This window comes from Drosophila montana, unplaced genomic scaffold (genome assembly GCF_035044405.1).
Source record: "Drosophila montana isolate Dmon_TW-CO22-7 unplaced genomic scaffold, ASM3504440v1 contig_3526_1, whole genome shotgun sequence".
In the NCBI taxonomy this organism is placed as follows: Eukaryota; Metazoa; Arthropoda; class Insecta; order Diptera; family Drosophilidae; genus Drosophila; species Drosophila montana.
Window position 1 is genome coordinate 281,805 of NW_026998405.1, and position 271,477 is coordinate 553,281.

The 271,477-nt window shown below is 40.7% G+C and overlaps 18 protein-coding genes, 2 long non-coding RNA genes and 4 other non-coding genes across 39 annotated transcripts; 9 read left to right on the plus strand and 15 right to left on the minus strand.

Annotated features, from left to right (window-relative positions):
- Positions 1-15,312: 15,312 nt before the first annotated feature.
- RNaseX25 (Ribonuclease X25) lies at positions 15,313-17,168 on the plus strand. The gene is made up of 2 exons (XM_064692118.1): positions 15,313-15,600; positions 15,956-17,168. The coding sequence occupies exons 1-2, from the start codon at positions 15,521-15,523 to the stop codon at positions 16,890-16,892; spliced, it is 1,017 nt and encodes a 338-aa protein (XP_064548188.1). The 5' UTR covers positions 15,313-15,520; the 3' UTR covers positions 16,893-17,168.
- A 205-nt stretch (positions 17,169-17,373) lies between these two features.
- LOC135435185 (UBX domain-containing protein 4) lies at positions 17,374-19,839 on the minus strand. The gene is made up of 5 exons (XM_064692116.1): positions 19,654-19,839; positions 19,427-19,561; positions 18,553-19,355; positions 17,870-18,492; positions 17,374-17,801 (listed from the first exon to the last, which is right to left on the minus strand). The coding sequence occupies exons 1-5, from the start codon at positions 19,733-19,735 to the stop codon at positions 17,507-17,509; spliced, it is 1,938 nt and encodes a 645-aa protein (XP_064548186.1). The 5' UTR covers positions 19,736-19,839; the 3' UTR covers positions 17,374-17,506.
- Positions 19,840-19,923: 84 nt separating this feature from the next.
- HP4 (Heterochromatin protein 4) lies at positions 19,924-20,488 on the minus strand. The gene is made up of 2 exons (XM_064692121.1): positions 20,147-20,488; positions 19,924-20,088 (listed from the first exon to the last, which is right to left on the minus strand). Exons 1-2 carry the CDS (start codon positions 20,427-20,429, stop codon positions 20,072-20,074), a joined length of 300 nt encoding a protein of 99 aa, XP_064548191.1. The 5' UTR covers positions 20,430-20,488; the 3' UTR covers positions 19,924-20,071.
- Positions 20,489-20,692: 204 nt separating this feature from the next.
- Positions 20,693-22,141, plus strand: LOC135435188 (UBX domain-containing protein 1). Its single transcript, XM_064692119.1, has 3 exons — positions 20,693-20,889; positions 20,956-21,522; positions 21,577-22,141. The coding sequence occupies exons 1-3, from the start codon at positions 20,840-20,842 to the stop codon at positions 21,923-21,925; spliced, it is 966 nt and encodes a 321-aa protein (XP_064548189.1). The 5' UTR covers positions 20,693-20,839; the 3' UTR covers positions 21,926-22,141.
- On the minus strand, positions 22,091-22,844 carry Pop4 (ribonuclease P/MRP subunit POP4). Its single transcript, XM_064692120.1, has one exon. The coding sequence runs from the start codon at positions 22,751-22,753 to the stop codon at positions 22,133-22,135; it is 621 nt and encodes a 206-aa protein (XP_064548190.1). The 5' UTR covers positions 22,754-22,844; the 3' UTR covers positions 22,091-22,132.
- A 347-nt stretch (positions 22,845-23,191) lies between these two features.
- On the plus strand, positions 23,192-112,975 carry nmo (nemo). 2 transcript variants are annotated; one of them, XR_010437348.1, is made up of 9 exons: positions 23,192-23,836; positions 24,418-25,022; positions 96,691-96,820; positions 104,877-104,932; positions 105,663-106,254; positions 106,346-106,547; positions 106,625-106,718; positions 107,270-107,727; positions 110,166-112,975. XR_010437348.1 is itself a non-coding variant. In XM_064692117.1 (8 exons), exons 2-8 carry the CDS (start codon positions 24,589-24,591, stop codon positions 110,218-110,220), a joined length of 1,563 nt encoding a protein of 520 aa, XP_064548187.1. In that variant the 5' UTR covers positions 23,193-23,836; positions 24,418-24,588; the 3' UTR covers positions 110,221-112,975. The 2 variants fall into 2 exon arrangements, 1 of the variants encoding a protein (XP_064548187.1); XM_064692117.1 differs by lacking the exon at positions 107,270-107,727 and having other exon boundaries at positions 23,193-23,836.
- Positions 78,878-78,950, minus strand: TRNAA-AGC (transfer RNA alanine (anticodon AGC)). The gene has a single exon. It is a non-coding gene; the product is annotated as a tRNA-Ala (tRNA).
- A 4,274-nt stretch (positions 112,976-117,249) lies between the features above and the next one.
- Positions 117,250-122,298, minus strand: bip1. 3 transcript variants are annotated; one of them, XM_064692068.1, is made up of 4 exons: positions 122,019-122,298; positions 121,392-121,582; positions 118,433-118,724; positions 117,250-118,372 (listed from the first exon to the last, which is right to left on the minus strand). In XM_064692068.1, the coding sequence occupies exons 2-4, from the start codon at positions 121,553-121,555 to the stop codon at positions 117,557-117,559; spliced, it is 1,272 nt and encodes a 423-aa protein (XP_064548138.1). In that variant the 5' UTR covers positions 121,556-121,582; positions 122,019-122,298; the 3' UTR covers positions 117,250-117,556. The 3 variants fall into 3 exon arrangements, with proteins under 3 accessions (XP_064548138.1, XP_064548139.1, XP_064548140.1); XM_064692069.1 differs by lacking the exons at positions 121,392-121,582; positions 122,019-122,298 and adding an exon at positions 118,919-119,074; XM_064692070.1 differs by lacking the exons at positions 121,392-121,582; positions 122,019-122,298 and having other exon boundaries at positions 118,433-118,486; positions 118,517-118,523.
- A 1,752-nt stretch (positions 122,299-124,050) lies between these two features.
- TRNAL-CAG (transfer RNA leucine (anticodon CAG)) lies at positions 124,051-124,133 on the minus strand. The gene has a single exon. It is a non-coding gene; the product is annotated as a tRNA-Leu (tRNA).
- A 4,365-nt stretch (positions 124,134-128,498) lies between these two features.
- Positions 128,499-128,581, minus strand: TRNAL-CAG (transfer RNA leucine (anticodon CAG)). Its single transcript has one exon. It is a non-coding gene; the product is annotated as a tRNA-Leu (tRNA).
- Positions 128,582-130,744: 2,163 nt separating this feature from the next.
- On the minus strand, positions 130,745-130,827 carry TRNAL-CAG (transfer RNA leucine (anticodon CAG)). Its single transcript has one exon. It is a non-coding gene; the product is annotated as a tRNA-Leu (tRNA).
- Positions 130,828-130,909: 82 nt separating this feature from the next.
- Positions 130,910-131,970, minus strand: LOC135435150 (uncharacterized). Its single transcript, XM_064692048.1, has one exon. It carries the CDS (start codon positions 131,869-131,871, stop codon positions 131,014-131,016), a length of 858 nt encoding a protein of 285 aa, XP_064548118.1. The 5' UTR covers positions 131,872-131,970; the 3' UTR covers positions 130,910-131,013.
- Positions 131,971-137,683: 5,713 nt separating this feature from the next.
- Sarm (sterile alpha and armadillo motif) lies at positions 137,684-176,120 on the plus strand. Of its 7 annotated transcripts, none has more exons than XM_064692126.1 (10): positions 137,684-138,082; positions 158,384-158,668; positions 164,632-164,933; positions 164,995-165,400; positions 169,955-171,868; positions 171,935-172,114; positions 172,187-172,350; positions 172,505-172,722; positions 173,234-174,227; positions 175,937-176,120. In XM_064692126.1, the coding sequence occupies exons 1-10, from the start codon at positions 137,699-137,701 to the stop codon at positions 176,019-176,021; spliced, it is 4,932 nt and encodes a 1,643-aa protein (XP_064548196.1). In that variant the 5' UTR covers positions 137,684-137,698; the 3' UTR covers positions 176,022-176,120. The 7 variants fall into 7 exon arrangements, with proteins under 7 accessions (XP_064548196.1, XP_064548197.1, XP_064548195.1 ...); XM_064692127.1 differs by lacking the exon at positions 137,684-138,082 and adding an exon at positions 143,052-143,189; XM_064692125.1 differs by lacking the exon at positions 137,684-138,082 and having other exon boundaries at positions 158,512-158,668; positions 175,588-176,017.
- LOC135435199 (uncharacterized) lies at positions 141,574-142,933 on the plus strand. Its single transcript, XR_010437351.1, has 2 exons — positions 141,574-141,777; positions 142,871-142,933. It is a non-coding gene; the product is annotated as an uncharacterized LOC135435199 (long non-coding RNA).
- Positions 153,239-157,151, minus strand: LOC135435153 (dyslexia-associated protein KIAA0319-like protein). The gene is made up of 8 exons (XM_064692049.1): positions 156,381-157,151; positions 155,027-156,322; positions 154,834-154,965; positions 154,661-154,769; positions 154,408-154,598; positions 153,816-154,347; positions 153,589-153,756; positions 153,239-153,532 (listed from the first exon to the last, which is right to left on the minus strand). The coding sequence occupies exons 1-8, from the start codon at positions 157,020-157,022 to the stop codon at positions 153,348-153,350; spliced, it is 3,255 nt and encodes a 1,084-aa protein (XP_064548119.1). The 5' UTR covers positions 157,023-157,151; the 3' UTR covers positions 153,239-153,347.
- Positions 176,121-176,209: 89 nt separating the features above from the next.
- Positions 176,210-177,038, plus strand: fan (farinelli). The gene has a single exon (XM_064692140.1). The coding sequence runs from the start codon at positions 176,313-176,315 to the stop codon at positions 177,000-177,002; it is 690 nt and encodes a 229-aa protein (XP_064548210.1). The 5' UTR covers positions 176,210-176,312; the 3' UTR covers positions 177,003-177,038.
- A 119-nt stretch (positions 177,039-177,157) lies between these two features.
- Positions 177,158-179,688, plus strand: Cnb (Centrobin). Its single transcript, XM_064692133.1, has 4 exons — positions 177,158-178,479; positions 178,537-178,698; positions 178,761-179,098; positions 179,154-179,688. The coding sequence occupies exons 1-4, from the start codon at positions 177,298-177,300 to the stop codon at positions 179,551-179,553; spliced, it is 2,082 nt and encodes a 693-aa protein (XP_064548203.1). The 5' UTR covers positions 177,158-177,297; the 3' UTR covers positions 179,554-179,688.
- Positions 179,689-179,827: 139 nt separating this feature from the next.
- mv (mauve) lies at positions 179,828-194,104 on the minus strand. Of its 3 annotated transcripts, none has more exons than XM_064692123.1 (19): positions 193,948-194,104; positions 192,942-193,199; positions 192,797-192,885; positions 192,590-192,740; positions 192,423-192,533; positions 189,687-192,354; positions 187,554-188,333; positions 187,055-187,497; positions 186,024-186,989; positions 184,367-185,959; positions 184,136-184,306; positions 183,329-184,081; positions 183,122-183,255; positions 182,313-183,066; positions 182,109-182,250; positions 181,689-182,047; positions 180,729-181,630; positions 180,216-180,677; positions 179,828-180,157 (listed from the first exon to the last, which is right to left on the minus strand). In XM_064692123.1, exons 2-19 carry the CDS (start codon positions 193,074-193,076, stop codon positions 180,037-180,039), a joined length of 10,734 nt encoding a protein of 3,577 aa, XP_064548193.1. In that variant the 5' UTR covers positions 193,077-193,199; positions 193,948-194,104; the 3' UTR covers positions 179,828-180,036. The 3 variants fall into 3 exon arrangements, with proteins under 3 accessions (XP_064548193.1, XP_064548192.1, XP_064548194.1); XM_064692122.1 differs by having other exon boundaries at positions 192,942-193,236; XM_064692124.1 differs by having other exon boundaries at positions 192,797-192,873; positions 192,942-193,236; positions 193,948-194,103.
- On the plus strand, positions 185,843-199,589 carry SCOT (Succinyl-CoA:3-ketoacid CoA transferase). 3 transcript variants are annotated; one of them, XM_064692135.1, is made up of 5 exons: positions 185,843-185,976; positions 194,179-194,489; positions 197,691-197,889; positions 198,086-199,062; positions 199,123-199,589. In XM_064692135.1, exons 2-5 carry the CDS (start codon positions 194,433-194,435, stop codon positions 199,435-199,437), a joined length of 1,548 nt encoding a protein of 515 aa, XP_064548205.1. In that variant the 5' UTR covers positions 185,843-185,976; positions 194,179-194,432; the 3' UTR covers positions 199,438-199,589. The 3 variants fall into 3 exon arrangements, with proteins under 3 accessions (XP_064548205.1, XP_064548204.1, XP_064548206.1); XM_064692134.1 differs by lacking the exons at positions 185,843-185,976; positions 197,691-197,889; positions 198,086-199,062; positions 199,123-199,589 and adding exons at positions 195,003-195,201; positions 195,402-196,378; positions 196,439-196,873 and having other exon boundaries at positions 194,302-194,489; XM_064692136.1 differs by lacking the exons at positions 185,843-185,976; positions 194,179-194,489 and adding an exon at positions 197,046-197,182.
- On the minus strand, positions 199,495-202,728 carry LOC135435196 (uncharacterized). 3 transcript variants are annotated; one of them, XM_064692138.1, is made up of 4 exons: positions 202,283-202,728; positions 202,190-202,233; positions 200,008-200,337; positions 199,495-199,935 (listed from the first exon to the last, which is right to left on the minus strand). In XM_064692138.1, the coding sequence occupies exons 2-4, from the start codon at positions 202,205-202,207 to the stop codon at positions 199,615-199,617; spliced, it is 669 nt and encodes a 222-aa protein (XP_064548208.1). In that variant the 5' UTR covers positions 202,208-202,233; positions 202,283-202,728; the 3' UTR covers positions 199,495-199,614. The 3 variants fall into 3 exon arrangements, with proteins under 3 accessions (XP_064548208.1, XP_064548209.1, XP_064548207.1); XM_064692139.1 differs by lacking the exons at positions 202,190-202,233; positions 202,283-202,728 and adding an exon at positions 200,727-200,750; XM_064692137.1 differs by lacking the exons at positions 202,190-202,233; positions 202,283-202,728 and adding an exon at positions 200,559-200,669.
- Positions 202,729-204,025: 1,297 nt separating this feature from the next.
- Positions 204,026-206,648, plus strand: acs (arcus). Its single transcript, XM_064692047.1, has 9 exons — positions 204,026-204,234; positions 204,620-204,724; positions 204,998-205,148; positions 205,208-205,329; positions 205,384-205,610; positions 205,675-205,805; positions 205,868-206,046; positions 206,103-206,278; positions 206,339-206,648. Exons 1-9 carry the CDS (start codon positions 204,230-204,232, stop codon positions 206,590-206,592), a joined length of 1,350 nt encoding a protein of 449 aa, XP_064548117.1. The 5' UTR covers positions 204,026-204,229; the 3' UTR covers positions 206,593-206,648.
- A 35,562-nt stretch (positions 206,649-242,210) lies between these two features.
- LOC135435151 (uncharacterized) lies at positions 242,211-244,708 on the minus strand. Its single transcript, XR_010437344.1, has 3 exons — positions 243,546-244,708; positions 243,429-243,482; positions 242,211-242,322 (listed from the first exon to the last, which is right to left on the minus strand). It is a non-coding gene; the product is annotated as an uncharacterized LOC135435151 (long non-coding RNA).
- Positions 244,709-256,782: 12,074 nt separating this feature from the next.
- On the minus strand, positions 256,783-258,171 carry Grl62a (Gustatory receptor-like 62a). The gene is made up of 2 exons (XM_064692066.1): positions 257,065-258,171; positions 256,783-256,998 (listed from the first exon to the last, which is right to left on the minus strand). Exons 1-2 carry the CDS (start codon positions 258,169-258,171, stop codon positions 256,783-256,785), a joined length of 1,323 nt encoding a protein of 440 aa, XP_064548136.1.
- An 89-nt stretch (positions 258,172-258,260) lies between these two features.
- On the minus strand, positions 258,261-259,593 carry Grl62b (Gustatory receptor-like 62b). The gene is made up of 2 exons (XM_064692067.1): positions 258,482-259,593; positions 258,261-258,432 (listed from the first exon to the last, which is right to left on the minus strand). The coding sequence occupies exons 1-2, from the start codon at positions 259,591-259,593 to the stop codon at positions 258,261-258,263; spliced, it is 1,284 nt and encodes a 427-aa protein (XP_064548137.1).
- Between the last annotated feature and the right edge of the window lie 11,884 nt (positions 259,594-271,477).

A 271,477-nucleotide genomic window follows, 5' to 3' on the forward strand; every position in this document is an offset into this window, starting at 1 on the left:
TTATGAAAAGGAAACTTTTGATATTTTAAAAAAGAAAATAATATTCTGATACAGAGTCGAATCGAAGAGAAAAAAACCAAAAATAGTAGAAAGGGGAGGAATATAATATAATGTATACAGCAACAAAAATAGAACATAATATAATATGATATATATATATATAATATGATATATATATATATATATAATATGATATATATATATATATATATAATATGATATATATATATATATATAATATGATATATATATATATATATATAATATGATATAATAAAATATAAGATGACATAATATAATATAATATCAGCATGAAAACAGAGTAGATCGGAATGGAACATATTAATATAGATAAATGTAAAGAACTAGAACGGAAAAGAACAGAATAGTACAGAATGGAATTTAATGTATATTTATGAAGAACCTTAACTATTATGATAAAGAAAATGAAATCTTTTTAAAATCTTTGAAAGTTAACAACAAAGCATGCTTTTACGCACTTTCTACGTCCAATCAAACAATATTCCACAACTAATATGCCGTGCAGCTCAGCTACAGAACAGATCCTGGCTCTATGGATATATAATCTTACATAATGTTGCTGCAATTTGTATTGAGCACAAAACTTTTATTTGAATTTACCCGAAACGATGCAAACGATGCGAAACATTTGAAAAAGTTTTGCTCTGTGCCCGGCGAACAAGTGTGTCCTGTGTCCCGTGTCCTGTGTCCTGCTCCGACTATTCTGTCCTGGCACTGGCTGGCTGTGCTCTCTGCTCCCTTTACTTAATCTTATCTAATAAATGGCTTCGCTTGTCTCGTAAATCACTTAACAATTTGCAAAATTTCTACGGTACGCAAGTGCAAATCGTGCTAAGGTTTCTTGATTTCGGATTTTTTACATGTGTTCGCATAAGTGGCCCTAAATCGCATTCATATGAGTGCCCCCCCACTTGGCTTCCCCTCTTTGGCCATTTTTCGTCTACTTGAGGGAGGGGGCAGCTTTTTTGTGTGACCTGCCATTTGATTTATTTATTGTTGGTTTATGCGTGATCTTGCCTCAAATTAGCATTTATCATTTTGCTCGCCAGCCCGACAAAAGCGCAACCATTTTGTACAAGTACTTTGCACCAGAACCAAAAAGCCAGCGAACATAAAAAGGGCAGCAAATTGTTTTTAACAAGTCTAGCGTAACTTTTCAAATGTTTTTCCCGTTTTTATCCGTTGATTGATTGCGATTATGCAAATGCCAGGCGGGCAATTGGAATTGCTTAGCTGCTGCTATAAATGGAAATGGTATCGAATATTTTCGGCACCTACTAAATACAGAACCTTGGCGTCACAATTAGCGCACAATAAATTTCATATAATTATGCAAACGACGCAAATACAGATACATATATGTTGTTGGAGTTATATGCGAGATAATCCAAAACAGTAGCCAATTGTCTCTGCTTCTGCCTCCGCGCGCTGCCCCCGCCGCCAACGGGCCGCAATTTGTGTCACTAATTGCGTGCAAATGGCGTTGCCTTTTGCATTTTGGGCCATGCATATAAATAGGCCGAAAACGGACAGTGAAGCCGTGCACCCAATTGTTAAAAGGGGTCTGGGAATGGTTGCATGAAGTATAGAAATTATTAGCTGGAATAATCCGAAAAGAAACTTCCCTTTTTTTTGGTATTTATGAGTGCTTTTAGAGCAAGGCTGCACTTGTTTGAACAGAACAGGTTCAAATCTGGATTTCCTATTTACTCTTAAATTTGAATCCATTGTCCAAAAGCATGTCGAACCGAGACCCGTACTTAAACATAATATTTCAAAAAATGAAAATAGCATTAAATTTCAGCTTTGGTTAGACCTCATCTTCTAAGACTAGCAATTTATTGGAACAATGACCAACTGTATATTTAAAATTTAATTGTTTAATGAAAGTTTCGAACAAATATGACAAATATATGATAAATATATCACAAATGATGACAAATATGTGACAAAAAACTATATGACAAAAAAGAAATGACACAAAAGTATGACAAGTATTTGACAAATAAACGACAAATATATGACAAATATATGACATATAAAAAAAAACTTCACGAACTGAACATAAAAATCTTTCCAATCGTAAACCGAACAAACGACACTCCAGATTCTTAAGAAATAAAATTATATTTATCATAATGAAAGTTCATGAAAATATCGAAAATATATGGCAAAGCCAATGTTTGAAACAAACCCTGGGTTAAAGGATGTAGAAAACCTGTTTCACGAACTGAGCCTAAAATGCAGAAAGTTGTTTCCAATGGAAAATTGTTATTTGGGCTTTCAGTCCAGATTCTAGAAAATCAAAGTACTTTTTACCATAAGTGCCTAAAGAGTTAACAATAGTATTTTATAGTACAAGAATTCACACGACTTTCAATATATTTTGGGTTTCTCAAACCCCTTTCCCAAACCTAAAACGACGCTGCTGCATTTTAGCTGTCCGTAACTTTTTATGGAGCCCTCATAAACTGTCGTTATTTATTAATACTCCCACAGAACTAAACGGTACATGCATACCGCGGCTAAATTGTACTTATTATTATCCAGTCTAATAATATTATTAATACTTTTAGTACAATAATGTCGTTTAATTTGTTTATTTATCTAGCTAAGCGCTGAGCGCTGAGCGCTGAATGCCACGTCTAATTTATGGCTGAGCCCACAATAAACACATTTGTTTAGTTAATGAAGTCGATAAGACTACCGGGCCATCATAAAGATATAGATATATATATATATATGTTTATATATAAGCAACGATCGGGTACGGTAGCCAATCAAAACAATATCCGCCAGAGTCCGAGGCGACACTTGCTGCCAAGATTTATGACCAAATGCCGCATATCAGACAGCTTTAATTGAAAGCAAAGCGTATAATTTTCAATCAACGAAATCCCACCAAAAAAAAAGGGAAAAATATATACGCTATACAGATAAGGCGGACAGATGTGGGCGTGGGTGTGGGCATGGATTATACGGTAGTCAGTTGGTAACCATTGATTGCCATTTATTTGAATGTTTGCCAAGAGCAACGACAATCATGACGATGTTGACGATGATGATGATGATGATGATGAACCTGGGCACGGATATATTTCTATTGATTTTAAAATTATGCGCACAAACAAAAGTATGGAATGTTGTCAGCATTTCAGCTGTTGTTGTTGTTGTTGTTGCTGTCGTTGTTGCTGCTACTGTTTGCTAAAACGCCAGCGAGGGAGCTGCTGCTCGACAGAGAGAGAGAGAGACGTGTCCGTCCCAATATCTGTAGGGTAACCATTTTGACTTTCCATCATGTTGACTCGCTGTTTAGATTTTCAATTAAATTTGTTGACATAGCGCCATGGCGGCGACGGCGGCGTTGTTGTTGTTGGGCTACGTATACGTAATATAAATTGATTATTTCAATTTATTTAAGCGCAACGATAGCATTTAATTAAAAACTCATCTGGGCAAACAGTCAAATGGGAACTTGAACATGCGACAATGCCAACAACTGGCTCGCCTATCGTCTCCAGCTACTATTCTGATTCCGACACGACTCATTACAGCTCAAGTACCAGACTGAGATGCGGTGTTACGGTGTTATGGCCAACCTGATAAGCCCACGGACTGCAACTTTATCTAGACTTTAACATCTGTTTCTAATTGAAAATGCAGCTACTGTCGTTGCCAGCGCAGCGAATGTGACACGAAAATTGACGCCAATCGTTGCCATTAGTGTCAACAGAAGCACAAGTCTGAGCCTGAGCAGCGGCAACCGTGTCCAGCTCAGGTAAATACTGAGTTTCACTTCTGCATGATAAATATGGGCAACTAGAGGTACACACGAGACCCAACCCCTCCCCGTTCCTACCGCACTTCACTTCAAGTTTAAATAGTCAATAGCAAAACAATAAATTTTCTTCAACCATCAAATGCAGTTGAAGTTGTGGCTGCGTAGAGTTGAGCGCGTGTCGTGCTTTCTTTCGTGACACGAAATCAGATTTCCTGCTTCAGAGAGAAAACACATAATTGTCACAATCGTCTCTGAAACCCATCCGTGGACACAAAATCAAGATGCCATAGTGGAAAGTTAGAACAACATACAGGAAGTCTCACAAAAGTTATAATAATGGTAATACTAATACTGACATTAAGTAATATAATATCTATAAAATAAGAGATACATGATCTGTATAGACTATTTTAGATGCTACATGTCAAGTTTGGTGCCTGTAGCTCATAAAACCTAAGAGATTTGATTAAAAACAGAATTTCGATATCAATATTTATCGATTTCTTGGAAATTTATCGATTATCGGAAACAAACTCGTAATGCGCGAATCCTAGGCAGAACTACGTTCCAAATTTCTCTAGCTCTTAAAGGTTCTAAGATCGACGCGTGCAGATAGACGGATGGATAGATGGACGAACATACGCACAGACAGACGGAGGTAGCGGTTTTAATGGCCAGATCGATTTGTCTATTGATGATGATCAAGAATATATAAACTTAATGTGGTCGGAGATGCTTTCCCCTTTTTACCCATTTTCAAAACATTTTTAAGTAAAGTTAGCTTGGAAAATTCCGACCTTTTTCCGATCTTCGTTTTAATATCGTGTATTATCAAAAGAAATCCCACAACTGGCCATCTCTAGTTGAGAGTTTGTTTCAGCTAGAATTCACTGGGAGCTGTCAACTGCTTTGCGCCTTTTGTTGACTTTTTCATATTTCTTAATGATGACATTTTAATTATTAGTAAAGTGCTTTCAAATACTGATAAGATATCACATTGGATATTTATGACTGTGTGTGCGTGTGACTGTGCGCGTGTGTGTGTGTGTGTATAGGAGCGAAGTGTGGGTCTATTGGTGCGAAGTTCAAGTTGCCACCGTGTAGTGCGTGCAGTGGCAGGGGCAGGGGCAGAGGCGGGGGGACAAGCAGCTGCTGTGTGGGCATTGATTGATAATTCTGTTTATAGACTCGACTGCGGATGGTGCGAGCTATTATAGACCCGTAGCTAAACCAACAGAACTATCAGAGCTAAGTCAGGTAATGATTAAAAACGAATACAAAGTGCTGGAGCAATAGTTAAGCAATGCGAGAGCAAATAGCTAAGTGGCTACAATTAAATTCTAATATTGATAATATTTAAAAGTCAATAAAAAATTTTAAAGTAGGCGAATAATAGGTAGGCGAATAATATTCTTGATATTTCTGATCTTAAGTTATAGTTGCCGAAACATCATCAAAATACAAAAAACACTTAAATATTTAAATTTCTATTTTGTGAAGTTCTATTTTGTTATCTTAAAGACTAATCATAAAAGCTTTACCATATTAATATAGTTCAAGTAAGTCGCGAGTTATGTTAGTCCAGTCTTTTAATTTTTATTTATTGTAAAACTATTTTAAAAAGCTTTACTTTATTGATATAATCCAGGTAACTCCTGAGTTACGATTGTTAATTCTTTTCATTTTAAAATTCTGGAAAACTATTCCTAAAAGCTGTAACTTATTGATGAAATCTAAATAACTCCTGAATTCTGATAATCAAGTCTTTTAATTTTGGTTTTCTTCGAAACTATTCTTAAAAGCTTGATATAATCCAAGTAACTTATGAGTTAAGATAGTCTATTCCTTCAATTTTGATTTGCTCCAAAACTTTTCTTAAAAGCTTGATATTGATATAATCCAAGCTACTTATGGGTTATAATAGTCAATTCTTTTAAGTTCTATTCTACGCTTGCAAATTATTCTGAAAACCTTAACATAGTCCAAGTTACTCCTGTGTTATAATAGTCTGTGCTTATAACTTGGCCCAATGGATCCGTGCAAATGACAAACTGTGAAGATTTATTATGCCAGCACTTGTACAAATAAGCGAAAACAAGCAAATCACGATGCGTCAGGGCGCACATAAGGGCACTCCTTAAGGAGAAACAAGAAAAAATACTCGCAACTCGGGGAGAAAAGCTGTGGAGGATTTGCGAACTGTGGAGAAGACCGCAAAAGGCGTACAAAAGGCAAACAGGCAAATGGCACGCATTGTCATATTTCAAGGCACTCGATGTTGACATCTTGAAGATTATGATTTGTTTTACTTGGCGCTTAACGAGCGCATGATACAATGAAAGAGCAGCCCCCAAGCCCAAGCTTAAACCCAAAGCCCAACCCCAAGCCCAAGTCCCCAGCCCCCCCGCACTGATAAGTATGCTAAACATGCACATGTGTATTTGTGTGTGTTTGTCATTTGCCTGACGACAGCGGACAAATTTTTACAGATTTGTCAGAATTTAGGCAAAGATGCTGCCCCAGACTTTGGATTGTATCGCATTGTTGTTCTTGGCACATAAAAACAAATGTTTCACTTATGTGTGTGGATGTGCTTATACTTGTATGTAAATAAATGTTTGCACTTAAAAACTGAAGTTGTTTATGGTGCTGCTCGGAGAGGAGAGGGGGGTGGTTGAAAATTACGGCAAACGGATGCTGACATCATGTAAGCAAATTGCGTAAGTAGCAGCCGCTCTGACATTGATTTGACATGACGAACCCGAACCCGAAGCCCAATCCCAACCCCAACCCGAACTCGCACCCGACACAGGATCTGGCCTAGGCTTCGTTTAATCTTAAGGCAGCCTACCCTATAACTCCCAGGCGTTATGACAAATTTGTTTGTTTTCGTTTTTAATGCTCTTGCACAAATTGAAAAGAGTATATTGGCTTTGTACAATGTTCGACTGACCTGACGGCAGTTCGTCTGTCTGGTTGATGGAATGTTTGTAGAAACAATATTTGGAATATATATATATATATGTACCCGATAATGTGTTAAGAATAAATGTGGGTACGGGTGTGTCCACTGGAGGCTTGTTTTTATTGGAATATAAGCTATTGATAAGCTTCTATAAAGATAAACCTACAATGTTATTATTATAAAATCGGGATTTTTTTTATTTTCCAAACCACTTTGAGAACTAGACTGATAATTCAAGAGCCTCTCTACAGATTGAACTTACAGTACTATTATTATAAAATAGGGATAGTCTATTTTATATATCTATATATTTCGAGAGCTAGTCTGATAATGAATGAGGCTCTTTAAAGATTGAACCAATAATATTATTATTATTAAATCGAGATGTTCTAAATCTTCCAGACCACTCTGAGAGCTGGGTTAATAACTAATAGGTTTATCTACCGATAAAACGATTAACATTATTAATATTATGTAAATGTTACATTCCATTATCCATAAATGAGCACTTCTAACGATTGAACTTACAATGTCATTATAATAATATCGGCTTATTGTCTTCTATCTTCCAGACTTCTTTCAGAGCTGGGCTAATAACTAGTTAGTCTTTTTAAGGAGCAAAAGCAACAATATTCTTGATTGAACTAACAAATTTATCATTATGTAATCGTTTTGGCTTATAATGAGTTTCTCTACGTTTTTAACCAATAATATTATTATTATAAGTGCAATTTTAGTGCTGACAATTAATGAGCTCCTCTTAAGGTTGAAGCAACAATATTATATTTATTATATAATCGGTATATTCTATATGTTTTACCATTGCGGGTCGCCTGTTTAACTGTTAAGCGAGTATCACGCAGTCGGTAACAGCCGACTGCAAACATTCTTATTTTGTTTATTTGTTGGGCTTTGAACGTCTCAATCAACCCTTAAGACGGCAATGCTTAACCCTTTCAGTAAATTGATATGACAAATCCGTAAAAAATGTTTAATGAAGTGAAAAATTGCAAAATAACCAAAAATTAAATGGAACGTCTTGTGTTTGCCATTTGTTGTTGTTGTTGTTGTTGTTGTGGTTTTTGTTTTTGTCATTTAAAATTAACCCAAGGGTCACCAATTGTTATTGTTGTTGCTGTTCTTGCTGTTGTTGTAGGTATCTGCCATGCATGACAATTTTTAGGTTTTCGGCCACGAGCAATAAAATTGTGTAAACAAAAATTGGGCAATTCACAGTTGACTGGCTTTGCGGCTGGCCATTTCTATGGCGCCAGTGGGCGTTGGGTGGTTTGGGGTGGTGTGGCCCAGCCCAATGACAATAGCCTAAGAGAGTCAAAAAAAAAAAACGCAGCCAAGCTACAAGCACACTGCACAATTTGTATTTATTTGTGGATTTTACTAAAATTGGGTGTGTCTTTTATTATTATGCGAAATAGTATAAATATTTGTAGTGTTTCGAAGGCGGAGCTCTGGCTCTGGCTCTGGCTCTGGCTGGGGCAGGACAGAGACAAATGTTGCCAAAGACGCCCAAAAGCGGGCAACACTTTTTTGTTTGTCGGGCTACAGTTGCGAGCGCCATTTTGTCCGTCGTAAAACAAAAATCATATACAAATTTGCGGCTATGCCGCTTCGTTAAACACATACGCAAATGTTGGACTCGGAAAGTGCATATCCAATGATATGCTACATAACTTGAAGTTTGTTTTGCCGGAGGAGTATCTGTTGAAATTTACGCACGACTTGGCGTACAGCTGAAAATTGCGTTGGGGCACACATAGTCGAGTTTCCATTTCCACTAACGACAGCAGTTATGAGGCAGGGAGCAAGATGAGGAGGCAGAAAAGCGCACATTGGGGAATTTGCTGGCCAATAACGAAATTGTGCGCAAATTGACTCCATGACAGTGCTAACAAAGCAGCTCCATTTCCCAGGCTCCACTTCACGGGCACAAATCAGAGAGCTGAGACCCGACCCGGACCAGGACAGAGCAGAACAGACGAGACCAGGCACAGACCCAAAAGTGCAAACCAAGATCATTGCTATGCTCGCAATTGTTTGCCCAGTCAAACAGACAACTTGACTTTTCACACTCTGCCCCAACACACACACACGCACGCAAACACACGCACACACTCGCACACAGCCAAAGGCAAGTGCTGCAGCGTTTTTGGCACTGACAAATTTGCGTGCAGATAAATTGCAATCTGGCCAAGTTATGTATGTGTGTCTTTGTCCACTTTTGAGGCTGTCAACGTCGTTGCAATTGTTGTCTTTTAATCACCAGCCAAGTTGGGCTGCTCACGACTGCACTTCATAATTTTAATTGCCTGATATGAAACTGGGCTGGAGGGGGGACGGGCACTTCCTTTGTTTGGCCAAGGCATTAGACACTTGCACGTGACTGGCCCCAATTTTGAGCTGGGGGAGGCGCCTCTTAAATAAACAATCAATTGCAACTGCAGGCTATTTGCTTGGGTCAATACGGAAAGCTGTTTAAGCACATGCTAAGCGGACCTGTTGAGAGCAACTTTCGGAGGTGTGTGAATCAAACGATATGGCTAATGGTGTTGACCAAAATATAGTCTGGGGCTGCGGGAAGAGCTGGTTGGAGGTAAATGAACAGTAAATATTTGCAGCATAAAAGATACATACAGATACAGAGCAAAGTGCTAGAACTGGGCTTATAAGAAAAGGCATATAAAATGTGTGTTAAGAATCGAAAGTATACGATTTAAAATATTATGTCTCTATATATAAAACTGTTTGGTTAAAATTCATGTAATAATAATTGCCTCAAGTATCCTATATAGAAAATCAAAATTTCCCACCCCCATAACTTGGTCAAATCTCATCCGATTTTCATAAAGTTTGGCTTTTAGTTTATGGTTTGGCCTCTAAATCAATTTGGCATCAAAATCTGAAAACATTATTTTTGGTCAAAATTCATGTAAAAATGATACCATCAAATATCCTATATAGACAAGATTTCATATAAAAATGGTATCCCCTACATATACTATATAGACATAATATAACTCATAACTCGGTCAAATCTCATTCGATTTTCACGAAGGTTGGCTCTTTTTAGTTGATTTGGTCTCTTAATCAATTTGGCATCTTAATCTGGCAACCTTATTCTTGGTCGAAAGTCAAGTAAAAATGGTAATCCCAAATATCCTATATAGACATAGTTCTAAATTTCCCACCCCCATAACTCGGTCAAATATCACCCGATTTTCATAAAGTTTGGATTTTTGTTTATGGTTTGGCCTCCTTACCAATTTGGCATCAAAATATGGCAACAATAATCTTGTTCAAAATTCATGTAAAAATGCCAGCCACAAATATCCTATTAGACATAGGTCAAAATTTCCCACTCCCATTACTCGGCCAAATCTCATCCGATTTACACGAGATTTATCTCTTTGTTTATAGCTTGGCATCTAAATCTGGCAACATTCTTCCTGTTCAAAATTCATGTTAATATGGTACCTTCAAATATAGACATAATTTCTTAAAGATTCATAGAAATTAATTTGAACCCGAAACGTTATACACGAAATCTTTCCATTTCCTCCAAGGTCTTAGGGTGCACCTTTATCAGATTAGGTAACTACAGTGAGGGTTGAACACTAATCAGTCAGTCAGTCAGTCAGTCAGTCAGTCAGTCAGTCAGTCAGTCAGTCAATCAGTCAGTCAGGACAAACAGTTTTATATATAGAGATTTTCATCCATATAGCAAACTCAATCAAATCATAATTTGATCACGTTTATGCCAGACATGGATATGCACGTATTTGTGTATCAAATACTTTTGAGTTTTTTTTGAACCGCAGCGCAAATTTGACTGGTTGGTCGCGTTTATTGATGTGTAATAAACCAATTGCATTTGTTTTGAATATATAAATAGTCATAAAAAAAAAACAAAGGGCAGAGCTAACGCCATTTTGTTGTTGTTGTAGCTTTCCGTTTCCGCTTTGTTGCTGCTTTTGTGTTTATTTTTTGTTTTGTTTTGTTTGGTTTTCAGTGTTTGGATATTTTTTTGGGCGAAACGTGCATGGCATACTAATTTGGTCTAAATGGATACAATGCATATGTATATAGTATATATATAGCAGATATATATATATATACTAATATATATTTATGAGCTGCCTTAGCTACCCCTAACTGCCGCCCCTTTGTGCCATGCGTGTGGGTTATAAAACGTTTGATTCATCAAACCAAAAGTGTTGAAAATGTTATTTTTGCCCGCGCATTTGGATTTTTATGTGTACATATAAGCACAGATTTATATATGTACATATATGTGTATATGGTCAGTCCATATAAAAAGCCACAAATGGCGCCATTTAGTTGTTCAGCAAATGTAGCTATAAACTTGCCAAGACAAACATTTACAAATCATAAAAACTGTGCAGACTGAAGGAGCAGCCAGTAAAGTTTTGGCTATAGCCTGTTAAAATCAATCAGCCATAAAAAGCCAATAATTTGGCTTGTACTTGGCCAAAAGAAGCCAGCAACTTGAAAGTGCTCGCTCTCAGGCTCTCAGGCTAATTAGTCAGCGAAAAGCGCTTTACAGCCACACTTCAATGCAAACACAAAAATGAAAAAGGGGCAGAAACAAAAACCCACATGGTCGAAAGGCAAAAAAGCGGCTTCATTAACAGCAAAAGCAAAAGCAACAGCAAGCCAGAACGGAGTCAACGGCAGGCTGAGAACGTGGCTGGGAACGTGGCTCGTCCAACTGCCAGTTTGTCATTTAACATTTGGCAAACGTATTAAAACACCCCATCATTGCCTTAATTAAGAGCCATAAAAGCACATTTACTTATTGTACCAGAGCTACGGCCGTAGACTGAGTACACACGTCCCAGGTTCTGGCTGCCCAACCGGCACGTCTTTACGCTTTATTTATGCCCAACCAGTCGGAGCCGTGCAGCGCCTGGAAGCCAACCAGACCAACCACCCACCAAGTGCGCCATGGCTGGCGACTCGCCCAACCATTTGTCGTGCTTAATTCATGGCCAAAGTTGGAATTAAGTGAATTTTACGTTCATTAACGTGCGAGGGTTGCGCTCTACCCAACGCTTGGCGCTGTTATATATTAAGTATATTTCCCCGGGTGGTGGGTGGTGGGTGGTACGCTCTGCTGTATTGGCGCTTTTTCGGTTGGTGGAACTGGCGGCTGCTTTGCCAGACAGTGTTGATAATTAGCAGTGCGTCTAATGTTGCCCTAATAACGTAAATTTGTGGCTTAGTAGAGAGCACTCGAACATTAGAGTTAGATTAGTTGGCGTAGATGGGTGGAAATATAAAAGTAAATACGCAGCAAATTTTGAACAAATAAAGGAAATATATGTATGTACATACTATGTAAAGAAAAGACTACTCAGTTTTGAGCATGGCTAAGCCCAACAAGAACTAAAATTCTCTAAGGTTCAGTCTTCTCGTTTTTCCTTCTGGCTCGGTTCGTGAACCTTCAATCGTTTATTTTGAAGAAAGTTATCAAAGTTTGACACCTAAAATATTAAACATTTATCCTAACATATGTAAACCTACCCCAACTTTATTTTTATATAATGAATGCAATCAAACGTGAACTTTTCGCATAGTTGTAGTAAGAACTTTTAATCAGTTTAACCTCAGCAAATACTTTTCTTCTTCTTTTGCTCTCTTTTATTTATATATCAAATGCCATGCAATTTATATTCATTATATGTTATAGTCATTATAAACTTGTATAAGTTAAGCGAAAGTTTAAGTTCCAAAGCTTCACTTTTGATTGTTAAAAGTTTCTTCAATATCTTGCCAACTAATTGGGCACAAAAAGTTTAGCAACAAAAACTTTTTTTAATGCCTGTCCACATGACAATTGGTTGTGTGTGTCGGCCATCGGCCACTCTGCATGCTATCAACCAACTAACTAGCCCAAAATGTTGACCAATTTCGTGAGCCACTCAAACAGCCAGTTGAAGCTCGCATAGCAAGTCGTAGCTAAACCAAGCCCCAAAACGGAAGCTCAACAGAAATGTGCCGCAATGCAACGAATAGCCTGTTAATTAGTCTCACTTAGAAAATAAACTGCAGTAATTAAGAGAAGAAGGCAGAAAGAAACTCAAACGAGGCTCCACCCACAGACAACGCCCCAAAAAACTACTCGCAATGCTACAAAAAAAAAAATACGGTTTTTTTTTCATTTTGTTTTTAAATGCCGCAGCAGCGCGCTGACTGCAGCAGCAGCGGTGGCAGCGGAAGTGGGGTGAGCATTTTAATTTCAACGCTAGAATTCTAATTAACAAACAAATCCGACAAAATACACAGCAGCAACAAAAATGCCCTGGGGAGTGAAAGAGATGGAGCTAAAGTGAGGCCCGAAGTTGGGCCAAAGTCAGCGCCGGCGATGACAGCAAAAAAGTATGCTATATAAAAACGTTGGCGCAGTGGAGCAGCTATGGGCGAGGGCGGGAGAGGTGGGTAAGAAGGCAAACGAAAAGGAAAACCCTGTGAGCCATGATCTCCCAATTTAATATTATAATTGCTACAATTATCATTCTCATGCCATTTACACAGCAATTGCACAAAAACAACAACAGCAACAACGACGACAACGGCGACGATGACGGCGACAGCGACGACGTCGTGAAGAAAACAACAAAAAAAAAGGCAGCACGTCAAGTGACTGGCTACGGGCTGCGCGTATGTACGGTAAATTGAGGCAATTACCGTCTCTGCTTACCCCCGGCTTATATGCTCTATATACGTACATATATAATGCCAGCTATGCTGACTCCACCCACAACAGATTTTGCTCTCACTGGCACGCGCTTTCTCTTTCGCTCTCGCACGCCTTCTCTCGACGCATGCGTTGCGTGTCCAACACAGACGCCGACGCCGACGCCAACGCCGGTTTCGTCGCTGCCAGCGACAGCATCATGGCGGACAGTTGCAGATGATGATGGCGTTCGTTATGCGAAGTTGGCTGCGGCAGCGTCGACTTCTAATGGGCGCATTTTAAAATTAATGGCTTAACTTTTTTTTGTCTGCCTCTCGACGATTTTTTGACTATTTGCGCCAAATAATGATAATTTTGTCAATTTGAATGCAAAAAGTTGAGCAGTTTTTTCATCGAGCTATTTGACTTTAACATAGGTGGAATATTAAGTAAATGTTGCCAATTGGATAACTTTATCTAAACTCAGTAATTCCATTCAATATGCTAGAAAATGCCATACACTTAGACTATGCACACAGAAAAAGTATGCCAGCAAAATGTTGTTTCGCATATAACAACAACAACCAAAACAGTAAACATTAATTGATTGTACATAGACGATAATTTGAGCCGAGCCCAAAATTGATTACAAAATGTTTGCAGTTGTTATTATTAAATTAATTTGTCATCAAACAAAACATAAAAACGTTGCCAGCTAAATCTGCATAAAAGCAACCCCCAGTTGGATCCCACAGTTGTTCTTGTCCAATATCATGTACTTTAGTTGGAATGCAGAAAACATGACAAAATAATCACAAATGTTATGATAAAGCCTGTGACATCGGTATGATAACGCATTTTGAGCCCATGTAAATGAGTTTTATCACAGGGGGGCGAACTAATTGAATTTGATAAAATTGCTGACACTAAGTGTTAAAGTTGCCATAAGTGGTGACAAATACTCTATAAGAGCCCCGGGGCCTGGAATGGGGCTTTTATCTAGGTCCCCCCATAGCCCATTGGTTTCATTGGGTAGCCTTGGTTGGATCATCAGTGGAAAGTACAAAGTACAGTTAAGCAATAATCAATTGCTTAGCAATGGTTGTAGTTATTTCAGTAGCAAAAAATATTGTTGTTGCTCTTGTTGTTCGCCTTGTCATATTGGCTTGTTGTTGTTATTGCTGTACACCGAGTAGTCATTGGGTTTTCAACAGAAGTCGTTTAGTGTTTGGCTACATGTCATGTTTGTATTTCATAGATAAAGTAGCGCAATTGTGCCAGCACAAAATGTGTGTAATTATCGTTGTCACTAATTAAAGCGCATGCGGCGCATGTGTGTGTGCGTGTGTGAATTTTTTTTTAGTCTACAGACTAAAAGTTGCGTCTTATCTTTGAAAAGAAGCTTCTGAGGGATTTTTTATTTAATTATTGGGATATTGTGATTTGTGCAGACAAAATGTCTTATTCCACAAATCCGGTATACGTGCTATCAGGAGGCAAGCTTAGTTGTCCCAATTAGTGCAGCTATTGCGATAAAGTCGTATGACCAAAAGATTGGATATCATTTTTAAAGTGACTTAAAATGTAGTTCATTTATTTTGATTGCTATTGTATTTGTAGAGCTCTTAAGAATGTAAAAAGTTACACCGTTTGATTTTGAAATTTGATTTTGCAGCGCTTTCACCGATAAACTCGACTTATCGATAGCAGTTTTTGCAGCAGCCTTGCGGCAGGTATCTGTTGCATGGTGTTTTACAGCACTCTTTTCATTTACAGTTGCTATTTACAGCTGTTAGCCATTCAACAGCAGCGCAAAAGAAAAATACAAAAACAAAAAGTGCATAAATAAACTTTACAACTTATTTTTTGCTAATATTTAGATTGACTCGATAGAAAGCTACACAAACAAGTGTTTCTGAATACGAAAAAGTGTATGGCTTGCAATACCTGAGAAAATGCGTCATATTTACACCAAATAATTTACTTACGCTACGTTATTTTAAAACAAAAGTCAATTATGCAGAAGCAGCAACAACGTTTGGTTTTTTTGACGGTTTTGTTATGCAGCCTTGCTGCGACAAAGACGAGCCCATTGAGGTAAGTGCCCATGAATTATATTAGGCAACAACAAGCGGCGAGGAAGTTTCTAGCGTACGTTTTATTTATTTGCGTAGGCGGCGCAAAAGAAAAATTAAACAACACAAAAGAAAATAGACACGCGTTGCAGCCCGAGATTAGCGCAAACGTAAGCAAAATACAGTTATATAGCTATACAGTTAGGAATATCAATCGATATTTCGATAAGCCGAGTTCGCTGTGCGCTTGAAAAGGCACCAAGTTCAAGGTTACCCCCATGTCCCCGAACGCCCGCCTCAAAACCCTTGTAGACCACAACCAATTACTCACAGCTGGTTTTGAATGTGTGTGTGTGTGTGTTTGTTTTTTTTTTTAGCTTCGCCCTTGATGAAATATCCGACTCTGGTATTGCCCTGTCCAACCTGACCTGGGGTGACTCAAGCAGCTCCGTGGAGCAGCCACTAAAGCGACCCGCCGCCGCCGCCGATTTCTCTGATGAAGATGAGGACGACGAATATTATCCACTGTATACGAATGAATTGGGCAGAGACGCACACAGCTGGGATGTGCTCATATTCACTCAGCAGTGGCCCGTAACCACCTGCTATCACTGGAGGGAGGAGGATCCGACGCACGAGTGTACGTTGCCGCAGAAGAAAGAGTTCTGGACCATACACGGCATCTGGCCCACAAAACTGGGTCAGATCGGGCCAAACTTTTGTAACAAATCCGCTGAATTCAATCCGGAACAATTGCAAGCGATTATCGATCGCTTAAATACCTACTGGATGGACCTGGAGGGTGACTCATCGCAGGAATATCTCTGGAAGCACGAATGGCTGAAGCATGGTACCTGCGCCGCGGTGCTCGCCGCCCTCGACAATGAGCTGAAGTACTTTGGTCAGGGCCTGAAATGGCGTGAGCGATACGTCATGTCCAACATACTGGATGCGGCGGGCATTCATCCCGACTCCAACAATACGGTTATTGCTCTGAACAATGCGCTGGTGCGCGGCCTGGGCAAGAATCCCTCCATCCATTGTCTCTTCGATGTCAAGCACGATATTAGCTATTTGTCGGAAATACGAATTTGTTTCGACAAAACGCTGGAGCTGATCGATTGCGATGGCGTCAAGCTGGGCGATGTGGTGGCCATCAATTATCCTGGCGGCACAGTGAACACCAATTGCCACATTGGCAATCCTGTGCACTATCCCAGCCTGGTGCCGCCGCTGCTACGCAAAGAGCAATGGAAATTTCCATTGGTCAATGTCTACAAGCTGTTGCAATTTCTCATGTGGTTCACATTGTAAAATCCTCAAATCTCTATTCGTCCCTCTGTTCTAGTATTTAAGTTGATGCATCATTTGTTATAACCCTCACAAGCATTATGAGATTCTATTACACCATTTTCTGTTTGTAACAAGTATAACCCCTGGACTTGAGGCTAAATTGTATTAAAGCAACACACGTGATCGAGCAAATATCACTACTATATATATATATGACAAACTTTAAATGCGTTCTGGCGATTGCACTTAATTGTGATTATACATATATCAGCAAATAAAAAAACATTAATCATTTAAGTAATTATGTTTATTCTTTTATACCATGTATTTATAATCACATTTAAGCATCTACGCATTAACGTAGTTCAATTAACAAATTTTGCATTAGAATGAATTGTTTAAACATATTAGTTTGCCTACCCTTAATATCTTATCACAAATTGTGTCGGCTGATCATTTTCTTGCTTGTTTAAATAAAAAAGACACAAACACACAAAAAGAATTTAAATATTTTGAATATAGTAGATTTGCTTTACTTTTGTATTTAGTTAATAATAATTTAAGGCTGCATATCCTTGAAGCTGTGAATGTAACGGGTATGATTATTGAGAAATTTGTAACTATTAGTAAATTTTTTATTGCTGTTGTGTTGAGTTGCCATTATAGGTGGCCTTATCCTCGTCGTCATCCTTTGCGCTATCTGCCAATCGACGTATATTCGATTCACCATAACGCGCTGGTTTAATGCCACCGGAGCGCTGATGTGTCAGGTCATGTCCAGATGATGCATCTGCATCGCTGTGCGAGACTAGCGTGGGCTTCACCTGATGAGCCGGCGACCCAACTGCATTTTGGGGAGTTGGCTGTTGCAGGCCCGGAGGACCACTTGTCGAGCGCAGCATAAACAAATCCATATTACGTGGAATGGTGCTGTGAAAGAGTAAAGAAACGCGGCATTAGTTTGTGCATAGAGCTTGTTAAACTTGTTTACCACCTACCCATCGCCGTCGGCCGCGGGGCGTGGAGGTTTCGACCAGCCCACATTGGACACCATTTGCATGAAGCGCTGTCGCAGACGCTGGAAACCCATTTTGTTGATGTAATCGAATGCCACGGCCGCTGGTGTGAGTATTGCCCAAATCATGCTGGTCACAATGTTCATCAGATTGCTGCTGCTGCGCACCACGCGATTCGTTGTTTCGCTTTTGAGTACCAACAACACCGCATTGGGCACCAAATTCAACTCGACCAACGTCTTGGTCTCGTCCTCTGTTTTAAATTCACGTCTCGGGTAGCTGGTGGCCAGTGTGAATTCGCGTATATTGCTGCCGGCAAGCAGTTCCTCCAGAACATAGCCGCGCACAGTTGTCAGTGGCTCCATAACGGGGAAGGCTCTGGTGCGCGTAATGCCGCCTGGCAAACGTATTTGCAATCGCGTCTCCTGCACCGATGTGGCAGAAAAGTCCGGCACAACAGCCGATGTCGTTGTGCACGTGTTAACACTCTGAACTTCGGCACTCACGGATCCACGATTTGCCATCTCGGCACGATCGGCAGCAATTTGGGCAAGAATTCGTTCACGTGTCTCCTGCTCTTGCTGGCGCTCGCGACGTATGCGTTCCTTGGGAAGAGAACCGTTTTTAATTATATTTATTTGTTTGCATTCGAAATTGTGACTCACTTGCAATATTTTGAGCTCCTGCTCTCGGCTGATCACCTGCTGGGCTTGCGCCTCGCGTCCCTCGCGACGACGTCGCAGCTCGTTCTCCTTGTCGCGTCGCTTTTGCTCCTCCAGACGTTCTTGCTTGCGCTGCTCCACAAGCATTTGAATCTCCGACATGCTCATATTGGTCTCGTCGATGGACGAACGTGCGCCACTCTGTGTGCTTGGTGGTATTAATGGCATGGCAATGGGCACGATCGAGGCCATCCCATTGGTCATCACTGTTGTGTTGTGTTCTTGAGCTGTGGCTGCGGCTGTGGCAGCTACAGCTGCACGCTTCTCAGCAGCCGCCGCTGCTGTCATCGCCGCGACAGTTGGCTCAGGCGCAGCAGCTGTTTGAGGCGCAGTTGCAGGCTTTGGCGGATCAACTGTTTCAAGCTGGGAGCTTGATTCCACCGGAGCAATGGGCTCGGGTGAAACTGGCTCTTCCGCTGCTGGCTCTGCCACTGTTGCCTCTGATTCCTGCTCGAGTGCTTGCTCTGTGCTCCCGGCCGCTCGTTCAAATGCCTCAACTTCCGGTTCCCTGGCTTCGGTACTGTCTGCACCAGCAATTGTGCGAACTTCTTCCTGTTCTGTTTCGTCTTCGTTTTCAACTGCGATGCTCGTGGTTGCATCCGGATTAGCTTGCTTGCCCGCCAGCAGCAGCACTTTATCGATTTTAGCGACCAGCTCCTCGACGCTGCCAATGATGCCTGTGGCAATATCTAGCGGGGTGCCAGATTTACCAATAAAGAAGATTGATGGCACTGGCACCACTTTGTCTTTAAGGCAAATGATTAATGCATATATGAAACTGTCCGAGTTCACTTTAGCGAGCGTATGCTGTACTTACATAGCGATATAAACATAGCGTAAGCTTCACTGTCGCCCCGTATCTTGACCGCCACAAAGTCGGATGTTTGCAGCTTCGAGGTCACGCGCGCATCTTTCAGAAATCCATCCAGATTAGCCGTCATCTCATCCTGACCTGTGTGGCGCAGTGTAATTCAATTACAATGTCAAATTAACAAACATGACGTGGTTAAAATTGATTTAGCGATTTCTATTTCGTGTTTTTACCTTGAATGTAGAGAACGAAGATGGCATCTTTGGCTTTAGATTCCGCCACAGCCTCTGCAATATTACCCGTGTGCCAATTCATATTTGTTTGCTGCCTAGAATGTTGATTTATTACCGAATAATTTGGCTATTTCACAAATATTTTTTTCCACCTGACATCCATGGGATAGTGATGAAACTTTCTAGAACAAGCTTAATATCGATAATTTTTGGGTAATCGGTTGTGCTTTCAAACAAGCCGAGCAAAAAAAAAACAACAGCAACAACAAATATTAGTTACAAATGTATTTATAGATATTCAAAATTACAGCTACAAAATATGAGTGTGGATAGTCCCGGACATGGTGCCACTGCCTGGTTTGTCTAGTCTTCAGTACAATTGGTGATTGGGGAGCAGCGGAAATGACAGCTGCATCATCTATTCGTCAGCAGAATCTGTAAATATAGCATTGTTAAATGGCTGCAATTTCGATAGGGACAAGAACGCAAATACCATCATCAAAATCCGAACACACTATGGAGCTGGCTGGTGTTACGGATATTTCGCTGCGTTCCACATTTGGCAGTCGTGCTACTCGAACACAGCAACGCTTCGGCTTGGGTTTTAATGGGAATGGGCGTCCTCCGACTGTCTGCTGTCCTTTCATGCGTTCCAAGTTGACGCGACATTTTCGTATTTGAACGCGCTCCTGATAATCGAATTCGCCCTGTGCTATGATGTACGGATGGCGAGGTATTTTAATCACCATCTTTTTGATTTTATTTTGATGCGACATTTTGTAAGAGTAACGCTAACAAAATGGTTATACGACGCTATCGGCTAAGCAAGCTGCAGCGACGCAACTGCAAATTGAAAGCAGCTGGTGTGTTATCGATATCCTTATCGATGGAAATGAAGCTTGAATTGCCGCATTATTATTAATTTTATGCTAAAAGTGTTTATTTAATTAAATCTATTGGCTGTTTATGCAAATTTGTTATTATTAAACGCATCACAGATAATCGATTAAAAAAAAAGTATTCATTTAGAGTGAGCATTCACTTTTTACGTTGTGCAACACTAGCAACGCAGCATTGTTTTTGTGTGTCATTATTGCAGGGAAAATATTAAGTGGAAAAAATTAAACATTTGCACAAACTTACGTGTTTTATTGAGACATTTGCGCTAGAAAATTAGACTGCAGACATGAGTGATGTACAAACACTAATGGACATGGGTTTTCCCAGAGATAGAGTGTAAGTATTTGTTATAATATTTTCTTCACCGGCTATTTTTTATTATGTTTCTATATATATTTATAGAGAATATGCATTAAGTGTGACTAGCCACAAAGGCGTCGAGTTAGCCATGGAGTGGCTATTGGCTCACGGCGATGAAGAGATACCAGCTTCAGCCGCTGATCCGGCTGCAACTGAAGACACTGCGCCGAGCAGCAGCGGCGCCGCCGACGTTTCGGGCGGAGCGGCCGTTGCCAAATCTCTCAAATGCGACGATTGCGGCAAGGTGCTCAAGGATCAAACAGAGGTCGAGTACCATGCGGCTAAGACGGGTCACAGCAACTTTTCCGAATCCACTGAGGAGAAGAAAGCGCTCAGCGAGGACGAAAAGAAGGCACAGCTGGCGCTCATCGAGGAGAAGCTCAAGCAGAAGCGCGTCGAACGTGAGGAGCGCGAAAAGGTCGATGCCTTGGAACGTGAACGCAATCGCATACGCTCCGGCAAGGACATGACAGAGGCACGCCGTCGCATGGAGGAAATCGAAATGAAAAAGATCCTTGATCAGCGCAAACGCGAAAAGGAAGAGGAGAAATCAGCACGCGATCGTGTGCGCGCACAGATTGAGGCCGACAAGGCGGCACGCAAAGCCAGGTGAGCGAACCTTTAAAAGCAACCGCTCCAGTTTAAACCTAATCAATATTCCAGGGCAGAGCAAAGCAGCCCGGGCAAGCCGTCGGATGCCGTGCCCTCGGTCAGTTCCACTACCACGGCCACAACACCGACGGGCGTCAAGTCGCCGCCACGCGATTATACCGAAACCCGCATACAGGTGCGACTGCAGGATGGCTCCACACTCGCTTCCGAGTTCAATGTGAAGGAGCCACTGTCGGCCGTGCGCGTTTTTATACAGGTGAAGACCGGCATTGAGACGCCCTTCGCATTGATGACTACATTTCCGCGCAAGATTTTTGCCGACGATGACTATGAGAAGCCGCTGGAGGTGCTGGGGCTGGTGCCCTCTGCTGTCATAACCATGACCAAGCCGGCTGCGTAAATTCTCTCAAAATCGAAACACAAACAAAAACAACAACAACAAATACAACTAACAAACATTTAAAGCTATAAAAAAATACATATGTAATAAACATGACGCGATATTTCCAGTCGCCCTTCGACTGGGGCGTTAAATGTACGATTTTATATAAAAACAAAGAAGAAATTTTAATTAAAGATTTACATTTTGGCGGCATTTATTGTGCGGCTACATGAAGGGCTCCACATAGCTTTTGATTTTCTTCACGCTGCGCTCCGCTGGCCGCATATTCAGATGCTGACCAAATATGGTAAACTCCAGACTGTCCACATGCATGCCAAAGACGCACTCGCTCTTGGGCACGGTGCGCACACGATGATCCTCGCCCAGCAGCTTCAGCACATTCTTTGTGTCCATCACACAGATGCCATTGAGCCCAACCAGCGTGGGACACTTGGACTGCACCACACGCAGCTTGGCGCCATGCAAATCCATTTTGACCAGCTGCTTGCTGAACTCCTCGTAGCGTTTCTCATGCACCTGCGGCACCTCATCGCCCTCTCGCAGATCTAGATGCTCGCGGATGTAGCCGCGCCAGAGCTTGTGCAGCGGCAGCGCCTGCTCGTAGCGCATTTGCCGTGTGGGCAGCGTATTGAGACCCAGTTGCGCGTATTCCCGGCGTGTCAGCGTGCTCGATTTGTGGGCGCGCCGCTTGCGGCTGTGTTGCTTTTTGTTTTTGGTGCCATGCAGCATGGTAATGTGATCGGGTATGATGTTAACATTGCAGCGATGGTGGGGCACTACGAGATCGGTGAGGTATTCCTTCAGCGTTTCCGTCTCTCTTTCCATCTTGGCCACTTTTTTGTTTACAAAATTCGAGTGGATGATAAGGTACGCTGCTCGCAGTTACCAAGCTAAAATTTGTGGATGCACTGCGTACTACCCGCAAATATCGGCAACATTATCGAAATTTACAGCTGTGCAGTTAACATAACATAGCTATGTTAATCAGCAAATGACAAAAATAAAACGCTGGTCACACCTTCACGTATGCTAATAATGTTGCTAGAATAAGAAAATGTGACTGAGAAATTCATTTAACTTATAAATTCAATATAAGCTGTTAAATTCGCATTAAATTATGGTGAGAACATGCTTTAAGTGTATAATGAGAGTTGCTTACCCTGCATAGTTGAGGCAACATGTTGCTAAAACTCAGCTGTTAATGAAAATACCAAAAATTAAACGACTGGTCACACTACTCACGCAGGCCCGGTCACATCGCTAGAAATTTTGTTGTTGTCAGTCCTATCATGACTTTCGCATAAACGACACGCATAAAATCGGTAAAAAGACGCCGCGTGTGTTTCTTGCAAAAGGCAAAGGAAAAATTAATACATACACACACATGTATTGCAAAAGCAACTTCGCTGCTGCCTATCAAACTTCGGGTAGTGTAATAACAAGATAATGCAATAAAAATTGTGCCCCAACAAACGTGACAAATGCACAAGTAAAAAAATTCAGAAAAAATAATTCAATTGATTGCCGTCGGTCTCGCTGTCGCTCTTCTGTACGTCTGTGTCTAAGTGAATGTGTGTGTGCGTTAATAAATCACAAATAACAACAATTTCGTGAGACTTGCTGCATTTTAGCCGCTGTTGCAGTCGCAGTAAACGTTGCCGTCGCAGTTCGCGTCGTGTTTTAGTTAGCATCGAATTTTCATTTGTAAATTTCAACTCGTCTGTCTCTTACGCCGCCGCGGCCGCCGCCACCGACGCTGCACACACACGCACGCAACACACTCATACATACAAATGCGGAAGAGTCGCCGCACTCATCGAAATCAGCTCCCCACCGTTGCCACCAACAAAAATTCGCTGCCGCCGTCGCAGCTGCTGCCGCCACTCAATAATTGTGCATTTTTTTAAGGTAAGCAATGGGAAATTAGGCTGGAAACAGAACCCAAATTCCATGTGTAATACAAATGCCGCACATTTTCTGCATTTCATTGCACTTTTCTTTTTACTGTGCATTGTTTTCCATGAGCGTTGCCTTGGCGTCGGCGTCAGCGTTGGCGTCGGAGCAGCAGCAAAAAAGTGTCAAGTGCGCGACGCTGACGCTAAGCACGCTGAGAGCGTACATTGTTGTTGCGTCGCTCTCTCTTGTTGCTATTGCAAAACATGTGCACATATTAAGAAATTTTTTACTGTTTTTTTTCTCCAAGTTGATTAAACTGTCTGCGCTCCCATGTACATAAACATTTAAAAACAAACTCCATACTCCACTTTTATTTTTATTATTTTGTGTGTTTTGTTTGCATACTCGCTCTCTCGCTCTTGCGCTCGCTCACTGACTCACGCATACATATACATGCGCGCACACTTACACGGACGCGCCCCGGCCGTAGCTAACGGCAGTTCCTTTTTTTTGTTACTTTGCGTTTCCCTTTTTCTATCGCCTGCCAAAAATGCGGCTAAAATTCTAAATCTTGAATTCATTATTTCTTGCAGTCGCCAGCAACAACAACAATAGCCGGAAAAATAAGTAAAAAATGTGCAAAAATTTAAACGAAATTCTTTAAATTCATTTCTAATGTGTTAAATAAAAAAAAAAATACAACAAATTTGTGTGCACAACAACACGAGCAACAAAATTACAAACACCAAATGGGCAACTATTGAATGGCGGCCATCAGTGGCCCCAAGCGGCATCCATTGAGCAATCAACACCATTTCTCCCATCCAACCACCAAAACCGCCACCACCACCAACAACAACAATAACAGCAACAGCACAACTAACAGCAGCAAGCAGAGGCTTTATAGCTATCAAACGCCAGCTAATCCTCAGCACACAGCACCCAGCTACTCCAGCACGAACACCACCAACAACAGCAGGCGGAGCAGCATCGACAGCTGCCCAAATCCTTTAGCTGCTGCGCCGCGTAGCTCAATGAGCGTTTCGATGTCACTGGTACAGGGTGGTGCTGCCGGTGGTGCGCCACAGGGCGCCAGCGCAATATTAGCCGCAGCGGCTCCATATTATCAGCCGCCAGCGGTGCCACAGGATGTACAGCCGGATCGTCCAATTGGCTACGGTGCATTCGGCGTTGTCTGGTAAGTTTTTCAAGGAATTTATTAATCAACTTTTAAGTCTATTTATTTTAGTTGTTAAAGCAACATGACCCTAAAGTTTTTTTTCATTATCGTTAAAAGAGTCATTTGAAGCGAGGTCCTATCCGAGCTCAGTAATTTAAACAGTTAGAATCCTTAAATCTGGTTTTTAGGTTCTTAGAACTGTAAATGTTGGATTTTAAATAACTCCAAGAGTCGCTTATCGCAGGCTTATCAGATGCTGCTATAGTTAATAGCTAGGATTGAGAAATTTGTTACGAAAATTCTTAAAAATTATGCCAAAATCTAAATAGTTTCAAAATTGGGACTTAAAATATCAATTGAGTTCTATATAATGACATTTAATAGTTTTAAATTTGCTATGTTATTTCTTTTATGCCAACCTAAACTCTGGAATTTTTATTGAATTTTTTAAATATTAAACTTGATAGATTCTCACACCTAGCCGAGGTACAAATATTATTTTGTAATATTTTCTACTTTCTTTCCACTTTTTCCATTATTTCATCCTCGGCGTAAACACGCGCGCTCTTCTTCTTAAAAAGTGCCCAACTTGACTTTATGACAAAAATACTTATATTTAGATCGCTTTACAACACTGGATTTTGGCTTTACTTTAATGTTCACTGTTTACAATTTGTATATTTTATTCTTGTGTTATGCATTTTAATTTAATTTTTGCAAATTTTTATTCGCTCAGTTATTTCTCATTTAATATGGAAACTTAGTTCTTGCCAACATTAAGCTAGACTTTGGTCTTAACATGTAACTGGGGTTCAATGGCTCTTTGCCTGGCGGCGACCTTTCCCTGTGTGCAGTCCTTTATGCATAGGCCTGACGTCCGCCTTTTATTATTTTTTTTTTGTTACCCCCTTTTTTTGTGCGGTCTGTCGTCGCAGCGTCAACATTAACATCAACATCAGCTCGCCGTCGTCCTTCGTCCTTTGTGCCTTATGCATTTTTCCAGAAGGGTGGTTTTTCTATGAAAATGTTGCTGCTACCCCCATACTATCCCATAATCCCCCCTCAGCCCACTTTCCCCCTGTGTTTTATATTTTTGTCTGTTTTGTTCTTTTCTGCTTTGGCTCGCGGCTGTTCCAAGTCGCGCCTGACAAAAGTTTTCCAGCTCCTTTGATTTGCATATTTTACAAAATTTTACATTAATTGTTGCTAAACGAGTTGCGCACGATGTAACGGTTGATTTTTGACTTGTTTTTGACAGCTGAACTGAAATTTGGCAACGCTGCGCATTTACACGTTTACAACACTACAAAATTTCATTCACGCGTAAAACGGCATTTCCGGCTGTGTGCGCCCAGCAGGGTGTGTGCGTGTGTGTGTGTGTGTTTTAATGCGGGGCAGGGGTTCAGTGTTGGGTAAACACCAAAAGAAGCCAGTGAAAAACTGGCACACGCTAAGTGACGCCAAGTAGAAGGTGGCAGAAGAGGAGGAGGCAAGGAGGGAGCTAGAGAAGTGCTCAAAACTAGGCATAAGGAAGTTGTGCAGCGCATAAAGACGACAACGAATTGTGCCACAAGTGGAGGAGAGACCCAACCCAACCCAACCCAACTTCCCACTTCGCGCTCCTCCACTTCACACAAGCCCTAGAAGAATGGGGCAAACGTGAAAAGCTGTTTAGGAGAAAGAGAAGCCGGCAGTCGAACGGCTTGGCTTGGCTTAGGCCTTCTGGCTAACAGCAGAACCCGCAGAATAGAGTCGTTGACGTTGGATTGGCTTTTCAAAAACAATCATCATGGTCTCAGTCGCAGTCTATGTCTATGGCCCGGTCTGGTCTTTGGTCTCTGCCCTGGGTCGTAGTCGTAGTCAGCTGCACTGGCTCACAGAAACTATATTTTAATATATAGCGCACTCGGCACTCGGCACTCCACCGCCGCACACCGTAAATGCAATCAAGCGTTAAATTTAAGTGCCAAATGTCGAACTTGTTAGATGCCGTGTGGCCAGATGCCAGGCTAGTTTTGTTTATGTGCCGTTTGCTTAGGAGCAGGTGAGGTGGTCTCTAGTCTCTATGGCCAAGGCAGGAAGTTGAACAGCGATGCGAACAAGTGTCATAGTTAATGAAGTTTGGCAACAGGCCCAAGCACTTTAAATTGTTTGCGAATGTCGCTTGAAGTTGTTCAAATAATACTCGTTGGACTTTTACACAATTTCACTGTTAATAGAAATATTTGTGCATATATTTATTTCGAGTAAATTATGTGCAGTTTGGCAACAATGCTCGTTAAATGTGGCAACAATGCATTGCAATGCAGTCATCTTTCAAAGATTTTTATAGTTAACACACAATTAGTCTGAAATGTGCCTTGAAGTAGTTAAAACCAAGGTATTTAGAGCCCTTTTGTGAAAATTGGCAACAACGGCTCTAGCTGTAAATGAAGTGTGGCAACAATGCAAGAAATTCTTGCATGACTTTTGTCGTTAAATTAAGTATGGCAACAATGAATGTAATTTAATTGATTTGATGAATAAACCACTGAAGTTTGGCAACAATGCCTGTAGCTATAAGTGAATTTTGGCAACAATGCCGGTAATTCTTGCATTACTGTGTCGTTTAATGCAAATTTGGAAACAATGCACTTGCTTTAATTGATTTACTGAACAATCAACTTAAATTGGGCAACAGCGCCCAACGAGTTAATTACAGCGAACCCAACCTCACTCGCCCAATATCATTCACCATAAAAATGTTATCACTTAAAGAATCCGCTGACTAAACGCCAGATTAATCAGTTTATAATTTATTTCGTAGAAATAGGAAACCATTTATGCACTTAAACACACAACAAGATTAACCAATTAATCCTAGGCAAACTTCTACGAATTTTTCTCACTGCATTGCGGCCAAGACAGACATAAAAAAGAGCTGTATTTAGCGGGGATCGAGGCGGGTGGGGGAAAGCGGCGAAATGGGCAATGAAAAACGCTCGTTTCGGCCACAAAACAAAAATATTGGACACCGAGTTCGTAGAGTCCAGTCTTTTGGCCTGTTGCTGCGCAGGCAGCAGCAGCCGCAGCGGAAGGAGAAGGAGAAAAAGAGTCGAGGCATCGGTACGGTATGAGCCGAAAAGAGCCACAAAAGATGAGCGAACATCTTGGGCTTACTTTAAACTACCTGCAACTGGTTTTAGAAGCAGGCAGACGCAGACGACAAGTCCAAGAACGGACCAAATGGACGGCCGGACAGTTGAGGAGACGCTGGGACGCGGAGACTGTGTAAACCTTTTGCCTGCATAAAAACTCGCTTCCTGCACGACTTGTGGCCTGCTCTGGGCTCTGGCTGGTAACTGTGGCCACGGCCCCGGCCCCGGCCAGGCACAGTCACAGCCTTAGCCTTAGCCTAAGCCACAGCCTCTGGCTTGCAAGGTGTCGTCGTTGTCGTTGTCGTCGTTATCTCTTGCCCAGCTCAAGCTCTAGCCATAGCCATAGCCATAGCCTGGCCTGGTCTGGCCTGGGCAGAGCGCGCGCCTCTTGTGTTCCTGTTATTTTTATACCCTAGCTTAGGGTATTCTAACTCTGTCATAAAATGTGCAAGGTACATAAAGAGGCTAGGCTATTGATACATATTTGATCTGATTCAAAAGCACAATCCGTTTGCCTATCTATCCGAACTCTCTTAGTTTTCAAGCTAACTAGTTAAAATCTGGCTTAGATAATTATTTTTGCCTCAGACAATACTTATCTCAAAGATTGAATCAATATATCATGTGATTCTCTTAGGAACCAAGGATCGTGAATTTTGAATTCGCTTCAAAAACTTTGTTGGTTCTACTAAATATCAAAATCTTTGCATATATGAGTTTTATTTAGTCTCTCACATATATAGATAAAATCTTTTTAACAACGGACTTCTAGATTTATTATATAGTAAACTAACTACTACTTTTGAGATACTCCGATCAAACAATCTTAATTTCTTTATGCTCTCAATATGCATGCTCGGTACTATCAACATCGCACTCTACTATATTATATAGTCTGCCATAGGAACAATCGGTTCAAAGTTGAGTTTTTATATTAAAATAACCTGAGAATACATTAGCTCGCATAGGCTCGCAAGCGTATTTAATCTTCGGCATCTCGTTTGGCCAGTTTCTTGCTGGTTTCTCTAGGCTTTTGGTCTTTGATCAGGCGCAAATCCTGTGCTAATCTCGAGTCCAATGGCCCTGCCCAGCTCCAGCTCCAGCTCAGGCCCGCATCGCTGACGCGCGATTCGTTGCGATTCGCTGGCATTAATCGACGCCGCTTGGACTTGTCCCTCTGTTGCCTGTTAAGTGATTCCTTGCTGCCTCTCAGCCCCTCTCCCTCTCTCTTTCATCCTCGCTCCCTGCCTGCTGCTGCACCACCAAAAATGCAAACAAAACAAAAGCAATGCATAAGCAGTGCACACGGAGCATTGACTACATTGAAAAGTACCGGGACATGTAGTTTTATTTTCCAACCACTATTTTCTTCTCTTTTTTTTTCGTATGCCCTGTACCTATGGAAAATGGATAAAAGTCAGGTATAATGGATCTGTGCAAATGTATGTAACAGGCAGACAAACCCGTTAAAATATGTAAAGGTAAATTCTTGATCAGGGCGATGAGCTCTGATCCGCCTTGTGATATAAGAAAGAGAGAGAGAGCGGGATTTGTAGTATGTGTAGGAATATAATATATAAAATAATATAAAAGTTATAAATTTGTTTACTAAACTGCCTTAACTTTTGGTATATACACACATTTTAATGCCAACTTGAAGCATTGCAAATTTTAGTTTGATCGGACAATAAACAAAAAAGTTATCTAAGAATACAAATTTTCCGCTCTGGGAATCTTGCAATGCTTCCATACAGGGTATCTGCTAGTCTCGTCAAGTGCACGCTTGTTTTTCGTTTGGTTGTTTTCGGTTCTTTCAGCAGCCGGGGAACAGCTGCTCTGGCCATGGCTTTAGAGCTCAGCGCTGATGCTGGGCTCTGCTCCTGGTGGTTGGTTGAACAACCTTCGACAGTTTTTAGATATTTTGTCTGTCTCTCACACACACACACACATACAGGATGGTGCAGACAGGCCCGCTTACAGGATATATGCTATGGCTTGTGAGTCCCGCATATGTTTTGTCGTCTGGCACCACATTTCACTTCTCGCCTCGTCTCGTCTTCGCCTGCATCCCATTTCGTCTCGTCTCATCTAGCGTTTCGCTTGAATTGAAGTAAAAACTTCCCTGCACTGTACGTCCAACCCTTCGGACGGCAGTTTTCAATGAGTTTAGTTTTTCCCAGCCTAATTCTCTATATACATATATTCCCGTTTTCCTGGGGTTTTCTCTGTGTGTTTAACTTTGAAAGTGTTTGAATAATTATCCTGTTTTTCATTGCATTCACCTCGCTCTTCATTCGAATTTTGCTCATTCTCTCGCTTACCGCATTTCTCTTCGTCGTCCCTCATTCAATTTAATGATATTCCATTTTATTATCGTCATTGATTGCTTTGGGCTGAGTGTGCGGCCCGATTGGCTTATGAGTTTTTCATTTTTCCATCATTTTTGAACTTTTCCGCGCAATGGGGTCGAGAGTTGATGCTCGCAGTTGGGTTTTCCGCAAATCCCTGCGTACATTTAAACATGTTCAGCCTATGCAATTTTTGGACAATTATACAGTAATATTTGACTAACTGAAGTTTGGCAACAGCCCAACTCCAGGAAATACTTTTTATTTGTAACAATAAATGATTAATTAAATTTATAGTTTGGGCTTTCATTACTGGAAAAAAAGATTTCAATTTAATATTAAAATGTGAAGTGTTAACTAACTTTGTCTCCTTTTCGTTGCTTATAATTCGCTAGTGGTTCTAGCTATAGACTGAGGACTAGTCCTGGCAAATCTTTAGCTCGACCCAAAATCTGCTGATAATAGAACCGGGAGGTTCTTGAAATAGTTACACAGATAACACACTTACTCTTGTTTTATAGCTTGTTGGTGCGTTGATTGAATTTATATTTAATTTTAACTTTAAAGAAGCGTATCCCGGTTATCCAAGTGAAGTTTGGCAACGGCGCAAAGAACAGTTTTCTTAATATTCATGTACACGATTTGCTGTGAAGGCCATTGAACAAAATTTAGTTTTCCTGGCACGCATTTACCAGAAAATCTCAACTCATCTAATCCTGCTGATTGTCTGTGAAGTTCGGCAACAGCGCAACAATAGCAACAACAAGAACAACAACGACAAATAGAAAATGTACAACGCCTGCTCGGCTATAAATGCAATTTTTACCATGAAAACATCTCAAGTGCCGGGGCTTAGGTAGCGCCCAATGCGAACGACATAACAACGTGCCATTTTCTATGGCTCCTGAACCAGCTTCTCTCTATCTCCTGGCCCAGCCTGGCGATTGTTCCTGTTATGCCAAAAACTTTTGTTGCTTCTACTACGGTCGTGTGTTTTTGGCCCAAACATTTGCCGAACGTTGCCAAAGAATTACGCACGCAATTTTGTCTACAGCTTCATTGTGCCCTCGCAACACACATACACACACGCACCCACACACAGCCTTACACACACACACACACACACACACAGCCTTACACACACACACACACACACACATGTGAGTCACTTGCTCCGGCCAGCTTAGTTCACTTGAATTACGTTCTACAGTTCAAGTGAAGCGCAAATGTATCTTTGAGGTTTATATTTTCTATCTTTTTCTATATCTCCATTCCTCTCTCTCGTTCTCTCTATCGCTCGCTCTGTATATCTCTCTCTCTCCGTCTCTGCCGCCCGCCAGCAGCTGCGGCTTTAGGTATCATGTAACAGGCATAGCAAACATTCTGTAACTAGGTGTCCCTCAGTGTGTGTGTGTGTGTGTGTGTGTGTATCACGAAATAATTATACCCTGTTCACAAATTAAGAAAGGTTGTATTGGTTTAGTGGAACGCCCAACGTGTTGAAGCGTAAGAGACTTACAACTTGGCCCATATACTCGTGTATAGTAAAGTAATTTTATTTGTCCACACTCAACCGAGGTCTTCAAAATCGATATCTCACAGTTTTGTCGATTGCACTGCGAACAGAGTATTGCTTAGTCGGTCTGGGTACGCGTCCCTCTTCCGTTCCGACTCCCAAGTTGCTCGCTCTCTTGAATTCACTGCGTGCGTTCAGAATGAAAAATAATAGTCAACAAAGTGCCACCAACGAAAAAGCTTTAGCCCAGCGAGACCTCAGCTGCCCCTGCCCCCCCCCCCCCCCCCCCTTCCTCCCTTCTCCTGCCCCGTGCCTCTCACTCAGCTCTGCCACAGTTTGTTGTGTGTGCAGCAGCAAACCTAATTCAACTACAGCAAAATGCATTTACACGCGCAGGTAGCTGTCAGTGTATGCGTGTGTGTGTGCGCACAGACGTGTGTGTGTGTGTGTTTGTGTGTGTGTGTGCCAAATAAATCATCGTGTGTGTCGGACAACAGAACGCAACGACGAGCGATGAACAAAACTCTTTGCCACAACGGATCGTAAAGTACATTGGAAAACTGAAATAGACAATTCGTAGAGTTGCAGTCAGCGGAGGGCGGGCGGGCGGCGGGGTAGAGGGGGCGGTGCGCGCTGCAGTTAGACAGCTGGACAGTTGAACTGGCAGCCGGCGGGCAACTACTTGAACCCGAACTTAATGAAGCCACTCGTACTACCAGCCCCGGCACTCGGGCCATAACAAGAAAACTTCATGGCTGCAATGCCGGAGGGCCAGAGGGTTGCGGTGCGGTCGGGGCAGGCGTTAAGCTGCCCCCCCCCCCCCCCCCCCCCCCCCAACCGCTGCTCCCCCCTCGATTGCCCGGCAAGGCGAGAGAAACTAATTAAGTTTTGCGTCAAACTATTTTCCTGACACCACACAACTGGACAAATGCTAGTGAAAATTTATGCATATGTGTGCGTGTGTCTGCGGAAATACATTATTCCCGATATGATTTAAGCTTATGATTCGCTTGTCGCGCGGCTCGAAGAGCATTTGTTGCCACTGTTTAGCGGTTGTAAGACACATTTTAATGAGGCACTGTTAGGCAAAAATGCTGCAGGATCAATTCCAAGGATTTCTGAGGCAGAGTAAGGCAAGAGAAGTAAAGGGAGAAGTGGAGAAGGGAGCAAGGAAGAGTAGAGATTGCTAAAATGAAGGTATAACTAATTGTTTTCGCTGGGCTTATGTGCCTAGAAAGCACCCTGTATTTAGCTTTCTTCTATACACAAATCTATATCCTTCCTTTTCTTCTTTGCCGGAGAGAGGGAAAGGTATCTTTTAGAAAGTGAAATATTGTTAATCTTTCAAATTGGATAACTCCAGCTCTTGTAATATAAGAGAAAATTCCGAGAAATTTGGGCTTAAAATCGATATTCATCGATTTCCGAAAACATGGCGAGTTATAGTTAATTTAAAAGAAACATACAGACACACATGTCTGCAAGGACTCGGCTGCTGATGCTGATCAAGAACGTCAATATGCCTGCTACAGCCTGTTATGCCCATTATCAGTAGATACAGGGTATTAGAAAGCAATGTTGCCCAGCCGCACATGAATTAATATTTATATTTTAGATAATAGTGCTTAAGCATAAAGCACAAACAGCTCTGCTATTTACACACACACGCCACACACAAGACTTGACTTTGCCGCAAAGTTGTGGCAAATTTAGCCAAGTGCCACATGAAAATGTCTGTCAATCGCAATCGATTAACGTCCAGACGTAGGCAACAGACAATTGGTAATTAACACTGCCGCAAGGCAACAAAATCTGCACAAATTGTGGTTACAAATTGAGCTTACAACAGCCAGCGGCTGTCCCCTTGTAACTGCAACAAATCAAAGGTGCACCGCCTGCCAAAGCCGAGAAAGGGTGGCAAATGTTGTCAAAACTAGGCACAACAAAAGATTGGCAGATAGGGCATTAGGGTATCTGTATGCAACATGGGCATATGCAACTTGTGCAACCCCCTCCCCCTGCTCTCGCTTCAAACGGGGGCAGACAGACAAGAGGCAGCAGCAGCAGCAGCAACAGCAGCAGCCCGCAGACATTTACAGTTGCAGCTACAGCTTTGACTGAAGAAGAGGCTGAAGCTTGGCTCATTGCCGTTCATTTTTTTAACCCTCATTTAGCATAAACAGCAGGCAGAAGAGCCCAGTCAGACAATGGCAGCAGCTGCAGCAGCGGCAGCAGCAGCAGCAGCCACAACTTCAACTTCAACTTCAACTCCAGACACAGCTCGCAGAGAGTATCCAGTATTAAACGCTCGCACGATTTTCTCGTTGCGGCTGACTGACTTGTGCCGTCGTGCCAGCGGCTCTTAAAAAACTCAACAAAAATAAAATAAAAACTTAAAAAATAAAATGAAAAAAACTTATGCATTGTGCTAAATATAAGAGAGGCGGAATGGAGCCAAGCAGCTGCTGAAAGCCGCTCCGAATCCTGTCCCCATGACTGCAAACTCAGACGCAGACGTTGACGATGATGAAGCTGCGGCGCTTAATTAGCACGTCTCCAGCATTTTGACTATAAATAGCTAGTTAAAGACTAGCGTAACTTTTGGGGAAAAACTTCAAGGAAAAGGTGTGCCATCATACACTTGCTTTACAGCTGTGCTCAAAGTATCGATTGCTCTATGCAAACTATCGATAAGAAACGCAGCATATTCACAAAAGCCGTTAAAGATAGTATAAAGTTGTGTATATAGCTTGAAAATAGCTGTTCATAAGTTGGGCGGAAAATTCAGGGAATAGTTCTGTTTGGGTACAGCTTCCTTCGATATTACTTGGGAAACTATCGATAAGGAAGGCTTGTAAGTAAAAAGCAGCTAGAGATGACAAAAGCTAATGAATTTTGGCAACGTTTCTCAATTAAAGTCTTACTTACAAGCAGTGAAGTTTGGCAACAGTGTCTGCAACTCTTGTCCGTTAAGCAACACTGCAAAAACTTGAAGCACACTCCAATAAAATATGAAGCAGCTAGAAATAATCAAAGTTTGTGAAGTTTAGCAACGATGCTTCAATGAAAGTTTTACCTAACAAGCCCTGACGTTTGGAATCATTTTCTAAAACTCTTCGACGTTTATTAACACTGCAGCAGCTTAAAGAACATTCCATTCAAATAATAGGCAGCTAGACATAATAAAACTTTGTGAAGGTTTGTAACGCTGCTTTAATTAAAGTCTTCTCTAATACGCACTGAAGTTTGGCAACAGTGTCTGCAACTCTTTGATATTTTGCAACACTGCAGCAGCTTGAAGCACGCTTCCCTTTGTGTAGCCTTTGCCGCAGCATTTGTAATGCTTTACGGACTCACCCATTGCCCGCATCTGGTTGGGCGCGCTCTCCCAACTGATGCTCTTAACATATTTTCTTAACCTCAATAATGCCACAATCAAATTCTGCCGCATTGCCGATTAAAATTCCAGTACCTGGCCGCTCGCCAGTTGCGTTTGTCTGTTGCCAGAGCGCCGGCTTCAACATTGTGCTTGCCGCACTAAACGCTTTTGACATTTCAATTAAAATTCTACAAAGTCTCGTCTATTGCGATGCGGTAATTGCAGTTACCGACTCCATGGCAACCTCATTGTTATACCCTGTAACTAACAAATGGCCTAAAGGCAAACCAAGCAGAATAAGCATTTATATAGTATTTATATTCCTAATGAGTACGATGACTTCTTTAATAGAATTGTGTGGCCAAGAACTGACTTGGCTCCAGCAATAAATATCAGACATCTATAGCACGTTTACAGGGTATATCGCAGTTGGCCTATACGAGTCTGGCGTTTATATGGCTCGTCAAATATTTGCCAAATGTATGTGAAAATGCTTCAGCTGGCGCCACAGTCTGCACATTTTCTGGGCCCATTTAGGCTGGCCTCAGTTCGAGCTGGTTCTGTTTTCCACTTTTTCCGCACTTGTTCTGTCAACGCGAGATAATTAGACAGACGCGTTAATTGTGGCACTTTCAAATGCTGCACAGCTTGTTGCAGTCTTTGAGTCATCGCGACTCGCATGAGCCACGCCTCAAATGTGGCGCATAAAGATGCAGGCATGAGGCATGAGGTGTGCACATATATATGTATATATATAGGATATATATGTATTTATATGTGATTGCTGTTTATCCGTTGACGCTGCTAATGTCTTTTGACAAATGAGCAGCCGCAGCAACTGCAACAGCTACAACTGCCACAACGACTGCCTCTGTTGCACAGCCCTCCCCTCGCCTTTAGCTGTTGCCATCTGCTTTGTCAGTTTTACTTATTTTGGTGTCGTTGTCGGGCTGCTGTTGCATTTTAAGCCGCTGACATTTGTCTAGCCTGAGGCTGGGCATTGGACTGATCTCGATTTGGCCACACCCAGTCGTGGTGGCAACTGCGCTGCGCCACCTGCAACATGCCTCAAGCTGCTGGCCTGGCTGGGCTTTGACATTCCTGCCTCATCTGCATGACATGTTGCACATTCATATTTATATTTATAAATAATTTCGATTTCTTGTCATTTTATTCTTTATAGCATATACCCTGTATTCATTTGCCTTTTTTGCATTTTGAGTCAGAGACAGCCGTAGCAGCAGCAGCAGCTTCTCATTGTCAACTGTCGTTATTGATGTATGATCTTGATTTCCGTACAAAATATACAACGCATGTTCGTTCTTGATAAAAGGCTGTGCTCCTCCTCCCCTGGCGGTCTGCCTTCCCCCCTCTTCCTTTGAACTGAACTCCTACGTTAATGCTTTGTGTTGTTGCCTTGGCGCCTCCGTCAACTGCGTCAGTCGAAGATTTGCAATCTGAATGCGATGACTGTGTTCTGTGAGCGGAGGCGGGGGCAGGGGCGGGGGCGGTGTTGGGTACAAGTTGGGGGCAGGCTGACTGTCGCTTTGTTGCCAATTTTCAATAAGCTTCAGCTGCGTATTGTTGTCAACAATTGTTGTTGTTGCTGTTGCTGTTGCTGTTGCCAAGAATTACTTACAGCAGGGGCACAAAGCTGTTTTTCTTTTTTATTGTAACAAAAGCTTACATAAAATGCCACACATGATGCCAAATGCCACAGAAAAACATCGTCTCGTAATGAAATGTGGCAACAATGCACGTGAGTTAACAAAGTGGGTTGATGAGGGGAGGGGAGGGGAGAAATGCGGAGGCTTAAAAATGTGACGCAATAAGAGTTTCGTCGAATCTATTGATTCATTTCGAATTGTTTTCAAATGCTTTCAAATCGCGTTTTATTGTTGAAAACTTGAATCATTTCTCCACAATTTATGTAGACAAATGCCCTTTAAGTGCGCTATATAGGCTCTATTATTAACCGATTTTTACTATACGAATCAAACCTAGTACAGAGATAATGACAGAGTATGAAATATATATATTTGTCAGATTTTTATAACATTTTGCGCATATGTGCGGGGTAAAAGGAATACAATAAATGTCGATTTTGATTAAAATATATTAAGAAACAAAGAATGTTTCTCATACAAAATTTTCCACCGATTCTTTATTGACAGCTATATATATATATATATATACATACATATATATATATATATATATATATATAAAAACAGAAAAACGGACCTATGTCAACCTTATGACAATAGCTTAAAAACTGTCCGCCTGTATTTACTCTATAAGGTATGAAATATCTGCTGCTATGCGTTACATATGCATTACCTGAACAAATTACCCTCTGTACGGTTAAAAAATGTTATAATTGTATTAAAATAATGTTTTGAATGATGTAATATCCCCAAATAATAATGCTACTTAACTTAATAACGCCCCATTTACTCATGCATAATGCTTTAATTTATTCTTAATCTCTTTTGTTTATCACGCAAACATTGAACATTTGACAAGCACGCACAAAAGTCTATAAACATTTATAAAATTGCAGTATAATTAATCAAAATATATTTCGCCTTGTCAGCGCAATAATGATTCATTAAATGTGTTGCCTGAAATGACAAATCTTTAACCAAAATACACTCGAAACTCTTTCTATGCTAAACAAATGCTTGCGCTATAAATCAACTGCGCAATCAAACGCTGTTTTTTATAAACCAATTAGCCCTGGTCCGATTAACATTCACATTTAACGATAAGAATCCAACAGTTCGAAAGCAAAAGAAAACCCAGACATTGAATGCAGGTGCAAAAAAACCTAATCGCGCACACAAACACAGGTAACAGATCCTCGGCATATAATGAGAACAGGATGAAAGCATTTTGCTTAACAAGTTTCTCTCTCTGTGTGTGTGTGTGTGTGTGTGTGTGTGTGTGTCGGTGTCGTCTGTGCTCAAATTACCGCAACCAGCATGTTCATATCGGGGGTTGTTGTACAGCGATCCTTGACAGAGAGGGAGAGAGATCCTAACAGGATATACGCACAGCTCGGCTCAAGTACCTGTGTGTCCTTTAACAGGACTCTTGAGCACTTGCAGCTGCAGCTGCATCTACAGTCTCTGCCGCTTATTGATTATTCTCACATGTCACAAATCGATTAGGGTCTCTCTCTCTCTCTCTCTCTCTCTCTCTCTCCCTCTCTCTCGCTCTGTCGCCCTCTCTCACTCTCTGGCATTGTGGGAGCTGGAGTTATGCCGGCTTGGTCTTGCTTTTTTGGGCTGTTGGATCTTGAAACGGCAGATGGTCTCCAGATAATAGCCGACGACACAAGTGGGCCGTTGACCCTGAGGGGTTGCAGCCGCCGCAACAACAACAACAGCAGCAACAACAGCAGCAACAACAGCAACAACAACAGCAAAGCAAAAAGGATGAGCATGAATGTTAATATTGACGCAAGGTGGAGCTTGGAGCTTGGAGCTGGGCAACGCTGCCTGCCAGTTCGGGTAGCCAATTTATTAACGAATTTTTCAACGAACCGGGCCCGTTGTTGTTGTTGTTGTTGTTGTTGTGGTTGCTGTTGCTGCTGGCACGCATGCGCAGCGACGACGCAACGTTCATTGCACCCAAAAAAAAAAAGTAAAAAACATAAAAAAAAGAACAAAAAGAAGAATGAAATTTTCGTTGGGGTTTTATTGTTGTTGCTGTTGTTGTTGTGTTTTTACGACAACGACTGAGAACCGGATGGTCTGGCAGCGCAGCCCAGCGCTTGTTGAATGGTGGACATAGGGGAGAGGAGCCGGTGTGCTGTGCAGCTTGGGTCAGGCACAGGCAGCTATAACCACAAGAGGGGGGGGGGGGGGAAGGCGGAGGCGTGGCAGGGTGTCGTCAAACGCTGACCGTTGCGGCTTATGGCCATTGCGAGGCGTTCGTTGTGCAGTTTTTGCGCTGCCTGCCGTGTTGCCTGTTGCAAGTTGCTGTTGCTGTTGCTGTTGTTGTTGTTGTTGCCTTGCGGGAGCTCTCCAACCTATCCCAAGTTGAGTTTTGACACGCATCAGCCCAGGCATCGGGGACTCTGTTGCGGATGCTCGCACTGTGTGTGCCCATGGCACACAGAACCAAGCGGCAAGCGCGCCGTTTAAATATTTTTAATTGAACTTTTGCCTCCAGACATAGCAACAACTAAGCGCCTCAACTTTGTTGCTACATTGTCGAAAGCCGCAAGGGGTTGGTGCGGGTTGACGGGGTTTAGGGTGCGGGCTCTTGCGGTTATTGATTAGATATATATCACAAAACATGCCTGAAGTAGTTACCAACAGAAAATAGAACCCAAACCGAACACACAGATTTAGCTTTTGTTAATGATATATTCAATAGACACAGTTGGCCGCATAATTTGCTTGTTAGATTAGTCCGAATATGGGCCAAGCTAATTAGGCGAATAAAGTTGTGGGTGAGAGGTGGAAAAAAAGGGGAGGGGGGTGGGGGTACAGGTACGTGTAGCTCGAGGGCGTAGTAATGAGGCATCTCTTGAGCCAATGATTAATTACAGCTACTTAATAATGCAATTGAATCAAGCATGGGAACATGATAATTATTTAGAATATTGATACAAAGAAATGTGGAGTAATGTGAGAAATAACTCCATGAAATATCTAGCTATGATATATGTATCTATGAAATATCTCTAGGAAATAACTATCTATGAAATATGTATCAATGTGATTGTAGTAGGGCTATCTTTTTATATATCTATGAAATACCTAGCAATGAAATATAAAATACCTCGGGCTATCTAGTTGAAATATCTATCTATGAAATGTGTCATATTAATGAGATAGATCTCTATGTAATATCTATCGATGAATTATATATATATATCTAATATTTATAAAATCTATCTATCATATAGCTGTGAAATATCTATCTCTGAAATATCTACCTATGAAGTATATAGCTATGTTCTAAATTTATGTGGAGTGGAAATAATATGTTGAGAGCCTTTGTTGTGTATAAGAATGAGGTATAGATTCTAGAGAATTAAATTTGTTATAGGCAGTGCAAAAAGGATTCGTTGCATCCTAGATTGAGCCTTATTAGTAAAAAATTTTCATTTCTGATAACATATTACTTCGATACTACATAGAACATATTTTAAGCACATTTTATCGTATATTTTATATTTAATAATACCTTCAGGGCAACTAGGTTAAGAATTTGATATACATTTGCTAATAAAAGCATAAAAAATATCGATTTCAATTCGGATTTTCCGGCTGAAACTCGTTTAAATTAAGACACGCTCTTTCATATTTCTTTTATATAATAAATAAGACTTTTACGCTTAAATAATCGTAATAATCTCTATGAAATTCAATTCAATAATTTTCTTGTTTCTCTTCCATTTTACAGGTAAGTGTTTTGCCTATTGATTCCCTCGACTCTTGCGTAAGTAGAACAACTAGAAGCATTAAAACTAGCAACACCCACAATACAAACGCAAACTGGCAATTAGACAGCCGAGTTATGTATATGACTAATTAGGGGGTATGATAAAGTCTGGCTAGGGGTTCTTCTTGGGAACGGTTAGCCAGATGATGGAAGGGGGGAGGGGGGAGGTTTAATTAAGCAACGCCTTAAGCCCGCATGCGACAAGCACTTAAAACCTTGTGTTGCCACCAAATGTTTCTAAAATGAGTAGTAAGATGCGTGGAGGCTAGGCGTACCTTGGGGTAAAGAGACAGAGAGAGGGGGGGAAAGTGATGAGGGGGGTGTTGCAATCAATGGACACGACACAGCTTGCCACATAAAACGCAGTCAAGAACAACAAGAAAATGCATTAAATGTTTCCAATAAAAATGCGTCATAAAATAAATGTAGAAAATGTAAAAACTACATAACAAAAATGCACAAAAAATAGATATAAAGAGAGGGAGGGAGAAAGAGGGAGGAAGAGCGAGAGAGTGCGACGTGTGGCACATCTTTTTATGGAGCTGAGCAAAGTGTCGACAAAGTGCTTTGGCTCTCGGCTATTCAAGAAAACTCGGCGCACAACCTCGAGGTACAAAAAGTTCTGGGGTCAAAATGCATCAGCAGCAACACGCATCAAATTGACACGCTCATGTTAAGTGTGTGTATGTGTGTGTGCGTGTGGCCAGAGGGCAACGGGGTTAGGGGTGAAGTGAATGCCAACATATGTATGAAGAGAAAGAGAGAGAGACTCGCTCGCGACGCGACTAATACTGCCATGGAGTAGCTGGGGAAGCAGCCGCTGGAATGCATGTAGAAGTGCAGTAAAAATAGCAAACAATGCGAGTCATCGGGAAATCAATAAAGAAAGTAATTTGAAACGTGGCAGCGACGACGTGGCAACAGGACAGAAAAGCCAGCCACAGCCCGAGCTCTAGTCCCAGTCCCAGCACCAGCTCCAGCTCCATTGGGTAACCAGCTCTCAGTGAGTGTCCAGTTCATGTCCAGGCCAAAAAGGCAATTTATCTAATGGTAATATTGTATGGGCTATAAAACAATATTGGCCAAAGGCGAGGCAAATTCAAGGCGGAGGCGTGGCAGCAGGGGTAACTATTTTTAGGCGAGGCACAGGCACCGACAGGCCCTGTGTGTGTGTGTGTGTGTGTGCGATAACCATTATGTAGGCTTCTTCATTCTGGATTTAGCCGTTGCTTGTATTGGCCGTAATTAAAAAACTGCCAGCAATGTGCATAAAAAGTTACAGAAACCTCACACAAACACACACACACACATACTCACACACAGGCTCAATAGCCTGCAATACTTGTCCCACATAAAGTGCCTATAAACTTCCATAATTGTTGGTAAAAACTTTGCCGGTACTTGTTTTGGTTACACAAATTTACAAAATTCAGCAAAAATATATCGAAAAGTTTTAATTATCGAAAGATCATGAAAGAGTAATATTTTTTATATGTTATAAAATGTATATTCGATTGATGTACTTTAATTTGAGAGTTTGCTGTGATTGTACTTATTAAGTACATTAAAGGTACATTAAAGGTAGATATAGAAGAGTGAAAATGAAAAATAAGCTGATACATAGGATTGATAGATTCTAATGTTTAGGTAGATGGATTGATTAATGCATCGATAAATTCATAGAGTGATGGATTGATACATTCATTAATTGATTTAATGATGCATTGATGGATTGTTTGATGGGTGAATGGATTGATGCATTGAATTAATTCATGAATTGATTGATTGATGGATGATGTTAGGCGGATTGATTAATTGATATATTGATGCATTGATGGGTTGATGCATTGTTATATTAATGAATGGATAGAATAATGAAATTGTGCATTAATTTATTGATGCAGTGATTGATTAATATATTTAATAGATTGATGCATTGATAATTAAATTTATGGTTTGACCGATGAGTCGTTGATTGATGCACTCGTGATGGGCTTTTGGATGGATGAATTCATTGATTGATATGCAGATAGATGGATTGATTAATAGGTACACTGATTGATTCACTGCCTTGTACATATATAAATAGAGAGATAGGTAGAAATATACATCTATTATTATAAAAGGAATATTTCTGTAGATTAATTTAAAAGCAACATCCGTCTACTCATCGTTTAAATCGATTAAAATATGTATGATTGGATATATTGATCGATATAGATTGATAGAAAGATGAATACATCTGCTAATATAAAATTATTATTCTAAAAACGGCATCGTATACCGCTTATTAACTCTCTTGGTAGGGTTAGTTGGTGTGTCTTACGCCATCGTTACACATTTTAAAAACACTGTTTTCCAGATTTTCACACTCATCGTACGCATGATTATCAGATTTACATTAATTTGCTTTCAGCTGCACTGAAAATGTTGACAGACGTGCGTGAAGGGAGGCAACTTTTCCATTGCCCAACTAATGTTTTCCCCCTAAGGGAAAGGACATCGATCTGCTGATCGCACATGATGTTCGTGTCTTTGTCATAGTTTTTCCAGTTTTTCTTTTGATATTTGCTAAATTTAAATGTGGGCCCCATCGCCATTGATTTGTCAGCACCTTCAGACGGCACGAATTCCAATATAGGCGATAGGCAATCGCTTGATATTTTCTCTCAACTTCACATCATTATCATCATGTAACATCATCATGAGCTGTGTTGTTGCTGACTTCGTTGACTTTTCTCATCTGCTGCGGCACTTGGCGCAACTCGAATATTTATCCAGCTGTTAATTGTGCACCCAGCACAGCTTGGAACATATTTTCACTTTTGGGATCACATCTTAACTATTTATACATATATATATCTTGGGCTGCCATATGTGCTCAGATCTCTGCTCTCCTCGCTTAGAGCGAGCAGTTTGTTGACCTTCACAGTGAAAATTGTGCAGTGCGTGCCGGAAAAGTCTCTCGCCCTCTCGCTCTCTCGGTCTCTGTTGTGTAAACAAAAGATTGTCTGCTGTCTTATCTCTTGGTGCCGCATCTCGTTTTCTTTTTGGCGACTCCTTTTTGCCTTTTGGATAAACATCTAGGGAAAATTTCTGTGTAAAATTGATCAATCGATTTTCTTTCGGCTAGAAAACCCAAGAATTTTGTATCATTCGCTTGAAACGCAGCAACAACAGCAAGGAGAGCAAACATAATCGTTTTTTGGTTTTTGTTTTTCCTGCTGTGTTTTACCTGCTGTGCGCTAAATTTTCGAAGTTTTTCTCACGATATTCAGTTTATTTTTTCATATATTTTTTTTGTCTGTTGCGTGGGCGTGGCCACTGCAGTTTAGCCTGGGCTGGAAATCTTCAAAATGTTTTGCTGTCATTTGTGGGCGGTTTTTGGTAGTAGGGGGGGTAGCCTCCCCTCTGGTCCTCCTGCGTGTTGTCTTTGCCAGAATGCCGCAGTAAAAATTTCCACCCAATTCGCCAGCCGCGCGTAGCTCATTTAAGTTTCTTTTTTTCTCTCTCCCTCTCAATTCTCACTTTAGCCTTGTGGTTGTTGCATTTTTGTTTTATTTCTCATTTCGGTCATTCTCTAGAGAACTTTTGACTCGACAAAAAGTTTTTGTTTTTGGCTGCCTGCGCGCATTTCAATCACAAATATATATACTATTTACTGTATATATATGTATATATACCTTCTCGCTGGGTGACTTGCCTGACCTGCCCTGCTTTTGGCCTCGTTACACACAAGTTTTTTCGCGGGGCGTGGCATTTGCAGCTATTGTTTGCCAGCTGCCTTTGCGGCTGGGCACAAAAACTCATCTTGAAAACTCATTAAACAAAGTACACACACTTCAACGCCAAAGCCAAAGTCACTGATGCTGTGTGTGTGTGTGTGTGTGTGTGTGTGTATGTGTGTATATATATATATATATATATAGGTGTGTGGCTGTATGTGTGGGTGTCTGTGTGTGTGTTTGTTTTGTTGTTGCTATACTTATTACTTTTATAATGCCAGCAAGTTTGAGCTCCTCGACTTTGCTTTGTTATGTTTTCACACCTTTTTCACCTGCTCTTGTTGTTTTGTTTATGCTCCAGCAAATATGTTTAAAATAAAATTTGCATAGCTAAAAGTGCTTAACAAACCCACACACACACACACACACGCTCGCACACATACACTTTGACGCACACAGCTGCACTTGCGCGGCTTTAATTGTGAACAAAAAGTGTAGCACGCTTTTTGGCGCCCGCGGGTGGGCGTGCAGCTTGCAACTGCTGCAGCTTCACTGCTGCTTGTTTTCCTAGTTGTTGCACGCATGTTTTGTTGTTGTTGTTGTTGTTGATGTGGTTGCTTGTTAAGCACATTGCCACACAATAACCACCCACCGGGCTCGCCCTTGCCGCCCATTTAATATGATACCTTGTAGGTGCTGCATTGGAAACTTTTGTACATAACTCACATGTTGCAAGCTAACTGCGACGGCGTTTCTTTTGCTTGTGGCACAAGTTGTTTGGCTGCCAGCTGCAGCCCCCTTTATGGCGTTTTCTTGTGCCATTTCAATTACCTTTGGCGAATTCCTAGCAGTGCCTTTTTCTAGTTGCAAAAATTGCTTTAAGCAAATCGGAAAAGTTTCCCTTTATAAGGTTTTCTCTCTCTCTCTCTCTCGCTCTCTCTCTCTCGCACTCTCTGTAATTGCCACGCCCACTGGCAGTGTTTCTATCGCCTGTCGCAAATATAAAAATTATGCACATAAATTCAAGCGCTGCTTTTTCCAGCCATGCTGCAATGTTCAGTTTTTCTTGCCGCTTAGAATTTTCCTCGATTTCCACTTCCAAACATTTGCTTTGTTTTTCAGCTGTTTTGCTAACTCATTGCTTGGCATTTGAAACGCCTTTGTCGGATTTTCCAACAGCCCAGTCATGTTTTGCTTATTTTCCTGTCTCTCTACAAATATATACACATATCACTTTTTATATATGTTTTATTTTCACGTTTTTCTGAAATAAATTACTTGAACTTCATGTAGAATAGACAAATTTTAAACATTCTGTTGGGTGTGGCTACTAGTTTTTTTTTACTTAATTTTTTTATTGGTGTTTCTGCAACTTCATTTTGTAAAATAGAAAATTGCAAATTTGCTGGCCATAAATTTTGAACGGGTTGATCGGCAGTCGTGTTGTTGGGCGGAGGTCAAAAAAAGCATAGAAAAATTTAGACATGTATGCAAATTAGTTAAGAGAGAAAATGTTTGGCAAATTGTGGGCTAATAACTTTTCTCATATGTGGGCAGGTAACAAAAATTTGTGGCTCGCTGCGAGAAAATGCTGCAAATTTAAGTTTTAATTACTTTTTTGTTGCAAGAAAACTTTGTGCGGCTAATCAGAGTGCTAGAATGTTAAATTTTGTATACACAAACAATTGCCAGAATTAATAAGAGCAAAGCTAATCATATTTTGATGAATGTAATTTTTATTCGAGTCAGTTGAATATAGCTGCTATATATATATTATATAATAAGAGCAATTACTAAATTTGTGCGGTAGTAAAATATATAAATAGTCCACTTAAAGGGGGCAAAATAATGACATGTCATTTTGCGTAAAGGAAAATATGCACGCATTCAGCTTAACTGCGAGCGAAATATGAATATAATAAGCTCAAGTGGAATATATATAAATGTGTTTATATATAAAGAAACTGATTAAAGTAAGCTAATTAGTAGAAAAGTGTAGATATAATATACTTAAACTCAGCCAAATGAAAGAATATTCATACAGTCAGCTTAGAACAAAATGTTTTGCATAAAACAGAGGGCTAATTCTGGACAATCTTTCATTAGATTAGAGTTATTGCCAACTTGTCTGCCTGCTAGAAATTTTTTTACATTTATTTTTAGTTGGCTTAGTATATAATTAGTTAACTAACTTCATAAATTTTCAATCTGTTTCTTTACCCTGAACCCATAGAAAACGATGAAGAGGGGTATTATGTTTTTGTGCAGATGTATGTAGCAGGCAGGAAGCATCTCCGAATATATATATTCTTGATCAGCATCATAAGCCGAGTCGATCTAGCCATGTCCGGCTGCCTATCCCTATGACTATCCTTCCGTCCTTATATATATAAACGCGTTGATCTCAGAACCTATGAGAGAAATTTGAAATTTGGTTCTTCTAGTGCCCGCCCAGTACAATTTTGTTTCAGATAATCGATCATTTTCTCCGTTTCGAAGCAATCGATAAATATTGATATCGAAATTCTGTTTTTGAGCAAATATCTTAGATGGTTGGTAGAACAAGATTCAGGGTATCCCCTATTCGGACACTGACGTCTCGAACACTCTTGGTTTTCTTGCAAATTTAACCAGCTGCCTTTCTAATGATTATACAACTTTAGAAAGCGCAGTATACACAGCAAATTATGGGGTGGGGGGGGGGGGGGGGGATGCTGTCACTATACACTTTTACCCACATACACCCCATTGGCAAGTTGATTAAGATCATAATCGTTAAAATTACTTGAGCGCAACTATTTTACGAGCAAATTACTATTTTTATTACTTATGCAGACCGAGTCGCCAAGTTCAGTGCCTTGTGCGAAATTATGTGTATATATATAAGATGATATATATATATATATGTATATGGCAGCTTTTTGGTCAGGTCTTAAACCCACTCGCTGGCTCTTCCCTCTCAAGCACCTCGTCTTCATCAGCTTCCAGCCTTTCCGCTCCCGCTCCCGCTCCGCCCGCTTATTGTGTTGTAACTTTTATGGCCCCACGTTGCAGTCAACGTCTTCTTCGTTGTTGTTGTTGTTGTTGCCCGCTTGCTAAAATTTATGCCGCTCGAGTAGTTGCTAGATTACGCAGCCAAGTCGAGGGCGTATGTAGCTGAAGCTGGCAGAAGGGCGTGGCAGTGTTTCCGGGTGCCTGACTTTAGCCGAGATTCCCGTTGCCCTGGCTGCCAGCTGGTGTCTTTTTTTTTGTTTAATTTTCCCCACGAAAATATGCAAAAGCGCAGGCAAAAGTTTTATTCCAGATGGGGGCGACGATTATTTAACTTATTTCGTATTTTATTTTACTACACTTTTGCTTGTGCTTAATTTTGTGTGGCGGCAGATAAACGAAACGTAAAACAAGTTAAGAATATATTGTTGTTGTGTAATAAAATGTGGAATGAAAATGTAATAAATATATGAGATAAAAATATGAAAGCATTTCCAGTTGGAATTAGTTAATAAAATCAAATTAATCTATTTAAATGAATATTCAAATTTAATGTATTAACTCTCTCAATTGTTAAAGCAGTTAGTTTGCATTTTGTTCCTCTCGTTAAATTTAACTGCATGTTAAGCACAACACACGCGATTTGTGCTCAAATTTGCGCCCAAAGCGTTGCGCCATAAAGCGCTTAAAACTAGGCAACAGAATTTTAGTTTTGTTTCGCTTTGCCAAACAACAATCCGCACACACACACATATACACACATGCGCGCGCTTGGCATATGCGTAACATCAAATTAGCCAACACAAAAATGGGCAGCTGAAAAACGCACGTGGATTAAACTGTGCAGAAGAAGGGATGTGGTTGCTAGGGCGAGGGGTGGGGCAGGCGTGCCATTGGTCTGGGGGTCGCACAAAGGACAAACAGAGTGAGGACTGAGCACGGCCTGGAGACGGGCGATGGGAAATTGGCGGTAACTACGGCGCCAGCGGCGCGTGCACACGCTCAAGGGTGGTCGTGAGCGTGAGGGGGGAAGGAGGAGGCAGTGTTGGGCGAATTGGCGGCGCCGAGACTTAGGTATATGTGCGGTAAGGGGGGAGAGCGCGGTGTTAGGCTAGAGGGAGTAGTCAGGGCATTTTCGAAATTTAACCGCTTATAACACCCCCGTTTCGTAGCCGCACACACGCATACACACACACACAAACACACAGCAGCAGCTGAGTAGATTTTCATGTTGCTGTGTGTGTGTGTCTGTGTGTTAGCAAAAGTTGTGATGCGTATGTGTGTGTGCGTGTGCGCCTGGACGCAGCAAATGCCCGGGCACACGGGGCCCACAGACAAAAGCCAAGACAGCCTCAGCAAAGCAGAGCACTCACCACCCCCCGCACCCAACCACCCCCTCTGGCTGTTGCCTTTCTTCTGCATGCGATTTTCCTTCTTCGATTTTCCCTACTCAGTCTCTGTGGCGATTTGTTATTGTATTATTTTCAGCTATTGTACGTGTTTTGTGGCGCATTTTCGCATTGCTTTTCTGTATCTGTCTCTGTATCTGTCTCTGTATTTGTATTTGTATTCGTATTTATGTATTTGCGTGATGAATTTTCATCTGGCAGCTAAGAAAATTTATTGGATTTTTAGTTGAATTTCCTTTCGCCCGATCAGTGGTGTGCAAACTGTAAATTATTTGATTTACTATCCATTTTAATGGCATTGGACATCTTGAAAATCGAACGATGAGCCAAGAAATTAAATCAAATAAAAGATTATTACTTGCGGTTGCGCAAAATAGCTGCTAAAGCAAATTGGACTTTTAATGAACAAAACCAAAACGTGAGATATTAAAAATTTATTTACCATTAAAAGAGAGCAGAGATTTAAGCATATTCAAGCAATTTATTTTATGGAGTAAAATAAATCAAATCAAACGCCAACAAGTAAAATAATTTGAAGAATATAGAAATTATAGAAATAACAGTAAATATTAAAATGGTCTAAATTCCATAAAAATTATACCATCAAATATCCTATATAGACATAGGTCAAAATTTCCCATCCTCAAAACTCGGTCAATTCTCAACCGATTTTCATAAAGTTTGGCTTTTTGTGCTTGGTTTGGGCTCTAGATCAATTTGGCATCTAAATCTGGAAAGATTATTCTTGGTCTAAATTCATGTAGAAATCGTACCCTCAAATATCCTATATACCCACAGGTCAAAATATCCCACCCCCATAACTCGGTTAAATCTCATCAGATTTTCACGAGGTTTGGCTCTTTTTTTCATAAGGTTTGGCTTTTTGTTCATATTTTGGCGTTTAGATGAATTTGGCATCTAAATCTGGAAACATTATTCTTGTCTTATTATATATCATATGAATAATTTTACTTGTGAAAATGTGATTTATAAAAAAAATAAATTTTAAAAATATATATACCTATATATACTCCAATAGTAAACTTGCATAGCCTTCAAGCTTTAATTATTGTACCAAGCAAAATTAGTTTATAATTAGTTGACTCTATAATTACGACAAGAGTTCAGTTAATTTGTTAACTTTCTACGCGCTGCAATAATTGAAGTGCGCTCAACTTTCCTCATGTCGCCGCTCGTCTTACTCGATGTCAGCTCTTCTCAGAGCTCTCGGCTCTCGTATATCTCTTAACTAACAGCTTGATTTAACTTTAAGCAACCTTGGCAGCTGTTGGTTAGACTAAGCGGCAGCTAAAGCTACGCCCAGCCGCAAATCCTGCCTGGCCATCTTTTTTTAAGACATATCTCAAATGTTTTTGCTTTTTGCCGGGCATCGCACTTTCCAATTTCACTCGGTTAACTGCAGCTGCGGCAGCTCATAAAGCAGCCGCTCTTCAAATAAAAATCAGCAGTTTGTCAGTCAGTTCATTGCGAGTTTGTCAGTCGGTCAGTCAGTCTGTCTGACCAATCTCTCTGTCAGTTAGTCCGCTTGTCCGCGTCCTTCAGCAATTTCTAGTCGTGCCCATGCGTATTTACAAAAGCTCGTCCATGGGCACGCCCCCTGGCTAGCCCCCAGGGACTCGCAATAGCTCCCTTGTTCAGTAACTGCCCCCTTTCGCTCTCTCTCACTTATTCTCTCCCTTACAGTCTGCCCTGGCGTATGTGCATAAATTTCAGCACAACATATTCTGCAGGCATTCAGTGTCATCAACCCCCCTCTGTGCGCCGCCCCTGCTCACAGTTCCACACATATTTGCCTGACATTTTTTCATTGCTTTTTAGCCGCCGCTTGACTTTTTGCCTCTTTTTTTTTTTTTTGCTCTTTGCCAATGCGTTGTAGTCTAAAATTTTTGTTTTTTATTTTTTATTTATTTTGCTTGTTTGTAGTTTAGTTTTTTGTCCCAGTCTGTGCATCTGCTTTTCTCTCGCTCTCCAGATTTTTTTTATTGAATTTTTTTCGGGGCTGCCTTCGTTCGCTCACTCGAGACCATTTTAAGTGTTTGCTGAATTTGCTTTTGACATTTTTGTTTCAACGTTCCTCGCCGTTTAAACAACAAAAAACAAGTCCAAAATTTATATTTCATCTGCCGACGACTGCTGCAGTCACTTGAGATTGAGGTTCTGTGTTAGGGTTTTACTTTTATTTTTATTTATTTTATTATATTTTTTATTTTATTTTATTTTTTTTGTGCAGCGCTCTCATGCGAAATAATGCCACTTGAGTGGGCTCTCTAAGGTCAATAAATACTATATAGAAAGTTTTACTGTACCAGCTATAGGCATTTATATAATAAGAAAAACGAGAAAGTAAGGATATCTTCCGCACGCCGAAGATTTAATACCCTTCCAGACATGTGCCTAACGGTTTTGCAGATATGTGAGAAGAGTAAAGTTCGTAAATGCCGAGTTTGATGAAAATATCTTAGTTAACAGAATATTTTGCCAGAATAACTTAATTTTAATATGGGAGCTATATGATATAGTGGTCCGATGTTGATAAGATAGGAGGATCATAGTAAAACTAGTAAATGCCAAATTTGGTCAAGATATCTTGAAAAAAAAAAAAAAACGAATCCAATCCAATCCGGCAGGTCCCGACATATGCACATATGTACAGTATCCTTAAAACTGAGGGACAAGTTTGCATAGAAAGAGACAGGCATGGCTAATTAACTCGGCTGTTGATGCTGATCTAGAATATATATAAACTTTATGGGGTCGGAAATGTCTCCTTCTATGCATTACATACGTCATGACAAAATTATAATACAAGGGTATGAAAATATAATATAGAATATACTGTTAGAGGAGGAGACGGGGATCGGGGCTCTAATCAGCTTTTTATACATAAGAATTTTGTTCTGCTCACCCTGAGGCTTTTTAACTTTTCACTTTAATCCGTATTCCATTTGGCCTTCTCTGCTAGTTCCAATACTTACAGAATATCCGGGATAAATATGATATATACATATTGTCACAACCCCTTCACATACCTTTGTTTAGTTTAATTCTAACTCACATTCCAGTTACAATATATTATTAACGTGACTCATCTTTCCATTTTGTCTTCTTCTTTTACAGGTAAGTTAACAACTACAATTCGCAATTGTTATTATGGTAGACAGAGCTCAAAGTTCTATGCACTCGAAAAATAAACAATGTGTCACGGATCGTTGGCCAGTTTCAGAGTTGAGCGTCCCCAAAAAGATCGTAAGTTAAAGTTGAACATACCCACAAAACCGCAAAGATAACCGAAGACTCAAGATCTTTGTTGACCCGAACTCTTTACACACATGCGTGTGGGTCTAATTAAAATGATATTGCCAGAGTTTCACAATTGGATATACTTAGAGCTGGGCGGGAAAGTACTTGGGGCGTTTCCATAGCCGCAATAAAAGTTGGGGGAGAAAAAAATTTAATTTGAGCTCCACATTTTGCTGTCGTTGACTTTTACGCGCTGCTGCTTGGCCGCACTGAACCACCACCAACAGCAGCAGCAACAACGACCAACATAACAATAACAACAACAACAAATTAACTACAACAACAATAACTTTTAGCCTAGACTCATTTACTAAGTTTATCTATGCAAAAACCGCTCGCATCATTCGCATCCGCCAAATCCGTTGTGAATTTATATTTGTAATTACAATGGAAAATGTTAAGGCAGTGCCACACCCCATCCCCCTTCCCTTCCTCATACACACACACATGCAGCACGCCAAGCCTTAACGCTCTAATGCCTTTTGGCATTGCACTTTGTCAGCTGTTTTTAGTCAAAACCTATCTTGAGGGCGCGTCTGAAAAACGCACACAAATCGCAGGCAAAACGCGCGCGCGCTTATCGAGCATAAGACACAAAGCAGCAGGAATAAGCAGCTAGGGCCGCATTAGCTGAAGCATAGGTGGGTGAATTTAGGATGAGGCAACAGGTTTTAATTAATTTTGTACACACCTCTCGCTCTCCCCCCTCCCCCTCCCCTCCTTGTCTGTCTTTTGTCATTTATTTCAGTCGTAGCGCTGCATATTAAAATTTTTAATTTGTGGAGTTGTCGAGTGTCGCATGGCACTGAACCCTCATCGTGCATTGGTCACTCCCCTAACAACAATTGCTATTCATTACAATTATAATAATTATTATTATTGATATAAGCAAATTTAATTAATGAACTGGTCAGTTGAAATCGCTTTAGCTAAACGCAGTTCATTGAACCAGCAGCTGGTTGTTGACTTGACGCAGTAGCAAATGCACTTGTGTGTAGGTGTGTGTGTTTGTATAGGTGTGTGTGTGTTTGTGTAGGTGCGTGGGTGTGTGCCTTTGTTGTCAGCACAAGTTGTGCGCCACTTGGCGTATACTTAACATTGCATTTACTTGAGTCTACATGCAAAAAGTTACCAGCTAAAAGTTTAGCAGCTAAGCGAAGCCTGCAAAAAGAAATAACATGCTACACAACAGAAAAATAACAAAACAAGAGTGCTGTGGTAGGGTGTCCCCGACTAGGAAATACCCTGAATTAACGCTATATATGCGAACTGCATTCTTCTCTTCAGTGTTTATAATCAGGTTTTTATCAAAGCTTCGTACAAAAGTTTATATTTACCAAAACCGATGAGAATTAACCCAAAAATGACAATGAATACGAGAGCCTATATACCGAGTAATATATTTGGCTCCGAATATCGATAATTATCGATACTATGGACACAGGCGAGACGCATGCCTCGAGCTTCCCTTTGTCACGTGACTCCATCAACACAATCTTCAATCTTGTCTAAAAACGCAAAAATAGACCAAACAAGAGTCTGTCAATTTAACAATCAGTTCTCGATGAGCCATTTCATAAAGCTTACGTTAAAACCATTTGGGAATTATAAATGAATTTTGTTTTGCTACTATGCAGTTCAGTTGATTCGATCTTTTAGAGGTCTTAACTTGATCTAAATGAAACAGCTTTAAACTTCTTGTTTAATGCCTTGCCAATAGTGCAGCATGCCCGCTCTGCCAGTTTCTATAATGAGCAACATTTAACAACTGCAAAATAAAAGTTGTGCAACATTTTGAAAGCGAAAATGCAACGCAACTTGCTGCAGCTGTTGACAAAGCGTTGAATTGAGCTGAAATCGCCTCGACTTTTTGTAGGCAATAGAAAATTATGTTTATGTTTATGGCAAGCAGTTGAATGGCAGACAGCGGGAACGGAGAGGAGGGGGGGGAAGCGGTATCGGGTTTAGATCGGTTGATGAATCAGAGCAGCACCCATAACAATGGACAACCGAGCACAGAGCTCCTTTTGATAGTGCCAAAAGAGTTTTCAATGCGCTCGTGTCATTAACTTTATCTTTTTGGAGCTCGAGCACTTTGTGGTTTGCTGTAGTCAAAATTGGTTTTGTGGTTTTTAGCGCACACACACTCGCACGCACACTTAACATTTTTGGGTCACAACTGTCGACGGCTGTCGAGCGTGATGGCTCCTATAAATAAGCTTTCAATTGAGCTGTTGCCCCTCGCACAGGCCCCGCCTCTCGGCCCGCTCTTGACAGCTGTCAAATGCGCGCCATTGAGCAAATTATCAAATGGGGGCTACCCAAAAACTTCCCCAACCCCCCCTCTAAACACACTTTTAGCTGGGCTGCAAGCCCTTCAAATCAATCAACGCCTTTTGGTAGCGCTTTAAGCCGCCAATTCGTTTCAGGGCAGCATCGTGCTCCATGACCTCCTCCCCGCTCAGCCCCCACCCGCCCCTCTTTCCTTTTTGGCTTGCCTGATTAATTGAATGCTTTTTAGGTTTTATTTTTGTTGAATGCAAAGAATTTTCGTAATAAAATGCAAAAAGCGAAGGCAGTCGCAATGTTGTTGTTGTCGTTGTTGTTGTCAACGTTTCACGTTGCGCTGCGCGACAGAGAGAGAGAGGCAGAGAGAGCTTCAGCCTATGCGTCGGAGAGAGACAGCAATGAGTTGTCTTGAAGTGGGTTAGTGGCACAGACAGCGGCAGCAGCAGCAGCAGCCGCATTCAACGTGACTGCGACGTCAACGTCGACTGTTGCTGCATTTGTTGCATGTAATTTATTTACATTTGTGTGCAGCAAATTTTTTGTTGTTGTTGTTTTTTAACGTTTTGCTGCAGCTGACAACAAAAATCTAACAGCAAATATTTTTGCTTTGACATTTTATCATTTTTTGCACAGTTTTTTGTTTGTTGTTGGCTTTGCAATTGTTTTGCTCAAGGCCAGTTATGTTTTTCAGCTTTTTTTATTCTATTTTTTATTCTATTTTTTTTTGCGTATTTTTTTATTATAATTAGCCGATATTGTTTGTCGGGTCTTTAATTTCCATTTTCATGGCTTTGCAGATTTTGCCAAATTGATTTTTAGTTCAATTAAGGTGTTATATATACAGCTATCTATACCTGCTTTTGTCAAGGTGCGGCTTTTGCTTGTTTCTTTTGCGCTTGCTAAAAACATTTTCGTTAATTAATGTTGCCAAAAAACAAGCATGGTTTTTGTGCAATTAGTTTCTTTCTTTAGGCATTGAGGATATGCATCAGCTTTAAGTAATTTGCATAAAATTGTAGTTAACACCTCGACTGTGACGACGAGATCAAGGCAAATTTAACCAAGATTGTCAACGGGGTTTGGCTTTCACATTTACAATTATAAATATATGTTTTATATCTATGCATATAAATTTAATAAAAAATGAACAACCATTTTAAATAGAAAAAAATAATTGAAAGCGGTTTATATTATAAAATATGCATTTTGCATTTATATTCAAACAAACAAGTTAACAAAAATATTTGAATAATATATGAAGAGGCTTAATAAAATTTGAGAGAAATAAATATAGAAAAAAATAAAAGTAACAAAGCACGCAGTTCTCTTTATTAAAACAAATTAATTACTAACAATTTTAGAATAATATATGAAGAACGTCAGAAAAAAAAAAATTTCACAAATAATTAGAAAAAATATAATTTGCATTTATATACAAACAAATAATTGAACCCAAGAAATTGAATAATATATGAATAGGCTTAACAAAATAATATGACATACATAATGAGAAAAATAAATTGACAAAAAGAGCACGCAGCCCTCTTTATTCAAACAAAAACATTAGGAAAATATTTCAATAATATGTGAAGGGATTTCATGAACTAATTTAACGCCGGGCATCGAGACAGCTAAATCAAAATGTATAATATAGAGAAGTCTCTAAAACCATAACTTAATTAAACAAAAATAATCAACCAATTAAACTAACAAAAGGAGCTCTACGTCTGGTCTCTCTTTTACTGAATATAATAATTGTATACAAGAATCAAAATATATGCATTTTAAATTAATTTTAACTTAAATAAAATTGCTTGCAACTAAGGCGCATGCAGCCCTTTTAACGTTTACGAATGACGCACAAAGGAGAATGCGCTTAAAATTTGCTCTCACAAGAGAGTAAAAGCGCAAACGTGAGCGAGCAAATAGAATGCGTATGGAGAGCAATTTCTCTGTCTTCTTGTCAACCTCTTTGATTTTTGGCTAATTGACATTGTTTATTATGCTTATGCTGGCTAAATAAAGACTTACGCGTATTTGTATTTAATTGACTTAGTTGCTGAATAATGCAGCATCATTGCCTAACACCCCAAACCGAGACTGATATACGCCCCCCCCCCCCCCCCCCCCGTGCACACTTAGTCGGCCCTCGTCCCCCCGCTGTGGCCTGAAGGCGCAGACAAACAAAAGGCTCTTTGCCACAGTGCAACATTTGGCTGCCTCGTTTGTGGCGTTGCAATAAAAGTAACATAAACAAACAGTAAATAAAAAGTACTAAACAAAATGCAGGGGCGTTTATGTAGGAGGGCGAGGTGGGGTGGGGTGGTGCGGTCAGGGGTAGGCAAATGTGCATCTCTTTGGGCTGCTTGTGCAGCGTCTTCTATAGGTATGTGTACGCGTGTGTTTGTGTGTGTGTGTTTGTGTGTAAACATTCGCCTCGCCGTTGCCATTGCAACGTTGCTGCTGCTTTTGCTTCTGTTTTTCTTTTTAGCTCGCAAGTTTTCCATACTTTTCTTTTTACTTTATAATTTTTCCAACTTTTGACCCAGTTTTTCTGCGCCTGCCGCCAGTTGAGGCTTATGTTGTTGCTGCTGCTGCTTGGGCTTTGCTTTATTTATGCTTAAAGAACCTACAATGTTTATTAAAAAATAAACCAAATACAAATATAAAGAACAAGAAAAACTTCTGCAATAACTTCAATCAAAATGCGACACGTTAAAAAATGTGTGTGAAAAACTTGAATATCGACAGCCAGAAATGAAATACAATAAAATATTATAAGAAATGTCATACGTAAAGTACAGCTCGTAAATAAATACAACAGCAACAACAACAACAGCAATAACAACTTGGACTTGTTTGCTGTGTGTCTCCGTGCGCACGTTTCCATGTCATGTGCATAAATTGCAAACAAAACTTATGGCAGCCCGACCAACCCGACGGCCCCTATACACTCTCTCTCCCCCAAAAACAAGTTGCCAAGCAGTAGTAGAAGAAGAAGCAACAATCACTTGAAGTAGAAATTTTTAAGTGCATTAAAAGTGGATTAGTGCGAATAAAGATTCTTGAGAAATATGTGAAACGTAAATTGGATACACACACATGCAAACAAACACACACACACACACACACACACACACACACGTACACACACACGTGCACTTCTCTTTCTTTTCTAATGCCCCATCCATAGAAATGTGTGTGTATCCAATTTGTGTGTTTGTGTTAAGCTTTAAGTGCAATTAAACTGCAAACTAACCACAATTTTAATTGGCTTAAAAAAAGGTGTTAAATGGTAGCTAAATTACATTTGTTAAAACTGTACATTTAAATGATATTCGGATTGTGATTCTTGTGTAGAAACTCAACTGTTAAATTATATACGGATTTTAGATCGTGTGTAGAAACTGAGCTGTGAGAGAAGTTCAAAATTAATTATCTAGAGGGGCCCATTATTAAAGCATGAGAAGCAATGTAGATTTAGGCAACAAAAAGAGTTCCTTTTCAAAAGTCTTGGTTAGATATATCTGTCTCAATATTTGAATAACAAGCAATATATGAAAATTATATAGGTACCCCATATTGGTGTCCTTTAGAAAAGTCTTGGTTCAATTTACCAGTCGATAAATGTAAATTATAAATAATATGAATATATTATATAGGTCAATTAATCTGTGCTATTTAAAAATTAGATCATTTTAATCATATTTTATTTCTATATAATAATATATAGAGACTCTAATTTTGAAATATTCCTATATTTCTCTCAAAATGACGTTTCTATTCAATCCCTTTGATAAATTCGTCTATATATATGAATATATGAATATATATATATCATATCATATTCTTAAAATACCATTTACATGAGCGAATAATCATATAATTCCTAACAAGCTTCGAATTCTCAACATGTTAAAGTATCACACATAGTAAGGCAGTTCGCTGCTCGTTAAAAATATAAGCTTTAGTTAAAGAACTTTACTTAACAAAAGTAAACAGCGCTGAAATGTGTGAAATTCAATAATAGTTAGTTGACTGTTAAGAGCGTTTTTTATAGCTTAAATCAAGTCAATGCGCATTAGCATCAACACCAACAATGAAATCACATCAAGCATAAAGCATAAAGTTATTAAAGTTTGTTGCCCAAAAAACAAATTCTGTTGACGTCAATGTATTTGTGAATGGCACGTGCTCAGTTGGGAAAAGCAGTTGGGAAAACACTGAAAAACTTATCAAACAAAGAGTTAACCCCCCGTAGTGTACCTCCCGTTCCCACCTCTCTCTCTCTCTCTCTTCATCTCGCTCTCTCCTGTAGACGCACTTGTTTTGTAGTGTTGTCTTAGCTGACAACCTGCAAAGCCGCCAGCTGAAATCTATTTAGAAGGCAGACACGTCAACGATGCACAAAACTTTTAGCCAACATATGCAAAACTACGTCAAAACTATTCAGCCCAAGCCAAAGAGAGTGCTCGATATAGAGCGGGAGTGAGAGGAGGCGAGAAAAGTGAAGAGAATAGACTGGCAGTGACTGGGCCAATAATGTAGAATCGCATAACACTTCAGAACTGTCAAACAAAGGAGAGAGGGCGGAAGCCGGGTAGGGGCTAGGCGGGTTGGGGAACAGCCGCCCATAAGCCACTCAAAAAGTTGGCAGCCAATGCCAATGAGAGTATGACACGGATAGGGATTGGAATGGACATGAGCTGGAGGATGAGTAGCTATGTGGGCCTGATGCAGTGGCAATGGTTGTGGCCAAAAGGAAAATCATTTGATATAATGACACTTGTCGTCGTCAGCGTCAGCTTCAAAAGTGGAAGTGGAGAGGAATAGAGAGTGTGAGAGAGAGAGTGAGCGTGAGAGAGTGGAAAGCTGGCTGATAAAGCGCTTAAAGTCTCACGCATTCGAGCTGTTACCAATTTTCCAGCCACACGCAATTGGCCGGCAGGTAAACTCAGGTGTGCGCGTGTGTGTGTGTGTGTGTAGTCCAGGAGCGCATTTGACTGTGTGCTTTGTGTTTGGGCGCTCATAAGTTTTAATTGCTAATTGAAAGGCAGTCACTTGCCCTAACTCCAAAGTAAACATTTATAGAAGAAAAACAGCTAAAAATAGCTAGATAGCCGTTTATGCGGTGACCTGCGGCTATTTTCGTGTCCGCATCGTTTAAGGACGCCTCCAGTCAGCAATCGGTGCCAAAAACCAGTCTTTGAAAATTATTAATTGCTAATTGATTTTCGTTTCATTCTGTTTAGTTTTTTTTTTCAGTTCTTACTTTAACAAATTGTTTAAAGCACACGAATTTTTTATTGTCTTGACTTTTAACTTTTGACTCTGGTCCAAAGACGCTCTGGTCTCATGCCCTTAAAGGTCAATCTGTTAATCAACTGGCACCGTCTGTTGTCTGCTTGAAATGCCATCATAACTTTTTGAAGGGCCATCATAATTAGCGGCTTATTATAATGTTCAATCCGCCTCCCTCTCTCTATCTCCCCGCGCCCCTGCTGAATTAAACAATGTGGAACTGTGCGGCGATTCTCTGGTAATAGCTACGGGCGCTTTGTACGCAGCTGCGCTTTTTTTTATTCTTGAAGTCTTCAGCTTGAACTTGACAAGCTTTGCTTAATGACAGGCTGGCTACTTAAATGGTCTTTTAAATCTTTAAATGCCTCCAACTTAACTTGCAGATTAACATAATTCAGCGCGTAGCGCCATGTTGCTCCGGGTTTGTTTCTGCTGCTCTATAAATTATATATATATTTCCTGATTGGCATTATTAGCTGGGTCTTTCTTGCTGTTGCCTTGCACGCTAGTTAGTTTAGGTTTTCGTAGCTTTCTTGTTGATCTTTGACATTGTTGAGTATTTTGGGTACGGGCAGTGAATAAATTTGTTGACAGGAGCGGTTCAATAGAATAGAAGAAAAGTCTGCTAATGTTAACATCTTGCATGACTCTTGCATCACAAGAGTAGGCTTTGCTTTTGCTAGCTTTATCGCCTTTTCATTGCTTGTAATTCGCAAGTGGTTATAGCTTCGGACTGATGATAAGGGCTTGCAAATTTAGAGTCGCTAGCAAAGTCTGTAGATTATATTAAAAACGTAATACATATCTGACTATAGATACTGGAGTTAAACAATAATGCAGTTCCCATACATAGTGTAGGGCTTTGAGAAGAAGAAGCAAGCCGCTTTATAGAGAGCAGCTAGAATGTTTGTTCGTTACAGCTCGGCCCTGGTTTCGGCTTCCACTTTTGTATTACTCTAAATTGTTTAGTATTTTGTTTTCCAAAATATATTCGTGCTCGAATATTTTATTTACATAAGAACTGCAGTTGGAGACCCACTTTCGGAATGTCGTGCCCGCAGGGCAGGCCTTTTCGCTGTGCTATCGCTCAGGAGCCGAGCCGCTCATATTTGGCTTTAACACATTTATCAGCAATCAGCGCAGTGCTTAGTCATTTGCCAGAGAGACGGACAAGATTAAGCCCTCGTTCTGTCCGCTGTATTTTTTATTTTTATTATTATTTTATCTTTTAGCTCCATTCTCTGTGCCTTTGTTGTGTTCGTTTTGGGCCAATAACTGAGGCATTTGCTATTGCCTTGCCGCTTGGCTGGCTCTGGGTGGCTCATTGAGTGGCTGCTCTACTGCCCGGCCGGGCAAGGCATTGCACCAGCCGTTGTCAATTACCCTACAAACCTCAACTGCTGCAGCAGTGGCAGCAACAACTGTGGCAGCCACTGCAACAACAATGGAGGCACAGCTGATTGTCTTTCATAATCATCGTTATGCTGTGGCTGCCTCCTGTTGTTGGCGTTGGAGGTGTGTCTAAGGTTGAGACTTTTGCTGACTCAATGTCCCAGCCCCTCCCCCACCACTTCCCTTCTCACTATCTGCCTTTCCTGCTTATTGCAGCTGCAGCAAAGTTCAAGTGTTGCACAGCTTTTTTTTTTGCCGTCTCGCAGTTTGTTGTTGTTTTCTTTTTTTTTTTTACTTCGCACCACGCAATTTATTTTATTTTTTTCACATTCATTTTTTTTTTTGCGGCAACAGCTTTTCTTGCTGCCATTTCGCAGGTGTGCAACGTTTTCGCGTTGTTGTTTTTTCGCCGCTTCCGTTTGGCTGCCCCTGCGTCACCTAAGCGCCGTCTGTGCGCCCTGCACTCGCACTCGCACTCGGACTCGGCCTGCTTGTCATAATTATTTGCACTTCACATCATCTGCATGTGCCTGACGACAATCTAACTTGGCTTTTTCTCACCCTTTTGCCCAGCCGCAGGCATTGGGCCCCCAGCACGCCCAGCTCCCGTCTCCCGGTTGCCAGCCATGTCATAATCAGCAATCAGCTTGGACGTGGTCATTATTGCTGCTTCTGCTGCTGCTCTTGCTGCCTTTTTGTCTTTGTGGTCAGCTCCTGTAAATTGCCACTAAAAGTGTTGAAGTTGCAGCACTTGGTTTGTCATTAAGACCGTCTTTGTTGTGAGGGGGGGGGGGGGGGGGGGCACAGGGGCTGCACTGTGGCTGGCTGCAGCTTTTTATATACTTATAATATTCATATTAAATTATGCACTCTGCGGGTTTTATGTCTGCGGCTTACACGGCACTCAAATTACACGATGTCCATCGCTTTGGGTTCTTCACGACCTCGTTTCTCGGTCAGAATCTGTTGCCGGGCTCCTAAAACATTTTGCTTATATTAATATATATATATATACATTTTTTTCTTGTGCATTTTTTGGTCAGTAAGCTTCTCAGAAAACAGCTGTTTAGTCAGGCAAACCTGTGGATTATATTAACTGCTTCCTGGTCGGAAATTTGAGCTTGACATACTCTGAAAGCTTCCTCCGTCTGGGTTTTTTCAACAAGCACGTTTGCCCCAAGACAGACGTTAAGTATTTGTTTTTCTTATTGATTGGTAACAGACCGTGAAGCCATTCAAAATTCTGTTAAGAAATTACGTAAGAACATTAATTGCTTGTTTCGGGTTTACTTTAGAGATCTATTTAAGAAGTTAAATTCTCAATTTTTTAAGTAGAGCTTCAAATTATCTACGATCTAGTCTTTCAACTCCTTTAGCTTCTAATCTACTTGATCTAGACTCAAATTATATTTAACATATTTCAAGTTTAAAGCAAATACATTCTGTTCAATTTTTAATTCAATTTGCAACTTTGTTTCAATTCAATTCAATATATAATTGTTATCAATTGTTTTCAACTTCAATCCAATTCTTATCTTTTTATTAGATTCTCAGTTATTTAAGTCTTCAATATTTGTTTCAATTAAAGTCAGTTAAAAGTTGATTGATTCAATCTTAATTTCTTTTATATTAATTATCCATGAAAAAAAGAAATTTTACTGTTCAATACTTTAATTATTCAATATGTTTCAATTCAATTCAATACGCAACAAAGTTGCTTCAATTTTCATTTGAGCTTCAATTGTTTTCAACTTCAAACGAATCCTAAGCAAATGTTCCACTTTAAATAGAGATTCACGTTTACAATTTTGTATTTCAAGTTCCCATGACAAAAGGCCATTCCATTGGCATTTACCCCACAATTTCATGGTTCAACATTTCCATTTCAATTTCAATGCACAGAGCTTGAGTGCAAAAAAAAAAACACTGTAATTGAATAATGATCGTTGCGCCCCCTTTTTTTGTTGTTGTTGCGCTATCTAAATACGCGTATATGCCACATATTTAACTGGCTTGCCTCCTTTTGCCACACGTGTGAGTGTGTGTGTGTGTGTGTGTGTGTGTGTGTGTGTGTGTGTGTGTGTGTGTGGGTAATCAATAAGAAAACTTGTGTTGGCCAAGAGGCACATGTTGGCCCTTTTGTAATGACAAATCGCTTAATTAAAATGCGCAAACGCCCCAATAAATATGCAATCGCATAGTGCAGCGTGTTGCAAGTTGCAAGTTGCAAGTTGCTGGTGGCACGTTGCAAGCGTCGCTCAGTTGCAACTCATCGCTCACTCGCTCAATGCTAATAATTGTCTATAATTTTAGTTAATTTATTGCAAATGCTTTCAGCAACATGCTGCGTGGCAAGTCAGCTTTACGTGGCATGTTGCAGCAACATGTTGTTGTTGTTGCTGTTGTCGTCGTCGTGTGCGTGTAATCGAAACCGAAGCGAACCGAATCATTGATTTCCTGCGCATTTCATGAGCTTCGAAAACGAAGACAACGCATCGATTTCACGGCCCAACCCCCCCGCACACACACACTCGCACACACACGCACACTCGCACACACTGCTTAGCAGCCTCCACAGAGATCTCTCGTGCAACTGCAACAGTTTGTACATTTGCTGAACTGGTTCTCAGCTGCTGCTGGCAAAGCCAATGTTTAGTCTGGTTTTGTTTCACTTTTCTCAGTAGTTATAACTACTTTTTTTCTTCTGCTTCTTCTTGTTTCACATGTGCTGGTTTCTTTTTTGTTGTATTTAGAACTCGTCAGCGACTTTGTCTGAGAGTTTTACTGCGTCTCCGCGTTTTAAGTTCTCTTTCTGTTTATTTTTTTTTCTGTGCTTCTCTCCGCTTCTCTTTCATTTTGAGACATGGAAGTAAAACTAAATTCATTGAACTTTCGCATGAAAATGCTCTCAAGGTTATCAACTTTGCCGCCTGTCCGGTTGCCGATCGTGAAACGGCAACAACAACAACGGCAACAACAACAACAACTGCGACAACAACAACAACAGAGGCGTTGACCACGTCGTCGTAGAACGTTGTTCTCTATGGTTTAGAGTCTCGGCAAGTACATTCAACCTGACATCACTCGGCGTTCACTTGCTTTGATACTCTCGCAGCGGGTACTATAATTATGTCATGCTGTTTGCATGCAGCACGAAGGCTAACATCTCTGAGACCTTAGAGTATATATAGTCTTGATCAGCATCAACAGCCGAGTCGATATAGCCTTGTTCGTCTGGCCATCTATGGGCTAGTCTTATCAACCTCAGTCCCCTATATAATATACGAACAATCGCTCGAAAGATAAAGTTCTTGTAGAGCAAAATGTTCTCTTCATTATATTTTCGCCCAACTTTGCGTTCTGTAAGCTGCACAATTCTACTCACTTATCCTTAGCCATTTTTCTATAAGAGTATTTAAACGTTGGCATTCCAGCTGCTCCCCTCTTGCTTTGCTGCTCTCAATGCGTGTCACGCCCCGTGTTTTAGCTGCAATTAACTAGCCCCTTGGCAGACGTAAAAGCCAAAGCAACACTTGAATTTGTAGCTTGGTTTGTTTGGTTTTCTTGGCTGGGTTTTTCAATTGATTAAATTGCGTGCCCCATAATGCAATTGAAAGCACATGTGGCATATGAGATATGTCTTGGCCCCACCATCAATAACTAATTTTAGACGCTGTTACATACGGTAACCCCACCCCCCCCCCCCCTTCCCCGCTCTCATAATGCCACAATTTGCTGCTTTTATAATTCCCCCAATCTCAGTTCATGTGTGTTTATTTTTCTCACCCTTGACGCATTTTTTTTTCAGATTTGATTTAAGGCCGCACATTAAAATGAAATGGTTTTTTTTTAATATATTTTTTTTTTACGTGTGTCAGCTTGTTGGAATTTAGTAACAGCCCCCTCTCCCCCCGCTCTGCTCGGCTCTTCTTGGCACTCATTTATCAAAATATTGGCACATTAATAAACCTCAATACCTGTGCCCTAAAAGGAGCACACAAAATCTTTGACCTTTCAGCTTTTATGGACTTATTATTTATGTAAAATGTGTTCGAAAGTTGTTTTTGCTTGCAACTGTAATTACATTTTCTTTTGTTGGTTTTTGGGGTTAGACCCAATTTTCCTGGAGCAGACCAAAAACCAAACATAACGAATACCTAAATTTTACTTGTGCGAGTGCTCGTACTTGTAGCCGGAGTGCCTGGCCATAATTACGTGGTAGCTTGGCTACCTCAACGTGTCTTATTTGTTAACCAAACTTCTCGCTGTTAAACAGCATAATTACATGCCACATACACACAGATACAACTGCAACTGCAACTGCAACAGCAGGTAGACAAGACACGACCAAACGATTGGACACACTCGACTCGAGGGACGTACAAGTTTTGTCTAACTATTGCGTGTCAGTCGGAGTTACATAGTTGCAGTCCAGTTGACTGACTGTCTCGTCTGTCTGTCTGTCTATTTGGTTGTCTGTCTGCCTGCTCCTCTTCTCTCTGCTGCTGCAGTTCTGCCTGACGGCCCTTTCATGTGCTTGACTCTGTGATATACATACAACATTTTGGTATAACTCTTTCCACGACAATTTTGAATGCCAGACACGAAAATAAAAGAAAAGAAAATGAGTCGATGCAGGTGACTTCCTGTGCCCAAACTACTTACATATGTAAATGCACAGTCAGCCTCGGTAAACCTCGGCAGAGTCCAGCTGCTAGTCAAAATAATACTCATTTTATGCCAATACGAAGGGGCGCACGTATTTTTGTTATCTTTCAATAGATAAAAGAAATTTGTTGTTGACTTTTTGGGTTGAACCGTTCGAAGAATCAAAATTAAAACACAAATCAATTCGAAGCAAGGACATGAAGACATAGAAATTTCTATCACTTTCCGTTTATTCATTTTGAGCGTTTATAATTCACAAGTTGTTTAAGGGCGGATTAAGATATAATGTTTGTATTTCTTTGGAAGAAAGAAAGTAAGAAGTGAGAAGTAAGAAGTAAGAGATCTCTAAACAGATATCATTCGGAATACTATGGTATTCTTAAAATATTTAACTTGCAGTTTAGATTCTATAGATTGACATATATATATCTCTGAGGAGATATGAATTACATATAGTATATGCCATATATTGTATGTATTCATTTATTGCGGGTCGACAAAGCTAGTATTCAATACACTATAATACAATACAAAATGTTCTAAAAATATTTATACATATTGTGATTGCCAATTTTCGGCTTAGTTTCTATCGTAAAATGTTAGATTATAATAAAATTAAAATTGTAGCTATTTTGCTTTTAATTTGACTACTTTTATGAAAGGAAAACGCAGTTAGAAACTTTAGAAGTCTCTGGAATCATGGCGTAATCTTTAATTGCGCATTGCCAACAACACTTTGAAATTGTTTAACTTATAATCTGTTTGTTTTTTTATTACTAATTAAAAAGAGAAATCCCCTAAGGCAACTCGCTTATTACTTAATATAACTAATTATTTAAAGTTCGAACTATAATCTAGTCTCTGTTACAAATAAATAAATAAAGTATGTATATCAATTATTTGACAAGTCCAAACTCAACGTTTTATTGCACAAAAAAAAAACGTATATGTTATTAAATATAATATATATTATTAATATTAATTAATATTATTAATATTAATTAATATTATTGATATAAATATATATTATTATGATAAATATATATATTTAATATTGTCTATATATAATGTACACATATATATTATTAATATAAATAGATACAACTGTTAGTCAAGTTTCTAGAGTTAATAATGAGGGAAAATCGCTTTTCCTGTAGTTTTCCACCACTTATCAATCTGCCTGTGTGCAGAGCGCTTCCTGTTCTTTCTCCTACTTAAGCAAGTTCAAGTTTACAGTTACATCTTTTTGACTTATAACAAATCCTTCATTTCCTGCTGCTGCTGTTGGCTCTTCTTGGGATGGGGGGGTGAGGGGGCTGCTGCTGCTTGCGGCACTGGCCAAGGCTCAATTATGTTGCCTTATCTTCTAATTGTGACAGCACACGCCCTGTCCTTGGGCTCAGCTTTTGTTGTGTGGCATGTGGCATGTGGCAACGTCGACATCCGTTTCCGTTTCGTAGCTGCGCATTTCAATATACAACATGTAGACAACTTAAATGGTAATTAAATAAAAAAAATAATGTTGCAACATATTTTCTTTAAGCTTAAAACGAACTGAAATTGTTGAATGTGGAATTTTCAAATGGAGCAGCAGCCAGTTCCGGATATGCACAAAATGCATAATTATAGATATTACGTATACGTAATGGCTTTGAGCCTCGTTAGCTAGCCAAGGGCCTTACAGGCACGCACAGCAACAGCAACAAAAACAGCAACAGAAACAACAACTAAAACAACAATCAAGACAGGAAAAGGCGTTGAAAGTTAACTTGGCAGACAGGCGACAAAACGCAATGAGCGGGCGTGGGGGGGGTGGGGGGGCGATGGCGAAGTGGGCGCGGCTGAGGCATAGAACTTGACTATGGCTAAAATACCAGTTTGCAACATGCGGTTGCTGTTGTGTTTGGCATTCATTTATTTAACTATTTATTTATTTTGCATTTGTCGTTTCTCTCTCACGCTCCCGCTCTCTTTGTCTCTCTCTATCTCCCTCTCTCTTTCTGCTTAGCTGCTGCCCCGCAGCATTTAACTTGTTAAGTTTAAAGGATTCTCATTTCCAACTGCTGGCAGCTGTTTTTTGTTGTTGTTGTTGTTTATGCAAAAAGACTTGAGCAATTGTTGTTGTATCTGTTGTTGTTGTTGTTGTTGCTTTTGCTGCCTTTTCTTTCAATTCGTTTTGTTTCGCTTTAATTTGGTAGTGTCTGCTCTAACGGTTTCCACAGAGCTTCGATACGAGAAGCTGCAATTGTAAACAGTTATAATTACACAGCTGACTTACAGCGCATGAGGAATGAGTCAGTGTACAAGGGGCGAGGCAGCGAGAGTGGGAGTGGCAGCGGGAGCGGGAGTGGGGGAGGGGTCAATTTATAATCTCATCAAAACTAATCAGCAGCGTCGCACATGACAACAAAAACAAACTGTCAAACGACACTCATGATGATGATGAGCATGATGATGATGATGATGATGGGGATGATGATGATGGGGATGATGAGCATTAACATGACCTTTATGTTTGCATGCACACAAACACTCGTGGTCAAAATATTAGGTACATTCTAGTAACTTATAATGAGGCTGACGATGGTGCAAAAATGATGAAGACGATGATGAAAATGGGCTGGAGGGTAATCTACTTTATGTTTGCATGCACACATACACTTTGGTCAGAAAAATCAGAACATTATCACAACTCATGATGAGAAAGATGATGATGATCATATTGAAAAAGTTTACAGTTTCAGTTTTTGCATGCACACATACACTTGCGGTCAAAATAATGTGCACATTATCACAACTTGTCTATTATAATATTATACAATATATACAAATATCATATAATTTAATTTATAATATCTATGTTCATTAGAAAAAGTCACTTGAAGAAAATTGAAATTGAAAGCAAAGCTTTTAGTTAATTTTCTTTTAAAACAGCTGTTTTAAATTATCAATATATCTTTCCGTACTGTTCAGTTCTGCACTATAATTAATAGCTGCTTTTGTGGAAACACTCCAAAAATTTATCATTTATTATATATCCTTTCTTGGATATGAATATCAAACTAAAATATAGGAAAATTGAACCCCACTCCAAAAATCTATAATTTTTTAATTTTCATATCCTGATAAATACGAACCCAAATTATTGGAAAATTGAATCTCAAGATTCTTCCGTAACAAATTTCAGCTGAAAATCATTAATGCCATACAATTTCAGTGGGATCTATAATTTCTAGATCCCAATTGGCCAACTAGATAGGGTATTTAAGCCACAGCCCGCGTCTCTTTTACAATATCCACGTTTTTGTGCGCTTTTGAACAGCGCTTAATGACAGCGACAGAACAAAATTGTTGGCTAATTAGTTGGCATTCAAAATGCATGACCAACTGCTGTGGCCCCGGATCGAATGTTGATTGCATTTTGGCCTAAACCTAACTGCTGATGACTGTACTTAACTGTATGGCCACGTTCAAGTTGCAATCAATCATTAAGAGCAAACAGAATTTCATTCATTGATCGGGCAGAAGAAACGCCCACAACAACCAGAACAACAACAACAAGAACAACGACAACAACAACTTTTATCGATTTTGTGTTCTGACGACAACTCAAAAAGTTGATTTTGCAAATGCATTTTGTTTGTTTGCTGCCACTTTGGCCTGAAGCTTGTTTCATTAATGAGCTGAGAGTGTGTGTGTGAAGTGTGTGTAAAGTGTGTGTAGAGCTTGCTGCCACATATAGTGACAATTTGGCTGCCATTGTAATGACATTATTCACATAAATTATTTAATTTTATTTCAAGTTTTTACTCTTTTAAATGCTTTTTCTATTCGATTCCTGCGCAAACTTTCGGTTTTCATCTGCCTACGAACTGAAATTGGAACTGGTTTTTTAGCTATGAGTTACCGGGTAACTACATAAATTATGACTACACTTGTCTGCCAAAAAAAAATATATATATATGTTTGATCCAGTCCATGATTTGGCCAAAAGCCGCCGACATGGCGAAACGATTTAAGATTTGCGATCTTTAGCCCCAAACTCCGTCGTCGTTTAAAAGTTATTTATGACACTTGCCACATGATTTGCTGGCTTAAACTCATAAAGCTGCATAACTGATTTGGGGTCTTTTCTATATTTACGACTATTTGCAGCGCATAAAACAGTTTATAGATTAATTAAAATGTATTTCTCTCTCTCTTTTCAACTTGCAGGTAAGCAAAATACTTGATTGTTATATATGGCTCAAAAGTCTGGTCGTGCACAGGTAGGCGGCGCCTCTAAACTGGCTGCAAAACGTGTGAAATTGCAGCTGATTTTATATTGCTTTACACTTGTCTTTAATATCACATTTCAGCTTTAGTTCCAGATAAAACTGGAAATTCATTTTAATTGAGAATTTTTTCGGCTACAGGCTACAAATTTGAATATTTAAAGAAAGAAAGAAAGAGCCGGAAGTAGGAAAAGTTCATAAAGTTGGGTTAAAACTCTTCAGATCAAATCTGGATGACTTTGCCATAAAGTCTGCCTCATTTTAAAAAGTTTTAAATATTGCTTACATATTTTATAAAAACTCCAAAAAAGCCGAAAACAAGAAAAGCCCAGTTTGATTAAGATTAATTAACTTTTTAATAAATATGAGATTAGTGTTAAAAGTCATCTAGTGCCAGAAAGTCGCCTGTTTCGCGGTTATTAGCACTTTTTTAATTATTTTCAAAAACTCCAAAGAAATCGAAAGTTGGAACAGCCTTAGTTAATTTGGGTTTATACTTATTAGGTGTTGCATCGACTTACATTAAAGAAGTTAACTCAAATATCATGAGCCCAATCATGTCATTTTTCCCTCTCAATCTCTCACAAAAAGAAGAAACTCTCTAAATTGCAGCGAAATAGTAATTCGGAACGGCCCTGAATTCGCGCGCATATAATTGCATTTACATGACTTGCTCATTGACCGATTTGTTGATTAATCATGAAAAATGACTATAAACTCGATTTTTTATTCTCTCCGAAACGTGCAATTGCGACGTTTGTTGTTTTTTCTTCTTCTCCTTTTCCCATTTTTTGGGGTCTTTGGCTTTGCTTATCTTATCCACGACTCTCTGGCTTTGGAGATACTACGCTCAGTTCCACCTGGTTCTTTTTGTGGGCCATCGCATTTATTTGTCTAACGCAACACAAATGACTAATTTGCTTTTGATTATTTGCCCTCTACGTGCGCTCTTCTATCTCACCTGCGAGTGCATTGAACTTTGCTGCGTATACGATTCACTTATCTCTCTCTGTCAGCAAAAACAAACGAAGCACAGACTTAGCTAATGGTCAAAGCTGGGAAAAGCCAATTCAGGCGTTGCACAAAAAAACCCGAATTTTTCTCTATTTTTTTTTTTTTTTTGTAGGGTTTGGTTGGGAATCAAACCCCATTAAAACACCCACGCAGATGGCCATAAATCAGCTGGAAATCAAATGGAATTTGGATTGATATATGGTTAAAGTTGTGACTTGTTACAATAAGCTGTTATCGAATATGCATTATCAAGATTGTTCGAGCACAATTCGATTCCCATCCAAAGGGGTGTGCTTGAGATTGTATAACTGTTAAATTCTATATAATTCCCTTTGGGAACCAAATGTTACAAGTGCAATTTACAATATAAATATTGTGCAACTTGACAATGAATACAAAATTAGCTTGCTTAAATTAGCAAATCAAAAATAAAAGCAGCCAATAGAGCTCTAGACTACATTGCTCGACAAGTAGATACCCTATAAAAGTTTTATTTAAATAATTATTGCTCTTAATAATACTTGGTAGATAAAGATTTATATTCTTTCTTGTTTTTGAAGACTCTTAACAAAATGTGCACAAGTTATACCCTGTAAAAGATATCTTATCTGAATATAAACGTGCTTCTTACCAATTTTTGATTAAGTTTACAAATTATTTGGCAAACAACGGTTTATATTCTTTCTTGTTTTTGAAGCCGCTTAGTAAGAAGTGCGCAAGTTGAGCATACCCCAAGCACCGTATACCCTAAAACAGACATCTTAGCAGCATGTAAAAGTACATTTCTTTTGATTTTAACAATATTTGATATATAAAAGATGATGTACTTGTTTGGGCTTTGAAGCCTCTCACAAAGTAGTGAACAAGTTGAACATACCCAAAGCACGGCATCTATGGGAACAGGGTATAAAAATTGCTCACGCTTTGTGACGCATGCTAGTGGGGCGAATGGGGCTCGTTGGGTGGAGTAGGTGGCCCAGGGAGGCGTTGCCGTTGGCAGGCAGCTTGACAAGTAGCGCAGCTACAAGCGCACACACACAACACACACACACACACACACACAGAGACTTGCACAAATTGCAAATGAAAATGCAACCTTGACAAAGGCGGCAGCAACAAAAAACCACGCGCCAAATTACAACATCAACCAGGTTGTTGTTGTCATTGCCGGGAGTTTTTTTCTTTGCATTAATATACCCTCTACTTTTACATGGAGAGGGGTATGATTGATTCATTCAAAAGAAAGAAGGAGGTGTAGAAGGTATATAATTCTTTTAAGTCTTTGAATGACCTCACGTTTCGCCTAAAAATTAATAGTAAACCTTATTAAATATTGCCCTTCTTTGCGATTCTCATTTGCTCAAGTAAGATTGACATATTTTGATGTGATTTTTTTCTGTGTTGTATATTTATCATTTAATTATAAAAATAAACTATCTCTGCTCTGTCTTTAGGTCTCTTGATAAGCGCTTTCAAATTCCCACCTAGTTTGTCTAAGCTGCAATCTTTCTACGAGATTCTCATAAATTCAAGCATGGCTTGCAGATTTGTATGGTTTATGGTTTTTGGTTCCAGTTTTTATGTTTACTTAGTGAAAGTGAAAGAGCGCGAAATAAGGCTTACTCTCACATGTTTTAATCTTTTTACTGTCTTAAAGTCGCATAAAATATCTACTACCTTTCTACGCGATTCTCATGAATTCAAGGAGGGCTTATAGATTTTAGTGGAGCTTGCTTTCAGTTTTTTGTTGTTTGACTGGGAGACTGGGAGAGATAAAGAGTGAAAACCAAAACACCTGTTAGACGTATATACCAGGGTATGTGCTAGTCAAGCTCTCTTAAGCATGTCTATTTGGTGTTATTATTTGCCTTCTGTCGCGAGTTACTTTTGTGTGTATTGCTTGCGGCTGCTGTTGCTGCTGCTGCTGATGACGGCGCGTTGGCGAGAAGCGGGAACGCGTTGTTTTCAGCAGCAACGCGTTGTCATCAGCTGCATCGGCAACGACATCTACTGCCCAGTTGTGACGCGAAAGAGTGCACTTTGTGATTATTGTTGTTGTTGTTGTTGTTCCCTACTCTTTGATATGAGTTTTTAAGTATTTATTTATACATTGTTTTGTGCATTTCTTTTATTTTCTGGCTGCCATCGCGCCAAGCTGACATACAACTGCAGTGGCAACTGCAGGCAATTGGAACGCTGAGCTTGTGGCATGCCACAAGCAGACGATGGCGACAATGGCGGGCCGCAGAGGCTTTGCCCCAAAATAGCGGCAGGGCGCGAAGCGTGACAAGGCAACAATTGAACCAGCGAACAAAAATGAATGAGAATTGGGGCCGAGAATGGTTTTTACGGTTGAAATTGCCCCCCAAAACAAAAGTGATATGATATCTAGTTATAGAATCCCTAACGGCATGACAGCAATTACTTTTATAAGCCCAAAATATAACAGTTCCAGCTGAAAAGGGAATTGTTAGGGCTTTCGCGATAGATACTAGTTGCAGTGTGACCAGAGTAAGCGAGCAAAGAAAAAAAGAACGAAACTGGCTTTTTAAAATCTGGCAACACTCGTTTTACCTTCACTAATAAATGCTGTTACATAATTTTGACTGTTATACTCCAAATATCTATTGGCGTACCTCTTCATCTACAAATTCCCACATGCAATTAGTCATCTTTTATTATATTAATTATATTCACCTCTTTTGCCTGTTCTTGTTGCTAAGGTCACCCCCACCTCTGCCTCGCCTCTGCGTCACAAATTTCCCTTGCCATTTGCGCATCCATCTGGCGTACAGCCGCCTCTCTTCTTCCACCCTCACCCCTCTACCCAGCCACCCACATGTCATTGACTTTGGGCTGGGCCATAAATTAAAACACAGCCATAAAGAAAGGCCAAACGGCGACTATTTTTAAGTATAATACATAAAACTGTATATGCGCTCTCTCATGCATTGGATCATAATATATGTGTATATATATATTATAGATATGGCAAGTTTCGTTTGTTTTAGACTTCAATTTTGTAGTTCTTTTCTTCGCTATCGATGATGTCTGCGTTTTATGGCATTTAACGACAATTTTTATTTGTCTTCTTTTTATGAGCTTTTAATGCAGCAGGTCGACGTTCACACACACACACACACACATGCACAGTTTGAGGAGGTTAGGGACGACCAAGACGACGGCGCCCACACGCAAAGATTTCATCATCAGGCAGCATGAACTTTTTATTTTATTTTTTATGTTTTATTTTGGGCGTCGTACACTTGACACAATTCTCAAAACACAACTCGAAATAGTTTAAAAATAAAATTGGACTACGACGACGCGAGCAATCAGAGGTTTTTGGGCAAGGGGGGCACGTACAAGCGCGCAAGGGTGAAGCTTTAACGGTGTGCGCAGAGGCGGTTGCGGCGTGTGAAGCGCGCATAAAATTAAATTTGGGCATGAATATCGACAGCGCGCGTCGTTCGACCACATGGCGTGGCGCAGCGCAGCGCTGACGCTGACGCTGGCGTCAAGCTTGGCAGGGGAGCAGCAATGGGTGCGAGTGTGAGCGCGCAACTTGGGCAAGGTCATTAAACCACACAAAAGCAAAAACAGCGACGGCGGCAGCGACGCGCCGTCATCGTCATTATCAACGTTTTTCCTGTGCCTCTGCCTCTGTCTCTGCTTGCTCAGCTGTTTGTTATAGCTTGTTGTTGCTGTTGCTGTTGGTGATGCATTTGTTTTGCTTTTATTTCCGCTTGCGCTGCATTTTCAACACATTCGCTAAACTGGAAATACATTTGAAAACTGTAATGCGGCTTTTATACTTAAAATCCATATACATATATTTAAACGCACACAGACACACATACACATATGTATGTACCTATACATATAAACACACGCCCACCGAATCAACGGCCACAGCCTTCCGTGCCAGCTAATTTGCATTTGACTTTGCTTAGACGAGCTAAGCTGCGCTTAATTTATGCATTTTTAAACATGTTTAAAATATATTTCTCTACAATTCGTTCGGTATGTCCGCTCTTCCCCTGCCGCCGCTGCCCGCCCCTTTTGTTGTGACATTTGAAAGCTGTGAGAGAGTGTGGGCTGCTGTGGGAAAATATTATTGCAGAGGCGACAAGTTTCTTGCATAGTTTATACACATATATTATTTCGACTTTGGCCCTGGCCATGTCGCTGCGTTTAATTTATTGATTTACTGCGAATTGCAGATGAGCTCAGATATTAGCTTTAACTTAAATGCTGTCAAATGCAGTGCGGGCAGCGCAGTCTGTAATACATTTGCACAACCGTTAACAGCTCTCTCCAGCGCGCTCTTAAATTATTACAACTGCGAGCTCTCGCACAGTTTTGGCCTCAGGGGCCGTCTTTTATATAAAAAATGTCAACAATTTCAACGCTCAAACAAATTCGCTAATTAATTAGGCAAACAACAGCGTAAACGCCCTGGGGGCGTGTCAAGTGGGCGACGTAAGCACGCGTCGGCCAACGCAATGCTGGTAACGGAACAGCGCAAGAGAGTGAGAGTGAAAGAGAACAGCTTTGATAATTTGAGACTTGATGTAAAAAACCAAAAGATTGCAACACTTGAGCAGCGCAGCTGTGGCCCACAAGAATGCGGCGAACTGCGAAAGCTCTGAAATTGACACCCGAAGCTCTCACTTTGTGTGAGTCAATTGGGCGCTGCTGATAAGAACCGTTATCTCTGCTGCCGCCGCCACCGCTGCTGCTGCTGACTGCTCAAAAATTGTACATTAAATTCGCTAAAATTGTAACTCAAACTTGTTGTGGCATCTGTTGAAAATGTTTTCTTTGCTTGTCTTATGCTAATTTTGCTGTCTGCCCACAAGTTAGCTGAAAATCTTAATTAAATATTTAAATGCGAGCAAGAAAAAAAAAAACATAAATACATATATCCAGTTACCAAATTGCTGGCTTATTAAGTTATTCGTTTTTCTTGGCCAACATTCAGTTGCCAAATGGCTGTTAACGAGCAGCAACAATAACAGCTGTTAAAAAAATAGACTCAACTCTGAGTTACACATTAACATGAAACAAGAGACATGCAAATAACTTGACAAGTGGCGCTTTTAAATTTTCAACCAGCAGCTGTTAATTCGTGCTGTTGACGGAGGAAGGGGAGGGGAGGGGGGAGGGATCCAGTTTACACAGCATTGACGGATTTCTGCTCAGATCAATTGAAATTGAAAAATGCGTGCGTTTCAAACGAATTAAAAAAAATCAACAGCAACTGAACAAACAACAGCTTCAAAGTAAATAAATAAAAGAGCGTGTAAGAGAGAGAGGGAGAGATAGGCAGGGAGTGCGTTAATGAGCTATGTATTAAATGCTTGCTAAAATAATACACACACATTGCCCGATTGCAATTAATGTCAACGATAAACGTCAAAAGATTATCGCCAGTGTGGGAAAACGCAGCGATTGGAACAGAACAAACACGTAATCAACAGGGAACTATTTGCAAAGACAGAAAAACCTTTTAAATTTGTACATATAATTGTATTTGTATTTGCAGAATGTTTAGTTTAAGACAAATAACTCGATTGCTTTGTTAATTTCCTACATGTACACGTATTGCTTTTAGATTAGGCCTAGGTCTACTTACGTAATACTGATTGCCGTTAGAAGCTTGCATAAGCTGCAGGGTTGCATTATTTAGCTATGTTAATTGGATTAATAGACTTAGGCCTAGACCTATACCTAGATACTTTCCCTTTCTCCATGGTCAACTATTCTATAGATACGTTTTATGTAACAATATCTCTTTGAAAGGCCTTTTAAGCTTGAAACTTGTTTGGATACTTTTAAAGTCCTTAGCCCATAATACTTTTTATTAAATTCTGTTCAATTGAACCTCTAAAATTGTTACTTTAAACAGAAAATTATGCACTACCTAGCTTATTTAAGCCGCAAACATTTAAAGCTTATGCAATGTGCACATTAATTAAAGCACCCCAAAAACAAATAAATCACATTTAACAACAGCTTAAGCCGCATTCCGCCTGCTTTAAGCCGCAAATACAGAGACAGCAGCAGCAGCAGCGACTAAGCCTTGGCAATGATTAAAAATAACTTGGCCGAAAATACGCGGGATTTTAATCCCTTATTGGATTTGGTTATTCGCATTTGATATTGTTGTACCTGCTGCTGTCCAAATGCTTGCGCAAATATTTCCAACAATGCTCGCAGCAAGCAAACAATTCTCTGGAATATTAAAATATTCGTGCATATCGATGTTATTTTAACGCAACGAAAACAAAATATTTGCGTGCACAATAACAGTGAAATGGTGAAATGGTGAAATGTTTTTGGCCCAAAGGCGACTTAATAAACAAGTGAAAAGCTTTAATTACGAGCTCGTTGTGCCACGATGCCAAAGGCAATTTATTCTCAGCGTATTCTCATTGTAAAGCTGTCTGTGTGAATTGCCCAAGTTTTTAAATAATTTGTTTAATGTATTGTGTACAAGTATTTACATAGCAATTTTCACAAATGGAACTCTGATAAATCCCGAGATTTAAGAGGAAATGGTAATCAGTTCGATTACATCCTTCAATCATTGCGTATACGTAATATACGAAATGAACTCGACTTAATATTGAAATTTTGCAAATTTTGACCGCAGCTTTGCGAGCAACTGGCAACTGGGGAATGCTTAAGGAAAAAGAGAAGCGAGAAACTTGAAATTATTTCGTTTTTGCCATTTGCCTTGATCATTAAGCAGCTGTTGTAGTCATCCGTTGTTGTTGTTGCTGCTGCTCGTTCCATTCAATCATCAATCAAAATGTTGTGCTGTGCGTGCGAAGGAAACTTGTGGCGGCTTTAATGATGCAACTGCAACGGGCAACTGCAACTGGCAAATGCAGCAGCAAATTGCAGCTCGGCTCAACCAACGCTGGCAAACAGTCCCTTGACCCTGAGACGACTCCCATTCATGCAACAGAGCTCGGATCGTCTTTGCTGCACTTTCGACTAATCCATCAGCAAATGAGCCAGCTGCCGTTGGGGGTTGCAAGCTCTCTCACACACACACACACACACACACAGCTACAAAAATGCAATAAAAGCGTTGTTCACGCTGACCCTTTAATTCTGTGGCAGCTCCCTCTTACGCTCCGCCCCCCAGCCGCCACTCCATTTGGCGCTTTTTGCTGCATTCTCAAGTGCGCTTTGCCGAGCAGCGCTGTAAGCTCTATATATATATACATACATATATATATATATATACTCTTTTTTGCCAGGACTTTGTTGGTCTCGCTCTCAAAGTGGCCGCGCTTTTCTATCTTTGCCAACTTCCGTCCGCCCGCTCGCCCCTTGCTGCGCATTGATGTGCGAAGTTTTTATGACGCATTCGCGATTTCTTCTTTTATATACATATACATTCTTTTTTTTTCATTTTATTTAATGCTGCACTGCGTCCATTTTGATGTTAAGGCCTTTTGTCCTTGCTTCAAGTGTTGACAGCGCTGTGGTTTTTCACGATTTTACTTTTCACTCTTGTTGGCCACTCGACTATGTGGCTTTAAATTAGCTTGTTTCACTTTGAAAATTGTTAAAGTTGCTTAGATGGCATAAAAATAATATATAAAAATTAAATGTATACGGAAAAAAGTTATTGGAGATGCGGGGCATCGATCCCCGTACCTCTCACATGCTAAGCGAGCGCTCTACCATCTGAGCTACATCCCCTTGTGGCTAAGTGAGCGCAATGGCAGCACATAATACGAATCAAAACTAGCAAAGAGCACAAAGAGGTGGCGAGCAAGAGAGCAGCGCACATTAACAGCGATCGCCAGTGTTGCTGCTATGCTATTTACTCACTCCCACATTGCTTATGCTGCGCCTATAAATAAACGCACTCGATAACAGCTGATTAACAGACTTGATTGACAACGCTCACTAACACTTTGACTTTCTCTGCGAGAGCTTTTCAAAAGCAGCAGCTGCTTGCTAATTGGGCATGTAATTTGCAAAATTCTGTGAGTGTGTGTGTATGTAGGGTAGCTACTTTTGTCGCCGTGCTCAATTACTGCTAATTAGCAGCGCTGTTATTGTTGATTAAATATACACAGAGCACGCGAGAGTGTGTGAGTTATGTTAAAAGCTAGCCAACCTCACTCTCTCTCTCCCCCTCTCTCGCTTGGCACATATTATAATATCAGTTGCAAAATTAGGTCACCGCACGCTGCTGATAATTATGATGATGAACAACGTGTCGAACGTGTTTATTGTTGCTATCTGTCAGCTGCTGTTGCTGCTGCTGCCGCTGCTGGCGGCAGAATTGCAGCAGCGTCGCAGCAGCAGCTGTTCACCATTTACTTTCAATATGCTTTTTAGTTTTTGTCTTTTGCTTCAATTTTTTTTCACACTGTTCTTCATCTTCTCTGGCTGCCTCTAAATTGCCAACACGATTTGGGTCACAGTTGTCGTTGTCTGTGACGTCAGAGCGTCTAGTCGCCCGGCCTGTTAACAAGAATTTCTTTAGTTAACAGCAGGCGGCTGGCGGCTAATTTAAAGACCAAAATTGACCAGATCAGAAGTAGGTGGCTCTGCGGTTGGGATAACCGCAGCAGCAGCAGCTGTTTGATTTATATGCAACGGTTTCTTTTTTATCAGTCGCAAGTTATTGCAACAGCTGCGTGCACAAAACTGAAACTCTAATATGAATCGTGCAGACCCAGCTGGACGGCCAATTTCCGATCGTTGTCCCAAAAACACACACGCACAAAGCCAAAAAACCATAAACCAAAAACCGAAACCCTGTGCTAAAACTTCTGCTTCATTAGCGGCATTTGTGTAGGGGTGAGTGGCAAGAGGAGTAAAGGGAGGGAGGGAGGGGATGCCACAAGCAGTGGCTTGTGGTTTGTATAATTTATGGCTCACCTTATATAACGAAAAACTCTTTTGGCCTACATACTTGTCGTATGCGTAATGTCGTTAAATAATGCCACATGCCACATGCCACATGCCACACACACTCGCACGCACACACACACAGCGACAACACACGTGATTAATCGCATTACTAATCAATACAAATGTCACTCAAGCGCTGACATTTGAGATTTGTGGCCAGTTGTTGTCTCTTTGGTCTCGCATTACGCATACGCACAGTAGTCCCAAACCAACGCTCAAACAACATTTGCTGCCGTTGTTGTTGTTGTTGCTGTTGTTCTCTATTGTCAATTAACTGGCGTGTAAATTGACTTAACCTGCAAAAAGAAATAAAGGCAAAAGATATATGTGGCATAAAGAAAACTTCAGCTGCAGGCACGTTTGCACAGATTTCGCCAACAATTTTCCAGCATTTTTCACATTGTTAGCCCACAAACATTTTGCACGCGGCTTGGCTATTGATAACCTGGTTGTTTTTGTTGTTGTCGTTGTTGTCCATTATCGTCTGACACTTTTTTTTTTGGTTTGTTAACAACTTTTCCGTGTTGCTTGACGTTGACTTTAGTCAGCTGTTATTCGGTGTGCGCATTGTTTAGCCTTTGCGCGTTCCATTATCAGCACAACCTTTTTAGCTGATATCCGGGCTGACAAGTGGGCGTGGCTAGACAGCACGGACGCTAATTAATGTCGCGTGTTTTCTTTGCTTTGTAAGAAAATGCACAAAATACGTCACAATGCCAATGGGAATAAGGTCAAACGGGGTTTAATACAATAACAATAGACGCCAACTAACCAACCCCTCGAATCTAGAGGCCAGAGGGTTGTTGGCCGGAAACGCGTTGCCATTTTTGTTTTGATTACACTTTATGGCTAGAGGTTGCCATTTCCAGGCTCATTCGGACTATTTTGCCTTTCACCTTAACGGGAAATTGTTTGCTGGCGTGAAAAGTTGCCGCAAATAAATTGAAGTGACTGTATACCCAAAATGGGCGTGGCCCCAACACTGCCTACGCTCCATTCGGGCCATATCACGTAGCCCCAGTTTATTATTAGGCTACATACGCAATTACAATTTGTGAGCTCTCGTTAATCTCATTTTCTGTTCTGTTCTTCTCATTATGCGGCTGCGTTTTGTTATCACTCGTAAAGCAGCATAATTGGCTCTAAAAACAAGCTAAATAAAGCCAAATAATGCTAAATATGTGCACACATCACAAAATGAACTTTTGCGGCTTTAGTCTGTTTTATGCAATGCGTTAAGAGTTTTTCCTTTGAATTTTCACAGCTATTCGCTAATTTCCAGCAGCACGACATTAACAAACATTTCGAAATACATTTGAACGTCCAAACTTTGGTCTAAATAGGTTTATGAGTTTTTAAGATGTTAAATAATATAATCAAAAAAAAGTGAATTCCAATTGGAAATTGTTTAGTTTATCAAGTGCGTGAGCTGTGAAAAAAAAATCACTGCCTTTAAATAAACAATTTGCTTTAATACTCGACTGTTAAGCATAGTAAATAATTTATTGATAATGATTTTCGTTGAATACAAAAATAATATCTTTTTTATAAATATCTATTTGAGGCTTAAATGTGGCTTAAAGTATTTAGTCTAAAGAAATGTGGCTTAAAGTAATTGTGTCTAAAGATTTGTTAGTTAAAAATTGTCAAAATTATATTTCGGGTATGTTTCTTAAAACAATTAAAGAAAACACATCTTGAGACTTTTGTATGTCAGTATATTCTATTTTCCAAGATACTTTTATCAAACCCAGCATTTACAAGGGTATTAAGTCTTCGGCGTTCCGAATTTATCCTTACTTTCTCGTTTTTCTTTTTAAATATTGAGAGAAAAAAAAACCCCACAATGAATATATTTTCTGTTTCTGTTTATCGCACTTTTAACATTTGACAGCCCGCATTCATAATTTACAGCAAAATAGTTTGGTAGACGTGAAGCTGCGTGCTAAATTTTAGTCCCTTGAATTTAAGTTAATTTCAACAATTTCTGTTGTAAATTTTGCGTGGCATAAGTCAGCCGAAAGCTGCAACAGATTTACATTTTGACTGCATTTAATTTCCAAATAAAAAAAAAATAAAACCGTCAGGAGTTCTGAAATGTTATGATAATTTACAAGCATTTCCATAATTTTGCAAAAAAAAGCAAAAAATTAAATTAAAACAAAAACAAAACAAAAGAACTCGAAAGCGAAACAAAAGAACTAACGCACACCCTGCCAACTGTCAAGCGAGCATATTAGCTAACCAGTAGCAGCCTGACTAACGTCAATTTCTAGGGTATTTAGCGGCAGGTTTGTATTTTGCTGTCTTTTACTGCGAGTGTCATTATCGCTGGTGATTATCATTCGAGTCTGGCATTTGATATCGTGACATGTGCGTGTTGAATTTACAAATAAGTAAAAGCTATTTAACAGAACAGAAAAAAAAAGCTGAATAGTAAAAAATTGTGGAAAATGGCAAAAAACCGCTCATGAAATTATTTGACATGTCGCAGCCTGTCCCTTGTGTCCTTTGCCCTTTGCCCTTTGCCCTTTGTCCCAATGCCTAATGTGAAAACTATGACGCCAAGCGCTGCACGTTGACAAATTGCCAGTTGACATTTGTGGCATGCATAATAAACAGCATACAAAATTAATCAGATATACATCTACAAATGTATATATATAAAATCACTATTTGATTTTAATGCATGTTGCCGTCATGAGAGAGGATTTTAAATGTTGGGGCTGGCTACATAATAATTACTTTATAATTACTTGAACTATAATAACTTGAATTTTATGCAGCTTTAAATGGACATATATATCTTTACACATAAATATCTATATAGATATGTGTACATATATGTATATAGATATATATGTGCATGTAATTCAAGTTATATTTATGTATTTGTATTTTCATATACCAAAAACCCACACCAATGAAAGGAAAAGGAATTTCTACATGCTGCCTTACTCTGCGATTCTCATGAATTCAAGTAAGCCCTGCTGCGCTTCACGCTTTGATAGTTGTGTATATTGTGGCTCCAAAATCTATAGCTGGCACATTCTTTCATCTATTCCTAGCTAGACTGACTCCTGTTTATCCTATTTATCTTAAATTTCTAAGGATTACCCATTATTTATCCCAAGTTCTTTGGGTTCAGCTGCCTTGTAGCCATTCAACTTTGCTTATTTAGTTATGGCCACAATTTTACGTGGCTTGGGGTTGATTGATTGTCCCAATTTATTCACGGCGAATGGTTTTCAACAATTTATTCATGGCTGATTTATAAGTTATCAGCTCAGATCTGCTTTGCTGGCTTACAAAGCGCTAACATTTGTATAATATATATGTATATATATATAAAATATACCTCATAATATATCTTATATAAATTATTTCACAATGAAAATTGTTTGCATTGGCTGCGTCACGCGCAGCAGGCAGCATAACCTTATAAATTATTGAGGGCATAACTGAAGGATTGCGCGCTTAGTCCATGTGAGTCCTTGCACGCTTGGCTGCCTGCCTGCCTGCCTATCCCTCCCCCGCCCCCCTGCCTGCCTGCCTGGCAGCCTTTACGTGGCTTATCATCAGCTGCGCCGCATTGTAACAAGTCTTAGTCGCACGTCATAGCTGTATAGAGGCAACTTGCCGCGTGCTGTCTGTTGCATGCAACTCCATTGAAAGCGTTTGCCTTTGTTTGACGCACAAATTGCATACAAATCCCCCTCGCCCTCCCCTCCCCCCATTGAATGCTCTAACGAGCGCCACAAGGCGACAGCTGTCTATAACTGGTCAATATGCTGATGTTTCGGGCTGCCATTGATTGGCCCGTAAATCCAGCGAAACGGCTGGCAACGCCAGCTTGCCTTTAAGATGTTGCTGAAAATTGTGCTATACTTGGGAATTTTCGTGGAAAGTTCTTTTATTAATTGCCTGTACAATCTTTGAGCCGCTTTTTGTCACACAAACACACACGTAGCTGGGCCATAAATTTGCTGGCAGCTAAAATGTGCGGCACGGATTTAGGCCTTGCCACTTTGCCGTAAAATCCTATTTTATTTTCAATTTGTCAGCAATGTGCGGCGTGCCCTAAGCTGACAGCGAGAGTTACCAAATAAGAAGTAAGATATATAACTATATATATAAGCGTATATACATATATAAAGTGTGTTTGGCCTCGGCCATGTGCCGCACAGCAGCGCCTGCTATTAACTTATTAGTGCAACGTGGCGTATGCGCAACTTGGCAACTTGCCGCTTCTGCTGTGTGCTGTGTGCTCTACTACGTTGTGTGGGTCGCACAAAAGTGTAGCAAATGAAACAATGACAGCTTGTCATGTTTATAGCACACACACACACACGCACAACCCAGCTGGCGAGCTCAAAAGTCGACTATACTTTTATGCAAACGCGCGTGCTCGTCTCTTTGTCTCACTGAGCGCAGCAGCCTTGGAATATACACACACACTTCACACCTACACCTTCACACAAACACCAACACACACACGTACACACCTTGACTTCCTTTTCGCCTTTTGTCATTGTCACTGGCATATGAGAAATGTGCTGGCGTTTTACATTTATAGTCGGTATTACGCGTACCGGCAAGCAACTCATCTTCTGCCCGGCAACCAGTTTATTTTAATCAGATTGTTTCTGTTATTGTTACTGTTTTTTGTTTTCTTGTTGCGCATTCACAACTCGACTTGAATTTTAATCAATTTCAAATCTCCCACCTGACTCATTTTCTAATGAGAAACGCGCGAGCGAACATATGGCTTGAAACATTTTTCCAGGAAAATCAACAGCCAGGAAATTGCCAAAAAGCTTAGCCAGCTGTATAAAATGTAAAAATTGCCTAAAAATGACAAAAGAAGCGGCCGCTATGTGACTGGCATACACAAAAGGCATTTGGCACTGAATTGAAAGCCACACAGAAGTCAACGAAAAATGTGGGCTGGACATTGGTATGCAGGCCTGAAAAGTTATTGTAAAAGGCAAAGCATGACAAGCGCATGAGAAGCGCAAAGAGAGGCGCTTGTCCCTGGGCGTAGCTAATAAGCAGCCGCATACATAGAGAGGGAGGGAGGCAAAGTTAAAGCTGTGTATCATTAGTTGTGGCCGCCGCACGGAAAGTTTTTGGTTAATAATTACATAATTAACGCATAATTAATTCAAAAGCAGCCCCCGCTAGAAAAGGCAACAACCGACCATTTGGCCAGCAGGCTCAAATTGCGGTTATCCTTTTTATGCCGGCTTTGTCCCACAGCTGATGCTCTCCCAGGCTAAATTAAGCATGCCAAACACAGCAACAAGAAATCATTGGGGCATGCAAAATGTGCGGCACACAGGACAGGAGCTAAAAATTCATGAGAAATGCTGATGATGCTCTTAAGTGGAGTTCGCATGTGGGCGTGGCTATTTTTGTAGCCGCTTTCAAATTCCGACTGCGGCACACGTTTGGCCGCCTCGCACATAACGAGAATTAGTTGGCCACAAAATGACGCTGACGCCCACATAAAAAACCGTACACACACACACACACACACACAGAGAGAGAGGCTCCCTTTCTTTCTATCTGGCAGCTGCTGCTGCTTTCAAGGCCATCATCATTTATATCTCCAGCAAAGTTTTTCATGTGCCAAATGCATGACCAGAGATTTTGCCCGTGTGTCTGCCCCGCAGCCGCCGCACTTGCCAACTGAGCTGCTTGTGTTTCAGTTTCTGATTTGCTTTCTGGTTTGCGTCGACTCTTCTGTTTTTTTCTAACACTCTGTTTACAAAAGAAAACGGGGTGTATTTGTCTTATACAAGGTATATGCCTAGAAAATTTTAGCAAGATCGGACTACAAACTTGATGTGTGGGTTCTCGTATAGTTAATGCTAACTAGGATTATTTCTCATAATGAAATGTAGAGCTTTACGCCTTGATATATACGCACTTTTGTGTGTCATATTCAAGCCCTGAAAACTTTATAAAGATCGGACTATAAGAATCGAAGTTCGTCAAGAGTGCATAGGATGAATTCTTTGAATGTACGTGCAAAGGAAAGCTACTTAAAATGTTTGTAAAGGCAGCTTTGGGCGCGGTTCAGAGAATCTCACAGTCGAGCAAGCCCGACCAGAGCACCTACACTGTTTGCGTCTGTGTGTGTGTGTGTATGTATCCTGCTGATTTTTCCTTACATAAGCAACACACTTTTTTCATGTTGCATTTGCGTCACAACAGCAGCCGCGTGTTGAGCCTGTGTCATAATCAATCAGTTCAGATCTAATTCAGTCACCCAACGATTATATGACGAAAGACACACTCCCAAACACACACACACACACACACACACACACATACAGACACACATTATCTGCTGCGTCGCGTTGGCGCCTCGTAATTGCGCATGTAAAAGTTTTTGTTTTCAACTTGTCGCGATTTTTTCAATGCCTAAACAAAAAACATTCTCTTAACTGTTGACTACACTTTTTATTTTTTTTTTTTGTGCTCAATTCATTTGCGCTTTTGGATTATATAAAACTTGAAGGGAGAAATCAACACCTAGCGGCAGATAGCTAGAGTGAAAAGTGATTTATAGACTAAGTACACTGCGACAAAAAAACTAGTTACAATATGAATTCAATCATGAAATTAATGCCAAGAATTGTTTGAATTACAACTATTAAAAGATTTAAGCTTGTTTTTAACAAATTTACCTAATTTAATTGCTGACTCTAAGCATTTTCTTCTTCTTTGCTGCATTTGTTACCCATTTCTTTCGCTCAGTGTGGCAAAATAAATATAAATATTTGCATTGCCTACTTCTGTGCGCTGCGCTGTCAGAGCTGAGGCTATGCAATTAGGTCGAGAATGGGCTCATTTATTATGCTGCCCAAAATGCTTGTTGGCCAAACACAAAAGCAGCTGCCACCACGCTCCCTACCACCCTCCCTCCCTCCCTCCCTCCCACTGTGACTCCTCCAGTTGACTGACCCCCTCGTGGCCATTGGTCATTTTGTGCTCGGCGATTGTGCGCCTGCCAAATGATGCATAAATTTATGTCAATTTCTCTTTTAAACAATTAAAAATCGAGCGAAGAAGAAAATGTCTGCTCGTTGTATACAAAGGAAAATGAAAAGCAAGCGTGGCGCATTGCTTTATTCTGTACCCTCTCCCCCCTGCTGTTCCCCCAGGCTAGCTGGGCACAAGCAAAGCACAAGACATGGCCACGCCCGCTGGCCGCCCACTTTTAAATATTTCATGTAATGCCTTTGCAATTTGGCGCTGTTGTCATTTTTCATTTCGAGCTGCCTACTTTGAGGCGCGCAGGAGCCGAAAGTGAGAAATTAAAATGAAATATTGTAGCATGTTGTCTTGTGCAGGGGCAAACTTTCTTCTTCTTCTCCTTTTTTCGCACCAAAGGAACGTCTTTATCGTTATTGCTGTCATCTTTGCTTTATGCTAAGCAGCAGCTGCCCCTTAAATGGTTCTGGTTTATGACTCTTGTGTATCTACCATGTGGCTGGCGCTCATTTGGGCTTTAATGATGCCAACTTTGGCCTAAAAATGACCAGCTTGGACATCGTTTTGTGTGTTATATATAAACTCTGGCTATTTGCATAACAGTCTGTTTTGATAGTTGCAGGGAAATGTGAGTGAACTTTTCACGTGCTCATCATTTTTGTGCTTAAGCAAAGCTAATTTGCCACGAGGGAAGCACTATTAATAATTTTTACCACAGCTAATGTGCCTTGTAATAAGATCTATACAAATTCTTCCCTATTTGCATAGATTTAATAAAGTAGCGCAATTTGCATGTACACATGACTTTTATGCTGAGCAACTGCTGAAGAAGTAATGACATATGAGCACAAAGTCTAGGGATCGAGCGCCCGTAATATTTAAGTTTTTGTAACTGTTAACACTTAGTCTTAAAATGTACTCCTTAAATTTAGTTCCGATTCCAGTTTTGAGTTGTTTTTCATGCTGAAATGAAGGCAAATTTCTTAGTTTAAAAGATAATTAACAGGGCGCCATATGCTTCAAAATGTTTGCTACCATTTTTAGATGCACTCAAGCATGTGTGTGTATGTATGTGCTGTGCTTGTGTTGGCTGTGTGTGTGTGTGTGTGTGTGTGTTTGCTACTCGGCTTAGGCAGGCGCACATAATTTGCCTAGAAGTATGCAATCAAACTGGTTTTAATTGATTTTAGTCGTTGCGTCGCTTCTTGCCTAGCTCTAAAGTCAATGACTGCTGCCAGGGCACACACACACACCAACACACACACGCTTGTCAACTCATATACACTCAGCCTCACTTGGCAAATTCTAAATTGCATAAATTTATTTCTTGTGCTCCGTTTCGACAACGCCACGCTGTCGCCCACATGCCACGCCCACCGGCCTGCAGGCCATTTGTAAAATTGATTACGCGCATAAATTGAAGCAGACGAGCGACGATATCAAAATGTTGCCACAGGGGTTGCACGGCACAGTCCGTGGGAGGGGAGCGGGGGGGGGGGGGGGTCGAAGGGGTGTGTGGCGACAGGATGTAGCATAATTTTTTTTAGGCTAGTTTCAAATTGAATTTCACTCACTTTAACATATAAAATGTGTGTAATCAAATTCAATTTGCTTTAATTGCGTTAGTTATAGGAGAACTTACCTCTCTCTCTCTCTGTCTATCTCTCTCTCTATCTCACTCGCACACAGGCCTGCCGTCCTGCTCTAGCCGCTCTCGAAAGTTATTTGTCAATTAACAACAGCGAAATGTTGCAATCAATGTTGCGTATTGTATGACACACACCCAAGTACACACATATACACGCACACACACACACAAACATCCGCTTTTGGGCCCGTAATTATGTTTGTACACAATATGTGAAACCCTTGTATGTCTGGGATATTAGACGCTCCCGCTGGTATTGGCATACATAGCCATAATTATAACAGTTGGAAACGCCCGAAACATGCGAATTACGCGCCATTTGCAGCATGCGGCAACAGCAGGGGAAACAGCTGCAGTACAGGCGACAAATGTGTCGGAATTAATATTGAGCAGAAGATATACGATCAGAGCTTGTACTTAAATTGGTTAGTTTGTGATGGTTTTTTTATGAATGCCAAGCTAAGAAGCTTAAAAGCCGTTTACCCCATTTCCCATCTGTTGCCATCTTTCATTTTTGTCGCCTGGCAACGAACCCGCGTAGGGTTTAAACTGTTGCAATGCAATAGAAAGCACCAGCATTAGAACAGATATACCAACAAACAAGCAGGCTAGGTTTATATATATATATATATCGAGACAATGAAAACGATGCCATTTCGGAGTAGCAACAATACGAATTACTCATTTACACGCGAACGCAATGCACAAATTTGTATTGCAGCCCCTCCCCCTCCCCTTCACCCCACACACTCGTCGCCCTGTAATGCAGAAGGCAATATGATTTCCTGGTTAACATTTAGTTGTGATATACATGCTGTAATGAGCTATGATTATGGCCAAGCTGCAATTGGTAATTGAACAATTATACACTCTGTTTAATGGCAATTGTCGCGAGCGCGTTTTGCGCGCGGTTTATAACGCGCCCGCAAATCGCAAACACAACACAAACTGAATTTAATGCCGCGCCTCAAAAGCTGTTCATAAAAATTATTTAAAGAAATGCACAGAAATCTGACAGCAAAGTTCAATGAACGGCGAACAGGAGCTGCCAAAGGAGCTTGCAATGTGGGGTTGTATGAGCCGCTGCCAGGGGCGGCTGTGCCGAGGTGGGCGGGGCAGGCAAAAGCAGACAAGCAAGTTAAGGCCGCGGGCAACGAATGCTCGTTTGTGGAATGTGATGGAACAGTTTAAGAATTGAATAAAGCCGGAGACCAGGTGATGAGTTATTCAAAAAGCATGTGCAAAATGTCAGAAGAAATCAAATGAGATTAAAAAAGGAAAAAAAAAAGAAAGCAGGATCACAACGATGACTAAATACCCTTGCTTTTGGAGGTGATTTTAGTCTCGAGATTAATATTGTAGTCCAATTTGATATGGGCTCATCTGCCAAGCGATTTTTCTTATGGAGAGATATAGTAATTCGATCCGGAAAGGGGCAAGTTCAAGGGGCATATTAGAGTTTGTATGCGCCTATATAATCTTCAGTTGATGCTGATCAAGTGTATATATATATATATAAATCTCTATGGGAACAAAGAAGTCTCCTTCTGAGCGTTGCACATATCAATGCAGCATAATAATACCTCTCTGCTAGGGTATACAAATCAAACGGCCGACAGTTGGCCAGAAAGGTAAGCGGCTGGGAGATAGGCGGAGAGGGGGCTGCCAGGGCAAAAGGGCTAACAGCAAATGTTTGCGAGTGGTGAAAATAAGAGGCAGCTGCGACCGTTAGGATGCCCGCCGGCGAGGACTGAAACCGTTCGAATGTGAAGTCAAGTTGGGAACTTACCCAAAACCCAATGCCAAAAAAAGCAATTTGCACTCAGTTTCAATTTTGGCAGCTGGCTTTTGCTTATCACGTGTACCAAGCGGACATTGGTGTCTGATTAGATTTGAGCCATAGCCATTGCCATTGCCACTGCCACGCCCACTTGAACCGGCTAGCCTCGCAGCATGCAACAGTCGACACTTGAGCACGAAATGTTCGCGCTGCAACTGAAAAAAAAAAGTCTGCGCGCAAGTCGCAAGATTATTTTTATGCTCTGGAGCAGTGAATAGGGTAGGGTATGGTGTATTCGTGCATGCGCTATAAAACTGAAAAGATATGTCAAGAAATAACGATATTAAATATAGAAATACGCACTTTAAACTGCAAAGATATATCATTAAATATATGAATATGATATACAATATATAGAATACATGAATAAAAAAACGTAAAAAAAAAAATAGAAATGTGCGATATAAAATATATGAGTGCAAGGCAATATAAAGCTGTTATAAATATCTAAAGAAATATATGATGAAAAATATATGAATACAGGGCACTAGAAAACCTTAAAGATATGTCGAAGATATGTATATATGATACTAGCGGGTATAACCCGGCCTTGCGCGTGGCACGTATGTTATAAAATCAATGTTCTCAAAAAAATTTGAAATGATTTTGAAACTGATCGGACGGTAAACAAATAACTTTCATACAAACGTTTTCCGCCAATTTACCACTGTTGCGAGTGGAATTTCCCAAATCGCTGAAAGACGCATTCATTACATTCTTATGTAGAGCTTTGAAAATAGGTTTGAAGCAAATCGGACACAATTTAAAACTTCGCCCAAAATATCTTTAAATCGCATTCCCCCCGAAGAAGTTTGAATTCTGCGAAAAGTGTGAAACACGTATCAAATGATATTTCTTATAGATCTCTGGAAATGAATTTGAGCGCGAAACGTCACCCACCAAATCTTTGACCTCCATTTCCACCAAGGAGGAACGTATTTTTCGAAAAGTGTGAAACACCCCTTAAATGAATTTGAACAAAGATCTTTGAAAATAAGTTTGGGGTCGATCGGATGGTAAACAAAAAACTTTCATACAACCGTTTTCAGCCAATTTATCACTGTTGCGGGTGGAATTTCCCAAATCGCTGAAATACGTATTTATTAAGTTCTTATGTAGAGCTTTGAAAATAAGTGAAGCAAATCGGACACAACTTAAAACGTCGCCCAAAAAATCTTTAAATCGCATTCCCCCCGAAGAAGTTTGGATTCTGCGAAAAGTGGTAAACACGTCTCAAATGATTTTTCTTATAGATCTCTGCAAATGAATTTGAGCGCGAAACGTCACCCACCAAATCTTTGACCTCCATTTCCACCAAGGAGGAACGTATTTTTCGAAAAGTGTGAAACACCTCTCAAATGAATTTGAACAAAGATCTTTGAAAATAAGTTTGAGGCCGATCCGATGGTAAACAAAAAAGTTACATACAAACGTTTTTCGCGATTTTGCCACACTTGCGGGTGGAATTTCCTGAAACCCCGTCTTAACGTGCACCTACATCACATAAGGTAGCTACAGTGAAAATTTCAGCTTCCTAGCTCTTACGGTTTGGGCTGTGCGTTGATCACCAATCAGTCAGTCAGTCAGTCAGTCTGTCAGTCAGTCAGTCAGTCAGTCAGTCAGTCAGTCAGTCAGGACAAACAGTTTTATATATAGAGATGAAATATATGAGTACAAAAATATATCATATATAAGAATACGCACTATAAAACTGCAAAGATATATCAAGAAATGCTTTAGAAAACTACAAAGATATGTCAAGAAATATATAATTAAAACAACAAAAGATCTTACTCTTTATATCTGCATAGTCGTAATAGATCTCAGAAAATATTAGGATATGAAAATCCAAATTGGGTATATAGGTTTTGGTATCCTAACCAGATGCTCAGACCCTCCATGCGTTTGGAATAAGCTATAATACACAGTGAATCTACCTGTCAGACACTCTCAGCTGCAAGTCTCTTGTTTAATTTTGTGGAATCAATCAAAAGACTAGCCACGATTTGCTACAGTTTTCACATTGCGTGCACAAATTGTCCAGCACAAATTGATGAGCCCTACAAGAGTTCCAGCCAAAAAGGGCCTCCGACCAAGCAACCAACCAGCTACAACAACAGAGACAACATCGCAGGCAATAATCTTTTAGTGTAGGATTTCAGCTTTTGTGCTGGCTGCTGGCTGCTGGCTGCTGTCTGGGTAATTATCATTTAGTTATGGCACTTTTTGTTTCACTGGGCTCTTAAGAATCTGGTTTTTCTTTAAGCTGCTGCCTCAAGTGCCGGCACATGATAAATGATTTTCCATTAACTGCCATTGAGAACGAGAAAGAAATCTAAAGGGCGTAGCGCAGGGAAACAGCAGGACAAAGCCAAAGCCATAGAAACTACGACTCGAGAGCACATGCTGTGCGTGTGTGTACCTATGCGTGTGTGTGTGCCTACGTGTGTGTCTGTGTGTGCGTGTGCTTGCATTTGTCATCCATCATCGACGAAGGCGGCGGCATTCTCTGTGCTCTATTCCTTTACCCCTGCCCCCGCACCCATCCCCTCCTAAATACCAACATTTTATCAACTGTCTACATCAGAATTATTTGTCTTAGTTTTTCAACGATTTTTCTTCAATTTTTCTTGTGTGTGGTTTTCCATGTAAGAAAAAAAAAGAAGATTTGTTTAACCCAATTCGAGAACTGAAATGCGTAGTAAAAAAGTTAAGATAGTTGAGCTCTGATGCTTCTATCTTAAAGTTGAATTTTCCGCTTGTGTGTGTTGTTTTTACTTTTGTAACTTGATGCTTCGACATGAGATGATAAAATTAATAGAAATAATAATAAAAGACAAACAGACCCGAAGAGGGGCAGCAGACAGCGGGCGAGCAGCGATGTTTGATTTTTTCTTGAATTTGATGGATAACCATCAAATATTAATGTGTGTGTGCAAGTGTGCAAGTGTGTGTGTCTGCCTGAAAATATATGTTTGAATTTTCCTTTTGATTTGACTTTGACGTCAAGGTCTCTTCTTTTTTTTTGTAGAGTAACCAACTAAATGACGCAGTTTTTGAGCGAAAAGAAGCCCAAATTGATGGGGAAAACAAAGAGATTTTTTCTGATACTCCACAGCCGACCCAACGGTCGCTGATGCCAATTTTCGAGCAGAGTCTCGATTGAACAAAAGAAAGAGATACATTGGCTTTTTAATAAATCAAGAATCTTATATAAATACTAGCGAGTATTTCCCGGAATTACCCATGGCACGTTTTGTTCTTCAAATTTTAAATCAAACTGTTTTATCAAGTTTCGGCCCGTAAATGTGTAATATTTCAGTTTGGATGGTTTCCTCAGTTTTGGATGGAATATCCAGAATCGCCGAAACACGTATTAATTCATATCTTAGGTTGAAATATGAAAATAAGTTTGAAGCAAATCGGACAAAACTTAAAACTTTGCCAAACAATTTCTTGAATTGCATTTTCCACAGAGGAAGCTTGGAAATAAAATTAATTTTTCATAAAGATCCTTGGATTTGAATTTGAACCCGAAATATCACCCACCAAATCTTTGACCCCCTTTTATACAAAAGTGTGGAACATTTCTTAAATTAATTTGTACAAAGATTGATTGCAATCGCTTAAAATAAAATCCCGTTTTTTGTTTTGGAATCAAAAAATGTTTCTATTCGCATTTATATTATTTCTCTAGTTATTTACTTACCTTAAACTAAGTTTGATCTTTAAAAAAATCTAAGGACTCTTTCATTTAACGCTTTAAACCCTTAAGCTCTTAAGCGATATGCTTAATAAACCGTAAAACACTACATTCGCCTCCTCTTTGCAAAAGAAAACTTTGCCGGAGGATAATTTAGCATAATACCCTGTATATAGTACACAATGTTTCGATTTGTATAATCAGCTCATTATCATTAAGAGGCCGACAGTTGGGCCCGTTTGCCATTAGACATGCAAATGGCCAGGACGAGCGCCCGATTGTAGACTACAAATAAAAAAAAAAGCGCGCGGGGAGCTGGCGACAAATGCTGAGTCATCTGCACGACGAGAAATTCAATCCAATTTACAGCAATTTGCCATAATTTCAACGCTTAACGACGACTCCAAAGATTTACGGCAGGCTACTTTTCATAGATGAAGATAAAGACATAAGGCGGGAGCAGGAGAAGTCTGGGCGGAAGGCTAGGAAACACTTGACAAGTCTGGTAAAAATAAGATGCTGCGTAATAATTTTGTATGCCCTTATAGGGAGGGTATTGAAGTGTGTAAGAATATATATATTCATGATCAGTATCCAGAGACGACTCACTAGTAAAGTATATAGTACTATAGAAGGAATCAGTTGTGAATAATTCATTTTTGTATGCCAACATTTTCTGTTTTCAAAGAGGTTTTTATCAAACTCTTATTTACATCGGATCACCGTATCATATAGCTCTGTAAGAAAAGTCGGTCATAAAATGAGTATCACTTATCGAAAATTGATACTTTTCTCTAGATTTATCAAATTTAGCATTACTATCCCGCTCGCATGTCTGCAAAATCGTAAGCCATATATCAGCAAGGGTATTTAGTCTTCGTTGAACAGGAGAAAGTCGTTCTTATATTTTTCCCAAAGCTAAAAACCATAACAAAAATATTTTTCGGCTGCAATTTCGCAGTGTGAGAAAAAAAGCGTGAGAGGGAGAGAGAGTGAGCGGGGAGTGCGAACTAAATAGATGTTCACAACTGCAGAGTGAGTCAGACAGACGGCGACAAAGACGTCGTCGCCCTTTCTGGCTCAGACATTCGCACTTTTTGGCCATGGCCAATGGCATCATAAAACTCTAGCTAAAAGCTGCGCATCGGTTCGTTGTTGTTGTCTCGAGTTGACGCCGCTGCGGCGACAACCACGTTGCCGTTGTTTGCAGCTGAGAACACACGCACTTGCCGCAAATTAGTAGGCGTGGAGAATGGGGGGCATGGCATCACAGCCAAAGTGTAGCACGAGCTGCGTCGCGTCTGTTGTTTGACCTTTTTGCGCTGCTAATTTGCAACGTTTATCAATTTGGAAGGGAGAAGCGTACGTGTAGCCGAGTGCTAGCATACTTCTAGGCGTTGTAGGCCTCTTGCCAGTCGCTGTTCGCTGTTAGCCAAGTTCAATGAACCACTTTTGCGAGACAAAAAACAATCGACAATTGTTGTTTGTGTGCTTTGCCTGTTTGTTTGTTTGTTTCTGTGTCTCTCGAGTGCCTCGCAGCTTTTTGTGAGAGTCTATTGTTTCGACGATACTAATGCAAAGTTTAGTTCCCATTCTTTCCGCTGCTCTGCCTGAAGTGTGTGCTGTTAATGTAAGCTCTCTCTCTGCCTATCTCTCTCCCTCTCTCTCTCCCTCTCTCTCTCTCTCTCTCTGCTATTTACCTAAAAACTTATCGCTGAGTTTTCTTTTATTTAAATTGTTTGCTTTTACTTTGCAACTTATCTATAAAAGCTTCAACTCTTCCTAATTGTTAAACGGTTGCTTACTCTATACAAAATATATATTTGAATTTCTGTCTCGCTATGAAACTTAGCTCTGTTTGCTTTTTACACACTTCTGAATTGTTCTTCTCTCTTTTACCATGGAACTTATCTCTACAAGTCTCTCTATATACTTTTTACCATGTAACTTATCTAATAATGTTTCTGCTCTTCTGAAATGTCAAATACTTGAACTTCTCTCACTTACATTAAACTTATCTATAGTAGCCTCTCTTTATAGATTTTACCATATAACTTATCTATAAAGGTTGTTCGGCTCTTCTGGATTTTAAAATACTTCAGCTTCTTTCTTTTAACATGGAACTTATCTGTACCAGCTTCTCTGCCTACTTTTTACCATCTAACTTATCTATTAATGCTTCTGCTCTAAAAACATTAAGATATTTTCACTAGTCTCTCTTACATTGAACTTACCTCTGCTTTTAGACTCAACTGCGTGAACTATTCTCCCTTTTATTTATCAACTTATCTCTAACTTATATTTTGCTTCTCTCTTACAGGGCCGTCACAGATCCGCGCGATGGACGCCGCGTCGCACTGAAAAAGCTGCCAAATGTGTTTCAATCTTTGGTCTCATCTAAGCGCGTTTTTCGTGAACTGAAAATGCTATGCTTTTTCAAGCATGAGAACGTAAGTACTCAACAACAATTTTCCTTTAGTATAACTACATGCACATATACGATATTAATATGGATGCATATATGAAACACATTGTGGAATTACGTTTGCAACAAAAGAATAAAAAAATGCTTTACATTTAATTACGCGTCGCGTTTATGACATCAAATTTAATTAAAAAATCCAATTCGATTATTTGTGCTGTTGTTGCTGGAGCCCTTGTTGCGACAGGCACTATCCGCACGCAATGTAAATATTTTGAGTCAGTTTTTTACTTTACACTTTACACACACACACACACTCCTGAATATTACGTATACGCAGTGAGTGCAGAATGCGCTCCATTTCTGGCAGCTTTATAGCACGCGGCTTTAATACCCTGTAATGCCTGTAAAGCTGAGCAGCCAGCCGGGCATAACAGCTGCTTTATGCATATGCATTTAAAATTTATAAAAATGTATATTCATTTTTTGTTTAAAGCGCATCTTTTGGTCGTTCACTCAGCTTAGCTTGTTATGTGTGCATTTATTAACCATTATATTTATATTTATCTTTATTCTTTTTTTTTGTTATATTTACAATTTAAACGTTGTCGTGGCTCAGTAGCCCGAGCCTTTTCCTGTGACAGGCCTGCAGAAATAGTCGCTTTTATGGCCTTCTGAATTCAACTCAACTCAACTCAAAATCGCATGGCAGTTGTTGCTTTAGTGTCAACCAAGTGTCGTTTATTGGCTGTGTAATTATTGTCATTAATTAAACGCTTCACTTAAGTGCAATGTAAATTTGTTCTGGGCATTTAAAACTACGAGAACTCGGCAACAAACTGAGCTGGAGTAAGTAAATTTGATATGTGTGCACACAAAGATCAAAATTGAATTGAATTGTTAACACATTAGGCATAAAACTGAACCCCCCGAAGAAGGTTATGAACTCAAAGAAGAAATACAACGAAACAAAATCCACTTCAAAAGCCTCAAAGTTGAACTGTGGCCGCTTTTATTCAGACGTGCCCAGCTCAGTCAAAAAGTGAGTCACACCTTTGCCCCAAAACTTGATACATTTCAGATTCATATTTCACATGTCCCGAGTTCTCTGAGTACCCAAAGTGGCTCTGATCTATCTGTTTGCCAGACAGTTGTGAATCAATCATTCATAGCACTAATTAACTCATTCATATTCATTGCAGTTGCTGTTGCGCATGCACAGATTCAAATGAGCAACAAGAAATTGAAGGAAAAAATAAAAAAAATAAACAAACATATTGTTAAGTAACGCCCACATCGGGGCGGGGCACGCCCTCAGCGCTCACGGCTGCCAGTTGCCACAAAAGGCTGTCGGGCCAAATAAATTTATGACAAGCCAAATTTTATGCACAACAAATTGTAAAGAAAACCAGATAAAAAAAACTCGGAGACTTGAAAACTGCCCAACATTTTGTTGCATGCAAATTTGTTAACACGGCGACAGTAAGAGAGGGGGAGAGGGAGGAGGGGGGGCTGACAGCCAAGCAGACAGCGAGGCATGTGGACAGGCAGCAAATGGCAGCAAAATTTCAAAGAATTATTGTTATGCATATAACATTTAGAATTATTAATAAAATGTTAAAATATCACCGAGTGGCGAGCAGAGGTCGACCCAGCTGCATTGTCCGCGATTTTATGGCCAGTTTTATGTGACTTTGTGTCGATTTGCCTTAATTTATTTATCTGAATATTACATTTCGTTTTTGTTACAAGCACGTGCACAATCCGATCTCTGATTGTGTTTTATTACACCCTTTTAAGGCAGGGTATTATAATTTTGTCATTATAAAGGAGAATATATCTAAAGGAGAATATATATAGAGATATTGTCTGCTTGTTTCTAGAGTCCGTCTTTCTGTTGCAGGCTGTGCGGATCTGAGAATTGATCGGATCATATCATATCATATAGGATTTATATATCATTTAGCTGCTATAGTAACTGTCCGTCTAAAATTATGTTGTTGTCTTAGAAAGGATTTTATTTTCAAAGATATCTTCATCAAACTTACCTACATATGAACAAAATCTTCAGACTATTATATCTTATGGCTTTATAGAAAGAATCTATGAAGATGTGATTTCTTGTATGAAAAACGTTTCTGCTTTTCAAGTTAGTTTGATCTAACAGCAATTAATAATATTTACAAATCCCTAATCATATCTACCAAATATCATATCTGCTAAATCATTATATAAATGTCTGCAAGAGTATTTTATCTTCGTGATGCCGCAACTTGCTTTTTATTTCTATATTTTTTTTATAATTTTTATATAGATAGTTTTTTGACATTTGCTGTGGCCAAAATGTCAATGCAGTCATTAGACTAAAATGAGTAAGGCGTACTTTTCTAATATTTTTTGACACACATGATTTGAAGCTAGCTTCAAATGTCACAAACTATTGTATTTTCCAACACTTAGAGAGAGAGGGATCGATAGATAGCACAGGCTATTATATCCAACTCAACTCTTTAATTAAGTTAGCTTTAAGTCCAAATTGTGCAATGCATTTGAAGAGTTGCCCTAATGAAGCCAACTCTGCCCACACATGCGAACACCTTGCAACACCTATGCAAATTTTGTATTAATATGCAAAGTGCTTTATGAAAAAGGAAAAAACAGAGGAAGAAGAAAAATAGGCTTGACGTGTGTTGCTGCTGCTGCTGCTGCTGCTGCTGCTGTGTGTCTATTGTTGGTTTCCTGTTTCAATACCTTTTTCATTTCCTACATGCAACGCCGCCGTCGTCATATCTAAGCAAGTGCAATCAACCTAAAATGAGCTCGAGACGTCGCATTCAATGGGCGTTAAGGTGTGACCAAAGCGCAGCACAGCATTCATCACGTGGGTGGAATATATATATATATACATATTTGTATAATGGTGTGGGTGTGTGAGAAGCCTTCATTAAGAGCTATTTTTAATGTGAAGAGAGCTCAATATTTCGTTTTTGTTCCGACAACTAAGTGAGCTATGTGAACGTAAATTCCAATGCGAATTCATAGGGTAAATTAACTTGAACACAATTTCAGCCTTTTGCTTTGAGGAACTGAAATTCATAGTAGTTACAACCCGTTACCAGCATACAATATTAAATTTCTCACTTAACAGCTACATTTTTGGTTGTAAATTACTTTTTTTATTTTCGTTTTACAACAAACCTCAAGCTCCTCTAGCCAGCCAAAAAATCAGCTGCATAGTAAAAAGGTCTTCAAACAAACAAGACTAGCCCTCACCTTTTTTATTGTGCTTTAAAGTTATGTAATATTCAACTACGATAAACTAGCCTGAGAGACATTGTGAATCGAAACATATTTCTCTTAGAATTCCCAAACAGTTCTAGCTACAACTATATTATATTATCTCGTTTAATTTTAAATTAATTTAAAACTTATGCTTAATTATGCTTAAAATTTATGTAATATTCAGTGCAAGTGAAATAACTTGAAATACATTAACAAACGAATTAGATTTCTCTTAGAATTCCCAAACAGTTCTAACTACAATTGTGTTGTTTAGAATATAAAGTTGTTGAGGAAGTTTTTTGAAAAAAACAAAATTAAGGGAACTCTGCTTGCTAAATTTAAGTTATTTTTCAAAAATTTGTCAAAATTTTGCATTCATTCCTTGAATATATGTATATTGTATATATATATTTTTTTATCTACTTTTTTATCTGTGTACAGTTGCTGCGCTTTTTGTTCTGAGTAGATAGTGTGAGACATGGCTGCTTTGGTTTGCTTCTTGCCAATTCCCTAACAATTCCCAAGTCCTACACACACACACACACAACACACGTACATACAACATATACATAGTAACAGCGCTTTGAGTGACGGCAAAGGCACTGGCAATCGTCTCAATTGCTTTTGCATTATATGGCACAGAATGCCAAGAGTGTGTGTGTGTGTGTGTGTGTGTGTGTGTGTGTTTGCTCTGCAATGCACATTGTATGTGTATGTGTGAATGTGTGCAATATACATTTTAACAAATCGCTGCAAAATGTTTGCCCCATTATGCATTGTTGTTGTTGTTGTTGCTTATTTCAATTGCGAATTTCAATAAAAGATTTTGCAACGTACGTGGCGCACATTTTGAGAAGCATTTCTCACATGCAGCCGCCGCTTTTTGTCGGCGACGAAGTGTTGCCTTTGATTTGCTTGCCCCCCGCCCAATCAACCCACCCTTCCGCTCCTGCGCTCCCTGCAGCCTGATGTAAATGATTGAGTTTCGAGTTTGATGCCTGGCATCAATTGCATGCAAATTTTGTTATTATTTGGGGCGCTCTTCTTCTTCTTGGCGCAGCAAATTCCAATTGAAATGTCAATTTCATTTCTTGCCAAAACCCGCGATATGGCTGATGCGTTTCGGCCGGAGTTGTTTATGTTTTGGCAATCGATGTCAAGTGGAACTGAGCTCGACTGAATTGTCTTTCCCGGTCTCCAAGTCTCACGCTAAGTCGCAGCTGCTGCCAGGTTTTTCCACTTTATTTTTTTCTATTTAGCTGGAAAAGGTATTATACAATTTTCAACCTGGCTCTCTGATCCATTTTCAAGGTCTCAGCAAGAACAACAAGCAGCAGCTGACAAAATCTCTTACAAATATCTGTGGCTTTTTAATTAGTCAGTAGGAAAAACAAAAAAAAACAAAGAAACAACAACTGGAAATGTTGTCAGCAGCTGGCTGCAACAATTATTTAGCTAGAATTTTTAGCTTGCTTTGAAAATGTCGCCAGCAACACTTTTGCTTTTGTTTAAAGACGACTCGAGTTGACTCGAGTTGTTGCCACTTGAAATTCAACTGAAATCATCTAAAGACCCGCAAAGGGCGTGCATGGGTTGGGGCGGGGTCAGAAAAGATGCTGTTCCTGATTATGTTAGCTTTGGTCAAGGTATGCTCTTTTTTTTTTGCCTCCTCGTCGCTTGCCACAACAGCTGCTGCCACTTGCAACTTGTGTAGTTGCACCTCAGCAAAGTTGTTGTCTAAGTTGTTTGCTCAGCTCGTTAGTTGCTGTTGTTCTTGTTGTTGCTTCTGTTGTTTGTGTTTATTATTATTACACGCCTAGTTTCGCTTAAGAACAACATTTTTTTTTCCCCCTTTTTTTTACGTTTCTTGATATTTTCTCTAAAAACCTTTTGTAAGCAGCTTCAAGGACAGCAGCCAAAAGCTTGGCAATTTTGAACTGCATAAATTTGGTTTCTGATTGCGTTGCCTGCCACAGCGAAATGTTAATTAGCTGCAGCGCAGCGCAGCGACGCACGTGTGGGGCCAACAGTGCAGCGGGCCCAGGTAGCTGCTACGGGCAGCAGCAGCGGCAACAACAACGGCAACTTGCAACAAATTATGTGCGAAACAAGCAGCAAGCAACTAAAGCAACTGACTAACTTGAAGGTTTTTGTTATGCACTGACCAAAAGGGGGGCTACTTACCAGAGAAGACTCGCGGAACTATTTTTGTTGAATGGAGTAATAGGGGTAGTCCCTTTTGTATTATATTCTGTTTGGCCAACATGCAGCTTTGATTATTTTATATTTACCAGTTTAACATAAAAAGCAAGTTAAAAAACAATTTACTTTCGGACATCTTAAATATCTAATAAAGACTGAAAATGTTTTAAATGAGTTACAGGAATATCCCTTTTAGAACTCTAGAATTGAAAGCCTTTTAAATACTTTATTTATGCTCCTTGTAAAACTTTGAAGTATAATAATTTAGCTGTCAGCATTTTTCCAGAAGCCTTTTTATTTTTGCTTGCTTCCTAGCTACAAATAAAAAATGTTACTAAAGTAAAAACAAATTATTTTATTTAATCTGTTTGTTTTAAGACTTCAAATGTAAAAATCTAGACAAATATAGATAAGCTAATAATTATTAAAATTACATTAAAAACATTAAATTTCTTTAAAAAAAATTAAGGCATTTGAGTTATAAAATCGTACTTATATATCACAATTTTGTAAATATCTTTTGTACTGTTATTTACTATTGATATCATTATTACTTCCAGCATAAACGTCATGTCTCTGATTAAAGTCAAAGTTAAAGTTTTTAAGCTTCGCTTGGTTGCACTTACCACTGTTTTTCCTTATGGCTACTTGTTTCTTATTGTTGTTGTTGCTGATGTTGCTGTTGTTGTTGCAGCATGTGCAACCGCAAGCGCAACAAATGCAGTCGCCAAATTACCGCAGCGAACAGCATTGAAAATATTACAAGAGAACTGAGGCAAAAACGCAGCCAAAGACGCTGCGAAATCCTCAAAGACTCGACACTCAGAGGCAGCTTTTGTAAATGAATAAAAAAAAAAAGTAATGTTAAAAAAAAAGCTGAAAACTGTTGCCACTTAAAGCCAACTCGAAATCGGCGGCTTAGCAGCGCGGCGGCACTTTTTGTGTGTGCTTTTTTTTTGTTTTGCGAAAAGTGCGCAAAAATGTTGTGGCCTTTTTTTTTCCGACAGACAAATCCAGGCAGTGGGGAAGACAGGCCAGAAAAACGGTCTAACAATAAAGGTTGTGTGTGTGTGTGTGTGTGTGTGAGTTGTGCAACATATTTGTTGCCACACGCATTCGCATTTTCTCTGTACCCCATTTACTCGAATTTGGGTCTGCAGATTGATATTGAAAATTGATTTTCAAGCTTTGTTGCAACACACACACATGTGTCACACAGGCTGTTGCAACCAGGGCTGCAAAGCCAAAAAAGTGAATAGTTGCTAGTTCGACTTACGATTCGAACCAGCTTCCTGCCTTTAGGTGCGTTTTGTATAGCTGAAAGCTGGACTTTGATTTAAACATTGATTTATTTGGTTTTAAATTTTTAATAAAATAATTTAATTTCAATTTGTATTTCAACTGAACACTTTGGTACTTAAAATTATTAAACTCCAATGTCTACTTATTTTTATACTTTATTAAATTTTAATTATATTTTTTATATAATTATAATATGCATCTATTAAATATTTTGCTGCTAGGTCTTTCTCCAGATTTCTTTATGAAAGAAAAAAAAAAGAAATGTTTCTGTTCGAGGATTCGGCTTACTAACTTGGCTTAAGATTCGGTTCATAATAACTAACAAATAAAAGTTCGGGCTACGCACCACATCGTTTCGATTCAAAAGCATGTTGCAACCTTGCTTGCAACACACAACACAGCCCCCGCGCAGCTGTGCCTCATCCTTGTTAGATTTGTGCTGGGGGATTGCGGCAAATGTGGCCGTTGACTGGCCTTTTGGTGGAGGGAAGTTCCTTCATCATTTTGACCGCAAGCAAAATAAATCAGCGCTTGTCTGGTAGCTCAGGCTTTGGCTCTGCACAAAAAGGTAGCTTCAGAGGGGTTGCGGGACAGGGGTGGGGGAGGAGACAGCAGCTCAGGGCTTTGGCACTGTCGACGCTTGTCCAACGTAGTTGTTGTTGTAGTTGTTGTTGTTGCTGTGAATGTTGCCTTTGTGTTCTGCTGTCCATCAAGTTCTTGCCGGTTCGTCCCGTTTTTTATTTATTGTTTTTTCGCTTCTTTTTTTTTTTATATATGTATAAAGCCGTTGCCTTCTGCTGCAGACAAACGGACAACTCCCCCGAAGCAGCTCCGCAGACAGTGGCGTGTTTTGTATCTGCCGCTAAACATCATCAACGGGTCAACGTTGCTGTTGTTGTTGTTGCAAGTTGCAAGTTGTTGTTGCAAGTTGCTGCTGCTGCTGCTGCTGCTGCTGAACTTTGTGGCATTTTAGTGCCTGGCAACGACACTTAACATGCAACTAAATGGCGCATTTGATGCGCTGCGAGCTTGATTTTTATTTATATTTTATTGAAGTGCATAATTTATGATCTTAACCAAGATGAAGCCAGCTCTCAAATGGGCGTCATTGTTGTTACTGTTGCTGCCGCCTCCGCTGCTGCTGCTGCTGTTGTTGTAGGTGTAATGCTGCAGCATTGTTTTAAGATTTATGCAGCTAATGCCACAGCCAATAAACACACTCGTCTTTATTACTTTGTGTCTTGTGTGCGAGATTTATTTACGAAATTTAACAACGTTTTGCCCTTATACCATTGCAGGTGCTGTCAGCTTTGGACATTTTACAGCCACCACATTTGGACTTCTTTCAGGAAATGTATCCTTTTTTACTACGAAAAACTACGAAAAAAAAAAAGACAACTAATGCAGCAAAGTTGCAAAGTTGTGGGAATTACAAATTTAGTTGTCTTGCGGGGTTTCAGCTTAGGTAATTGCGGATCTTTAGGAGCTCCGCCTTTATGCAGCCTTACTTGGATAGATATTTATGTAGATGTATTGGGTAAACGGATGATATTAATGGAATTAGCACCAAAATGCAGGTGAATTTCTTTTTTTGTATAGATTACATCTTTGTATCCAATGTTTTAATCTCTATTACTGATCAGCATATCAATTATAACAAGCAAGCCAATTATAACAAGATTGATTTAAGAAGAGATGAGTTTTATGGGCGAATGTGTTTGTTTGCCTAACTATTTAGAAATATATAATACCCTATCCATATATAAAACAGTTTGTCATGACTAACTGACAAATTGGTTGGTAATCAACGAAAAATGGCGAAAAATGTTTTTAGGAAATCGTTTTGTTTACCATTCGATCGTCAACAAACTCATTTTCTAAGATCCCCGGGTGAAATTTTGCCTTCAAATTAATTTCCTAAGATCTTCATGTAAAATCATTTGAGACTTGTTTCACAGTTTTTTGCAAAATCCAAGCTTTCCCTGTCCAAAATGCGATTCAATGAATTTTTAGGCGAATTTTTTTGCATTGGGATCTGCCAAGTGCTTCATATTGATTACTTCCTTAACTCGAGTGTACTTTAGCTATGTGATAACTGAGCTGCTGCAATCGGATCTGCACAAGATCATAGTGTCGCCACAGCATCTGTCTGCCGATCACATCAAGGTGTTTCTCTATCAGATATTGCGCGGCCTGAAGTATTTGCACTCGGCACGGATACTCCATCGCGATATCAAGCCGGGCAATTTGCTGGTCAACTCGAATTGTGTGCTCAAGATATGCGATTTTGGGCTGGCACGCGTCGAGGAGCCGGACCAGGCCAAGCACATGACCCAGGAGGTGGTCACACAATACTATCGGGCGCCGGAGATACTCATGGGTGCACGCCACTATTCGTCGGCGGTGGATGTGTGGTCGGTGGGCTGCATTTTTGGCGAGCTGCTTGGCCGGCGTATACTGTTCCAGGCGCAGAATCCTGTGCAGCAGCTGGAGCTAATCACCGAGCTGCTGGGCACACCCACCATGGAGGATATGCGTCATGCCTGCGAGGGTGCACGCACCCACATGCTGAGGCGTGCCCCAAAGCCGCCATCCTTCTCGGTCCTCTATACGCTCAGCTCACATGCCACGCACGAGGCGGTGCATTTGCTATGCCAGATGCTTGTCTTTGATCCGGTAAGTGGGCCAACTTAAGCGACGCTCAATCTTCTTTTCTAACCCCTCTCGCCTTCCGTCTCCCCCTCTCCCCCTCCATCGGAACACACAGGACAAGCGCATTTCAGTGACAGATGCCCTGGCGCATCCGTATCTGGATGAGGGTCGTCTGCGCTATCATTCGTGCATGTGCAAATGCTGTTTCACTACCTCAGCTGGTATGCGTCAGTATACGGCGGACTTTGAGCCATCCGCCGGGCAGCCCTTTGATGATTTATGGGAGCGCAAGCTCACCTCCGTGCAGCAGGTGAAGGGTAAGTCGAATGCATAAACTAAACGAAAACTTCCCCAGCAAACTTAACCCTATTTATTTTCACATACAATTTTCCAGAGGAAATGCATAAATTCATTGCCGAGCAGCTGCAAACGGGCCGTGTACCGCTTTGCATTAATCCGCAGAGTGCGGCCTTTAAGAGCTTTGCCAGGTGAGTTGCAATCAACCATAAAACACGTGTTGCACGTTGCGTAACAGCTACAAACTAAATTTTATGCCCTCGTCCGCCCCATCCATAACCCAACCACAAATCCACACTCTTCGAAACTATCTCTATCTCTTACTCTCTTTATATTTATTCTTTTGTTGTTGTTCCAAAAATTCGTAATATGCTGTTCAGTTGAAAAATAAAATTCTTCTCTTTACTTTTTTACGCACATTCTGTCTCCTCTTTAAGACGGCAAAGTTTTTGTTTTGTCAACGCTTCAAGTCCGAATCCGTCCAGCCCCAAACTGCTTACCTCTCTCTCTCTCTCTCTCTCTCTTTCTAACAATCTCTAACTCTCTCTCTCTCTCTCTGTCTATCTCCTCTACGTTGATATCTCTTATATAAATTAATATATATATTTAAACAATTTTTTAATTTTTTGTTTCTCTCTTTTTTTTCCTATATCGTTTTTTTGTGTGTGTTATTTGAACAACGATATTAATATTGAATAAAATAAATTCTATTAAATTTAATTATTATATTTGCGTTGTTAAGCCAATGAGAATGAGAATATCTACTACTACTACCACTACTACCACAACTTGCACTGCTGCTCCTCCTGTCGCTGCTGCTGCTGCCGCTGCTACGCCGCGACGCCGCTGCCGCCGCCGCTGCCGCTGCGCAGGCCAAGGCCAAGTACAAGTACTAGGCGCGTACCGATAAACCGATTAACCGATTAACCGATAAATATATATATAAACCAATAAAGTCAAGTCAACACAGAAAACAGAACGAATCAAGAATCAAGCCAGAAGTCACAAAAATAAAACTAGAAACAAAACTGCCGCCAGAAAGAAAGAAAGAAAGCAAGAAAGAAAGGCAAGCGAGCAAAGAAAGCAAGAAAGATACCAAGCAATCGAATCGAATCGAATCGATATATATCGATACACACTGCAGTTGTGTGGGGCCTCGGCAGCAGCAACTCCCATGTGCGCGCGATCTTGAATCTTTAGGTCTGTTGATTAAGCAACTACATACTATTGCTATACATTTGCTAAGAAAATAAAAAACTATAATTTACCATTTTTTTTTATATATATTTTATATATGATTTTAATACCTATGTTCACCATATAAACATATATATATGTGTATATGTATACTTGTTTTTTTTTACTCCTTCTGTTTGTTAATCGCAAATGTGTATAAAAACTTTTTTAATATTTTAAGTTTGAAACATGACTTAACTCATTATTTTCCTTACATTAATTAATTAAATGGGTTATTTGTGTACATAAATGTTTAAAACAAACCAAAAATGGCAACTCCTAACTCGTGTGTATTGCAAAATTGTTTATAAATGTCAGAAATTGGTCGCCGAAATCTGAAAACAAATGCAAACAGCAATTGGCCGCAAAAAAAAAAAAGAACAAAAAAAGTATCTAAAATGCATAAATATCGAAAAAGGAAACAAATACGCACCACTTTTCATGGACATTTCGAACAAAGCAAGAAACAATAATCATATAAACCCCATGCATATACATACATATCTCTACCTCCACCCAACCCCCCCCCCCCCCCCCTAGCCAATTTATATGTTTCCATTTTTGCAACTCATATAACATATCTATTCGCATATTGTGTACAGCATTAAATATCAACTTTATTCAATAAACTCACATACACTATTCAGCTCTGCCATTTACATTGACGTAGCAAATGTGCACACACACACACACACACAGATCCATTATCATACAAATGTACAACAATAAATTCATAATATTTCGGTATTTAAATGAACATAATACCCTTGCGGTTGGCATTTTAAAATGTTGATCAAACAAAATGCACATATCTATTTTGTATATCCCTTGGAGGATATTTTAATTCAGTCATGAAAAGTGTAACGCATAGAAGGCGACATCTACATAAAGTATATATATTCTAGATCAGCAACAACAGCCAAGTTGATATAGCCAAGTCCGTCTGTCTATCTGTCTGTCCGTCCGGCTGTCTTTTTCTATGCGAACTAGTCTCTCACTTTATCGTCGTGAAAATTTCTATAGGTCCGACTTTCTGTTGTACAGATTGAACCACTATATCATATAGCTATTGGAAACGATAGGTCGAACAGTAGAACAACTTTTTTATCAAGATATCTTGACCAAACTTCATAAATGCAAAATCTTATCAACATCGGAGCACTATATCATATAGCTACAATGGGAACGATGAGTCAAACAGTAGTTCTTATATGGCAGAATATTCTGTTTTTCACGATATTTTCATCATAGTCAGCATTTGCGAGCTTCAATCTTCCCACATAGCTGCAAATGGGAAATGTCTACAACCTTCGCCATGCCAGAGATATCCCTACTTTCTCGTTTGTTTAACTAGCAGAACACGCTGAGCATTCCAAGCCAAGTCTATCTATCTAAACTCATCTCCCAGTCAGGCTTTGTTGTTCAAACTTGGTGCAGATGCTTTCTAGCAATATAGCATGCATATAATTCAAAATCAATCAGAACGATAAGCTATATAATTTAAGCTAACACAGCAAATATGTGTTAAAAATTCAGTTTTTATATAAATGTCTTTTGTTTTGCCTCAAACAATTCTTTTTAAAGTGAATTACTTCAAATTAACTATATATACTATATATAATAAAACTGCAAGGGTATTCAAACTTCGGCACGCCGAAACTATTATTTAATTCTAATTTAGCACCAAAAAAATACAAATACCAGCCCAAGCCCCCTTTAGGCCCTGAATCAAGCTCTGTATATCATGAATTTGGCCAAACATTTGCAACCACATTCAAAATAAAAGCCACATAGCCTTAAACCCTTAAACACTGCCAGCAACAACAAACAGCAAAATTCAAATTGAAAATCCGATTTAGATACAGATATATATAATACTATATATCACAAATATAATTCAGTGCAGTTGAGCAGCAGTGACAATGGTCAAAATGAAAGTAGTTTTATATATAAATATGCCGCTTGAACAACTTTCACTTCAAGTCCAGAATTAATCAAATAAAACATAGAATTCCTAATATTATATTTTCTATTTAGTTTGTCTTGTTTGTTGTCTATTCGTTGTTGTCTTGAGTTTTCATGGATTTCCTTTTTTTGTTGTGGGCTCTCAACATATTTTGCTAATATTTTTATTTTCATCATTTTTGTTTGTATTTGTTTGTTTTATATTTTATTTATTTATACTTGGTTGTTGTGCTTAATGCTTTTACCACGTTTTAACTGTGGCTTAAATACAGCTCTTATTTTGTATGTTAGTTAATAGTTGTTGCATGTGCGTCTCTTTCGCGCTCTCACTCTATATCTCTATATCTTTCTCTCTCTCTATCTAAATGTTAAGTATAAATTGTTAAATGACAGGCAATTAATTATTTTTTGTTATTTTCTTGCAACTCTTCGAACAGCTCAACTGTGGCGCATCCCTCGGAGCTGCCGCCTTCGCCGCATCAATGGGAATGACGGCAAAATGAGGCGATTGCTGCCTAAAATATCAAAAGCAACACTCAAACAACAACAACAACAACAACAAACACTTGAGCAACACACAACACACACACAAATACACCAACAATGGCTGGCATATAATATATATAAGCCACGGACAAGGGGCTTTGGCGCAGCGCCCCGCTGTAAACAACAACCCCCTCCACACCCCCCCCCCCCCTCGTCAACAGCAAATGAATGAATGAAACAAGGTTTAAATTGAAGGCGCCAAACACTTTTAAGCGCTGTTTGTTTAAAAGTTAAAGCATTCCACCACCGAAATCAACTAAGAGAAAATTAAAACAACAAAAAGAAAAACTCTAAAAATAGGCTTAAATGAAAGCAAGCTAAAAGTTAAAACACATACAAAAATGTAACGTAACTCAACTGAAACTAGTCTAAAAAACGAAAAGAAAAGAAAGTTAAGAAAACAACAATAAGCGAAATTGTTGTTAAGGCAGCGGCACAAAAAACACAAAAGCAAAAACAAGCGAATTCGAAGAAAATTATTGTTAACAAAAACAACAACAAAAATTACGCAAACAAATTAATAGCGTAGACAACACAAATTTGAGCAACAAAAATAATTTGTTGTGCTTGACAAAATTGGTAGAAAAACAAAACAAAACAAAACAAAAAACAAACAAATTTTTGGTCTTAAAAGCAAGTTAAAAAATGTTTTTATTTTAAGCGCTTTGAAAATCTATGTAAATTAATTAGCAATTAGTCTAAAACAAAACTACACACATACACACATAGACGTCGTAATAAACAAAAAGTTATATAAATAATATTATATTTAAACACACACACAGACAGACAACAACAAATTTGTTTGCCAAATTTACCTCACAATCAGACACATTGAATTAATTCGTTTTTTATCTGTGTATAGCTAAAACTATAGAACTCTTATGTGTAGCACTTAAAAACAACAACAAAAACATACAACAAAAAAAAGAAAAGAGAAAAGAAAACTAAACTAAACTATAAATAATTACAATTTTCTAAACTAACAAAAACAAAAAACACAACAATTTATTTCATATATTTGCGCTTCAATTTTGAAACTGGTTTCTAACTATATGTAGAATGGCTCTATAAATGCCGCACACAGTTCTATACCCACATATATATATATATATATATTTATATATATAACCATAATATATATATGTATGTATTTATAAATTAAATGTGTGTTTGTTTATGTACATCTGTGTGTCTGTATGTCATATAGGAAAAATACAAAAATGAAAAAACAAAAACAAAAGCACGCAAAACTTTCGAAATTAGTTGAGAAAAACATTAATAATATATATTTTAACCGTGGACTGATTTAATTGTTTAACTTTAACAATTATGCAATTAAACAATTTAATTTTTTGTAATAATTCTAATACTAATTCTTAGTTAAACACAATTTACATTATGCGCCTATGATTATTTTTAAGTTAATGCTAATTATTAATACGTTTTGCTGCAGCAGGCAAATGTTTAGTTTGTAGCGCACGCATTTCAACTATGTATGTATATATATGTATGTATGTATATATGTGTATGTATATATATATGTATATACTATATAAGTTGCAAATGTTAGTTAAAAGCAAAACCAACAAGTGGACGACACACTGCCCCCCAGTGAATGTGCACAGGCGCTCAAAAGTTGCAGCAACAACAACACAAACACAGCACATGCCACAGTACGACAGGCAGCACTCGATAAGGCGAACTAGCCAGACTCTCACTCTCTCTCTCTCTCTCTGTGTGTGTGTGTGTGCGTGTGTGTGTGTGCGTTTGGCTGTCTAGCAACGGGATTTGAACGTCTGGCTAATTCAAGATAGTTTATATTCTTAATTAGTTTAACTGTAATATAGTTTAATTTCCTTCTTTAAGCCCACAACTACCCACCCCCCCCCCGCTCCCCTCCCCCTTCTTCCCCTCTCAAAAACCCAGCCAATTTTCGTATTCTTTTTAAGTAGCAACAAATGCTCATGCCAACTAAATGCTATAGCTAAAGGAACGCCAGTTCTGCATAGATCTGTTAGTATCTCTAGACCCCATATATATATATATATATATATTTAAATGTATGTATGTTTAAGACTGAGTTCTCTCATTTCCTTACAAAAGAGATGGTTGACAAGCGCGCCTATATGCAATATATATAAATGTCAGAAATGTTGTTGGATAACACGCGGAATGTAGAAAGCCAAATGTTTGAAGAATTGCAAATTTTGAATGCTTGAATTATGTATTCAAAATGTAGCCAACTATATATAAATAATATTTATATATATATATACCTACGTACATATACATATATATCCATTACATATGTGTAGTTGTGTATTCGTAATTTTTAAAGTCTTTTGGATAAAAAGTTAAAATTCTCGAAATTGTAGGCGCTGTGCTGTGCATACAAAATACGCTCAATTTCTAAACCCAATTTCTTCGACTCTTAACTGTGCTGCTTTCTTATGTATGTAGTTTTTAATCACACACATATATATATATATACATATATATATATATATTTATATATTTATATATACACACACATATATAGTACACTTATATATGCATTAATTTAGCGTACGCTTAAAGACGACATTAAAGAATTGATGGAAAACAAATATGAATTCAAACTTTCACGGAGATCTCAAAACGAAAAAAAAAACATGATGAAAAGCGAAAAGGAAATCGTGGGTGAAAACTACAAATGTAACGGTTAATTTTGGCAACTGGCCGATGCCGTAAAAAAGACGATTTTCCTTTTCTATTTTCCCACATAGCCGCTACTTTTGTTTATAAATAACAATTTTTTCTTATATATACATATATATATATATAGACTACAGTCTTTGGTCACACACACACACACACACACATACTCGAATGCTAAGGCTAAAACACACACACACACACACACATACACATACACATTGAATATATATACTTTTAGTTTATTAATTGTAATTTGTAACTATAATAATATAAATAAAGAAAAACGAATACAATGCAAAATTATCATCATAAATTAGATACTAAGCACATTTTACATACATCCATACATACATGCATACACACATACATAGAAGCATATTTAATGTAGTGCATTAATTTCGTTTTGACTTTATGTAAGCACCATGTACATAACATTAACACCCCACCAATACTTATACATGCATATATATACATACGTATGTGTATATATATGGTAATCCAAGTAACTCGTAAGCCGTAACTAGTTTTGTTTTAGTTAAAGCAACAACAAATATGACTATACTTATATAATAGATCAGATTCTAATCTGAATCCTGATGGACATGTACATTTTTGCACAACTTTCAATTGCTATCAAAAGCAGATGAAGATGAATTAGAACCCGCAACCGCAAACATAAATCCTTTAAAAAATCGAAATATAAACGTAACTATAATGGATTCTTAAGGTTTAATGTGTGTTTAAGCCAGTTTGTCTATAAATTCTGTGGCGCTTATGTTTCAATAAGAGAGCAACGCATATGTGTAATTGTTAGCTAAGTTAAGTTAAAACTATAAACAACTGCATAACTGCATTAGTATTTGATCTAAAGCCAATTGTGGAGCAGTACTACATAGTTATATGTGCTAATTATACAGTAGAACCTACGTATAAACTACCTAATATACGAGACTCTACGTTTATCGTAACGTTTTTTTTCATAATGGCTGCAGAGTGAAAATAAAAAAAAATTGTGTAAACCTGTTTGTATAAAAAAAGAACCGAAGCAACTCTTTTGTTTTATTCCTTGTTTTTATTTTTTCACTTTTCTTGTGGCACACCCTACCGCTTGGGTAGGGTGCACGTGTGCCGTACCATCTAGTAAACCGCAAACCCAATGCATTTGCAATTAGAATTTATAGCTATAAATACGTATATGCATTTTTTTTCGCAAGAATAAACCAAACTAAGCACTATATGCGAGATATATATATATATATATGTATACAAATATATGTGTATGTATGGACAATATATGCAAGATTAACTGAAAAGAAAACTCTTTCAACACTCGTCAGATATATTCAAGTACAGGTAATTAACATTTTGCTACATTTCCTTTTGGCAAAAAGGGAACTTTGCAAAAACCAACTTATTATAAAGCATTTTTGAGCGGTTCGTGAGGCTGCTGTTAAATATTTCTCATAACTAATAAAAAATATTCAATTGGAAGGCAAATACAAATCCAAATTTATGAACAACACGAATATTTGTGCCAGTAAGTAAAAATAAAATAAATAAAACTAACAAACTTTTTGGCAAGCATTAAAAAGTAAAGATAATGTTTTCTTAACAGAAAAAAAATTGCGCTCAGGTTATAAAGAAAGAAAAACAAAAACATGTAAAGAAAAGTTTATAAAATGTAAAACACTTAAACACAGAAAAAGCAAAAAAAAAAAAAAACTAATTAAATATTGCATACAAAATACATAAATGTACGTTTGACATGTTTAACAAAAGGCTGTTTGTAGAAATTGTGACACAGTTTTTTAACCCAAAAAACAAAATGAAAGATATATAAAATATTCGATGCATTAACAAAGTTTTGATGTAAATGTGAGTAGAAAACACGCTTAAATCTTAGCAAAGCCCCCCCTCCCATTAAAAACTTCAGATTATGAATGTGCTCGTAGTTGCTTACCCCCCCAAAAATTGGGGGCTAATGAAGAACTCCACAAAAGAAAAAAAGAAAAGAAAATGTTGTAAATACATGACAAGAAGAAATTATAATTAAACGATAATATCTATGGTATGTGTACTAAATAATACATATATATATAGAGAGAGAAAACTTTGTGATTGCTTCTCATTGATGATATTTGAGTCAAATGTAAGCCGGCGTGTGTGTAACTTTTCTTATGCATGCCCCAATAATAGCAACATGTAAAAAGCACACGAGCAACTAACAAATCTAGCCGTCGTACTATATATATATACCTATAGAGAAACACCTCTTCTAAAAAGATAACTCCCCGATAATTATGTAGGACACACAACAATGTACGAGTAGTTAACAATGGCATATACAATATTTACAGACATACTGGAAGTCAGGCTTATTCAATATTATTATGATAACTATATGGGAAATTCGATAAATGTTGTAAAAATGAATATATATATATATAACACACAAACTCTATAAATGTATATGTGAAAATGCAATGTAGCACATTTTGGGCGGCAAATATGAAAATCCAATATCTAGTAGAGCAGCTCTCAACAAAAACAAAAGAAAATTGCACGCGTTAGAGCCAAATGTCCTTTCACCTTTCAGATTCGATCGGAATCGGAAGCGAATCGTTAGATTAAAGCAAGCATTGTTTAACCTGTATATATGTAATTATGATATCTACTCACGCAAAACGTAACCATTAAATACACTAACTAAATTCTTCGTATAGTTATGCGCCAGACGCAGCAACAATTGTACATTAGCATATATATTAAAGGCGAGCAAATACTTTTCAAGGATTACATACTTAACATAATACCATAATACACACTAACTAACCCATTGTATTAACTAAAACCAAAACAACCATTAGACTTACTAATATTATAACGTACAACTGAAAACAAATAACAAGAATAACAAAAACAAAAACAAAAACAAAAACAAAAACCAAAACAAAAACAACAACAACAACAACAAATCGAACAAGAAAAACAGTAAAAATTGCTTTCAAACTAAATAAAGTTCTTTGGAATTACAATGCAAAACAAAAGATACGAAAACAAAACTTTAAACTTTTCTTTTTTAATGGGAGCAGTTAGCAAGTTTTCAAAATATCTATAGTGAAAGAACTCTGAGATATATTTCAATTAAATTAAATTTACTTACTTAACTTGGCTAAAAGAAATCCGAGCTTGAATAGATTTACGGCGTTCTGTAATCGTAAGACTCAATAGAAAATATTAGAATCAAAATTTTTGAATACAGAGCCCATTTCCAGTTCCCATTTTCGAAAACAACTTAATTTTTTTTTTCAAATTTGGTCACAATTAAAAATTCAATTTTCTTTCAATATTCCTGATTCGAACAAGTAAAAACAGGTGTGTCATTCTAAAATCGAACTTCATACACCTGAGATATTCCAATTAAGAGATTTTTCAAAAACTTTAGGTGCCCATATCTCAGCTAAATAAAGCCCGATTCGGGGGAGATTTGCATCTCTGTACTCGTGAGACTCCAGAGAATAGATTGGAATCAAAAATTCTTGATTTCAGAACCGAGCCGATTTTCGCCAAAATTGTGATGTTACCCCTTGCCATTTATGTCGATTTTGGTCACAACTTGGAATTGAAATTTTTGAGTGGCAATCCTTAGTCCTGGTGTGTACAAGTAAAATAAGGTATACTATTTGAAAATCGGACTTCAAATACTCGAGATATTTCAATTCAAAAAAATTTCAAAAACTTTAAATGTCCGATCTGGAAAGGTTTACCTCTTTGAACTCGGGAGGCTCTGTAGAATAGATAAGAACAGATTATTTTCCCTTTCTTCTTTTCTCACTCTAAGCCTTCTTTTATTTTATAGATGTGTCTGTTTCCCACCATCTAAAAATGGATAATAAAACAATTGTGCGTATTTGTATTAAAAACTTGGTAAGTACATATTTTACATACATATTTAAATATTAAATACAAAAAGTAATATATATGTGTTAAATCCAATTAAAAGGCGCGTTTAAGTTTGAAATAAATATTCAACTGCTTTGCACTGCTTGCGTGTGCAAACGTTACAATGTTATTAACAGCGAGGAGTAAATAATTTAACAGCTGTTAGGAACTTTTTTGTATAAAAATAACATAGTATATAAACTGCTTATCACTGCTTGCGTACGCAGCAGTACTCTTACTATAGTGTCGATACCTGTGAACAGATGGCGCCACAACATGTTAAGACAGCCGAAAAATGATTAGCTTCTCTTGGAAGAAAGTAGAATTTACAAATTCAGTTCTTGGCTTAAAAGCTCTCATATATTCTGTGCTTAAACTATGTTTTCCTTTTTTGAGAATTCAAGTTTTTTCTTTATGGCTACAAATATAAATTGTTTACCCAGTCTCTTTCGACAGGGCTCTATAGAATTTGCATCTTAATAATTTAGGGTCTGCACCAGCGCGGCGGTACATTAAAAATATGTATGTTACGTTTTGCATCAGTCTTCGACAACGAATATAAAATTGTTTTATAAAATTGCCCTCAGGGGAACTTATAAGGAAACTCTAAAATGATAAGTGACAACTTCCTCTAGCTGTGCTACTCCTTCTTGCCATAATGGCTATAGCTCTCCTCCACAAAGATTTGTATGGAACGCTTGACATGCTGTTTGTGCGGTTCGGGCAGCTGTTCCAGTTTGGGCAATATCTTCATGAGAAACCGAAAATCGGGCGACAGATTTATGTTCGTCTCGGTCTCCGGCGGCGGTGGCTCCTTAACTGGCTCCACGGGCACAATAGATACACTGGCAGGTAATGCAATGCCGGGCGAACCTTCCAGCTTGACAAAGTTTGTGGGATTCTTCTTGGGTGGAAGCGTTATGTGCGGCTTCTGAATAATGGGAAGCGCTGGTTTCATTGGAAGCGGTTCCTGCTTGACCGCCTGATGCTTGAGGATGGGGTGCTTGACCTTCGCCTGTGCCTGCTCCTTGCCCTGTATGCAGCTGAGAATCTCCGGTAGAAATTTCTCCAAGTGCTGTGTGAGATTCGCTTGTGGTTTGTCCGTCACAATCATTAGTTTCTTGGCAGCCGTATCCTTCTCCTGCTCCACGACCACAAACATCTTGCGCTTCTGCCCGTTGGCCAGAGTGCTGCCATTCTTTTCATCCGACTTCTCAGTTATCAAATACAGCTTGCGCTTCTTGGCAAGCCCATTGGCTGCCTTGCCTGTGCCGTTCTGGGCGTGTGCATCCACCAGAGCGGACAGCGGCATGCTGGCCTCATAGTCGGAGCTGATGGACTGCACATCGCTGGAGACGGACGAGGATGAGCATATCGAGTGGGAGCGTTGGGGAACAGGTGTGATGGTGGTCACCGACTTCTCCTTGCCTTGCTTTAGAGCAATTCCACTGGAGCTCTAAAAAACAAATGTTTATCGTTATCGACTGTTTGTTAAACATGCGAAAATTGTACTCACTTCCACCAGTTCAATTGTTGTGCTGTCTGCCATGGGCTTAGCAGATGCTGCTGCTGTTGTTGCTGCTGCTGCTCCTTCTGTTGTTGCTTCTGTTGTTGTTGCTGTTGTTGTTATTGCTTCTGTTGTTATTTTGTTTGGTTTGGATATACGCAGCGGCGTCGTCTTAATGCGCGTCTTGGCCATTGCCTTGCGCTGGCTGAAGTGCCTGAAGCAGATGCGCAGCTTTTTCAGGCCGCCAAGTTCCTCCACCAGTTGGTCGCTAACTCCGAAATGCCGTAGCCAATAGTTGCAGCTGCAGGAATTACAATTGTTGATTGTTCAGTGTACGCTCGCAACGAGCAAGTTACATGCAAGCTCAGCTTGGGTCAACAACGCAATTTGTGCACCAACTGCAAAAGTTCTGCACGCGAAAGCTTTCGACACAAAACAACAAACACTCAACTAACTTTTTTTTTGATTAGCAAACTTTTTTCCTCTGGAATTTACCCGCAATACGACACTCAAGCGCTGCTCAAGCGTTGCGATCGCCTCGGAAGTTCTTTGTTTACTGTAAAGAACTGCATTGAAGTTTCGTTCTTTTGGCGGTGCTTTTCCTGTGCAGCTTTAAAATTAGATCCCATCTCGCTCTCTCACGCGCACACGCACACACACGTGAAGTTTGCACAAGCTAATGAAAAGTTCTGCCATGGCCACCAAAAGTTGTCGCTGAAAAAGCGCTTTTTATGCTCATTGCACTGTTACTCTTTGTGCATGTGTATGCGTCTGTGTGTGTGAGTGTATATAAATTTATTGCATATGTGGTGCTTTCGCCGCTCTCGCGCTCGGGGAGCGGAAGTTTGTTGCGCGTCTTGTGCCGGCGTTCAACTGCTACTTCTACTTGCCATCGCCGCCACTGCCGCCCACCCCGCAGGCAAGAACAACACAAAGACAATATAAATAGTTAGCAGAGCTGCCAACTGTCGGTTTAAAAAAGTAGCTGAATGAGAAAAAAGGCTAAAAATAGCTGAATCAGCTTAAAAGTCTTGCTTGTACTACTTGTCAATAAATAGTTTAATCAGTTTCAAATTGTAACTGCTTTCGGCTGACGACTTCCAACAAAAAAACAGCTACAATCAGCTAGAAAATAACTGAATTTGCACGCCAGGACAATCGTTTAAAAATTGAAAGTTCGTATAGTATAATCTTCTGTTACAAGGTTATTTACTTTGTGGCTTGCCGAAGATAGCTGTTCTTTATTGTTTTTAAATGTAGGTATAAAAAACTTAATTTTTTAATTTTAGGTACTTGCTAGGAACTAAATACAATACATTTTTAATTTATGTACACACACTCACAAACTAAATACATTTCTATATAGCTACATATATTTTTAATATAAACTTTTATTTTAAGTATGAAGTACAAAATTAAGGGATACTGAGTCTCTTAAAAACATTTATTTAGACGCTAAACTATATTTAGTCTGAATCATCGCGTATCAAATTGTTTGCTCCATTTTGATTTAAACTCATTTTAGCTAATATTTCGTTGCCTCTTAATTGCATTATCTTTCCTTTTAAAGTATTATTTTCCCTTTTTAGTTCATAGATTCTTAGCTTTCTTACCTCGGCTGTGTTTCGAAATAATAAATATTGTTCTTGATAGAATTTAAGCATTGTTGTCTTTTTGGGACATTGGCGGCAAAGTTCAGCTGGGCTCTTTCTTTTGCGTGGGGGCCATTTTAAAAGATTTGAAGAAAATTCAACAATATCAGAGGGCAAATTGCAATCTGGTATTGCTCCCGGTTTTAGAAATCTTATTCCAATTTTATCCGGCGAAAAATGATATTGGCACACAAAAATATAAGATGATTTTGCTAGAAATTCCTCGCTGAATTTGCATTTTTCAGCCCATTGCCTGGAAATCGCTGGATCCTTGTCTGGAAACTTGAATAATTTTATTGTTGGATAGTCGCGCCTAGATTTTTGGCAGTGCGGAAGGCTGCACCTACTTCCACTCATTTGACTTCTATTTTTTTCAGCCATAGCAAAAATAAATTAAATGGAAAAGACAATTATATTAATTTAAAATCAATATAAATAATAAAATGTAAAATTGTCATTGAAGTCAGCAATCAATCGCAGGCTATGTTTGTATTGTCTTTGAATAACAGGAGTTGTTGCTGTTCATTTTGAATAGCACAGACACAACTGAGCCAACTAAACGGAACCAATTGGGGTGGGCCTTTACTTTTTAATTGATTCGGACTAAAATTTTCTACATCGTTCAGATTTTAACTATAACATTTTTAATTCTTAACCCTTTACTACTTTTTATGTAATATATTATACCAATTTTCATCTCACATTTCATATCCACTCTAAAATCCAAGCTGATGGCAACAACTCCAGTGCACAGAACTGTTTTTGCAGCGAAAACTTCACGGCCAACAGAGCGCGCCATGTACGCATTACAAGAGACAGAGAGAGAGAGCGAGAGCGAGAGAGTTATAAATAACCGATGGGGAATATTTCTATGCGTGCCTATGTGTGTGTGTGTGGGACGCAGCTTCTTATGTTGTCGCCGTTTCCCTCACACCCACAATGTGCATAATTGCAACTCGAACGCATACATACATTCGGCTTGTACTTGTTGTATTTGCCATGGCATTGAAATTTTTCTATGAAGTTGATGCGGGCGCAGAAAGTTCATCAACCTTTGACTTGGCGGCGAAGCGATGCCTAAGCAGAAAAGCTCACTCCCGGATTGGTAAGTTTGTTTGGTATATTATTTGTATACTTGCATGACATACATACACACGTACACATTTGCATCATACATATAAACATACACACTTATGCAAAAGAGAATTTCTGATGCGCAACAAGCTTTGATGCAAGGCTGAGCCGCCCATAAACTGGTTTTTAATGTAGATCGGCAAAAGATAATCAAGAAAACAAAATTGGGCGTAAGCACTTACCGACTAGTATCGTGGACCGGAAAGCGTCGCAGCTCCGGTGGGCTCGCATCGCAGCCCATTAGACATATCCTAGAGCTGGAATTAGCTCCCTCTTCTGCATCAGGAGTCGCAATGTTTGCGAGGGGATGCAGGGACATAGTCTTGCAAATGCGTAGATCGCTCATCTTGACGGGTCACAATGGTTACGAAATCTTAAAAATATTTATTTTAAAGCACCGATTACAATGTGCGGACTATGTATTTACACATCTACTTAGCTTGGGCATTAATAATCAAGCACAAAGCAGAGTGGAAAGAGAAAGATGGCACAGCGAAATAAAAGTTAAAAGCTTTTGCGCTCTCTTGTGCAGCTTTCGGCAGTAATACGCTGCTGCAGTTTCATCTTTTTTTCTTTTGAATGAGAAAAAGCTCTTTTGGCCCACTGAGCAGCCATATGGAAAGCTCTAACAGAACAGCGCTTACGCCGTTGGCCGCGCCGCCGAAAGTTGTCTGCCACCTTCCTCCCCAATGGTGCTGATGTTTCAAAGAAGTGGTCAAGTTGCTTTTCCACTTACATATGTATGTATATTCATTGTCAAATACATAACTAGAGTGTTACTTAAATTGTGTTATCTATGGCGTACGTACCTTGTGTTCTTCGGAAAGCTAACGCCTTGAGTTGAATAACCTTCCTGCACGCCACAGTCGCAACACGTTGTTAGCGTGGCGTGCTTTTCGCCTGGCACAATTATCAGTTCTCTTTATGTTCCGTTTTCTCGAATTCTTCTTAAAAGCTTCCAGTCGGCAGGCGTTTATTCCAATTGTGTTTTCTGGCGTCAGTTATAGTTCATTTTCAGTTTGCCTTTCAGGTAGCTCTGCTTGAGTGAGTTTACGTTCTGTCCAAGCTACGTCATGGTATCTCAAAGACTGCCAAAAGTTTCGCCTGCGTCATTTCAAGTATAATGTAAAACGTACTGAAAGCTGTCGGCTGGCGCTTTTGTTGCTCTTTGAAAGCTATTGGGCTCGTTATTGTTTTCGTAAGCTTGGTTTCTGAGCGCGTGAGTGTCTCTCTCTCTCTCAGTTGGCATAAAAGCTTTCTCCGCGAGTGTTATATCGAGGGTGGCCTACAAGGTGGAGCTTTTATTGTGGTACGAGATCGTGTGTAATTCGTTTCCTATAAAAGCTATGCTCTATTTTCGTTAAAAAGGCTCGCTGAGCTTTTAAAAGCTGCTCCACGATAAGGAAATAAAACACAATATACATTTATAGACAATTTTCTATGTTTTTCGTTACACTGTAGAAATTCGATGATAAATACACGCGATATCTTGTCATATTACGAGTAGCTGTTCGCGCATTGCATTTAAATAATTATTTTTCTTATCTTAATTGTCTGCCATAAATTGCAGCGATCATTCATGCTAATTAAATGTGTTAAAAGCTTTTCATAAAAACACAGGTGTTAAATGCCGGTTGAGGGGCGTGCGGGGTGCAGAGTAGCAACAAATTTTGAGCATTAATAATAATTCGCTGAAAGCACGTTTTATTTGCTATTTAAAAGCCAATCAATTGGCAATAAATTTCAATAGCTGCTCAGTCAATATTAAATATGTATATACATATATACATGTATGGAAAACCTCTTGGAAAAACTGCAGATGGGCGTCGACATGTCACATCATTCATATTTTTTCTTCAAGAAAGATGTCAATTAAAATTGTTTAAACAATTTTTGCCAAGCAGCAGCCGCTTGTCAATTGTTCAACAGCCTTTTTATGACCAGCCTCAATGTTTCACGCCTTGGGACTGTTAAACAATTTTAATAGTTGAGGCTCTTTTATAGATTCCCATTTTGCGCGAGATAATATTGTCGTAAATTGTGCTATTAAAAAAAAGTTGGAATTCGAACCGACTAATTCTCAGTTCTAAGCGGCTGATTGCATTTTACGATCCTGCTTACAGATAGGGCCGTAAGCTTCATTTTATAACCATGCCAATGTCCCAAGAATAATTGTAGGAAACCGAAAATATAAACATAAAAACTGGTGGGTCAAGCACTCGCCCCCCTCGGAAAACGGTCAGTCAGCTTCAGTCTCTTCAGTTTGATTGAATGAATGATTTGTGGCCGACTCGAAAGTGTTTACCATTGACGGCGTCGCGGCGATGCCAGACCGCGATAATAATCGTCAGCTGGTTGTGTGTGGTCTGACAACTGTTGGCCAGCGAGTGCTTGAAGGCAAACGTTTGCCAGCCGCTGATTATGTGATTAGAATATTGACAATTAAGCGCACATAAATTGATTTACTTGTAATTTTTAATGGCGCCTACCGCGGCGCATTTACGAGTCCAATTGAAGAAATTGCGCTGGCGAACAAGTGCTGCTCATTGTGAAGAGATCGGGAGATCAGCATAAAGTAGAGCTGCAGTTAAATATGACTGATTATCTACAGTACATGCATTCAATTACCTTATGAATATAAAATAAAATTAAAAGTATGAAAACACATTTAAAAAGGCAACAACAAGACCCAAATAATGTATATTCTATACGAATTAAAAAAGATTTCTTTAAATATTATCAAAACATGCTTATGAGATAAAAACACAAATGGAAAACTTTCATTAATAGAAGCCTGCTTTGAATTGAATTTTTTGAATTTTTTAAAATAAAAAAAGTTCTTGTCAGAAGTGGGATTCGAACCCACGCCTACAGAGTAGACTGCGACCTGAACGCAGCGCCTTAGACCACTCGGCCATCCTGACTGTTGTTTTGGTCGTGTGCAAAAACCAATGGCATTCGTAGGCGGCGCAACAAGTTGACTGGCGGACAGCAGAATGGCGGTGTCTCCCCTATTTATAGCATAGACCTTAAGTATACGCCATGTATTACATGTGTTGGCCAATCACACTTAACTCTTTGAACTTGGGCTGCCTACGCGCGGCTCGTGAATGCGCATGAAAAATTGCATGTGGCGCCCGGAGGCAAAGACAAATTGCACTCGTCGCGTCATGGAAAGGTGTGTACTGTGTCGACCGACAACATGCAACAAGCAACAAGCAACAAAAAAAACAACAATAAACAGACTTCAATTTGTACGATTATGTTTTGAGCGTGAAAAATGCAGCGATGCGAACGATGATAATAATAATAATAAAAATGTAACTTTAGTCGAAATCAGGTCAAAAACATACATCAAATTGAGTCAGTTCGCCGATTGGCAAGTGTCACATTTTATATTTATTTTCATTTATTATGCAACCACTGACAGCAGACAAACTAAATGCGAGGCAAGTCAAAAAGGCGCTGCCCACCCACTGCTGAAGTTTGTCGTGCATTTTCAATGAGTTATGCAAAATAATTAAGTTACAGTCTATAGAATAATCAGTTTTCCACTGGCAAATGTCAACTGGCCAGCGGCCAAATTGCTCCCTGCTGCCAATGCTGTTGACATTTCACACGCAGCAGCAGCAGCTGCAACAGCAGCTTAACAAGCAGTTGTTGTTGTTGTTGTTGTTGCAGCCACTTGTTGCTAGTACCGGTCGCACGCACTTTCAATGCATTTCAATTAGCTTTACTGTGTGCTCCACTTTGACTTTGAGCGCCAAGCCATGGGGCCTCGAATGATATTTTCATTTTTATAGCTTGATTGTAGACATCTGATAGGCATTTATATATGTTAATCAGTTGGCTGACCTGACAGCTAAAGTTAATTAAAGTTTACGCTCTCAGCTGGCATAAATGCAATGCACACTACACACCGCGTTAGTATTCGCTCTACAAGTTATTTATCTATTAATTCACATGTTTAGTTTGCAGACAGAACGCCGAATGCCTCGGCGTACTTTCGGTCGAGCATGAATTCATTGTGATTAATGATACACACAGTTCTTGGACAACTGACCTATTTCCCCGACTTGTTGTCTAATAAAACGCAAAAGTAGTTGAAATAAAATTAGCAAATTGCCCGAATGTCAATCAAAAGTCATCAATCAAAATTTGTGCTACTGTCAGCCTGACACAATATGTATAAATATATATACATATATAACCAAGAAGAAAACCCATAAATATGGACGCGCAACGGGGCGCAGCAGTGCAGCAATAACTGCACTCTGCTCCACTTCCAGCTGCGGCAGTGCAGTGGGTGCAGCCAACGCGGCTGAAGCTTGTAAATTAGCATTACAATGGCCAGTTAAGTGGGTCAACAACCACACCAACAACAACAACAATAACAGCAGCAGCAGCAGCAGCAGCAGCAGATAAATAGGTATACTCAAGTTGTAGGCCGTCAGAAGCCAAAGAAGACATTGAAAAATGTGGGCGTACTTTTCGGACTGTTATACCAATATTCCCTCCTTGATAACTTGGTCAAAAGTAAACAGAACTTTTGTCTTGAGTTGTCTTCTAGGCTGATCTTGACACAAATCGATTTGTTATGTTAGGTTCCCAATTTCTAGTTACTCAAACCCACATCTATTGGTAAACTTAAGTGGGTTCACAAGATTGATGCTCCATCTGAAACTCGTGGCGTTTAGAAGCAAAATTATTTTGGGTACACCTCGAACATTGTCATAACTGCAGCAATCTATATGCCTGATGCCTAATTTTGGTATTCAAAAATTTGTAGCAATTAAATTTGGACAGAATCTAATATAATCCGAATAGCTTTTATTCATTGCCAAGATTTATGAGCTTGGTTTTAGATGAAGTCAATATACTCTTTCAAGTTCAAAGTTGTCAGAACGCACAGCTGGAGCCAGACAATTGGCAGAGCACTTTGACCACTTGGAGCATTAATCAATTTTGTCCACTATATTTAATTTTTAGTGCTTCTTTTCTTAGCGCAGAGTCGCGACATTTTATGCCAAATTTGTACAAAGTTAATTAACAGGTTTCATTGTTTTTTTAGCCGCACAGCATTTCAGATGTTTGCCTGTTCTGTGCTCTTTTTATAACCGCAACAAAAACACACACTCACACTCACACTCACACGCACGCACACGCACACACACAGCTGTACGATTGTGGGGGCGTATACGTAATGTCCAAGCGAGAGCTCTCGGGCACAAAGAAAGCGAGCTGAAATCAATTTTAAAACATGTTTAAGCGCTTGTTTTTGCCGCTTGGCTAATAGAAATTAAATTAGCCATGCAATTTGGTATTTTTCCTTCTCCTCACCAAATTTTCCCTTCTGTTTATTTTTGTAGTTTTGTTTATGGTTTTGCGCTTTGGAGAGTTGGCGCTGCACGTGCAGCCAAAGCTTTGACATATGAGCGCTGGTGTCAGTTCGAATGTGTGTGTGTGTGTGTGTGTGTGTGTGCTGCCCACGCATGCGGGATTGACGCTGCCTTTGTATCAGTGTGCGAAGTGAAGAAGCCAAGACAAATAAAAAGACATGAAATAAAAACAAAACTTTATGGCGCACCACACAGCGAGCCAATGATGTTTACTCACTCTCGCTCACTCACTCTCTCGCTCTCTATTTGTATACGCGCTGCTCTCGCTGGCGATCATTGCATGGTCTGTATTGAGAAGGTGATGCTTAGCGCAGAGCGTCGCGTCACAGATGTGTGTGCGGTGCACGCGCTCATAAGCTGACTGCTCTGACGTCACACGCAGAGCGTACGCTTGAGAGGGAGAGCGTGAGCGTAGCAGAGCCAAATCTCCACCTCGGTCTGCTTTGCGATCGGCTTACTTTTGTGGTGGTTTGCCTGCTGCTTGCTTCGCTGCTGCCACTGCCGCTCGCTGCAGTCAACAGCACAAAGCGCAACGCGTCGGTTCGGAAATTGTTTTAACGGAAAATTACAGCTGCGCGCGAGGTTTGTTTAATCCGTTGCTACGTGTGTTTTAGGTTTGTGCGTCTTATCGCTAAAGTATACCAAAATACTAGTGAATCCTCTAGCAGTCAGTCAAGTGTTTCCGCAGTTGTTGTTGTTCCTTTTTTTATTGTTGTTGCTGTCACACTTGTTGAAGCGCATTTACCATTTGCCTTGCCATGCAATTACGAAATCTTACGTAGAAATTTTATGTGTGTTCCATGTGGCTATAAATACAACAACGCCAGCGCCAAATATATGATCGCACGGAACAGTCGGTCAGTCGATCCGTCCGTCGCCTGGTCAAAGAAAGAAGCAAAAACGCTAAAAACACAAAAACACACACACACACACACAGAGAGAGAGAAATAAGAAAACAACAAGAGAAACTGACTGGGTTGATTGACTTGCAGGAATTTGAGACCCAAAGGCCGCCGACGCCAACAGCTAACAGCCGTCAGCATCAGAGATTCAACATCCATATCCCCGTCCTCGTCCACGTCCACGTCCACGTCCGCGTCCATAGCATCATATACAACAGTTAACCGCAGCTTCCGTTGCTTATCTGCCGCACGAGATTCTGACGGAGCGGCTGCCCCCTGTGATTATGAGGAGGAGGAGGCACATGAGTTGCGTTTTCTGTAAGTTGCACATTGAATTTACGATTATATTCGGTATAGCACACAATTCTCGAACAAAATTCACAAATATTTATAACACACACACACACACACTCAGTCACACGCACACATTTGCATATTCGTTAATATTCATAAAAGTAAATTGTAAACATGTCGAAGCTGTCTGGCTTTTGTTTAATTGCGAATCAATAGGATGCGCATAAAAATCAACATAAAAGTCGTAGCGGGAATAAGGGCAAAGATCTGAGGCACTGATAAATGATTAAACATAAATAAAACGCTTAATTAAATTGTTAAACACAGCAGTCGAAAACAGCCGTCAGTTATCAATTGGTTTTTGGCAGTTTAAATGGTTTTTTCGAAATTTCTCAAGCAAAGTTTAGTTAAAAAACAACTGCGAGGGCGATTAGCAAAATAAACCGACGCAACGTTCCAACTGTTTGGCTGCTGTTTTCCATCAGCTCCACAGATGACACCCACACATATTCGAAAAAGTAAAAACAAACCACAAGAAAACATATGCGGCCATTAGAATTTGCTTTTAAGTAAATTATACATATGTAGCTAGTTTTTAAAATATTCTCATGGTTAAATATACAAATGGTCAGCCATAAAAGGTCTGATAAAAACAGAAGTCATAATAAAAAATGTTTATTCGATAAAAAATCTTTGTCAGAAGTGGGATTCGAACCCACGCCTACAGAGTAGACTGCGACCTGAACGCAGCGCCTTAGACCACTCGGCCATCCTGACAGCTGGCGTGAGTTGAGCCAATGCTCATTTAGTACTGCTTGAGTATGCGCTGTTAATACGCACTGTTAGCTGAACAGTGTTATAAATAGCTTTATGCGAACTGTTGTTTCAAGGGATTTAAATTTCCATTAAATTTCCCATGTTAATTTGTTGGCATATTAAATAAATAATAGGCAGTTAAGTAATTTGATTCGCTTTTAAGCTTTATTAAATATATATTTAAAATGCAATTTTATGGCATAATTATTGCAAATTAAACTGATTCGATCTGCTGTTTGTGTACAAAGCGCCGACCAGTTGTTGTTGTGTAGATAAATCTTATCGCTGCTGTTGTGGGCTGGGCCCCGGAGACAATCGCATTAAGCAAAGCACAAAAACAATAACAAAAACAAAACAACAAGCCCCACAGATTAGTCATGAAAGAACATTAACCGATTTACTTGTAAAAAGAGAATGAAATAGGAAAAAACAAATCTCTCGCCTACTTAGCCTCCTCCCGGACCAAAAAGAGAGTTTTCAAAAAAAAAAAAACAAAGACCAGTAAAAAATGAGGTTAACCCGCATTCATGGGCGCTAATAATGCGGTTCGAAGGCGTGTCATTTCTAGAGTCTGGGCCTCTTACAATCCTCTCATATTAAAGGCGGCAGCTTTTGTTGTGCCGCACATAAATATACATAAATATACGTGTATATTATTTATGATATGGACAGCCTCTGTGGGATATTTTGTTTGGCTTTTTGTTCTTCGCAGAGCGATATTTTAATGAGTTTCTCGACACTTGGCGACATTTTCATTTGATTTATGGCTAAAACAAACCAAAAATATAAAGTTCATTATGCCCGGTGTTCATTTAGTTGTTATTTTTTGTTGTCATTTTTTGCATAAATTAAATTTGGAACGCTTTCAATTTTCCATTTCAGTTTCAGTTCCGTCTCGCAAATGTCTTGAGATGCGCACACAATCCAAGCATTTGTAGTTGTAACTGAAGAATAGAAGAGCATTGTTTATAATTGTATTTAAAAGATACGCTTTGACTCTATGCCGACAGCTATTTTATTTAGCTATTTCTAGACATACATATGCATCTGTATTTGTGCAAAAGTATTTTCCGTTTTAATATGCATGCGCATTTCGAGCTAATTGTTTGTTTATCTAAGGGAAAAAACCAAACGCCATGAAATGTTTTGACATGCCGCAAAAATGTTCCGCATTACCATTGAACTTTTGCCTCAATCTCAGATCTGTGCCCGATCTCTATAAACAAAATTCATTTGCAATTTTTACTATCAGTTTTTGAAAGGGGCAGCGTGAAGTGCGCCTTGTCTCAAGTCACGCGTCTCGCGTGGCTTGATAAGTAATAATACTTTATATTTGTAGAAATATGGGTCAAAAACTCGATTCTATCAACAATTGCGCACGCAATTTTCATTCATTTAAATGTGCTTTTTGACCGTATCGAATGTCAGAGATCGCCCCTGGAAAGGTGTTCCGATCTATCGACTGACATGATATGTTGTGACAAGCGGGAAATAAAGAACTGACACCGTTTTGAATATAACCAAGAGTGGAGTATATAAAAGTGCATTTGTTTATAAACAATGCGCGGCGATATGCCAGTTGACACAGTTGAGTCTCGGTTTCAGGGCACGGGCTCAATGCCATTTTCGTTGGGTCAGTTCTGTTGTTATATTATTATTCTGCAGAGTTGTTGTTTTTCTTGTCGACTCGCAAAAGCAACTGCGTCAACAGAATCGAAATCAAAGCATTTGTCGGACAAGGTCTGAGCTATTTTCTACTTATTTTTATCGGCAAGCGTTTAATGCGAAAAATATGGCAACAGGTATTAATATTATTGAAGCTACTTCCTTAAGCCCGCTAGCTTCTGCCTAGATTTTCGGCACGTGTAAGTAGAGCTCTCTTGAAGCGTATTGTAAAGCCCTTCGCGGCACGTCCAATGTGCATTTAAATGCGATGTCAATGGCAAATGTTCTCCATTGGCCTAAACGACAAATGTTCGAAACGTAAAAAGATAAGATTTGTGTATATTTTTTATTGCTGTAATTAAGTGCTTTGATTTTTTATTGCGCTCCATGATGCAGGCTATTCAACTGCTATTAAAATAACATAAAACTAAAAATAAAAAAAAAGAGTTAAAAATTATTTGTCAGAAGTGGGATTCGAACCCACGCCTACAGAGTAGACTGCGACCTGAACGCAGCGCCTTAGACCACTCGGCCATCCTGACTGTTGACTTGCTCGCGTCAAAACTACAATACAAGCTGCGACACACAGCAGAGAGACTCGAGCAGAAAAGATTTAACGAAAACTTTGTGGTGAAAAAAAAAAATATAAATATCTATATTTATAATACGGTCAATTTGAATTGCTAGCCAATTTTAGACAAAACCAATGCCCGAATGTCAATCAATGCTCAGAGACCATAAATATGGATAATAGCTCTTATTAACTCAAATAGAAATATGCGGGAAATCGTGCGCTCTTTGTAGTTCTTCATATGGACGCGTATAATTTGCTCAAAGATATCAATTCGCTCCATAGTGCACAGTCGAAGATTGACCTGAAACCTGGACTCTAGCAGATCCTTGGCCAGGCTATTGAAATCTTCGACGAACAACTTCATAACTTCATCCCCCTTGGCAGTGGCCGCTTCCCGATGCCTTTGGAATAGATCACGTATGGTGGTCTGTTGGATGTTGCCCTGCATTATCTCGAGCCAGGCGACTTGGACGTAAGGATTATGCAGCTGTGACTGTCGGAGCACGTTTGTCTCGCGTATAAAGGGAAATGTGTTATATATGCCGGCTGTCTTGTCCGCTTCGCCAAATATCTTCAGTACATTTTTATTGATTGGGTTGTCGCGACACAGAACGAACTTGAGCGTAAAATCTGTCAACTTTGGCATCTCTATGGCAATCAGATTGTACAACAGATCGCACATGAACTGGCTCAAGCTTTCCATTTTGGTATCCTCAACGATATTCATATAAATCACATGGTACGCGTGATGCGTGATGCCGCACAGACAGAATATAACTGTGCTATATTTGAAATTAAGCGGATGGATATCGAAGCACAGAAAGCACTCGTTGTCCAGCGGATCCTGTCGGACACGACTCTTTAATACACCGCTCCGCTTAACATACTTATTCGTTATATTCCTATCGTCTAGTGGCTCATTTCGAAAGCTGTCAATGCACCGCTGCTGATCTTCTGCAGTTAGCTCCATAAATGATTGAAGTGTTTTTATCTGAAGACGTTCCGTGCCCATAGCTGAGAAATGGGTAATACGCGTACTGGCAAAGCTGAGCTGAAACGGATCGAAGCCAGACAAGACTAGACGTGCCTGCTAGAAAAGTAAAAATCAGTACATTTTTTTGATGACATTCCATGTTTTTATTTGACAGTCTTCAAGCCATACTGATGAGGTTATGTGTAGTCCACCAATTTGTTCGAATCGGTATACAAAATAAGGCGGCCAACTTGAACCTGAACTTGACCCACAACGCGATTTGGGACTGGCAAATGGCAAATTACAACGAAATGAATGGATTCGCTTAATCATTTATCAACTGCCCAATTGACACGCCCCGTCAATATCCATAATTGCTAAATTGTGCCCAAGTAATCTCGGTGATTAATGTGAGCAGTTTTGAAGATTTAAATGTTCGGGTTCTCTCAGAGTTCTCGCGTTTCTCGCTGCTCGCTTCATTTGCATAATTGCAATTTATTGTAAATCCGTGTGCAAATATGCCAGAAATTCAGCTAAGACTCTGTAAGGCAAAGCATTTGCCGCCAAAGGCCGACGGCTTTTCACAAATCGCATTCAGCTGGCAAACTATGCAAATGTGCATTTGAAAAGAATCGCAAACTCATTAAAAACAACAAATGTATGGGCAATTCTCTAGCCAAGTGTCTCACAGGCCACGTCTCTGTCACATTTGACAATTGAGCCCGACACTATTCATCATCTATGGCAATCGTTTGACATTCAATCAGTGCAGCCAGCTGACAATTCTGCTAATTAGTTGTCAGTTTGCATCGATTGATAGAAACTACAAATAAGACTGCACAACTGATTGACAGGCCAAATCCAATGGAATATGCTAAATTAAAGAACTTAAAGAAATTGAGCTTGAAATCTAGTAATTGTGGCTAGCAAAGCATTTCTACTTTAGATAGCTAATCCTAAGCTGAGTAGGAAAGTCTTCCTTTCTTATACAACACAGCTTATTCATATGCATCGCCTTTCTATGCGATTTTCATAAGTTTAGGTGGTAGCTGAATATTTAACATATTTTTCACTGAGTGTCTAGCGGAAATACTATTGATAATTCAAAGGTTTTTATGAGCAGTAAAAACTGAAATTAGCTGAAATAATTAGCTTTGATTGCCAGGCAGATTGCGGTTAGAGGGCAGCAGCTGTTTGGCCTGGCAGACACATACCTTATAAACCGTTATTCTAGAGTATTCGAGGTCAGTTGAGTCAGTTCTTTGTGATCGACCGACGCACTTTTACGTATAAGCACAAACAATAAGATTCATTTACGATTCCCAGTATTTAGCTTGTGCAATTTAAACTAAAATGGTTTCTCTTCCTCTCTCCCCTCTCTCTCTCTCTGTCTATGTGTATATATTACAGATTAAACACGCCATTAAATGGCATATGGACTATTATGGCAGCTCCCACGCAAGTCACGAAAATTGAGCAACGCGCCGCGATTTCTCAGTGCCAGATTCTGAGAAACAATCTCCGTCTGCGTCTCCAGCTCAGTCGCCGTGTCTTCGCCACGCAATCCGCAGCCAAATTAAAGCCGACCACGTAAAGCTCAAGTTCAAAGCGACGGCAATCGAAACAATAAAAAACTAAAGAACATTAAATGCCAACAAAAAAGTCAACAGCAACAATAAATTAAGCGTGTGCTAAAAGTAACAACTGAAAAGGTGTTGGCTGCATTGCAGTTGTCGCCTTCGCTGGCTGCCACCACAAAGTGGGTCAGACAGAGGCAGGCGGAGAGTCAAGAGTCAGAGCGAAGACGCCGCTGACAGCGCGACAGGGGCACGTACCAAGGCATCATGCAGCAGTATACATATATAATTCAAGAAAATTCGACAAATTGCGAGCCGAGTTGTGCCCAACTTGTTGTTATTTATACATAATTCAACGGTTTATTTTAGTTGCCTTACTTCTTATTGTTTTTGTTGTGTTTGTTTGTTTATGCAATTATGCAACCTGCAGTGCGGCGCTGAATGAAATGCCAGCAGCAGCAATAACAATAGCAACACGCAAACAATAACAATAACAATAACAGCACGAATTCATTGATAAATACGAACAAAAAATCGCGTATACGCCACGCGCTCTCACAACTTTCCGGCAACTCTCTCGCGCTCTCTTGCGCTCGATCGTAAACAAACATGAACTCACCACAGCTCGTCAATACAGCGGCGCAAGCTCACCACAGCAGCAACAGCAACGCCAGTAGCAACAACAACAACATTAACAACAGCAACAGCCAAGCACAAACAACGTCCGCAAATAAATTTGCGCCCGCACGTAGGCTAGCAGCGAGGCAAACACTGCGTCTGGCCATACCCAAGCAACAGGGTGACTCGGTTACGCTGCCCCATGCCCAGGCGAGCAATATTTATCGGCATTCGCCGTCGCAGCTGCCGCCGGCGCCGCTGCTCAAGCGTCACGCTGCATCTGTGGCAGCAGCCGGCAACTGTGGCAGCGGGGGCAACAGTTTTATACCCAAATCCGCATCGCCGCTGGAGTCGCACAAGCTGCCAAATGTCACGCCCACTGGCAACGCAACCCCATTGATATACAATGGTGCGGCTGGCAGTGGCAGCGCCTCATCCTCGACTAGCTCTAACTTTTTGGGCGTACGCAAGCCCAGCCTAACGCTCAACTCATCGGACATACGCAACAACAATGATTTGTTCGCCTTTGCCAAGGACATGTCGCCAGCTTTGGAGCTGAGTGGTAAGTTTGTGGAATGAGTGAACTGTGGCTTCATTTAACTTTATCACTTTTACTTTTTATAGATCACTCGCATTCGCATTCACCCATGTTCACACATGATATAAGCACTGCCATTTCGCCAGCGAATAGCAATGGCTCTCCGACACATCATCAGCTGGGCAGACTCTTCAGCCTGAGTCCTTCGAGCATGAGAAGTTACGGCAACGTGAGTAGCTTATCAAATTTGATACCTTTAAACGAGTTCACCATATCTGAACAGTTGGCTTATATTGTAACTCTGCTACGTATAAGTGCCCAAAGAGCTAGTGTTAGCTTTTATAGGTTCAACTTCGATATCTAGTTCAAAGAACAGGCACACAACTCTAATGAGCAAGGATAAGAGAGCAAAGAGCTAGTTTTACTCTACACAAGTTCCACTTCTAGATCTAGTTCAAAGAACACGCTCACAACTCTAAGGAACAACATTCCCAATGATAAGAGCTCAAGGAGCAAGTTTAACTGTACACCAGTTCCACTTCTGGATGTAGTTCAAAGAACACGCTCACAACTCCAAGGAACAACACTCGCAATGCCTAATAGCTATTTATAGACGCCGCCGCAAAGGTCAGTCAAAGTACGTTTCAGGCGTTCAACTGTACTCACTCTCCCTCTCTCTCTGTCTTTCACTGCCTCTCTCCTCTGTCAGTTTGGCACACACCCTGCCTGATTTTGCATATTCTGTTGACCCACAGCCGAAAAGCTTTACAAACACAAACACACGTCCAATCGTCATTTCGTCCCATATATTTAACCATTTATAAAGCTCACACCTCACGCGACTTCCCAAAATGTGGGGTGCGTAAAGGGCGGGGGCGGGAGCGGGCAGCCGATGACACTCCCAGCGAGACTCACGAAACCGGCTGGTCACAGCAATGTAAATAGGTAGAAAATATCGTCAACTTAATTAATAAATAATATTTAGCACGATTTGAATAAGGGGGCGCGGTAAAGAAACAAAGAGAGAGTCGAGCAGAGAATCGAGCAGCGAAAAGCGAGAGACGGATAACGATGTGCCTGGCAAATTTGTTACCGTGCATATGTATATGTATACATGTGCATACATACATACACACAGACGTTATGGCTACATGAATAATCGGCATTCGGTTAGAACTGTGTTTTGATTTTTAGTATGGCTCGTGCGTCGTCATCACGCCTGACTCTGTGTGCGCTACCCTTGGGGTAAATTGATTCAGATTCAGATTCGCCTATGGTTCTCCTATAAACGATTGACAGGGCTGATTAGCTTGACTGTGAATCAGTCAAAGACTGTGTACTTTAAACCTGTAGATTATAAAATTGAGCTGATAATATGTACAAGACATCAACATTTTAATTAAAAGCAATACCCGATGACCTATAAAATAAGTATAATGCTAGCGTGATAACGTGCATTTCAGTTGGACATTATAGTATTACTATCTTATGGACTATAAAAGTAGAATATACATAATAGTAAACAACTATTATTTTGAGTATAGGCCTTTAGTATTGACCATAAAATCATGATGTAAATAATAGTAAACAACTATTATTTAAAGTATTGTGCTATATTATATTTGCCGAGAAAAATACAAATATCAATTGCAAGATCTTGACGTTTTCGACAAGAATTGTAGTTGATCATCTACATATGTTATATGGTATATATGTACATACATATATATATGTACATACATATTCAGCTTCCTTTGAAATTTTGATTAGGTGCTATGGAAAATGCTTGGAGATATGCCTCGTATAATGTACATATAATATAAATATTAGTAAACAACTATTACTTATCGCATATTACAATGTTAGAATATTTTCCGGGAAATTACAAATACCAAATGCTAGATTTTGCCGGGGAATGTAGTTGATGATCATATATGTATATGTAAATACCTAAATATATAGCGAGCTATGCAATTCTGAAACTGTGGTTAAATGTCACAGAAAATGCTTGGATATATTATATATTCCCTGTATACCTACATATATAACTATGATTTCTTATGCTATAACTATGACTACATAAAATTATTATGATTTTATTATGATTGTTGTGACTAGAAATCTCTGTTATTTCTTAGTTATTCTTTGATTTATTTTCAATATGATTTTGTAGCTGTTGAGCATACAAAATTCAGTCAAGCATCCACTAATAAGCTTTTTTACACCTTGTTCGGGGTTTTTTTATTGTTTTTTTTCTTCTTTGAAACTATTTGACAAGCTCTTCATCGCACAAAACGTGAGCGTGAGTGGCTCTTGCCGTTTGCCCCGTTCTTGTTGTTGTTGTTGTATATAGCTACAGGTACCTGTAGTACATATACAATATATATATATTGTACTGTATACATATACATATATTGTACATATAGTATTCTTGATACGAGTATAGTCAGGTCTGAGTATATTAATTTTCTGCTGGCTTTGGCTGTGGCTTTTGAGGTGTACGAGAGCCAACAACCGGTACGGAAGAAAAAAAAAATCGATTAGTACGCGAACAAATGTTCGGGCAAAAGGAAGTTAGCGCTTGAAACTGTTGAAATACAAACAACGCGTTGCGCTGATGACGCCGAGTTTCATTTTGTTTTTTTTCTCTATTTTTTTTTTATTCTTTTTGGGCATTATAAAGCGCGCATACCGTGCAAACAAATACAAATAAGCAAGCACACACACACACACAGAGAGAGAAGCGTTTCAAGATACGTACACACACACAAACACACAGACGTACGCAGACACATGAAAGTTTTACTTATAAACTGACAACCGTTTTTGTGTGGCATTTTGTGGTTTTCGAAAGAATTCCATTTTCAGTATTTGCCGAATTGAGATGCGCGCCGGTTGCTTCTGTTCAGTTCGAAATACCGTTGTGTTGCGATAATAAATACAACTATAAATATTGTGTATATATGTATGTCTGATTAATCACTCTGCACACATACTACTACTGCTATTGATGAGAATGTAACGCGTTTTATGGCTAGTTTATATATATTTAATTTATGTACTTGCATTGTTGTGGGCATTAGAGAAACGTTATCATAATCGTTCGCAACGCAGGCGCGCTAAAACCTGTAGCATGGGCAATCGCTTGAGTGGTTTGTGGTGTAAAAAGACAACAACATTACATATAAACAACGAGCCAAAGCAGCAGCAGCAGCAGCAACAACAAACTGAGCTACCCGGTGATAATAGCATTTGTAACAACAATAAATCACAGAGAAAAAAATCAGCTGGTGCTGGCACCGGTGGCACCTTTCGCTTTGGCAGCGCGCGTCGTTTATCTTTAACGAGCTGCGTCTCCAAAGATAAAAAGTCAGCGAACAAATCGACAAATAACGAAATAGCAACAATTGAACAACAATATCAGCAACTGCTCACAGCTAAGCCAGGTTCACAACCACAACACGAGTCACAGCCCAAGACAGCCATGAAGGTGAATGCTCAATTGTCCACTGTCAAGGTGAGTTAAAAAAAAAAACAGCAACATACAAACACAACTCGAGTCCGTGGCGAGTTGCCCACTATTTATGATTCGTTGCGCCCAATGTAATTATTCGTGGCAACAACAACATGAACCGCAGTCAAAACAATCGCAACAATAACAACAATTATGTCATTTTCTGCTTCTGGTTGCGGGCTCTCTTTCACTCCCTCTCTCTCTCTCTCTCTCTCTCTCAGTCTCGCATTTTAATGCTAAAACAATAATCTTGACGCTGCTCTGCTGCTGCATGCTTGACTTGTGACGTAGTTCAGGTTCAGGGTCAATTTTTTGTAAAGATCGTTCAGTTTGTCGGGGCGGGGGCCATAGGTCCATGTCATTAGCATGACACAAAGTCGGAAATCTATTTTGCTGTAAAGGCGGATGCCTATTAAAAGTTGTTGTTATTACGAGTTGTGGGCATCGGTTGTATTCGGCTTATGCAACTAAAGCTCAGCTTAGTCATTGAGCTGGGCTTAGAACAGAGATTAATGTCTGGCCAATGACAAGGAATACCTTTTGTAATTAAGATGTGCATAAAAGACCTCTAGTATTAATTTAAAAAATAACTACATTTTAGGTCGTTCGGTTTAAACCAATGTCTGTCTTTCGATTCGGTTCGTGAAGCAGACATAACAAATCCAAGGCTCATTTATTGTCGGAATTTGAATGAAACAATATCATTTTTAATTTACACTTGCCCGTTGTGCTGAGAATATTGTAAATATTAAATATTTTCATAAACATAACGCGGGCTAGAGTCGATCTTAAACCCAAAATTGGCACCTACCAAATATAGTTGGATAAATGCAATGTTTGTGTTCAAAGTTATTTATACTTTGGAACTGGATCGACCCCATGAACATTGTAGTTGGTTCTGGTACTCTTTTGTCGTGGAACCAGTTCGTTTAATTCAATGTTGGCATCCACCAAATATGGTTGGATAAATGTAAAGCTATTGGAAGTGGATCAATCTGAATTGTAGTTATATTGTAGTTGGACCTGGTTCTTTTTTGTCGTGGAACCAGTTCGTTTCAACTCTTTTTAGCATCAATTTAGTTCTGAGCAAAGAAATACATTTTAAAAGTATTAAATTGAAAATTCCTTTAGCTTAGCTGGAACATTAGAAATATGCCCAATAATGTTTATCTCTTAAGTATTATTTCGTAATTGATTATTTCAATTCTTATGTTAGCTCATTTTTAAACTAACCTCCAATTGAATCAGTCACATATTCAAGCCCTATCAATCAATATCGTATTGACCATGTCAGGTCTTATCTACAATTTGTTTTGCGCTGTTGGCTCGAAATATTTCTGGAATTTCCAGCAGCAGCAACATTCGAATATGCCCCTTCCAAGTCGATACGAATAAATCAAAATAAAACATGTTTAGCACGCTGCGCATATACAATCTCAAGAGGCGTGGCACGCCTGGGGGAAGTGCATTAAAATCAATTACGCATGAAAATTTAATGAAATGCGCCCGAAATACCAAAACCAAAACCAAAATCCAAAGACTTTGACTGACAGCAAGGGGCGCAGGCGCGACGCCAGCCGAAGGGGGCTCCCACGACTCGGCTGAGTTATGGGCGCCCGAGCTGAGCTGGGGCCCGAGCTAGGCTGGGAAAGGCCGACGCCAATGCGACTGGCGCTGGTTCTGTTAGATACTTTACAATGGAAAGCCCCATGAGTCAGCCGCATGAGTGCAAACCTTTCGTTGGCCTCGGCCCGGCTGCGTGCCTCGATTGGCTGCAGCCTGTGCGATGATTTGTGGCTCGATACACGCTGCGATGAGTCAGCGGCAAGTTGGAGTTAGGCGAAAGTCATTCATTCATGCCCGTAGATAGGCGCGTGTAGAGCGCGCCAGATACAAGATACAAGATACACAGCGTACGTTTGCCAACTTGAAGCGCGTAATTGAAGACACATTGGGGGCATGAATCATGGCTGAGGATCGGTATGTTTTAGGTTTTAATTTGGAGCATTAAGCGATCCATTTGTTTATGCTAATCGCTTGTCGAAAATTGGCTAGCAAGTGCAAGAAGAAGAGCTGCTGACACATTTGTGACTAATTCGACCCGAAGGCGGATGCTGCTGCTACTGGCCTTATTTCGGCTGCAAAAAAAAAAAACAACGAAAGTATCTGACAGATTTATTCGGCACGCAATTATGATAAATTGGCTCGTTTATTTCGAGCACTCGTCTCGTGAGTTTTTCATGTCTGCAGGTATGTTTTACTCGCTGGCTAATTGCATAACAAATTGTATAATTAATTGCATAATTATTGTTGATTATGATAAATACGCTTCCTATAACTCAATTAAATGCGAGCGTATGCAGCGCATTAGCCACGCTATCAACTGACCTTCTGGCAGTTCAACAGCTTTGCAGCTAGCGTGTAGCTAGTGTATCTGACAGATACAGATACATTTGTTGTGCGGTGTGGGTGGCGCCAGCAGCTGCGGTTCATGGCAGTGCTGCCGCCTTGTAATCACAACTAGACGCATAAACAAATTCAAAACACGAATTTGAAAATGTTTAACAAATACAAAAGAAACACACACACGCACACACGCACACACACGCATCTGTTGTGTATTTTGTTGCTTTGCATACTTTCGAATTTCCTGGAAACATTTAAGATTTCAGCTCTTACGCCCGCTGCCAAAACTGCGTATTGAAATGTTTAATAAACAAAATCAGTTTTTGCCCAACTAATTAAAAACAAAAACGAAATACAATTAGAACAAATGCGTTGCACGTGTGCGACTACATTTCAATTTAATTTAAATCAATTGTTCTCAATCATTTGGCTTCACTTGAGCCAATGTCCATTTGGCAGTCAACAAAATAAACGCATTTGTTTATTTGCTTGGCGTAAATAGAAACGAGCAAAAAAACAAAACAAAAACAAAAACAACAAAAAAAATAGCCAAATGCGAAAGGTAAACTAATGCGAATATTGTTTATATTAATGTCTCATTGCGGCTGCTGCTGAATGGTGAAAAAACAAAAAAAAAAACCAACACGAAATTTCAAAGTCCAAAGAGATCAAATCAAAATTTTAAAACAACTAAAACAACATTAAACGCATTAAATGCATTAAAAAAAAGCACAATAATAATATTTCCCCACGCCAAATTGCATTGCGGTGAGAATGAATGCGTCGAAGAGCACACATATGCATTTGACAACGCACCAGAGCGCGCAAGCGAGCGAGCGACACATGCAAGCTCTCCATCAAATTGCCTTGCAGTGAGAATGCGCCGAAGAGCACACATATGCATTTTGCAGCACACCAGAGCGAGTGAGCGACACATGCAAGCTCTCCTCAGTGCTACCTGTTTCGTTCGCTCGCTCGCTCACTGGCCTGCGCTCATTTCGTCTCTCTGTCTGGCAGCTGCCTAAGTCGTCTGCGCCGCTGGCTTGAAGCTGTCGTGAGAGACTCAACTATTTCAGTCTTGTGTCGAACACTGAACGGTTGAGTTCGGAGCGCAATCGAAGACAACGACGACGCGTTTTGCTGTAATCGCAAGCAAATATTAAAAGAATTTATATACATATACACTATATAAAATTGGCTGCGAGTGATAAAAGCATTAAATAATATTGTGAAATGTAGAGAATGCGCTCAAGCGCACATATCGAATACATAAATAAAACATCAAGTGAAAAGTGCGTAAAACCAAGCAAATATTTCAATGATATTGCGAACATAAATAAAACGAAAATAAAATAAAAATTTGATTTTAAAATAAAACACATAAATTTCCCAGGAAATTTCTTTGAACTCGCGTGTTTGTTGTAACATTTGTGTCGTGAGCCCAAAAACTATGCTAATATGGGATAATTTTACATAATTGAAATTAGCTGGTTCCTAAAACTGATAAACCAGTTACAAAAACAAGTCAAGATCGGAAAATTAAAGCCAAATTGCGTAGGCTGTGCGGCCAGAACGACAAATCAATCGAAAGACGCCCAAACCGAAGTCGTTAAACGCGTTTATTGACTAACCCAAAGACACACAAAGGCAGGCAGTCTGTTTGTGGGGGAGAGAGAGAGAGAGGGGGGTACTGCTTAAAAAACGGTTAACGCCTTGCATTTGGCCAAGCGGAAATTCATTAGCCAGTTTCTGTTTTTTTTATTAGCTTGCAACTTGACAATGCAAACGGAAGTTGGCGGCACAAACGGCGCGTGGGTCTGGCCAGGGGGCGTGGCCACATGTGGGCTGAGCTGAACTTGTGCCCACGTCCACGGGCTGGGATTGAGTTAAGTGTCAAGGCGTTGTTGCTTGTTGCAAATGTCATAATCGGCCACTTTTTGGGCCATGTATCTGGCAGATACATTGGCCAAGCAGTTCTCGGGCAGCTCTTTTGTAAGCCTTTCCCATTGTCCGATTCTTGTCTTTCATTTTATCCCATTCTCATTTATATATATATGCTCACATATATTCGCTTAACGGTTGCCATTCTGTTCTTCTGACCGACCGATCTTTCTTTTGGCTTTACTTTTCTTTATTTTTGCCCCCTTGGCTTGTTTTGCTACAGAAAAAAACCAGATGCGCCATAATTGTTTATAACAATAAGTTTGGAATACACACACAGACATATACAATGGGAGGCATTTGTTGTGCCTGCCAAAAGTTCGGAGCGTATTATTATCGATTTCTGTGGAAAACACGCGTTCCGGAATGCTAATTGTTGAGCTTGTAATTAATGCAAATTAAATATGTTTTGTTCGTATCTTTTTTTCTGTTTCTTTTGCATAGAAAATGCATAAATCTTAGCATTCGTTCGCAAAATGCCAACGAACCCTGCAAAAAAGCAACAAAGTGACGGAAAAGCTTTCGATAAGAAAATATAACCTAACTGTGTGTTCCAGTTCCAGTGTTCCGGTTGTAACAAGTGTTGTTAAACTACAAAATAATATAAACAAATAAAAACAAAAAAAAAGAAGCATTCACAATGGTTGTGACCACAACGCGAAGTCCGATGCTGACGCAGACACAGCCCAAAAATGCAGCAACAAGCGGCAGCCACACGGCCGCGATGCGTTCCCGTTTGATATTTCCACGGCAACATTATCAGGTAAAGTTGCTCAGCAGCGCCATATCAATAAGAGAAACCCATCCACAGCGAGTGATAAAACGAGCCCCAGGGCATTGCGGCGTTCATTAACCCCGAGGCGCCGCTGTAAATGACCAAAGCAGACGACGTCGACGATGTCGCCTAATGGCTCAGTCCAGCTCGGCCCAGTCTAGTGCCAGAGAAAGGCAGACATAAAAACTCATTCATGTATTTATATACATACATATATACGTAGTCTTTATGTCTATTATGAGGTCTAATTGTGTGCGTGCGTGAGACGGTTGCGTCGTTTTGACCCTTGGCCAGACACCAACAATGAGCAGGCGGCGCATGTTCAACGTTGCAGACGACAACACGTAATGCACATCACATTGTTGTTGCGTAGCGAATGTGCAACAGCAACAACAGTCCCTACGTATCATCGGTGCACACCAAGCGGCGTCTTTCCGGTTCCATAACTCAGAACTTGAACAAGTTTTTAATCTAAAATACCATTTGGCACGAGGTTTATCCCCTACATTGTAAATTTGCAAGCACTTGGAAAATGTAGCTACAATTATTTCAACATACACATAAAAGAACACGAGCCAGTTCAATGAAACTGTCAATTTTTAATACCATTTTACTCGAGTTTTACCATTTACCTTGTAAATTTGCAAGCAGTTGTAAAATGTAGCTGTATAAATTTTTACATAAAAGAGCACGAACCAGTTCCATGACTCTGTCAAAATCGAATACCCTCCTGATCAATGTTTATCATCTATGCAGCCAGTTGCATTACTCCGTCAAGTTTTTAGGTTATATACCATTTTGCTAGAGCTTTATTATCTACCTTGTAAATTTGCAATCAGGTGAAAAATTCAGCTGCAATCGTTTCAGCCTCTTCACGAACCAGTGTTATGCCTGTAAATTGAGTATGTTGTTTACCCTTTTAGTAGAAATTTATCATCTACCTTGCAAATTTGCCAGCAAGTGTAAAATGCAGCTGCAGTAATTGCAGCCTCCATAATAAGTGTTTTTATATGGCGTGCACTGCATTTTAATGATATCTTAATTATTTAAAGAGAACTGAAGCGCATTTTAAATAGCCATAGAATAAATCTACTCAAATTGGGCAAATCTTTTTTTGGCTCGCGAATCGAAACCACAATCTACTCGTAGTTTCAGCTCTCGGCTCCCGGCTCTCATTTGCATAGCGTAGACAACGTGGTCGGATTTATATTGAATGCGAATTCAGAATAAAAGCCATTAAAATAGCCGGCACATAAATTGTGAATGTTATTTTGTTTATAATCAATTTCATGAGGTTTTTTGTTTTACCGCCCCAATCGCTATGGAGACTGCGAGATAAATGCGTCAACTGCAGCCGCCTCCTAACTATACTCTTAAGCAGTTTCCCCCAAGCGGTCCAAATGGAGCTCTTGAACAGCTCCATCTGATAATTTGCACTCTCGACCTGGCCCAAGCGCTCCCCACTCTGTGGATGGAGGCACGCACTTGGCCATATACGAATTTTGCCTCGTTTTTGTTTTTTTTTTGTTCAGCGATCGCAATTTTCTTTTGACTATTTGGCTAAAGTGTTCCGACTGTTTTATTTGTGGGCCGTGCGGTTCTCCAATCCGTCGCCATTGTCTATATAAATCCACATAGTACATACATAATTTGATTTCCAGAACGTGCCGCGGCCTGCCTCACTGCCTCGCTGCCAGTCGGCGCCGCCGTTGACGTCAATGCGACGCCAGCGTCGCAGTCTGTGCGAGGGAATTTTTGAGTCCGTTGGGTGCGTTGTGCGTCTCTGGAGAGTGGGGGAGATACAAACGCAGCTATTTGAGGAATTGTTCTTAGCCTTGATGCTATATTTAACATCTGCTTTAAAACTCTCAAATTGGGAAATTGACTTGAATAACTAAAAAAGACAAAAACGTTTCCTAAAAGGCATTCAAATGTTTCCAATTGGAAACCCAACAAAAATGATATAAACTAGATATTTCAAGTGGTCCGCGATAAAAAAAGATCACCCGGTATGTTGAAACTATCAAAACCTGCCATTTGACTATAATTTATGAATGAAATCAATTAAGATAAATTCGAACAGAAACTGTATGCCAAACCGGCCTATCCACCCATTACACAGACTCGTTCCACTAAACGACAGCTCATTTTAATTATAAGCGTCATTCAAACTGCAACGGCTGCAAAACGAATACCGACAAAAAAATTCAACAAAAAAAACTTGTACCAAGTGCGAACATTATGCAGCACTGAGACGAGCGGCAATTAAAGGCGCCCCCGACACGCATTTCATAATGCAGATATTAAGCAGTGCGAGCGGCTGAGTGCGTGCTGCAGCGGGAGCGGAAGCGAGAGCACAACAATAACAAGAGCAACAAGTTCAGAAAGCTCTCTGTGCACGCACGCTGGCAACGCCAGCCAGTGCTCTAAAGCGCCGCACAGCAAAAAGCGCTAAAACGCTGGCTGTTTGTCGTTGTTGTTGTTGTTGTTGTTGCTTTTATTGTTGTCGTTTGCGGCACGCTGCCAAAGCCCAAACACAAACAAGTTTGACCCGCTCGCTCGCGCTCTCTCACCATATCACGCTCTCCCTTGCTCTCTGTGGCCGTGCCCGTGCCCTGGCCCTGTGCGCTTTTGGTGCTTTTCATTCAATTTTCGTTTCAGTTGTGTTCGTTGCTTCCGCGCGTTCAAAAGCTACAAAATCTAAGAAAAACTCGCGCGCAATACAAAACGCACGCGATTTCCGTGCGGCTTTTAACGTTGCGATCTTTTGATGAAAGTGTTTTTAGTGAAAATAAAAATGATTTTTTCTTAATATGTGCACAAAGTAAGCAAGAGTTCAATATAAATAGACAGACAGTAAATATAGGCAAAGGTAAATATAAAAAACGTGAAACTTTCATAAACACAAAAAGCAATACACAAGAAAAGGCATAAAATGTTGTCTGTTTTTGTTTATAGTAAATCGTTTGGCGTTGTGCGGTTCCCGTTTCTTCTTGTTGTTATTAGATCGCACTCTGTTGTCCCTCTGATTAGCGTGCGTGTGTGTGTGTGTGTGTGCGACTGTGTGTGGGTGTGTATAGGAAATGGCAATGGCAAAACAAAAATGTATCTCGCAGATAGTTTTTGCCATATCTGTGTGTGCTTCATGCTCGATTGCTTCGATTATGCTTTGATTGCACTGACACACACTCACACACACACACATAGAGAGCCATTAAATTTATATACTATTTGGCACTTTTACCTTTTCTACCCCCAACCCCGACCCCGAACCCAGCGACTGACGCTCTGGCGCGCTGCCAAACACGCTGACGTCTCAGTCGATTGATGAACCGGTTTTATGTTTTTCTCTTCCTTTATTTTTTTTATATACATTTTATTTAATGTTTTCTTGTTCTTGTTCAAAGTAAGCCCACACGCATGGCAACTGTTTGGTGTTTGAGGTGAATGCTTGGGACTTGTTGTTTATTTATGGCTTATCTCTGGCAGCTCTTATCAAAACACAACTAGTTAAAAGCCGCACACGCACACAGTATCATATATGTATGTATGTGTATATATATTTATTGGTAACTGCAAGCTGACCCGCTGCGACTCGTGTCAAGGGCTAACTGCGTCATTTGGCCAAGGGTTGCACGAGCAGAGCAACCCCCTTTGGGCGCAGAGTACAGTTAAGTACACGTTAACTCTTGTGCGCATATTTTTTGTTTTCATTATTTCATTTAGTTTCTTTTCGGTTGCTTAGTTTTTTGGCAACACCCACGCGACTTGCTAAATGCAACGTCAAATTGCGAATGCATTCAAAATTAATCTGCAGCTAATGAGACACAATTCTTTCTTGTGGCAGTTGTGGCAACTAATTGGCAAAGATAGCGGCACAGATTGCAGCTGTTTGTTGCACTTGGCTTGTTTCACTTGACAATTGCGCTGACCTTGAACCCCTGTGCGCATTCGATTTGCCACAACTGTGCAGCGCCCACGGGCCGTATGAGCAATATCGGCTCCCGTCTGCGATTATCTCACATAATGCACTCACTGTCAATCTGAATGGCAAATTGCCGAACGCCAGTTAAATTGTGCACTTCGCGCTGTTGGCCCTTTTGCTGGAGCGGAAATGCTCGCGAGTCGGATGTCATATTTATCGCGGCCTGAACTCTGAAGGTGCGCTCAAAAGCTATTTTCTAAATTTAACCACTCAAAGTTGAGGGCTGAGCGCGGCGAGATAAGTGTATGCAATGAATGAAACAATTCTTTCCACCTTCTATTATTCATTTATTGTTTAAAGTTTAGCAGGAATCGATCAGCGCTTGCTCGAACCTATTAATAACATTTTGCATTAATTATATATTTCAACAATAGCTTACACCTATCGTGAATAATTAATCCCATAGCTGCTTTTTATAGCCCTACTCGAAGAGATTTATAAAAAATTTAAGCATAAATAATATGATTAGCATAGTTTAAGTCTCATATCTAGTTAGGTATGTTTATATGGCTAATTTTTATATCAGAGCTGCATTCGTATTTTTCTGTATAGTCTTAGCAATGAATTGGTTAAACAAAAAGCAAAGAATTAAGAGTGACCGACTGGGGCATACCCTGAACCTTCTACCAACACCAAATGCAGCTCACGCATGGGTGAGGGGGGGGGGGGGGGTAACTATAAAATAAAAGATACGTTATCTGTATATACTATTCTAAAAGTTGCATGCTAAATTTAGTGACTTTTGCTCTCAAAACCCAAGAGATTTGCTCAAAAAAAAGCGGATTTCTTTTTCGATTTATATCGATTGCTTGAAAATTGCAAGTTATCGGTTATCGATTATCGTACTGCGCACTATGCGGACGTTAAATATTTGAAGTTTCTAGCCCTTATAGATTCTGAGATCGACGCGTTGATACATACGGACTGATGGACAGACTTACGGATAGATAGACGGACGGCAGGACATACTGACGGACATGACTAGATCGACTCGGCTATCGATGCTGATCAAGAATATTTATCGCAGATGCTTCCTTCTGCCTGTAACATACATTAGCACAAAACCATCATACCCGTTTTATCATTTGGTTATAAGAAACATTTCTGAATCGAATTGATTTTAAAAATACAATAGGCGCTTTGGCTCATCTGACCTCACCTCAAGAACCAAACCGTTTTAATCTGCAAAATTTCCAACAAAAGAGGAAAACAAAATGAAAAAAAAATTTGAATATTAAATGTAATTCAAATATTTTTCAATGTAGCGTCTTTCCAAGTAGACGCTGAATTCCCCAAAGTCTCCTTTGCTTTCTTCTTGGGAGTCTTTTTGGGGAGCACCAGATCTTCCCAAATGGTCACCTTAAGATCCTTTGCCTGGGCCTAAAATCTGTATTCCAATTTGTAGGCAATTCTTATTGCAGTCAGAACTATCCATAGAAAATGTAAGAAATATTTCTCTTTGGCCTAAAAAATGATTATTGTACTTTGCAGACTTTTATATATTTCAGCAAGATCTCATTAGCGATCGTTCACTGTCATATACGAGATCCACATTCACAACTTGACTTGACTTTTCTATAAATGGTTCTCAAACCGCGTCACTTTCAGAAGCACAAAAAATAATTTACATTTTGCTATTTCGCAAGTTTACACAATTTTTTTTTCTTGTTCTTCACATACGCCCACTTTTAGGAGCCAGTGTCACCTGCTGCCCACACAGCTCGAACCTTAACCAAGTGCAGCATTTTTATACCCTTTGTCGAGGGTATTATAATTTGGTCATTCAATGTGTTGTGGCACCCATCGTCGACCCCATAAAGTATGTATATTCTTGATCAGCATCAACAGCCGAGTTGATATAGCCAAGTCCGCCTCTCTGTCCGTCATTCTGTCTGTTCGTCTGTCTTTTTCTATGCGAACTAGTCTCTCAGTTTCAAAGCTTTCGTGTTGATACTTAGCTTAGGTCCGTATTTCTGTTAAAGGCAGTTTATATGTAAGAATCCGGCCGATCGGACAACTGTATCATATAGTTATCATAGGAACGATCGGTCTGAAGTAAGTTATCCAAGATATTTGTTCATGTCCACAAGGGTATTAAAGCTTCGGCGTGTCGAAGATACTCGTACTTTCTTGTTATTTATTTTTTTAAACTTTTTTTCGCACTTGTTCGACCCACGTTTTTTAGAGCGTTGGCAACGCGTTTTGCTGTTGTTTTTTTTTTTTCATTTGCATCTGAAATAGCGTCTAGAACAAAAAACTTGGCTTACGCGAATCGCACTCGGGCACAACAAAAACACACTGACAACGTTTTGTTATTGAGGGGCGGGGCGCCACACCGCGGGGCGCCTAATTAAACAATAATAAAACGCAAATAAAACATTAAAACATTTTATGGCCCGCTGCTATCTGCAAGCACAAAAATAATTGTCACGAATACATTAAAAATCACTCAAGCGTTGTCTTGTGTGCCATTTTATATACAAATACATATATACAAACATCAATATATGTATATATTAACGGGTAAAAAGATCTTTGAAAATGAGTTTGAAACCGATCGGACGGTAAACAAAAAAGTTTCATTCGCGCTTTTTCCACACATGTGGATGGAATTTCCCGAACCTTCATCACATAAGGTGACCTACAGTAAAAATTTCAGCTTTCTAGCTCTTACGATATGGGCTGTGCGTTGATCATCAATCAGTCAATCAGTCAGTCAATCAGTCAATCAATCAGTCAGCCAGGACAAACAGTCTTATATATAGAGATACAGGTATTTTGTGCGAGGGCAAATAAGTATTATATATATGTATGTATATGTATGTGTGTGCGTGTATGTGTGTGTGTGTGTATGTGTGTGTTTGTGTGTGTGTTAGTGTATGCATGCATGTATGTATGTATATATATATGCATGCATGTCTGTTTTCTAATACGCAGACCAAGCTTATTTGTGCTGCAAATTTAAATAAAACGAATTTTTACCAAGTGCTCTCCTCCTCGATTCTCAAGAATTCAAGTAGGCTCTGCAGTTTTTCATGCTAAGCTAGTAGTGTAGTATTTTTTTTTTGGTTTTTTTGTTGTTTTTTTTATGTGAGTACACTTATATGTATGTATGTATGTATGTATGTATGTATGTATGTATGTATGTATGTATGTATGTATGTATGTATGTATGTATGTATGTATGTATGTATGTATGTATGTATGTATGTATGTATGTATGTATGTATGTATGTATGTATGTATGTATGTATGTATGTATGTATGTATGTATGTATGTATGTATGTATGTATGTATGTATGTATGTATGTATGTATGTATGTATGTATGTATGTATGTATGTATGTATGTATGTATGTATGTATGTATGTATGTATGTATGTATGTATGTATGTATTTATGTATGTATTTATGTATGTATGTATGTATGTATGTTTGTTAAATGTACGTACATATATGTGTACGTATGTGCATGTATGTTTGTACAGATGTATAAATATATATATATATCTATTCATATTTTATATATTGTGCCATGCAACAATGCGGCCAGCTTCCCCTCAGCTAGCCCGCATGTTTAAAGAATTCATTTAAATCGCATAAAAACCACATAAAAACTTTATCCGTTAACAAAGCCAGTTCTGTGCTTCAATTTTTTTTTTTATGCCCATTGGAAATGGATCAAAAGGGTATGATGGTTTTGTGCAAATGTATGTAACAGGCATAAGGAAGCATCTGCCATAAGCCGTAAAGTATATATATTCTTGATTAGCATCAATAGCTAAGTCGATCTAGCCATGTCCGTCTGTCTGTCCTTCCGTCCGTCTAGTTATCCATACGTCTGTCCATCCGTCCGTCCGTCTGTCCATATATATTAATGCTTCGATCTCAGAACCTACGAGAGCTTAGAAAAAATGCTATTCCTCGACCCATTGAATAGGTTAAAAGAATAGTTTAAAGTGCATCTGATCTTGAGGCTCTTAAGTACAGGGTATCCCCTCGTCGAGCACTCTCGACCAGAGCACACTTACTGGTTTTGTGTTATTTTTCGGTTCTGCGCTCTGCGCACACGGTTTTTTTTTTATGTTAATTGATAAGTTTTATAATTTTTTAATGAAATTCTAAGCGCAAATTGAAACCAAAACCTTGAAATACTTTTGGAATACCGAAATTTTGGGTAATCGCCTCTGGAATTTTAAACAAATCTGGTTAGAAAGTGGAAATTTGTCAGGTTTTTGAAGGTGTGGGAAAGTGAAATGGTAAATAGCAGGAAAATAGCAGGTATATATAAAGAAAAGTCTTTAAGAAAAGTCTGATAAAGTTTCTTCTACAACTAAGGCCTATTTGTCGTTTTGGCTTTGAAAGCTAATGCATATTTGATTAATTTGTGTGTATTTATAAATTAACAATAAAGATCTCACTTAAATTTAATTTATGCAAATGCTTTTAACTCAAAGCGACAGTTGAATTTAGTCAGATTTTTTAGCTGATTTGTCAAATGACAAACAAAAACAAAAAATAAATAACAAAAAGAAAGAGAAAAACTTAATAATAATGCTGATAATTCCGGTAGCCAGTCGGCCCTGGGAGCATTGTGGCATTATCATGTGTGTGTCTGTTTTTTCTCTCAAAATTAATAACTCCGAAAAGCCGTAAACTGTCAACGGAGCTGAGCATGTGAATAAGTCAAGAGAATGTCGAAATTAAACAACAACAAATGAAGTGCAAACAAAATTAACATTTTTAATGCTATTCAAAATTCACTTAATTTTTCTCTTGCTCTTCAGCGAGATTTCTTGGAAATGCGAAAGGAATTTATTCACCCATAATGCTGCATGGGGGGGGGGGGGGGCGTGTAACCGGGGGGCGGGGCAGTCAAAAACAAACAATTAAACGCGCATAAAAATACCCAGAAAAAAGCAAATGAAAGAACAGCTCAAAAAATATGTCACGTGTGTGAGGGCCAAAGTTCAAGAAACTTTTCATTAGGTTTGGCATGCAAAGTGCGCCAAACAAACAGACGAAGGTCGCTTAATTAGGTTCAGGTGCTGCTGCTGCTGCCCCAAACGTGGCTGGTGGCAGCTGCGTCCAGCAGGCGCCGCGGCAATGGCTATGAGCGAATCGCGTGTCACAGTCAAACCAAAGTGCCGCGCCCAGCATTGTGTGTGTGCGAGTGTGTGTTAAATATGGGGCGCGCGTGGCATGCCACAAGGAAAAAAAAAAAGGAAAAGAACGGGCAACTGACTTTGCGACCGCCCGCCGTCAGTAGCACAAATCCGGCTAAAATCAATAAAAAGCGCAAGCACTTCAAAATAAAAGACCAAAAAAAAAACGAGCTGCCCAAATGAATCACAGGTGGACCTTAAAGATTTGTGATGCCTTCCATTTGGATTGCTTACCGGGAACTGAGCTCCAAGCTAAGCGGCATATAAACAAGCACTTCGACCAATTTGTCCAGGCAAATAAAAAACGGCGTCAATATTTGCATTAAAATGCTTAAAAAAAACCGTTGAGAAGTCCGCCAAGCTGTGCGCCCACGCATGGCTGTCAAACTGTGCGACATCGGTTGGGCAACACTGATTGTTAGTAACTATAATTTATTAACTTTTCTCCGAAACTTCTCCCGCTGATTGCACCATAAATTTTCAGTTTAAAGCAGTTATATGTATTTTATTACATTGATTGTGAAATCCTATCGCTATATACACACAAGCTAAAAATATACAAATCATAAAAATAATTATAGAAAAATACATATGTAAACAATTGTTAATTGCACAGCAGCAGCGTAAATAATACTAAATCATAATAATAATAGGAGGTAAACAACCAAGAGGTTTGTGCACATATCACATACATAAGCAAAAGGAACAGACACGCGCAGACTCACATACACATAGTTACAAGTATATAAAACACATATACATATTTAAAAAGTATAAAATATAGTACATAAAATATAAACACATAAATCAGCAGGCACTTTGCGTGCGCTTCAAGTACAAAACATTCATATATGTTTGTATATAGGGTTATATAGAAATACAAATATATATTCGTATATATATATATATATATGTGTGTATAGGTATATATCACGCACACTCTATATGAACTAACAGACACACGCACACAGATATAGTACAAGTAATTCCCTCGTCTATGCTTTGATCTTGCGGCCCAGCTTGGTAACCGCATATTTGTTGCCCTCACGCCCACCCGATCCGCTGCCGTGTGAGCTGCTGTGATTGGCTTTGCGCTTGCCAATGCCATTGCTCTTGGAGCGCGTCTCGAAGAGCACATCCGAATCCGTTTCCGATTCGGTGAGCGAAGTGTTGCGCGAATCTGTGTAATATAGAGGTTATTTAGTTATGTTCGAACTGTTTCGTCAGCAAACTTACAATTGGCAGCCTCTTCGTCCTGCGTGCCGATCAGCGCATATTTTTGCACCTTTTGACGCATGCGCGGCTTCTTGGTCTGGCGGCAGGCGCAGGCTATGCCCCAGAAGATGCCCGAGAGCAGCAGACAGCTGGAAATCACGCCCACAAACACATATAAAATGGACCAGTCTGTAAGGCAAACATCGGCTTAATATAGAGTCCAAGAGTGGAAATGTTTCTATAGCTACCGCAGTTGGCCTCATCGTTGCTGAAGAAGACGCCTACCGAGGGCATCCAGAAGGCCTCGCAAATGCAAGCTCTCGTCGAGGGTTCGCATCTGCCATGTCCAGAGCAATTATTCTGGCACACGGTGGTGCGTATGTCCACGTAAAGTGCGCCTAGAATGGAGTCGTCCTTTTGCAGTTTGGCTCGCAGCATGCGCTCCACATGCAGTCCATCCATTGGCTTTGATTGTCCACCCTTGGCATTGTTGATCATTACAAAGAACTCCAGCACTGCCGCCTCAGTGTGTAGATCCTGCTTGAGTTCCCTGATTTGAATCTTATTATCATCGCCCAGCAGCAGCTGCAGCTTCTGCACTGTGGAGTCCAGTTCGCTTTTGGTAATCACCGACAAGCCCATCGGCATCGTTATTTGCACCAGATTCATAAGCATGGGATCCGCATGAACATTAATGCTGACTGAATCCGTGCCGGTCAGACCCTGATCATCGCTCACAGTTAGCTTGAAGACGTATCGACCCTGCACCACATTGCTGAGCTGTAAGAACAGAGAATTTTTATGACAATCCTTCCTAGCTGGTGTCTGGCCTGGACTTACAATCATAATTGGCTGCTTGTCCGTATCGCCTACGATGACACCAGCCGCCTGACTGGTATCCTCACGCGTCCACACATATTTTACCACAGCCAAATCGTCCGAGGACTGCGAACCATTCAGATATATAGCTGTGACGGGCAAGGCAATGGTGCGATCTCCGCCAGCATTAGCAATAGGCGCCGCATTGCGTTCTGCGGAATAAATGTGGCATAAGTTTACCATGGATTCATTTTGTTTTTGGCAAAGCACCTACCTTGCACAATCTTCACCCAGGTACTGTCGGTGGCCGTGTTGTTGTTCTCATCCGCAACGCTTAGCTCGAACTCGTATAGGCCGAGCGTTAGGCTGGTGGCATTGGCAATCTATACAAGTGGCAGATATGTGAGAGATTAGATTTGGTTTCGTATTGCTTGTTTAACCACTTACAGAGCTGTTCGACTTGAGTATGAGCGCTTTGTTGGGTCCGCTGAGCTGTTTCCACTGATAGCTTTTGATGCCAATGTCATCTTTCGATTCGGAGCCATTTAAAGTTGCCCAGTTGATGGGCAGGCTGGTTGTCTGTGCGAATTGAAAGCATGTCATCAATATATATAAAAGATTTAGCTATTTCTCGACTTACCACATTGGCGCCAGCTTTGGCCGTGGGCGGTGAATTGGTGGGTGGCTTCACAAATACATGAACCTTGGCGGTGCTCGACTGTTTGCTGCCATCGGTGACCTTCAGGACGAACGTGTACATGCCCTCCTCCAAGTTGGACAGCTGTACATATGGTGTTCTTGTGTTCTGCATGTCAACCGCCTTCGCCTCGTCGCTGGCATCTTTTGTCCACTCCCATTCAACGATTTCGTGATCGTCGGAGCTGGCGGTTCCGTTCAGTGTGACATTGTTGTTGGGCAGATACAAAATGACGGCATCTCCAGCATTGGCCACCGGCGCATAGTCCGTCTCCTTCAGCACAACTATGGTGGCTGTGGTCGAGTTGGTTACATTGTTCGAGTCCGTTACGGTCAGCTTGAAGGTATAGTTGCCCGGCGCGGTGAGATCCAACTGTAGCGTATTCACCTCCGGCAGCTGCGGCTGATAGCCAAGGGGTCCTAGGATGACCTCCCAGTGCCAGTTGACGATCTTGTCATCATCGGTGCTGGTGCTACCATCGAGCACCGCATTGGAGGTGGGCTGGCGAATGATTTGCTCAGACGGCGAGATGATTACCTGCGGTGCCTGATTGATCCGCCTCTCGGGCAGCACGGTCACATTGGCGGCTGCCTCGCCAAAGGTGCCATTGTCACCGGTCACAGTCACCTTGAAGGTGTAAAGACCCGCGGAGAGATTCGACAGCTTCACCTTGGACTTGCTCTGATCCGAAATGGTGCCGTTCATGGGTCCCTTGGGCTGTGATATTAGTGTCCATAGATATTTGTATTTGGCGCCGCTCGTCTCCTCATCAGGAACCGTGAACGCGGCCAGCGTCACCTCCTGCTCGGGCAGCTGCACCTCCTTGGACATGACCGACACGGTCACCTTGTTAACCTCTTGTTTCACGGGCGGCGGAGCGACTACCTCTGGCACAATCTCGCTGCCTGCTGCTTCTTGGGTGACCAAGGCAGACGCCTCATTGGGCAAATAGGCGCTGTATGGCACGGCGGGTATAATGCATTTGTGCTGCTTGTTGCGTACAAATCCATGCTTGCAGCTGCATAGACCCGTCACCGCATTCGCCTGCAGCGGCACACACTCCTCCTGCGGTGGGCAGGGTGTGTCCAGATCGCAGGTCATGAATTTTGCATTGCTGGGCAGCTCAGCGCCGCCATAGTAGCTAAGATCCTCATCGTTCTCGTCTGGTGGCTGCAGCAGCAGTTGCTTCATGCGCTTCTCCGCCATGGGAAACTCGTCTTCATCGTAGGCGTTGCTATCCTGCAAAAGTAAATAGTAAAGTAAAGGCTGCTTAAAGGCAAGCTCTGGCGCGGCTCACCTGATACGGCAAGCGATGTGGCTGCTTCCAAAAGTTGAGCTCCGAGTCGTACGGCAGCATTGCCGCGTTCTGTTTGGTGGCCTTCAGCAGCTGTGTCCAAGTCTCCAGTTGGTCCCCATCCACTGGATTGACCAGCACCATTTGGACCTTGTCATTTTCACGCTCCCGCGCCAGCGACTTGGGCAGACAGGCCTCATTGCTGACGCAGTGAATGTGATAGCACTTGCGCTTGAAAACTAACACCACGTTGCAGGAATTGGTTTGGCTGCGATTCTGCGACTGGGATTTCTCACAGCACGCCTCCAGACAGCTCCACAGATACGTCTCCTCGTCGAGCACCTGGCCCACCTGCGGTTTATACTCCTCAAAGACGCCAGCCTGCTGCTCGTCGCGCGGCGTCGCGTTCTCAAAGACGTGGCGCAACATGCGTGAGCAGACCGGCAACTGTTTGCTGTTTGCCGTCAGCTCCTGTTTTCCAGCGGTCGCCAGCAGCGCGTTTTGCGTTGTTGTCGTTGTTGTGCCAGCTCCCCCCACTCCTCCCACTCCAGCTGCCGTCATGACGTTGGCTGACGCGTATGTTGCTGACGCCATACAGAGCCAGAAACAAAGCCAGCCACATTTCGTAAGGCTTGCGCGTTCCATTTCGTTGTGGTAGAGCGTTCACAACTGCTTTGGTTATAGTTTAAGCCACTTTTGTGCACTTTTTCTAGCTACTTTGCAATAATTAATACATTTTTTATCAAAGAACTTGTGAATGGCTCCAGCAGCAGTGTGGCCAGTGCGCGAAGTCCAGCAAATAAAACAAAAAATATATGAAAGAAAAAATACCAAAAGCAACATACCAAAAACAGCTGTTGGGCCGCTCTGCGCCAAGCAATCGACCAGTGCCGTAAACGACCGTCGCGGCAATGTACGTTATATTCGAAGCATACACACTGGCAAAAGCACAGCGAAAGCTTTGGCAGTTTGGCAACTCTGCAGACAGTTAACGCGCCTTCTTAGCGTGTTTTAAGGCGTGTTTTTATTGTTAAACAGCTATTGAAAAAAAAACTAAAATAAAATCGCAATAAATTACATATCGACTACTTGTGAAATTGCAAATATTGATTTAAGAACGCGAATTGCAAAACTGTTCGCGTGCGCCCACACACAAAACACAAAACACACAACAAAAACTGCCAGAGAAACGAGCTCAAGTGGGACGTACGCCCACGCGTAAATGGAATTTTAATCGAAGTGCTGCCTTAAATCAAAACAATATTAATTATGTACATAAAAAAAAACAACAACAGCAACAAATCGACCAACTGCCAGTGTATTATTTATGTAGCATTCTCTAGATACTAGATGCCCGAAGCAAAGGTTATTTAAATACAGAAATTGAATTATCATAACTAAACAAACATTAATCAATTCGTGAACATAAAAACTTTTGTATTTTTGTTGTTGTTGAAAACCAACACGTTTCTTTTGTTGCTCAACGGGGGCTGTTTTAGTTATGGGCTCTATTTTATCTAAAGCACATTGCATTAACGGCGCCATGAATGCCACAGTTTGACAGGCACTGCGAAGTACACGGCAAGAAAATGATGGCATTTTTTGCGCTGCAAATATAAAGAAATACACAAATCATGTTATTTGCTCTTTGTTGGCGCGATTTTAATTGTTATTGTTTGATTTAAGCATTTTGAAGTGTTTTGTTGCGCTGCCAAAATGCAAATCACGTTATCTGTTTATGGCTCATGCGGTGTTTTTTTTATGCTTCCAACTCATTTCTATGCACATAAAATACATTTCATTAAATATTTGCCCAACCAAAGAATTCTGAATGAAATAGCGCCCGTCCCCCAGACTCTCAGACGCGAGATTAGATATTTCTGTTGCCCATAAAAGGCAAAACTTGGCAGTGCTTAGGGAGCTGTAGATGCAATCTCCTTGTAAATACCTTAGATTAACATTTAAATTGTCTAACTGAGCAATTTCTTCCCTCTTCTCGCTCGCAGATGACAGACTTCTCGGATAGTTCACAGAGCGGCATATTGAGTCCGGCGACCACGCTCATTGAAAGTTTCAACAAGAAGAGTGGCCCAGCATCGACCACGCCCCTGTCCAGCTGCAACACGCCCACACTGAACGGCGTCGGCGGCGGCGGCGTCATAGCCAACGGAGGGGGCCCCCTAACAGGGGCCAGCACAACAGTCGCCAGTTTGGGCGGACGACAGATCAATACAAGTTCGAGTTCTTGCAGTAGTCTTAAGGAAACCTCACATCAGTCCACCTCGCAGCAGGTAGGTAGCAGGTGCTTCAACAAGACAACAAAAACTGGGCTTAACCCCAGATAAGATCACAAGGATCCCAAATAAAAGCACATTACGCATACGCAATGCTGTCAATTGGTTTATAATTGATTGCTTCGCTTTCAGCGAACCCCTTGATAAATAGAAACCAACATTATCTATGCACGCGCGTCTATTTTTAAACAATTACTTAAGCCAAAAATTTAAAACCTACATGTGAAAATTCTAGACCCCAGACGAACCTGATAAGCCCAACAACAATAGCACGTTTTCCATTGCCTGCCAAAGGTGAAACGATTCGATTTGAAATCGTTCTGATTAGATTATTGTATTTCTGATTGGCGTCGCAGCGGCTGCTGTAGAGAAATCAATTAATGATGTTTGTGCGATTACTTTGAATACTTTTTGCTATATTTGGCATATTCATTTGTTATTTGTAATTTGTTATTTGGTTTTTGTTGCGGTATTGATTGAGCAAAGCCATAAAATTAATTGCCCATAGCCAGTTTATGCACATATACGTATATAAATATGTATATACTTATAAACATTTGCTCGAAACGTGCCGCTTGCCACAGCAATTTCTGTTTAAACATTTAACGAGCTACGATGAAAAATTTCCCACAATGAAGTCGATTTTTGTTGTTTTCATTTTTGGTTTAGATAAGATTGCTTTAGCGGCATTTGCATTTTACAGTTCCGTTTCAAGTTTGTTATTTTATCTGTGCATAATTTCCGTCGCCTGATAAGCGATTTGCCATTAAGTTTGACAGGGTATGATGAGGTCTTGCAGTTGCTTTGCTGCATTTGCACTTTGCTATTTTAATGCGCATCGCTCTTCTATGCGATTCTCACGACTAGCAAAGAGTCTTTTTTTTTCTTCTCTTTCGCTCCTTGTTACTCTCTATCTCTATCTCTCACTAAGATAACATAGAATTGCGATAGTTTTTACATTTCAGAGCTAGGTAAAGGGCATTTGCAAGTCGACTCTGGTCTGATGCTCACTTGATTTTTTATCAATTCATTGACATTTCACATTGAATCACTTGCCTCCAAAATAGTCGCTTACAGGGCACAGTTGTCGCTGCCTTGGTCAAGTTTTTTATTATTAATTAACGCGCCCATCAAATTATGTGCGGCTATCAAAGTGGGTGACAAATGTGCGAGCTTTTAAATAGCTGCTTGTGTAATCATCAACCACGAACAAAGCTCAATGTGCGTACAATTTACCGTTTATTTGAGAGCAATTGAATTTGCCTAAGTATATTTTTATTTGTTCTTGCTCTGATCCGTTTCGGCCAATGACTCATTTGCCGGTAGGTGTCGCTGTCGTCGCAGTCGCTGCCGGCGTAGGTGCTCTTGATGGCGGCAGCACGTCAATGTCGCGCCGTCGCGTCGTCTTTGGCTCGTGACGTCCGTCAATGGCTCGTGCTGTAGCGCTCACGGAGAGCACGCTTAGATTTTAAGCGGATGCTTTCTGCGCTTGTTGCTGTAGATAAGCGCAGCTTAAGCTTTTCATTGACGGAGCTTTGATAAACATTCTGCACTCAGCTTATCGTGTGAATCGCAAGCAGGGAACAAAGTGTGCGTGCCTATTCCTGTTTTCTACGAAACGATATTGTTGGCCAATTAGTTGCCATGGTTGACATGTGAATTTCTACGGAAAAACTTTTATTTTAGAATGAGCCAAGGACCGATACGAATTTGTTTCGCAGAAAATTGTACAATTTGTAGAAAATACGATGAATGTAGTAATAAATCGAAAACAAGAATAAGTACGAGTATATGCATGTACATACATACATACATACATACATACATACATACATAATAAACTGAGCACATTAGGAATACTGCTTAGATAATACATGCATGCTTTCACATACTTATGTACACATACACACATGCACATGCATACATATATGTGTAACAGCTGTGCAATTGCCAGATAATGTATGTATGTGTGTGTGTATGTTGCGGAGGAGTATGAAGAAAATAAGAATTCGATGACGCATTGCAGATTGCGGGGTGTGAATAAGTCAACAAAAGATGGTGCAAATTGGGGATTAAATTAAATACTTAACAAACGCTAGGTATAATATATAAGACTTAACATAATAAAATCTTTAACAAATATGGTATCGAAATGATAGAAGCTAATGAACTTTATTTATGACTGCTAAATGATTAATGGCCCGAATTTTATTAGTCATTTTAGCATTTCGAACTTAGTACAAATAGAATTTAAAATAATTATAATATATTTTTAAAGCTAGTTAAGATCTGTGACTTAGCTGAGTATGCAAATTCGAAATGTCAATTGTTTAGCAATTATACATGAATAAGCACACATATAAAAATGTAAATATGTCGACATATGTGCATAATCAGCAGACTTATTAACACTAACGAAAATCCACACAATAATTATTAATATAAACACACAAAACTAAACAAAACACAAATCACGGCACACACACACACACGCAGACAACAACAATCGCACCCTCCCCCTCCGTCACGCCCCCGCCCAGCTGGTGTTAATGCAAAAGAGCGACACTAATCATATAAGTAAGCGACAAAATGAGATGGAAATACAGACACACACACAGCCACACACACACACACACTAGGCACTTACAATCTGAAAACAGACTCCATAAAGCTTAATATAAACTTTAAGCTGAACGCGTTAATTAGAAAACCGCTTGAACTGAAACGTGAGGCTAGCGCAGAATTATGGAAATGCACAAATTCGCTGCATAAATTAGATAATAGATAAAAATAAGCGGCGCGTTCTTCTACTGGCTATTCCTGTTGTTGTTGCTGCTTTTACACAGTTGCCGGCGAGAATATTTACAATATGATTTCCTAGAATTCTCAGCGCTGAGCTCACGTCAACGCCAACTTTGTGCTGCTTGCAGTAGCTATCCCGCTCGCACCCACAGCGATCGCTGCTGGTGGCACTTTAAAATGACAATCGGCTGGCGTCGGCGTCGGCAGCGCCAAAAGCTCTAGCCTGCCAGAGCCCCAGCAACGCAGCTAGAAATTGGCTCATTTTACTTTAGTTAACGAAACGAACGAGAAGCGAGCGTCGCGCAAAAAAAGGCATTGAAAACAAGAAGAAAGAAAACCGTCGCAAAATCCCATTTAATTGTTGAATTTTAGCCAAACGTGCAATGATTTTTTTTTGTGTGACGGCAGCGCCTCAAATATAATAGATATTTAACCAATAATTTACATAATTATAATTTCCAACGATATCGAACGAAAACCGCAAAGTTGAGTGCAACTTTTGCCAATTAACGAACAATTAAACGAACTCTACTTGTTATCAGTATTTTCTGTACAAACGAAAAACGAACAACAACGGCAGCAATAGAAAAAAGAAACCTCAACGATTATTTTTTTTTTAATTTTGGTGCTGTTTGAATTATTATTCGCGGCAAGCGTGAAAAATATTAACTCGAAAGCTCAGTTCAGTCTGCGAAGCGTCTTGGCAGCGTGTGAACCACAAATCTGCGTCGCTATTGAAAAACAGGGCCCAAAGCGAACAACGAAACACAACACAAAAAAGAAACAAAATAAATAAATATTAAAAATACGTATAAATTGTGCACATATAAATCTTGGAAGAATTGAATTTGCGCGTGCAAAATAGGGGCAGATAGTTTTATACACACATATATATACATATATATTTTGAACAAATTGTCTGCCCGTCTGTGCATGTGCATCTGTGTGTGTGTGTGAATGTGCGTGTATCTCTCTACTGATAAGCCCCCCGCAGGCGTTATTTAGTTTAAAATACATAACTACATATGCCAGAGCCAAAGGCGCTATCACAACGTAGGCGTATACGTAATATTAGCTACAATTGAACTTTTCAAGGAATTTCCAGAAACAACGAGCAAGTTCAACGTGTTAACTGACATAGGTTAGTACATAGACCATATAGACATAAGACATAAGAAATAAGACATAATAATGATAAATTAGTAAATGACGCAGTGCTCGAAACGTTAAGGCTCTCACCTCACCTCATATCTAATCAATTGACTTCATGTCCAAGCAGCGTTAGGCCCAGCCACTGGCCCCTCCGGCCGCACAATAATATTTACTAACACAAAAGCAACAACAACGTCTATGTAGAAAACAAAAAAAAAAAAAAATGAAAGAGAACGTCGATCAGTTGGCACTTGGGAATTTTTTCCCCTGGCAAGTGCGATAAGTCGAATCGTATATACCTCGTATTATGCCATAAAGAGTCGCGTATAACACATTGATTAAGTATTACGAGAATCGCTGATCGTAGCAATATGTTTGTGTCTACATGACGTATACGTTATATTTGAAACTCTTCAATTATACTACTTATTATTCGTAAAATTCTCGAATGTTTGATTAGTCAACGCTTCAAGCCTTATTAAAACTATGAAAAGCAACACCCACACACTTAATATTCGTCGTGTTGTTCATTTTGGGGCTTCTGCTCAAGTCTTTTCAAGACACACAAAAAGAGCCAAAATGAAATCTGTCCAAAATTAGAATTGATTCGTAATGTGGCTACATTTGTCAAAAAAAAAAAAAGAAAAGAAAAATAAATAAAACTCTTGCTCGATCTGTGGGCTGGCGATTTATTTATTTTATTTATTTTTTTTGTTCCTTGTTTCTGACAACCTTTTCAAAAGCTTAAGTGCCATAGATTTTGCAGACAACAATTCAATTTAGCTCATATTGTGATTTTGCATGAATAGAAAATAGATTTTTCGCAGAAATGCTGACAATAAGAAATAATTGGCTACAAAATAACTTTTATGTAAGATATTTAATGTTCAGGGCAGCTGTAAAAATATTCAAATACCCTTGAATGCATTTTTATATTTAATAATCATAATGAATATTTTGAATATAACAAATTTCTAAAACCGCGGGTATAACATATTTGTGAAATATCCGTTTATAAAATGATAATTGACGAAAGTCAATTCAGACACAAACCGCAGGACATAATTTTGTTTGATACATTTGCATATCTCTCTCTCTCACTCAGTCACTCAATTTGACGAATGTAACTCTCTCTCAAGGTATTTGACGAAAGTTTATCTACAGTCTTCGTACATTGCCCTCTTGCTTTCTTTGAGATATAATTTGCAGGCTATAAATCCACTTTAAATTGTTTAGCTTTATATTTAACGAATGTTCGTCCTTTATCTTCTTTCTTATCTTCCCTCTCACTTGCACATTTATACATTTCGCTTCGTATAAATTCGCTCTTGATGTTCGCCTGAGGCCTGAGTTCGTCTAAATAGTTTTTCCCCATCAGCTGTAGATATGTTTTCCCTGCGTAATATACCCTGATATCACATATAGTCTAAGGTAATGGAAAACTGTTAGGCTTACAATACTCTATCTGCTGATGTGTATCTTTATATATAGATAGAGCAGATACTCTTTCTATGCCATCTTATCTGCATTGCGACATTGTGATACACTTTGTTATTTTCTTGGATTTGCTCATAAATGAATTTGAGAATGACAAATCTCATAAAACATTCGACATTTATCACATTATTAGCTTATCAGGAAGACACGCAGCTAAAATAAAACCATCTATCAGCACTTTCTGTTATACTGCCATTTCAATCCCAAAAACAAATGTGATTTATAAAGGCGACGGCGCTAAGCGCCTGCCATAAACGCGGCCAGATAGCAGACAGTCCAACAACAATTATCTATATATATGTATATATATACATATATATATCAAACATATCGTACAGACATACGAATATTTTCATATAAGAAAGATTCAGCAAATGCTAAACAAGGCCCATTTTGCGAATTTTTCAAATGTTTTTGCGCTGATTCAGTACAAGAAAAATGAGCCAAATACTTTCTCTCATGCTCTCCCTCTCTCTCTCTCTCTCTCTCTCTCTCCCTCTCTCTTATAGGTTGTCAACAGCAGCAGCAGCAGCACAACGACGCGCGTGGAAAAGAAATCCCAGCGTTTGCATCATATAACATCATCATCAACGACACAAGCGTCATCATCGTCGTCCTCGTCGTCTTCCTCGTCATCAGCGTCTTCGGAAATGAAGGCAGCCGCCGTCAAGCGCGATCTCAACGATATCAAAATGTCCATGTCGGAAATAAAGACGCTGACAGGTGCGCCAACGCAAGCGCGACACCATCCATCGATTGATGACCTCAAGGGTTTCAATAGCGAAGATACCATAACGCAGCTAAAAAAGAAGTGAGTACAAGGTCATGGGGGCATCCACTTGAGCTATGATCACATTCGTATTTATTTGCAGAATGCGCGCCTCATTTGAGAATCTGGTTGATGGCGATGATGATAGCAGTTGCCATGGCATTGTTACGACTCCGGATGGCGATGACGATTGCACACATAAACATTTTGGCAGCGGGCTGGATCTGACACATCCGGCGGCGGCACAGCTGAGCGCCAGCAGTGGGCTAAGTGGCTCGAATAAAACGATTGATACCATCAAATTTGAGGAGAAGCGTTCCAAATCGATGGCCACCACAAAAGTGGTCGCCGACGGCTTCAGCTCCGAGCAGGCGACCAGCAATTCGGCTGAAATGAAACGTCTCCAGGCCGGAGATATTGACTACAAAGAGGCTAAGGCTGCGTCAGCGGTTAGCAATCGACTGGAAGTGGATGGCGTCAAAACAGAGGAGAATGCGGCCGTCCTGCAGGTAAGCAATCAAAGAAACTAACTAACTATTTATCGAGTGATCAATCAGTCAATCAATTGTCACTTGTTGAGTAGCTGATTACATGCTGTATTCTACCTGTCAAACAAACAATCGCGGAAGTAATCAATCAATCAGTCAGTCAATCAAACAATCAACTAGACAGTCAAACAATTAAACGTTATCCGTTGCGTACTTGATTCTAAGGTGTACCGTATTAGTCGAATAATCAATGAATCAGTGAATCATCAGTCAATCAACTAATCGCAATAAAGCAATAAAGGAATCAATCAATCAGTCAATCAATCAATCAAGAAATCGCCGCTCAGTGAGTGGCTAAAGCCATGCTGTACCTTAGTCAAACAATCAAAAAATCAATCAATCACTCAGTCAATCAATCAGTACATGAAGCAATTAACTATCTCCATGCTGTACCTAAGTAGTTAATCAATCAAGGAATCAATCAGTCAATCACACGGTCAATCAATCAATCAGACAATTAATCAGCACTAGCACTAATCGCGTAACTGATTACACGCTGTATCGTAGTCATTGAACCCTGTTAATAAATCTGCGGCTAGCCAGCAGCAAAGCTTTCAAAGCTTTCAGTAAGCTAGTGACGCCGCACCCCAAACCTTTACCTCCCGAACCGCCGCCCCCCAGATAGCCAGACAGCCAGACACAACCCCTAACAAAGCTCGGACGTGCCCAACCGTTATGCCGGGCCACTCCTTTCAGTCGAAGTTCGTCGCGTGCATGTTAGAGTCGCATAAAAGACCCGGAGCCCGAGCTGAAGAAGGAGCCCGAGCTGGAGCAGGAGCTGTTAATGGCGCCGCCTCGTGCAAAACTAAAAACTGTGCAGTGAAAGTTGTTAAATATTGCCAACAAAAATCGATATACTTCTATATGTTTGTGGAGGCGCCAAAAAGTAGGCAACAGTCTGCCGCGAAATACCATTGCGTATACGTAACATGTTCTTATACAAGTGCCAGCGCCAGTGGAGTCCGCGCTTAGTGCGACATTTGAGCAAGGAAAAGGGCTCCATGCTGAAGAGAATCCAGGTACTTCAATTTTACCTGCAAGTTTTGCACAACACGTTTCCCTGGGCAACGCTGTGGCCAGCTTATCTAATCAGTGTGGGGCGGGGTACGAACCTAGAACTATGCCGCCCCATTACAAATTAGCATAAATTGTTTTATGATGCGCCTCATTAGAGGTTGTCATCAACGCAATTCAAGCTGGCTGATGAAATTGTATGCAGTCTATTGCATGAATAACGTCCAGCTATTATAGGTCAGAAGTCAGCTACTAAACAATAAACGAATCATCAAATATATTGCAAATGTAACGTAGGCAGGGAATCAGCTAGAATGCAATCTAAAGGGGCATTCCCCAGATATCTGAGCTATGAACCTGCCAGCCAGGGCTGCAAATCTAAGAAAAATTCACAATGGTTCAGTTCACGATTCAAATGAACTTCCTGCCATGGTTTCAACCTAAATTTTTAATGACTCATTTTAATTTCTAATTGCTAATTGCCCGTTGTGCTGAGAATATTGTTAGCTATACGTATTTTCATAAACAAAATGTGGGCTACATTTGATCTATACCCAAAATTGGCATCTACCAAACATGATTGGTTAAATGCAATGATTGGGTCCAAATTTATATGTATATGCCTTGGAACTGGATCTGTCTCAAAAGATTTCTATTTTGTTCGGGCTTCGATTTGGCTGCTTTTTAGTTGAAAGTTTGGCATTTGGCCAGCCACAGACACGCTCCATTCGTCTAATTGTTTATGCCGCCATCATAAAAGCAACAGATTTTTGATATATCGAACGAAATTTTTTTATAGTTTCATGCACAAACAATTAAAAGTTTTGGGCCCATTACTTATAATGCCAAAAAAAAAAAGAACTTCAATCAAATTCGTTAACTATATAGTTACAATATATTGATTTTTATTTTTGATTTATTCTCGAAATTTGCGCTCTGAAATTTCTATAGAAATTTTGTTGCTAATTTTGTTGTTGTTCTGCTTTTTGAATCCCGCCAGTATTTTATTTTCGAATATTTTTTGCTTTTAAATAAAATGGCACCGTGTGCCGTTCAGTTCTCAGTATCAGACAAACGATCGACGCGAGCGTTACGCTATAGGCGAGCATTTTCAAATAGTCATTTGCATATACTTATACGGAAAACATATATATACATATATGTATTTGAACTATATAGACAAGAGCTTTGCACCAATTTGTCTATTGGCACCGAGCATTGGCAAATGACAACGACTTCCTAATTACAACAAACAACAATTGAATGCCTCGTGTTGACGAATCCCAAATACCATATAATTATAAATATACAAGAAGACGAAGAAGAAGAAGAAGAGGAAGCAGTGAAACAAGTGTTTAACTCACCGAAAGCACACATAATTAGAACCTGACCTTCGCCGCGACTCATTTTAAATATAGTATAACACTTGTGCCGCGAACGAACGAAGCAACCACTTTTCGGTGTTTCATAAATTTCACACGGGTGCTCTGATGAAATTCCCTGATTGCTATAAATGAACGAAAGTGTGCTTGGAAAATAAAAAAAAAACTTAACGAAAACAAAATGCAAAACACACGAGTTGGTCTAAAGTACCTTAACTCAGCGAAAGTGGGCTGCAAATTGCAAATATTTAAAACTTGACGAAAGCTAATTAAGTGCATAGAGCTTACAACGAAATAAGCGTACGCAGATCATTGTTAATTTAACGAAAGTTGAAAAGCTTAACGGAACTCGAAAAGAATACTAGTTGAAGGTTGACAACAGAAGGAAGCTTAAGTAGAGCAATCATCTAAACGAAAATCAACATAAGCAACTATGGGCTATCGTATGAGAAAATATGTGAGATATATGCTAAACATTCGTTAAGTTGTCTATGTATACCAGTATATCAAACAAGTGTCATCCGCGTTACGTTATGTACAAATACATATATCATGCATTTTACACATTCGTCAAGTCTCGTTAATTGATGTTAACTGTAAAACAGTAGGAACAATTTAACAGTGTTGTAAATTATTGTAAACTTAATTTGTCGGTCAGTGTCAGCGCCTGACACACACTCACCCACACACACCCACACACACACGCGCGCGTGCATACATATGTAAATACAAAGAATCTCCGAGCTACACTCCAACAATCTCGCGACACACACACACACGCACACACACCACAAACTCTCTCGAAAGCGCAACGTCAGCGACAGCCAATTTGTGCGCTATTTTTATGTGAATGAAAATAAATATTGAAAACTGTATTTAAACGTATATAACACGGAGAACATTCATTTTTACGCTCACGCTGCGGTATACTGAAATATTTTGAAATAAGAACATCGAAGTGTGAACACAAATATTCTGCAACTGAGTCAGTCGACGTTTGCCCGCCGCCGGACATTTAAATACGCTGAGTACGTGAGGCGTGAAGTATGTCGAATACACAGAACCAGGCACCTTGGCCCGTGCGCAAGGGCATCTTTCGATCGAGCGGCCAATCCGAGTTCGTGCCCAAACGTTCGCCCAGTCCCATTGTTGAGATGCCGTTATCGCCGCCACCCATTGGCACGCCCATTAATCGTTTTGCGCACAATTCCCCACTGTCGCCGCCCCCTCAGCCCATACAAGTGGTGGGCGGCGTGCCGCTGACGACTGCAGCCGCCACAGCGAGCATGTCCACTGCGTCCGCTGCCCGAATGTCTGGTGCCACGAGTAGCTCCTCTGCCTCTGCCTCAGCATCGTCATCTTCGTCCAGCTCAAGTTCAAGCTCCCATACAAGAGTACGTAAAAGTTCTAATCCCCCTTTGCAGCCAGTCACCGCCTGCCCCCATCCGCCACCACCCACAACCACAACCACGACAACAACCCAAACATCCACGCCCACCAGCAACAACAACAACAACAACAACAACCACAACCCTACAGCTGCCACAAACAACAACAACAATAACAACAACGCGAAAAATATTCGCGAAATACCCATCGAGGTAGAACGGAGCAAGGTATAACAGCGCATAAGCCCCAGACATATAATATAACAGTACTTTCGGTCAAAACTGAATGTCGTATACGAGTGTACAAACGTTAATATAGCTATAACATAACTCCCATTTAGTTTATCATTCTGTATAACAGCTAATAATATGTTATACTCTAGAATTATAGTTTCGCAGCTTGTTGCAGTTCGTAATAAGCAACGGCAACACAAAATATCGCTGTATAACAGTTAAGAAACAATTATTCGCTAGAGTTACACTGTGTGTATACAGCATGTAATAAGCTATGCCAGCAACAAATATCACTGTATAACAGTTTAGTATAACAGTTAAATAACTGTAATATGCTTGAATTAAATCATCGCTACGATTTGCAATGTCGCTGTATAACAACTTAAAACTGTTATACTACGAGCCACTAGCATTAATTAACCACAACACTTTCAGCTAGCACCTGCATCATTATCTTCCATCACTTACTAACTGTTATACTCTGAATCACCCTGCAGGAGGCGCTCTCGCTGCGCACCGGCGACATCACACAGCAGGCGAGCAACAAGGTGGCCGCCGCCAGTATTAAAGTGCAAAGCGACAATTTCTCGGCGGACAAGAAGGCCATCTCGCAGTCGCAGCAATCGCAGACCATGACCTCGAATGGCATCATTAGCCAGGAGAAGCATGTGTCATCGGCCTCACAGGCGAACTACTCGATGACGCACAAGGGCGTATCCAGTACGGGCAGCAGCATGATCTCTTCCTCCTCGCAAATGTCCGCCACCAACGGCCAGATGATCAAGCTAAAGGATCTCAAGCTCGACGATCTGAAATCGCTGACCGCGGGCAGCGGCCAGCAGGAAATCGAGCAGGCGATCAGCAAGTATTCGAATGTCCTCACCTCGTTTGTCACCTCGCTGCAGGATGAGGACAGCAGCGTGGCCGCCGGCGGCGAGAAGTCTGTCTATCTGCAGAAGATCAACGAGGTGATCCGACGCGCCTGGGCGGTGCCCACGCATGGTCACGAGCTGGGCTACTCGCTGTGCAATTCGCTGCGCCAGAGCGGGGGCCTCGATCTGCTCATGAAGAACTGTGTGCAGCACAACGATCTGCAGTTCTTCTCCGCCCAGCTGCTCGAGCAGTGCCTGACCACAGAGAATCGATCGCATGTGGTGGACAACGGACTCGACAAGGTGGTCAATGTGGCCTGCGTCTGCACCAAGGAGACCAAAAATATGGAGCATTCGCGCGTCGGCACCGGCATACTGGAGCATCTCTTTAAGCATTCCGAGGGCACCTGCTCCGATGTCATCCGCTTGGGTGGCTTGGACGCACTCCTCTTCAAGTGTCGCACCAACGATGTGGAAACGTTGCGTCACTGCGCCAGCGCCTTGGTCAATCTGTCGCTATATGGCGGCGCCGAGAATCAGGAGGCGATGATCATGCGCAATGTGCCCATGTGGCTGTTCCCGCTGGCGTTCCACTACGATGACAACATCAAGTACTATGCCTGCCTGGCCATTGCCGTGCTGGTCGCCAACAAGGAGATCGAGGCGGAGGTGCTCAAGTCCGGCTGCCTGGATCTCGTCGAGCCATTTGTCACCACACACGATCCGTATCAGTTTGCCAAATCGAATCTGTCGCACGCCCACGGCCAGAGCAAGCACTGGCTGGAGCGTCTGGTGCCGGTGCTCAGCTCCAATCGCGAGGAGGCACGCAATCTGGCGGCCTTCCATTTCTGCATGGAGGCGGGCATTAAGCGCAAGCAGGGCAACACGGACATCTTTCACGAGATCGGAGCCATCGAAGCGCTCAAAACTGTGGCCAGCTGCCCGAATGCGATTGCCTCAAAGTTTGCGGCGCAGGCGCTGCGTCTGATCGGTGAGACGGTGCCGCATAAGCTGTCCCAGCAGGTGCCGCTCTGGTCTGTCGAGGATGTGCAGGAGTGGGTCAAGCAGATTGGCTTTCACAGCTATTTGCGCCAGTTCGAGGAGTCCCAGGTGGATGGCGATCTGCTGCTCAAGCTGAACCAGGAGAATCTGCGCGATGATATTGGCATTGCCAACGGCATTCTCCTCAAGCGCTTCGAGCGCGAATTGCAAAATCTCAAACGGATGGCCGACTACTCGTCCAAGGATACGGCCCGAATGCATCAGTTTCTGGCCGAGATCGGCACCGACTACTGCACCTACACATATGCGATGCTTAATGCTGGCATCGACAAGTGCACCCTGCCCCATGTCAACGAGGATATGCTGATGACAGAGTGCGGCATCAAGAATGCGATACACCGTTTGCGGATTCTCAATTCGGTCAAGAATCTGGAGAACTCGCTGCCCAGCTCATCCGAGGAGAACATGGCCAAGACGCTGGATGTGTTCGTCAGCTACAGGCGCTCCAATGGCTCCCAGCTGGCCAGTTTGCTAAAGGTGGGTGTTAACTTGCAGACTATTCGACCTATGCTCCAGCTCCTGCTGCTCCCCATTCCGTTCCAGGTTCATCTTCAGCTGCGCGGCTTCTCAGTGTTCATTGACGTGGAGCGCCTGGAGGCGGGCAAATTTGATAACGGCCTACTGAACAGTATTCGTCAGGCAAAGAACTTTGTCTTAGTATTAACACCGGAGGCACTGCATCGCTGCATCAACGATGAGGAGTGCAAGGATTGGGTGCATCGCGTAAGTTCAAATAAACACAAAATGAATCTATCAACTTCAAGTGGCTTACGGAGTGATTCTAAAATTTAATAGGAAATTGTGGCCGCCCTGAACTCCAATTGCAACATAATTCCCATTATGGATCAGCAGTTCACGTGGCCGGAGAACCTGCCCGAGGACATGTGCAGTGTGGCGCACTTTAACGGCGTCAGCTGGATACACGACTATCAGGATGCGTGCATCGATAAGCTCGAAAGGTATATTAACGGCGCATTTAGGACTAAATGGATGATGACCAGATAGTGCTTAAATCTCTAGCTAGTTAATCAATTAATTTAAACAATTATCTAATACGCAAACTCAATCTCAATACATTCCCAACCTTAATTTCCCCCTCTTCCGATGCGGCAGATTTTTGCGCGGCGAAAAGAATATCGATCGCATTGCGGCGATGGCGCCTGGTACTCCCGGCGTGGTGTCATACCAAAGAATGCACAGCAATGATTCCGACTATCAGCAGAGTGGTGGCAATGGCGGAGGTGGAGTCGGAGTTGGTGGCGGCGGCGGCGGTGGCGCGGGCGCGGGCAGTGTGGTGGATGGCCTAATGACGGCCAATGGCAGCGGACAAGGTGGGCCAACGAGTACAACTACTACAACCAATCAGAATCAGAATCCCAATTCGAGTTCCAATTCGAATTCGAATGCGAATCAAACCCAGCTACAGCGTAGACTAGGCCATCGCGAGCACTTAGGCTAGCCTCGAATATCCCCAGCTATGATTAAGCACACACACACACGCACACACACAGAAAAAACAAAAACACACACACACAAAAAGAAATTCTCAATCCTCAACAAAGTCAACCTCAAGATCAACTCGTTAAGCGAAGAACTGTTATACTAGCAGAAAACTGCTAAGTCATGGCAGCTTCTATATCTCTCTCTCTTTAGTACACACACACACACAGACACAAACACGCACAATTACCCTCTCACTCACACTCGTTCACACACATACCACATCTCTCTCTCTCTTTCTCTCTCTACTTTACTCTACTCTAAAAAAGAAAAACAAACCAACTTAATTAATAATTAATTTAATTTTGATTGCAAACTCGAAACTCGATAATTCACGAGCAGCTAATCACCAGGCAAATAGATACCGGCAATCCCCTTCACCGGCCCGCCAGCGCGGCAGCACCTCCCTCTTGACATATGGGCGTGGCCAGGCGAAACGGTCCAACATACTCCCACCCTACCGCACACAGCAGGCGGCGCTGCTCCACAAATCCAGCGCCGGATCAGCGTCCATGCAAAATATGACGCCGCTGGCATATTTGCCGCCGCGTCGCAGCTCCGCTGCCGGCCTGGGTCACAATGCCAGCGTGGCCAATGGCTATCGCTCGCACAGCGTGGACGGCCTGCTGGATCAGGCGGCGGCGGCGGCCGGCAGTCAGGATAGCTTGAGCACGCCGGAGCAGCGCATTGCGGCAGCGGCAGCTATGGTCGCCGCTGGCAGCACGGCGCTGACCAATGCCAGCTCCACGAGCACGCTGCAGCCAGAGGAGGATGATGAGACGGAGGAGGCGGATGCGACGGCGTCAGCCGCGGATATGTGCCATGTGACGCGTCGCGAGAAACAGACTCTGGCGCCGCCGAATGTGCAGCAGCATCGCAAATCGCGCAGCCTGGACCACATCTTGTCCAAGCAAACGCTGGCCGAGCTGCTGCCGCCCAGCGAGCCGGCCGACGAGACGCAGAGCATGCAGAATCTGGCCTTGCCACTGACGCCGCAGCCGCAGCGACGCGATACGAGCTCCTCGTCAAAATCGCCGACGCCGGAGCGACCGACGCTGCCGCAGCGTGGTGGCTTCTATAATCGCCAGAGTCCCGACGGCGTCAGCTCCACGGAGAGCGAGCGCGAGGATGCGCAGTCCGTGAAATCGCAAACGCAATCGCAAACGCAATCGCAATCGCAGCATGGCAATCAGCAGCGGGCGGCGGCGCATGTGCATCGTGGTGGCAGCCAGAACAGCAATAAGACGTCCAACTCATCGCTGGGATCGAACAATAGCGCCAACAATAAGACGATATTTAATCGTACGATGAAAAAAGTGCGCTCTCTGATCAAAAAGTAAGCAACATGCAACTGAGAAAGGCGACAAATGCGTTCGTCAAATCATTTGATCGCTACTTCTACTAGTTACTCGCTACTTCCATTCGTTACTTCCTAATATTGCACACACTTACTTTCAACTGACTCATCTTGTTTGAATAACGTCTTTCACTCACTTAGTGCCTTACGTTTACTCGCTACTCGCTACTCGCTGCTCGTTACATTTGTGCCATTTAAAACGAATCTCATGCATCAACATTAATCACTCACACAAACCATTCCCTGGGCCACACTCCCCCTCGCTCTCTTTCTCTCTCTCTCTCTCTCTCTGTATTCCACTGTGTGTCTCTCTCTCCTCTCTCTCTATCTATCTCTTTATGTGGTTATGGTATTCGCTCGCTATCTCAACTTATCTCTCGTAGCTCGTTGTTTCAACTCGTCAAGCTAAGCATCCACTAAAACTTGCCTGCGTTGCCCGAAACAACTTCTTGAACGCCCCCTCTTACAGTCCAAAGCCAATATCTATTTGCCTTGTGATTAGTTGTTTTTTTTTTCTATATATATGCAAACAAAAAAAAAAAAACGAATTTAAATTGCAAAACTAATTTATGAATTATTATTAACGACTGCATATAAAGAATACATAATTTATGAAACTAATTTTAAACACAAAAGAAACAAAAAATACATAAAAACTCTATTAATTTTAGTCTACGATTAATATTTATTATCAAAAATTGTACATTTTCTTTTCAAATGCAATTTTTTTTCTTGTAACCGTCCGCAAAATCAAACAAAACAAAAAAAAAAAACACCTTCACAACAACACAAAAAGTGGCTTCAAACGAAAATGTTTAAGTGATATTTAAAAATATACAAAAAATAATCGAAACATATTTAAAGTAACAAAACAAAAAACAACAAGAAGAAGAAAAACCACCCAGAAACTATGCTGTACAATATTTTAATTTTAGCAAAAGAGACTTAAGGCATAATTTTATTGATTTTTGCAATATATATATATATATAAATATAATGATTAAATAGTGCCTAAAATTGGACTAGATTTAAATAAAATGTGAATTATTCAAATCAATTGTGTATTATTGCCCCAAAAGGTCATGACCCCGCTTTATCAGCCATTCCTATCATTCGCATGTTCATTTTACGTACTTTATGTTTGTGTTTATTATTTTTATTATTTTGTATATTTATGTTTTAAATGTTTTGTTTCCGTCTAATATTCGTTTATTTAATGTTCTTTTTTTTGTGTGTTGATTGTGAATAATGCAATGCTAATTAAATTCTACCTTAATTGGAACCATCTACTTTTTTTTCGATATTTCTTTTTCTCTTTCTCTTCAAATTTTATTTGTAGACCATAAATGCGCATTTTTGTACTTGTTGTTATTGTTGTGCCTGTGCCTGTGCCAGCACCTGCCCCCGCACATACCCGAATCGAATTCAAGAACCTACTCATCACTCCACATCCCGAAATCATCCCGAGTCAACATATCACAGGGTGATCCGTCGTCCAGCTGTTTCAACAACAACAACAACAACAACAACAAAACAAACATTCATTGTTATTTATTACAAAACTAAAACAAAAACCACAAAAAAAAAAACGCGAATAAAATAATCAATAAATGTGTGTACTACACAAAACAGACTAATTAAATGTTTCTTCCAATTTAAACTAATTCCCGCATATCAAATAATTATAGTAATGAACTGGAGGACGATGAACTCTCGGAAATTATCCTGTCCAAGGCAACGTCCCCAAATGCTGGCCGCATGATATTTTGGTAGGCGCAAACAAACACTCATACGAATTTTTACAACTTGTACATAATACTTGTAGAAAAAACAAACACGAATTAAAAATACTCTACGAAAATTGATACGGAATTCTTCAAACTTCTTTTACACTGAGAAACGCAGTAGGTTGTGCATTTCGGTTGCCTGTCAGAGAGCTGAGCAGTCGCTTGTAAGGAGTTTTAGTCGGAAATAATTTTCGTTACGTTAAGGTACATTTTTTGTGAAAATAAGAAATTTGATTTTATAATTTTTGTATAAGTTATACAAAAGTTGCATATCGTAATGCGCAAGACATTTGAAACGAATGCCATGCTGGTCGTGGATCCTGCTGATGAACTAGTTCTCGAAGGACCATTCAACCGTGCCGTTTGCAAAAAAATTTTGGTATTTAATCCAAACAAACTGAGTCGCGTTTCATTCAAATTGAAGACGACCACACCACGTCTATTCTTCGTGCGCCCCAATGTGGGCCTGGTCAAGCCGGAGGAGCGGGTCGCTATTGACATATTTGTCCATCCGATCTTTCCGGATACCAATGTGCAGCGCCATAAGTTTTTGATGCAGGCCGCCGAGTGTAATGAGCCCGTGACTGATTTGCACGAGTTCTGGCGGAATGTACAGCCGTCCAGAATCTGGGATACCAAAATCAAGGTCAAATTAATCGATGTTAAGGAAGGAGTACAAAATGTCAGCGAGCTTGCAGCGGATATAGGTAATGCCTTCGGGGAGCATCAGGAGAAGGATGGCCATGATCCAATGGCAAAACTTCTACAACAAGTAAACGAGCTGGAAGAGGAGCGTCAACATTTGGTGCAGAAGGTCGAGACGATCACCAAGCAAAACGAGGAGGAGAAAACAATGTGCAAGGATCTACGGCAGAATCGAGGAAGCTGCTTCTTTTTTTTCTTGGCTACTTTTTTTGTGTTGATAGCTGCTATTGCCGGCGGCTATGTTGGAAAGAATTTCATGTAAACGTCTCACATTAAAGCATAAGGATTAAATACAAAATGTTTAAGCTACTATTGGCAAATGGAAAACAATTCAAACGGCCAATTAAATTGCGCCAATTGTTAACGTGTGTACACACTGCCAGCTGGACAACACTGACCGCATAGCGTTGCCACATCTCCAAATTGAGCAGAGCTGTGGCAACACCTTTGTTTACGTGCACCTTAGCAACGAGCGCTTGGTACGCTTCATTTCATATTTAAATGTGTTATTTGTGAACTCGAAAATAATTTAGCTGATGATTAGCCATGTTTGAGTAATGAGTGATACCGATACGGACGACACCGATCTGTTGTTGCTGATACCGCCCAATTACTATACGGACACTGCAGAGCGCTTGTTGCGGGAGGCCAAAATGAGCGCAGCCGCAGCAGATGCAGCTGCAGCTGCAGATGCACTTGCCATGCCGCCGCCACCGTTGCCAGCGTCGACAACAGCTGCGTATCAGTTTCTGTTGCCCAGCAAAAAGTCGGAACTGAATCAAATTAATGCGAGACTGCAAAACATGGAGCTGGAGCGGGAGAATGAGCAGATGAGATTTGATGCACCCTCGGATATATCGACAATTTCGTCGAGTACAGTGCGCACAGCGTTAGGCAGCAGGCCGCAGCGTGAGCAGCACGGCATGGTGCACTCGACGCCCAAGAGTGGCTCAGTGGAACCGCCACGCGGTCGTCGCAATGAGGATAATATACTGCTGGAAATCGATAATTATCTGGATGACCACAATGCCTGGCAGCAGCAGCAGCAGCATCAACACCACAGCGATGACCATTTGCGCTTGCGCGGTTACTCGGCGCAGGCGCAGGACTCACAGCCAACTGCTAATTCATTGCCAAGCATTCGGCTGGGTGCATCGGCATCCATTGCCAATGACAAGCTCATCAGCCTCAGCGAGCTGTGGGGTAAAAGCAATCTGGCAGGCACTGTCATAGCCAACAACGTGTCGGCGCTGCAGGGCAGCCCTTCACTGAAGGAGGAGCAGCTGCGGCGGCACCATTTGGAGAAAATGGTACAAACACTGCAGACACAGTTGCTGGAGTATCAACAACGCATATCGGTTGCCATTGAGGTGGATCGTTCAAAGGACACAGCCTTGCAGCAGGCAGACCAACAGCTTCAGACGCTTAACCTTGAGGTGCAACACCTGCGGGACACGCTGCACAGACTGGAAACAGAGCGTAACGACAATCATAGCCGATGCGATGCACTGCAGCATGAGCTCTCGCAGGCGGTGGGCTTGGCCACCAAGTTTCAGGAGAAGACCGAGAAATTGGAGGCAGAACTGGAGCGTTGCAGGCGCCAGGCAAGTGATACAGTACAGAAACTCGAGCAGCTGGAGCTGCAGTTGCAGAGCAGCAAACGGGCTGAGGAGCTGTCGCACGCCGAGCTGAACAAGCTGCGAGACAAGTTCGCCAAGGTGGACTATCAACAGGAGAAGGTATAGTCGATTCTTGTACTCTTTTTGTGTCTCTAATAAGATTTTTTATTCCAACAGCTGAAGATGCGCGTAGAGGAACTGGAAAAGGACAACTCGACGCTGCAACATCAGAAGGAAATGCTGCAAGAATATCATCAGAAGCAAAAGACGCGCGCAGATAATCTCGAGTCGCAGCGCAAATCCTTGCAGGAGACGCTGGCCAATCTGACCGACATTGAGGTATCCCCCAAGCGACTAAGTCTGTGTAATTAATTTTTTGAAACAAATGGTTTCTTTTCCAGACGCATCTCAAGAAAAAACTGGAGGTGCAGCAGAAATCACTGAAGCAACACTATCAGCAGCAAATGGAAAATGTTGTTGCCAAAAAACTGCAAGAGTTCCAAACGCAGCTAGACAAGTCGGAGGAGCACCTAAAGGCTGAGGCACGCGAGCGTGAACGCCTGATAGCCGATCGTGCGGTCAAACAGCTGGAGATGATCAACGAAAAGAACAACCAGGAGCTGAATCTCACACAGGAGAAGCACAACGAGGAAGTGGAACTCTACCGCCTGCAGCTGGCAAATGCATCTAAAAAAATAGACGAGCTGGAACTCAAGCTCAGCACCTACAAGACGAAGCGGTAAAGCGGATTTTATAATATATCTGAGATACACATATTTATGTTAATGTTTTAGTGCGGACATTGCGGAGAAGCTGCATGGCGTGATGGAGGCACAATGGCAGCAGGCGCTGGCCATACTTACCTCGCCCAATCACACATTTCAGCTGCCCGGCGGTGAAACGGACAGCGAATCGCCAGATCTGAACAATGCCCGTCACTATCCAGATACACCCAAATCGAGCAAGACTCAGCGCAGCAATAATACCGAAAAGAACAACTTGGACGCGGTGGCCAAAAAAGATCCACCATCGCCCATGGACAAGCTGCAGGCATACATTGAGCTGCTGCTGAGCAAATCTCCAAGTGATTTCGATAAGCTCGATGAGATTCTGGGCATGAACGCCAGACAGAATGCCAAGCAACAGAAGCGTAACGCCAGCAGCGGCTCCAAGCCACCGCCCTGGAAGTCCTGACATAGAACCGATGGTAACTATATCAATTAGTCACATAGTCTGAATTTATATGTAGCCACATGGTTGGTGGCTTCTATTTTTGTACACCCCTTTACTTAGAAGTTGTAAAAGTAAATTGTTTAATTTTTGAAAAAATTTTATTGCTTATTGATAATATCAACAATTGAAGGCAGCGCTGCGCAAATAATATTCAAAATGGACAAACTATGTGGCATAGTTTGTCTTGATATATAATGATGCCATAAGAAAAAACAAATAGGATAAATTATAAAAGTTGTTTGGTAGAAAAATGTATTTGAACAGCTTTATGAACCTATGGCTATAAAACTAATATGTGTAGATATACTTGATCGAGCCCAGTCCTTAGTTGCATATAGATATCCATGTGACTTAAGCCCAATTTGATTTTGATTCATCAGCTACTCTGTTTTATGTGTCTGTCATTGATATGCTTTCAGTTGAGTTGTCATTGAGTATGTCCCTTCATTTATAAACAATTTGCGGAAATTTGGGCGCATTGCCGTACAGGCCCTCCGATTCCCAGACCTGTATATGGGAATCCCGCGTTAGTACCACCAAATGCTGGTGCGTGGAGTAACTGATGCTGCAAGCAAGAAGCTTATTATAATCCATTTTTGAGTTAAGGTAGCAATTTGACTTACCTGCGTATGGGCGATGTGCCGGTGGTTAGTTCACTGACAAAACTCAAATTCCAACTGGACCAGAAACGCACAAAGCCGCCCTCCACTGCGGTGGCTATGACGTTGACGCCAACGCCCTCTTTGATGTAGGAGTAGCATACAGCTTGGATGCGATCCTCGTGCACCAGATGCTGCACATAGCGCGCATTGACCGAGTGCAGACGCAGTATGGACTTGCCATTGGGATTGATATTGACATTGACAAAATCATCCAGACTTTCCTCAGTTACCTCGAAGCATTCATCCGCTGAGCTCGGCTTGGCAGGCGCTGCAGCTGGCGACTGCACCGCATTGGCGTTTATCGGCTGTTGAGGCAGCGTGTGCACGGTGACTATGTCGCCCAGTGTGGGACTGATGGCCACGTGCGTGATGGGCGATTGGTGAATTTCCGCGGGACGTGCAATAGTGCGCACATAGCTCCAGCTGAATTCAAGCGATTAGTAAGTGAATTCGTTAAGCTTGCGGGCAACTTACTCATTAAGATCCCAAATGACGGCAATGCCATCGCGTCCGGCTGTCACCGCAATCTTAAACTCCACGGACAGCGCAATGCATGTGATCTCATCCGTGTGCCGCACCAGCAACGTTGGACCCAACCAGCTCAGATCAGCGCCATCGCGCTGCTGCGCATCGCCGTTAGAGGAACCAGCTGAGGAGGCGACCGATGTGGACGAGTGTGTGGCATGCAGATTGCCCGAATCATCGGTTGATTCGTTGCCCGCTCCTGAGCCCGTGCTCTTGGTCGTCATCTTCCGAAATGCTGAATTGTAGGAAAGCCGTAGGCCACGCACATAGCTTTGTCGGCTCTTGGTGCTCGCGCGCTGTTGTGCCTCTACGCCGCTGGTGCACTTGTAGACACTAATGCGCCCGGATTTGTGCCCAAACCAGAGCTGATTGCAGTTCACATCACAGCCGCAGGCGGTGATGTCATCAAAGCTGCCGTTGTGCAGCAGATTCTTGGGCTTGGCCTGCGGTTTGTTCAGCGGCTGGATGCGCACAATTCGATCATCGTATCCCCAGGAAATCACATTATAGGTGTCCGGCTCGGCGCCCTGCATGACGCCAGCGCGTGCCGGCAGCGCATAGACCACATTCGTGTTACTGAAGCTAACGAGATGCTCGGTGCCCGGTATTTTGTGTATGTTGGCCCAGGATGGCGCCTTCAGCTGCGGCGAGCCCACATAGACGCCCCAGCGCAGACCTTTCACACTGGCCACAATGGGCGTGTCCACCAAAGCATAGTCCAGCGCCTTAGTGGGTGGATGTGGCGACCTGAACAGCTGCCGTGGCATTTGGCCGTAGGTCTTAACCATAGTCTTTACCGCCTCGCGTTCAATGGGATCGCTAATCTCCGAGTCAAGGAAAACTGCATAGGTCTGAAAAAAGCCAGTCATAACAGTGGAACATTTTGTATTCAGAATATTCACAACTTACCGCTGGATGAAACACATTGATGGCCTCAACGGCGCTCTCGCCAGTTTGCTTGTAGCCGAATATCAGATCGATCCAGTGATGCAGCTCGCTGCGCACCAGCTCCGATTCCAGCGCCTGTCGATGTATGAGCACAAAGAGTCGCGAATCACGCTGAGACCAGGCAGGCAGCGTAACATCTTCGACCCTTTCGCCATTCTGACGGCAGCCGAAATTGAAGCGTTCAAAATTCTCAAACATTTCAGGCAAGCAATAGAACTCAGGTATGAGCTCCTTAACATCCGTGGGACTGTCCCGGCTGGCCAGGCAATAGGTGGTGTTCAGAGCATGAAATGTGCGATCCGGCAGATCAAAGTTGTTGTCTGTTCCGGAGCATAAAGTGATGATCAGTATAAAAAGGAATACTTGGTCAGCGAGCATTACCTTGATAGCGCAGAAAATAGCTGGTAAAAGGCGGCACGCGCACTAGAAAGTGCAGCACAGTGCCAGAGTTGGAGTAGTGGGAGCTGTAGTGATACGGCTTCAAGATCAGTGAGCCCATATTGGTATTGGTGCTATTGATGTACTGTAAAACAGACATGTGTATATAGTTAATAAATAATTGCTTCAATCTGCCGAGCCACTAACCGCATAGTTGCTTATGTAGTGCTGTTCATTCTCTTCTAGCTGCACGGCAATGGGTCGCGATAGTCGCCGGAAGTTTTGCGCTTGGCGCAAATCCAAGCACTCGGACTTGTAGTTGGCTAGCACCCAGGGAAAGACTGGGTACTGCATGAGATCGTTGTAGGTGCGTCCAGCTATTTGATTGAGTGTCATCAGATACTCCCAATTGGTTAGTAGGCCCTCGCGCCATTGCTGCGTGATGGCCAGCACTTTGGCATTGTCCGGCATGGTTACAATTTTATCACAGAATACCTCGCGCATGATCTTCCAGTCGTCGGCGTTTTGCAGCGAAAAGAACAGTGATTTGTTGCTGTCGAGCATTATTTCAAAGGCCTTCTCCTGGTGCTGGTAGCGCTTCAGCCAAATTTCAGTTATGTTCGATATATCACAGTTCACATTAAAGTATTTACAACGATATGTGGCCAGAAAATATAGCTTCAGATCGGTTATAATAATCTCGCCATCGATCTCACCATCGACGGGCAGAAATTTCGCCGCAAAATTATAGAGTATTTGCGAGTTGAGCGATATGTTCAATTGTTGATCGTAGCTGGCTATTAAATAGTCCAGCGGACGCACATACTGATCCAGCTCCCCACGCTGACCCTGCCCGGGGCAGTAGTCGTTCATGAAGAACCGCCGATCAATATCCAAATGGCAGCGTCGCAAACGGGTGTGCACGCGTGATGGTCCCTCCGTGTCGTCCAGTTCCCAGGAGCTGCAATTATTAGTATTGGCTGAGTTGAGATATGATAGAAAACGCATTCACTTACCACTCAGCACGTTCGCTGCAGTGCCAGGGTGCCCCCTCGTGCGTCATGCGGCGTATAATCTCCAGCCATTTGGTGTAGGTGTATGTGTCATCGTAGTCCTTCATGTGGCACATGAGCAGCTTGCGTTCCGCATTCTGTGAACGTAGTCAAGCCAAAATATAAGTTAAATTAGTTGCACGTCAAGCATATTAAAAGTTACTCATTAACCTGCAGCTCCGCCACGCGCCTGGTGGTCACCATGGAGGTGTCAATGCAATGCTGCACCAGCGGCTCAAACTTGTAGAGTGTCTTCTCCAGCAGCTGTTTCTGCTTAGATGCTACACTGCTCCGAGTCAGCTCCAGGCGGCCCAGCTCATGCTCCAGATTCCACGTGGAGTCATTCTCATTAATGCCCAGCGCCTTGCACAAGCGCGACAAATTCTCAATGGGTGGCTTAACATCCTCCATCAGGCTGAGCCAAAGCAGCGCTTTGATCATCTTGACATCACACACAATCGCCGACTGGAAATCATCGTGGCACGTCCGCCACAGGGCATCGACAATGTAGGCGCGTAAATCGCGTGGTCGCGACGGCTGCAGACCCCAGGCAATGAAATTGTTGCAGCGCTGATTGTTGGCTATGCCGAAGGAGACGAGCAGCTCGAACAGCGCCAGCTCCTGACTGCTGGCCACGTAGCTGCTGCCATTGACAGTTTGACAGCCGCTAGTCGTAAAGAATTGTGTGCACCGATCAATAAGCAGCTCGATGCGCGTGCGGCACTCCGCCTGGCTGAGCGAGCAGTCGGGCAGGCTGCTGCGCAAACGATAGCCATGGTGTCCGCCAGTGCCGTTACAGGCCTCGAAGAACAGATTCAGCCATTGGAGCTGCAGCTGGGCCTGCACCGCGCGAAAGCTGCGCACAATCAGCGGCGGCTGCTTGTCTTGGTAGAAGGACAGCATATTGAGTATGTCCCAGACCAGCTGTAGATTAGACTCAGACTTAGATGATGGTCACAGTTAAATAGGGCTACTCACATTAATTTGTCCCACAGATTTGAGCGCGCGCTTCCCAATGCCGGCCAGCAGCTCCACAATCGACTGATCCATATTGGGCTGACCCAGGCGCAGCGTATAAAGCTGATGCAGCGCCTTGACGGTGCACTGCAGCAGACCCGCCTCTACGAGACAGAGCTGCTCATCAGGATTCTGTAAAATGGAGCAGGCATTAGCCCTAAACTTCATTACGTAAAGCAGCAACACACTTACCTGAAGATAGAGGCGCAGTAGCGCTTTGAAGACACGTTCCGGCTCCGTGCTCCAGCTGCTGTTGCCCAGGGCCATTGAAATGGCCAACAAGGACTGCAGGCCGAAGCGCTGGCGTATGCCCAAAGCAACCTCAGGGCTGAGCATGTCCGTGAGGCTGCCGTGCAGATCGCTAATCCAGGACAGACACGCCTCAAACATGGCCACATCGCTGCCATGAATGGTTAGCTGATTGGCCAGATGCAGCGAATACAGCTGCTTCGAAGCGGCAACAAGTTCGGCTGCGCCCAAACGCTTGGTCAGCACCGCCAGCAGCTGTATGATTGCGGTGCGCACGGCGCAGCTGCGTTGATTGGCCAGCACCAGCAGGAACTCCAGCTTGACATAGTGACGCAGCACCTCATCCACGGCAGAGTCTGGCAGCAGGCACAGGAAATCCTTGAGCAGCAGGAGCAGTCGCTGCTGCAACGTCACAATGCCCTGCTGATCGTAAAAGTCCGTTTTGCGGCTGGGCAGCGGCGCCATGTGCGTGGAGCTGGGCGTGCTGTGGATTGAAGGCTGCCAGCATTTATTCGGATGCGAATGTAAGCGTCTGCGTGCGACCTTCAGTGGACTGCGCTTGGGGCTTTGAGTGTTGCTGGGATGACGACGTTTGAACTTGAGACGCCAGCGCGCTGCCTCCACCGGGCTCAGCAGGCGCAATGCGGTCTTGTTGAGATTGGAGCAGTCAGCCATGTGCTCCAGTTGATCCTCCATTTCGTTGAGAGCACGTTTGTAGCTGGACTTGGAGTCGTGCAGCCGACGCAGGCGACGAATTCGTTCCGCGCGCTCTGCATCTTGTTCTTGGACAGGCGCCTGTGCCTGCCGCCGAAAGGAGGTGGTCACGCGGCTCAGATTGGCGGCCACCAGCGAGCGCTCCTTCACAGGCATCTGTGGCGTCAGCAGAAAGTAAAAATACGCACGATCATGCGTGACATAACACTCGCTGGGTCTGTGCAGCAACAGCAGCAGCTTCATCATCTCGTCCAGCAGCGAGGGCGCTGGCGGTGAGCCCGCAAAGACGGCCAAAATCTGTACAAAACATTCGGCGGCATAGGCTGATATGTGCACCGGACTGGGCGACTCAATGACATACACCTTGCACAGATTGAGCAGCGCACGCAGCAGTCCGCATTTCTGTAGCTGTTCCATGTTGAAGTCCCGCTGCGGATGCTTGTCCCGGCTGAGCGCCAATATGCAGCGGAACAGCATGTCCAGCACATCCGAATGGGTGGCGCCCGAGCGATGCCAGTCCGAGTAGCGCTGCAGCACAGCCAGCAGTAGACGCGGATAGATCAGGCTGGCCGTCGTGTTATCGTTCACGTGCAGCACATCGCCCTTGCGATTAATCACAGGCTGGGAGCAGGCATTATTCACAATGCTGCGCAGCAGTTGCACATCCTTGGAGCAGCGGTCCGATTTGATGACATAGCCAATCAGTGCTAGATAATCCTGGCGCAGAAACTCTGTATACAGCTGGGCATCCGAGTGGGCCAACTGCAGCAGCAAATCCAGCGCCAAGGCTTGTGTGTTGGCCGTGCCAGATAGCTCCACAATCTGTGTGGAGAGAGTGGGTAAGTTTTAATTGGATTTCAGTAGAGTCTCTGAGCTTAAAGCTTACCCTGGCGAAGAGATACAGCATGGTGGACAGACCGCCGCTGAGCAGCACCGCCGTTTGAAGCGTCTGCGGCTGGTGCTGCAGCAGCTCGCCGTAGAGCATGTGCCCCTGCGGCTGTCCATAGCAGGCCATGTCCAGCTCTTGGCTGACATCATGGCACATGACCAGATCCGGTTGCTGTGCTGTATAGACCAAGACACGCGCCTGTCGTAGCACCTTCATGCAGTCCGCATGATTGCCAATGTTGGAAGTGGACAGCTTGCCCAGCTGCACGTATCCATAGTTGGGCTTCCAGTTGGCCACCTGGCACTGGGTGAACTCGGTAAAGTCTGGTCCCATGGCTGTTAAGTTAAGCATTAGATCGCGCTCGGCCAGGCGACGCTTGAAGAGCACCAGGTTGGACAGCGCATAACGTGGTGCACCGCCATCCAGCGTGGAACGCGAGGAGCTACTGTTGCTATTGCCATTCTTGGCCGGCACACCCTCGCCCACGGCCAACATCTGGAAGCTGTGATTGCGCGAGGCGAAACGCAAATTGTGAAAGGGCAAAGTCAGCGTCTGCTGCTCCAGGCCATCCAGAAAGACGCCAATCTGCAGGCCAGCCGCCTGCTGCTGCAGCGCAAACACCAGATGAGTCCACTTGTTGCGCGGCAGACGCAGCTGCTGCAGCTGCACGCTGGCGCCCTCAAAGTAACCGCCGCCGCCCTCCTGTGCGGCCTGATGGCCATTTAGCAAATGCATCTGGCCAAAGCTGTTGAGCAGCGCCATTTTCGTTTGCTTCAGAGCATGACGAAAGCTGCCGCTGTTCATCTGCGGCGGCAGCTCGCTGCTGCTGGCCTCCATGTGATCCTCGACGCGTGCCGGCAACGGTTCACTGGGCCTGACCAGCTCGAAGATCAGCTGCAAATTGTTGCTTATGTAAATGCTCAGCATAGCGGCGCTGCTGCCCAGCGAGACGAGATGGCATTTCTAGAGAGGATCAAAGTTGGATGATTAGTTGCGTACATGTGCAGACCAAGGCGAGCACGACTCACAGTTGTATCCTCGCCCGAATAACGCGTCTCATCATCGTTTAGCTGTGTGTAGCTGCGATGCATTTGCTGACCCTTCACCTCCAGCCACAGCGACAGCGTCAGCCCATCCGGCTGCCAGAGGCGAGTCTGTGTCACGGGCACAATGCAGGCGGCGCGCGTAAACAAGGTGGTGGCCTGGCAGCGCTGATGCTGGAGGCGCACACGCTCAATTTGCTCACTGATGAAAGGATCCGCTGTGATGACAATTTTGCCATCGATCGTTATGGGAAACTCGAGCTCCATGCAGGGCTGGGCACGGCGCAGGCTGCCAGCGCAAATGTGGTGCATGTGACGCATCAGCAGCTCCACCGGCGGCTGTTTGCTGGCCAAGATGCCGAAGTAGCAGTTAAGCACATCGGGCGTATTCAGATGACTGATCAACTCCAGTATGGATTGCTGCAGTTCTGCGATTGGAAATGGGAAATTTAATGACAAGAATTCACCTTCTGCTGCAACTCACCTCTCAACTTGGCATCACTGCTGCTGAGCACGGGCGCAAATCCTTGCAGCAGGCACAGTGGTCCGCCCAGATAGTCGCGTATGACAAACAAGCGATTGGCCAACTGTGTCAGACTCTCTGTCCAGCCAGATGGCTGGCGCATGCACATCAGCGATAGCTCCACGAGCATCTGGACCACCAGCTGGCTGAGGCCCTTGTGCATGATGTGGCTGCGGTAGCGTGAGGAGGGCTGAAATGGCGTCCATGATTCATTGGCAGCGGCACCGCCGCCATTTAGTTCGCATTCGGATTCGCTTAGTTCGGCTATTTCGCCGTCCGCCTCGTAGCCCTCGTCGGCGGTCAGATAAAACTCCTGCTCGTTCTCGCTCAGCTCCAGTTCGCTGTCGGCGGCACAGCTGAGCGAGGCGCGCGTGGAAAAGTAATCGGCATCCCCGAGTGCCGCGTCACTGGAATTGGGTTGTCTGCGCGGCGTTGGCGGTGTGGCCAGCGAGTTCTTGGCCGGCAGCTTAACCGTCTGCTGTCTGGGCAGCTCCACGCTGCCGCTATTAAAGGAACGGGCACGTGGTCGCGTCTGTGCGGAGACGCCAGTGGGGCTGTTCGCGACCACGCCAGCCGGCTCGTTGTGTGTGCTCGAGAGTTCGGCAATTTTGAGCAGCGTCTGCAGCGTCTGTATTACCGCATTGTCCCGGGCATGCTGCTCCCCATGCTCCGACCAGTCACTGGAGGCGTTGCTCAATATGATGGCTTTCAGTTTGCGCAGGTGCTTCTGCATTTTCTCAACTGCAACAACGAAATGAAAGAGAATAGCCGTTGATCAACAGATTCGAGCTGCGAGATACGAGCCAGAGTTAGATAAGAAACAGCCAGATTCTCGTGGTTGTGTCTTATCTTGGGAAAACATCGACAGCGCTGGAGATGATGACACGACTTCGTCAGCGTTGGCCGAGCGCCAAAGCAAAAGTGCCGTCTGCCTCTGTCGGAGCGTGTGGAATGCTCGCGTATCCATGTCACACACACACACACACACACACACACCAGCACACCCACACAGCCACACACACAGCGGGCAGAGAAATTCAATCTCGTCTGCGGCCAGATGCGAGCGTTTTAAGGCAAAGTAACTCAGCGTCTGCCCGACTGACTAACTAGCTGTCCAACTGACTAACTGGCTGGCTTATAATTAACTCTTGGGCCAACCACAAAGCACCGTTATTAGCTTTACAGCCGCGTCAACGCCTCGCCTCCACGGCCTAAGCTTGTGTGTGTGTGAATGTGTGCGCTTTGTTCTCGCCTGAGGGGCATTGCTAAGGCTTCGCCTCAGCCTTAGTCAACAATGTCGATTGCATTGGAAACGCATTAGCCGCGGAATGTGACTGAAACAAACAGAACCAAAGAACTGCAGATCTGAGCTGTACGCATAGAGCTTCCAGGATGACCGGCAAGCCGGTTCGAAACGAAAAGGTCGAATCTCTACCTAAACCAAACCAATTTTACAAAAAGAAAAACAGCTATTCTGCTTTTTTATATGAGAAAAGCTAAAAATATTAAAGAAAAGCTTGTGAGAGCTAAATATAGTTTAAATAAATGTAGAGGGTTTGAACCAGCTTATGGTTTGAAGCAGCTTGCTGCTTTGATTTTTCACATTTATGAACGCAGTTGTTAAACAATTACATTTTTAATTTAAAATTGCCAGCATGTACTGAAAATATTGTAAGTCGTATATATTTTCATATACAATATGCGGGCTACATTTGATCACTACCCAAAATAAGCATCTACAAAATATGGCTAGACAAATGCAAAGATTGGGTCCAAAGTTAGTTATGCTTTAAGGCTAGATTCCCTTAAAAGTTTTTTACTCGAAACAAGTACTCTAGAAAACCTAATAAATACTGGAGGTTGGCCACTATTCTTGATATATATATACTAAATATACTTGATTTGTATATACAAAAAAAGTCCAATAACAAGCTCTAAGTTTAAACCTTATGTATCTAGTATATGCTTCTTTCAAGTTTAAATTCTCGTATATGCAATCATTTGATCGAATCAATATGCCCTGCCTCTTGGGGTAGGGTATGTTGAGCACTTAAGCTACGCCCATGCTTCAAATCACGTTGACTTCGAACTCACCTTCTTCGTTCTGAAAGCCCTTGATGCATATGGCCATGGTCGCCTCGAAGAGTTTCAGCAGCAGTTTCTTGCACTCCCCATTCGGCTCGTAGAGGCACAACAAATCTGCATCGATGTCCAGGACGGGCTCGGGGCTGGCACGTCGTTCGGGGGAGCCACCGCTGCCCCCGAACAGCGAGCCCACAATGTTAAACAACTTGCTAATCAGTCCGGCCGCGGCCACCTCATCCTCTGCGACCACGCTGGAGAGCGCCAAGTGGGTGCAGGTTGGCACTGGTTCAATGCTGTTGTTGTTGTTGTTGCTGTTACTGTTGCTGGGTTGGCTTCCGCGTATGTCGAAGAGCACAATACTCTCGTCTGGTTGGCTATTCTGCAGGTGTTGCAGAAAGGAAGGCAATGCGGGCTGTTCGGCGTAATTTTTGATAATTGAGGCGTAGTCCAAGGAGGAATCTGCGTAGTCCGAATTCGTAGCAGTCGTCGTGGAGGCTGACAGCGCACTGAACGGCAGCGGTACAGGCGAGACGAGCGTTTCCAATGAACTTGAGCCACGAATGGGCGACGTTGTCATCGACGGTGACGGAGACGGCAACGGCGTCAATGTGGTTGTCGTTGCGGTTGAGACTGCGGCGGCGGCAATTGCGGCTTTGGGCAGCATTAAAAAACAGCTAAGCGCATTGTAGTTAAGCTTGAGTATGTCAACGATTGTCTTATCGCCATGTCGCAGCTTTTCCTCCTGCTCCGGCTGCTGCTGTGGCTCCTCATCTTCGTCAACAGTCATTTCCACGGGTATCGAGTAGATTTTCGCAAACTCATTGTAGAACAATTGACTGGTCTTTAGCAGCTCATAGTTTAGCGTCCACTGGAGTGCCGTAATATATAGTATATCCACGGGCTTATGCCCAGCCAGGAGGGTCGTGTTGGCCGTATCTTCCAGCCAGAATTTGACATGGGAGCGCTTGGCGCATCTGTGTAGCAGCGCCTGGAACAGCCGAGAGGCGCGATCGCTGCTATTTAGCTGCAACTGTATGAGCCGCCGGCTGAGAGCAATCTGCTCGTGCCCATTGTCGCCCAGAAAGGCAATGTTATCGATGCCCACCTTGATCAGATCACAGACGCCGCGTTGCAGCTCGGGCACACACAACAAATCCTGCATATAACCAATGTTCTCCTCATTGTAAAAGGCCTTGATGAGCCGAATGTCGCTGAGGTACATCACAAAAATGCTGAGGCATTCGTGTAGGATGCGATAATTGGCCAACTTGCAGGGCAGCTGCAGTCGCGGTAGCTTGTGCACTGGATTCGTCTTGGTCTTGCACTCACTTAGCTGCTTGTATTGCCGAAAAACGGGCAGCACCACTTCGGCGAGAAGGCCAGCTGCCAGATCGTACGACAACAAATAGGCAATGTGCTTCAGATGCTTCAAAAAGAGCAGCATTGAGGCGCTGTTCATCAGTGCCCGATAGTTATCCTTGTAGATGCCCAGCAGTTGTGTATGAAATGCTGGCGACTTGAGCTTCTCCTCGCAGATGGCACAATGCTGTGGCGAACGCTTCACAAAAATGGTGTGCAGCACATTGTAGTGGAGAAACTTGTAGGCGCACTTCTGATAGCTGCCAGAGAGCCGGGTGGCCAGGCGCAGGCAGGTGGCATAGTTGGCAGCATTGTAGTGGCAGCAACAGCTGCCGGTGCGCAGCAGCGAGCGCACGCTATGCTCCTGTAGCTCTGGCACCAGGCTGGGCAATAGCTTATACAGTTTTCCCTGGAAATAACAGCTGAGCGAGCGCTCCGTGCAGTGCAGCTGGATGTAGCGTTGTCGCTTGTGGCGTGGCTGCTGCTGCTGTTGCTTGACCAGAGCGCTGGACGTACTGCTCTCCATTAGGCATTGCTGCTGCTGTTCCTGGCGCGACAAATGGTCCGTGAGGCGCAGCAGTAGCTTGTAGATGTGCAAAAAGAGCAGCGATGTGCTGGTTGTGGATGTGGCCGCCTCTTGCAGCACATCGAAACAGTTGTCAAAGTGCTTCACATCGATTTGGCTTAGCTGCTGAGCGCCAAACTCGACCAGATTGTGCAGCGTGCCAAACATTATAAATAGCACAGCATGGGAGAGCACCGAACTGCTCCGATTGGCAGCCAGCGCATACAGCAGTTGACTGAAGTTGCTATTGAAGTCTAAGAAGCTGGGCGTATGCTGCTCGTGTATGTAAAAATTGTTGACACACTGTGCAATTAGCTGGAGCAGTTCAAATTTAATGATCTCATCATTGCCGCCGACCGGCTCCAGTTCATCCACACAGCCGCTGCATAGATGTCCCAGCGCAAAGTTGTGCACAGTCACGCTCAGCTGTGGCTCCTGCTCCGCATCAATGCAGCGCGTGAGTAGCTGAATGAGCAGCAGGGCCAGTTCATCACTTGTTTTACAAGCGCTTTTGAATTGCTCAAAGCTGTCGAGAATCTTCAGTGGGAGTTGCACTTGTTGCTGAGTCTGCTGCTGTTGTTGCTGCAACTGCTGCTGACGTCGCGTTTTGCTGCGCTGTGAGTTTAGGTGAAAGCTAGCTATGAACTGGGCAATGCTGGTTAACGGCTGCAGCGGCGCATTTGTGGCGCTCCATTTGCAATTAGGAAACAGATTGATGCACAACTGGCAGAGGCTCTTCTGAGAAGCAATGTGCTGCAAAAGGCAATGACTGATAACAATGATAATGCTAACTAAGAGCTTCTAAGCGTCACAGCACTTGCCTTGATTTGTACGCGCAGCAGAAAGGCGAGCAAATGTTGACCCAAGCCGTTGGTAAGAAAAGTTCGCAGCGCAAGTATCTTGCTGCAATCGCTGGGTGTGCTCAGTATAAGCTGCAAAACATGCATTAATGAAGCAAGGAGTTCTGTTTTTATGTATGTGCACCCACCTGTGCCAGGTTGTGCTGTTTGCGAAGCTGCTTGATGCATTTGTCTGGCTGTTCTGGCAGGTCCTGTGAACTGCGTTTTGCCGCGCTGATGATTTGATACACCTGCTCCAGTAAATAGGAACACAGCTCCTCGGGCAGCTGATTGAAGTGGCTGCAATGAAAGACAACTGAGCTTGCTGCTCCCCCACTCCATCTCATTTCACTCACCTATTAAACTGCGCATCTTGCAAGGTTTGCTCGTCCAAGTACTGAAAGTTATATAGCAACAGCCAGAGCCAGTGTTCCTGCAAGCGAAGCTGATAACGTTTACGAACGCTGCTAGATTGGGCTGGTATCCGAGTTGCATACAAACCTTGACACTCGCTGCTGCCTGGTTATCATCTGCCTCAGAGTCTGAGGCGTGCAGATAATGGCTCCAAAGTCTGTTCAATGTATGCAGCAGCAGTTGACGTTGCTCCTCCTCCTGCTGCTGCTGTTCGGTGGCCATGACAAGACACTCGATCCCCGCTGACTGCTGCTGTTGCTGCTACTGCTACGGCTTCTGCTACAACTGCTACCGTCTTCTCGAGCATCGGACAACGTTGTGGCCGCAATAAGCGCTGGAACAGAACTGAGCGAAAGGCAATATATTAGCGATTGGCTGCCAGCTGTAATTAAACAAGTAAATTACGAGTATAAGTATTTAAGTGCATTTGTGTGTAAATATGCGTGCGTGTGCGTGGGCGAGCAGGGTAAGCCGAGGTAGCGGGAGAACAATGCATCGTTTGCTTGGTGTGATTACTTGCGGCAGCAGAAAGACAGAGGCCGGTGAAGCTGATTATTTGGACGAGCGACAATGGAAACTTTTATAGTTGTTGTTGTTTAGCCACTGCAGGAAAACTATTTGATTTGCTATTTATAGACATGTGCCATTGGGCGCTGCATTCTGTTGTCAAGCGAATCCAAAGCCGGTGCTTGTCGGCGCGCGGGGTATTTAGTGGAAGGCGAGGGGGTGGCTCACAGCATCCCATCGAGTAAACAGCTGGCAATGATGCGTGTCTTTAACGGCCAATGCACGCAGCGTGGCGATAAGCGTCCAACTAAAAGCAACGCCGACCGCATCTTCATCAATAGAAAGTGCATAATTAATGAATTGACCGATCAGTAATTAAAAAGTGCGCTTATCGGACAACGACAGCAACAACAATAACAACAACAAAAGCAACAATTGTGCTATGTAAACATATAAAAGTTCACACCGAACATGTCCAATTTCTAAACTGCGTAAATTGCGGCTGACGCTGGTCATGAAATAGACACATACATATGATTGTGTATTTATACATAGTATATAATAGCACAATATTAACAGAACTTACACACACCAACCACAAAAAAAATAACGAAATTAAAAGTACCGAAAACCACAGGCAACAACAATTTAGTACGCCATTTTGGTTTTAAGTGAACGCTCACTACACTTGCTTAATTATTAACGCAATTAACGTTTTTTTTTATATTTTAAACTTTGGTTTCAATGAGCTCAGTTGTTTTTCTGTGCGTCTATTGTTATAAACAAAACCGTTTTGAAAACTGCTTTGTTATTGCAGAAATCAGCTGTGCTCGATGGTTCGATGAATTTGCAGCAACGGAATATCGCGTGCCTGAGCATATCGCTCACAATAATCGATATAAATGTGTGCGCCCTGTTAATTTTGGAAAATGTTAATGTTGTTGTATACCCACAGCTGTCAGTGCATTTCATTTGATCGTGGTTGGGATTGTGCTGCGAAATTCCCGTGTAAATTTATTGTTAAAGTAAAAAATCTATTAGTTAAAGTGTAATTAAACTAAATTTATTAAAATGCTGCGTAGATTAATTGCATATAATCGCCTGGGCAGCAAGAACCCAACGTTCAAGGTGAGCACTCTACAGATATATGTATATGTGCAAATAGATAATTTCAACTGTAGATGCATTACAAAAACAACAAAAAATATACATTTTTAAATGGATACCCTTAATTGTGTGTCTGAAAATACTGAAAATGGGCTTTTTTGTTGACATACCACAACAATTAAACTTGTCTTAGGACAGGTGTTTGCGAATAACTTGTTGATATGCCAAAAATAAACACAAACTAATAAAATTGCTGCAGTTGAGATTCATAGATAAGCGTGTTAGGGCCTGCCTGGCTGAATCGCTGCTTTGATAAGCGTTATTATGATTGTCATTGCCCCACGCGAACCTGGCCTTTTGCTCTTTTCAGCCCCCACACGCGCGATTATTCTAATAAATAGACATTTAAAGTAAGTTTTGCAAAAATAACATAGAACACGCGCACAATCTCTATACACGCTAATCGTGACAAACAAGTATGCAAATTTATGCTGGAACTTTAAGTAATTTAAACATCTGATCACCCACTTTCAGCTCATTGCCTGCTATTCGACTTCGGGTAAACAGCGCCAGGGCAAAATCTACGAGTCGGCCAGCGATGCGGTTGCCGATGTTAAAGATGGCTCCACAATACTCTTTGGCGGCTTTGGCATATGCGGCATACCCGAAAAGATGATTGATGCCCTCAAGGAGAAGGGCGTCAAGGATATAACAGCTGTGTCCAACAATGGCGGTAAGAAAATCAGAGTAATACGACACTCGATCGTTATTAGCTGCTTAAACTGGTTCTTAGAATCGTTAACCAACTCTGTCTGTTTACTTACACACACAACTGTTTCGCCAATTGTTTGTAAGGTTGCCACCCCATTGAAAATTTGATATGCGCTTTAAGTACTTTTCAATCTTCTGATTGCCTACCTTTCTTATCTGCAGGTGTTGACGACTGCGGACTGGGCGTGCTAATAAAGCAGAAGCAACTGGCCAAAATAATTGGCTCATATGTGGGTGAAAATAATGATCTGGTGCAGCAGTACCTGGGCGGTGAGCTAGCCGTAGAATTGACGCCCCAGGGCACCTTGGCGGAGAAGATACGCGCAGGTGGTGCTGGCATTCCAGCCTTCTTCACGCTCACTGGCTATGCAACGCTGGTGCAGCAGGGCGGCGCACCTATTAAGTATGATACAAATGGCAATGTGGAGGTTGCCAGCGCCGAAAAACCCGTGCAGTGCTTTAATGGTCGCAACTATGTCATGGAAGAGTCCATTTTCGCTGACTTTGCCTTCGTCAAGGCACAAAAAGCTGATCCGTATGGCAATCTAGTGTTTAGCAAGTCTGCGCGCAACTTCAATGCGCCCATGTGCCGTGCCGCAAAGATTACTGTAGCCGAAGTGGAGGAAATTGTGCCAGTTGGGTCCATCCCGCCGGACCAAGTCCATGTACCTGGCATCTATGTCAAGCGCATTTTCAAGGGCACTAACTACAGCAAGCGTATTGAGCGTTTGCGGATTACAGAGCCCAAGGAGAACGGCAAACCCGCTGCCGAGCCCAAACCTGCCCAACTCTTGCGCGAACGGATCGCTCGTCGTGTGGCGCTGGAGTTCAGCGATGGCATGTACGCCAATCTGGGCATTGGCATTCCAGTGCTCTCTTCCAACTACATACCGAAGGGAATGAACGTTATGCTCCAGTCGGAGAACGGCATTTTGGGCCTGGGTCCGTTTCCCACCAAGGATCAAGTCGATCACAATTTGATCAACGCGGGCAAGGAGACCGTCACTGTAATACCAGGCGCTGCTTATTTTGGCTCGGATGACAGCTTTGCCATGATTCGTGGTGGACACGTTGACCTGACCATTTTGGGCGCTATGGAGGTGTCGGCAACAGGAGATTTGGCCAACTGGATGATACCCGTAAGCATGATCAGTTAGATTTATTTGGGTGTCTACTTATGCATTTATATTCAATTGCAGGGTAAGCTTGTAAAGGGCATGGGCGGCGCCATGGATCTGGTGGCATCACCTAGCACCAGAGTAATTATTACCATGGAGCACAATGCACGCGATGGCTCACCAAAGATCCTGGAGAGTTGTTCGCTGCCCCTGACCGGCAAAGAAGTTGTCGATTTGATTATCTCGGAGAAGGCAGTGTTTCAAGTGGAAAAGGGCGTCGGCATGACATTGTTGGAGTTTGCCGAGGGCTACACCGTGGATGACATAATAGCCAGCACCGGCGCCAAGTTTACTGTCTCGCCGAATGTTAAGCAAATGGCACAAATTGGTTGCGATTAGAAGGCTATTTAGAAATATTCGTGCGGTACTCAGGTGATATATTTGTGCATTTATTGTTATTGAACGTTAAACAATATTCGTTGTTATTACCATTAAAGTGTAAAGATGTTTATTCAATTGTATTTGCGGCAATTGTCAGCAGCGGTATATCGCGTACCTGTCCATATTTTTAAAATTAATCGATAGAAGTGTCTGCACGCTGTTAATAACATTTTGGAAAATGTTAATGTTATGGGCTAACCACTGCTGCTAGTATTGGCTTTAGTTTGATCGCGGTTGGGTTTTTGGTGCGAAATTCGAAAGGAAAATAATTTTTTTTTTTAGAGAAAATTTTATTAGTTAAATATTAGTCAAGGTAAATTAAAAAAAATGCTTCGTAGTTTTATTGCGTGTAACCGTATCGGCAGCAAGAACCCAACTCTCAAGGTGAGCGACCCAAAGAAACATAAATACATAATGCCAACTGTAGATACGTTACAATAGCTACAGCCTTCAAGATACTTTTCATTAATACTCCTATTTTATGTCGGAAAAGGAAAAATCTCTGCCCATTTGTTGACCTGGCACAAAAACAAAACTAGTTGAACTTAGGTGTTTTCCAACCACATGTTAATGTGCTTTAAATAAAAGTAAAGTAATAATAATGTTGCAGTTGAGATTGATTGATAAGCATTTGGGGCCTGCCTGACTAGCTGGCTGACTGCTGCTGTGCTAAGCGCTATTTTGATTGCCATCGCCCCACGCCAACAAGCGCCCCTGCCCTTTTCACCCCCTTCGGCACCGTTTCAACTCACACGCGTGTTCAATTTGATAAATAGACAGACCTTACGTAACGCAGAACACGCACACAATCTCTAATAGCGGCAAACAAGTTTGCAAATTATACGCTGGAACTTAATTAAATTAATTTAAGCACCTGATCACCCACTTTCAGCTCATTGCCTGCTATTCGACTTCGGGTAAACAGCGCCAGGGCAAAATCTACGAGTCGGCCAGCGATGCGGTGGCCGATGTTAAGGATGGCTCCAAAATACTCTTTGGCGGCTTTGGCATATGCGGCATACCCGAAAAGATGATTGACGCCCTCAAGCAGAAGGGCGTCAAGAATCTTACAGCTGTGTCCAACAATGGCGGTAAGAAAATCAGATAAAATATGACACTTTCTATTTAGCGGCTGCGTAGAGTAGTTTCCTGGTTCACGAACCAGTAACTGTATCACATAACGGTTTTGCTAATTGATTGCAAGGTTGCCGATTTTCGATTTTCAACCGGCTTGTATAAGCTTTTAGTAATTTTTAAATCTCCTAAACTGATACTTCATATCTGCAGGCGTTGATGATTTCGGCTTGGGTTTGCTGATTAAGCAGAAGCAAATGTCCAAGGTAATTTTCTCGTATGTGGGCGAGAATAAGGAATTGGTGCGTCAGTATCTGGCCGGCGAACTGGCCATTGAATTGACGCCCCAGGGCACCTTGGCAGAGAAGATACGCGCAGGTGGTGCTGGCATTCCCGCCTTCTTCACGCCCACAGGCTACGCGACGCTGGTGCAGCAGGGCGGCGCACCCATCAAGTATGACAAAAATGGAAAGGTGGCCGTTGCCAGTGCCCCCAAGCCCGTGCAGTCCTTCAATGGTCGCAACTATGTCAGGGAGGAGTCCATTTTCGCAGACTTTGCTCTCGTCAAGGCAAAGAAAGCTGATCCTCTAGGCAACCTGGTATTTAACAAATCTGCTCGTAATTTCAACTCGCCCATGTGCCGTGCCGCAAAGATTACTATCGCCGAAGTGGAGGAAATTGTGCCTGTGGGCGCCCTTTCGCCAGACGAAATCCATGTGCCTGGCATTTATGTCAAGCGCATCTTCAAGGGCACTAACTACAGCAAGCGTATTGAGCGTTTGCGGATTACAGAGCCCAAGGAGAACGGAAAACCCGCTGCCGAGCCCAAACCTGCCCAGCTCTTGCGCGAACGGATCGCTCGTCGTGTGGCACTGGAGTTCCGCGATGGCATGTACGCCAATCTGGGCATTGGTATTCCAGTGCTCTCTTCCAACTACATACCGGAGGGCATGAACGTTATGCTCCAGTCGGAGAACGGCATCTTGGGCCTGGGTCCGTTTCCCACCAATGATCAAGTCGATCACGATTTGATCAACGCTGGCAAGGAGACCGTCACTGTAATACCAGGTGCTGCTTATTTTGGCTCAGATGAGAGTTTTGCCATGATTCGAGGCGGACACGTTGACCTGACTGTTTTGGGCGCCATGGAAGTGTCGGCAACAGGTGATTTGGCCAACTGGATGATACCCGTAAGTATGATCAGCTGGATTTATTTGGAAATCTACTTATGCATTTCCATTTAATTGCAGGGCAAGCTTGTAAAGGGCATGGGTGGCGCCATGGATCTGGTGGCTGCACCCGGCGCCAAAGTAATTATTACCATGGAGCACAATGCACGCGATGGCTCACCAAAGATTCTGGAGAGCTGCTCGCTGCCGCTGACAGGCAAGGAAGTGATCGATTTGATTATCTCGGAGAAGGCAGTGTTTCAAGTGGAGAAGGGTGTCGGTCTGACATTGTTGGAGGTTGCCGAGGGCTACACTGTGGATGACATTGTAGCCTGCACCGGCGCCAAGTTTACAGTCTCGCCGAACGTTAAGCAGATGGGACAGATCTCCATTTAGAGTCCATACACTCCATAGGAGGCTATTTAGAAATAATGCTCAGGTACACAACGCATCTACCTCAGGAAAATAAGTATTTGTGCATTTATTATTATTAAACGTGAACCAATAGTCGTTTTTATTACCATTAAAGTGTAAAGCTGATTTTGTAATTGCTGTAATTTTTGTGTCTGGAGCTCAGCCCATGGCCTTGGCCATGTTCTTAAGTGCATCGGATCGGTGCGCCAGGCGCATCTGTTCGTTGAGAATTTCGAAGGTGCGATTGTATTTGCTGCCGGACTCGTTGCGACAGATGGCGCAGAACTGTGAGGAGAGCACGTGTAGGGGGCTGCGGAAATAGATGTTCTTCTGCATGGTCAGGGAGTTCTTATAGTGGGACAGCATGTGTAGACTGATCTCCAAAATGGACATCAGAGCCAACAGAAAGAAGTTCCAGCAGAACAATGTGGGAATTAGGAAGAGCAGGAAGGAGTTGCGCTCATAGCCCAGTATGATGTTCTATATAAGTGGGAATATAATCGAAATGTTAGTTTATATTGATGGAACTGTGAAGCTCTGCAGCCAACTTACGCTACTGACGCCATCCATTTGGATGTAATCCTCCCGCTCATAGCCGGGCGTTATTTTCTTGAGCTTGTCCACATTCTTTATGGCGCTATTGCCAATAACATGCTTGGCCGACATGTTCCAGTCCCCGTGATGTTTGTTGGCCAACATTGTGTCCACCTCGTCACAGATGGTGCCACGCAAATATTGCTTCGGTACGTGAAAATTTCCATGCTTGCGATAGCGCACTTTCATCTGATCGTGGACGGGTTCGCCGGTCTCCTCATCGTATTTGGGCTGCTTGACGCGTGCGGAATCGGTATAGAAATACTCAAACTCACCAGTTTCGCTGTTCTGGAATGGATATGAAGATTGGTTTCATATTAAATACTCAACAAGCTCGCGCTGCGAAGAGAATAGGCGAAAAATTGATGGCTACTCAAATAGTTGTTAACTAATGAAATTAACATTTCAAATTGTTTTCTATTGATCTGAACTTTTTGCACTCTCTCTGTCACACCATAGAGAAACAACAGCAATTAAATTGTTGCTATTTTATTTGTTTGTTATTGTACCAAAAATAGACGGACTAGCTTTTCTGATAAGACGTGGTAATCGTCGCCGCCGTTACCGTCTACCCACCCGATGGGCAAGTGATTCATATAAGACATGGCACATTATAATATTAGGCGTAATATATACGAAGGTATACGAAATAATTTCAGATGGTATACACTTCTTACCACTAACATGTTTGGCTTGACACTAACCTTAGTTAGAATTCGGTTTCTTGTGTGCTCGACAATAATAATAATAATAACTTATCGCTATCAGCGAGACTTGAGATAGGCGCTTGGTAGCTTATGAAATGTTTGAGGCTTATCATTACGTGTGCCATTAAGTTATAGTATTTTATATAGTCTCTAACGTCTAGTGTTCCGATGAGCTACGCCCATAAATTGTTAAATATAGGAGAATAATATTTTAATACTAGAAGAAATTACCCGACTGGGGCCTCCCAAAGAATACACATACGACACATTACATTTCATTCCACTACTCTTAACAAGTTAAGTTAACAAATACAAAAGTCGAATTGGATTTGAGCCGGCGACTTCTCGCTTGTTTGTCCGACGCTCAAACACCCAAGCCACGCAGGCTCTAAGCTCGCGATGACGTAAATCCCAATTGAAACGGATCGAAAAAAATGAAAAATGACAACAAAATTGAATAATAGAGAACACGTTTTCTATAATGGTACGTACGATTAGTATAATTATTTTGGAATATGCAATTAAATAGTCTACTTGCGACCTGTCCTTACGAGTTATATTATTATATTAGCTCTTATTAAAAAAGCATGTTACGTTTTGGAAGAGCTGTTCTAGCTACGATTGATTGACTGGTTGATTGATTGGTGATCAGTCGTTAGAAAGGAAATTGCAGCCGTAGTTATCTTATGTAATGTAAATGCACGCCAAGATGAGGTTTTGAATAATTCCACCCGCCAGTGTGGAAAATTTGTGGAAAAAGGTTGGTATGCGCATATTTTATGGCCTGTGCAAAGCCGGGTGATACGCGCCATTATTTATATACTTATGTAAAATAACTTTGCTTTTTTTAATTTTATATTTGTATTTGAGTTAGTTTACACAGTGTTGTAATAGTACTTAAAAGATATGATGGCGTGTAGTGCCTGGCTGCTACTTAAATACAATAATTTGATGACTACTCCATGATAAAGCAACGCAATAATGTCGTTGTCAGTGTTATTGATATAGCTAGATGATAATCCATCGGGCGATAATTGCAGTAAAGCTTACACAGTGTCAATCATTCAGATTATCAGAGCCCTGCATACGTCACGCTACAAGCTCTATATAGAGTCTAGCTACGGAGAGCGGCGAGTGGGTAATTAAAATGGGGTTGAATAAATCATTGCAAACAGCTTTTTGATATATCTCATATGGCATAGCTCTATCATGAGTATACTATGTAAAAAAAAGAGTACACTGAAAGCCACATAGATCTAAATTCATGAATTTCATTCGATGGGCCCTACAAACAGCGAGTAAAAGTCTAAAACAAGTTTGGCAGCCATCATTTGATGGCAAAAGTTTAGCCCAAAATCGCAATACGTGTGGGTAGTCAAGGGGGGGGGGGGGGGAAGGGGTAAGTTTTGGATGAAAACGCATCAGTTGCTTACCTTTATGGAGTAAACCATAGTTGGCTGGGTTTACTTGGTTGGCGTTTGCGCTGGCGATTTTATTATTGTTATAATATGCGTTTGTTTTATTCTTATTTGACAGTATTCTCTTTTTTTGTTGTTGTTGCTAGTATTAAGTGTTGTTTACTTTTGCGCGCTGCGCTTGGGCTTTTATCTATTTATTTATTGATATTTCATGCCAAGCAAATAAATACACACCAACTGCATCACAAATATAAATATCACACGTTATTTGTAGAAATGAAATATAAGTTAAGATGAATTTGTTTTAATCATTTGTCACCGAACGTTTCACTTCACGTAAAAACATTGGGAAAATTTGTATAAAAAACCGGTTAAGCGTGTTGTTGTCAGTTTTTAATTGCGTTTAAATTCGAATAAAATTGCACATAAAACACATTAAATAACGTATAGTGTATTATTATACTAGATATTAAACTAATTTAGCATTTTCTCTACCCGCCGGTCAGCTATTTTCACGCGAGCAACAACTCGAAGAGAGAGACGAGCGAAATCCACGTCTGTTATGAACAGCTTTTGAATGGAGAATAAGCGGCAAGGCAACAAATAAAAATAACAAAAAAATGGCTTGTGTAAATAATGGGCTATCAACTTTGTGTGGGCAGCACTGAAAAAGAGGCGACAAGAGAAAGCTTTCTAAAAATGTGTGCGCCAGCAAATGGATCGTTTGAAAGCTCCAAGCGAGTTGGCAGCACTGCGCCTTAAGTGTGGCAGCGGTGAGGTTGTAGCGTCCTAGTAAGCAGTTGGATGTTGTCTTGGCTAAGGGCCATTAAAATTAGCGTGTGATTAAGCTGTAAATATATTAATTTCCTAAAATTTAATTTTTTGTTTTTTATTATAAAATATTTTAATTTAAATTTTCATTCCTTAACAAATTCATGAGTTTTAAAAACTGTTTGGTTAAGTAGAGTCAATAAGACCATAAATTTGAAGTTTGCAATCGGTTATTGATTTCAATTATAAAATTTAATATATGGTTTTTATAGGCCTAATGGCGACCACTATCCATATTTTCATATAGACTACGATCCAAGTTGGCAACCATGGCAACCGATCTCTCTGGAGGCGGTGGGCGGGGCAAGTTGTTGCTTCTTATCAATCCGGCCTTTATCAGCCGTTTTTATGCTCTTAGCATAAAGAAAGAGTTTGAAGGAAAACCTAGAAATCAGGTAAGAATTTAATTTAAAGAAAAATACACGGTGACATGCAAGGCACAGCTTAAAACGGTTAGTAGCTGAATTATAATTCACCAAGCTCCCAGAGAAACGCAGCCATGTAATCTGAATACTTTATCTAATGCGCTATACACGACAAATACATATACACTCCACATTTTTAAATCTCGAACGCATACACTCCATTCACTTGGAGAACGAGTTTAAAAATACTCAAAAATCCGTTAAGTTTTCCAATAAATTCATTCTTTATTTTAAATATAGGAGCGCAGCAAGTTCTACGCGTTAAGTTTCTTAGCTTGGTTGCTGACTTGGCTAAGGTCATATTAAATCGCACAAGTTTTGGTCGTGCAAAGCTTTAATCGCGGTTATTCGGCGAAAGCACTTTGAAACGATCTTAAGTTAATATTCTGAAATTAACTTGATTAACAAGTATGACATGTTTTTGACTTTTTTATACGTTTATATATATATTTAATATATATATATAAATGCATTTTTTGCGCTCTTTGTATTGTTTACCGAAATATTCGCAAAGTGATTTTGCAAGATTTTTGTTTTTATTTCTTTTCTAACTTGTTCCATTTGTTTCGGGGCTGTTGAGCTAATTCGACGTGCCTGGTTAATTTAGTAGCTGCGCGTTGGGCAGTTGGTTTGGTTGTGCCGTTAACATAGCTACCCCAGAAATATTTTAGACGTAAATCCTAGCCATAAGTCGAGTGTAGATTGTATCTTTTTATCTTAATAGCCGCGTGTGTGATAAACGATTTATGTTTTTGTCGAGTAGCTTTAACAAATAATCTGTCGCTACCTTCGCCTGACAATGCAGTGAGTAAATCAGACAATCTAACTCAGAATTTTCAGTCATAAACTCTTAGCTAACTGATGGGTAAACAACGAAGACACAAAACAACGTTCATAAATGAAGTCAGAGAGCGTAGCTTTCGGTTTTTTTTTCCAAAATAATGTTTATAGTATATATTGTTTTTTTTTGAAAAAAATTGTTGTTGGATCAACGACATTTAAAAGACACTAATGATAGCTCTATGAAAAATTACCCATTTTTATTGTGCTTATAAACATTTACAATTGTTTTTGTGCCTTGGTGCACATTTATCAGCTAATAAATGCTGTCAGAACAGCGCTTAATGGCGATTCGAAATCAGCATTGTAAAAATCACTTATTTCATTGATATAATTTGCCTTATCTTAGGAGCCATATCAATAATGAAACTGTGATCACCACTGCCAAGGCAACAATTGATCCCAAAGATGACTACGATCCACATATGCATCGGAGTGTCAAGAACCCAACCAAGTAAGTATCGGGTAATGAGTGCTAACTGAAAAAAAACCTAGCGGTGGTTCGGTTCACAGTTCAAACCAACTGCCTGCCTTTCAAGTATTCTCCAAATGCTAAAGAAATGCGGATTGGATATTTGATCTCTTAGATAATGCAACCTTTGTTGGAAAAGCTTTTGAGACTTTGGGCTGGATCTACCTCAACAGTTATTATTACTTTAAGCTGGATTTGTTTAATGAACATCTGGTTTTGTTTAAGTTGAAATTGAAAAAATGTTTACTCTTTTAGCAACTGGCAAACATTTGCACACTTCCTGAAGGCTTCCATAGGCACCGGCGTGCTGGCCATGCCCAGCGCCTTCGCGCATGCGGGCTACGTCAATGGACTCGTATTCACAGTCATTATAGGTCTGCTGGCCTTATACTGCCTGCACATCTTGGTAAGTCGAGCAGAAGTTTCATATTTGCAGGTTTTCAACTAATTTCTTGCCAATCGCAGATTGACTGCATGTACATCCTATGCAAGCGGCAGCGTGTGCCTTATGTCAGCTTCTCGGAGGCCATGAAGCTGGGCCTGCAGCAGGGTCCTCCTTGCCTGCGTTGCCTAGCGCCGATTGCCGCGTAAGTTTGCGCAGCCCAAGTCAAATATTGCACTTATATGTTTGCTTTTTTCAGGCCATTTGTGGATGGCTTTTTGGCCTTCTATCACTTTGGCATCTGCTGTGTCTATGTGGTATTCATAGCGGAGAGCATAAAGCAGCTTGTGGATGAGTATCTGGTTGAGTGGGATGTGCGCCTGCACATGTGCCTCCTCATAGTTCCGCTTTTGTTGATATTCAGCATACGCAATTTGAAGCTGCTGGCGCCATTCTCCAGTGCTGCCAATTTGTTGCTGTTTGTGGGTAAGTCTGCCCAGCAGTGGCCACTCCGTGAATATCTCAATTATATGCTTTACCTTTATTCCAGGCTTTGGCATTGTCTTGTATTATATATTAGTGGATTTACCGCCGCTGAGTGAACGCGATGCCTTTGTGCATTATTCCAAGCTGCCCACCTTCTTTGGCACCGTGCTGTTTGCTCTGGAGGCAGTGGGCGTGGTAAGTTGATAAACTGCATTAATCAGAGAGCAACAATTGGCTAAATTCTGTTATTCAAATAGATTTTGGCCATAGAGGAGAACATGGCGACGCCTCGCGCCTATGTGCAACCCTGCGGCATCATGAACTGGGGCATGTCCATCGTCTTGAGTCTGTATGTGTTTCTCGGCTTCTTCGGCTACTGGAAGTACGGTACAGAAGCAAAGGGCAGTGTTACGCTGAATATACCACAGACGGAAATGTAAGTATTGCAAACTATATCTCGTATAACAAAGTTTTATTGTTGCTGTTTTGCAGTCTCGCTCAGGTGGTGAAAATCTTCTTTGCCATCACCACGTATATATCCTATGCGCTGCAGGGTTATGTCACGGCGCACATTCTATGGACCAAGTATCTGAGCAAACGTTTTGAGAATACCAAAAAGCATACGTTCTACGAGCTGTGCTTTCGGGCGCTGATTGTGCTGCTCACCTGTAAGTCGCATGGCAAACGTCGCAAATGGTGGCAATAGATTGATATATTTGCTATTTCAGTTGGTTGCGCCGTTGCCATACCGGATCTGTCGCTATTTCTGTCGCTCGTTGGCTCCTTTTGCCTATCGGTATTGGGTCTCATCTTTCCGGCGCTACTGCAAATCTGTGTGCAATACGAGACGGGCTATGGACCAGCTGGTTATAGGCTTGTTGTCAACTTGCTGTTGCTGTTGTTTGGCCTTTTTGGCGGCATGGTGGGCACCTATGTCAGCATTGTGGACATTATCAAGTCATTTTCAGGACAGCTGGCTTAAGCTGGGGCCATCTAACGTTTACCATTAAATACTTATGCTAATACCAATACACATAATTGAGTGGCTCGAGCAGAGCTCGCAGCCTTGTTTGTGCAACGCGGCGTATGCGTAATCTAGCGTGGCCCCTGTGTGTGGCTTATGCAAATCATGTTGCGGGCTGTGTATGTCATCTGGGTGGCTGTACACTGTAGACTGTACACCCCTCCGTGCAGTTTGGTCTGCTAATTATTGCCGCCTGCGCACACAAGCCAATAGTCGTGAGGGGGGGTCGCCCACATGAACAAGGCCAGGTCAAAAGTCAAGCAGCAGCCAGGCCAGCCAGTGTCGAATTCTTTTAGCTTTAATTAAAAACCTTAGCTTTGCGGCGAGTGGGCCACGTGGCGCAGCAGGAATGTGAGTTGGGCTTCTAGTCCTGCCCGATCGCCCGCCTTCCCGCCCTCCTGCAGGTGGTCAGACAGTCGGACATGCGGCAAATGCAACGAGCTGTAATTAAATGCAACCGCAATTAACACAAAAGCACCCGCAGGTCAGAATGGCAGACACAGTGCATACCCTTACACACGCTCAACCGAATCCTGCCCAGACTTTGCTGCGTTACTGCTCTCGCTCTGACACAATACTACGCTCTCTTTCTCGCCCCTGGATTTTATTTACAATGTTTTGCGCACAGGCTTCCGTCGAACTGCTCCCCAGCCCTGCTCCCTCCAAGTTCGTTGTCTTCTGTAGACCACAGCCCCGCAATGTCCGCCGGCCATAAGAAGCCAGTGCCAGAACGAGGGTTGTTCACGGAGAAATGATTTCCATTATGTATTTTGTTTGCCGGTATATCGAGCCACCCTCGCATGTGTGTTGAATTGCCGTTTGCTTTGTACGTTTAATTACTCTTTTGACGGAAATAACACAACATTCGTTTTAAAAAATGGCAACAAAATAGAAATTGCACAATTGCAGCCCGTTCACCCGGTGGCAGTTACCCCGCAAAGCGCGCAAAAGCTGTGTGAAATGCAACAATATTTTGTGTTTCTTTCGAATGCCCTATCGGTGGGTATTATAATTCGGTCAGGTTATATGCAACGTACATATTTTTGAGAAGGGTGACGAGCTGAGTCGATCTAGACATGTCCGTCTGTATGTTAGTCTATGGGAACTAGAGATTTGAAATATGTATCCTCTTAGATCCAATGTATTTCTACTCCCATTTCTATAATATCGATAAATTACGATTTTAAGATTTAGTTTTTTAAGCATAGCTCGAGAATTATAAGAGCTTTTTAGTCAAAATGTATGGTATGTAGGTACTGGTATGTTTAACAAAAGTAAGGAAAGGTTTCATGTGTTGAAGACCTCCCCTATTCCTCTCAGAATTAAGAAAGCCTCATTTTTAAAGCAAGAGCCTTGCACCTTGGTATTTACATACAGTTGGGTGCCATATTTGGGCCCTGAAAACTTCATAAGAAACGGATTGTAAACACCGAAGTTATTCAAGACTTCCAAAAGTGAGGATCAAAGTGTAGAAGCGCTATATATAGAGGAAGCTGTGTTAGGGTATCTTATAGTAGTACACTCGCGCTTGAAGTACTCTGCCTGATTTTTTTTGTAGCGCTTAAATGTGCACAGCAGCTTTCTGACAATTTAAATAGCAATGGGAGTCAAAGACTTGACCATAGTTTGATTGGCTCCGGTTGGCAGCTGGCCGTTCTGGCTGCTCCTTGCCTGGGCAGCAGTTTCTATAGAAAGAATCATTCACTTTGAGCTCTGCCGGTCAAATTAAATGACAAGTTTACTTGTTTGCCCCGCTGAGTTTCTAGTTGTTGTTTTCGGTTTTCGGTTGTGTTCGCTGTTGTTGCCCCTATTGCCATTGCGCTGGCATTCGAGTCATTTGCCGTTTGAGCATTTTAATTATATTTGTGCAGGGCAGCGCAAACTTGGCCCTCGACGCGGGCTTTTACTTTTTCCAGCCAGTTGCTTCCACTGGGCACCACATGGTGCGGTAGGAATTGAATTGAATTACGCACAATGCTAGGTAAACACATGGTCAGTGGATTTGATGTGAGCGAAAGATTTAGCTTTTGAAAAACGTATGGAGAATATGCGTAAAAGTTAATTAGAAAATGGCATGAATGCACGCATAAAACTCATTTTGTCTCACTATCGGCCAATTCAGTCTATTCAGTTTGTTTGCTGGCTCATATTAAGAATTTTCATCGCTCAGCTAAATTATAAATTATGAGCACAATGCAAACTGTTCTATTTTCAGCTTGTTTGATCAAGCTCTTTTGCGCACAATATTCGTTTATTATAATATGTGTATCTAATAAACGTGTATGCTTTTAGCTGCACACTTTCAGCCAAATCGGTAAACAGTTGCCGCCTTTTATTGTATCGTCTATATATATATTATAGATATATGCCTGTGTCTGGCACAACAATGTCGAATATTGCTTGCATTTTGTACAAATTTCCAGCTTTTGTTTGCCAATGCGCTGTGCAAATTTTGTTGCATACTTTTTGATTGCGGCTGCCTCAATTATGTATATCGAAAACATTTGTAAATTTGCTGGCCATATTTTAGTTTACATATGCTATAAATTGGCGGCAAAGTTTGTGCTTGGCGGCTTATGCTGATTAAGGGTGAAAAATAATTCTAAAATTACCCAAAAAATGGGCCTAAATAAATAATTTTTGGATAAGTTATTAACCCGAAAAAAAAATATAACAACAAAAACTGTCACGGGCACATTATTGTGCATATACTACAAAATAAACAATCAGTAATAAATTGGTTTTCCCAACTATGTATTACATTTTATTCTGGTTTTCCACTTAAATTTTAAATTACACAATAGTTGTCGATTAAAACAAAGTTAGTTATTTATTGACTGTTTAATAGTTTTTCATATTATTCAATTTTTAATTGCACAATATTTGTTGATTAAAATAAAGTAAGTTATTTATCGACTGTTTAATATTATGGATACCTTCCGCTTGAAATATTTTTCATAGTAACTATACACTTTTAAAGAAAGTTGCTTGAGTTAACGAAATTCGATGAAGTGACAAAGTCGAAATTCTTGTTCACTTGAACTTATTTAAGAACTAGTGAGCTGTTCCTAATTAACGCATTGATGCATCCTGTGCACCTTTCAATATTTATTCTACATATTTGCCTTAGAGCGCACACTTCTCCAATGAGTCAATCCATTTGGGATTGCTTCGAGCGACTTTAAGCCTAGAGCTTATCTCGTTTCGAGGCTCACTCTAAACGCACGCAATCACCCTTTGAACTCATTATGCGTATGTGCTTATTTAGTGCTTAATTTTCTCAAAAAACCGGTCTCATTTTTATTATTTTAAACAATTTTTTTTTGGTGTTACCGACGGGCAAGGGGTAGGCAACAAATGTGTAGAGCGCAGTCAGTCGGCAATTTGTTTTGCTGCTTGTATCGTGTGAACCAACGTGTGTGTGTGTGTGTGTTTGTGTGTGTATTGGTGTGTGCGGCAGCGAAAATGATTTATTTTACGCAACGCTAAGCACACACACGTATCTAGAATAACAGCCTAAACAACAATAACAACAGAAATAGCAATGGCATCGCTGAGAGGCTTTACTGTATTTATTTTTTTGGCAGCATTTGGTACATATTCCATGCAACAGACGCGCCTGCCACCTAATGCCATCAGCGCCTACAACAGACCATGGCGGCAGCATTGCGAGGCGTTTGCTATGAATAAATAACGAACACACCGGCAATGGCAGCTCCAGCTACTGATGAGTCCGCCGACATGGCGCTGGACGAGCACATGGCCTGGGCTGCATGTGATTTATGCTGAGAAAACATGGCAGCAGAAATAGGCGCGGGCTTCAACACATTGATTGTTGTTAATGCGGCCAAAAGGGCGTCGGTGCCCAATTGTGGCCGTCACTTTAACTCTGGCATCAGCGCAATAACACACACACATGTGTGTGTGTGTGTGCGAATGTGAGCGAGTGTGTGCGAGTGTGTGCTTGTGTGATAAAAGGGTCCACACTCCATCGGGACATGTAGGCAGCAGCTGCCTTGTGGTCGCTGCAGGTGCGTTAAACATTTATGAGCGCCAAAAACGCAGATTTTATTGAGGCAGTTTCGGTGTGTGCCGCAAAAATTGTTTATAAAGGCCAAATGCATAATTCATAAAGTTAAAGTGAACCCGTTGCGTATACGCAATAATCATACGCCGTGCCGCACAGCAGCAGCAGCAGCAGCAGCAACAGACTCCTCGTTTTGCATGCCCTTCGTGTTGTGCTATTTAACGAATTGCCGCCGAGGGAGGCTTATTAGCTGCATACGAGATTTTGACATTGACTAAAGCCATGAATTATTACCATATGTCTACCCAGGTACAGGTAAAAGAATGAGCACTTAAAATTCATTGGCTGTGCGGAAAACTTTTATAGCGCACATTTTAATTTATATATTTATATATGTGTATGGTGTAAAATACAAATATATGGAACTAATATGGGATTTAACTACGATTTTAAAATGTGCGAACGAATGTGTTAAAACTTTTCTCAATTTGGGCCCAGTTTAAAAAGTACTTAAAAAGTTAAAAAGGTACTGAGCAGAAGAGCATAAAAGACCACACCCTGCGGAAAGCCAAACTTTGGAGTGCCTTCCATTGGCATCATATATACAAGTCAAGGACTCAACTTATTATGCACATATAGATAAAGTTATATACCAAATTATTTTCCCATTTTTGAATATTCTTAAAACTAAATGGACCAATTAAATTACTTAAATGAAAGATATTCCAATCAAGCGCACGCATTTTGCATTTGATTTTTGTTTTTTTAAATTTTTGAAATGCTTTTTGGCTCATTTTATGCAATAAACGCAAGAATATTTTCATTTTAATTCGCTTTTGACATGCTATCAAATTATATTTGGCCTGTTTTTGTGCCGCCCATGGCATGTCTGATCCAGCCCGATGTGTTATAGCATGGGCTCTGGTATAAAGACCAACAAATAATCGCACGTTCTGGGCATGAAACTCTTCAATTCGTTTCGTTTTGGCATTTTTGCCTAATTGCGGCAAAAGCGTTTAGCCAAAAATGGTTTTTGGATAATTGCCAAAGAGATGTCAATATGTTGAATATATGCAGGCATGTGTATGAGTGTATGTGTGTGTGTGTGTGTGTGTGTGTGTGATAGTGTGGTAATAATATTATAGCAATGCTTGAAATGCTCAAATGACAAGCAATGAAAGTTGGCGTCATCATCAAACAACAACGACAAGAACAACCTCATCATCATCAACATGAACATCATCGAGCGGCGGCGACATTGACGAGCTCGATGGGCAACTGTCATGTCATGGAGCTGGTAACTGGTAGCTGCTAGCTGCTAGCTGGTAGCTGAAGCACTTGGCATGTCAACGCTTGTGCCGCGCCAGCCAGCTCCTTCTCATCCCGCTGGCTGCTGGTGTCAAGCACTCTGCCTAAACCCATAATTTATGCCGCATGTTTGCCATAACTCAATGGTTGCTCGCTGTGCGGCGGATTTCTACTATAGCTTTAGCTTACCAATATAACCCTGAGCTGCAGCTGTGTGTGTGTGTGTATCTGTGTGTGGTTGATGGTAACCAATCGATAAATACTCGTACTTGGCCACGCGCGTGCCCTGCGTCGTCTGCTTTTCATGTCTGCGTTTTTGTCGCCGATTGAGCGAACAATTGTTAGATGGCGGCCAAGATGAATGGCCTGCAATTGTGCGCATTGCCTGCCATTTGTTTGGTAGCGCCAACAGATTTACACCATCAGTCCAAGGGCCGATAACGCCAGGCGGCTCACGAGCATTTGACAATCTTATCCAGGCAACTTACGACAAATCAACAAGGAACTGGCTGCATGTGTGGGTGGCTGGGCGAATGAATATGGCGTTGAGCGCTGGGCATGTTGCCGCTGCACTCTTCGTGCACCCAACATTATCGCAGCACATTAATAATTATGGTTATGGGATTTGAGTGCATGTTAATGGCCGTTCAGTGCATAGTTCAAATCGATTTTCATATGATATTTCACATTTGGCCTTCTGATTGCATTACCATAACATGCTTTTGCATATGCCAATTCGGTTTGGTTTTTGTTTGCGCTGGCGACCAGTAATTAGCCATTGACAAGCAGACAGACATGCACGCAGCCACACACACAGCCACACACACGTATTCACAGCCCATTTGGCACAAGTTATGGGTGTGCTCCAAATATTTTGTTGCAATATGCAGCTGCTGCATATTCCGGCGAAATTCCAACTAAAATTGAAAAGAAGAAACACTTTTAAAGCATTACTTTGGTGCATGAAAATCGCATAGAAGGGCGGCACTTGGGTGAAATGTTAGAGAATAAGAATAAGGAGTGAGTGGTAGTGAGTATGTGAGTGAGCAAGAGGGGAATAAAGATAGACAAAGGGAAAACAGTTATTGAAAATAAGCCAAATATATATTACAATAAAAATGTACAATGGACTCAATCGTAAGAGGCCATGAAAAGTGCAAAAAGGGCCGTTTATACACATTGGTCAAATTTTATACTCCGACAATGCTTTTTAGAAGTGCAATTCAAATTTTCCATTTCATTATTTAGTAGTATTAAAACAATGTTTATAAATTTTAATTACCAATCAGCTTTGCACATGCACACAATGAGGTAGCCCTCACCGAATGTGTCTGTGTGTGCGTGTTCCAATTTGTAATTGTAATTATTACGGTTGTGCGCCAGAATACCAAATTGTATGCCAAATGTAGTCACATACACACATATACAAGCAGCCATACAAACAGATAGAATTCAAATGTTGTGCAAATATATATAATGTTATATTATTTGTTTACTTCCTCGCACAAATTGAATAATGCGCAATTGTTTTTACATTTTGTGGTCGCCAACATGCAGATGCAAATATTTGTGTAATTTCAATTTAATTCTGGCTGCTGTTCCAAAGGGGGCTACACATCGAATAACCAAATATTAAATGGCTTTTAATGAGCCACCCCGACCAAAAACCAGAGCCTAATGAAGTGTGGTGAAATATGCGTAAGCCAAGTCCCGCCGGGCCTGATAAACTCTCGCAGTTTATTGCAGCTCATCTGGCATGCGGCATGCATAAGAATATGGGATACGGGCTATATATATATATATATATATATATATAGGGTATCTGAGGGAAAATGGCATTGTAACTCTTTACAAATAAGCAGCATTTCCGTGCCAGGCTTGTGTTTGGCATAAAGCCAAAGATAAATGGCAACTTTCAAATGCCAGCTAGAAATATAACTAAGCAAAAATGGAAGGTCAGTACGATGACGCAGGGGGGGGGGGGGAAGGGGAAGGGAGAGCGGGAAGAGTGCTGTAAGGGAGACAGTGAATTTGTTGGCCATACAAAAGAAAAGTGTAACAAATCTTGCGCCAGTTATTTCAGTTTTAGTTGTTGCTCTGAGGGCGAATTTATGGGCGCGCATGTCACTGCACACACACACACTTACAAAAAGTTAAACAGCGCGCAACGGAAATGCGACAACAAGGAAGGGGGCGGGGGGTGAGGGTTGGTGGCACCCAAAATAGGGCTTAGGGGAAGCGAATAACAACAACAAGAGCAGCACAATTGAGCAGCAGGACAGCAGGAAACACAGGCTTTGCAATGCAATTTTTAGACGCCATTGTGACATACTGTGAAATCAGAGCATCAAATTCCACACGACGCACTAGACCCTTCCCCCGTCAACACACACGCACACGCACACACACACACACACACACACACACACACACACACACACACACACATACGCTATCATTATCATGAATCACAAACTAAATATAGCAAATACAGGAATACATTTGCAACTAGCATCAAGTAAAGCACAAAGCCGACTTGTTAATGCTCTTTAAAGTCTTTAACATGTTGAATTATATTTCATTGATGCAAGGTTACGTGTGGAGCAAGGCATAAGGGCATAACAGGACATAAGAGAATTGTCGTTAGTTCGATTCAAGGTACGAACCAGCTTCGTGCCCTTAGGCTCCCTTCGTAAGCTGGCTTTTCATATATTATTATAATTTTAATAAAAGAATTCAATTTTTATTTTATCAATGGCCCGTTGCACTGAATATATTGGCAAGTTGCAAATATTTTCATATGCAAGATGCGGGCTACAGTAGAGTTAGATAAACGAATGATTGGAGCCAAAGGTTTATTTACTTTGGTGCTAGATTTGCCTTGCAAGTTTTTCATTTAAAATCAAAACTGCGACTAAGTCGTGTATACCTCTCATTATGCTGTATGCTTTAAGTATGTCAACTAGTTTTATCTGGCCTCCAGCAGAGGCAGCCAGCGTTGCTTTCGCTAACAACATTAACTAGCAGTGCCTACGGGTCGTATGTGTAATGCGCGAGATTGGATGAGTGTGTCTCCATGTGTGTGTGTGTGTGTTTATTTTTTTTGTTAGTGTTGAAGCCAACTTCCGTCGCTTGTTGACATATTTCCACTTCATTGGAATGAACCGAGCAGCCAGGCAAATGAAGATACAGCCACGACAGCCGCGGGCGCCTGCCAGCGCCGCCGCGACTCATTCAGGTGTGCAACGAAAATAAAAAAAAAGAAGTCGAACGGCACAGAATATAATGGCAAAGTCGGAAACTGGCGGATACCCGGCCAGGAGGCAGCTAACGACGACAAATATTTGACACATGGCAGGAGGCGGTGCTAAAATATGCGAGACATGTGCCAGGACAGTGCAGGACAACAGGACAACAGGACAGGGGGAGGACAGATAGATCGTGTGCCAAGGATTCGTGCGTGTTGCCATGTTGCAAGTGGCAGACATTTTCTTATCCTTTGCACATTTTAATTTGTGTCAAATTGTTGCTAAAATGCAAAACGCATTGTTTGCCAGCAGGCAGTCGGGCAGGCAGTTCCCAAAACCCTTTCGCATTGTTGTCCCTATTCTTCTACAGCCACCAGTTGTTATTGTAATTTGTTGTTGTTGCTATTGTTGTCGTTGTTGTTGTTCGCCTTGTTAACACAGTTTTATGCTTTTGTTTTGCGGGCCGTGTTGTTTTTATTGTGCCATAAGAAAAACACTGCCAGACGCCGCGGCAAGCGGCAAGCAGCTGGGCCAAGGGAGCCCAAGGGTGGTTGGTTGGTTGGTGGCAGCCTCATCTGCTCTCCAGCTCTCTCCATACCGCTCCACTGGTAGCAAAAGCACAACAATAAAATGTTGTTACAAATTCATTACCGAAGGCGTTAAATTTGACACAGTTTTGCATGTGGAGTGCAACGCGAGAGCAGAGCAAAAGAGAAAGAGCATGGCAGAAAGCAAAAGCAAAGGAAACAGAGCACAACATGCAAAAATTCTCAACAGCGGCAAGGTTTAATATATATGGGCTGGTAAAGGCCAGAGCAAATGTCCTTTGGACGGTGGCTTCAGAAGTTTGGCGTAAAGGGCTTAAATGAATATCTTATAGTTTTATATCGCAGATTATTATCAGGTTTAATCATTCAGCTATTTATTTAAAAGATCATTCGTTTCGCTTAAAATTGCATTTGTGTCCCATCTGTACTGTGTTGTTCTTTAATCTATTATAATCTTTGATATAATTTTTGTACTTTTCTATCCTGTTTGTTTCTTATAATTTGCTTGCTTCGCCTTTCTTCAACTTCTCACTCTCGGTCTGCCTGCAGGATCTGATATCTGACCCCCATGAGAGAAGCGCCTTAATATACTTTCAACTCTTTTACTTGCGATAAAATCCATGCTCAATTCTCTCAGTTTAAATGTACAGATATCAGCCCGAATACATAAGTCCTCTTAAATTTACTTGAGCTACTTAATATGACTTCTTTTTTCGCATTGGTGATTTATATGTGACCTTTTAGCCTACATAGGCCATCAAAAACAACCAATTTGAACTCAACTGAAAAGCCATTCAGACATCAGCCAACTCTTAACTTATCTAAGAATGTATTTCAGCTGCTTAGATAATGAGTTTGCCTTTTTTTTCTCAAATCGCCTTGGTTTTCTCTCCAATGTTCGAGCACATATCTACATTAGCTTAGTCCTACGATATCAGGAGTACATCTCTTTCCATTTTTTAACAATTCCCACACTTAACTTATCCAAACTTCAATTTTCTAAAGAATGACAGCTGCTGTCATAACTTCCCGTTTCTTTGGTGTTGTCTACTCTCAGGAACTCTTCGCGTTGCCCCTTTTGCCACAGAGTATCTAAAAATGCCATTGCATAACATTAGGCGCAGCGTTGGGAGCTCTGCCGTTGGCCATTTCCGTATTTGCCTTTTGCTTTTTGCCATCTTCCGATGCGCCTCGTTTACGTAATCCAAATAATTTTTGTTGCCTATTTTTTTTATTGCCATTTGCATTATTCACACATTTTTATCGAAGATTTCCAGGCATTTTCACACACACACACATATACACAGGGATTTTCTTGGGCTATATGGGCGTGGCCGCCAAGTCTCGCGTAAACAAAAAGGATTATTATCTTTTGACATTTTGCTAACGCGATTTGTTGCCACTTTGCATCTAAATCGAAATTACAAGCAGACGCATGCACGCACGCACACACACACACACAGGCACACTCCAATGCACAGTCATACACCTACACAGATTTCAAGACTCATAGAGTCATAAAACATGAACGAGGCATTCACTTCCGGCCTCCGCGAACCCCCCCACCCACGCCGCACGCACAACACCCACACTTGGCTGCCTTTGCGCTGCGATTACAATCAGAGCTTTGTTGTTGTTGCTGTTGTGGCATTAACCTTAGGGTTTAATTTGTAGCAACTTCCGTTTGGAGTTTTGGCAATATGCAAAATTACTTAAATTGCGATTTCCGACCATTTCCGTTGATTTCTGCCTGACAAGCCGCACGACGCCTAATTGACAGCTCCTCTTCCTGCCGCTGTTCCGCCTACTTAAACATGGTCTTAAATGCTTAACCCATTGCTGGCCATTAAAACTGAACATGTCTTCGGTGATTGTTTCAAATTCTCAATTTGCAATTTGTAATTCGCAATTCGCAATCGCATATTCAAAGGCAGCTCTTGTTTGGTCAGCTGTAAAAATTACTTGTGGGCAAAAGTCAAGAACTTGAAAATTAAGCAAGAAAAAACAAGCAAGCGTGTGTGTGTATGGGTGTGCGTATGTGTGCGAGAATTCTATTCCACATTTAACCTTTGGCAGCCATTATATGTACGTTGCGGTAGCCCGCTGCAATGGACAATATCGATTGACCCCAATTCCGTTTTCGATTGCAATTCGTTTCAGTTTCATGCACTTACAATCGAACCCACTAAATGCCAACCCCGTCCAAGCCTCCCTCGGCATCCCCCGTGAAACCCATTCGATCTGAGAAGAGAAAGCATAACTTATTTCCGCCCGAACGCATTTGACTTTGAATTTCATTTAGCGCCGGCGCTTCCCAACTGTGGCCGATGTTTGCCATGAGGCTGCCGCTGACGATGCTTAAATGCGGCTCATTTATCAATTGCTACTTAGCATTGTCCGTTTCAACTATCCACCAGTTGCTGGACAGTGTAACCATCAGTTAACTGGGCTAAAGAACGTGTATAAAGCAAAAGTGGAGGCTGGGTGTGCACAGCCACCCTCCAGTTAGAATAAGGTCAACTGCGTTTTGTTTCTGCCGTTTCCGATTTCCGTTGCCTGCACTTCAAAAATTGACTTTTACAAGAAAACAATTGCAGCGCTGATAAGTGGTCGAGAGCAATGGACAGGGCACGTCCACACGGCCACGTTCACGTCCACATCGCCAAGCGCCAAGCGCCGCGCGCCAGCCCCAGCCCCAGCCCCAGCCCCAGCCCCAGCCCCAGCTTCAGCATCGCTTTTGCAGTTGTCGCAGCTGGGAAATAAAAGCAAAACAATGAGCAGAAAAAGAAACATTTAAACATGTTCCGGATATCGAAGTTGCAATACACTTTTATTGAAACGAATTTTACTTTAAGACAACAATCAATAAAAATATATTAAGTTACAGATTTTGGGCTTTGACTAGCTCTAGGTGCAGGAACTAGTAATAGGACGCCAAATTCCAACAATTATATTAAGTGACTATTATTCATTTATTTATTTCTTATTATTATTATTTCTATTATAGTTATGAGTATTATTATTTATTATTATAATTATTAATATAATTTAATTTCTTCTTTTAATTTTTATTATGATTGAGATAAATATTATTTTTTACATTATTATTATAATATTTTCATTATTTTTATAATACATATGAGTATATATATTTTTATTATTATTATAATTTCTGTTATTAGTCATATTATAAGTTTAGGATATACATAGTGACAAGCTCTTAGCCAAACTTCTTAAATATGATTTTCGGCTGAGAAAATATTACGTCCTAGTATTCGAAATCCAATATATTAAATTACATTCCCAGATAGAATAAAGGCTGTGCTAAGGCTGGCTGTCTTCAATAATGTCACCTTTATTTCCACTTCTGTATAGGGTAACAGAATGTCGACTGTTTCCAATGAACTCGTCAAGTTGCCAGCGGTAGTTGCATTTTAGATTTCAATAGAACTGCTGAAAAGGTAGACTTCAGCACAAGTATTATCGCACAGACTGGCGTCTATTAAGCAAATTGAACGAGCAGTAGAACCAGCTGAACACGCTGTGACTTTTAAAAGAGACATATGCTCCAGCCGAGTGAGTTTAATTCTATTTAATAAGCATTACGCATCGTACCTGGCGTTATCTATTTAATGTTTTTTTTTTATATTTAAGTATAGAACCCTTTTATGCTAAATGTCTTAGTTATTATGTCCTGCTGTAAGTGTAAGCGGGTTGAATAGCATTCGCAGCAAATTCAAAATGATTTTGCGGTTAAATTGCCCTGCGTTTTTAGTTTTCTTGGACAAGAGCTGCGCTGGCTCAGCTATGCTGCAATTTCTTTTGGCCATTTGTTTTATGATTGGTTTCGTTATAGCTGGCATTTCGCATCAGTGACTATGGCTGTGACAGCTTTTGGCCATGTCGATGCAATATTCTCATCTGTGTATTTGCAAAGGTAAGCAAAAAGGTAAAATACATAGATGCATATATATAAATGTTATATTTATTCCTTATAAATATACCCTACTTAATATAAGATATATGAAAATAATAAAAAAAGTTTGTATAAAATTGTTATTTTTAGTATCCAATTACACACTTTCAAATATCCTTGTGAAAACTCATTGAAAACGCTTTATTTCCCCACAAGATGGTAAATGGGTTCACATGTATATGCATATATATATGTATATGTAGGTTTGTAAGTATGTATGCATGTATGTATGTATGTATGTTGTATGTATGTCTGTATTTACGGAAGTACATCGTATACCAAGTCACCAAGCTTACTGTACTTATAAATTAAAATAAAACGCGTTTTTAAATGTCACTCTTCTATGCGATTCTCAAAAATTCAAGTAAGACCTCACGCGCTTTCATGCTTTGATTGTAAGTTTTAAGTGTAAAGTGTTACGTTTTAACAAGTATGCAAGTATGTGTATACCTATTTGCGTATGTATGTGTGTATTTATGTATGTATGTATGTATGTGTGTGTATATGTATGTAGGTATGCATGTATGTATGTACGCATGTGATTCTCGTATGCCAAGTTATCACTAAGTTAACTTTACTTAAAAAAAAAAAAAGTCTTTTACTTGTCGCCCTTCTATGCGATTCCCACAAATTCAAATAAGGCCCGCACGTTTTCATGATTGGATTAAAAGTGTTTACTTAACAAGTTGAATTGGTATTCTAATCAACTTTATACTCTTAAATTAAATCTCTTGTATCTATTCCATTTGCCCTCTCTCTATCTTTCTCTTTCTCTCTTTCTTTGTCTCTCTCCCTCTCTTTGTCTCTCTCCCTCTCCTTCCCTCTTTCTCTCTTTATTTTTTCCTACTAAAGAATAACAATAAAATAATCGTACGTGTGAATAATAAGTGAATTTTCAGGTGAGTGCATATAATCTATATATAAATAAGAATATATGTTAAGGCAATTCCCACATAGAGACAAACAAAACTTAACTATGAATGCAATCCCAAATAAGGGAATACATTTTGCATTTTTCATAAACTCTTAATTGAGCCATTGAGCTGTCTTCGCATTCTGCAGCAGCTGCACCTTACTCAGCCAATGCAAATCTAAATTGGCAATTTGTTATTGAAATATTTTCTATGGCTAATGAATTGCACAATATGCAAAAACAAACAGAATAGAATCGAATAATGGGCCTCCGTCTTAGGCTCCAGTTAGGTCTCAGGTTTTGGGGCATTCGCCAGGTTGCCAGTTGTTGCCGGCTTGTCTGGCTTTGCAGTTGGGTAATAGCCTTCAATATTTAATGCCAATTTATGTTGCATTGTCTCACAGCCAGAGCAAGTGTCCTCTCGATGTAAGCCCGCCTACCGCCCATCTACCACTCTCTGTGTCTATATATCTGTGTGCTTTGGATATGTTGCATCAATTAAAGGTAATTCATTCATGTGAATATTGCATGACATTGCCAGACAGGCAGCCGAGAGTTAAGAGCCAGCGTCTGAGGGATCGGCAGTAGCAACAGCTCCGGAGCAGCAGGAGCTTCAGTTGCAGCTGGAGCTCGACAAAGCATAATTTACCATGTGATAACTTTAAGTTTGTAATATGATATGCAAATATGCCACAGGCATGCACTGAGTAAAATAAATGAGTTGCAAAAAATGCAAAGACAAATGTTTGCATTAAATTTAAAACAAATCGTATATAAGACTTGTTTTAAGGTAAGTCCTAAGCACATTGCAGTTGATTTCTCGAAGTGTACACACACTTATTTGTGCACTTGAATAGCCATTAGCTGCAGCTGTGCATTCATGCAAGTCTCTAACTGTGAATACAAATGCAGTCCTAAGCATTTCGCACCTGACGCTACCTGTAAGCACAATTTGCCAAATGAAAGACGCCCAGCCGAGTCTCTCGACCATTGCAAGGCAGCAATTGTACTCAGATAATTGTGTGGAATGTCTAAACAGTCATCAATGCCTGCATTGAGCTGTACTACAGCCTGGATTATGCCATTCACTAATTGTACAATTTGATATATTTGTGTAATTTGGATTTAGTTGATTAATTGGAATTCCAAATCAACTGACTGTGAGCTTGACTTGCATTAGGTATGCTGCTTAAGTCTCACAGATGCATGTGTTGTAATTTGGACTCTTATCTTTAAAGAATCTAAAGTTTGTAAGGTTGTCAAGACTTTTTCAATGGGTACGATACAGGGCATTATTGAAAATCAAGATGTCGCAGTTCTCTCGAAATTCCCTTTGTTCTATTATTATATGCACATCCATAACAGCTGTCAGCAAACATTTGAGGCCAAGTCGCATTACCTCGCCGACAATTGCTGATAAAATCAAAAGTTTTCACCACGCCTACAGCCGCCCACACAATGTCTAGCCGTTTCTTTGAAACGCCCTCATTCAATAACCGTAACATCCACAAAAACCAAACTCTGGCTAACCAGCTGCGACACACACACAGACACACACACTCGCACACGCACACGGACACGGTGTAAGTTGGCAAATAAATAAAAGTCGGGCCCTTGAAATATATACACTGTTCAAAGTTTTGTTGGCTGCCGTCCGCATCACCTGGCGGCAGAAGTGGAAATTTCGCAAAATATTTGCATGCTAAACTTTGGTCATAATTTCAAAAGAGACGCCCAAGCCATGCACCTGCAGCAACCGCCCCCCACCAGTTCTGCCCCACAAATTTTAAGGCAGCCACTTTGCCATTGCTATCTCGCAGTTGTTTTATTTTGTTGGGCTTTTTGTTGGGCGCCAAAGGCACTCGGGCACTCGATTCGCTTTCATCACAGAGTTGGCCAGCTTCGGGCGCAGTTCTATTGATTTTTGGCACTACGATATGAGTAGTTTTTTAACACGTTGTCGGTTTTGGATAAAGCGTTAGAAATGGCAACAAAACTATGTGTGCGAACACAAATTTCAATGCTCGCCGAAAAACAAATTGTAAATATAAGCATGATAACTATAAACTAGATTCGGTGCATCGAATAAGCCATACCCTGTCAATGAAATGAGGCCAGCTTTAATTTATTTATGATTAATTAAAGATTTTTATATTTTAGGCTAAGATTGTTTATTATTACAAAATTTGACTGGATAGTACCGACATTTGAAACTAGATTCTGGTTGATAGCTACTGAACAACTGTATTTAATTAAGAAGATTTTTCTCGTTATAAAAGTCAGTTTCATTCATGGGATTGTCCAGGGTTTCAAAACAATTAAATTTTGTATATACAATTGCCCGTTGTACTGAGAATATTGCAATTTGTACATATTATCATATACAAGATGCGGGCTAGATTTTAATTCTGCCCAAAATTTACATCTATCAAATATAGATATTCAATTCTTGGGCCTCGAGTTTTTATGTTTCGTATACAAGTCTTCTTTTAAAGTGAAACGTCCTTTACTTTTTCCATCCTTGTCATATATTTTCCTAGAACTATTATACCCCTTACGACAAGTAGGTTTTACACAAAGTGGATCCATACATCATTGAAGTGTAAAAAATGATTTTTTAAACACTCACACACACACACATGTATACACACCGAGTTGGCTAACATGAAAGCTGGCATTTGCTGGCAATAAATGTTTGCGGTTTCAATGTTCGAAGGGGCACAAAAAAGCGAAAAACACACTTTTAGGCATTTACACTTCAGCACACACAAATACACACGCAAACACACACTCACACATACACACATACACACTCACTAACTCACTTTAGTTTTGGGGCCGTTTGACCACAAGAGCCGTAATTTTTCGGTTACTTTCTATGGTCGAGACCCTAAGAGCACTCAGGTATGGGCGTATTTTGGTCACTGAGTGTGTCCATGTTTAGGCACAAAAATCTAAATGGCCAGCACTTATTGCATCTCCATTCTCGGGTCTGCCGTTTGTTGGCAGCCACGCAAAAGCCAGTGCATGGAAATTGTGCATGCCTGTGACCTTGCGACCGCAGAGCCCCAGCCACCTGAGTGCGAGGTGTGTTAGGGGCTCAGCTCGGTTGAGTCAAGTGAAACCCGTGCTGAAAGTTGTTAGTTGGCATTTTCGAAAATGCATTCAAATGTATGAAACTTTCCTGCTGGCTCCCAGTGCGAACACTCATCCTGCTCTTGCGCCGGCTACATCTCCTTCAGTTGAAGCCTGAGCCCCAGCACTTGGCTGGCTGCATGCGCTTCGAGGGGCGGGGGGGCGTGTCTCTGAGCCAGCTAAACGAAGCGTGTGCCCCTCGAGCAGCCAAGCTTATGCATATATACATTTTTTTTTGGCACGCACTTTGCCAATGGCAACAGACGGGAAGGAGGTGAGAGGTTGCGCGGCGAGCGGGTCGAGGCAGCGCCTTTGTGGTCAGGTAAGCCGTTTGGGCCTTTGTTTTGAATTTGTTTTCGGCCGAGTTTGCGTTTGACATGCATTGACTATGCATAAACTACGAACTGCAATTGGAAACCCAACAGGCGTCGCTCTGGCGGCGTCTCCGTTGCAAATCCACGTCGCAATCTGCCTGATCTTTTGAAATGGTGCCAAAAGCTAAAAACGCCAAAAAAAAATGCACAAAAGTCCCAGCTGTAATCTGGTTGTACAGCAGGCGTCGTTTGACTTTGTGCATGTCAGACAAAATGAAATAATGAATATTAACTAGTTTAAGAGCGGGGAAAAACGTTTCTTTTTTCTTCTTGTATTGTTTTCATTTGCATCGAAACAAAATGAAAAGTTTTATTATGGCAAAAATGTAGCTTAGGATTTCACTTAAAGTTTCTGTTTAAAGCTGGCAAAATGTAAGTATATGTATATAAAAAAAAGTGCTTGGTAAAATTTAAGCTTCTACGTTTTGACCCAATTTCATAATTTTAAAACATTAAGAAAACACTAGAAAAAAATAAAACAATATAAAATTAAAATACAAATTAATATAAAATTGAAATTGATATGCCACAATTTACATTTTATTGCCATACTATTTAAACGACGTAAGGGTTAAAGCTTTACACTACGCATACTTTATTTGTTTTTGTCAGTGCACGGGTTAAAGCTTTAATTCGTGTAAAATGTCCTTATTGGATTCGGTAAGCTTCTTAGCTGAACTGAAACTAAACTTGAGTGCATTATTTAAGCACATAAAGTCTGAATTGTGACATTTATTCCATTTAGACGGTGCTGAATGCGAAATAACTCTTTACAATTTTCAATCTTCCACTACTTGTGTCCATTCTTTTTTGGCCACTTTTTATTTGCCCAGTTGAGTGTTTGCACTGCCGACAACGCCAGCTACCAGTTTTATCAAATCCGTGTGCTTTTTTCGTCTCTGTGTGTGTGTTAGTGGTTTTTTAGTGGTGCGTTGCATGAGGTTTGTTAAACTCGCATTCGGTATTCATGCGAAAAGTTGGCATGTTTTTGTCCATGTTGTCGCACAGTAAATACTTTTTATGGTTTACGTGCATGTAAATGAATGTCAGTGCCATATAATATCAAAAAAAGTGTACACGTGCATTATCATTATCATAAAATTGATTTAACTAATCAAACTGGCATAAATATGAGGCAAGATTAAAGCAAAAGTTGATGCAAAAAAAAAAAAACGAAAAAGTAGCAGAAAAATTAACACATATTCAAAGCATGTTGCTGCTAGGGCAAAGGGGTAGCCAGGGGCATGTGACGTGCGGCAAATCAGTGCTCGATTCATAAAAATTGCTGGCATTGCAAAAAGGCAAACATTGTCGAAGCGTGTCAAAGGCAAAACTGGCAAAACTTTCTGCCAAATTGCCAAATTGAATGTCAACACGCGTAAAAATAGCAGACAAGACGCACTGACTGACTCTCTGACTGACTGATTGACTGACTGACTCACGCAAACAAACTGGCACACGCATGTCCAGGTCCTTTGAATTTGTTTATGACTATTGACACGCTTGAAGGCCGCCCCTCTGTTGTTGCTGCTGCTGCTGTTGTTACAATCAAATTCAAATTACGCATACGCCGCGTGTGCGCACGTGCCGCTGGGTGCTGTGTGCTAGGGGCACAACTGCAAAAGCCTCGTAACTCTGGACTTGTTTGTTTATTGTATTTATTAATAGCCAAACTTTTAAGTATTACAACTACTCGTTGCTAGTCGCTGCTGCTGTTATGGTAACTAGTCAGGGTTCATTTATCAACTATTGGGTTTCCAACAAGCTTCTTATCAAATACAGCTGTAGCTTAAGTGATTGATGGCATACACCTGCTGGCCAATTGGTAGCCAGTCCGAAATAGCAGAACAGGATCTAATCACAATCAATGAATCATGAATAAGAAGTGTCTTGAATTAAACAAGCCAAAGCTTACATTAAATAGGTTACTAAAAATATTTTGGCAAATCAATTAATAATTGTACGGCAGGAAAGTTATCGATAACATTTTTGTTAGTATCGATTGTAGCAACTGCAAGTGCATTAAATTTGTCGGTATTCATTTACGATAGCAGTTAATGTAATAAGGGAAGCACTGTTAAGTAGATGTAAATATATTTAAATGTGTTAGATAACACATTTTTAAAATATTTCTTAAAAACGATTTCAGAAATATCTATATTTAATAAAATTTTGTAATCGATAAAATTCGATAAATCCTAATCAGTCAGTGTTTGTCGCTCTTGAGCTATTCTTTATCCCGATGTCAGCTTGAGCTATTGATAATATCGATACCTGTCGAAATTCTCCAAAAAGCAACTGTTATCACTTACGATACTTTTGCAGCACCTAATAAATACCTTAGGAAAACAAAGGGCACCTACTCTGATTTCGCTTTAACAAGCAGTCCTTCAAGTTCTGCCCTATGCCTGTGCTTTCATTTAATGATTGGGTTGAGCTTTCACTTTTGTTGATAGTTTTTTACGAGCACACGATTCCCTCTGGGAACGGTGCCACGTTTCGGCTGAAGGACATTGTAGCAACTATAAATGTCTTTTATTGCAGTTTTTAAACGCTTTGCTGATTTTGCTTACGAAACATCAAATGTGGTGCAATGTTGGGACACGAGTGTGTGTGTGTGTGTGTGTGGGTGTGAGTGCCAAAGTTTGTCAGGTCTCACAGGTGAATTAACTTTTCCGCTCGACTCGCTGCTGCTGTTACTCCTGCTGCTATTGCTGCTGCCGTTGCTGCAGGCGCAAAACTTTCGAGCAAGTCAAAATGCATTTTGCTCAAACTTTTGCAGCTCTGCGCATTGACAACCGCAGTGAAAGGCGGCTCTTTGTGTATGTATGTGTGTAGGCGTGGCAGGCGGCAGCTGCCAGTTGCCTTACACTCGACTGGCTGGCAAGGCCAAGCCATGGGCTGGCATATACAGAAGCGTGAAGCGTATTTAAATTTTGCTTTAATGCGTTTCATTTATTTGCCTTTACTTAGCAGCCCAATAGACCCTGTTGCCGCTGTTGTTGCCACCGCAATTGAAATAAGCCCCACACATTTCACTTGGCCTGTGGCCGACATGCGGAAGTGACCATCGAAGCGAACGGAACTCGACTGAGCTCAACTGAGCCCCGCTCGACATTTGCTTTGTTTATTTTTACTTAAGTGTTGACTGCTGCTCGGCAAATAAACCATAAAAGAGCATAAAAAATGTTTCAATTGTCGCAGCTCTGTACACTGCAAGAAAATCTGTACGTGGTACGTGTGTACATTAGTATGTGGCCGACACTAAAAATATTTACAGTGCCCACTGTGGGTAGATCTCAAGACAGACAGCACGGAGTTCTGTTCAGCTCGACTGCAGCTGTTGGTCATAAAAACCGGAAAGCACAAATCGAAACAGCGGCAAAAACAACAACAACAACAGCAACAACAATAATAACAAACTTTGTGCCACAAGCAGCACAAATATAAAATTCACAAGCAGCGGCCATAAAAAATTAAATCAGTTTGCGCAAAAACACTTGCACACATATTTCTGTCAACTTTACGGCACAGCCCCACTGTACCAGCCCCACTGTGCCGCCTTCAGCTCGACATGATGATGATTTCAATGAAACGCACGCGCTCCATTTTGTTTGAGTGATTTTGTCTTGCAGAACGCGTAATTGCAGAGAAAGTTGAAACTCTGAGCTGAGCAAACGGGGAAAATGGAAGCTGCTGTTTCCTAGAAGATGCCCGTGCAGTGTACGTTAGTCCTCTGGCAGGATATAGTTGCCAGAGGCTGGCCCGACCAGGAGCGGTTCAGCGGCAACTTCAACTAAATGGTAAGCTTTCAGGCATGTTAAAATTAACTAATTAAATAATTATATCCAAGTGTAAAATAAATTTAAATATGTTATGTGTTTGTTTATAAAAAGCAAGTAATTATTGTCAGCTTTCAAGAAATTTGATACGTCTAAGCATTTGTATTTATCCTTTTTTTATTATTAGTCTTGGGAAACAACTAAAATATAAATACATAAAAGATGGTTCAAGAAATTTGATGCGTTTAAACTTTTTTCTCAGATTTACTTAAAGTTGTAAATAATATTTGCTTATATTTTATTTAACATTATTTATTTGTGTAAGCTTAAAGTTAAAGCAGGATAATATTTTAAAATATAAATTCTAATAAACTAAGTTTATGGATATTTTATTAAGTAAAGTGAAAAATGTTAATTTTATTATTTGTATTGAAATTCGTCTAACTATATTATATTATAAGTTATTATTATTTTTTTTTTTTATATATTATTTTTATTATTTTATTATTTTTTACTTTCAATATAATAGCTTTCTATTTCGATTACTTTTGAGGCCCCAAAGAGCTTGCGCCCTAAACTATTTTTTGCAAGTTTCATCCCCGAATTGTTAGGGGCGATTTGTTTTTTTTTTGAGTTTGTTTTTTTTTTCTTGCGCTTTTCGTTTTGAAAGTTGCGCAAACTGTTTTGCCTTTTGCGAGCCGCAGAAAAGTTTCAAGCAGCATCATTTGTCAGTGGATAAATAGTTTTTGCAGTAAGTAGCTAAAGTTATGCTTTTTGATTATGTAGCCATGACTGATAATTTTTCATGGCTATATCTTCCTGTCGGAACTTTAAATGATGTCCAGTCAGGCATTAACGCTCGCCATATCATCCCACATACATGTATATGGGCGGCAATATTTGTGCGTTAAGTTAATGCCATAAATTCAAATCGTTGGCTGCTTAGTGGGCGCAATTTGGCGCTGTGTCTTAATGTGCGTAAGCCGCAAACATAATAAATAAGCTTAAGTTTGGTCAATTTGACAAAATTTGTTGAGCTTAGTAAAGTGCGTTTGGGTTCGCTCAAATAAATCAGTTGCCATTTAAGATGCCAGCTTTTGCCATAAGCGAATTTATTACACACTTGCCCGATTTGGAGTGAGAGTATGGACAGGCACGAGGCGGGGTGTGTGGCAAATATTGATGAGCAGAGATTTCGGTTTACTTAGGGCTCCGGTTGCTAACAATCGCCTCGTGCTGGCCGCCACTAATCAAATTCAACATAAATGATTGAATAGAATTTTAAGCATAAAATCGGAAGAGCAAAAAAAAAAAACAAAAACGAATCCCAAAAACGTTTGTCAGTGATTGAGCGCTCCCGGAATTTGGTCACAGTCTCACGTTGCGTATACGCGACGTGTGCGAAAAAAAACTTGCCTTTTGATTGATGGCAACTCAGAGTTCGTTTGCCTCTGCCTTTTAAAGCGCCGCTCAACAAATATACAAGCAGCTGGAATAAAATTCGAGGAAATACTGAAAAATCAGAAACTTTTCGCCGTGCATTTGAAACCACTTGACAATAAAACGTGAAATTGCAACGGACTGACGAAGTGTCCTGCGTTCTGTGTAGTCGAAGTTTTGTGCCCGTGGCTGGGTCCAGGCTCCCCGTTGCCATTGTCAGTGGCATTGGCGTGGGATTTAACTGTGTCAATGGTGCAAAGGTAATAAAAGCAGCGCATTGCTGCCCGAAATGAAATATTAAATGCACCCTCGAATACGAAATGCCAAGTACCCGAACCCTCTTATCCCCTGAATACCTGCACTTAGATAAGTGCAGCTGCATTCATTTGAACAAAGCTTGTTGTGCAATTGTCAATTGAATGGGGTGAAGTACAGCTTGTTGTGCGGCTTATCATTTGGATAAGTTAAGGGTTAATGGGCAACGCAGCTGACAGCAGTTGCAAGCAATATAAAGAATGAGAAGTCATATATTTTTATTTTTATTAATATAATAAATTTACAAACTGTTTTAGCGTCAAATGAAGCTTCAATCCAAACGCTTTTCAACTTTTATTCGACAATAAAAATTAAGCAAATTTTTGCGGCTCTATTGTGCTGCCCATTCCTTGAATATCCATCCATATCCATATTTAAGTACCATAAAATATGCCCATTTTATTTAAATAAAATAGGACATAAAAAAAAAAACAACAAATAACTTAAATGCTTTTGCTAGGCTTTGAGGTCTGACAAGTTCACAAATTCGTGGCACGTCGCAAGTTGCGTTATTAACACGTATTCCCCACTTCTTTGCCGGGAGGACTCCGATACGACAGACTTTAATTTTGATGTAAGGAATTCAAGAACAAATTTGTTTTTGGGCTCGGGGATTTTTAATGCGAATGACGACGATGAACTTGTTCAACTTTAGTGGGCCTCAAAAAGTCATAAAATTTAATGCGATGAAGGCGGAACAAGGAGGCGTGTACAGAGGCCACTCAAGACCCGACCAGGCCCAGCAATCTGACCACGGTCATTTGTGCGAGTGACCGTTACCCCAAGTGGAGGCAAGTGGAGTTGGGGCGCGGCGACGGCGGCTTGTTAGCGTTTCCCTGATGATAGATTTTCATTTTGAGCGCCTACTTTTATGCTAGATCATAAAAGCGCTTCATAGGCGTTGCACACATTACACGACTCACAGAAACACACACACTCACGCACCAGTTCACATCCATACACACCCATAAACACACACACACAAACATATGCACAACCACAATGCTGGCTTCTGTTTTTTTCTAGATTCCTCGTTAGTCGCGTCGCCTGTTTTGAAAAATGTTGCCTGCTGATGCGTATTATGGGGCGCAGCCCCGCCCCCGTGTTGCCGACTTCTCTCTGATCTGATTGATTAATACATCAATTTGTTATAGAGCCATCAGCTGTCTGCTACACTTGACACAGTTTGCAGCTCATTAAATCGACACAATGCCCCATCAAAGCTAATTATGCAAGTTTTCTTCATTCGGTTCGTTTTGGCTTTTATTTAGATTTGTTTTTTTGTACAAAAACTTTTGGTGACAACGCACATATGATAAAAGTCGTCTAATGAGCATAGTAAAAAGGTGCCTATTAAGCCATTGCAAACTTAGGCTGCTTAGCCAAAGAAAATTGTCTGTAGTTTGATTCATGGTTCGAGCCAACTTCTTGCCTTTAGGTTTGTTTTTTCTCATATGTATTCAAAATGTATGTAAATAAACTATTCATCTTTTTAATGTACAATTGCCCGTTGCGCTGAAAATATTGCAGGCCGTAAATATTTTCATATACAAGATGCGGGCTATATTTGAGCTCTTCCCAAAATTGGCAACTACCAAATATGGTTAGATAAATGCAATGATTGGGGCCAAAGTTATTCATGCTTTGAAGTTGGCTCTCCCTCAAGTGATTTTCATTTTAAACAAAACCCTTTTTAGAGCAGAATATTGTTTGGTTCGGTTGTTTTTTGATTAGCTGGCTTAGTTTAAGGCACGGTTCATAGTAAAATATAAATTTGGCTTATTAGACAAAAAGTTTTGTTTGAGGCTGTTAATGAATAATATATGTACATGAAGACATATCTGAACTTTATTTGACCGCTGACTACAATAAAAACTTTTCACATCTTTCGTTAGTTGTTGTGGTTAGTTTTTTGCCTTAGCACTCACTTCATTATTCGAATACCACACAAAAGGCACACCCTGCGGTTAGTTTCATCAGTTCAAGTGTGTGTGTGATTGTTTGTGTGTGCGTGTGTGTGGGTGTGTGGGTGTGTGCTAAAAACTTAATTGGTTTTCGTATATCGAAAGACTACGCTCAGTTGCCTAGACATAAAGACATAAATTGCTCATATTACGCATACGCCGCATTGCCTGGATTTCTTTTGAGCAGTTATGCAAAAATTTGAATGCTTCAGCAATTGCCTGACAGACAAGTCCATAAATTATGCACTGGCAGCTCAGTCGCTGGAACTGCTTAGAGCTTAGACTGCTAGAATGACAGCATTCAATATGCATAGTTAAGCAAGTTGCACAATTTATTTGATTGATTGACTGCTTGATTGAGTCGAGTGCTTCGAGTGCTGCACTTCTCCTGCCCCGGCCGTGGTACTTCCCCCTAATTGCATGTTGAATCCAGCGCGTGTCCAGCGGCAATTAAAAGCCAATGTAGTAGCTGCTTTTAATTGTTTGCGCACGCTGCCTTGATTGGCGTCTTCGACATTAAGCACACACACATTCTGCGCTTAATGGCTCGACACCCACACAATATTAAGTATACGTCACGTGAAATGGTTTACTTTCCTTAAGGCACTCTACTTTTTTTTTTGTGGACCTGGCAGCAGCATTTTGTTAATCATTTTATGTCTTTTTGTGTATTTGGCATGCATTTATTTTGTTTTCCCATACACACATAGCTATATAATATGACAGACGAACGCTCCTAAAGACAGCCACATGCCGAAATTTACCAAAAAATGTAAGCATCGCTTCCTTTATGGGCTAAACAAGCATGCCGCAGCTCCCGCTGCGCCCGCATCCCCCGCTTAATGTTGTTTTTTCGTGTGAATTTGTAATAACTTGCATAAATTCAGGCGCCTGCAACGAAGGCGGCAGCAAAAACTCAACTCTACCACAGCGCAGGAGAGGCAGACACTCTTAAGGGGAAACTGAACGAAAGCCACATTTAGGTCGAAAGGTTGTTGAGTTTACCAACTCGCTCGCCCCTTTTGAGGGGTTGCCCGCTGCTGCCGCTTGCGACTGGGGCTCAGTTTAATGGCATTTCCTTGGCTCTTGTAATGCCTGACGCGCGCCCGCCTGGTTTTATAAATCTCATATAATGCTCATAAATGACACAGAATTGGCTAAACGGGCCAATTTTGATATGATTAGCTGGGCAGCCAAAAACATTTATTTGAGGTTACGAAACCAATAAGGGTCAACTGTCCTGTACTGCCGTGCAGCCCCCTGACATTGAGATTTGTGCTTGAAATTTGTGTGTTTACTTTAAATTTGCATTGCCAATTTTTATACAGCGCAGCGCCAGAGCGCCTTAAATTATGCATCGAAATCGTTCACATTGTTTTCGGGCGTGTGTGAAAGTGAAATGACACGAAATGGACAGACAGCGTGTGTGTGTGTGTGGGCGTGGCTGCGACATTTGCCCTGCATGTTGGCAAGTCAATTTTTGTGATAACATTTTTGGCTGCACATAAATTTTGTTTTAATGCGCTTAGCTCACATTGGGCGGACGGCATGTGTCTGGCTGTGGTGAGCAGGGAATGCCCAGAGGGAGGGAGGGAGGGGGGGATGCTGTTGCAGGGGGACAATCAACTGCTTAGTAGCGACAAAAATATTCTCAAGCTGACCGAAACATAAATTGAGCGCAGCATTTTTGATAATGATGCACAGTCTGTTGTTTGTTTTTCGGTTTCTTGTCCGCTTCTTTTTGCTAATTATTTAATTAATTAGCAGGCAACATTTTAATTAGGCGTAAGTGCTGAGGCAGTCAAATCACTTAATGGCAGCCAGCTTTAAATACCATGGACCAAGAATGGCCAAGAATATCAATATTTTGAGGGTGGTCCAACTTCTTGGAATGAGTATGAATAGTTTACCCAAACAAAAATACCATAACAATTTTGACTGAGCGCCGCAAATCGCTTAGCTACCCCGTTGCTCACAATCAAACTGACCCACTAACATGCAAACAAAGGCGTGTACTGAGATTTAAGACAAAGGCCGCATTCGTATGTGTGCTTTAGGGTTTGTTGCTAGTCTGTGTAAGTGTGTGTGTGTGTGTGTGAGTGTGTTTGTGTGCATCTTAGGCAAACAAACCAAACAATGTAGACAATTGCTTTTAGAGCGTTGACTGATGACAATCGCAATCACTCGGCCGCCCACTCAACCTAGATTCCATTTTCGGCAGCTCCACAAGGCAAACAAACGCAAGAGTTTCGCTTCAGCCCACACTCTGTCCCTGTCCCTGTCCCTATCTCACTCTCTGTCTCCGCTGATGATGTTGATGTTGATGCTGTGCTGTGCTGTGTCGTGGTTCACGTAGCGCAGGTAGCATTTGCAGCGCATAATTTGTAGTTGGCAACATGCACACACATACGGTTACACACATTACACAAATACGCCGCGATGTGCGGCTGCCGCTTGCCAGCTTATAATTCAATTCGGCAGCTGCTCCATTGAAATGCTAGCCGAAAAGGAGATATATGTGTGTGTGCCTTGCAAATTGCATTAACTGACAGAGCGTTGACTGTAATTTATACACAGATTCTGCTCTTGACCCATTCGCGTGCAATGCGTGTGTCTTTTTTTTTTGTTAGTTTATTATTTTCATTCATTTTTGCTGTTTGGCGAGAGTCATGCATGACAACAATGGGTTCAAGTTGCTGTCAGGATTCAACGCTTGCCATGTTTATTGAACAGCAGCTGCCATCATAATTCAATATGTTACACTTGAATGTACACGAAATATAGCTTGACAGACCCAACAATAACAGCAACAACAATAACAACAATAGCAACAAGAACGGCAAATGAAAATGTTTACACACCGCTGAGCCAGCAACAACAACTCACAACACGAAACCACTTAGAGCACTGGCCATGGAAGCCACAATTGGCGCCAGCACGTCTTGAGCATTTCGGGTGACCAGCAGCAGTCAGAGCTCTGGCTTCGTCCGCTTATATAGTTACGGTTGCCATTCATACTGAGGGCCATACACCAGCGACAGCTGTTGCGCAGCAGGCGACCCAAACTCACCTGGCCAACTGGCAGTCACGCCCATTATCCATGTGTCTTGAGTATTTTGTGTGTGGCAAATGTTATGCAACATAATTAACTGAATTGTGGCACAGTTAATTAGTCCAGCACGCCCAAGTTGTGATTAATTTGTACGTTTAGCCTTGAGCTCGCAACTAGTCGCTGTGTATACGTAATATGCGCAGAGACACGAAATTCAATCAACTGTGTCAGGCCAAGTGCAGCGAATATTTGACCGCAAATTGGGACCAGCTGCCAGTTGGAACGAGTACAACTGCGCAGCCAAAAATGTGGAGCCCAGCCACAGGACCAAAGCTGCAGTGGCCACTGCATAACATAGCAAAAGCTAGAATAACAAGACCAAAAAAACATTGCGATTATTTTCATGTTTTGTTGCAGCTGCTGCTGCTTGTTTGAGTTTTGCTTTTAATTATTTCGTAAAAGAATTCCACTCTTTGGATTTCATCAGTGAAAAATGGTTGAGCAACTCAGACTAATCTCTGTTAGCTTGTGGTGATTCTCCAGTTTGGCTTTAATATTTAAGCTTGTAGTTGTAGAATATGCCATAATACAATTTCGTAATTGCTTTTGTCTGCATTGTTTTGCAGCCGTCGCACACCTGGCGTATGCGCATTAAATCCCATACAATATCAAGCATACGCAGCGTTTAACCTTTTTGGCATTTAACAGTAGGCACAACAGCAATAATAATATCGCACTCGACGCACACTCCGGCAAGCCGCAGAGAAAAGTTTTTACGGCTCGATAAGAGTTTTTTAATTTGTCTAAAAAGGTGAATGGAGCTGTGTGTGAGGGGTAATAGGGTAGTGGGGATTGGTTGTTGGGTATCCCACATGTAGCTGGGGCGCAACTTTTTAGGCGTGTAATTTATGCGCAATGAAAGCGTTGGGATTACGACAAAAAGACGAAGGGCGTGGCAGCCCAATAGCAAAGGCGGCCATGTCGTCTGTTCAAAGTATAAAAAACTTGCCGGAAGGGGGCCGGAGGCGTGACTTAGCCGATGGCTGCCTGGCAGACAGGTGTAGCAGTCAAGCCGGAAAATTAGCGGAAAGCGTCAAAAGCGTTCCCCAAACGGCAATGTCGCGACATGGCCATCTCCCCATTACCCCAAACCTTTGACATAGCCACGTCTCCCTTATTCACCCCCACTCTCCGCTGGCCGACTGTGGTTTGACTTTTTGCATAGCCACAAAAGCAGCAAAAACAACATTAGCAGCAGCGACAGCAACAAAACTGGCGAAAATGTGCGCGCAGTTTGTGACTTTGCGGCTTTTCCGTGTTTGTTGTTGTCGTGTCGACAAATATGCCGCAGGACATTTTGAGTTTTGTGTAGTTTTTGCGGCCAGCGAGTGTCGTCCAAGGCGTAATTACCTGGACTTTCACTATAATTTGACCACGCCGTTGTTTGCCACTTTACTGCCCTGTTAAAAGGCGACAACAACAATTAACTTGCCGCTAAGGGTATGATAACTATGTGCTGTACTTTGCCAGCTGCTCACTGCGCGAGTTCAAGGTAATTTAGAAGTCACTTTCAGCTGAAAGGGAAAATAAATTTCGGATGTTACGGGTCGAAGCTACTTTTAAAACGATAGAATTGGATCTGTTTCTTATATTGTTTTTATTTGTTTGCATATTTTCGTATTTTTATGTAAGCGTCTTTTATGAAAAACTATTATAAGTATTAAAGCTAAAAACTTTATACTTTTAATCAAGATTCGAATCTACTTTGTGCTTTCAGGGTCGTTTATACACGTCTAGATCGTCTAGAAGCCGCTACGCCGATAAGCTGCTGGGGCATCCGGCTGACCCTTTCACAGGGAGGCGCCTCTAAAGGTTACACCCCTACAGTATTAGGCCATGTCGTTAATTCCCTTCATTGTTAATATCCCACTATTGTAAATACCGCTCAATGTAAATATCATTTGAGATAACAAACATTGTTACTATACTTTATATTACAGTCTTTCGCTTGGTAATATAAGAAACTTAATTGTTAAAAAGATAAAATTCACGCTCAAAGCTTCTTTCGTCGTATTTTAATTAGACATTGCCCGCTGTTATGAAAATATTGCAAGCCGTAAAGATTTTCGCACACGATTTGCGGGCTAAATTTGATCCACACCCAAAATTGGCATTTACCAAATCTGATTGAATAAATGCCATGATTGGGGCCAAAGTAATTAATGCTTTGGTGCTGGATCTGCCTTAAAAATATTTTATTTTAAACCAAATAGGCTGTGAAATAAATACGGCTTGGTTTGGTTTTCCGGTTGGTTTCGGTTAAAAGTAAAAAATAAATTGGCATTGGAATTCGAATAGCCAATTTGCAATTTCAATAATTAAAATTTAAATAATTTCTTATGTACATTTTTTTATAAGATAAATATTTAAGCCAAATTATTTTGTGTGCATTGTAAACTTATTTTAATTTGCATATTCCATTTTTTTGTATAAATATTGCGAGTTCCACTTGGCATAATAATTGCCATTCAGTGCATTTCAGCTTCGATATTTTAAAGTATATTTTTTGTGTAAGCACTTAACTTAAAGTTATATTTGGCTCTCCTTCTTACATTCGCTGTTATTCTTACTGGGACTTTCTCATACACTCACGCATATCAAACACGGGCGTTGGCCCCTGCGTTTAAGTAGCCATTGTTTTTGGTGTTGTTTTTGTTGTTGTTGTTGTTGTTGCTTTGGCCTGCGGCTTTGAGGCGGCTTAAAATTGGATTTGCTTTTTTGGTTTGACAGCGCTCTTTGTTGTTGTTGTTGCCCTTGTTGTTGTTTTTGCTACCGTTGGTTTTGGCCCTCTCATGTGCGTACTTGTCACTTTAATAACTTTTTGCTGATTTTTTCCTTTATTTTTTTCGTGTTGTTTCCTTTTGTGGCAGCTTCATCAAAGCACGTTTTAATTGCTGTCCTAACAGCTGTGCAAAATATTTATTTAATTTGTTTTCTTTTTATACCATATCTTTTGGCTTTGTTGTATTTTATTTTTAGACGTGCCGCAAATCTCGAATGGAATGCCAGCAGCATTTGCTTTTTATGACTGCCAAACATGAAAGACAAGAACGCGGCAATGGGCACTAACAATGTGTGAAAATTCGCACGTTTCATCATAAATAGCAATAAAACACACAACAATAGAAATGAAAAACAATTTATAAATTTACGTTCCTTATAATTTGACATTTGTGGCTGCGATATTAGAATTTGCGCGTCCATTGTCGGCAAATGGCGAGGCACGCAAATTGCAGCTATGGACAAAGTTATGACTAGGCTGGTGTGGTCGATGCGGGGTGGAGGGGAACTTGGAGGCTACTTTAAGTTACGCTCTACTCCGACACTTGCCTTAAGCTCCTTAGTCGCCTGCCACAGATGCAAGAAACTTTCTGCCTCGCAAGAAGTTATTCGAGTGTGCGTTGCGCCTGTCGCTATGCAACAATTTCAATTTCAATTTTCTTATAATTTGCTACTTTTTTAATTTGATCAATTTCACGCTAAATGTAACACGCACAAAAGTACATTTTGTAATTATTTGCACAAGAGCTTAATTGTTTGCATTTTCCAACGAATTTCGCACAAATATTGACAAGGAGGGGCGCGAACGCCTGTGGTTGAAAATTATCACAGAAAAACTCAGTTTCATTTTTACTTTATTTTATTTTATTTTGGCAACGCACTTCAATTAAATAAATAGACTTATTTTGTTATGGGGCGCCAACGAAATTTAAACCAACATAAAAAATGTGCGCAGCAAAATGGGCCGCAGTTCGTATGCGTGTGTGTGTGTGTTGCGCTCTTGTGTGTGTGTGTGTGTGTGTGTATGAGTGTTTGTAACTGAGCATTGAACCAGTTTCAGAAGCCGCACACAAGCATCTGCTCCAACAAGATGAGGATGGTGGTAGGGGGGAAAGGGGATAGGGGTTTGCCAAAGCTGGCTGCAGCTTTTAGTCAAGTCTCTGGTTGTACATAAAAAAAGTCAACAAACATGTAAATTATGAAAAATGTATTAACAAAGCAACGTAAGCGCAAGCACACACATAAACCCACACACACACATGTATGTACACATACAATGCTATTCAAATTTGTAGGTCAACTAATGCACTCAAAAGTTATGAAAAGAAAATAGAAAAAGTTTAAGGTTCAATAGCACACAAAAGCAAACTCTTGGGTATTTTAAGTCCAGAAACTGTAAAAAAAGAAAATAGGTATGAGCTGTGACACTGTGGTGGACAGCTCCAGACTGTGCCCCTCTCTGTTTCCAGCACAATGAGTCCAAAGGTTTCCTGGAAGCAGTAGCTGCCCTATTGCTGGAACTTTGCCTTCCATGGAATCTACCTACCACGATGCAACTTCTACGAATTTTAATTTTAATTCTAGCTTATAGCTTAAGCTGCTTCTGTTAACTTGTAGCATTATTATTATTATTATTCACCCAGTAATTCACGCACCTGGACCTAACGCATAAAATCCTTGCCTCTACAGAGTATAAGACCTGCACAGCTTTCAATTTTTATTAAGTCTCTGGAGGGGTTTTTGAGGTTTGATTTGAATTTAATAGATCACCAAAATATTGAAACATATTTCGAATCGATAATTCCAAAAAAAAAGTTTAAGCGATACGTTTTAACGAATTGTTTACAACCTTAAAACCATTTTTGAGCATATCAAATGACAGCCGTAGAAATTATATGTATGTTTATGTTTAACTAACACCATAGAGCTTACGAAATTTCTTTTGGTCTTTTGCGAGCCTCTACTCATTTCCATTCTGCTGGGCATCCGCCTGCTGGCTCTCAGCCTCAGTTGGGCCTGGTACAAATGCATTGTTCCGTCTGGCGATCTCGCGCTTCTCATCGTCGGTCAGCGGACCAGTGCCATAGACAGGTATATTCTGATAGAGCTTGGCCAGCGGGCTCAGGTTGTTTAGCTCGTTGTGAAACAGAGACAAGCGCTGTCCGTATGGTCGATTCTGCATGAATTGATCGCCGTTCTGTTCGTCGTCGTCTTCATTGTTGACCATCAGATTCAGCGATGGCATCCAGCTTGAGAAGGAATCGGACATGATTGGCGAAACGTATGAAATGCTTGGCTCTAATCTGTTTTCAAGATTTTTTCGATAAAATTAATAAAAAAAATGTATCTTAATGTGCAGCGCTGAATTTCGAATGACTACTTCTCAATTTTGTATCGGCTCCAGCTCAGCGTTCACAGACAGCTAACTGAAGGACTGCCTAGATCTAAGAAATTTGAAAAATGTTTAACAAAATATATCATATATTATACTTATTTTTCTTGGTATACGTATCACATTGGCTTACTGGCTGTTCGTGCTTTAAAGCTCTTGTTTCTCTGGTATAAACGATATTATAAGCAGGCTGAGAAAGTTTCAGAACACATATTTTCTCATTCGAATCACTCGATAATTAAGAAGAACTAATTATTATTAAAGTAAAAATATTGTGTGTGTGACATCTTTTTAGTACTATAATCAGGGCAGCAAACTTAAGAAAAACTGTTGGTGGTTCCATTCCGACTTTGAACCAGCTCGCTCTCTTGAATTTCTGGTTGAGAATCTTGGTTTTCTACGTCCATGAACCAGGACCTTATCATATATTTATTTTTCCTATTTAAAAACAATACAGTTGACAATTTTGAATTGTCTCTTGTTCTACAAATATTGCAGGCCGTATATATATATATATATATATATATATAGCAATACATTACAATATATTAGCAATACATACCCAATTTTTAATATGGTTATATGAATTCAATGATTGGGACTACAGTTATTTAGTTTATTATTTTGTTTTTTTGAGCCAAAACAGTATTGTTCAGACCTTCAATTGAAATACATATGTTTTATTGCTGAAATTTGTTTCTATAAACGTGTCCATCACTGTACACATGGCTAACACTCACGCACACTCACATACAAACACACACATGCTGAATTACTGTGTCTCGTTAGCCAGTGGCTGTGGCTGTGGCTGTTGTTGTTGTTTTGACTTTTTCACAGACACTTCAGTCGGCTAGGCCGTGCGACAATATCCGCAGTGTGGCTGCTGGCAGCCAGACCCGCAGCCCCGCAGAGCCTGTTCCCCCCTCTCGCACACAGCAGCTGAATAATGTGCACCTGTTTTGTTTATTTTGACTGCACTGTTGTTGCTGTTGTAGCTGCTGCATTTCTCGTTGCTGTTGTTGTTTTCATAGAGAGCAGCTGCTGTCGTGTTGTGCATTTAAAGCAGAGCCCAAAATACAAAAAAGCGAAAGGCAGGAAACGCGTATTTTTTTTAGGTTATTGTTGCCACATTTGCAGGTTGCTTGGCTCATTTGCTGGCCGGAAACCGAATTGAAAGCATCTTTTAGCCAAATAAACAACAGCAAACCGTAAGCAGACAAATAAACTCATTACAAAGTATATCCGCTGGCGATTCGATGATTTTAAAATTCAGCACAGCAAAAGGCAACTTTTAACTGCAGCTTAGCAGCAGCTGGAGTAGCAGCAGCAGCAGCAGCAGCAGCAGCAGCAGCAGCAGCGGCAGCGGCTACGCTTAATTAAATGCCCAACAAGCAGCAAATTAAATAAATACGCACTGCACACAGCATCAACTCTGGGTAAATAGCGGCTGCTCTGGCAGCTCTGGCAGCTCTGAGCCAACCTTTGTTCTTCATTGACAATGCAGCGGGACTAATCAGTTGAGAAAATGGCGAGATGCTGCGGCAGCAGCTAACAAAAGGCCAAGCGGACCCTTTGGGCCATTAATTAGCTGGCACAAACAAAAGAAAAACTTGCCGAGCACAGCTCAAAACAAACGTTAAGCGAAAATGAAACCCAAACAACGTGAGGTCAAAAATGCCAAAACAATGTATAAATAATTGTAAATGGATAGATGTCCTAGCAAAATTCGTTTAATTATTACGCATTCTTAACAAGTTGCCCAGCTCTCCCCTCTCCATCACGACCAAGTATATCACATATCAACGCCCTTGTCATACCCTGCAGACTTTTCGTTAGGGCATCAATCAAGCATACCCTGCTCCCACTTCATGGCCCGCCAATTAATCGCAATCGTATTAAGATTGATCATCAGCCGCATCCGTGAGTGACACGCAACAGCCTGTACGTAATTTTTGCATTGTTAACCGCAGGCATGCAGCATGCGCTTTATGCATTAATATGAATGTTTTAAGTGCTTCATTAAAATAATTAATTTAAATTAAATAAAAATAAAAATATTATGCCAAAGGTGGTATTTCTTTCAGATATAAAATTACTTTAAATATTTAAAATAAAGAGGACACAAAAATATATATTTAATACATTTATTGATTACTTGTCATTTTTTATATATATGCTTAATTTTAATATTATTATTAATTTTATTAATATTCTCATTATATCTCTTATTATTCAATTTTGTTGTTTACAATTCTGCTTAGTTTCTTAAAATAATATTGTCAATCTTCAAATGGCATAAAATTGAGATTATGAATTCTAACAAATCGATTTTGGACGCCGCCACAAACTGGATGACAGCAACATTTATAAAATCTGAAACAAATTGAACAAGGTTAAGGTTACATATTTCCCGGGGCTGTGGGTTTGCGAGTGCTTTTAGGCCAGATACCAGCGTGCAGTGAAGCGTGGCAGCATTTGGAGTTATTGTAGTGGCAAAAGTTTTGGCCTTGCAATTTAACTAAAAGCCCCAATAAAATTGAAAGGTGTTTGGGCCCGGCGCAAATATATGCCCAGCAAATACTTGTAGCGCTCGATAAAGTGCTTACATTTAACGCTTGCAATTGTGTGAGAGTGTGGGACAGGAAGTTATAAGCATGTGATAGCCGTGGCATAAACATTTATGTAGCTACTTTTCACAGTGCTGTGTGGGTGTGCGGGTTGTGTGTTGGTGTTGGTGTGTGTGCAGGGCATAAAAACTGCCATGCCACGCAAATCCAATTGAAATCGTTGCATGGTGCGAGGCAAATCCATTTAATAACCAACATAAATACTCTAAAGAAGCTTTGCGACTTGAGTGCGCCACAGGAAACTATTTTGCCAGCAGACGGGCTGACAGAGACGACCATATTAAGCTGAAGGCTAAGGGCGTTGGGCGTTAGGCACTGGGCGAGGGACGGTGCGGTGTGGTGCGGTGGGGTGGGGCGTGTGACAGGCAGCAAAACTGGCTTTAAGCTCAAGTGAGTTGTGAGACATTCAATGTAGTATATGTGTCGTGTATTTGCATGACAGTTCATTTAAATACGCGATATACACAAGCGAGCCTGTGTGTGTGTTCTGTGTGTGTGGTCTGTGTGTGTGTCTGTGTGTATAAATAGCATGCAAATATCTGTGGGCGTGTATCCCGCTGCAAAAGTTGAGTCGCCACAGAGACCAAAGCAAGGTCGAAGGCAGCTTTCAATTCTATCTGCCCGCTGCTTATTTTTATGCTGATTAACCTAACAACTCGATTCGGTCTTGTGACACACACCCACACACCCACGCCCCGACAAACACACACCCACACACTGTGTCACACGTAATTGAATAAGAATATGACTCGTTTCAATATTTTATACCGTGCCCCACAAGATTGCCCACAATCATAGCCAACACGTCGCCCCAAAAACTGTGACTGTGCCCATAAAAACTCATAAACTTACCATAAATATTGGCCCACTAAACTGGCGCCATATTATTGTTATACCCCAGGAAATCTTTATAGAGGGGGTATATTAGTCAGGGCTACATAGATAATTGTTATTAAAAAATATATTTACATTAATAATAGGCCACGTGGTCTAAGTAAATCATCAACTTTTAAGGCAGCATAAACTGCAACTAGCTTATGATTATCTATATAAAGGGTATCTCTGCGTACGGCAGCTGAATGCTCATCATTTTATTGCTTGTATTTTTTTCTGCTACCGAGAAAGAAATATGTTCGATTAGGGCTGTTGCGCCCAAGCGGATTTTGTTTGGCCCGTTCAGCCGTGCTAAAGATGATGTGTAATTGCATTTTATGGCCATAAATAAAAGTTTGAATTGGTGCCACGCCTCGAACTTTGTGTTGGCCACAAATTATTCAAGTGGCAGCGCGTGCGTTTATGTCTTAATTAGGAAGCAATTGCAGTTGCAACAGTTGCAGTTGCAGCTGCAGTTGAAATATTTAAGCAATGCCGCAAGATTTCTTAATTAAAAAGTTGCTCCATCGTCGGGCTCACATCTTTGTCGGCATCTTGGCGAGCATCTGAGGTGTCAGCAACAATGAAAATAATTTGTGCTGTTCTCGTTTCTTTTTGTATACCCTCTACACAAAGAGCTGCTAAAAGCTGGCATAGAAAGCTAACAATCGCAGAGTAAATCTTTGTTTTGACTTGCCAATTTCTGTGGTTGACAAAGCTGATGCGAAATAATATTTACGGCGCCTTAAGTTAATCCTTTGTAAATTGAATCCTCTTAGTGTCAAGGAGTATCTTCTAGTTAGGTTAGGCTAACAGCTAGAATCTTCTTGCTTGTTTATTTGTGTATTTGGTATTTTCTGTTGCTGTCGCTTACGCCCCTTTTTGGCAATTTGCTTTTGCACATTATTCTTCATTTACTTTGCAGCGAAATCTACGAAATTTCATTTGCAGTTATGTTGCTATTTTTCCGGCAACAATTTTCCAGAAGCCGTCGCAAACGTCACTTCTGCTGCTGCTGCGTCTGCTGCTCCAGCTTAGCTGCGGACTGTACCGAAAATATTTGCCAAGCGCTTCAATTTGGACGCCGAGTCAAACAATTTGCCTGGTCAGGAAAACGAAATATATGTGCATAGACGTGAAGTCACAGCACATTTATATTAGTGTGAACTTGGCCTGCACAATGCCAGGGCAGCTCTATAAGTTTTGGATTTTAATGCCAAGCACACACTTCAATTTGTGTATGTGTGTACTGATGTGTTGCTATGTGCGTGTGCGTGTGCCTAATGCCGACGTTAACTTCGCTGCCTTGCCTGTTCAACAATTTTTGCACGCCTCAGTTGTTTTGTTGAAAGTTGAAAAATTGTATTGCATACATTTAGGCAAACAACTTTGGACAAGGACAAAGTTTTCCGTTCGGACACTGCAGCGTCATATTACACTGCAGTTGGGTTCATTCATCAACACCATGCATCATAATCATATTGCTCACAATATATATATATACCAAAATGGAAGACTTTTAACAAACTACCAACTATTCTTTTTCATAAGCTTAGCCACAGTTGAAGCAAGTAGAGCGAGCTATAATATGTGCAGGAAACACAATTTATTGATCTGTAAGCTTGGCAGAAACTTGTTTATCTTTTAACTTTCAGCTTACAGTGCTCAATGAAGCTTTAAGCGAGCTTTAATATATGCAGTTATTACAATTAGTTGATTCGTAAGCTTAAAGCTTTACTACCAGCTTTAATATTTTCAGTGCATCCAATATATTGATCTGCTAGCTAAAAGCAGTTCATTCCAGCCTTCAGAATGCTTTTATATATTCAATATTTATCATTACGTTCAGTTTCTAAAGTCCATTAAAGCTTTAAGCGAGCTATAATCTATTCAATAAGTATAATTTTTCTGTAGCTTTCATTCATTACGCATTAAGCTTTTGTGGGAAGAGTACAACAGCTTCGCTGTAGCCCTTTTTTATTTCTAAATATGCGACTGGTCAGCACATTTTTGAAACTTTTTATGCATTGCCTATAAATTGCCTGGCAAGCCACCTTGACGAGAAATTTAATAAAGATATATAATGGGCACAACTTTGTGCTGCACTTTGAGGTACATTCTAATTGCATTTTAAATGGTTGTCACACGCACGCATTGTTGTGTCAATAAGGCAACCGCACACGCATTGCCGCCGCAAATATGTTAAATTAATTCGATATTAAGCAATCAAATATTGTCACCACATCATCAACAGCTGCGGCAGCTGGCACAGCCGCAATGTCAATAGAAGGCGTCTAGAATTAGGCAATGCCAAATTGCACAGCAAACAGTTGAAAGAAGAAGACGCCTGTTCGTTTATATTAGCAGCAAATTGAATAGTTGCAAAGGAAATCAATGCCGTTTCTCTGGTTAGCCGTCTCTTGACATACACTTTGCCACGCAAGAAATTTATTAAATTCTCTTCTCTCTGCCGGGGGCAAATCTATGTGTGGCGTAATCCCCCAAGCAAGGCCAATGATTGGCCTCGGCGTTTTTATTAATTTCGTTTTTGTGCAGCTGGCGCCAAGTGTTCGCGTTTTGCATGTACAAAAAGCGGACAAAAGCTGCGACAAAAGAATTTAATTAAAGCGCAACTGCATTGTCTGGGCTGGCTGGCGAACTCCCCGCTGCTGCTGCCGCCCTTTCTGCCTTGCTCTTTCCACTCGGTGTAGTTCGTGTCAGTTAAAGGATTAAGACGTTGCCCTGTCCGCACACTTGACTGGATTGCCCGTGAGTCTCTTATCAGACAGCCAGCCACGCCCACAGCATTCCATATACACGCCTGCCTTTAATAAAGGCTTACTGTGCCGCATCATTCTGCTGCATTTAATTTTGTTGTTTTTCTTTTTTTCTTGCTATAAGTTCATCGGATTACACTACAATGTGCCAACCCAATTTGCAGACGGGTCACAATTTTAAATATTTATAATTTGCATAAAGTGCAGCTCAGTTGTCAAATGTGTGTTTTGTCGTGTCTCTCACATGGCACAAATAATAAAAGTTTTTTAATTACGCTCACACAGGCACACACACATACACAGGAGGGCAGGCAAGCAGCTCCTGTGAGTTTGCGTTGCTTGCGCTGAAAAGTAGGCAATGTTTTTTTACATTGCGCGCGAAAGAAGGTTGCGGAAGCTGTTGTAACACCACCAAATACCACTTGGCACCACCACCGCCAAAGTATTCGTGTGCGTATTGTGCATGTCATTCTGACACGTTTCTTGTCGCTGTCAGCGTCTGTCATACGCCATGTTGTACACACATATTTTGACACTTTTGATGTGCATTTAATTGCAGCAAAATTTTTAAGTAAATTCTTTTGCATTGTTTACAGCTTCAGTTGTCACCGAGTCTGTCAGAAAGTTACAAAGTGTCTGGCCGTTTTGATGCTCATAATAATTTTGTATAGAAAGCGAAGAGATAAAAATTCGTAATTTATATAATGTCTAGAAGTAGGCTGAATGTGACTATAACTAAATAGAGTTCTTGTATAAAAAATCGAGCAATAACGAGCTTTTGCCTGACATTCGAACCAAGACCTTATAAAATAGGTCTGTTTGTCTGTAAGGGTATTTAGTCTTCGGCACCCCTAAGATATATTTAAAATATTAATACTCAAATATTTGCTAATTTGTGCAGCCTTAAGTGCCTTGGCTTGTTTACGCCAAGTTTGTGTGCATATAAAATTTGTTTATAGTGTTCCGACCGTAAGCTAACAAAAACAGTTAAGCCAAAAACAATCAATGCAAACAGCAATAGTTGCCAAGTTGTTTGTCTGGAATTTAGTTTGGTTGAGCCGCAAAGTTTATGAACTTTAAAATGCTTGCAGATAATATGGTTCACAGAACTGAACCTTTACGATACTTGCATGCTTAAAATGTCATGTCAAATGCAGTTAGCCTTTCTTGAAACCTTTGGGAATGTTTCTGCAGCAAATGTTTTAAGAATAAATACACTTTTATCCCTAAGTTCAAATTAAGCTGAAAGTCAATCAAAGAGTTTTAATTAATTTAAAAGCTTTCTGTTCGTTTCATTTATTGCCAGCAAATAACGAAAGGCAATTGCATAAATAATGCAAAATGCAAGAGCAACAACAACAACAACAATTACAAAGTCAATAAGATTTGTGGAAGATTTTCAATGTACACTTTACTTGGCTAAAACGTAATGCAAAAGCTTTGATTGACCAGGCCAACGGAAATAAACAGTTGGTCAGCTGTAGAAGTCAATGTTAAATGTTTTTGTAGTCAAACGACTTATATTAGTATGCGTCTGTTATTGTTGTTGTTGTTGATGTTGTTGTTGTTGCAATAGTCTATTATTATGGTCGTTTGTGGCCTGCCGCCTGCCAGTTAAGAGCCGCGCGTCGGAATCGGAACTCGTGTCATTTCCGCAAAAAGTTTACTATGCTTTTAGGCTTGCCCATTTAACACAGTGGGTTGGAGATGGGCGGTGTGTTGTGGGCGGGGCAGGCAACAAAATGGCACATACGTACTATATATGTAAGTGTTCCGGTAAATCGATTCGATCTTGTCTTAAGATAAATTATATGAATTTGTTACAGCAAATATAAGACAATTTCTCAGTTAGTGAAATGTGTTGCAGAATATTGGCAGAAATTTGGGCGAAACTATTTTCAGGAACACAAGCGCATGGTTCCTTACAGTCGTTCGAGCTATTTGCCAGTTGCTGTCCCGCTGCCTTGGCCGAAAAGTTGTTTAATAAATGTACTCACACATGCTTATGCGAATGGCCATCGAATATGTTGGTATTTGTTGCTGTCTTGCCGACCTTGGGCCCGCATAGGCCGGGCATAGCTTATACACATATCTTCGAGGCCAATATGAAAGTTTTTTAATAACTTGGCATAGGCAGTTGTGTATCTCTGTGTGTGTGTGTGTGTGTTTGCTAATGCTTGAGGCTGTAATTGCGATAAGCGCACAATTTGTATCTGCAGTTTTGTATCTTTGTATCTTTAATGTTGCCGCTTGTAGCTGAGTTTGCTGCATTCAATTTATGGCCGCTGTTGATTTATGAGAGCTGCCTGCTAATTACGCATATTTCGTATGCTCTATCTCCACTCCCTCCACCCTTTTTGCTGCCTTAATGAGCAGCACTTAAATGCCGTAACGAGCTTAATTGTGAACTCAACTGGGCGGGACTCTCATTAATAATTATGCCTGCCTGCCTGCAAGTTTTAATGAAGTTTGCATTCCGTTCAAGGCTTAAATGTCAACAAAAACGTACCGAATCAGCCAGCAAGCCAGTCAGTCTATCCAGCTGCCATTGGGACCACGTTGCGTATGCGTAACACTTTGTTTTAAATTTCACAGACTGTTGCTGATTATTTGGTATTTTATTGCCACAGCTGGAATGAAAAAAAAAAAACTTAAGCCTGATTCTGTGCATTAAAATTTAACTACAATACGGGTAAAAACCGGTTATGCATGAGTTGCAGTCTTCTCTTTTTATTTTTCTTTGCAAAGTTACATGCTGCATTTTCAATTTTTTTTATGCAAATAATTGCAAAAACGCTCTGCTGCTGGCTTCGCTCATGCGCTACCTGTGGCATATTTTTAGTTGAAAAAAATTTGTGTTTCATTTATGGTAGCAGAAGGTATTTTATACTTTTTTATACTTTTTATTTGGACTATAACTAAGCTGTAATACTTATATCAAGGCTAATATTCTGTGCATCAGTCTGATGGTTTCCCACATCGGTTAAACGAAATTTATTCGTCAAATTTACTATAACTAAATACTTTCAAATTATGTAAAACTAGAGACGAATTCAGATTAAGAGCAATGAGACTGTTAGATAATATTGTTGCCATCCAAATCGCTTTTCGAAAAAACATGGTCCGGTTCTTTATTCAACTGAAGCGGCTTCCAGCTCAATTTATGGTTTATAAAATATTAGAGTTCCGACTTCAACCGGCAGATTTGCAGCCTTGTTGTATATTTGTTTATATTGAAATTCGTAAATTTAAACACTTTTTATTTATTTAATTTTATAGCTTAATGATTTATAAAACCAAATATCCCCACGGTATTTCAGCGCTCAAAGGGCACTCCACAAAAAAAAGATTTTATATGGTACTCTGTAGCACGCAGCAACCAGCTGAGTATTTTAACCCTTCCGGTCAGCTGGCAGCAAACGCCACGGAAAACTGTTGGACGCATATTTTTTGTTGCGGTTTTGCGTGCAGTGAACAGTTTTTTATTATTGATACGCAGATTTTCCCATGAGTATGCAGCTTTTTGTTGTTGTTGTTGTTTTGCTTCAATTGTCAAAGGGTTCTTTGTGCAATAATTATTTAAAGCTTCAAATTAAATTAAAGCGAGCAGTTGATTTCGTTAAGTGCTTGAACACAATTGGCCAAGACGGCTTTAATTGGCGGTCATCAGTTAGCTACTGCAGAGCGTGTTCGAGGGGGGCGGGGTGTGCGCTGTTACGGAACACCTTTTGGGTTGTGTGCGGGGAGTTTGCAGCAAACCGAAAACTCTGCTGCCTTGGCACTAAATATGTGCTTAGTTGTCTAGACATGATTTGGCCAGCGGCTTGTAGTCCGCCTGGGTCAGTGCAAATAAATCTGTGTTGGTTTTCAACGGTCAGCTTATCCTTCGGGCCAGGAAGCCCAAGCCCGTGCCCAGCCTGCGGCCCCTGGCTAACCAAACAAATGTTCTTGGGGTCAATGTGCGTGCGCTGCTGTTAAGCAAACACATGTAAACACACAAGTCGAACAAAACGAAAGGACACTAAACTCGAACATGTGAAATGAGCTTAACAGCTCGCTGCTGTTTGACTGCTGATGACACCAAGAAAATTTAATGCTTCCCCTGCTTAAATTTACAGTGGCTTAGCCCAGTGTGAATACACATATACATATAGATATACATAAATATATATATATACATGTACATAGTCAAATTGTTCCTTGCCCAAGCAAAATAGACAAAACTGAACGGCAGCAATAAATTTTGCTGGCATCAGCAAAGTATCGATGACTGGCAAGGGGCGTACGGGGCATGGCGTGCAGGGTGCGAATTTAAATTTGCATGTGCAACAAGTTGGCAGCCCCATAAATGCTCTAAGCTACATCATGATGACGTTTCGGGTGCGCTGCCAATTGTATTAAAGGTGTTAATTTCAGTCAGCGTTGTGCCTGTTGCAAAGCTCAATCAAGAGCACACCAGCTCTGTGTGTGTGCGCTCAAAAGTTTCTTTTGGCAAAAGTTTTATAGCCAGTGCTGTTAACACTTTGATTGCCAGCAAGTTTTTAAACAGCCAACATCGACTCGATAGCGTTTCAAATTCCGATTCACATGCAAATGTTTTAAAGTGCACACAGCAAAAACTCCCAAAAACTTTGCCACAACTATAATGCCAATTTGTCTGGGTTAGCCTTGGGTTAGTTAACTATGTAGAAACTAAAGAGACATGTGTTATAAGTATATTGGTATAAGCAACTAGACGGGGGCTTGAGCCATAAACTTAGTGGCCAGTGTGCCGTTGCTTAACACTACCAAGCTATTTAGTTTTAAGTTCGATAGAGAGAGAGAGACAAGGCAGAGATAGAGACAGTAAGAGATGAAGACAATACTCACATATTCCAATAACTAAGTACTTTTGATTAGGTTAGCAACATTCAATAAGTGGCTTTATGTAGCATGTACTTCTGGCCGGCAGATGGCGCTGGAGCCAGCTCTTGATTGTTGCACAGTTAAGGGCCTGTGGCTGCAGTGCATTTATCGGTCGAGTGCATTCAATTACATTCGCACCCACAGTATCTCGTGTCGGTTTAAAGCTTTAAGTGCGCTGCTATCGATATACGCTGCATTTCATGTGTAAATAGAGCCTACAATTGTGAAGAGCTGCGAGTACTTATCTCAGCCAGCAACATAAGTATGCAAGGTAGACACAGACAGACAGAAGGACAGACAGGCAGGTGGGCAGGTGGGCAGGTGGGCGGCACTATAAATAAATAAGATTAAGCGCACTTCAGTGTATGCGTGTGTGTGTGTGTGTGTGTGTGTATGTGTCTGCCCCTGTAAAATGAGGAAAACATTTTGGAGCAATGGAATAAAACCAGTACCGGCTACAAAACCAGAACCAAGTCGAGCATCTGCAAGCAAACGACGTGCCCGGACTTGAAAACATGAAATAAACATTTTTTACCCGCAAAAAGAAGTAGAAGAACATGAAGAAAACACTTCCGTGTGGAACGAGAAGCTGCGCCGACTGCAACTGGAATCAAAATCAGCTTCTCATGTTGCCAGACGCCTGCACCGCTTGACTTTGCTGACTGTTTGGCAGTTGCCTACCGCCACTGCCAGCGCCACCTCCACCACCCTCACCCACCGACTCTGGTCCGCCACGCACCGCTGCTCATAATTCAGGAAGTGTGCAGCACTCTTTGTCAGGCGACTTGCATTTTATAACAAGCTGAAGCAGCTTTCCGCCACATTGCGCTACAAACTTCGCTCCGTGTGTCCACAGAGGAAGCTTAATAAATGTCAAAAAGTAGCAGCAAAAAAAAGAGCTCACTGTACAGGCACAAGTGCCTCGAAAGGGCAGCATTTTAATTTTGAGTACTCTGCGAAATTAAATAAAAATGCTTTGCATTATTTACCAAATGCATCATTTTAATATTTTTAATATAAACATCATTAAACATGCGCAAAGCAAAAAATAAACGAAAAAACAAAACAATAAAGGAAAAAAGCATTTGGTGTAGACTATTCCACCAGGAGGTACCGAGTAATTGCGTCTGAAGTTAAGCCGAGTGAAGGTTGCCCACAAGAAATTGACTCTAACTGGTTGAGTTTTTAAGAGGTATTTTTGCTAAATTTGATTTGTGAAGTTCTTCTGATTTCCGTAGTTAAGTAGTCTAACCAGAGACATATATATATATGTAAGCTTTATTCAAGTCTTATCATCTCCATAATAAACATATGTATAATTTTGGCATACCCCATTTCGTTTAGCGTACAGGGTATACACCAAAAAGATACAACAAGCGAATGCGCTGAAGTGCTGTCTGCTTTTAATGAGTGTGTAAATAGCAGCTGTAAAAAAAATAGCAAAAGTTCCACAAATAATATTAATGCATGCATACACTTTGATAATTAATATTAAAATCAGTTTGTTTCTCTGTCTGCTCGTATTGTTGTTCAATTAATCAGACATATTTATTGTGGTTACATTTACTATCATGCGGCGCAAATTGTTAGTGATTAATTAAAATCTGTTCAGGGCTTCAAAAATAAACAACAACAAATATTATTGAATTTTATACATGAATTGCATTTATTTTGTTAAGTATTTGTGAAACCGCAACATGTGTCAAAGCCATATTTAGATTGTGCTTAATTAAAAGTAAAGAGCTGTTAAAATCATGATAATTACCTTAAAGTTCGGCTTGTGAATCTGGCTTTTCATATTTGTTAAACTAGGTTTGGATGCGAGGCCTAACTGTAAAATTGCATTCCTCTTTTCATTTAATAGAAATGTTCAGCTAATCACAAAAAAAAAAGTTTCAATCAAATCGTTTTCCGATCAATTGTTTTTGATCAGGCTTAGTCTCTTCTGTACTCAGCTAATCCGGTTTTGGGTTCGGTGCATGGCAAATGATATATTAGAAATCCGCTCGTAAATCTGTTCGTGTCAAGGCCATGGAAACATTTTTTGTTTAATTTTTAAAGCCACAACCTCGTCAGAGTTAAGCCGATTGTCATGATTGATGACATTATGCTAATGGCTTAATACGTTATGTTAATATTTGTTGATATTTCACATAATTGTCAAAAATCATTGTATATACATATGTATTATTAACTACATTTAAGCCTTCGAAAGTAGGTTAATAATGCTGCTAAATACCAAACGATATTGCAGATTACAAAAAAAAAGACATCATTACATTCGTTAATGTGCGTTGTGTTGATTTTATTTACGCATTTTTCTTGCGTGCCGCACATTAAACAATTAGCTGCAAATGAAGCCGGACAAACAGTTGCAATTAGTGCGCACAAATTGCACTTAATTATATAATAAATTCAATTGACAGCTGCACATCTTTACAATATTTTCACATTCCATTTCCCTCATTTTCCATTTCCACTAGCCTCATTAAAATGTCTACTGTTATTTCATGCATAATACAACGCTTATTTATGAGTTATACGTTATCTTAATTTATGCACTTATTTGCGGTTAATTTTAAATTTTATTTTATTTACGCCTCTTTTTATTATTTCTGTCTTATTTATTGTGGCGAAATAATTATCGTTTTTGCTTCAACAAGTGCGTTTGGCTAATTGGCTTTTTCTGGCTTATCTGATTGCAAGTTGGTATTAAAATTTATGGCTGCCCGACGTTAATTATAAAGTATCCACGCCCCCGTGCCTAGAGCTCGATTCGTGGCTTGCCTTCAATTTCGTTTTATGCTCTGAAAAATCACAACGCAAATTCAAAGAAAGTCCCCCTCAAACTTTTATTTGCTGCAGGCAAGGAAATGGAAAAACAAAAAGGAAAAAAATATAGCAAATTTAATCAAAAGTATGTAGAGAAATGTTACGCAAACAATTTCATCAGGAATTCTCTCTCATGTTTTCTTCTTTTCATCCAAATATTACAAATAGATTTCAATATCTATACGTATTTATCAGTCACAGTAACGGAAACAAGTTCTTTATTTTTGGGCAGAGTGAAATGTATTTATATTTTTTTGGGTGGGGGTGGCTGCAGCTAAAACTTTGCAAAAAAGTTCATTGTTATGCGGATTTGTTAAAAATCGAACATATTCTTCTTCGCTGCCTGAAATGGAAACGCACAAGAGAGCAACAATGGCAGGTAAAGTCCATGGCAGATATAAATAAATATTTACATAGATGCGCAGATTCGATTTTTGCATATTTCCAGCTGCTTTTTATTTGTTATCCAAAGTCGACAATGCGCCCATTGAAATTTGCATGCAAATTTGTTTCTTTTGGTAGCTGGTAGCTGGTAGCCGGATCAATCGCTGATATATCCATATCACGCATACATAGAAGCATGCATCAAGGCATTACGCATACGCCATGTTTGACCGTCAGGCAAGTTGTTGGCATATTTTGCGCTGTATTTAGCAGCTTACCATGGCATATTAATTAACTTTTATGCGAGAAGAACCCACACAGACTCAGACACACACACACACAGGCACACCAGTAACCACACACTACAAACAACCCCAGAGCCAAGCGGCGTATGTGTAATATTTCATTTAGGACCTTGGCAGCACGGCCGTGGCGGCAGCACTCTTTATCTGTGCTCCTTTGGGTATAAGAGATTTATTGCATGCTTCAAAGATAAAGTCATTATTATGGGATTATAAAAGATGGTAAGCACACCCAGCAGCGTTTAACGATATGAATCTTTGATGCTTGTAATTGCCGTCTGCCGACCCTTATATGATCTTATCATTGATTTTCCGCTTGCCGCTCCGTGGTTTCCCAGCTGCTGATGCTGATGTTGGTGCTGCTGTACGCTCTAACAATTATGTTAATTCTTGGACGTAGTTTTGTCGCTTGTCTCGCACTAATTAAAATTTCATTAACCACAAATGCGACGCACATTTCGACAGCCATCAGTTGTCAGAATCTAGTTGCAGCTGCCTCAGCTTTCACATATCTGTAAACAAGTACATTGTACATTAATTATGCATGCAATCCCAAATTGACAGCTGGAACGGCTACCAAGGCAACTGGCCAAATTTAAGCAAATAATTCTCGGCATAATCAATAACGTCGGGGTGACTTTGCGCGACACGTGTAAAACGATAGCGAAATTCGATACGGCACCAACAAATATTTGACCTGAAATATTTTAGCCCTGTGCCCTTTGCCCTCTGCACTCGAAGCGGCCATTTGGCAGGCAGTCAAAGTGCCAGCCCAGCGAAGCTGGCGAAGAAATCATGCAAGCCATAAACAGCCATGGCCGCTGCATGGCGCCTACACAGCGCGACAAAATGGCCGACAAAATGGCGTCGGCGACAGTATTCAACGTTGTTGAAGGTGCGCTTTAAAGCCGCTTGGCCAGATCTTCAAGAGATTAACAGCTACAACTGGCAATTGACACGCGATTACTTAATTTAAGGCAGTGCGCCAAGCCAATTTAGTTGGCCAAGCGCTTCTCACACCTAAAGGAAATATGTCGAATCTAATTACTGTGAATAAACCAGTTGAGTACCGAAACTCCAAATAAATAAAATACTTTCTCTAGACTTGTTGATATCGAAGGTAGATATTGTCATTTATTTCAAAAAGCTCTCCTTTTAAAATTATCATTTTATAATATGTGTATTATTATTATTATTCTTATATTTATTATATTAATTATTTCGATTACTTATATATATTATTATATATTATGTTTATTATTAGTATTTGTATTAATTACAGTAAGTTTGAACTTAAATGCATAATGAAATTATTAAAACTTTTGCAGCCCAAATCTGTTCAAGCAGTGTATGCACTCTTCGGTGTGCATCGCTGTGTGCACAGACTTCTAGCCTCGTGTTGCGCATTTGATTGAATTTCCTGACTGCAGCATATGTTGCACATATGTACATATATGTTGCCAGTTCGTGGCATGAAGTTTATTGAAATCGATCGACTTCCACTTGGACTTTTCCACGATATGCAATTGATATTTGCATATAAGTAAAATGCGCCAGCGAGTGCCTGAGATTTATGTTAATTTATTGAATTTCATTTGATTCCTTCTGCCTTTTTACAATGTGTAAGTGTGCTGAAATCTTGCGAATGCGAAAGCAAATTCAATCAAGTTTGTGCATAAATTACCCGACAGAAAGCCTGGAAAAGGTAAATTTCAAGGAAGGCGCATCATAATAACAACAACATAACAACAACATAAAGTTGCTGCCTTCGCCCACTTTATCTTTATAATGGCAAAAGTTTCAAGTTGAAAGCCCTGGCCCTTTTTATACCTTTCTTTTACACAGTATAAATAAGTATATAGGTTTATGCCGGACATGGCTGCCGCTGGCCAGGTCGTTAAAATGGCCGCTCAAAGGGGCCGCCCGCCGCTTGTTGTTCATTATGTAATTGTGGTGCGTGCAGGTTAAAGAGCCAACATGCAGCTTTTTGTGGGCTGTCATTTGAATAATTTATATGCTAATTTAATTATTGTACAATTTGCACAGTTTATTGTAGCTCAACTCAAATGTAGCCGCATTGCTCAATGCTGAATTTTAAATGAGTTTATTTAACATTTTATATTTATATCTCGTTTAGTTGGAGCTCTCTTTAAGGCAGCTCTGCAAGTGCCTCAGCTCCATTTGCTGCACAAAATCCGTGATGACGGTGCAGAGCACCACCTGCAGCAGCATTTTGCAGCCTCTAATAATGCCAGCGAATTGTATAACAGCCGCATTCGCATTTGGTTTCCAAGCCATAAAGCTGATGGATTGTGGACGATAGTCTGCGAAAGGCACTCGGGTGCTGAGCTGCAGTTGGATAGAGAGTTATGTACATGGACAAATCGGTAAATATATCAAAAATTGTAAGCCTACCAAAAAGCTGATGATGTCCTTAGCAGTCCGGCGACGCTGAAGTCTTGGTCTAGCAGTCGCAGCTTGGCTTGGAAACTCGATTTTCCAGATGTTGATAAACAGTTTTTCATGCTCCCGCTGCTGCAACTTTGCCGCACACAGCAGAGGCAACAATATTGCCACTTGCCATGCCAGTTGCAGTGCCGACGAGGTCAGCTGCTGGTCACGTGTGGGTGGCGCTTCCATGCCCATCCACTCGGCCTCATCCTCAATGTCGTCCTGACTCTTTTGGCGCTGCAATAACACGTTCTCATCGTAGCTGAATTCGCTCACAAAGATGCCACATTTGAGGCACAATACAAAGAAGTACCAACAAAATGTGGCCCTAAAGTAGTAGGCAGCCAAGAGTTGCATTCGTTTAAGCAAAGGCTGCACGTGCAACAACTGACGCAGCAGCCCAAGCTTATGCGGCAAGTGCAATTGTTGCAATAGCTGATTTAGCGATTGCAGCAGTGCTGCATGCAACAGATGCTGAAAGAGGTGGAGTGTCAGCAGCAGAGCCAGAAGCAGATGCACTGCACCCATGGCATAGCTGATGACATTATAGACGCTATCATATGCCGGCGGCCAATCCAGCCAGAAGAGCTTCCATGTGAGCAGCAGCAGCAAGAATAACTGTTGAGCGCCCAGCAAGAACAGCAGCCAAGAGCATTTGGGCTCTAACCGCTCACCCAGCAAAGAAGTTAGATGCTTAAAGATCAATTGGGCCTGATCCACCATATACCAAAGCTGAAGCCTGCAAGTCAAACATCTGATGATTATCCACACATAGGCCACATTGTGGCAGATCTGGTTGATGAAATCCAAGACATCCAATTCGGGTTGCGTGCCGGGTTCCAGTTCGTTCAGGCTGGCGTTATGGGTCTCCAAGTCCCAGCGCAGATATAAGTGCAAAAAGTTAAGCAGCACGAGCAGAAAGCTGGGCAAGTAGGTAAAAAGACAACAGCAGCCAGAGTCCAGACGATAGCGCTGGTGGGCTCTATCAAAGCGTATCTTCAGAAAGCCCACGCAATTCAGGATGAAGCACTGAAATTTCAGCAGCTGATATAGGAACTTAAAGCGCCGCATGTTGATAATCAACTGAATCGAAAATAATATTGACTACATATTCATTTATTGCACGCATTTTATAAATAGATGGCTAATTAACAGACAATTCACTCTAATTCATCGTACATGTACCAGCGATAGACCTGGCTAATTGTTTGCGTCACATTAATATCGAAATTACCTTGCGTATAGCTGTTGTAGAAGTTGATTTGCATGTGTGTGTGCTGCCATAAATACAGCCAAAGGGAGAGCAACACCAGGCAGCCCACTTTGATGAAACTGTCGAGGAGCATGGGCAGTGTCAGCTGTAGCTGATGGGCACTCAGACCCAGGATGGCCAACGGCAGGGGTTTTAGGCGTAGATGTGTGACCGGTAAATTGCTGGAAAACTGTGAAAAACATTTGATTACGCCATGGACAAGGAACCATCGTCACACTGACCAACATGCTAATGACATCCCGTTTGTGCTGTGGCCTGGCGAAGGGTTGCAGTATGGGCAGGCCGAAGGGCATGGGCAGCGTTTGGTTACGCAGCAGGCACCAGGACTTCAATTTAAAGTACTCCAAGCGATCCGTCAGCTGCAGATAATTGCCATAGAATTGGCAACGCTGCTTCTGCAGATCATACGAGCTGATCAGCAGCGTTATAAATGGTATCAGCAGCAGCAACAGATGCACCAGACGCAGGCGATCGATGTTAAGCACATTGGCGGGTCGCCAGTCCAGAAGCAGTTGGCTGAAGCGCAACGCAATCAATGCCACAAAGCTGAGCAGATGCAGGGCAAAGTAGCGTATTATGTGCCAATGCACGCTCCAAATGCTCACCTGCTCCCGCAGTATGTTGCGCAAAATACCCACGCGGGAGCTGATCATGTGGTGCTGCAGAAACACGTTCAGCGCCCGGTAGATGCTGGCCAGCCAGATGAGATAGTTGCCCAAAAAGAGCAGCTGCATGTGATAGATGAAGGCGACGCCGGCCATGAAGCACGACTGATAGCTGTAGTACATGTGGCACTGCCAGCCGAATAGCAAAAGCAGCTCGACGGGCAGCAGCAGTGTCAGCACACACTCCCGCCATAGGGGCACACACATCCTGTCGCCCAGAATGCGCTGCAGTGTGCCATGTATTTGGGCGCAGGCATTCAGCAGCTTGGTCAGATGCTGGCGCAGACGTTGAAAGTAGATGTAGAGCGGCACGAAGAGCAGGAACAGCAGCTGATCGTAGATCCAGCACTGGCTGAGCCATAGATACGCCAATGAGGCAATCATATTCGCCACGCTCATGATCTGCACATAGAGCTGCTCGTCCCACACGAACTGGCCATCCGGTGCATAGCCCACATTGTAGTAGCCCAGATAGATGCCCAATCTGGCAGTCACACGCCACACGCACAGCAAGTGGCACAGGCAGAAACCTTTGACCGTTGTATGCGTACGCATCGCTGCCAGTTGTTTGCAACACTGAGTGCCACAAAAGTGTTGCCGCATGTTAATTAGCTTTCCCATTGAATGGTAAGTGTGACATATATAGATATAGATATATACTAACAGAGAAAGTATGAGAGAGCAATCGTGGCTGAAAGGACACTTGAACTATAACGACAAGCAATATTTCATGCTCTGTTTAAATTGTGGGGAAGAGACCTTTAATAGTTAACACTCTGATATGGGGAATATGAAATTGAGAGAACACTTAAAATCGCATGAAGAAACAAAAAATATTTTAAAAAAATATAAGAACTAGTTATATGCGGCGTGTCGCACTTTAAATACCCTAGCACACTTATGACAAGTGAGCTGTGAACCAGGTTTTTCGCAACTGTTAACTAAGTTAAATATTATTTAATTAGATAATTAAAATTATAGTTAAACGCAATATAAAAAGTTAACGATTATTATTTTCCAATAGATACAAAAATATTACCTTAAACCAAACCAATTTTTTGAAAAGATATTGTTTTGGGTATATGGTTTACGTTAATAGAGAACTTCTTAAGCCAGTTGGAAGTGTTGATTTTAACTTAAAGAACATCTCGCTAATAGCAGTATACGGGTAGTGTATACATATGTATGTCGAATTTCACTCGTTGAGCGTGCAGCACATGCCGCAGCCAGAAATATTATACCCACTGCACCCATGCCACAGTGCGCACTTTTAATTCATATCTTGGCAGCATTTTAAGCGCCAACCCTCAGATGCAGCCGCATGGTGGAAATGATTTAACACCCCACGTAAGCAGCTGCATGGGGTACGCTTTATATAGTGTGTTATGGGGCATGTACTAGTGCCCGTATCTCTGTAAAAGTGTGCGATAAAAGTCGCCCCATAACAATGACAAAAAACTGCATGTTTTTATTACAAATTGCAATTGTGAGAATTTTATACATGGCCGCGGCCACATTGCCATCGTCGCATCGTGTCACATTCCAGAACCTTCCACCTGTAAAACAAAAAAAATGAAGGGAGGCAGCGCCTGTGACAGTGTCGCCACAAATAAACTTCCGCACAAAAATTGGGCTGCATTTCCGGTGGGCTGCTCGAATGTTTTTATTGCCGCTTTTTGCGTGCTGTGCATAAAGCAAATGAATTCATTTTTTACCCATTTTAAATTTCTTTTTCAATTTAAACGGCCCGACGGCTGGCAGCGAAAAAAATTTTGCGCAGCAGACTTTTCTTTTTAGTCGATTTCGGCTGTAATAAATTTTTGCATGTTTTCATTAGTTGTCAGCGCTGCTTTTGATGATTTATGCATGTTTTTTGGATATGTCCACTTTACACGCACACAGAGGCTTTCCGAGGAAAGTAAAAACAACAAACTTATTAAAAATTTAGTTGCTAAAGCAATGTTTTTAGGCCTACGAAAAGAGGATAGACCTGCGAGAATGTTGCCACTTTAAATATATTAAATAAAGTAAATAACTTATTAATATTGTGATTAATTTGATTATAATTTATATTTGTATAATTTAAAATTCAAAACGACTAATACTCGGCTAACTGACGTCCTATTTTGGTAAGATGTGGCCTTGTAGATAATAGATTAAAATAAAGCAAGTGAGAGAGCCCTAGCCCGAAGTGCCCGACTAGGGGGTACACTGAACCATCTTCTACCAATACAAACTGCAACTAGCGCTACGCGCTCGTTTGCTTAAGCAATTACAGAGAAGTTTTCAAAAAGCTGCTTCCCTGTTACCGGACTTGATCTCCCAACCCTATTCTACCACGCCATCGCCATCACTTCACAACCATACCAAGAATTTAGTGGGGTATCGACGAAATATCTTCGTCTGTCTCTAGACGCGCGAAATGATGTCATTTTCAAACGCGCAAACTAGTGCCGTTTTTAGTTATGTCGCCTAAAAACGACAATATCTGATTATGGAATAATATATCTTTTTAGACTCGTAACGATCAGTACTATCGATTGGCATTCAAAAATTAAAAATCTAAATTTTGACCAAAATTTAAAAAAAATCAAGGGGTTACATCACGTTTTTTCTCAAATCGGGGTCGGTTCGAAAATCGAAACTTTTTTGATGATTTTTATTGAATATTTTATTGAATATCTGTCCAATTTTGAAATGCTATACCTTTTTGAATTCGTAGGGATCCCTACTATCAATCTGCATTCAAACATTTTAAAATTCGATGGGTTAAAAAAGTGGTTGACCAAAATCCGATTCTTTTGTAAAGTCAACCTTTTTTGATGATTTTTTTTAATATCTCGGCCAAATAGTGTTCGATCGGGAATTTTATACCATTTTGGATTCGTAAGGATCGGTACTATCGATTGGCATCAAAAAAATTAAAATCTAATTTTTGACCAAAATCATCAAAATGGCGAGGGGTTACATCACGTTTTTCCTCAAATTCGGGCTCGGTTCGAAAATCGAATTTTTTTTGATGATTTTTATTGAATATCTCGGGTAAATGCTGTCTGATTTTGAAATGTTATACCTTTTTGAATTCGTATGGATCCCTACTATTCAAACATTTCAAAAATCGATGGGTTAAAAAATGTGGTTGACCAGAAACAGATTCGTTTGTAAAGTCAACCTTTTTTGATGATTTTTTGAATATCGCGGCCAAATAGTGTTCGATTTGGGAATTTTATACCATTTTCGACTCGTAAGGATCAGGACTATCGATTGGCATCAAAAAAATTAAAATCTAATTTTTGACCGAAATCATCAAAATGGCAAGGGGTTACATCACGTTTTTTCTAAAATTCGGGGTCGGTTCGAAAATCGAAACTTTTTTGATGCTTTTTATTGAATATCTCGGGTAAATGCTGTCCGATTTTGAGGTGTTATACCTTTTTGAATTCGTAGGGATCCCTACTATCAATCTGCATTCAAACATTTTAAAATTCGATCGGTTAAAAAAAATAAAAATCTAAATTTTGACCAAAATCATCGAAATAGCAAGGGGTTACATCACGTTTTTTCTCAAATTCGGGGTCGGTTCGAAAATCGAAACTTTTTTGATGATTTTTATTGAATATCTCGGGTAAATGCTGTCCGATTTTGAAATGTTATACCTTTTTGAATTTGTAGGGATCCCTACTATCAATCTGCATTCAAACATTTTAAAATTCGATGGGTTAAAAAAACTGGTTGACCAAAAACCGATTCGTTTGTAAAGTCGACCTTTTTTGATGATTTTTTTGAATATCTCGGCCAAATAGTGTTCGATTTGGGAATTTTATACCATTTTCGACTCGTAAGAATCAGTACTATCGATTGGCATCAAAAAAAATAAAAATCTAATTTTTGACCAAAATCATCAAAATGGCAAGGGGTTACATCACGTTTTTTCTAAAATTCGGGGTCGGTTCGAAAATCGAAACTTTTTTGATGATTTTTATTGAATATCTCGGGTTAATGCTCTCCGATTTTTAAATGTTATACCTTTTTGAATTCGTAGGGATCCCTACTATCAATCTGCATTCAAACATTTTAAAAATCGATGGGTTAAAAAAACTGGTTGACCAAAAACCGATTCGTTTGTAAAGTCAACCTTTTTTGATGATTTTTTTTAATATCTCGGCCAAATAGTGTTCGATTTGGGAATTTTATACCATTTTCGACTCGTAAGAATCAGTCCTGTCGATTGGCACCAAAAAAATAAAAATCTAATTTTTGACCAAAATCATCAAAATGGCAAGGGGTTACATCACGTTTTTTCTCAAATTCGGAGTCGGTTCGAAAATCGAAACTATTTTGATGATTTTTATTGAATATCTCGGGTAAATGCTGTCCGATTTTGAAATGTTATACCTTTTTGAATTCGTAGGGATCCCTACTATTAATCTGCATTCAAACATTTCAAAATTCGATGGGTTAAAAAAAGTTGTTGACCTAAAACCGATTCGTTTGTAAAGTCAACCTTTTTTGATGATTTTTTGGAATATCTCGGCCAAATAGTGTTCGATTTGGGAATTTTATACCATTTTCGACTCGTAAGGATCAGTACTATCGATTGGCATCAAAAATATAAAAATCTAATTTTTGACCAAAATCATCAAAATGGCAAGGGGTTACATCACGTTTTTTCTCAAATTCGGAGTCGGTTCGAAAATCGAAACTTTTTTGATGATTTTTATTGAATATCTCGGGTTAATGCTCTCCGATTTTGAAATGTTATACCTTTTTGAATTCGTAGGGATCCCTACTATCAATCTGCATTCAAACATTTTAAAATTCGATGGGTTAAAAAAAGTGGTTGACCAAAAACCGATTCGTTTGTAAAGTCAACCTTTTTTGATGATTTTTTTGAATATCTCGGCCAAATAGTGTTCGATTTGGGAATTTTATACCATTTTCGACTCGTAAGGATCAGTACTATCGATTGGCATCAAAAAAATAAAAATCTAATTTTTGACCAAAATCATCAAAATGGCAAGGGGTTACATCACGTTTTTTCTCAAATTCGGAGTCGGTTCGAAAATCGAAACTTTTTTGATGATTTTTATTGAATTATCTCGGGTTAATGCTCTCCGATTTTTAAATGTTATACCTTTTTGAATTCGTAGGGATCCCTACTATCAATCTGCATTCAAACATTTTAAAATTCGATGGGTTAAAAAAAGTGGTTGACCAAAAACCGATTCGTTTGTAAAGTCAACCTTTTTTGATGATTTTTTTTAATATCTCGGCCAAATAGTGTTCGATTTGGGAATTTTATACCATTTTCGACTCGTAAGAATCAGTACTATCGATTGACATCAAAAAAATAAAAATCTAATTTTTTACCAAAATCATCAAAATGGCAAGGGGTTACATCACGTTTTTTCTCAAATTCGGAGTCGGTTCGAAAATCGAAACTTTTTTGATGATTTTTATTGAATATCTCGGGTTAATGCTCTCCGATTTTGAAATGTTATACCTTTTTGAATTCGTAGGGATCCCTACTATCAATCTGCATTCAAACATTTTAAAATTCGATGGGTTAAAAAAAGTGGTTGACCAAAAACCGATTCGTTTGTAAAGTCAACCTTTTATGATGATTTTTTTTGAATATCTCGGAAAAATAGTGTTCGATTTGGGAATTTTATACCATTTTCGACTCGTAAGGATCAGTACTATCGATTGGCATCAAAAAAATAAAAATCCAATTTTTGAACAAAATCATCAATATGGCAAGGGGTTACATCACGTTTTTTCAGAAATTCGGAGTCGGTTCGAAAATCGAAACTTTTTTGATGATTTTTATTGAATACCTCGGGTTAATGCTCTCCGATTTTTAAATGTTATACCTTTTTGAATTCGTAGGGATCCCTACTATCAATCTGCATTCAAACATTTTAAAATTCGATGGGTTAAAAAAAGTGCTTGACCAAAAACCGATTCGTTTGTAAAGTCAACCTTTTATGATGATTTTTTTGAATATCTCGGCCAAATAGTGTTCGATTTGGGAATTTTATACCATTTTCGACTCGTAAGGATCAGTACTATCGATTGGCATCAAAAAATAAAAATCCAATTTTTGACCAAAATCATCGAAATGGCAAGGGGTTACCTCACGTTTTTTCTGAAATTCGGGGTCGGTTCGAAAATCGAAACTTTTTTGATGATTTTTATTGAATTACTCGGGTAAATGCTGTCCGATTTTGAAATGTTATACCTTTTTGAATTCGTAGGGATCCCTACTATCAATCTGCATTCAAACATTTTAAAATTTGATGGGTTAAAAAAAAGTGGTTGATCAAAAACCGATTCGTTTGTAAAGTCAACCTTTTTTGATGATTTTTTTTAATATCTCGGCCAAATAGTGTTCGATTTGGGAATTTTATACCATTTTCGACTCGTAAGAATCAGTACTATCGTGGCATCAAAAAAAATAAAAATCTAATTTTTGACCAAAATCATCAAAATGGCAAGGGGTTACATCACGTTTTTTCTCAAATTCGGAGTCGGTTCGAAAATCGAAACTTTTTTGATGATTTTTATTGAATATCTCGGGTTAATGCTCTCCGATTTTGAAATGTTATACCTTTTTGAATTCGTAGGGATCCCTACTATCAATCTGCATTCAAACATTTTAAAATTCGATGGGTTAAAAAAAGTGCTTGACCAAAAACCGATTCGTTTGTAAAGTCAACCTTTTATGATGATTTTTTTGAATATCTCGGCCAAATAGTGTTCGATTTGGGAATTTTATACCATTTTCGACTCGTAAGGATCAGTACTATCGATTGGCATCAAAAAATAAAAATCCAATTTTTGACCAAAATCATCAAAATGGCAAGGGGTTACATCACGTTTTTTCTGAAATTCGGGGTCGGTTCGAAAATCGAAACTTTTTTGATGATTTTTATTGAATTACTCGGGTAAATGCTGTCCGATTTTGAAATGTTATACCTTTTTGAATTCGTAGGGATCCCTACTATCAATCTGCATTCAAACATTTTAAAATTTGATGGGTTAAAAAAAAGTGGTTGACCAAAAACCGATTCGTTTGTAAAGTCAACCTTTTTTGATGATTTTTTTTAATATCTCGGCCAAATAGTGTTCGATTTGGGAATTTTATACCATTTTCGACTCGTAAGAATCAGTACTATCGATTGGCATCAAAAAAAATAAAAATCTAATTTTTGACCAAAATCATCAAAATGGCAAGGGGTTACATCACGTTTTTTCTCAAATTCGGAGTCGGTTCGAAAATCGAAACTTTTTTGATGATTTTTATTGAATATCTCGGGTTAATGCTCTCCGATTTTTAAATGTTATACCTTTTTGAGTTCGTAGGGATCCCTACTATCAATCTGCATTCAAACATTTTAAAATTTGATGGGTTAAAAAAAACTGGTTGACCAAAAACCGATTCGTTTGTAAAGTCAACCTGTTTTGATGATTTTTTGTAATATCTCGGCCAAATAGTGTTCGATTTGGGAATCTTATACCATTTTCGACTCGTAAGAATCAGTACTATCGATTGGCACCAAAAAAATAAAAATCTAATTTTTGACCGAAATCATCAAAATGGCAAGGGGTTACATCACGTTTTTTCTCAAATTCGGAGTCGGTTCGAAAATCGAAACTTTTTTGATGATTTTTATTGAATATCTCGGGTTAATGCTCTCCGATTTTTAAATGTTATACCTTTTTGAATTCGTAGGGATCCCTACTATCAATCTGCATTCAAACATTTTAAAATTCGATGGGTTAAAAAAAGTGGTTGACCAAAAACCGATTCGTTTGTAAAGTCAACCTTTTTTGATGATTTTTTTGAATATCTCGGCCAAATAGTGTTCGATTTGGGAACATTTTAAAAATCGATGGGTTAAAAAAAGTGGTTGACCAAAAACCGATTCGTTTGTAAAGTCAACCTTTTATGATGATTTTTTTGAATATCTCGGCCAAATAGTGTTCGATTTGGGAACATTTTAAAAATCGATGGGTTAAAAAAAGTGGTTGACCAAAAACCGATTCGTTTGTAAAGTCAACCTTTTATGATGATTTTTTTGAATATCTCGGCCAAATAGTGTTCGATTTGGGAATTTTATACCATTTTCGACTCGTAAGGATCAGTACTATTGATTGGCATCAAAAAAATAAAAATCTAATTTTTGACCAAAATCATCAAAATGGCAAGGGGTTACATCACGTTTTTTCTCAAATTCGGAGTCGGTTCGAAAATCGAAACTTTTTTGATGATTTTTATTGAATTACTCGGGTTAATGCTCTCCGATTTTGAAATGTTATACCTTTTTGAATTCGTAGGGATCCCTACTATCAATCTGCATTCAAACATTTTAAAATTCGATGGGTTAAAAAAAGTGGTTGACCAAAAACCGATTCGTTTGTAAAGTCAACCTTTTTTGATGATTTTTTTTAATATCTCGGCCAAATAGTGTTCGATTTGGGAATTTTATACCATTTTCGACTCGTAAGAATCAGTACTATCGATTGGCATCAAAAAAATAAAAATCTAATTTTTTACCAAAATCATCAAAATGGCAAGGGGTTACATCACGTTTTTTCTCAAATTCGGGGTCGGTTCGAAAATCGAAACTTTTTTGATGATTTTTATTGAATATCTCGGGTAAATGCTGTCCGATTTTGAAATGTTATACCTTTTTGAATTCGTAGGGATCCCTACTATCAATCTGCATTCAAACATTTTAAAATTCGATGGGTTAAAAAAAGTGGTTGACCAAAAACCGATTCGTTTGTAAAGTCAACCTTTTTTGATGATTTTTTTGAATATCTCGGCCAAATAGTGTTCGATTTGGGAATTTTATACCATTTTCGACTCGTAAGGATCAGTACTATCGATTGGCATCAAAAAAATAAAAATCTAATTTTTGACCAAAATCATCAAAATGGCAAGGGGTTACATCACGTTTTTTCTAAAATTCGGGGTCGGTTCGAAAATCGAAACTTTTTTGATGATTTTTATTGAATTACTCGGGTAAATGCTGTCCGATTTTGAAATGTTATACCTTTTTGAATTCGTAGGGATCCCTACTATCAATCTGCATTCAAACATTTTAAAATTCGATGGGTTAAAAAAAGTGGTTGACCAAAAACCGATTCGTTTGTAAAGTCAACCTTTTTTGATGATTTTTTTGAATATCTCGGCCAAATAGTGTTCGATTTGGGAATTTTATACCATTTTCGACTCGTAAGAATCAGTACTATCGATTGGCATCAAAAAAATAAAAATCTAATTTTTGACCAAAATCATCAAAATGGCAAGGGGTTACATCACGTTTTTTCTAAAATTCGGGGTCGGTTCGAAAATCGAAACTTTTTTGATGATTTTTATTGAATATCTCGGGTAAATGCTGTCCGATTTTGAAATGTTATACCTTTTTGAATTCGTAGGGATCCCTACTATCAATCTGCATTCAAACATTTTAAAATTCGATGGGTTAAAAAAAGTGCTTGACCAAAAACCGATTCGTTTGTAAAGTCAACCTTTTTTGATGATTTTTTGGAATATCTCGGCCAAATAGTGTTCGATTTGGGAATTTTATACCATTTTCGACTCGTAAGAATCAGTACTATCGATTGGCATCAAAAAAATAAAAATCTAATTTTTGACCAAAATCATCAAAATGGCAAGGGGTTACATCACGTTTTTTCTAAAATTCGGGGTCGGTTCGAAAATCGAAACTTTTTTGATGATTTTTATTGAATATCTCGGGTAAATGCTGTCCGATTTTGAAATGTTATACCTTTTTGAATTCGTAGGGATCCCTACTATCAATCTGCATTCAAACATTTTAAAATTCGATGGGTTAAAAAAAGTGGTTGACCAAAAACCGATTCGTTTGTAAAGTCAACCTTTTTTGATGATTTTTTGGAATATCTCGGCCAAATAGTGTTCGATTTGGGAATTTTATACCATTTTCGACTCGTAAGAATCAGTACTATCGATTGGCATCAAAAAAATAAAAATCTAATTTTTGACCAAAATCATCAAAATGGCAAGGGGTTACATCACGTTTTTTCTAAAATTCGGGGTCGGTTCGAAAATCGAAACTTTTTTGATGATTTTTATTGAATTACTCGGGTAAATGCTGTCCGATTTTGAAATGTTATACCTTTTTGAATTCGTAGGGATCCCTACTATCAATCTGCATTCAAACATTTTAAAATTCGATGGGTTAAAAAAAGTGGTTGACCAAAAACCGATTCGTTTGTAAAGTCAACCTTTTTTGATGATTTTTTTGAATATCTCGGCCAAATAGTGTTCGATTTGGGAATTTTATACCATTTTCGACTCGTAAGAATCAGTACTATCGATTGGCATCAAAAAAATAAAAATCTAATTTTTTACCAAAATCATCAAAATGGCAAGGGGTTACATCACGTTTTTTCTAAAATTCGGGGTCGGTTCGAAAATCGAAACTTTTTTGATGATTTTTATTGAATATCTCGGGTAAATGCTGTCCGATTTTGAAATGTTATACCTTTTTGAATTCGTAGGGATCCCTACTATCAATCTGCATTCAAACATTTTAAAATTCGATGGGTTAAAAAAAGTGGTTGACCAAAAACCGATTCGTTTGTAAAGTCAACCTTTTTTGATGATTTTTTGGAATATCTCGGCCAAATAGTGTTCGATTTGGGAATTTTATACCATTTTCGACTCGTAAGAATCAGTACTATCGATTGGCATCAAAAAAATAAAAATCTAATTTTTGACCAAAATCATCAAAATGGCAAGGGGTTACATCACGTTTTTTCTCAAATTCGGGGTCGGTTCGAAAATCGAAACTTTTTTGATGATTTTTATTGAATATCTCGGGTTAATGCTCTCCGATTTTTAAATGTTATACCTTTTTCAATTCGTAGGGATCCCTACTATCAATCTGCATTCAAACATTTCAAAAATCGATGGGTTAAAAAAAGTGGTTGACCAAAAACCGATTCGTTTGTAAAGTCAACCTTTTATGATGATTTTTTTTGAATATCTCGGAAAAATAGTGTTCGATTTGGGAATTTTATATCATTTTCGACTCGTAAGGATCAGTACTATCGATTGGCATCAAAAAAATAAAAATCCAATTTTTGAACAAAATCATCAATATGGCAAGGGGTTACATCACGTTTTTTCTCAAATTCGGAGTCGGTTCGAAAATCGAAACTTTTTTGATGATTTTTATTGAATTACTCGGGTTAATGCTCTCCGATTTTTAAATGTTATACCTTTTTGAATTCGTAGGGATCCCTACTATCAATCTGCATTCAAACATTTTAAAATTCGATGGGTTAAAAAAAGTGCTTAACCAAAAACCGATTCGTTTGTAAAGTCAACCTTTTATGATGATTTTTTTGAATATCTCGGCCAAATAGTGTTCGATTTGGGAATTTTATACCATTTTCGACTCGTAAGGATCAGTACTATCGATTGGCATCAAAAAATAAAAATCCAATTTTTGACCAAAATCATCAAAATGGCAAGGGGTTACCTCACGTTTTTTCTGAAATTCGGGGTCGGTTCGAAAATCGAAACTTTTTTGATGATTTTTATTGAATTACTCGGGTAAATGCTGTCCGATTTTGAAATGTTATACCTTTTTGAATTCGTAGGGATCCCTACTATCAATCTGCATTCAAACATTTTAAAATTTGATGGGTTAAAAAAAGTGGTTGATCAAAAACCGATTCGTTTGTAAAGTCAACCTTTTTTGATGATTTTTTTTAATATCTCGGCCAAATAGTGTTCGATTTGGGAATTTTATACCATTTTCGACTCGTAAGAATCAGTACTATCGATTGGCATCAAAAAAAATAAAAATCTAATTTTTGACCAAAATCATCAAAATGGCAAGGGGTTACATCACGTTTTTTCTAAAATTCGGGGTCGGTTCGAAAATCGAAACTTTTTTGATGATTTTTATTGAATATCTCGGGTAAATGCTGTCCGATTTTGAAATGTTATACCTTTTTGAATTCGTAGGGATCCCTACTATCAATCTGCATTCAAACATTTTAAAATTCGATGGGTTAAAAAAAGTGGTTGACCAAAAACCGATTCGTTTGTAAAGTCAACCTTTTTTGATGATTTTTTTGAATATCTCGGCCAAATAGTGTTCGATTTGGGAATTTTATACCATTTTCGACTCGTAAGGATCAGTACTATCGATTGGCATCAAAAAAATAAAAATCTAATTTTTGACCAAAATCATCAAAATGGCAAGGGGTTACATCACGTTTTTTCTAAAATTCGGGGTCGGTTCGAAAATCGAAACTTTTTTGATGATTTTTATTGAATTACTCGGGTAAATGCTGTCCGATTTTGAAATGTTATACCTTTTTGAATTCGTAGGGATCCCTACTATCAATCTGCATTCAAACATTTTAAAAT

Bases quoted from the DNA above. Each gene is read 5' to 3' on its own strand.
- LOC135435150 (XM_064692048.1), bottom strand. From the start codon at position 131,871: ATGGGCACGGAACGTCTTCAGATAAAAACACTTCAATCATTTATGGAG.
- LOC135435196 (XM_064692137.1), bottom strand. From the start codon at position 200,654: ATGTCTTATATGAATCACTTGCCCATCGGGTGGGTAGACGGTAACGGC. The intron at 200,338-200,558 runs GTACAATAACAA...TATCCATTCCAG, and splicing joins AGCTAGTCCGTCTATTTTTG to AACAGCGAAACTGGTGAGTT. The intron at 199,936-200,007 runs GTAAGTTGGCTG...CCACTTATATAG, and splicing joins AAATGGATGGCGTCAGTAGC to AACATCATACTGGGCTATGA.
- SCOT (XM_064692134.1), top strand. From the start codon at position 194,433: ATGCTGCGTAGATTAATTGCATATAATCGCCTGGGCAGCAAGAACCCA. The intron at 195,202-195,401 runs GTAAGAAAATCA...TCTTATCTGCAG, and splicing joins AGCTGTGTCCAACAATGGCG to GTGTTGACGACTGCGGACTG. The intron at 196,379-196,438 runs GTAAGCATGATC...ATTCAATTGCAG, and splicing joins TGGCCAACTGGATGATACCC to GGTAAGCTTGTAAAGGGCAT.
- LOC135435185 (XM_064692116.1), bottom strand. From the start codon at position 19,735: ATGAATTGGCACACGGGTAATATTGCAGAGGCTGTGGCGGAATCTAAA. The intron at 19,356-19,426 runs GTAAGTACAGCA...TTTGCCTTAAAG, and splicing joins CGCTATGTTTATATCGCTAT to ACAAAGTGGTGCCAGTGCCA. The intron at 17,802-17,869 runs GTAGGTGGTAAA...ACTCTTTCACAG, and splicing joins CCCGCGGCCGACGGCGATGG to CACCATTCCACGTAATATGG.
- acs (XM_064692047.1), top strand. The intron at 205,149-205,207 runs GTAAGTCGAGCA...TGCCAATCGCAG, and splicing joins TATACTGCCTGCACATCTTG to ATTGACTGCATGTACATCCT. The intron at 206,279-206,338 runs GTAAGTCGCATG...TTGCTATTTCAG, and splicing joins GCTGATTGTGCTGCTCACCT to TTGGTTGCGCCGTTGCCATA.
- Grl62b (XM_064692067.1), bottom strand. From the start codon at position 259,593: ATGCGTACGCATACAACGGTCAAAGGTTTCTGCCTGTGCCACTTGCTG. The intron at 258,433-258,481 runs GTCTGAGTGCCC...GCTCCTCGACAG, and splicing joins CCTGCCGTTGGCCATCCTGG to TTTCATCAAAGTGGGCTGCC.
- RNaseX25 (XM_064692118.1), top strand. From the start codon at position 15,521: ATGCAGAAGCAGCAACAACGTTTGGTTTTTTTGACGGTTTTGTTATGC. The intron at 15,601-15,955 runs GTAAGTGCCCAT...TTTTTTTTTTAG, and splicing joins ACAAAGACGAGCCCATTGAG to CTTCGCCCTTGATGAAATAT.
- Pop4 (XM_064692120.1), bottom strand. From the start codon at position 22,753: ATGGAAAGAGAGACGGAAACGCTGAAGGAATACCTCACCGATCTCGTA.
- bip1 (XM_064692068.1), bottom strand. From the start codon at position 121,555: ATGAGCGATCTACGCATTTGCAAGACTATGTCCCTGCATCCCCTCGCA. The intron at 118,725-121,391 runs GTAAGTGCTTAC...TAATTCCTGCAG, and splicing joins CCGGTCCACGATACTAGTCG to CTGCAACTATTGGCTACGGC. The intron at 118,373-118,432 runs GTGAGTACAATT...TTTGTTTTTTAG, and splicing joins CAACAATTGAACTGGTGGAA to AGCTCCAGTGGAATTGCTCT.
- LOC135435153 (XM_064692049.1), bottom strand. From the start codon at position 157,022: ATGGAACGCGCAAGCCTTACGAAATGTGGCTGGCTTTGTTTCTGGCTC. The intron at 154,770-154,833 runs GTAAGTGGTTAA...CCACTTGTATAG, and splicing joins TACTCAAGTCGAACAGCTCT to ATTGCCAATGCCACCAGCCT. The intron at 154,599-154,660 runs GTAGGTGCTTTG...TTTATTCCGCAG, and splicing joins CTGGGTGAAGATTGTGCAAG to AACGCAATGCGGCGCCTATT.
- LOC135435188 (XM_064692119.1), top strand. From the start codon at position 20,840: ATGAGTGATGTACAAACACTAATGGACATGGGTTTTCCCAGAGATAGA. The intron at 20,890-20,955 runs GTAAGTATTTGT...ATATATTTATAG, and splicing joins GGTTTTCCCAGAGATAGAGT to AGAATATGCATTAAGTGTGA. The intron at 21,523-21,576 runs GTGAGCGAACCT...TCAATATTCCAG, and splicing joins AAGGCGGCACGCAAAGCCAG to GGCAGAGCAAAGCAGCCCGG.
- HP4 (XM_064692121.1), bottom strand. From the start codon at position 20,429: ATGTCGCATCAAAATAAAATCAAAAAGATGGTGATTAAAATACCTCGC.
- mv (XM_064692123.1), bottom strand. From the start codon at position 193,076: ATGGCCACCGAACAGCAGCAGCAGGAGGAGGAGCAACGTCAACTGCTG. The intron at 183,256-183,328 runs GTTAATGAGTAA...CTACGTTCACAG, and splicing joins GGCGCGTGGCGGAGCTGCAG to AATGCGGAACGCAAGCTGCT. The intron at 182,048-182,108 runs GTAATGCTCGCT...GCTCCGGAACAG, and splicing joins CTATTTTCTGCGCTATCAAG to ACAACAACTTTGATCTGCCG.
- Grl62a (XM_064692066.1), bottom strand. From the start codon at position 258,171: ATGCGGCGCTTTAAGTTCCTATATCAGCTGCTGAAATTTCAGTGCTTC. The intron at 256,999-257,064 runs GTAGGCTTACAA...ATCCAACTGCAG, and splicing joins AGGACATCATCAGCTTTTTG to CTCAGCACCCGAGTGCCTTT.
- Cnb (XM_064692133.1), top strand. From the start codon at position 177,298: ATGAGTGATACCGATACGGACGACACCGATCTGTTGTTGCTGATACCG. The intron at 178,699-178,760 runs GTATCCCCCAAG...TTTCTTTTCCAG, and splicing joins CCAATCTGACCGACATTGAG to ACGCATCTCAAGAAAAAACT. The intron at 179,099-179,153 runs GTAAAGCGGATT...TTAATGTTTTAG, and splicing joins AGCACCTACAAGACGAAGCG to TGCGGACATTGCGGAGAAGC.
- nmo (XM_064692117.1), top strand. From the start codon at position 24,589: ATGGCGGCCATCAGTGGCCCCAAGCGGCATCCATTGAGCAATCAACAC. The intron at 106,548-106,624 runs GTAAGTCGAATG...ACAATTTTCCAG, and splicing joins CTCCGTGCAGCAGGTGAAGG to AGGAAATGCATAAATTCATT. The intron at 106,719-110,165 runs GTGAGTTGCAAT...CTCTTCGAACAG, and splicing joins GCCTTTAAGAGCTTTGCCAG to CTCAACTGTGGCGCATCCCT.
- Sarm (XM_064692126.1), top strand. From the start codon at position 137,699: ATGGGCAATCGCTTGAGTGGTTTGTGGTGTAAAAAGACAACAACATTA. The intron at 172,115-172,186 runs GTAAGTTCAAAT...AAAATTTAATAG, and splicing joins GCAAGGATTGGGTGCATCGC to GAAATTGTGGCCGCCCTGAA. The intron at 174,228-175,936 runs GTAAGCAACATG...AAATAATTATAG, and splicing joins GTGCGCTCTCTGATCAAAAA to TAATGAACTGGAGGACGATG.
- fan (XM_064692140.1), top strand. From the start codon at position 176,313: ATGCGCAAGACATTTGAAACGAATGCCATGCTGGTCGTGGATCCTGCT.